Source organism: Halichoerus grypus, chromosome 10, assembly GCF_964656455.1.
Source record: "Halichoerus grypus chromosome 10, mHalGry1.hap1.1, whole genome shotgun sequence".
Classification (NCBI taxonomy): Eukaryota; Metazoa; Chordata; class Mammalia; order Carnivora; family Phocidae; genus Halichoerus; species Halichoerus grypus.
The window spans coordinates 107,742,196-107,950,223 of NC_135721.1; the positions used below are offsets into that span (position 1 = coordinate 107,742,196).

At 42.3% G+C, this 208,028-nt stretch overlaps 6 protein-coding genes and 2 long non-coding RNA genes across 14 annotated transcripts; 4 read left to right on the plus strand and 4 right to left on the minus strand.

Moving 5' to 3' along the window:
- Positions 1-4,072: 4,072 nt before the first annotated feature.
- On the plus strand, positions 4,073-44,174 carry FERMT1 (FERM domain containing kindlin 1). Of its 2 annotated transcripts, none has more exons than XM_036095823.2 (16): positions 4,073-4,288; positions 7,954-8,122; positions 10,170-10,403; positions 13,596-13,742; positions 14,851-15,064; positions 16,010-16,112; positions 21,081-21,188; positions 21,612-21,743; positions 23,594-23,643; positions 29,515-29,639; positions 30,409-30,515; positions 31,938-32,159; positions 32,741-32,865; positions 34,172-34,313; positions 36,207-36,409; positions 43,815-44,174. In XM_036095823.2, the coding sequence occupies exons 2-15, from the start codon at positions 7,969-7,971 to the stop codon at positions 36,378-36,380; spliced, it is 2,037 nt and encodes a 678-aa protein (XP_035951716.2). In that variant the 5' UTR covers positions 4,073-4,288; positions 7,954-7,968; the 3' UTR covers positions 36,381-36,409; positions 43,815-44,174. The 2 variants fall into 2 exon arrangements, with proteins under 2 accessions (XP_035951716.2, XP_077913080.1); XM_078056954.1 differs by lacking the exon at positions 43,815-44,174 and adding an exon at positions 43,725-43,813.
- On the minus strand, positions 7,758-27,229 carry LOC118538025 (uncharacterized). Its single transcript, XR_013441956.1, has 3 exons — positions 26,068-27,229; positions 21,065-21,213; positions 7,758-8,079 (listed from the first exon to the last, which is right to left on the minus strand). It is a non-coding gene; the product is annotated as an uncharacterized LOC118538025 (long non-coding RNA).
- Positions 44,175-56,148: 11,974 nt separating the features above from the next.
- Positions 56,149-65,368, plus strand: LRRN4 (leucine rich repeat neuronal 4). Its single transcript, XM_036095822.2, has 4 exons — positions 56,149-56,800; positions 57,980-58,184; positions 61,637-61,774; positions 63,252-65,368. The coding sequence occupies exons 1-4, from the start codon at positions 56,149-56,151 to the stop codon at positions 64,492-64,494; spliced, it is 2,238 nt and encodes a 745-aa protein (XP_035951715.2). The 3' UTR covers positions 64,495-65,368.
- Positions 65,369-68,374: 3,006 nt separating this feature from the next.
- Positions 68,375-92,490, minus strand: CRLS1 (cardiolipin synthase 1). The gene is made up of 7 exons (XM_036095830.2): positions 91,995-92,490; positions 89,206-89,343; positions 84,256-84,385; positions 73,708-73,793; positions 72,758-72,826; positions 71,102-71,193; positions 68,375-69,358 (listed from the first exon to the last, which is right to left on the minus strand). Exons 1-7 carry the CDS (start codon positions 92,298-92,300, stop codon positions 69,271-69,273), a joined length of 909 nt encoding a protein of 302 aa, XP_035951723.1. The 5' UTR covers positions 92,301-92,490; the 3' UTR covers positions 68,375-69,270.
- On the plus strand, positions 91,130-117,151 carry LOC118538032 (uncharacterized). Of its 2 annotated transcripts, XR_013441957.1 has the most exons (6): positions 91,130-91,419; positions 91,857-91,986; positions 96,480-96,604; positions 100,213-100,303; positions 114,552-114,701; positions 116,408-117,151. It is a non-coding gene; the product is annotated as an uncharacterized LOC118538032 (long non-coding RNA). The 2 variants fall into 2 exon arrangements; XR_013441958.1 differs by lacking the exon at positions 91,857-91,986.
- On the minus strand, positions 106,466-148,813 carry MCM8 (minichromosome maintenance 8 homologous recombination repair factor). Of its 3 annotated transcripts, XM_078056955.1 has the most exons (20): positions 148,530-148,813; positions 147,316-147,391; positions 146,204-146,356; positions 145,794-145,877; positions 143,518-143,600; positions 142,968-143,117; positions 141,183-141,286; positions 140,004-140,202; positions 135,820-135,905; positions 126,712-126,863; positions 126,273-126,468; positions 123,576-123,606; positions 122,897-123,037; positions 119,204-119,345; positions 116,372-116,567; positions 114,057-114,276; positions 113,559-113,768; positions 112,663-112,739; positions 108,922-109,111; positions 106,466-106,771 (listed from the first exon to the last, which is right to left on the minus strand). In XM_078056955.1, exons 3-20 carry the CDS (start codon positions 146,349-146,351, stop codon positions 106,679-106,681), a joined length of 2,502 nt encoding a protein of 833 aa, XP_077913081.1. In that variant the 5' UTR covers positions 146,352-146,356; positions 147,316-147,391; positions 148,530-148,813; the 3' UTR covers positions 106,466-106,678. The 3 variants fall into 3 exon arrangements, with proteins under 3 accessions (XP_077913081.1, XP_035951717.2, XP_077913082.1); XM_036095824.2 differs by lacking the exon at positions 147,316-147,391; XM_078056956.1 differs by lacking the exons at positions 145,794-145,877; positions 146,204-146,356; positions 147,316-147,391; positions 148,530-148,813 and adding an exon at positions 144,739-144,807.
- A 191-nt stretch (positions 148,814-149,004) lies between these two features.
- Positions 149,005-161,561, plus strand: TRMT6 (tRNA methyltransferase 6 non-catalytic subunit). Of its 2 annotated transcripts, XM_036095827.2 has the most exons (11): positions 149,005-149,285; positions 153,379-153,506; positions 154,709-154,818; positions 155,366-155,457; positions 155,587-155,670; positions 155,934-156,058; positions 156,791-157,149; positions 157,534-157,619; positions 158,452-158,554; positions 158,658-158,744; positions 160,089-161,561. In XM_036095827.2, exons 1-11 carry the CDS (start codon positions 149,158-149,160, stop codon positions 160,278-160,280), a joined length of 1,494 nt encoding a protein of 497 aa, XP_035951720.1. In that variant the 5' UTR covers positions 149,005-149,157; the 3' UTR covers positions 160,281-161,561. The 2 variants fall into 2 exon arrangements, with proteins under 2 accessions (XP_035951720.1, XP_077913083.1); XM_078056957.1 differs by lacking the exons at positions 157,534-157,619; positions 158,452-158,554.
- A 9,816-nt stretch (positions 161,562-171,377) lies between these two features.
- On the minus strand, positions 171,378-185,638 carry CHGB (chromogranin B). 2 transcript variants are annotated; one of them, XM_036095826.2, is made up of 5 exons: positions 185,371-185,638; positions 179,877-179,920; positions 179,268-179,361; positions 172,621-174,365; positions 171,378-171,776 (listed from the first exon to the last, which is right to left on the minus strand). In XM_036095826.2, the coding sequence occupies exons 1-5, from the start codon at positions 185,417-185,419 to the stop codon at positions 171,693-171,695; spliced, it is 2,016 nt and encodes a 671-aa protein (XP_035951719.1). In that variant the 5' UTR covers positions 185,420-185,638; the 3' UTR covers positions 171,378-171,692. The 2 variants fall into 2 exon arrangements, with proteins under 2 accessions (XP_035951719.1, XP_035951718.1); XM_036095825.2 differs by having other exon boundaries at positions 179,877-179,923; positions 185,371-185,609.
- Positions 185,639-208,028: the final 22,390 nt, after the last annotated feature.

Below are 208,028 nucleotides of genomic sequence, written 5' to 3' on the forward strand. Positions count from 1 at the left end.
GAACAAACTGAGGGGTGATGGAGGGAGGTGGGTGGGGGATGGGCTAGATGGGGGATGGGTATTAAGGAGGGCACTTGTTGTGATGAGCACTGGGTGTTATACGTAAGTGATGAATCACTGAATTCTATTCCTGAAACCAATATTGCACTGAATGTTAACTAACTAGAATATCAAATAATCAATATCATAATAGTAAGAAATACCAGGTTACTTACAAAGTCCAGGTCGTAGGCCTGTGTCCCAGCTGCAGGGGAGGCTGGGAATTGGAGTTCTGATTTCTAGATGGGGATACTAACGAAAGGATTTCTACAAACATAAAGAGGACTTTCCAAGGATGGTAGGTAGTCATGATACCCACTATAATCACAAGATATTTTAAAATGAGAAAAACAAAAACACAGAACAATATGTATAGGATACAATCACTTGTATAAAAAGCAAAAATAGTCTACATGCATAGACTATCTCTGGAAGGTTCTAGAGGAAATAGGTAACCATTTTCTCTGGGGAAGGGAACTTTATTATCAAAGAGGAGGAAGACTTGATTATCAATGTATACTCTTTTGTACGCTTTGATTGAGATGGATGTAAAGGAAGGAAGGAGAAAGAAAGAAGGGGGAGGAAGAGAGGGAATGAAGGAGGGAGTGACCACCTTCCTTGCTGCTCTCATCCTTGATGGTGAGCTGAGTGTGGCCTCCCGCAAGGCCTGCTGACTTTTCTTTCTCCATCTAGTGCCTATAGATACATCAGGACACACCCTCTCCACCCTCGCGAGGAGAAAATTATAGAACTTGCCTGGGCATAGAAAGCGCTCATTATCCATCCAGCTGGAAAGGAGGGTGTAGCTTTAATAGGCACATTCAGCTTCTTTGCGCTGAACGGAACACGTTCGCCGCAAACATGAACACAGCTCCTGAGTCCCAAGGACTGGGTGAAAATTAAAAAATACATTTTAGGTATCCGTTGTCATTTCTTAGTTGCTAGACATTCAGCATGTTGATAATACTTAATGAAGAAGATTACACTGAACAACAACTTGTCTGGTCAAATAAAACCATCAATTCAGAAAAAAAAAAAACCCACCCCTTTCTCCTCCCAGCAGCTTTTTCTCATTTTCTCTCAATTAATTATATAGAATTTTTTTTTAGCTCTGAGGGCTCACCTAGTGGAGGTGGAAAGGTGCTAGAGGAAGGAAGTTGCTAGTATTTAACAAGACAACTAGGACCTTCAAAGGTCCTCTACTTGTTTACTTACTTCCCCTTTCCATTCAGTGAATAAGAACGTGGTCATAGCTCTCACCCAGTCCAATCCACTCATATCCCATACGATACTGCAGGCGTGACTAACTTACAACGGGAGGACACTAATCTTCACGTCAGTGTTTCAGCATATGGGTGTCTGATAACAGTTATTGTTTCAATATTTATTTGTACCATGAACACATAACATTTTGAGGTCAGGAGATATAGCTCCTCTTTATCGCTCACCTTCTGCCAACTGAAGCTAACTATAACTATTTGTTAACTTAAAAACATCTTAAAACAGGGTGCCTCAGTCGGTTAAGCGTCTGCCTTAGGCTCAGGTCATGATCCTAGAGTCCTGGGACTGAGCCCCGCGTCAGCTCCCTCTGCCCCTACCCCTGCTTGTGCTCTCTCTCACTTGCTCGCTCACTCTCTCTCTCTCAAATAAATAAAATCTTAAAAAAAAATCTTAAAAGTTTTCTAGAGACTTCAGGTTATTATAGGCAACTATCACACTCTTACCCAATGCTTCAAAATCCATCTCAAAAATCATCTCCTTTCCGAAATCTTTTCTCACACTCTCCCAACTCTGCAAAGTTGGCTGAAATAGATAGCCCTCTTCTGTATTCCCTGGCATCATAACTATGATCTGAAGATAAAGTCTCTGTGCCTAGATAATCTTGAGTATTTTCAGCACATATCACAGTGTCTAGCCCACAGTAATACAATGGCTGAATGAATTAACAAACTAATTCATTACTTAACATGTGTAAATTAATTAAATAGCTGATTCAAAGTTGATTTTGCTTGTTTATACATATAAACATATGAAATTTTAAAGTCCAGAATGCACTTTTTAATTCATTTCTAACCCAGGACCTTAAGGGATGTGTTAGACCTGTGTCACAAGAATGGTAATAACCAGGGGTTCCTGGGTGGCTCAGCTTGTTAAGCATCAGACTCTTGCTTTTCACTTGGGTCATGGTCTGGGGTTTGTGGGATCCCTGCTGAGCATGGAGTCTTGCTTGGGATTCTCTCTCCCTCTGCTCCTCCTGCTGCCCACTCTTGCACTCTCTCACACACACACACAAAAGAATCTCTCTCTCTCTCACACACACACACACACACACACACAAAAGAATGGTAATAACCAGGTAGTAAGTAAAAAAAAAAAAAAAAAGCTTAGAACACACAATATAGATGAAACTCAAAAACATAATGTTTAACAAAAGAAACCAGACAGTAAATATTTTGTTTTAATTATAAAATCCCACATTTGCTGACAATTATTCAACTGATTTTTTACTTTTTAAATTCTTTTAAAGATTTTATTTGAGAGAGAGATCGAGAGAGAGAGAGAGAGCACGCACAAGCAGGGGGGAGGGGTAGAGGGAGAAGCAGACTCCCCGCTGGGCAGAGAGCCCTATGGGGGACTACGTCGCAGACCCTGGGATCATGACCTGCCCAGAAGGCAGATGCTTAACCCACTGAGCCACGCAGGCACCCCTCAACTGATCTTTTTAAAGATTTTATTTTTTTTTAAGTAATCTCTACACCCAGTGGGGGCTTGAACTTACAGCCCTGAAATCAAAGTCAACTGACCTTTTTAAAATTAAAGGTAAAGGGGCGCCTGGGTGGCTCAGTCGTTAAGCGTCTGCCTTCGGCTCACGTCATGATCCCAGGGTCCTGGGATCGAGCCCCGCAGCGGGCTCCCTGCTCGGTGGGAAGCCTGCTTCTCCCTCTCCCACTCCCCCTGCTTGTGTTCCCTCTCTTGCTGTGTCTCTGTCAAATAAATAAATAAAATCTTTAAAAAAAATTAAATGTAAAATACTTTCAAAACCATTATAACGGCTGAATATGGTAATGTGCAAGCAAAAACAAGGATTCCACTTCTAAATTTGATAGCATTTTAAGTTATCATGAGCCTTATGTACTCGGTGTAAATCGCTAAAGCTTATATTATACTGCATGAAACCCTGGAATGGTGGTGGACATTCCATCTCTACCCATTTCACAGATGAGGAAACTATCATTGCCTTGACTGTCTCATTAAACCACTGCATCCTTAGAGCTCAGCCCCATGTCTGGCACGTAATAAACATTCAACAGATGTGTGTAATATGAACCAAGGAGGCTTGGACAGGTTGTGTACATTGCCCAAAGTCACCCACCCAGCCTACTTTGGGAGTAAATCCGACAGGAAGGTGACCGGCGAGACCAGGTGGTGAATCGGAGGTGAGCCACCCAATTCCGGCCTGGGGCGTGGCCTTGAGTTGCCCCGGGGTCTTGCATTGTGCGTATTTTGGGCGCCTCGCCCTTGTCGGCGGTTTACATCACCCTCTTACTCAGAGATGACCCGCTCTCGTTTCTTCCACCTGGCGATCGCAGGCCCCCCAGGCTCTTTAAAGGGGAGAAGGGAGTCTCCGGACCTGGACGGACCCCGGGGTGTGAGTGATGGATATACCTGGAGGGCAGGGCACGTAGCCGTACTTCAGCCACCTGGGCTAGTCCCCGAAGGGCCTCGGGGAACCGGGGAAACTGGAGGCGGCCTGCGAGGGGCCGGTTGAGAGTTCGCTCGGGGGGTGCAGGCGGCGTGCGTCCGCCCGGGTTCTCCCCGCCCTCCCGCCGCGCCGCAGCCCTTCGGCCACCCTCAGCCCTCCCAACTCTGCGGAGCGCTTCCCCTCTCCCGGAGCGAGACCCAGCAGGCCCGGGGCTGGGCGTGCCCTCACCTGCCCCGCCGCGCGCCGGCCTCGGCCGGGCCTCCGGGGGCCGCGCAGGGCGGAGACCGAGCACCCCGCGTCCTGCTAGGGGCGGGCGCCGCGCCTCGCCGGGAGGTCCGGGGCGGCTTCCCCGCAGCGGCCGCGCGCAGCCCAGCCGGCCCAGCCGAGCCGAGCGGCCGCCGCGAGCGCGGGCCCCGGCACCCCGCTTCGTCCGCTTCGCCCGCTTCGAGCGCCCGCCCGGCCTGGGGCGCCTCCGGCGGGACTCAGGGGCGCAGGCGTCCACGTGCGCGTCCGTGAGGCTGCACGCCACCCGCGCCGGGAAAGCAGGTGGGTGCCGGGGGCTAAGGCTAGGGGCGGGGTGGGGGGGGAGGCTGTGACGGGCACCGCCCAGGCTGGAGACCCCTGCCCCTTCCTTTCTTCAGCGCTTGCACGTAAATAGCTGCTGAATTAAAAATAACGTCCCCGGCGTGTGGCCACTTTCTCCGGCCTTGCCTATCGGGCCTTGCAAAATAAACTCTCCTTGTAGCCGCGGGGGCTGCCCTATGGGTCAGGGGCACCCACCTCACTCCCCCTGGCCCCAGGACCCTGCAGGACTGGCAACCGACAGGCGGAGTGGCCTTTGGACAGGCACACTCTCTGATCTTCCAGGGGAAGCATCAGGGGCTATTTCCCTCATCTTTCTGTCTGGCTGGCTGCCTGTCTGTCCTTTGTTGCATTTTCTGTAGTCAAGGAGGACAGGAGGAGGTGGACAGCTGGTCTTCCCCCAGGGAAGGCAGGTCAGCCTGCGCGCTTTGCCTTCTGTTCTCGTCTCCTTCGATGTGCTTTCCCGGTTGGTGTTTGCTGCTCCCCTTAACAAGTAGCAGCTTGCTGCGAATGAGAAGTTCACTCAAAAATGGAAGGTGCAGAAAGATAGGAGAGGAATGCGGGGAAACCGGATTGTCCAATTTTAGCCTGAATTTCGCTGTAAGGGAGTCACCATATGTTGCCTACATGCGAAGTGGGTTTTCTTTGTTTTTTTGTTTTTTGAGAAGTGTTTTGATTGCCCAAGTTAGGAAAAGACCAATGTGTGATACTCATGAAACAAGCAGTAAGGAGTCACTTTAAAGTACAAACTTTTTTTTAGTGTTCAGTTAGCCACTGTAGAGTTCATCATTAGTTTTTGATGTAGTGTTCAATGATTCTTTAGTTACCTGTAACACCCAGTGCACATCACAAGACGTGCCCTCCTTAATACCCATCACCCTGTTACCCCTCCCTCCAACCTCCTCCCTTCTGAGACCCTCAGTTCGTTTCCGGGGTCTCTCATGGTTCGTCTCCCTCTCTGATTTCTCCCCCTTCAGATTTTCCTCCCTTCCTCTGTAGTCCTCCATGCTATTGCTTATGTTCCACATATGAGTAAAGTACAAACTTTTAAAATAACTATACCTCGAACCATAGCAGTTTAGAAATTGTGAGGGTCTTAAAGTCAAATAGTTCAATGCCATGTTACGGTGTTATCTTTATTGCTTCCTCACTGGGAAAGATGTTAGTTGAAATGCTTAGTGAAGCCTCCTGAGAGTTTAGCTAATGTGGTTTTAAGAGTTTTATTTCATGTTGGTGTTGCAACTTTATGAAGGACGTGTCCCGGTGTAGTGGTTAAGAGTTTGGGGTTAGAAAGACCTGGATTTCTGTCTGGGCTCCACCATCTAACTTGCTGTGTGGCTTCCAACGAGTTGCATAACCTCTCTGAGCCTGAGTTTCCTCATTTCTAATGGGACTGCTGAGCAGTGAAGGAGATAACACAAAATAGTGGTTCACACAGATTATATATCCGGGTAAGTACATAACAAATGATATTTGAGCCTGATGATGACAGTGAAGCAAGTGGTTAGGCCGAATATAGTCATTACATGGCCTTCACTGCCCAAGCAGGAGGTCTCCACGTGTGGCTCTGTGCATGGGGAGGTACAAGCATTATATCCCTTCTGGTCATACAAACACAAGGAGCTACTTCTGAACTCCTGAATTTGATTTAAACAAATAAAATCTGCCCTGAGCCCGTTCAGATTTACAGTGTATCTTTGTGTATTTTGAGATTCTCTTATGCTTTCAAATGTGAATAGTTTCAAATGCACACAACACTGGTATGCCACTGGTGGGGTAATTATTATTATTATTTTTTAAGATTTTATTTATTTATTTGACAGAGAGAGACACGGCGAGAGCGGGAACACAAACAGGGGGAGTGGGAGAGAGAGAAGCAGGCTTCCTGCTGAGCAGGGAGCCTGATGCGGGGCTGGATCCCAGGACACTGGGACCATGACCTGAGCCGAAGGCAGACGCTTAACGCTTAATGCTTAACGACTGAGCCACCCAGGTGCCCCTGGGGTAATTATTATTAAAAATAATGTCCCTCAGGTGTCACCACAGTCCCTGGCTTCATATTAATTTGGGTAGATTGAAGGGTGGAATGGAGTCCTGAAGCTAATTTTTCACGTGGCTGGCTGTTTGGACTCAAAAGTGTGAGCCACAGACCTGTTAACCTGAAGCTTGTTATAAATGCAGGGTCTCCACCTGCACCCCACACCTGCTGAACAGAATCTGAGGTGAATAAGATCCCCAGGGGATTCATGCACTTGCCCTTGGAAAAGCCCCTCAGGAGTTTGAGTGCACTGATGTTTCTCAAAAATAGGCTTTATGAAAACATGGACATCTTATAAGCTGTCTTTACATAGTGAAGTGAAAAAGATGTATTAATGTTTAAATGACTGATTTTTCTTTTCAGTATTAAAATAGAAATGGTAAGATCATTTGTTTTCTTTTTAGAAGTAAGACAGAGCCCTTATTTTAATTCTGCCAATTTCAGGTTCCAGTGTTCCTATTACCCCTGAAACATTCCAGTTTTGATACTGCATAGCTTATTTTATTCTTGTTCCTCCAATAAGAGGAAAACTCTGATTTTGAAGTTCTCACCCCATCTGTATTTTGAAGAGTGGGCTTGGTATGTCTGTCACTCCTGTTTTAAATCTTTTGCCAGAGGTATGTCCAAAAACTTAATTGATGCACTTAACTTATCAACTTTGATATGACATAAAATGGTAGCTCAAATAAGTCAAATACATGACAATAATTATTAATGACCTATATCTTCATATGCATTTAAGGTACAACTACATAGTGTATGACTGAAATAGAAACTATTTTGCTGTACTTCCATTTTTTGAATTGTCATACCAGAAGATGTCATCAATATGTATGGGAGAATATAATAATATAGAAAAATAGAGGAAGATTTTTACGGCATCCTTTTCTAAAATAAACTTTAGCTAAAGGCATAATTTGCATATAACAAAGGCATCAAACTGTACATTTAAAATCCGTGCATTTTTGTGGTGAGCACAGCATAACATATAGAGTTGTTGAATCATTATATTGTTCACCTGAAACTAATATACTCAAAAAAGAATCTGTGCAGAAGTGCCTGGGTGGCTCATATGGTTGAACATCTGACTCTTGATCTCAGCTCAAGTCTTGACCTCAGGGTCGTGAGTTCAAGCCCCATGTTTGGCTCCATGCTGGGCATGGAACCTACTTAAAAAAAAAAAATCTATGCATTTTGTTATATGCAAATTACACTTCAATGAAGTTGATTTTTTTTTTTAAAGATGTCAAGGATTCCCATGATTTGTTGCCTATTGCCACAATAGTTCAGAGAAAGTCAAGAGAAGTCAACAGAGACAGAAAGTGAAGATTGATGCATTGGGCAGGCACGGAAAATAAATAGGCAAGTGCCTATGGAAAGATAAAGTTACATACATTTGGAAGGCTTGAGACCATTTTTATAGGACTTTTTGTCTTTAAAGATAAGATGTTGAATTTAATATGGAACACTGGGAACCCTGCAGAGTTCCTGAAGAGGCTAAAATGAGAAAAAGTTTTGCCCTGCAGGGTCTCCTGGCAAGCTCCAGCTACCTTCTCATATTCTGATCTGTGTCTGCCTTTTTATGCGGCAGACACCTGCGTTTGCCATGATGCTCTCATCCAGCGACTTTGCATCTGCTTCTTGGGAGCTCGTCGTCAGAGTTGACCATCCAAACGAGGAGGAGCAGAAAGATGTCACACTGAGAGTGTCCGGAGACCTGCATGTTGGGGGGTTGATGCTCAAGTTAGTAGAACAGATCAGTAAGTTACTGTTTCTTTATGGTTTCCCTATATTTGAAACCCTCTCTATTGCACTAACAGTAAATGGCTGATCTAGGTTGTCTGATCATCTAAGTTTTTCTGCTTTTTTATCTTGTAATGGCTCAGAGAACAAGCCCCCTCCCACAGGAAGAAGAGAAATAGAGAATCTTACAAAAGCCATAAACTGAACCCCCCAACCACTCTTGTAAAAACTGGAGTCTCTGGTGGCAAACTAAAGCTCCTCAGTAGGTATGAAACCATGTTTCCACAGGCTCATCCCACTGGTGGCATCTGAAGTGACTTTATGTGACATGGCATTAGATTACTGTGTCAATTCTCTTTGTTAATATGTTTGATTGCTCAGTGATGAAGTCCGCTCAGTGCTAATGTATCTTCTAACACATATCCACCATTTGCTACTCTTCCTGTTCAAACAAAGAAAGAGAAGTCTTAAGGGTCAGTCTTCACATCAGGAATCAACATGATCGACCTAAAACTTAATAGTGTTCTGTTTTCTCTTATTTCTTTTTACCTTCTACCCAAAGTTGTCCAGATGTTGGCTTTTCACTTACACTAATGAGATAGAGATTTTTTTTAAGTAAGTCTTCATTAAAGTATAATATGTACACAGAGAAGTGCACTTATCATTAAGTGTACTGCTCAATGAGTTTTCACAGTCATATAACTTCCACTCAGATCAAGAAATAGAATATTACGGACTTCCCCCACCCAAGTAGCACATCTGACCCCCTCTCCCAGTCACTGCTCCATGAAGGGAAACCACTATTCTGACTTCTAACACCATAGGAATAATTTTACTTGTTTTTAAACTGCATATAGGTGTACTCATGTGAGGACATACTCTTATGCATCTGCTGTAAGATTTACCCATATTGTTTTGTTTTGTTTTGTTTTTTAAGATTTTTTTTATTTGAGAGAGAGAGAGTGAGAGAGAGAGCATGAGGGGAGAGAGGGTCAGAAGGAGAAGCAGACTCCCCGCTGAGCAGGGAGCCCGATGTGGGACTCGATCCCAGGACCCTGGGATCATGACCTGAGCCGAAGGCAGTCGCCTAACCAACTGAGCCACCCAGGCGCCCAAGATTTACCCATATTGTTGCATACAGTTTTAGTTCATTTACTCTCATTGCTGTGTGATATTCCATCGTATGATTATGCCACAGTTTATCCATTTACCTAGTGATGGGCATTTGGGTTGTTCCCATTTGCAGGCCCTTACAGATAGGGCTGCTATAATACATGTCTTTGGTGAGTAGATTTCTGTTGGGGTACAGCTCAGAGAGGAAATGCTGCATAATAGGACTTTCTAAAATAGTTACAGCATTTATATTTCTACTAACAGCATTGAAAGAAAGGTTTTCTAACATAAAGTGAGAGAACAAGAGAGAAACATTTTTTAAAAAAACAGACAAAAGATTGAATATTGGTTCCAGCATTGACAAAGGAAAAAGATTCAACTTTGCTCTCAGCATTGAAGGAGGGGAAAGAGTTCACGTTGACACTGACATTGAGAGAAAATATTCAGCTGATCTCAGGTAGACATTTGGAAACTGGGTATCTGGTGGTGCTGATAAGAGAGCTGGTCATTATGCAGGGGGGGAATGTCGACTTTATAGTCCTTCTGTGCAGACTTTGGGAGTTATTGATATTCCTTTGTGATGCAATGGTGTAAGGATTCATTTCTTATAGGGAAATAATCTTGATTAAAGTCAAATGCTCCTGGCTTTCCCAGAAAGGACCATGCCCCTAAGGGATTTTAGGGAAAAGAACTCCAGCTATTTTATCAAGAACAAAATGTGTATGTTTCTGTTCCTTTCACCGTGTTAAAATATAATCATGATAAGGTTCAGTCTCTGTTTTCTACCTGCCCCACCTTAGAGACTTTGACGAGAGTCCCAGGCTTGTGGAGCCTTGGGTTGTAAAAGGAGATGGGGAGCTGAAGACCATGGGTATATTTCAGCTCTCGCACGCAATGGAATGGACTCGAGTTCTCTCTCATTTCACTTCATCGTATTTTCCATTTTTGCAGACATATCCCAAGACTGGTCAGACTTTGCCCTCTGGTGGGAACAGAAACATTGCTGGCTTCTGAAAACACACTGGACTCTGGACAAATGCGGGGTCCAGGCAGATGCAAAGCTTCTCTTCACCCCACAGCACAAAATGCTTCGCCTCCGCCTGCCAAATGTGAAGACAGTGAGGTTGCGAGTCAGCTTCTCAGCTGTGGTTTTTAAAGCTGTCAGTGATATCTGCAAAATCCTGAGTGAGTACCCTGGAGGGGCCCCACGCCCTTTGGACTGTTGGGCAAGGAGGACAGGAAAATTATGTGTGCTTTCCGCCTACACTTCCCTTATTAGGAACCATACTTTTCAAGCTTTTTCTGGGGACTTTAGCCATGTAAGTAGAGTTAAACCAAATGAAACATTATTGGAATAAATCAGGTTCATTTCCACAAAGCTTAACACTATTTCAAAAGAGATCTGTAAACAGAAGAAACAAACCCATTAAGATTTCCCCCCAAAAAAAATTCATTCCCCTAAGCCATACTAATATCATCATTATATTTAAGGCAAACAAGGAAGTTCCATTCCATCATCATCACCATAGAGCTGAAATATCTTTATTGCTTTTGAGATAATGGTGTTTTTTAGTGTCTTAATTGCTTTATTAACACTTCACTACAGTAAATATTCTAGCCACGAAAATTATTTGTGGAATTTATTTTAAGCAGGAAGGTACACTTAATTATGGATTGAAAACTAATTCTTACGGTTTTAACAGTCATTAGGAACAACACTGCCCAAACCATGTATTTGGGGAACTTCTATAATGGAAGTGAACCCTGTGTCATGAAGATTTTCTTGTTTTATACTTTTTGAAAGTGTGTAGGTACATTCTTTGGTTCCAAGGCTAAGATTTAGCATTTACAATATCTGAGTGAGTAATCTCTCTTCCCCATTAAACTATAAACCGTTCATTCATTCCTTCAACAAATATATACTGATTAGGCAGGCATTGTGGCGAGTGCTAGGGATTGGTTAGCAATAAAAATAGTCCAAACCCCCTTCCCTTCTTGAGCTGACATTCTAGGATACAGAGACAGAAAAGAAAGAATGAATGTAAAAGTAATTTAAAAATAAGATATTAAAAGGAGATATGTGGTAGAGAGAAAAAGAAAAACTCTAACAGTATATGCAGGATTGGGAGTTCCAATGTTGGTCAGTGGGGACTACTATGGTATTAAATAGGGTGAAGACAGAAACCATTACTTGAGCATGCCCAGGTTCCTAACACCTAGCACAACACCTGGCACATGTTCGCTGCTCATCAACTGTTAAGTGAACAAGTGAATGGAACCTTCCATTACAGAGCTCACCAGCAGTGCCCCTGGTGCATGACGGGCAAATGGCAAGTAGCAGGGCATGTTGTTTCCAGCAATATTCCAATGACGATTGGAAAACAAAGGAAATGATGAAATAAAACCCAGTCCACAGTAGACTGGAAACACACATTGTGGCCGGGACCAAAAACTTGAGGCTGCAAAATATATAGAAGCAGTCAGACGTTCTTCTCTTTTCCAGATTATATCTTCATAGTAGTTCTAAAGGGCTCAATCTGGCATTTCTTTTTTTTTTTTTTTTTTTAAAGATTTTATTTATTTATTCATGAGAGACAGAGAGAGAGAGAGAGAGGCAGAGGGAGAAGCAGGCTCCCAAGGAGCAGAGAGCCCGATGTGGGACTCGATCCCAGGACCCTGGGATCATGACCTGAGCCGAAGGCAGACGCTTAACCATCTGAGCCACCCAGGCGCCCCAATCTGGCATTTCTAATCATTGTCTTTTATATCTGTTCAACTGAAGCTAAATCAAATTTAGCAATATGATGGGTTTTCTCACAAAGAAAAGACACAAATCTTGGGCTTGGAGATGCAGGTTTGGTTTGGTTGTTTTGTTTCTAATGCTCCTGCTGGAAATTCTGATTCATCTCCTGGTCTCATGTATAAATTATGCATTTGGAATGGGCACAGGTGTGTGCTGCCACCTGACAATCAAGCATCCTTGGTTACAGGGGAAGAGGATGGAGCTGAACTGCTAGCCTCAGCCTCGGCACTAAGCAGTGTTTGAACTGAAAAATGGCCGGACCTCTGGCATCAGTGCATTTGCCTCCAGGAAAACTGCTTTCAGACTCTAAACATCCACATTCCTTAGCTTTTACTTGGAATCACATAGCAGCTCAGTGTGGTTAATGGTTATCAGGAGTTCTGATTAGCAGTGGTGGTTATAAATATATTTGACTAATAGAGAAAACTGGGAATCATCTTGGTTTCATTGCTCCAGAAGCAGACTCTGAGATAAGAATTCAAGGACAAACAGTTATTTGGGGGGGGTGGGGTGATTCCAGAAAACACTGGTTGGGGGGTGAGGAAGTAAGACTGGAAAGAGAAGGCCACCCATAAGAGAGTGTCACCAATCCAGTCGCATTTGGGGCATTTGGGGGCTTCTGGGAGATGATGTCAACATGCCTCAGAACTAGCCCACCCAAGGGGTGAGGGAGCAGGAGTGTTAATATGCCACTCTCGTCAGTCATTGAGGGCTGCTTTTGGGGAGTGTTAATTCTCTGAACTTGTGTGGCCTTTTGCATCAGCATTTGGGCAGTGCAGACTGTGGCATCCAGAGCAAGCCCTCAGGCAGAGAGATGCTTGTCCTAGCTGCCACGGGAAGTCGCCTCAGAGTGCACGGAAGTGGTGAGGGCCACGAAGAGATGCGCGGGGCACCAATGCTGTCTGCCGTAGGGATGAAATTAGCGACTGGGCACAGTGTAAGAGAAAGGCTTTCAGGATCTATGTTCTATAAAGAAAAAGGTGGGATTCTTGGTTGTTATTTTAGAAAAAAAACCTGAAAAAAGAGGAAAAAGAGGGAGGGAAAAATGGGTAGTAAATAGATAACGCAAGAACAGCTAAATGTTGGTAGTGGTTGAAGCTGGCTGATAAAAATATGAGGGCGCCATTATACTATTCCCTTTGCTTTGGATATCTTTGAAATATTTTCATAATAAATTAAAAAACAACTAGTAATTTTATTAGACTAAATCTCCCTCCACTCTTTGGCACACACCCCCCCACACACACACACACACACATGCACCCATTTTAGGAGTCTCTGGTCCCCTTCTGTTTCTTCCAAAGGGATATAATTTAGTTCCATCTACTTCTCAGGAATTTCCTGAGAAATGATTTCAGATGCCCAGCATGACTCTGGGTCTTAGAAGGAATTTTCTATTTACTTTTTTTTTTTTTTTTAAGTTTTATTTCTTTTTAGTAATCTCTGTGGCCAACGCGGGGCTCAACTCACAACCCTGAGGTCAAGAGTCGCTTGCCCCTCCAACTGAGACAGCCAGATGCCCCCTCTTTTTACTTTTTGATAGTTTTTCATTCTTCTTTATATTTGTTTGTTAGATATCAGACGATCAGAAGAACTTTCCTTGTTAAAGCCTTCTGGTGACTATTTTAAAAAGAAGAAAAAAAAAGACAAAAGTAACAAGGAGCCCATCATTGAAGATATTTTAAACCTGGAGGGTTCTCCGACGACTTCAGGTCCACCAGGTATGATTCCTGACAGCTGTTTTACTGTTGTGTTTCATTCTTGAATCCAAGGATTTCTTAAATCCCAAGAACTCTCCTTCCCTCTGCTCCTCTTTCCTTCGTCTTCTCTTCCCTCACCTCCCTTGCCCCAAACAAAGAAGGACTAAAATTGCAGGATTCCTGTGAGGAAGAAAGGATATGCGATTACTTTTAGAACTCACAGAATTTTTTTTAATAAGGTTTGTTTTATAGCTCATTATTTTTTTTAAGTGGGCTCCATGCCCAGCACGGGGCTTGAACTCACGACCCTGAGATCAAGAGTCACGTGCTCTACCAACTATATAGCTCATTGTTTTAACTGTGTATATTATGTTGCTGATGAACGCAAAGCTTTAGGGGAATTGGCTGTGAATTTGGGAGGAAGAGAGATTAGTTGGATCACTCAAACCATACTTTTCTCTTCCTGAGTCTGCCTTCATGTGACTCTTTCCTGAATTCAATTTAAATTTTGCATCGGGCATGTAACAAGTGGGCAGGTAAAAATTCTGGAAAGACACTATCCTTGTCTTTTTACATAAAAGCAAATCAATCTCTAGCTTGCTTGCGACAAAGGTCTTCTTGCATAGTATATTCCAGTGCAAAGAATAAAAAGCATTTTTTGCATTTTCCTTACACAGACCATGTGATTTATAAACCATCAACTAGCTGGATTCTTAAAATTGGCAAGTACTATTATTTGTTTAAAGGATTTGCCCAAAAATATAGTCTGTATATGCACTCTTGGGAGATCTTCTGTTCTCTGATGGTGCCAAAACCCACTGCTGAAATAGAATTTTGAATTACTGACAAGGAGATAGTCCCCAGCATTTGCCTGGGTTGGTTTTAGAAGCTTTTACGGCCTGTGAGTTCTCTACCTTTCCAGGCGCTAAAAACTCCTCTACCATCAGTCATAACTTACTTAAATGTTACAGACATTTAAATTCAAAATCCATTTTAGTATAAGCAATGTTAGTACCTATTTTTCCAAAGATGCCTCCCTTGATCTTAATATTCTTAAGGTCTTAATGATCTTAATATTCATTAAGATATGAATCTCATATCATAGTGCATGCTTCCCTTTGCCTTGCAGTCAGCCCTGGCTTGTACAGTAAAACCATGACTCCCACATATGACCCCATCAGTGGAACGCCGGCGTCCTCCACCATGACTTGGTTCAGCGACAGCCCTTTGACAGAACAAAACTGCAGCATCCTCGCATTCAGCCAACCCCCCCAGTCACCAGAAGCGCTGGCTGATATGTACCAGCCTCGGTCTCTGGTTGACAAAGCCAAGCTTAACGCAGGGTAAGGACATGGCTCCGGTTTGCTTCTCTCTCACCATGTTCCTGTATTATGAGGCTCACTCACCCCCACAGGACTGTCCAGAGATTGTATCTCAGTCATCTTTATTTCCCCCCAAAGCCTGGAATAATAGACATTCAGGCCATCTTCACTCCGTGGGACTGGAGGGCATTCATCCCCGCCTCATTCTGTTGCTCACTTTTATTCTCCACCCCTCACCACCACCCAGTATTTATTTTTCAGCTCTAGAACTGCACAATCCAATACAGGAGTCATTAGCCACGGGTGGATATTTACATTTAAATTTGAATTTAATTAAAATTAAAGTGTGGCACTAGCCACATTTAAATCTTCAGTAGCCACATGGGACTAGTGGGTACCCTATTGGACAGGGCAATATAGACTATTTCCACTGTTACAGAAAGTTCTAGCCAATACGATAGACCCAGCATTGAGTCAGACCAGCTTGTGTAGAAGAGAGGCAGTGCGGGAAGTCAGCAAGTACAGATTTTCATTCTGGCTCCACGACAGGGCACGTGACCTTGAACACGGCACTTAATGTCGCTAAGACTCCATTTTCTCACCCATAAAACTGAGAAAATATGAACCGCCTTGGCCCTTCACTGGGTTATTTTAAGTATCGGTGTAAACAAAATATACATACAAAAAGCACTTGGAAAGTTATAAAAGCTATAAAATAAAATGCAGATATAAGGTATTATCAAGTCCTCTCCCTTACAGGTTTTTGGTTATATTACTTACTCAGACTTTGTTCAAGGAAATACACACACACACACATACACATGTATGTGTACATCTACATCTATATGTATATAAGTGTAAATACATGTATATAAGTGTAAATATGTATATAAACATATTAGGTAATATTCTAATATATGTGTGTAAAATTGATTGACTTTTAAAACTCATCCTGTTGTTTTCTAGTTGGCTGGACTCCTCACGTTCCCTTATGGAGCAAGGCATCCAGGACGATGAGCAGCTACTGTTACGATTTAAATACTACACGTTCTTTGACTTGAATCCCAAAGTAAGATACTTTTTATCTTCTTTTTTTTTTTAAGATTTTATTTATTTGAGAGAGAGAGAGAAAGAATGAGCAGGGTCAGGGGTAGTGGCAGGCAGAGGGAGAGAGAGAGAAGCAGGCTCCCCACCGAGCAGGGAGCCAGATACGGGACTCGATCCCAGGACCCCAGGATCATGCCCTGAGCCGAAGGCAGACACTTAACCGACTGAGCCACCAGGTGCCTCTTCTCTCTCTCCTTTTTTCAATGTGAAGGTCTGGAAGTGGAAAATTGAGTCATATAGTTCTCAGAATTAGGGTTAATTTGTATAATCTTCTGTTTAGCTCTGCAGGGTTAGACCAATGAATATATACTGTCTTTGGATTTTCGTCTTTAAGTTTCTAATGAGCATGGTCAGCTGCCCCTGAGTTAGCAGGAGTCTCTTGGGGTCTTCCTGCCCAGCATGGTGTGCACTGCCCCTCTCCATCCACACGAATCAAGGAACAAGAGGAGAGTGGCTCACAGAGCTGAAATCTCCTTCTAGGAAGGAAGGATCATCAGAGCCAAGGTTAAGAGCAGGCTCTCATGAATAAGCCAGGACTCCCCACTGCAGGGCTGAATAAGTGTTTGGTAATGAGAGAGAGGGACCATCTGTAAAAATAAAGACCCCAGCTGGCAGCAACTCCCATTAAGTGCCCATCTGCCACCTGAAGTTTACTAGGACAACTGAGTAGTGAAATAAATCTTCTGAATTTCTGCCCCTTTCTTGGCCCTGCCTGGCCTGTTTGTGGAGTTGTGAGTCAGCACTTAACCTGCCAAATGTCAAAAATATAAACTGAGTCACGGGCCCTCCAAGTGCCCCCTTTCTCACCCACAACAGTGATTCTGCCTCTCGTGGCACTCTCTTCTCCTTGATCCCGATGTTAAGTCTGGTCTTCAAAGGTGCATCTCTGGTCCCACTGGCATCTTCTTCAAAATGAGCCTTGTTCCTGGTCAGTCTTTGCTTTAGATCCTGGTTTAATGCCCCTGGACCTAGCTTGTTTCTGGAGTGCCTAACTTCCACCGAATCGTGGCAAACGAGCAAATTTTGGCTCTTTGATAAAACCTTCAGGAGAAACTACTCTACAGCTTCTCCCAAAAGGGAGGGGTTTTTTTGTTTTGATTTTTTTTTTTTCAAGGGTGCTATGAATGATCATATTTGCTTAATTGGTAAGGAGTTCTCTCCCCATGGCTCATGAACGAAACCTATTTGAATCTAACAGCCAAATAGAAGCTGTCAACCCAAAGGTGACCGGAAGACTCAGGCTTTGGGGATATGACTTTGGGGCACAGGAAAAATGATCCCCAACCACTTTAGAGTTCCCTTCTCCCCCCTTCAAAAGTATGGATGCTATAAATATAACCAGGTTTAGTTCCAAGTTTCTACTAGGTAGACAGAGGGATACAGAAACTTAAGATGCGCTTTATGTTTTCATAGAATCTACAATCAAATCAAGAGCAAAGATAGCACCCATGAAACCTTGTAAAACAGACAAGGCACCTCCAGATGGGAACCAGACTGTGTAGTAGAATCAAGCAGTGTCTCCTCTCCAGCTTTCAGCAGAGAGATGCAGGCAGGCGGTGACACCAGGGTTACAAGGACTGATGAAAATCTCAAATTTACAAAAATACTAGAATAGACAAAATTTCAAAAAATAATATACTTTAAAAATGCAAAATCCAGAATCCAAAAAAAGATAGGTGCGTTTTCATAAATTAAAATTTTATGCATGCCAAAAAACCATATACAAAGTAAAAAGGTCTTTGCAACACATACTACAAACAAAAGGCTAATTTCCCTAATAAAGAGCTTCCAGAAATCAATAAAAAAAAAAAAAGACCAACAACCCAGTAGCCTAATGAGCAAAGGATACGAACACATAGTTCATAGAAAAGGAACTAGAATGGCTTTTAGCCTTGTATTGGCAAAGATCAAAAAGTTTCATACACTATCTTAGCAAGAGTGTGGGGAAAATGGCTCTCTCGTACCCTGCTTATAGATCAAAGTACAAATTAATCTGATCCTTATGGAAGGCAATTTGGCAATATCTATCAGAATTACAATTCTACATAGCTTTGACGCAGCAAATCCACTCCACTGTATTTACACCACAGTTATACTCAAATATGTGCATTAATATGTCTGTACACAAGAACAGTTATTGCTACATTATTTGAGGAAGAAAATTGGAAACTACCTAAACATCTATCAGTAGGGAAGTGGTTAAGTACATTATGATACACCTATATAGTGCTGTTGCTAAGAAGAATGAATCAGCTTTCTTTTGATGTAGAACATATTCAAGGTATATTATCGAATGAAAAAGAACAAGGTACAAAACAGTCCGGAACAAGGAAGAGAAGGAGACTAACTTTTTATTGTACCTTCTTTTGTCCCTTTAGAATTCATTCAGAATGAATTCCTTCATTATCTCTTATTTTGCCCTATTTGAATGTGTGAATAAAAATAACTTATAACTCTAATAATCAAAGTATTTTTTTAAATGTTCAGTAGAGAAAAGGAACAACAATTTTAATAAGAGTCCTGGAGATACTGAAACCTGCCTCCCAGCTAATTGGGAATCCTCAGTGATTAGATCTCAAGAATAACCCTTATTGAGAGAGTGAAACTCTGGGAAGCAGGTCTTGTTATTTGTTTATATTGGTGGTTGTGGGAAGGAGAGAGGGGTTAACCTAATTGCCTGGATGAAGAGAAACAGGGATTCAGGCCATGGAGGTGGCAGAAACCGTGTGCTTCCCACTCTGGGATTTCTTTTTTTTTTTTTTTTTTTTTTTTCTAATTTTTTTTTTTTAAGATTTTATTTATTTATTTGACAGAGACACAGCAAAAGAGGGAACACAAGCAGGGGGAGTAGGAGAGGGAGAAGCAGGCTCCCCGCTGAGCAGGGAGCCCGATGCGGGGCTCCATCCCAGGACGCTGGGATCATGACCTCAGCCAAAGGCAGACGCCTAACGCCAGTCTGGGATTTCTATTTTCAGTAAACTGGAAGACACAGGAAATCGAGAGCCAAGGAAGGGCGAGAGTAGCCAATCCCCACCAAGGGGAAAAATTTGTCTCTAAGTCAAGGAAACCACTGACAGAGTTCTCAGAGAGAAAAAGACCTATTGGGGTGCCTGTTAATACATGACCCATGAAAACCTGGGACCTGTGATGTTCTTCTAGAGCCTCAGGGGGAACCTGAACAAGACTCCAGAGAAGAAAATCCGGAGTTCTGCTGGCTGCCACAGAGAAATCCAGTGTTCCTCAGTGGGAGCCAGGGCTTATCCTGTCCTTTATAACATCTTGTACTAGATCCTGTTCTCCTAATGTCAATTTGCAAATATAGGCCAACTTTTGTTTAACCAACGTTCTTTCAAGGAATTGTTTTATTTGGCTTTGGGGGGTGCTAGGGGAATTAGGTTTGTTCAGGTGTGGAAGCTTTGTAAATCCTTACTGACTGCATTTGAGAGAAAAGCCTGATCGGGTGATTTAACTTACTCTCACTAAAACTCCTACAGCATTAGAATTGTAGACACTGTGACTGACTGGTGGACAGACAGAGACAGATAGGACAGTCCAATTCAAATTTTAGTGGCTGCACATACTATTTACATTTTGTCTTTAAACTGTTCATGAAGCAGGAGTCTTTTAGGGGGGGCGGGCAGGGGTTGCTTGGTTTTTGGTGTGCGTGGTGTGTGTTTTTTAGTTGTATCTTGATTGCCGTATCATTTACATGCCATAAAATTCTATTATAATGATTGTAGTACATTCATATGGTTGTGCAACCATCACCACAATCCAGTAGTAAAACACTTGCATCACCCAAAAAAGTTTCCTCATACCCCATCTGTGGTCAGTTCTGGCTCCCAGCCCCAGCCCACCACTGGTCTGCCTTCTGTGTCCAGGTTTGCCTTTTCTAGAAGTTTCCTATAGATGGACTCATACAGTATGTCATCTTGTGCGTCTGGATCTTTCACTCAGCATGTTTCTGAGGTCCCTCTGTGTTTTTACGTGTATCAGTAGCATGTTCCTTCTTACTGCTGAGTGGCGTCCCCTTGTGCACGTGGCCCACGTTTTGTTTATCCATTCACCAGCCGAGGCACCCTGGAACGTTTCCAGTTCGGAATTGTTATGAACAACGCTGTTGTGAATATTCTCACGTGTGTTCTGTTTTGGTTTGTTTGGGGAGGGTCCTGGGGCTAGCTCCTGTGGTGTACCCTGCAAAGTTCACAAAGCAAAGACAGACTCTCTTAAGGTTCTTAGTCCTCCAGCTTCCCGAGGTCCACTCACATGGGTTCGCATTTGTCTTGCTTTGGCGCTGCTGAGAAAGAGCATGCCTCTATGATAGGCCCCATTTCCCACTGACCTGATAGCAATGCTCTTTGCTGGTTTGGGCTTGCTACAGATTTTTACATCCCCTATCACCTTTTTTCTCGTGTGTATAAGGTTAATGCAAAAGGAAAAATAAACTAATGCTTATCAACCTGTGATAAATCTGTTTAGGCACTCTTTCTATTCCTCCTCCATATTTTCCTCACCTTTTTTCCTTAAGGGTACGGTAAATCGTATACTCGGGGGAAAAAATAGGAGTTATGGTTTAATCGGTACAGAGTTGCAGTTTTGCCAGATGAAGAGAGTCCTGTAGACAGGTGGTGACAATGGTTTTTCCTACCAGTAGAAATGTGATAAAAGAGAGGGAGAAATAATGGAATCTGAGATGGGTCAGTTTGGCCCCTTGAAGAAGCTCTAGAAAATAATCTTGACAAAACAAGTTCTACGTTCAGAAGTAAAATGAGCTGGGGCAGTGGAAAGATAGGTATTTCTTTCACTTACCTGAGCGAAAGTTTACTGCATTAACAAGGAATGGCCTCCGTGTTTCCAGAGTTTTCGTACTGAGGAATATAAATATGTGGCCCCCCCCAACACATACACACCTACCTGTTTCTTTCTTTAGTACGATGCTGTCCGAATCAACCAGCTCTATGAACAAGCCAGGTGGGCCATTCTCTTGGAAGAAATTGATTGCACGGAAGAAGAAATGTTGATCTTTGCAGCACTGCAGGTATGGGGACTCTAGTACCTTCTCTCTGGAAGAAAACAAAGCAGATTTGTTTTCTTCAAGTTTCATTTTCTTCATACTGTTTCTTTTCTTTGAAGAAAGAACTCAAAGTGAGGGGAGTCCATTTCAATTTAAAATTTTCCTCATAACCCCCACACGCGCCCGTCTTCTATAAGGCATTAGTCTTGCAATTCTTATCTCATCCCCACTACAAGCTGAACCAGTGATGAAGAAGAATCGAGTTTGACCATGACTAACCATACCTCTCAAAATAATTCAGATTAAAATGTCATTTTCCCTTCAGAGGAGGGAGACCTCTTTCCAGGAGACATTCGGAACTACAGGGGGCATTGTCTTCAAAAAGAGAAAGGGCTGATGGATACATGTGTGTTTATAACATTTCTAAAACCTCTGTTTGCATCATAGTATCACATTAGCAAACTGTCGCTGTCAGCTGAAACACAGGATTTTACAAATGAGTCTGAGGTGGACGAAGTAGAAGCTGCACTCTCTAATTTGGAAGTGACCCTAGAAGGTGGAAAAGCAGACAACGCTTTGGTATGCACTTTTCTGGTAACTCAGAACAGTGGCTGTGTTCTCATGGACTGACACGTGTAAATGAGCTCTTCTTTATGAGAAATAAGAGAACCTTGTGTCTGATTTTGAAAAAAGAAAACATACTTGTCACAAGCTTAAAGCTAGCAAGACCTGACTGGCTTTTCTCGGGTCAGTTCTGGAAGGGACAATGAGATACGTTCAATGCTGTTAATGGGAGTACGTTTATATGTATTTCTTTTTTTTTTTTTTTTTTTTTTTAAAGATTTTATTTATTTATTTGAAGAGAGAGACACAGCGAGAGAGGGAACACAAGCAGGGGGAGTGGGAGAGGGAGAAGCAGGCTTCCCGCCGAGCAGGGAGCCCGATGCGGGACTCGATCCCAGGACCCTGGGATCACGACCTGAGCGGAAGGCAGACGCTTAACGACTGAGCCACCCAGGCGCCCCTATATGTATTTCTTAGGGAGAAGCTGTGGGGTATGAGGCAAAGGCCCCCACCACCAGTGGCTTTTCTTCACTCGCGGGGAATATGGAGGCGGTCCCTCCCCTCAGGTCTAGAGAGAACCACCCAGTGTGTTGTATGGCTAGCTGTGAGCATGGACAAGATGCTTCACAGATACAAAGCCTATTACCTATTTACCTAGTCATTCACTGCACCTGGGCAAGGTTGACACAGTGAGGGCCTTTATTCTGGGACACTTTAAAAAGCCCCTGAACCCTTCTGACTTCAGGAAATAGACAAAAATCTTCCAGTGAGACATAAAGTCATACAGCTATTTTGTCATCTCCTTATCCATGAAGTGTGGCCAAATGGCGGCTTTATAACCGGCATGCCTCTCCTGTTTGATTCACCCGTTGAGTGCTACCCTTTTGTTTAACTAACTACTTCAGTCATGGGAGTAATTATTAGTTTAGTGCACATTGAATCAGAGAGGTGGACCTATTGTAATTGGATATAAATAGTAAGAGATAAAAATGAGTCACTATATTTTTATGGATTTAAGGCATGTTTCCTTATGATTAATTTCCTTAAAATGGGAAGTTGGTATCATGCAAAAGAAAATACTTCATACAAACTAAATGCCAAGATTCTGTAGAGATTCAAAGCCCTGTCTCACATTTATAGGAGACACCACGCTCATTGAATTTGAGTGTTCTCACTTGTTGACTTCCTCCACTGAATAGATAGACTGTGATCCTTCTCAGAATAAATGAAAAATTCCCCCCTCCCTTCCTCCCTCAAAATTTTCATGTGATGCTGAACAATAGGCTTTTCATTTAGAAAGTAGACACCAGCCTACACCGCACAATGAACTTTGAACCGGGTTCCTTTTGAGAAGTTAATCAGTGAACTAGACGTAGCTAGATTTACTCCCTCTGAGGTAAAATTTGTAAAATATTTTGTTTGTACATAAAAGTAGCAGTTTCTAGCTCAAATTTTTAACTTGAATGGTAGTGCTTGGTCAATTTTTTAAATCTCTTTTTTCATTTGTGTGACACATGACACATACAGAAAAGTGGGGAAAAAGTGTACAGCTTAACAAATTTGTATTAACACCCAAGTCACCACCCAAACCAAGAACTAGAACTTTGCCAGCCACCCAGAAGCCCCTGCATGTACGCCATCCCACCCCACCCCACCCCCCCGCCGTCCACTCCTCACCCACTAAGGTCACTACTAGAAATGTGGCTCGTGTGACTAAGGGACTGAGTTTCTCATTAATTTAATTTTAATTAATTCACATTTTAATAACCCCATGTGGGGAGTGGCTACAGTATTGGGCAGTGCAGGTATAGAGTATCAGTACCACCTAATTAACTACTTACGAAATGTTATCTGTTTCTCCTTAGGAGGACATTACTGATATCCCTAAACTTGCAGATAATCTCAAATTATTTAGGTAAGTCACCCTCAAAGGGGAAATGGATTACCCCTAACAAGGCCTCACAGGTAAAGAGTCCAGGAATTTAAATTGAACCCGTACTAGGCAGGTTCCTGGTTCAAAGGTAAGAGCACGAGCTTTGGCATCACACAGACGATGGGCTGAATCCTAGCTCGACAACACGTACTAGCTGGGGTACCTCGGGCATTGTCATGTGCCTGAGCCTCAGTTTCCTGATCTATAAAATGGGGACATACCTCCTCTTGGGTTTATTGGGGGGATTGAATAAGATAAGGTATATGAAGCATTGAGCATGGTACCTGGCTCGTAGTACGTACTCAACAAATAGTGGTGTAGACACGGCCGGTGTCAGCAGTTAGTGAACAAATACGCCAGACTGGTCATCTGCGAGGCTCGGGACTTGACACCATTCAAAGGTTCTTTCATGGTTGAAAAATCAGTTGTCTCTAGAACTTTGGTCCTGGGCTTATCCAGAGTAGTCACCTCAGTTTATCTACCTTTGCCTGTTAAGTGTTTCTGATAAACTCCCCAGTTACCTGACCTCAGATCAATCTGAAACTGTTAAAAAGGCAGAGGAGTTTTTTATTTCGTGGAAAGAAAGAAAACATTTGTGATGGTGCCAGGGTGTGTTAAGATGAAAAGAATAAGGCCCCTTTGAAGTTCTATCAGTTACTCGTGTCACTTTATGGTTCATTGACTTTTCTTAACACACCGACACTTCAGTGGGTCAGTTGGCTTGAAAAGAAACGCGAGCTGTTTTGGGAACACGTGATGCAAAGAAAGACTTAGAGTGAACAGCGAATCAGGTATAAGTGAGAAGCATCCAAAAGTAACCATTTTTGTCACTAGGTTTCTACAGGTTGCTTTTTTTTTTAATGTGGTCTCAAACAATAGGATCATTAATTTAACTTTTATGGCATAAATGGTTGCAACCACATATATTGTTATAGTCAGAGCTACAGAAAAAAAGTAATAATTTGAATCCACGAATACATCTTTATGATTTTTTAATAATCATTCTGTGAAGAAAGTAAGTTGCCATATTCTCTGTCTAGAGCAAATCTGGCTCTTCACAAACCAAATAATGACCCTTCCCTTCCTATCGATGTTTTCAGTGAAGGAGATGACATTCCAGAGTTAAGCCCTCCATCCACTTCACTTTAATGTGATTGCTTTGCTCAAACACACAAAATTGTCTTCTGTTTCACAGTGGTCGCTATATCTACCAAAGGTCTGAAGATATTGACTTTAATAGACAATATAGTTCATGGAGGAAGCAAAGAAGAAAGGAGACAAGAAGGGGGGGAAGGAGAATGGAGAGTGGAGCTCCACTCCTACTTCTTAGCGTGCGTAACCCTTAAAGGCCCTTCATTTCCTTGGGCTTCCTTTCCTTATCAGTAGAAGAACATTGAGCTAGTCCTGTGAACCATTTTTAATCTTTTTTTTTTTTTTTTTTTTTTACAGTGAAGCTCTTTTTTTTCTAAACAAAATCTGTTGAACCCGCTATATAAACAGTAGACTTCAGTTTCCAACAACTGATCTAAATGCATCTGATCTAATGCAAACTTCAGTCTTGCTATAAATATGCGTGAGTGCTGGATAAAGTAAAAATAAAAGAATTGTACAAGGTTGAGGTGAGACCGGGGAAGTCCAGCTTGCAGGAAATGCAGAGGGAATCTAATTCTACAAATGAAGCCTCAGATGCAGAGAGGGATTTGGGCCATGACATAGATTCTCATGGTTTGGGGCTGAGATTTTAATCCCTGTGAGAGGAGATGACACGGTAGGCCTATTATAAGGTACTGACAAGGACTGAAGCCCGTGCCTAAAGGCAGAAACTTGCAAGGGTGGCCTTCTCTGTTTAACAGGGAGTAGAAAAGCTGTCCATCCGCGACAGAAAGCAGTGAGGAAGTTCATCCTTGCATGGGGTCCTACATGGGGAAATGAAAAGTCTCTCTGGAGGAAATTGGAGCCAAGTCCTTTGCCACACATGGATGTAGATCTAAATTTAAATGTCTTATATGATAAGTGAATTCTGAAAAAAATAAAATAGAAACTGGCCCAGGACCACAAAACCTGTGAAGCCCTAGCAAGTGTAATTACAAAACTATCTGGAGGGAAATATCCACAATCTAGCATGCATGGGCCTTCTAGAGGAAACAATAAACCCCTAAAAATTGAGCTCCTGATAAAAAGTACTAACCATGTGAGCTCATGAACCATCGTAAAGGAAAGACAGCCAACCCAACAAACAAGAAGATTAGCAGTTTCAATAATTTTAGGTAATAGAACAATCTGAGAAAAACATAAAATGAGTATGTTTCGAATCCTTATGGAAATTAAAAGATAAATATCATCATGAAAGAGAAGAGGCAATATTGAAAAGGAACCAAATAGAAACTCTGGAAATGAAAAATTTACTCATAGAGAGGCTCCTGGGTGGCTCAGTCAGTTAAGCATCTGCCTTCAGCTCAGGTTATGATCCCAGGGTCCTGCTTCTCCCTCTCCCTCTGCCACTCTCCCTGCTTGTGCTCTCTTGCTCTCTGTCAAATAAATAAATAGATAAAATCTAAAAAAAAAAAAAAAGGAAGAAAGAAAGAAAGAAAAATTTAGTCATAGATATTTAAAATTGAATAGGTGCACTGAATGTCAAATTTAAAAACACAGGTGAGGGGCACCTGAGTGGCTCAGTAGATTAAGCGTCCAACTCCTGATTTCGGCTCAGGTCATGATCTCAGGGTTGTGAGATTGAGCCCCACATCAGACTCCACACTGAACGTGAAGCCTGTTAAGATTCTGTCTCTCCCTCTCCCTCTGCCCCCCCCCCCGCAACTCTCACATGTGTGCATTCTCTCTCTAAAAAAAATAATAATAATTTAAATAAAAATAAAAACAGTTGAATAGAGAACACAGAAAGGTAGAAATGGAAAATGTTATAGGTAGAGTGAGAGTTTTCAACATACATCTACTAGGAGTTCTAGAAGAAAATATGGGAGAGAGGCAAGTATTCAAAAAAGAATGCTTAAGAATGTTTCATAATTTTTAGGGCGCCTGGGTAGCTCGGTTAAGCAACTGCCTTCGGCTCAGGTCATGATCCTGGAGTCCCTGGATCGAGTCCCACATCAGGCTCCCTGCTCGGCAGGGAGTCTGCTTCTCCCTCTGACCCTAACCCCTCTCATGTGCTCTCTCTCATTCTCTCTCTCTCAAATAAATAAATAAAATCTTTAAAAAAAAAAAAAATGTTTCACAATTTTTGAAGACAAAAATCCTTAAATTCAGGAATCATAAAATCCCAAGCAAAGTAAATCACTATAAATGCATATCTTACTTAGGCCAACCATTGATAAGAGAAAGTCTTTAAATCAGAGAGAAAAGACAGATTTCCTAGCAAGGAAAAACAGTTAAGTGGGCAGCAGACTTCTCCTTGGCCAGGAAATCTCTTGAAAGTGCTAAGAGAAAATAATAGTCTAGAACTTTCTGCCCAACCAGCCTTTCAAGATTCTACTTTATGCAAACCCCTGAATATAAACCAGACAAGGTATAATCCTACTACTAAGTTACATACTTAATAAAAACAATTAGTTATGTCCAAACTGTAAGGTGTAGCCACTGTTGCAGAGACTACTTTGGAATAAATAAAATGGCTCCACTAGAGGATTACAGAGAGAGAAGCCACACATCAAATCCATTCATTGCATCAATCACTGTAGTCAAGTAGGTAAGTTACTGGAACAAAGAAGTTCCAGGCCGACTTACACAATGTGCCATGGGAGATTATCAGGGAGAGTCACGTTATAAATAAAAGACACCTAAAATACAGTGGAATCTTTATAATACTTCATAAAGAGGGAGTGACCATGAAAACCTTTGGTCCCCCCACCCTGGTTATCACATGGAAAAATATCTCTAAGGGGAGTGACACACTCTTGTTTTTTCAAAAGAATGTGTTCCAAATTTATGACCTCTCTGTGATGACAAGTGGCCATCAGTGGTCAGCCTGCAAATGCTTTCAAAATAATAAACACACTTCACCCCTCCTTTAAGAAAAAGGTGATTGTGAAATGAGTGAGAACGCAATTCATGTTTGAAAGAGATTAGTGCGGTGGAGAGGGCATTTCGGAAGCACTTATTTGGAAATGTTTCCACTGTCACAGTGTTGCCAATAATGATACTGCCCATTAAAACAATATTCTCTTGCCTAAATTTTGATCACCTCTCTCAGTTAAGCTGAGAGTCTGTTCAAAACGGGAACTGTTAAAAAGAAAACCACAGGCCCAAAACAGCATCGCTTAGACCAAGTCCCCAAACTAGGGCTTAATACCTAACCTAACTGCAATTTCAGCTTCCCCCAGAAATGAGTCTTAATCGGTCAGAAGGGAATTTTCTGATCAGCACCAATGAGGTCCTCTGTCACATGGGCCCTCCATCTCCCAAAAGATGAGGTAATCGCCTAATAAGACCTCCTGCCCTTCCCCACATGGAAGGGTGACCTTTCCTGGACCAGTCCTTTCTTTTGCTAATAACTTCCTTGCCCCACCTTCCTTCCTATGACAACTTTCCACTCTGTACCCCTCCTCAGAGCTCCCCTCTACTTGCCAGGTGGGATGCTGCCCAATTTATGAATCACTTCATAAAGCCAATTAGATCTTCAAAGTTAAAAAAATAATAATGCTGTCTGCACACCTTTAAAACTCGGAAACAGGGGCGCCTGAGTGGCTCAGTTGGTTAAGCGTCTGCCTTCGGTTCAGGTCATGATCCCAGGGGCCTGGGATCGAGCCCCGCGTCGGGCTCCCTGCTCAGTGGGGAGCCTGCTTCTCACTCTCCCTCTGCCTGCTGCTCCCCTTGCTTGTGCTCTCTCTCTGTCAAATAAATAAATAAATAAAATCTTAAAAAAAACGTTGCCCCAAATTATGTACGAGTGGGGTTAACACATGGCTTCCTCTCTCTCGTCCTTGAATGCAGAAATCCACTGCTGTAGCGTGAGAGACCCTGATTCACCCCCACGGCCAGCACTGTTCCACGGAACCACGGACAGCTCATATTGTCTTTTCTCTGCCCAGCTGTACCCCCTTTCCTTACTCCCCAGCTCGCTCTCACGTTTTCTATTTTGAATGGCCCAACTGAGACTTACCATTGGCACTACCAACCTTGTCCAGCCCAGAGTATAAAGTGTTCTGGCCCCCACAGATCTCACTTTTGGGGATCTTCCCCCCAAAATGTTTTTTTTTTTCTAGTAACAGTAGAGTCTATGTAGATTAGCTGTAAATTTTTGTGAGTTCCATGACTCACTGGGAATTCTGTGGTGGTTTCTCTTAAGGATCAGAGGAAACTACAGAAAAGGTTTCTTACTTTTAGATCTAGTGTTTATGCCTGATACCTTGAAAGCTGTGCTGTCCATGTGGACAGCTTTTTCAGATCCAAGAAGTATACTGAAATGACAGATGTCCCAGATTCATGGATGTTTCTCAAATTATAATAATTTATTGAGCACTTCAGTTATGCCAGGTGCTGTGATAAGCACTCTCAGAGATTACCTCGTCCCCTGTGAGTTGGAGGCTGGACTGTCCCCATCACACAGACGCAGGACACGTGGCCCAGGCAGGGAAGTGTCTTCCCCAGGGTCCCATGTTAGAGGCAGTAGCAAAGCCAAAGTGGTCTTAATCCTGAGATTCTGCATTAACTTCTATATCTATTAAAAACCCCATTTTCAGTTTTTAGAAACGAGTTAGCAATGTAAAAATTACTTTCAACAATGAAGAGTATGTTGTTTGAACAGGTTTCTAGAGCATCTCGAGCCACTTGAAATTTGCGATGTGTCCCTACGTTTCTGGATGGCTGTTAAAATGCTTACTGTACTTTAACTTGCAGGCCCAAGAAGCTAATATTAAAGGCTTTCAAACAGTATTGGTTCATCTTTAAAGACACATCTATAGCCTACTTTAAAAATAAGGAACTTGAGCAAGGAGAACCAGTAGAAAAACTAAATCTTAGAGGTAAGAGAGTCCTACATCTGGGTATGGCTTGTCATGACCCAGCCATGAAAGCCAACCTCCTACCCAATGAAGTAGGGCTTACTTCCAGAGGAACCTCTCTATTTCACTGGTTTCCACATGGCAGCCTGCCTGCAGCGCCCTTCCCCATGGAGCAGGAGCCTGGAATATGGTGTGATAAATGTGATTATTTGCATTCTGCTGTCCCTTCTTCCCCGGTGTGTCCAGTTCTACAAAGTGGTGGTAATTGGTGTCATCCATGTAGTACATGAGGCATTGTAGGATCCTGAAAAGCTTTCTAAATTCCAGAATGGTTGTTTAATTCAATGTCACTTTAGTTTCTGTTCTAATTTCTGAAAGTGGCTGTGAGTGTGCTGGTAACTCCATTAACTGAAATATTTAATTAACCAGTGCACTCAATTCCCTTATCATTGCGACAGTAAGAGAATTCTCTCTACTTTGGTTTATTTAAAAGTTAATATTCATAGCTCCATGTTACTATGAGTTAGCATAGCCAAATCGACCTGGAAAATGAATTCAGTTGATGAGATACTTAAGAAAATCATAACAAGATATTTTCTCTTATCCATGTGAATTGTTCATGAGTCTTATTTAGTTACCCTTTAATTAATGTTGTCTGCCTGCTCCTCAATTTTTCAGAGGAAAACCAAATCTGAAGGGCTTATGTTCAAAGTGTTTCTTTTAGATGCACACCTAATTTATATAACAGATTTCTCAGAACTCAGTTTTGTCCCTGCCTTTTATCATTCAGGCTGTGAAGTTGTGCCAGACGTCAACGTAGCAGGGAGAAAATTTGGAATCAAGTTACTAATCCCTGTTGCCGATGGTATGAATGAAGTGTATCTGAGATGTGACCATGTAAGTTAAAAAAAAAAAAAAATGCTAAGTCCCTTTACCTTTCTTAAGCCTAAGGACAAACCAGCTGAGATGTCTTCTCCAATGAGAACACTCATCGGTCAGTTATTGCTTTGTAACAAACAACCACAAAATCAAACGACATATACCAATAAACATTTGCCTCTGAAACATCGACGAGTAGGCCGGGGCTCAGGTGATCCAGCCTCACGTCACCTGGACGGATCTGCTGCTAGCTGTAGGTCTGGCTAGGCTTGGCTCCTGGCTCACAGTTAAGCCCCTTGTATTTATTCTGGGTGCCAGGCTGCCTGGGGAGGCTCTGCTCACAGCGATGGCAGAAGTGCAAGAGAGGAATTACAAACAGGCAGACCTCCTAAAGCTTGGGCCGGCAAGTAGTACACTGTATTTCCACCCACATTCCATTGGCTAAAGCAAGTCCATGGTGGGGCTCAAAGACAAGAGGTGGGAAATTATACTCTGGCTCCAATGAGACAGACTGTAAAATCCCATGGCAAAAACTATAGATACCAGGAGGATGAAGACTGAGGTCAGTAATTCAGTGCACCACACCAACTATTGCTCTGAAGAATTCCTCTCTTCGGCTGCATCCCCTCAGCTTCTAGCACCATGCCTCTTGGCTCCCTGAGGTAAAAAATGAACACAAGGGGCGGGGGCACCTGGGTGGCTCAGTCGTTAAGCATCTGCCTTCAGCTCAGGTCATGGTCCCAGGGTCCTGGGATCGAGCCCCACATCGGGCTCCCTGCTCAGCGGGAAGCCTGCTTCTCCCTCTCCCACTCCCCCTGCTTGTGTTCCCTCTCTCGCTGTGTCTCTCTCTGTCAAATAAATAGATAAAATCTAAAAAAAAAAAAAATGAACACAAACATTCAAGAGCAATAGAGGTCACCATTGACTGGTTCAGAGCCCATCAGTGGACCTGATTCCTCCCTTGGGATTAGAATCTTTACTAAGGATAGGCCAGGGTAGACATAATATGGGAAATCAGTTCATGATCTTTTTCCTCCCTTCCTTCTGTTATAGAGATCAGACATGATATGAACATGGAAATAGGTATCAAGGAAGGCAGTCAGGTAGCTTGGGTTTTCACCTGTCTGTCCTCCATGGTGCTCCTGTGTCCTTGGTTCATCTTTCAATGCAAAGTTCTCTGCATGGAATGGATCACAACCGACGTTCCTATTCTCTAGCCCCTTAGCATAGAGAAACTCAACCCAGGACTCAAGAGCTCTTGTTGGGTGTTAAATTAGGTGATTGACAGCCACTCAGAATATGTGGCACTTCACATCTTTCTTTGCTTGGTAGGTGACAGTTTCGTGTATTGTAGAGATGAAAAGCCCACGTCCTGTTCTGTTCCCAGCAGGGTGGCTTTGCACTTGAATTTGTGTCTCAGCCCTCTGATGTTTGCTGCAGGAGAATCAGTATGCCCAATGGATGGCTGCCTGCATCCTGGCATCGAAGGGCAAAACCATGGCAGACAGCTCCTATCAGCCAGAGGTCCTCAACATCCTTTCATTTCTGAGGATGAAAAACCGGAACTCAGCATCTCAGGTGGCTTCCAGTCTTGAAACCATGGACATGAACCCTGAATGTTTTGTGTCACCTCGGTGTGCAAAAAAACACAAGTCAAAGCAGGTACTGCTAATCTTGTTGGAGCAATTATTTGCAGTAAATTCTATTTTCTGGGGTAAAATGAGGAATTAAAATGATCGAGGCCATCATCATGAAAAATCGGCTGATGGGGATTTTTGACTATGGACTCAGTATTAGACGATGTTAAGAAATTATTGTTCCTTTTGTTAGAGCTGACTGCCGCTAACTGAACATGGCAGTAGTCCCAGATTTCATTAAAATTATTAAATCCCCACAAATTAAAAATGTAAATTATGCTTCCATTAGAGGGGGTTAAAAGTTACACAGATAAACTGATATAAGAGGAACCATTGTCCACAGACACCATACATATCCCAGAAAGAGGGACCCAGAACTCTCCATTTCCATGAACCTTAGAGTTGTTCCTTCTTCTCCTCAGTGATTTATGTGTTTTATAGAAGGACAGAGAGGAACAGAGGATGAATGAATGGGAATGAATTGTCTTTGTAGAGTTGCAGTTGGGCCTTGCATTTATTTTTCTCACTGGGGATCTGAGCTAAAGGGATGATTACAGAACAGTAAGTGTATGCCAAGATGGTTCAACATTTTCCACTTCTGCTTAGCTGGCAGCCCGGATTCTAGAAGCCCACCAGAATGTGGCCCAGATGCCGCTGGTCGAAGCCAAGCTGCGGTTCATCCAGGCCTGGCAATCTCTACCTGAATTTGGCCTCACCTACTATCTTGTCAGGTGATCATAATGTTCACTTGCCTCTCTCACTTCCTGTTTGTTTCTAAGTGCCTTTCTTGGAGCCCAGTTTATTCTCAGTCTAGAATGTAGAACTCTTTAATTTTAGAATACTGTCCTCTCGGGTGCCTGGCTGGCTCAGTCGGTTAAGCGTCTGCCTTCGGCTCAGGTCATGATCCCAGGGTCCTGGGATCGAGCCCCACATAGGGGCTCCCTGCTCAGCGAAGAGTCTGCTTCTCCCTCTCCCTCTGCCCCTCCCTGCAGCTTGCACTCGCTCGCTCTCTCTCTTTCTCACTCTCTATCTCAAATAAGTAAATAAAATCTTTAAAAAAATAATAAAGAACACTGTCCTCTCACAAATGGCCCAAACACATTGGCTGCTCGTAACGATCTTCCACACCTTCTCTTCACAGTACTTACCTGGGCTCCCTGCTTCTCCCCTTGTTCCCCTAAGTTTTCAAGTTGGCTGCTAGAGTGATCCTTTTAAGACCTGAGTCAAACCATAGCAGGCATCTGCCCAGAACCATCTGAAGGCCTCCTGGCTCACGCAGGGTATAAGCCAAATCCTTACAATGGCCCTATAAAACCTTAGCTCTGGGACTTCACAACTTCTGCCCCTCCTTTATGGTGCCCAGCCACCCTGGCCTCCTGACAGGTCCTTGAGCATGCCCCAAAAAAAGGAAAAAAGAAAAAGAAAGCTGCAGCCTTTCACTGGCTGTGCCCTCTGCCTACAGCTCTTTGCCCAGATACCCATGGGACTCGTTCCTCACAGACATCTTTAATCAAATGTCCTTTCTCGCTGCAGTCTTCCCTGACTTGCTTTTCAAAACTGTAACCACCTCATTGCCAGTATTCCCTGTCCCCCTTCTACGCTTTATTTTCCTCCATGATCTTACCTGCCATATATATTTCACTTATTCATGACCCTCTTCCCCCCTAGAATACAAGCTCCATGAAGTTAGACATTTCCTATCCAATTAGGTCACTAATGTATTCCCTGTGCCTAGAAGGGTGCCTTGCATACACAGCTGATTTTAAATTCATTGACTTGACCCTCTCTTACTTTGCTTTCCTCTGATGTCACTTTCACGTAAAGATGTCTACAGGACAGCCTCAATTCTCTCCATTCTTCATATTCCCTTCCTATCACAGTAAAAAATCCCTTCTGTAGAAAAGTTAATCCCTCGCTGTCCATTCTTTGGATATCATTTAGAAATGTTCCTATTATCTTCAAGAGGTTGTAGTATGAATGACCATCGTATTATAGGAAGCAGTTGCCTCTTTTAATTCATATTAATTTTTTTTTTAGATTTAAAGGAAGCAAGAAAGATGATATTCTGGGAGTTTCATATAATAGGTTGATTAGAATCGATGCAGCCACTGGGATTCCAATTACAACATGGAGATTCACAAATATGAAACAGTGGAACGTCAACTGGGAAATCCGACAGGTACACTAAAAGTTTTCTGTATATTCAGTGTTGAGGCTATAAATGTGTGTTCCATCAGAGTTGTAGATTACTCTGTTCATATATGTAGAATTCAGAAACCACAAGCGTGTGCCTGTTGTCTGCTAAACTAACCATAGGCAGTTCTGGGCAGTTCACTAACAAGTACAGGCCAAATGGTTTTGAATTAACACCACAAGTTGGCTTAGCCTCCATCTGGACTTTCCATACAGACTCTAAAACTGCTGAGCAGTTTGATTAGTTTCCTTCAACTCAGCATAGGATTATGTAAGATGCTGATAGCTGCTTAGCAGAAATTGTCTGAGATGGGGCTGTCATCCAAAATGATTCCAAAAAGGCTTCATCTGACTGGCTGCCAAGAGGTCTAACCTGTCGAGGACTCAGAGGCTCAACTGCCCACCTGGAGAGCATTCCAGCCCCCAAAGGGAAAAACTGCTAGAGAAGCAAGAGACGTGAGCAGGGATGACTAAGTAAAGCTTTGCCTCCTGAGTTAAGGAGCCCCCAAACCCTCTGTCTCCCATCAACTGCAGTTGCACCCCAGGGGCTAAGGTCAAGCCAGGGCTATAGCATGGGAAATTCTAGATCTAGTCAGAGGCACCTTAGCATCCAACTGATTTAAAACATTCTGATGGGGCGCCTGGGTGGCTGAGTTGGTTAAGCGACTGCCTTTGGCTCAGCTCATGATTCTGGAGTCACAGGATCGAGTCCCACATCAGGCTCCCTACTCAGCAGGGAGTCTGCTTCCCCTCTGACCCTCCCCCCCTCATGCTCTCTCTGTCTCGTTCTCTCTCTCAAATAAATAAATAAAATCTTTAAAAAAAAAAAAACATTCTGATGTTGCTGATCTAGAATTCTCATTTCTCCTTCGTTTTCTCATTTTTCCAGTAGAAAGCCTAGAGGAATGGGAGGAGACTCACACCTTTTTTTAAAGAACTGTGGATTCCTCTCAGCAGGGCTGTTAACCATGTGGGCACCCATTTATAGAATAAAAGTTTGAGATTAGGTGACCTCTCAGGCAGTGGCTCTAAAACCTTGTTGCATATTAGCATCACCCGGGAGCTTTAACACCCTGCCGCCCGGACCACACCACAGACCCATCAAATCCCAGTCTCTGGGAGTGGGAGCCTGGCAGCAGCTTTTAAAGGTCCACCAGTGATTCCAATGGGCAACCAAGGTTGAGAACCAGTGAAATCTGTTTCTTCCAGTGTTTAGAGTTTATGACTTTGAGCTGGGAAGGGGTGCAGGGCTGTTGGGTGTAGGAAAATTCAGGTGAGCCTTTTAGTCTCCATTAAAGAGTCTGCAAAGCACCCTGCCCCTTGACAGAGGGAGTGCTTAGGAAGTTCTTAATATCTAAACATGAGCGACCAAAAATAAGCATGTGTGTTGGGAGCTGGAATGTTTTGCCAGGTGTGCGGCATAGTTGAGACCACTAGAGGGCGCACAGAGAGCAAAGACTTGTTGGCTGTAAGGGTTTAATGGAAGTGGTGATTGGGGTTTTTTTTGGTTGGGTGAGGTTTTTGTGGATTTTGGGGGGAGGAGGGGAGGGAAATCATCTATAAGCCACCTAAGCAGTCCTCAGCTCTGGGGTCATCACAAGGCAGTTTTTGTCTTTTTTTTTAAGATTTTATTTATTTGACAGAGAGAGAGAGAGACAGTGAGAGAGGGAACATAAGCAGAGGGAGTGGGAGAGGGAGAAGCGGGCTTCCCGCCGAGCAGGGAGCCCAATGCGGGGCTCAATCCCAGGACCGTGGGATCATGACCTGAGCCGAAGACAGACACTTAACGACTGAGCCACCCACGTGTCCCTTTCACAAGGCAGATTTTTCCCTCATTTTCCTTGAAGTGTTTAAGCTTACCTGTGCCTTCCTCTTCCAGGTGGCAATCGAATTTGACCAGAATGTCTCCATCGCGTTCACCTGCCTGAGTGCGGACTGCAAGATCGTGCATGAATACATCGGTGGCTACATTTTCTTGTCCACTCGGTCTAAGGACCAGAATGAGACCCTTGACGAGGACCTGTTCCACAAGCTGACTGGTGGTCAGGAATGAAGCAAAGCTGACCTGCCTACACACAGAGGGTGAGCCAAGGATGGTCCTTCCTGGACAGATGGGATCCTTGGCTCGCACGGTGTGCACATTGCAGACTGACAGCACATACTCACCACTGGTCACTCAGATGAGGATCCTCATCCCATTTCAGACACACTGCCTACCATATCCTTTTCCTTTCTTTACCTTGTCCTACCAGTGATGGAAGGGGCCTCAGTTGCCTTTTCTGTAAAATGGGTGGGTGGGAAACAGGCTAGTAGACAAAGATTGCGCTGTGGCCCAGCATGGAGCTACAGTTCTGTGACTTGCAGACCCTGCAGGTCTATGGCTAGAAGTCACCAGAATGCTTCTCTGCTTTGTTGCTAAGTCAGCAAAAGACAGAAAGGTCGAAAGCACGGTAGCCAGGGACGGATCTTATTCCTTAACTCAGGTATAAAAAGTAATTTGTCTTTCCTAACAGAACCACTTTTAGCTCCTATCTTGTGAAAATGGCAGAGGGAGTCCCCACACACACATAGACTTTCTCCCTATAGGTCAAGGCCTGGGGGTGGGGAGGGGAGAGGTGGAGTTACCTGGTGCTCTTTGGTGACAAGGGGTCAGAGCAGTGAACTTCAAGGTCATCAGTTCACAGTGACTTCCGCGGAGGTGACTACTGCCCCGTCTGGCCTTGGACATTGGTCCCCTCAGGTTACTTCTACCACCTGCAAGGCCTGTTGCGTTCCTGAGGGTCCCTCAGCCGCCTTTAAGTCTTTCCGGATGACGGGATGATGCAGAGGTACAGGGAAATCCATTCCTCAACGACGCTGCAGGTCTCAACTGCTGTTCCTCTGAGCTGGGGCTCAGGAAGATGGGTCCAGTTCTGTTTATAAAAACCACCTCCCCACGTCGGGGCTTACTACGGGGTCTCCCTCCCAGCTGGTCAGGGAGAGAAAGACAAGCCCATTCTCAAAGACCACCAAGTTCAAGGGCTGATGGCTCCCCGCCTCCCCTGGCTTCTGTGTACATTTTGTAAATCAGGAGCCAATAACAGACTTCTGTTTTCTCTGCTTTTTGCTCTGTCATGTCTGCCTCAAGACATGGGCATGAGCCAGGTAATCACTGCCTCAGTTGTCATTTTCTGCTTTGCTTTGTCAGCTTTGAGAGGAGTGGGTTTTGAGAAGGAAAGAAGTGCTATCCGGGATAGAGGGAAATATCAGATGGTATTTAATTATGTTTTTATGAATGTTCTGCTGCCACAGAAGGGACTTGGGCTGCAAGGGTAAAGCAGAGGCTCCATTTCCATTTTGAAATTCTTTTAGGATGCAAAACTCTGGGGGCCTGGCCAGAGCTCAGATGCCCCAAAACATCACCTGTTGCTTTCTTTTGAGACCAGAGATCTTCCACAGCTCTAAGAGACACATTAGGACAGCCTTGTCTAGGGAACCCCAAGCCCTGAGCTGGAAGCTGTTACTGGAAATTCCTCTTTAAGCCTCTCCTTAGAGTTGAAGGCTCATGAAACTCCCCAGGCACCAGGTGAACTTCCGAGGCCTCGCTTAAAGCTTGGGCGTGGCTTAGGCACTTGGCAGATCTGGTCCACGTCATAAAGACCTTAGTTTGAAATGTTTTGTATAGAAACTGGTGCTGAGCATACTGTTCAGCTTGGTTTTGGTCATTTCTGTATAGTCTTGGGCTCTATTATTTTAGAACCTAAGTCAGGTCTTTAAGAGTATGTCAGGCCCTACATGAAAATAATGCTCCTGGATGTCACATTTTACCTGTCTGCTGCCCAGTACAGCTCTGTATCCTTTACCAAAGCTAGACCTTCAGTGTGACCCTCATCCTTAGCTTTTCATGGTTGTCTGATATTTCCATGAAAACATTCAAAGGAGTTGACTGGTTTTAACCAAACTTTCTGAGGAACATTTCTTCCCTGACCTCACTGCCACATCCCAAAGGAATAAACAAGTGTGACAGGAAAACCTTAAATGCTGCTATTCCAAAGAGCAACTTAAGGACTTTTTTTTACATTGGGTACAAAAGGTCATCAGACTCCCTGTGATGAAATTTTAAATTAATGTGTGCCTTTCAGCCTCATATGCTTTCTTATCTACACTAGATGGGGAAATCTGCATTTATTATTATTTTATAGGACTTTTTTAAATAAAAGCTTTATATGGATTTGAGTATGGTCTGGTTGTGTCCTCTCCACTCTGCTGTCTCTGAAAAGGTGAATATTTTCTCCCCCCTGAAAAAGGAATGCAACTTTCAGGTTTTTTTGGTTTTTTTTTTTTAATTTTTTTATTTATTTGACAGAAAGAGACAGTGAGAGAGGGAACACAAGCAGGGGGAGCGGGAGAGGGAAAAGCAGGCTCCCCGCCGAGTAGGGAGCCTGATGTGGGGCTCGATCCCAGGACCCTGGGATCATGACCTGAGCCGAAGGCAGACACTTAACGACTGAGCCACCCAGGCGCCCTGCAACTTTCAGGTTTAAGGCATACTTTCCCTCACAGTTCCAAGATCCGAGCCCATTCTTCCCAGTGAGATTGACTTAGAAACCTCACTTAACCGTTGGTTTCAACTCCTTTCCCATTGAAAGTCCCTAGATTTCCTGACATCATGAGCTCTTTTCTCCCAGGTCTACGTTTTGGAAAAAGCACCAGAAATCAAAGAAATATCCAGAGGCGGGAGAGCATCAGAGGGCCTCTGATTTGAGGGACGAATGTCCGGGACAGTTCTTTGATTTAGTGGTAGAGGGTCCGTAACAGATAGTGACATGCAGTTTATAGATTTCCCTTCACAATTCTCACATCAACCCATTGGCGGACAGGAATGGCTTGCCTTCTTATTTCACAAAGGAGAAAGGCTCAGAAGGTGAAGCACTTGCCTAAGGTCACACCACCAGTAAGCAGCAGAACCAGAATTCAAAGCCAGGTTCGTCTTACTAACACCATCCAAAGACACACATTGTTGGCGTTTTGGGTTGTGTTGTATCTTTCCAGCCTTTAGACCATCTCATATACTGGTTTTTGTTTTTGTATTTTAATATGACATCTATTAAGTCATTCCATATTCATGGAAATTGACTAATTCATGAGAGATTCACTGAGAAAAAAAAAAAAAGTAGCTATTTAAGTGCTGGCTGAATGCAAAGTATGGGGCTATGATCCTGCCCAAAGGCAGCTTAAAACTTCTGATGTGGAATATGATGCCTCCTCTCTAAAAAAAAAAAAAAATTTTTTTTTTTCCTATCTTCACCCATTTCCTCCACCCTCCATCTCCCACGTCTGGTAACCATCAATCTATTCTATTTCTAGGAGTTTGTTTCTTTTAGATTTCACATATAAGTAAGATTATACAGTATTTGTCTTTTTCTGCCTGACTTATTTCACTTAGCATAATGCCCTCAAGGTCCATCCATGTTGTTGCAAATGGCAGGATTTCCCCCTTTTCTATGGCTGAATAATATTCCACTGTGTACATATACATATATATTTTATCTTTATCCATTTACCCATCAATAGGTTGTTTCCATATCTTGGCTATTGTAAATAATGTTGCAGTGAACATGGGGATGCAGATATCTCTTCAAAACAGTGATTGCATTAGCCTGGTCAAAAAGGAAACCAGAAGGGGACCTGGGTGACTCAGTCAGTTAAGCATCTAACTCCTGGTTTCAGCTCAGGTCATGATCTTAGGGTTGTGGGATTGAAACCCCCATCAGGTTCCACACTCAGCATAGAGTCTGCTTGGGATTCTCTCTCTCCATCTGCCTGCCCCCCCCCCCATGCGACCTCTAAAATAAATAAATCTTTACCAAAAAAAAGGAAGTGGTGCCTGGATGGCTCAGTCAGTTAAGCATCTGCCTTCCACTCAGGTCATTAACGCCGGGGTCCTGGAATCGAGCCCAGGGTCGGGCTCCCTGCTCGGTGGGGAGTCTGCTTCTCCCTCACCCTCTGCCCCCCCACTCATGCTTGCTCACTCTCAAAATCTTTTAAAAAAAGGGGGGGGGAGTGAAACAACAACAGCAGAGGAAAATCCAAGCCCCCATCTGAGAGTGTATGTCTCCTCATCTGTAGAACAAGGGTTTGGATTGTGTGGTTTCTTACAGCCCTTTGTACCCCAACATCCTTTGGTTGTGGTCCCTTTTCCCCCACAATCAGGTTGAGGTACATCCCCTACTCCTATGCACCATGCACATGCTTTTCTTCCGAAACTCTGGCATCACTCTGCCACCACTGGCCTGTTATCTGAGTCGGGACACATAGTTCTAGAACTCGAATTTCAGAGCAGGTTGACTGGCTGCCATGACAGTCAAGCCCCAGGGGCAAAACAGATACCAGGAGGCTAAATGGTTGTGCCAACCAATGTGAGAGCAAGTCAAATCTTGCTTCTGAACCCCTCCCAAAGAATATTCTCAACAATGATAGGGCTATTATTACATGGCTTAAAGAATTAGAACGCCAACACGTATTAAGGGCTATCACTTGTGCTTCCCATGAGTCCTTTCAATTCAACTTCTAGATGCAATAGGTGTTGTCAACCTCATTGCACAATGCGGAAATGTGAAGTGGTTGCTGGTAAATGTTTAATACTCTGTAAGGGTCAGCAGGGGGAGACCTGATGCGCCGATTTTCCACCATAGCTGGCGTGGTGTCAGAGAACACAATTGGGAAGACATCCGAACCCCCAGCCCTCTGACAGGGACAAGCCAACTCCAGCACACACCAGGTCTGTTGTGGACAGAGAAGCCAAGCAGCTTGGCAAGGTCACCCAGCTAGAGTGTGGGAAGTCAGGATTTGAACCCAGACCTCCTGACTTGAGCTGTGCCCTTTAGTACTGCTTTTGATAATTCCGTGTGAATGGCAAGGCCCTCTTGAGCCAAGAGCCCTAGATGGTCTTTATTTCTGATAATCCCCTTGAGGTGATTTCGCCCCCCCCCCCCCCGCAACCTATTGGTGTAAGGCCTACAAAACTCCATAGACATTTTGTCCTTCATTTACATTATACCAGATTTCAAATGTCAAAATAGTGAAAATTTCTACTAAAAAATCTTCAGACCCCAAGTGCTGGCCCACTTGTCCAATATGACATTTGATTGCAAATCTGGGTCAGAGGTGGCATTCAGGAGTGGGGGAAAGAGTTCTGCCTTCTTCCCAGCAGAGAAAACACCAACCCATGACCAGAGACAACCCCTCCACCCCCATCCCCACAAATGGTTGGCCCTGGTCCCGCCATTGCATGTATGTGATTAATGCCAATTCCACCAGAGAGAGGCGACTTTCCCTCAGGGACTGAGCTCTGCTTTTAGAGGCTGACTGAAATGTTTTTATTCTGACCTTTTCCTCCCTTTATAAATGGTTCTCTCAATCGGGCAGACATCAGAAGAGCAAATGGGCAGCCAAACACTTGGCAAGAAGCTGTTAAATAATCCATTCCTTATAACCTAAGCAAAGTTCATTCTAGGACAAGTGGCTACAAATGCTAACGTGCTTGCGGTTAGGTAGTGTACCCGGGCACGTTCAGTCGGCTATGAGACCACGGGGATGTGGGAGGCATGCCCTGCCTAGTATTCACATATCTTAACATATATGAATACATAGCTAATATATCTGAGAACCTGATGTTGCTTATGGGCCTACAGTTGTCAAGCCATGCTAGGTTTCAGCCAACTGTATTTCAACCAATTCAGTTAAAAACACATATACAGGGGCGCCTGGGTGGCTCAGTCAGTTAAGCGTCTGCCTTCAGCTCAGGTCATGATCCTGGGGTCCTGGGATTGAGCCCCGTGTCGGGCTCCCTGCTCAGTGGGGAGCTTGCTTCTCCCTCTCCTCCCTGCTTGTGCTCTCTCTCGCTATCTCTGTCACTGTCTCTGCCTCTCTCTCTCTCAAATAAATAAAATCTTTAAAATAAATAGTAAAAATAAAAGCACATGTATACACAAACACACACATATATACTATATTTTTATATTATATAAGCCAGGTAGCTTATATAATATATAGTTGATATAATTATTACATTTATTGTATATTTATGTACTAGTTACATATTATATTATATAAATTATATATAATATTTTATATTTATATTTTTATATATTTATATGATTATATATAACTATAATTATATATAACATATATTAAATATATATTAACATAATAATATATAATTATAAATATATATATTTCTATCAGTTAAAATTGCTTAGCTACAAGAGACAGAAAATTGAAAATAATAGTGACTCAAACAAAAGAGGTTTTCCTCTCTCCCACTGGAAATTCCAAAGGCAAACCTAGGCCAATAAAGCGTTATGTACCATGTCAAGGACCCATGTCCTTTCATCTTTCCCATCCCCTATGCACAACTTCTATTCACAAAGTCATCTCATGATCCAACATGGCTGCTTTAGCTCCAGGTTTTATGTTCCATGGCTTCAATGAACTATAAAGGAGGTTGAAATATTTGGTCTTTATTCAAAGTCACCATAGGCTCAACTAAAAATCAGAGTTCCTTTACTGATAAAGAGGGTGAGAATAGATATTAAGGAACAAGTAGCTCCCTCTGCCATAAGCACCTGCCGTGTGCTAGGTACTATGCTAGCCGCTAAGGATAATATAATCTAGCAAGAAACAGACATCTGAGCAAATAACTCTGTAATGTTATATAACAGGCATTATTCTTGATATGTTAAAAAGATACATGAGAGGGGCACCTGGGTGGCTCAGTCGGTTAAGCATCTGCCTTTGGCTCAGGTCATGATCCCAGGGTCCCGGGATCAAGCCCCACGTCAGGCTCTCTGCTCAGCAGGAAGCCTGCTTCTCTCTCTCCCACTCTCCCTGCTTGTGCTCTCTCTCTCTCTCTCAAATGAATAAATAAAATCTTAAAAAAAAAAAAAAGATATATGAGAACAAAATGAAGGGAGTAGTTTTGTTAGAGTCAAGAGCAAAGGAAGAAGGATTTCCCAGAGAAAGGGATATTTAGACTTGGTTTAGAAGGATGAGTAAGAGTTTTCCGAGTAGGGAGGAGGACAGGAATAAGGTCAAGCTTGGAAGAGAGGTCATTAGTAGCGAGAGAGCCAGTGAAAGTTCTTATCTATGGGGTGCCATGATCAGACTTGCATTTTAGGAGTGTAAGTCTGGCAGCTGATGGAGAATGGATGGAGGAGGGTCACGCCAGAAGTTGATGGGTCAGTTCAGAGGCTGCCTCTGATAGCCAAATTAAAAGACCCTGAAGACCAGAGCTAAGCCAGTGGAAAGAGGTAGGGAGAACTGAGAGCCGCTTCTGAAGTAAAATCAGCACACCACAACTGTGGCCGACACTATTAGTTACCTACCAACACAATTTTCCCTTCTTCCTTGTTAACAGAACCTTTTGGCTGAACCAATGTGTCCCGCCCCAGTGATGGATCTTAATGGTCTACACCAGTTGTGACAATCCTATTCCCCAACTTCTCAGTTTCCTGTGCAGGTAGGAGTGGCCATGGTCCAGTTCTAACCAAATGAGGCCTAAGGGAAAGTATGCTGCGGAGATTTCTGGAGAAGTTTCTTCTATCCTGAGAGAAGGGAGATGCGGCTGGCTTCACCTTCACCCTTTCCCGTTCTGCCTGCCTTCAGTGTCTGGATATGATGCCTGAAGTGACAGCAATTATCTTGCGACCAGAAGGCAACAAGCTGGAGGATAGAGGAAATGCACTGAAGATGGGAGAGCCTAAAAACAGAAGAAGTCTCTGTCATCATGGAGTGGCTGAAGGGATACCAACAGCTGCCTAATTCTGGACTCTGTATATAAGAAAAATAAACAGAGGTGTTTAAGCCACTAGTAAGTGGGTTTTCTGTAACTTGCTGCTGAATACATTCCTGATTGGGCTGAATAGTAAAGAAGTGAATTTGTAGAGTATTGGAGAAGAGGGTCAAGCTTGACCTACAGTGGATGGAAATCCAACTGGTAAATAAATATAAGGATACCGGAGAGAGGGGATGTCAGTGGGCACAGCTAATAAGTTTGGTTTGGGGGCCCCTAGGATCTCAAGCTCTCCTAACACGGTATGATTTTATAAAGTTATGTGTGTGGACCTTTGCAATGGTGCTGCTCTAAACATCCTCAGAGCTCCCCTTTGGAAAGTCTCAGCAAAGCCTGGTTCACCTTATTTGGGATATCCTTACTGCTGACAAATTTTCTTTACTTTCATAGAGGTTCAATTTTTGGAAATATCCAACACTAAATAGGGTGAGTTATGAGATTGTGACTAATAAAATATTTTGGTGAACAATTGAACAAACAAAAGTAACCCTGGTGATTGCTTTGTGTGTGTGTGAAAAACTCATTCTGAAAGCAATTCCAGAACAATAATTACAAAAATATTTTCAACACTTGAAAGCATCACTTGCAAAATGACATCATCTACCACATAACTCTGCTCAAGACCAACCCTTGCCAGATAATTTTTTTAAATCACTCTCGGAAGTTGATGCTTCAAATATCCTCTTCAAGTAAAATAAACAGGTATTTTCCATGTTCTCAATTGCCCATAAAAAAGGAAATGAACTCAGAGTTCTAATCTTGGGTTCTTTCTCAGACTTACCTTATGAAATTAATGCCAGTTCCTCCAGAAACAAAATGGAAATATAGTATCATGTGGCTCCTACCTAAAAGAATTGGTCAGCAACTTCCTAGAATTTAGAGTATCTCAAATAGGTTCCAAAGACACTCAGCATAATTAATAATCACCAAAAAAGTAATTTTGTTATTAATATATTATTAAGGATTAATAATCATGTACTTACAATCTATACTATTTTCGGTGATGACAAAAAGCCATCACTGTTAAAATCTGCCTTTTGAAACAATACTTCACATTCCAAGTCTCTGAAATTACTATTTTGTACCTTTTCTTCTCAACCCGCCTCAATACCTTCCCTCAGCTGATGATTTGTAACATAATGACCTGTACATTATTGAGCACAGTGATGTCATCAGAGGGGAAGAGCCTCATCTTTTCACTCTTCATCTGTCCTCACAATGTCTTTCTTCTCTCCTGCCCCAGTTGGAAAAGCACCCAATGCCCAGCCTTCTGAGTATTGTCCCCTCATGACCTCCAAAGGACTCGATTCCTGCAGTTTTTCTTCTCTCTTCGGCATCCTTCACCTCTCCCCATCTCCTGCTACGTCCCCATCCAGACTGCAAACATGTTTTCTATCTGTGGGGCTTTTAAAGCATAGCTACGAATTCTCTGAGTGTCCTCCCATCAAGAGATGAGATCTATGTCCCTTCCCCTTAAATCTGAGTAGGCTTGTGGCTGGATTGGCCAATAGAGTACAGCAAAAGTAATGCTATGTGTCTTCTAACTGTAGGTCACAAAAGGCCATGTAGCTTCTGTTTTGTTCACAGGATACTCCCTCTTGGAGGCCTGAGGCCACCGTGCTAGGGAGGACACATGTAGGCACTCCAATTGACAGTCTCAGCAGAGTCCAGCCCTCTAGTCAGCCCCACCCAGGTGCCAGACCCATGAGTAAAGCCATCTTGAAGCCTCAAAACCAGCCCATTCAGCAGCTGAATACTACCAGTGACTCCAGTCAATGCAGGGGCAACAAAAGAAACATCCAGCCACACTATGACCAAATTCCTGACCCTCAAAAATCATGGAATAGAATATAATAACTGTTGCTTTAAGCCACTAAGTTTTGAGGGAACTTATTGGATAGCTGTAGATAACTACAACAGTATTTCCCACCTTATAAAAGGTTCGAACTCTACTTTGCCCCATTTTTCTGCTCCCACTCACAGCAAAAGTTCTCCAAATAGTTAGAAGGCCAGTACATATTTTCTCATGCCCTTAATTCACTCCTCTCTGGCTTCTGTCCCTCCCGCCACTAAACCGTACTCTTGTCGAAGTCATAAATGTCCTCCATTATTCAGTCTGTCAAAACCTGGTTGGCTGTGCCCTCCTTAATGAAACATTGTTCTCTCTCAACTTTCATGATTCCAAATTTTCCTGATTTTTCTCCCACCTCCCTGGCTGCTCCTTCTCAGCCTGGTAGGTTGATTCGTCTTCCTCTGCTCCACCTTCAAATGTTGGCTTGGTCCCCTTCTCTTCTCTCTCTACACACCTGCCTTAGGTAGCCTCAACCAGTCTGCGGGCTTTAAGCACCATCTATACGGTGCTGCCTCCCAAATGTAACACTCCAGCTCTGACCTCTCCCCAGAATTCCACAGTTGGATGTCCTGTTATCTCCCGCAGCATCTCCATAGGTCTACCAGACATCTCAAACTTAATATGACCAAGACAGAGCCTGTGATTTTCCTACCGCAAATCTGTTGCTCTCTTAGACTTCTCTTTCCCCGTAAATGGCATCTCAGTCCATCCAGTCCTCAACTCCAAGAGCCTAGAGATCATCCTTGATACCTATTTCTCATCCCTCATGTATTTGTTTCTTATGGCTGCTATAACAAATCACCACAAATCTGGTGGCTTAAAACGACATACAATATTACTCAGCCATAAAAAGGACTGAAATTTTTATAAATGCGACAACACGTTGGATCTTGGCATAAACATTATGCCTAGTGAAATAAGCCCGATATAGGACAAATATTGTACAATTCCACTGATAGAAAGTTTCTAGAATAGACAAACATAGAGACAGAAAGTAGAAAAGAGGTTACCAGGAGTTGGGGGTGGGGGGGAAGGGAAGTTATTATTTAATGGGTAGAGTTTTTGTTGGGATGATGAAAATGTTTCAGGCATAGATAACAGTAATAGTTACCCAACATTATGAATGTATTTAATGCCACTGAATAGTACACCTAAGGAGTGGTTAAAGTAATACGTGTGGTTATGTATATTTTACCACAATAAAAACACCAATGACATACGCATTTATTCTCTCAGAGTTCTGGAGGTGAGAATTCTGAAATCTGTTTCCCTGAGCCAACTACAAAGTGCCAGACGGGCCACACTAACTCGGGAGGGGTTGGGGACAATCCATTTCCTTGCCATTCCAGCTTCCACACTGTTCCTTGCATTCCTAGGCCCCTTCCTCTATCTTCAAAGCCAGTAGCATAGCACCTTCCTTCAGTGTCCACGTGGCCGTCTTCTCTGTGGTAAACTCTCCCTCTGCCTCCATCTTATAAAGACACCTGTGATTCCATTCGGGGCCCATCCAGATAATCCAGGATAATCTCCCCATCTCAGGATCCTTACCTTAATCTCATATGCAAATTCCTTTTGCCATATGAGTAATATCTACCAGTTCCAGGAATTGAGACACATGTATCTCTGGGGGCCATGATTCAGCCTACCACACCTCACTTCCAATCCATTAACAAGTCTTGTGGATTCCACTTTCATGACATATTTTAAATGTGAACACTTATCTTCACTTTCACTCTCATCACTCCTGAGCCAGCATCATCTCCTCCCCCGTGGATGCTTTCAACACCCCCCTCATGGAGCAGTCCAGCTTTACTCCTGCCTACCATAGACAAAGCAACTAGAGTGACCTTTAACACAACCTACTTGTGTAATCACATCCCTGCCCACCTCTCCCGTCTCCCACTATCCTCCAGCCACAAAGATCTGCTTTCTGTGATTCATACACAGCAGGTTCTTTCCTGCTTCCAAATCTTTGCTCATGCTATTCCCTGGAACATTATTCCCAGGACCCTTTGCATGTCAGCTCCATCTCATCCCCAGGCCTCAGTGCAAATGAAGCCATCCTTCCCCATGACCACCCCCACTCGCCTCCCCAATTCCTTTATATCACATCAGCCTGTTGATTTCCTTTATAATTCTTAACTGCAATCTGTAATTATCTTATTCACTTACTTACTTCTTGTCTATTCCCCAGTGGAGGCACAGAAGCATCAGGGGAGCTCCGGTCTTCCCAGGGGCCCAGGCTGGTATAGCAGCCACCTTCCCTAACACTGCCAGTGCCAGAGGGGAGGAGCGAGCCCTGGAGGGTCTCACACCAGCAATTAAATACATTGTCTACAAGTGACGCACATAGCTTCCTGTTACCACTCATTGGCCAGAAAAAAATATGGAAACATTCAACCACAAGGGGCCAGGAAGTACAATCTTACTGAGTGACCAGAGGGAGAAAAGCTGACACATGTGGCAAATAGCTCTAATGACCACCACAGGGCCTTTTATGACATGACCCCAAATAATGTTTCCAATGGCTTCTCCCTACACTCCTCCACCATGGCCCCTGCTAGCCTCCCGCCATATTGAACTGCCCGTTCCCTCCACCCACCATGTCTTGTCATACCTCCAGTTCACACCTACTGGGTCATGTACTTGGGATGCTCTTCAAAAATAAACACTATTCTGACCATGGATTAGTTTTGCCTGTTCTTGAACTTCACATAAATGGAACCATACAGTATGTATTCTTGTGCCCGCCTTCTGTTGTTCAACGCAGTGTCTTGTGAGATTCATCTGGGTTGTTGTTGTTATTGTTTTGTGACTGTGTGGAAACCCGCTGTATGACTATAGCATACTATACCATAATTTATGTACTCATTTTCCTATTTATAGCCCTTTGGGTTATTTTCAGTTTGGGGCTTTTATGAATAAAGTTGTTACAAACATTCTTTTGGTGGGTATATACGCTCATTTCTCTTGAGTATAAAGAGTGCATCTGCTGAGTCATTACGCAGATGTATGCTTAGCATTCATCAAAACTGCCAGTTTTCCAAAAAAGTTGTACCATTTGACAGTCCCGCCAGCAGCATATAAGAGTTCTAGTTGTTCCACATCCTCCCCAAAATTTGGTACTGTCAGGCTTTTTAATTTTGGCCATTCTGGTGGGTGCACAGGTGTATTTCATTGTGGTTTGGATTTGCATTTCCATGGTAAGTAGCACGTGCTCATATGCTTACTGGATAGCATGCATTTTTCCTCTCAACAAAGTCTTATTGTGTGTGTAAGTTGCTGTGGCAATGGGGAATAAACAACATCCAAGCTCTATAATATTCTAAATCTTGTTTGTGGAACTCAAACGCTTTTGCTTTGGGAAGGATTTTCTTTAACGTACTGAAAATCTGAATAAATACACAGGCAAACCATCACTGCTCTGTGGAAAATCCCAAAAAAGGCAATGTAACTGATCAGAAACCAAAGAAGGGGAAGACACAGTTAATAAACACTCATTCACTCTGCAAATATTTCTTAAAAACACGCGTTTTATACTGCTGGGCACTGAGAGCAGCAGCGAACAAGCTAGACACACGCCCTGGCCTAACAGAGTCCGCATTCCAGCCTCTTGTGACAAGACAGCATCTCCCACTGTTGGTGACTCTTCTCTGTCTTCCACCCCCTCTAGACTGAGAACTGCACGAAGAGCACGGTCCAGGTCTTATTCATCACTGAGTCCCCGCTTCATATACTGAGCACCTGGGGCATGCGCAGTTGATGGAGGATGTGTGTGCTGAATCCTAAGCCTGAACCAATCTGTTGACTTTCTAGATGAAAAATACGAGATAGAAGCTTAAGAATACAGATACTGTAACCAATTTAAAAAGTAGCAACATTAAAATGCCGACCCAATATCTTGTCCCAGTTTCAGGACCTTTCCACTCATGTGCTGCCTCAGGCTGTAATAAATTCCAGAATGTGCTTTATAAAAAAAAGCCCACATACTGTCTTATCCGACTTCCTACATGCCAAATAAAGTGGCCGATTAAAGTCTGAGCGCTCATTTTCGGGTGGGATTTTACCCACTATGGATTTTCACAGAATCTCAAGTGGTATTTTTTAAAAATTCTAAGCATTCTACAAATCGTTATGCTGAAAACTTAACTGCTATTGAGGAATGCCTCAGTAGGAAAGTACCATGAGTCTCAACCCAGGACTATTTTGTTCCCTGAAGATCATCTCCTCATAGGCAGGTCGGCCATGTCAGCAGAGTCCACTCAGACGTCTTGGTCCCCACCACCTGAAGGCCTCTTTTCTGCATACCATTCCCTGAGAGCTGGCTGCCCGGAGACTTGACAACCTGGTACCGACTCCTCCCTCAAACCCGCTCCCATTCCTCCAGCTTATCTCTGCTGTCAGAGAAGAACGCAGCCTCAGGCTTGTACATTCCGGCTCCAGCACTTAGGGGAAGAACCTAACCGTCTGGCGTCTGGAAAGCGAGGCAAGGGCAGCTGGCTGAAGAGTCACCTGCCGCCCAGGCCAGACTCCCTCAGCCCATCCCAGGCTGCCGCAACTGTGAACAGAACTGGACAGGACCCCTGGGGAAGCACCAATTCTGGATCTCAGGGGCAACCTATATTAGGGGTTTTATTTCTGGAGTTCTGGGGGTAAGAGGGGGAGAGCCTGAATCAGAACCCCCAGAAACTCTGCCCAGCGACCTGATGCTCAGCAGGTGTGTTCACTTAGCCATACCGATGGGGAAAGACCCACAGTGCTAATACCGGGGCAGGTGACACCTGGTCCACTATGCAAATGAGCCCAGAGCCCAGAATAGAATAACGAGAATTAGGCCACCCTTGCTTCTCACTGGGTTACTGGGATTCACCTCCGTGACCTCAGACAAGCCAATTTCCCTCTCTAGGGCCCAGGTTTCTCCCTCGAAAGTGGACAGGGAAGGGTGGAACCAGACAAGTTGTAAAGGCACTTCTAAGGCCAAGAATCCACAAGTCTGATTTTGATCTAAGTCCAGAAAACAAGTGTGGCCAAGTGTATAATTAATTGCTGGCTCATTTTTTTTTTTCCTGCAGGCTTTGGTTTTACTGACACTCTGACCTTGTGATCTACTTCCATGAGATCATCCCCCCGCCCCCCAAATCCATGAGAGTGTTGGGAATCTGGGTTGGAAATTTCTTTGTGACTCACTTCTCTCCTTCCACTTCTACCCCCACCCCAACCCCCAGACCCCTTGTCCACCCTCACCTGGGCTCTTTCGATGCTGGGATGCTGGAGTGCTGGGGGAGCCTGGGAATTCAATGTTTACTGTTCTGAGTCCTGCCCCATCCCCTCCTGGGCACTGCAGAGGGTACTGTGACTTGCCAAGTACTCTTCCCACTCATTTGTGGAACGTTTCTCCCGAGTGCCAGGTTCAGCCCTGGGCACCAGGGCTACTGAGAACAACAATGTGGCCCAGGCCTCAGGAAGTCTAATTCATATATTAAGAAGACTTGCCAATCCACCTGATGGTGGTTAGCCTGGGTCACCTGGGAGAGAACACCAAGGGAGGGCCTGCCTGGGAAAAATCTTGAAGGGTGCTATTGTGGACGCCATAGATGCCCACTCGTATCAGAGTTGCTCAATCCATGCTCAGGATAAGCCAGGAGTGTCAGGGAGTTAAAGCCACAGGAAGAACCCTCGAGCCAACAAGCAGCAGAAGCTGGTGGGTAAATAGCCCCAATTCCTCACCACTTCATCCTGAGGTATGCTTCACACAGTCTCTCAGGGGGCCCAGTGGGATTGACTGAGCTGCTCACTAACACAGCCGCAGGGCCTTGCCTTCCCTTCCCTGTCTCACTTCCTACTCCCTCTCCATGCTCCTCGGGGTCACCTCCCAAATAAACTCCCTGTACCCAAGTCCTTATCTCAGGGTCAACTAGTTTCTTTTTTTTTTTTTTTTTTAAGATTTTACTTATTTATTTGAGAAAGAGAGAGAGCACAGAGGGAGAGGAAGAGGGAGAAGCAGACTCCCCGCTGAGCAGGGAGCCCCTACATGGGGCTTGATCCCAGGACTCTGAGATGATGACATGAGCTGAAGGCAGACACTTAACAGACTGAGCCACCTAAGAGCCCCTCAAGGTCAACTCTTAAGGTATGGAAGAGTAAGTTTAAATGGAGAGTCAGGTGGTCAAGGCGGAGAGCATCTTGGCAGAGGGAGCCACCTGGGTAAAGTGATGGAGGACAGGACATGGTGTGGCATTTGGCATGGCACGGCAAACTTGTTGGTCCCAGGACTTTGTTGCATCCTTGTCCAGAGGGGACAAACACTTCAGTCATTTTTTCCTGACCTCCCAGAGGTGCTGGAAGAGAAGGGGTTGAAGAAGATGGCCAGCGGCTTCCTGAGAGGAACCCAGTGGCCCTGCCCAGGTGTCTGCCTCCGTCCTGGGCCCTCAGGGGTGCAAGAAGTTGGCTCTGTTTCTTCTGAAAATGAGCTGCTCAACTATGAAAAGAAATTTCCCAACTGTCCGGGCTTCTTGCATGATTTGGGTCTATCTAAATATTTGGAAAATGTTCTCTTGTGCTTATAGGGAGTATTACATGGTCAAAGGCTGAGGCCTATGGAAGGCAATAGAAAGCAGTGGTTAAGCCAGACAGACTAGCTAGTTGTGTGCTCCAGAACCAAGGCAGCCCCTGCGAACCTCAGTTTCCTTATCTGTACCATGGGAATAATAGTACCTGATGGGGATTCAATAAGATAATGCATATGGCGTTAGGCTCTGACTATAGTAGATGCCCGATTTTAAAAAAAGTGGTAGTGCTGACAAGCTGAGTGTACCCACTGGGGGCAAAGCCAATCAGCCACCTGGGCAAGACCAGCGAGCAAACTCTGCTATGAAGGGTCTACCACCAGCCTCCCCAGCTCAAAAGCCCAATTGGGCAGCCCACCCAGGGTGTGCCTGCTTGGGTTGGCTATGACAAGAGCAAACCAGATGGCCAAGCTCAGCCATCAGGTCATCCTGTCCAGGCCAGGCCTTTGCCACCATTGGTGAGCTAGCCAACAAGCAGTGGGGACAAGACGTTGGCTCAAAAGGCCTGTGGCTCTGGGCAAGTGCAGGGAAATGACCTCAGTGGGGTTCCTCAGCCCCCCTTGCCCCACTGGTGTGCAGAGGAGCACCCAACAGTACTCCCTGGGATCCTCTTTTATAGGCTTCCATGGGGGGCCAACTTCCTTCCTCTTCAGGGTCTCTGTTTCAGTAGATTTGACCCCTCTTATCTGAGAGCCCTTCCTGAACTCCCCAAATCCCTGCTGGCCTGTAGGGTAGACCTGGCCGGGTTAACTCCGAGAGAAGGCTGACAGGGAGGGGCTCTGGGCCTGGGCCCTGGGCTTTCTGGTCGGTGACTGCATTGCCCCAGACAGGGTTGTATAGAACAGGCCTCTCCCCACCCCGGCCTAGGGCAGATGAAGGAACGCTTCTGAGCAGCAAGAACCAGGCTGGCACTTACGCTGATATTTTGATGCTTTGGGTAGAGAAGGCCTCAAAGGAGATCCCAGGGGACTTGCAATTATCCAATTAACACAACATGCCAGTTTCCTAGGTGGCCTGGAGTTCCTCAGGGCTGCTCAGATAAGGACTGACAGGAGGAAAGATCCACAAAGTTCTGGTCCTTGTCTGTGTACACAATGCTGGGAATGATTAACCCCTGGCCTGGGGGCGGTGGCGGGAAGGGGCTGGGGGTAGGGGATGCAGATCAAAGGCTCTCAGACAAAATGACCAGTCTTGGAACTCTGGGAGAGGGGGGCTGTCTGCTCTAAACAGAGCATATTTAACATCACCACAGCTTCAGGGAGTCCTGGGGCTCTTGGTAGCCAGCATCAATCGCCCCAGCCATGGGGCAGAATGTTCTTTCTGCATTTCCGCCATCTTTAATTATCTTCACAAGATAAACAGAGAGACACATACCCACGCTGTCACCAAACTGGGTCCCAGAGAAACCAATCTAACCGTTCCTGGGAACGCCTGTATCTGGTTTTGTTGCAGGATTTCTCTGCCCATGGTTCTTGGTCCCACCGCTTCGAAGAATGAAGAGGTAGACCAGATGCAGAGTGGTGCGCAGCAAAGCAGAGCTTATTGAGCGATAGTCTAAAGCTCCCAGAGAGGGAGGGGGCCCGAGTGGGTTGCCCTCGGAGTTTCTAAGTTGAGGGGTTTTCATGAGCAACTATCCTAAGCAATCAGGGTGCGCTGAGTCATGCCAGTCAGGGCTTTGGTAACGTACCTGTCTACCTACGAGGTTCATGTCTCTGTGCTGGTCTTTTTTTGCTGACATCTGGGGGCTTAGGTCTTAACTGCCTCTTGCCCGTGACAGGGACAAATGCCTTGTGGTTAATTGTCTTATTTTAGGACAGAAGCCATTTCTGCAAAGGCAGCAAAACGGATGTTAGTGCTGTTTTCTTTTAGCTGTCCTGACTCCATATTTTCTTGTTGGGGACCCTAGCCCTGACTCCCTATCTGTCCAACTAACTCCTAACAGTTTGAGCCTGCCCCTGCTCCCAGACTCTTCTGAGGACCCACTCTCCCACCACTTTTTCCTCTAAAGCTCTGCAAGTCTTCCTCTGGACTGGGGTGTCTTCCTCCCTTGGGAAAGGGGGCTTCCTCCTCATACCAGCTCATCATGCAGCCTTCAACCATCCCAGGAAGTGGGAACCACTGGCAGGAGGATTAGATTCCTCTGCCTCATTGTACCCATTAGCCCCCAGTACTCTCCTTGGCCAGGGAGAGCTGACTCCCTCCCTTTGTCAGGCCCTGGAAAGGCAGTGTAGGGAGAGGAAAAGATGGGGGAGGGCAGGAAGGAGGTGCCAGGCCTAGAAAGGGGCAGACCCAGGCCCAGCGCAGGGGAGGAGGGAAACAGGCAGTGAGAGTGTTGGCTAAGGACCACAAAGTCTTGGTGGGGAAGGAGGGGCTGCAGGGACTGGAGTATCTTAGGCCTCTCAGTGGGTGGGGCTGGGAGCAGGGATACCTGGGAAACAGGCTCCCTCTGGAATTCATCGTTGAGCCGCTGTCTCAGTCACGGACCTCTGGAATCTATAAGATAGAGGACTGCACACGGGCCTCCAGGGGTGCCACACTCCAAAAGGACAGCTTAGGGTGAGTATGACATACTGCCAGACGCATGGATTCCTGGCCTCGGTTTCCAGGATCCTCGTCATTGCCTTGACCGCCAACTAGCAAGAGAGAAGCCCTTCCCCTGGGTGGTTGCTCAGAAACCTGGTGGTCAGCAGAGACAGCGGGGTAGAGGAATACACACCTGCAGAGATGGGGCCACTAGAAGCAGTTTGTGATCTACCCCTACCCGATCTCCCAGCTGCCCTAAGCAATTCTGGGGACTCTAGAAACTCCACACCTAGGAGCCTTCAGCCACCCCTCCAGGGCAAGGCTGACCTCAGGGCCCTGGCTTTCGCTGGAACCAGCGTGAAGACCAGGAAATGCTCGGATCCAGGTTCCCAAGCCTCACAGCTTTCTGGGGGCTCTTTTCTTCCCAAAAGGCAACCCTGAGGGCCCTCTCAAGAGAAAGTTCTGCCCTCAGAACTCATTTTAAAACATGACCTGCAAACCAGGTCAAATGCAAATCGGACTCACCTGTGGCTGGGCAGTTGTAAGGGGGGAAAATGGAGGCAACTCAGTTTTGTTGGACTTGACAAAATCTCCCGGAAGTCCCATGTTTCTATTCCAGCAGAGCTTCTCCTGACTGGGGTCATTCACTGGCTCATTATTAATAGACGTTTCTGGAGCCGCATCTGTGCACCTGGGGAAAGTTTACAGCAATAAAGGGCACGGTCTCTTCCCTCCGGAAGCTCGTGCAATGGGGACAAGGGAGGAGGTGACTTGGAAGTTCAGGCCGGAGGGGACAGGTGAGGGAAGCCTTCTGCAAGAAGTCACCTGTGGATACTAATCCGCAAGTGAATTCGAGGGAAGGGCATCGCTGGGAGCAGGAAGGGCAGGAGGGGCCACAGGAACGTCCCCCCCACCCCCCGACCCCGACCTTCGGGAAACATCCAGGGCCTGTGCTTCTCCTCAGAGTAGAGGAGCACATTTGCCCCTTCGTGCGGGGTTTCTGCGGATTTAAGGGGCCGTCGTGCTGTTGTCTCCGCAGCCACGCACCATGTGGTGGGCCCTGCTGCCGCTACCGCTGCTGCTGCCCACGGCGCTGCGCCCCAGCTGGGCAGGGCCACCCCAGGAGACGGGCCCTCTTTTCCGGCTCACTCGGCGGGACCCCCGGGAGAGCGGGACCAGCAACGCCACGGTGTCGCCGTGCGAGGGGCTGCCCGCCGCGGGAGCCTCGACCTTGACCCTCGCGAACCGCAGCCTGGAGCGCCTGCCCCGCTGCCTGCAGCCCGCGCTGCGCAGCCTAGACGGCAGCCACAACCTGCTGCGCGCCCTGAGCGCCGCCGAGCTCGGGCCCCTGGCGCGGCTGCAGGTGCTGACGCTGCGCCACAACCGCATCGCCGCGCTGCGCTGGGGCCCCGGCGGGCCGGCGACGCTGCACACGCTGGACCTCAGCTACAACCGGCTGGCCGCGCTGCCGCCCTGCGCCCCGCCCGCGCTGCCCGGCCTCCGCTCGCTGGCGCTCGCCGGGAACCCGCTGCGGGCGCTGCAGCCCCGGGCCTTCGCCTGCCTCCCCGCGCTGCGCCTCCTCAACCTCTCCGGCACCGCGCTGGGCCGCGAGCCCGGGGCGGGCATAGCCGACGCGGCCTTCGCGGGAGCGGGCGGCGCGCTCGAGGTCCTGGACCTCAGCGGCACGTTCCTGGAGCGCGGTGAGTCCGGGCGGCGCCGGGAGTTCGGGGTGGGGGTGGCCGGGCTGGGCAGGCGCCCGCGGGGCGGGGCCGCGAACTTCCTCCGGAGGGGGGGGGCGACCAGGGCGCCTGGCTCAAGGTGCTGCTCAAAAATAGCCCCTCCTCCATTTCCAGAGCCCAGCGGGCCCGGGTCAACTCCTGGGGGGCCCAAGAGGTGGGGACTGTTATTATGGATCCCCGCTTTACTTAGGAGGGAACGAGGGCGCGGACAGGTGAATGACTGGCCCACGGTCTCCCAGCTCAGTAAGTGGTGGCTCCAAATCTGAGCCCAGGCCTTCGGGGGCGCAGGGCCCAAGTTTCGCCCCTTGTTCGCCTGCTACCCAGCAGAGCTGGCAAATGCTTGTAGAATGGCGACGTGGGGGCATCGCTTCGGGGCCGATGAATGAATGAATTTAGCACCAAACACGCCGTTAACCTGAAGCAGCAGATGCCTCCTGAGGATGAATTCATTGATTTTTCTACTTGGTTTGGCTCAGCTTGTTTCTGTGAACGTTGAATCTTCAAACAAGACACATGTACTTGGCATGTTTTGACTGATTTCCAAGGTTGGTTTTGTTTAAAAAAAAAAAACACAAAACACTATATATGCCTATAATCTACCTGTTCCACCGCAGACAGAAAAAAAGAGCGCGAATGGAAAACAGGGAAAGTGGCACATTCTCCATTTGTTAGGAGAGCCACGGAATTCGGTTTCCGGGCCTCATCTAGCCTTGCTCTTCCTCTCCTCCTTCCTTACCTCTCTCAAAGATGTCCCCACTTCTGGTAGCCATCAGAGTGAAGTCTGGGGTATTTCCCTGTGGAGTTTAACAAGAAGGTGGGCAACAGCAGCCTTGGAGACAGTGTCCTGGGTTCAAGTCCTCGCTCCATCCCTCCCCAGCTCTGTGGCCCTGGGCCTGTCCTTCTCCTCTCTGACTTTGGCTGCCCTGGGTCTGGAAGGAAGGAAGGAAAGACTGGTTGTCTCTGAAGGCTCTTCCAGCTGAGATGGCCTATGCTTCTGAGATTCCCACAGCTGCTAACTGCCCATGTTCAGCAATGGCCTTTTTGACTCACCTTGTCCCTCTCATTCTTTCCTTAATGCTGTGCTGGCCCCGCCGGTTTGTGCCTTCCTGGGTAGTGGGCAGTTTCCCCTCTGTATTTCAGTGCAGTCAGGGTGGATCAGAGACCTCCCGAAGCTCACGTCTCTCTACCTGAGGAAGATGCCCAGGCTGAGAATTCTGGAGGGGGACATTTTCAAGATGACCCCCAACCTGCAGCAGCTGGATTGTCAAGACTCCTCAGCACTTACCTCTGTCCATACACACATCTTCCAAGACACTCCTCGCCTACAGGTCCTTCTATTCCAGAAGTAAGTGTTTCTAAGACGCACGTGAATCACATAACTAATTTCTGCCCATTACACTAAGTTGAACACGTGTAACCGTTTTATAGCACTAACCAGACCTTTATTCCTCTCCCTCCGCTCCTTCTCATCCTCGCTGGACTTCTGTTCTTCCTCATCCTTTGGGTGATATCTTGGTCAGGTACCGGATAGTCCATCGGCCTAATAACCATGCAACTCAGTCTTGTCCAGAGTAATAGTAAAACTCCAAACTCTCATGCATGTAAAGTTTCCTTTAAGCCCAGGCTGAGAAACTTGCAGTGGGAAGAGGGTATGAGGCATCAGGTTCTTCTCTATTTCTGGATCCACCTGCTTCCCCCCCCAACCCCAGGGATTTATGCAGTTCAGCCCTTCCAAGGTTTGAATGGGTCTAGGGAGGAAAGGTGAGAGGGTAGAAGGGTTCTACTTGCAGTTGGAACCCAGGGTCAGTCCTTCCAGGCCTGGTTGTCCAAAGTGTCACTGTATTCACCCTCCTCATTGAGAGAAGCTCCTGTCCTGACTTCCGCAGGAAGGGCAGCATCCCTGTGAAGATGACCCCAGGCCACCTCCTTTCCTGGGGCCCTCATCTGGGCCCCAGGAAGCACCTTTGCCCCATCATCACTTTTAAAGTAGCCACCTCTCTCTTTCCTCTGCTAGCTCCAGCCACAACCAGAGTGTTCACTTTGGGGTTTGTCATGGGAGAAAAGGAAACAGAACACGCAGAGCACTTAGCTCAGCACCTGGCACATGTTGTGTGCTGTACCATTCGTGAAGATGATATGGTGGCTGTGAAGAAGGTGACATCGTGTTGGTAATGATGGTGAACTGGTGACAGTGATGGTAATCGTGATGATGATTGTGGTGGTGGTGATGTTGGTGAGAGGGATTTCCTCTCTGGCTCAGACTCCTCTTCTGAGCTTCAGACTTGTATGTAAGGTAGCAGATGTGGAGTCCCCCTGCCCCCGGCTCAAATCCTGACTCCATCCCCAGTCACACACCCCGTCTCTGCGGAGCCCAGGTTAAGAACGCTTGCGATCCAGTCACTACATTCAGCCAAGAGGTCTGTCTAAATCATAATCCGATTGAGTCTCTTGCCAAATGGAAACCTTGCAGCGCTTCCTGAAGGAGAAGGTTAAATTCCTTCTGGCTCATCCTAGTTCCCCCTCCCTCCCCCAACCGTACCACCTCTGCTCCAGCTGGTGGGGGAAGGGGGGAAGGAAGCAGCCACTTGCTTTCTTGGTGCTTTCCAGCGTCTCCATCTGCTCTGCTGGACCCTCTCTCCCCTTCGCAGCCTGGCCTACTCGCAGCTCTCCTTAGCTCACCCACAGCCTCCCCTGGGGGCTGTGCTAAATACCGAGTCACGTTTGGCTGCCCTGGCGTGGCCGGCACGCACCAGTGAGAGGATGGCCACCTTCCTTGCTGCTCGGCCAACCAGTGTGCCCCAAAGCCCTCTGCGGCCCCCTCTGACATGCGGGGGGGGGGGCAATAGTTCAGCAAAGAAGTGAAAAGAGGGGGCACCTGGGTGGCTCAGTCGGTTAAGCGTCTGCCTTCAGCTCAGGTCATGATCCCAGGGTCCTGGGATAGAGCCCCACTCCCTGCTCAGTGGGGAGCCTGCTTCTCCCCCTCCCTCTGCCCGCCACTCTGCCTACTAGTGCTCTCTGTCAAATAAATAAATAAAAATCTTAAAAAATAAATTAAAAAAAAGAAGTGAAAAGAGGTTATTTAGGAGAGCAAGTGAACCTTCTTTCACCCTAGGGCTCTGTAAGTTCAGATGCAGAGACACGCAGCACACACCAGGATGTGAGCCAGGCCCTCCCGTACCTCCCCTGTGGGTGGTGATTCGACTTGATTTTATCACACGCAAGTTACATCGGTGACAGAAAGGGCCACCGGATAAAGAAAGGACTCATTTTCCTTATCTGTAAAATGAGCAAAGTATTATTCTGTCACTGAATTGTCGTAATGATGTCGGTGAGCTAATGAATGTAAAGCCCTGGGTAATGTTAACTGCTCAAAAAGATGATAATCCTTTTTCCTTCCCCCCCTTCAGGCAAAAAGAAAAATACTTCCTTGGCATGCTGAAGTGCTAAGTAAATTCTCCTTCTAAGACTTCTACTCTAGCTCTGTGAAATCTGCTGAAAACAAGCATGCATATATGTATATACTCATATTGTGCATTAAGCTTCCAGATAAATAGCACACACATATATCTGGTGTTCCAGAGGGGACAACTGTCCGGTCCCCACCACCCCAGAGTGTTAGAGCGGGTCTGGGGAGTGGGTCCGTCCTCACCTAGGACGTGAGCATCTCCCACAGAGCAGCTGGGGAAGGCAGATGGTTCCCAGGCGGGTGGAGGAAAGCCAGCCTTTGGTCAGAAGAAACCTGAAGGTAAAGTGCAGCAACTGTTGCCCAAGATGAAGTATTACTGAGGCCAGGGGACTCAAGGAGTTGAGAAAGTTGAGGCCAAATGCTCTGTAAGACTCTAGGGAAGAAAGAGCCAAGTATTGGGAGGGGACCTGCCATTGCTGGGTGTGCTAGACCCTTTGCAAAATGGTCCTGCGTCATTCCTCCCATCCTTGTAGACACGCCCCTTTGCAATGTGACTTTGCAGCTCCTCCCACCAAGAATTGGAGTCTATTCTCCACCTCTTGAAGCTGGACTTGGCCTTGGGACATTAGCAAAAGGGACGTAAGTAGAAACTTGAAAGCAGTTGAGGATTGGAGCTTTCCCTTCCAGGCTGGTGGGGAGCCCCCCCTCCAACCCCACCACCATGTGCACTAGCCTGGGCTAGCCTCCTGAATGATGAGGAGTATATGGAGGGAGGCCCCAGCAAACCTAGTTGAGTCTCCATATATGTGAGGCCATCCTAGATCTTCCAGCCCCACTGAGCTGGTCCAGACCACAAGAACCACAGACCCATGAGAAAAAACAAATATTTGTTGTTTTAAGCTACTAAGTTTTGGGGAAATTTCTACCCAGCAAGAGCTTAACTGATACACTCCAGCGAGGCATCTTCCAAAGGACTGGTGTTGAGTGCCATCAACAACAGTTCAACTGCGATAGTACATACTCAAGACTGTTCTCATTAATAAAGAGCTTCTGCCATTTCTTGTGACTGGTCTATAATCACAATATCTTACTTTTGTGTGGACACTTACACTTTTAAACAGTTTCATTATCACAGACTCTTTTTGATATAACAAATGGGCAGGGGAGTACTGTCTCCATTTGATATGTGGGGTGATAGTGACTGAGTTGGGTTGGTATCTCCACTTTACAGATGACGAAAAAAAATGAAGTCTGAGGTCATTAAAGAGTTTTGTCCAAAGTAGTATCATCTAACCCCTAACAGAATGGTTTTGCAAGTGACACCACCATGGCTCTCTGGGAATAGTTTTGACTTGGTTTTTAAAGCCTGACTTGATTTTTTTGTGTTTCAGCTGCAACTTGAGTTCCTTCCCTCCTTGGAGCCTGCATTCCTCCCAGGTCCTGTCCGTCAGCCTCTTTGGCAACCCCCTCATTTGCAGCTGTGAATTGTCCTGGCTCCTCAGGGATACAAAGAGGACTGTCCTAAGCAGGTAACACATTTACAAAGCAGATGACTAAGAGGTGAGCAGAAATTCTCACAGCTTATGGCTTGCTCTTCTTGGGCAGGTTGGCAGTGTTGGGCATGGTGGCCACTCCCCATGTAGTCACACTCAGGGTCCCCCAGTGATCAAGACTCTTCATTCCAGCCAGCCAGAGTGACAGAGAGCATGGAGGAACAGACATGACGGTTTTAATAGGCCAAGCCAGGAGGTGGGGCTCCTCACTTCCCCGGCATCTCATTGGCCAAATGTCAGTTGCAGGCCACACCTACTATAAGGAGGCTGGGAAATGTAGTCTAGTTTTGTGCCCAGTAGGAAAAAAAAATGGGCTAAGTGAACAGCTAGATTAACTCCACCAAGACAGTCTTATCTTTGTTCCATTTTACGGACAAGTGGGTGGGGGCCCAAAGAGAGGAGGTGCTTGCTTAGGTTCATGCAGCTGTTGGGTGGAGGAGGCAGGATCTATCTTCCTCCAAAATGGTGGGGGTGGCTCTTAACCACTGGGCCCCACTAGTGAGTCCCCAAGATGCAGCCTGGTCCCCTGCATCATTCAGTCCAAGGCCGATGGACTTACAGAGCTCTTATGGGACAGGGGAAAAAGAAGTCCTTCAAAGACTTCCCATTGGCTGTTGGCTAGAAGAGCTGTTTTTGCAGTGGGGAGCCATGCCCAGGCTGGCCACCAGGAGAGAATGGGGGCTGGCTGGGGACACCTCTGGTCATGAGTACCCTCAACCCAGCTCCACTAGCCCCTCTGGCTCACTTTAGGAGACACCTCCCCCCATCCTGTGCGATTTTTTTTCATGTCCCACCCAAACCCAGCTATGAGGTGGGAATCAGTCTGCCCCCATCCCCTTCATGTTACCTCCAAAGATAAGGCCCCAGGCCCTTTGCAGTGAAGGGTCTCACTACAGTATTAGTGAAGAGGTTGAGAGTGCAGCCTCTTCACAGCACTTACTACTTTTGATTTTGGCTGTGTTACTGAACCTCTCTGTGCCTCTACTTCCTCATCTGTAAGATGGGGATAATAGTGGCTACCTCATAAGGTTATACAGATTAAATTAGTTGGTACAGTAAAGTGCTAACAGTAGTCACTAGCATATGGCAAGGACTCAGAACATGTTAGCTCGTGTGAGAATTATTACTAGTAGTCAGCCAGGAAGCAGGTAGGTGACAACAAAATGGCAGACTAGGAGAACCGGAACCAGCATTCACAGTGCCTGCCCTGGGTTTAGGTTCTGCCACTTGCTATCTCGGGCAGTTAGTTCCTCTTGCTGAGCTTCTGTTTCTTTCTCTGCCCAATGGGAATGATGAGGGAGGCCCTTCCACAGGTTGCCCTGAGGGTCAGGGAAGTGAAGGACCGAGAGTGTGCCGCCCGTGGTACCTGGCAGACATGTTAACGGGGTTTGATGAGAGGGATCGTCTGCACCGAGGACTCAAACACCTTCTAACTGGTTGGCCTTCCCTTTAGGGCAGCGGACACTGAGTGTGTACCAGCTTCAGGGTCCCAAGACACCTTCTCGGCCCCTCTCTCGCTGACCCAGCTGCCCACTGTGTGCCGTCTGGACCAAAGCACCACCCTCCTCGATTCCAGCTCGCCCTACTCTGTTCCCTTCGCCCACGCACCGTCTACACGGGGTCTCACCACCCCACCGAGCACGGCCCCCTCCACTCGACCGGTGGAAGCTGGGCAGAGCGTCACCAAGCCCCCCTCCCTCCCCGCGGATTCCGCCACGCAAACTGCATGGTCACACAGCGCCGTCAAGGTGGGGACCGCCCCCTCCACGGCCACCTCCACAGCAGATCCCAGCCACTCCGGCGCTCTGCGCAGGGCTGCAAGCACAGCTGGGACAGAGCCCCAAGAAGAACACGCTGCCATGCTGGGCCATGCGCCTCACGTCTCAGCTGCCTCCACCGCCTCGGCCAGCAAACACCCTGGGCTCTTCCCTACCCCCTGGAGCCCAGCGCGGACGCCCCAGCCCGACTGCACGACACAGGCCATCCCGCAGGCGCCCCACCCGAGTCCTTCCGAGGGCGCGATTCCCATCTTGCTGTTGGACGACTCCAGCGAGGAGGAGGAGGAGGGGCAGAAGGAGGAGGTGGGCGCGCTTCCCCAGGATGTCCCCTGTGATTACCACCCCTGCAAGCACCTCCAGACCCCGTGCGCGGAGCTGCAGAGGCGCTCGCGGTGCCGGTGCCCCGGCCTCAGCGGGGAAGACACCCTCCCGGACCCCCCCAGGCTGCAGGCGGTGACCGAGACCACCGACACGTCGGCCCTGGTCCGCTGGTGCGCCCCCAACTCGGTGGTGCGCGGCTACCAGATGCGCTACTCTCCCGAGGGCCGGCCGGGGAACCAGTCGGTGACGGTGGTGGCGGACATCTACGCCACCGCCCGGCAGCACCCCCTGTACGGGCTCTCGCCGGGCACCACGTACCGCGTGTGCGTCCTGGCCGCCAACCGGGCGGGCCTGAGCCAGCCGCCGGCCTCGGGCTGGACGCGGGCGTGCGCCGCCTTCACCACCAAGCCCAGCTTCGTGCTCATCTTCGCGGGGCTGTGCGCCGCCTGCGGCCTGCTGCTCGTCACCACCGTGCTGCTCGCCGCGTGTCTGTGCAGGCGGGGCCGGTCGCCACGTCCGCAGCGCCATGACACGCACCTGGTGGCCTACAAAAACCCAGCCTTCGACTACCCGCTCAAGCTCCAGACGCTCAGTTAGCTCAGCGCCCTCTCCTCCACTCGAACTCGAGCTGAGGAACCGGCCGCCTGTGTGCCGAAAAGAAGATACAGAGGGTCAAAGGTGACCCCGTCAGCTCAGAATGCCTCTAATTTCCTGTGAAGCCATGCAGTTTCTCAGTCCGAGGAACCACTGCCTTCCCCGCCTTCTACTTCTCTGTTCCCAGAAACGTTAGGGTTCACACCAGACCACCCCCGTTGCCGCGGGTCATCCTTGTGTGTTATTTGGGTTTTTCAACAGTCAATGCCCCTTGGCGTCCAAGCGAATAGATTGGGTGTGAAAATAGGGAGAGAGAAAACAGTTCACACAATTCAGTCTCTTTTGCCATATTGGAAGTGACATCCTCAAGTCATTTCAGGGAAGTTCCCTCGTGGTCAAGCTCTGGCTAAGGCACCTGGATTCAAGGAAGCAACTCCAGTGGATTCTTAATCTGAGAACTCGGGGTAAAGGAGAACTACTGGTTATGTTTCCTGAGGCCGTCCTGGTTTATTGCGTTTATTGGCAAAAAAAAATGTGCTTCAAGCTTTGTAGTTATCTTCTGGGAACATCTGTGAAACACAAGGATAAGCTGTCCTTTTTAAAGTCATTTTTTACTGCACTTCTCCATAGTCTAAGTGGTCAAAGAAACTATGAACTCCTTTTCTTAAGAAAGCTTAATATGGTCACTTTCAAGACTTGGTCTTTTAAGAGAGAAGAGATGAACAAAAGAGAACCTCAGGGCTCTAGCTAGAGGCCAAAGCATTTTGCTCTCCATTGCATCAAACAATGCCTTCATGATTTGTATCTGAGTGTGGGCAACGCCTTCCGACAGCGCTTTTCACTTGTATACCAACTTTAAAAAAATGATTTTATAAAATTACTCTGTGGGTCATATTTCTAGATTTTAATTTTCTACGTTAGTATTTATTTCACTTCTCTGTGACTACTGTAACAGTTACCACAAACTGGGTGGCTTAAAACAACAGAAATTTATTCTTACAGTTCAGGCCAGAAAACCACAACCAAGGTATCAGCAGGAGTGGTCTCTTCTGGAGACTCTGAGAATTGTTCCATGCCTGGCCTGGTGGCTGGCAGTCCTGGGTGCTCCTTGGCTTGTGGATAAATCCAATCAATGCCTCCATTGTCTTATGGCATTCTGTGTGTCCAAATTTCCCTCTTTAAAAAAAATGTTTCTCCCCCCATCTTTACAGAGATATAACTGACATATAACTTTGTGTAAGTTTACAATATACAACCTAATGATCTGATACACATATATATTAGGAAATGAAGGTTACCTTCACCTCACATGGTGTGTGGTAAGGACTTCTAAGACCTACTTTCTAAGCAACTTTCAAGTATACATTAACTATAATCATCGTGCTGTCTTCTGGGGATCATTAGATCTCTAGAACTTACTCATAACTGGAAGTTTGTACCCTTTGACCACATTCACCCATTGTCCCCCACCCCTATGAACCACCAATCTACTGCTGTTTCTAGGAGTTGGGTGTTTTTTGTTTTTAGATTCTACATATAAGTGGAATCATATAGAATTTGTCCTCTGCCTATCTCACTTGGTATAGTGCCCTCAAGTTCCATCCATATTGTTGCAAATGGCAGGATTTCCATTTTATCGTTGAATATTACTGTCTCTATATATTTATACCACATTTTATCCACTCATCCATTGACACTTGGGTTGTTTCCATGTCTTGGCTGTTGTAAAGAATGCTGCAGTGAACATGGGGTTCAGATCTCTTCTTCAAGATGATTTCATTTCCTTCCAGTATATACCCAGAAGTCAAACTTCCCTCTTAAGGACACTAAGCATTAGATTAAGGCCTACACAAATCCAGTAGGACTTCATCCTAATATGATTACATCTGCAACGATCCCATTTCTAAGTAGGTCACAATCACAGGTACCAGGGCTTAGAACTTGAATATTATCTTTTCGGGAGACACAATTCAACCCCAAACAGCATTTATTTCTGTAAAAAAAAAAAATCAAGGAGCGCCTGGGTGGCTCAGTCAGTTAAGTGTCTGCCTTCAGCTCAGGTCTTATCTCAGGGTCCTGGCATCCAGCCCCAGGTCAGGTTCCCTGCTCAGAGGGGAGACTGCTTCTCCCTCTCCCTCTGGCCCTCCCCGCCCCCAGGTTCATGCTCTCTTTAATAAATAAAATCTTAAAAAAAAAAAAATCAAGTTTGGGCGCCTGGGTGGCTCAGTCGGTTAAGCGTCTGCCTTCGGCTCAGGTCATGATCCCAGGGTCCTGGGATGGAGCCCTGGGTTAAGGCCCCCTGCTCAGTGGGGAGTCTGTTTCTGTCCCTCCCCCCACTTGTGTTCCCTCTTAAATAAATAAGATCTTTTTTTTTTTTTTAAGATTTTATTTATTTGACAGAGAGAGACACAGCGAGAGGGAACACAAGTAGGGCGAGTGGGAGAGGGAGAAGCAGGCTTCCCACCAAGCAGGGAGCCCGATGCGGGGCTCGATCCCAGGACCCTGGGATCACGACCTGAGCCGAAGGCAGATGCTTAACGACTGAGCCACCCAGGCGCCCCAATAAATAAGATCTTTAAGAAAAACAAACAAAACCCATTAAGCTTGATTCCCACGTATCGTTTCCAAAACCATGCTGCAGAAACTCAATATATCCAAGTTTGACCTCAATAGGTATTTGAAGTTTAGAAAAGGCTTCCCAAAATTCTAAGGCGGATCCCAAGCAAGTTTCATCAGATATGTAACCAAGAGAATTGGACTAAGCAATCTTTTAAGATATCTACCAGCTCCTGATTAAAAACTGGAAAGCAAAAGCCAAAAATGTGACTAGCATGGACTACAGACACCTAATCATCTCAATGCCTTTATTAGCTTACTATCAGGATTGAATCAGTTATATGGAAGCACCAAAATGAATTTGTCGTGCTTGGCTCTGTATGAATATACAAACCTGCCTAATACAATTCCAGTGTTTTGTAAACTAGCAGAATTCATGGTGTATAACAGTCCAATATCTAAAACCCTCAAGAAACTTGCACCATTTTTCTTAGGGTTGAGGTTTATTAACCAGAGCCAGATTAAGACCGTCATACTGAAGAGACTATGGGCCCAAGACATAAGTAACTCCAAAGAGCATCAACACTGAGCCAGGAAATACACGTAACGAAGTGCAAAACCCTCATTTCTCCCATAATTTATCTCGAGTTCTCTCACTTTAAAACATTTTTGTGCTCCCACTTTGCTAGTGCCAAGATGTGTTTGTTCAGTGTGCCTCTTGGGTGGGAATTCCAGCTCTAGCCGCCCCGCCTCCCAAGCTAGGAGACTACACAGGGGGTTCCGGAAGGGGAGAACGGCCAGCCACAGGCCACCCTCCTCATCCCTCCCACCACCGTCCATCGGATTCAGGGACACGGTCCCCTGCTGCAGGCTTCAGTGCGCTTCAAGCCAACGGCAACTTGGCTGCTAACCTGGGAACAAGGAAGCCAGGACCGAAGGCAAGAGAGGGGCACACTGATCCCCGGATGCCACCGCCAACAGGCATGAATTTTGCTTTTAACTTCCCATCTTAACACAGCTCGACAAGCTGTTTGGATAAGCTCACTGCACAATTCCACAGGACACTTGGGACAGTGGGCAGCAACAGGCCTCCGCTGGTAAGAGGAAGCAACCAGCAACAGCCATCGTCTTCCTCTTCCCTCTCTCTCTGCGCCTCCCACTCTTCCAAACATGACGGTGTAGTGAGAATAAGGACTTTAAGTCAGATGGTCCCAAACAAATTATTTTTACAATGTAAGTGCAAGTGATGTATCTGAATGGACTTCAGGAATCAGAAAACTTCAACAGTGAGGATCATAGCACGTTAAACAGAACACCACCACTGAAGGCACTTTTCCAGCTCTTTTATTCCTTTAATATCTTAACAAAAGATACCCCAAAATTTAAAAAACCTTTGAAAAATATACAGTTTCATATTATTTACATAACATGTGAGTACAGGTTCCAACATCATACAAACATTGCTACGTTAGAAACAGCGGAAGGCATGTTATAACTCACTGCCTCCTGGATGGTGTAGGCTAATGGACATGCTTTCATATTTCAACCACCTCTGTCACTTGCTATCCTGATACACAGACTACTAGGCACCTGAGAGGTTGGAAGACTACTGAACTTGAATACCTTCTGTTGTGATCTCATTTGTTATTTTCAAAACTTACTGCATTTTAAATATCTTTACAAGTTTACTTCATCCACAACTAAGCTACCTTTACTGTCATTAATCCTAAATGATCAAATATTAACCACACAAACTATTATGTGTACACAGTTCTAAAAATCAAACATAAGACTGTGTAGCCAAGTTGTGTCGGATAGATACTTAAACCCAGTAAATCCCCTAGTGCTTTGTAAGCCATCTAAATTCTGTTAAACAGAAGTGGCAACTTCAGTTTCCATGCTCTAGACTAGGTTTCTTAAAAATGCATTAAAAAGTGACTGACGATAATTGGAATAATTGGTACCTTATAAATTAATCAAGAAACCTAAGATAAAAAATTCTAAATTATAGTTTTATTTGTATTTAAAAATACATTGGAAATTCTGCATATGCCCATGATCAAGCTTATTTTCAAAGCACATTACTTAAATTTTGATGACATGGTTTGTTCTGACAAGTCCTTTTTCAAGCTGAACCCCAAACTACGGAAGCTCCTGTAGCTTTCCCCTCGCCCTGCCACCGACGACGTATACCGCTTCCTCACTAATGACGATGGATGGCTTTCATCTGCCTTTTATCACCTGAACAGTTTTTCGACCGTAATGATAGTAACTGTAAGCTGATGCAGCTGTGGTGAAAGCTGTGAAACACCTTTTTTGGAAGAAAGAAAGAAAGTTTTAGTTATCAAGTCTAAGACACAGTAACCAGGAAAATCACAAAGAATACATTTAATAGAGTTATTTAAAAAGCAAAAAGGCCATGCGTGGAATTCTTTTTTAGCTCTAGGAATCTAAAGCTGCTGCTTTTAAGATAATCTCAAACAGAATCTAGTTAATGAGCCCAAAAAAAATAATACTGGCCATTGTCACCTCTACCCAGCCGTTATTCTAGGTGTCTTACGCCACCGTTTTCTTTTCACAGCAACCTTCTCTTACAGAGAGGCAGATGAAGCCCCGGGGAACTTTGCTCAGGGCCACAGAACCGCGTCTGAGCCTCGTCCAGAGCCCCTGTGCTCTTTCCACTGCTCCCTGCTGCCGAGGGTATCGGGCTTTTATTTCCTGCAGAATTCGAATATCTGAGTCATTTTAAATAAAATCCAGCTTTTGTTTGGTTTTTTTTTAAATGATTTTTCCTTAAGTTAACTGCCAGATTCACCAGATTCTCTTCGAAGTTCCATGAGTGATGCGTATGGCTTGCTGAGTGCTCATGGCCTAGCAGGTTACTTTTTAGTGCACCCGTGCATGTCTGCTTCCACCAGCTGAGCAGGAGATCATGGAAACTCTATTTTTGTTTGATCCCAAAGCTGTCTGTGCCAGTTTGATCATCTAAATTCACACCTGAACCAATGCAACATACATGCCGGAAGAGCTGCTATATTTGAGAACTAAGTGGGATACTTTGGAAATACTTTATAACAAGGTGAGTTGCTAAAAACTACTGTCAAAGTAGGCAATATGACTGTTGAAAGGCTGGAGAAAAATGGTAAAAATCTAGAAAGTTTCTATACTTAGATTGCTTTGTAAATGTCTTAAGTTCCTATATCACTTTAAAGAAACAGAAACAGAAAATAAAAACATCAGAGAGGTTGTATTATGGATGTAGTTTAGTCAAGAAAAACTCCCACAGACCGATACTCAAAAAAAAAGGCATCGGTCCTCTATCAAAAGATGTAGGATGAATCAGACAAAATGTACACATATATTTTAGAAAATAAAAGGTTTAGCGTGTGTACCATCTTTAACGCTTCTTTAGCTTAACTGACTCTGGCTCAGACTGAATCAGCAAGGCTTTAATTAGAGTTACAGTGTACTAAAATACAGGGCTTCAAGTTCAGTGTGGCACACCTGGACTCGGACACATTGCATTCGACATATTTTCACGGTGATACATTTCAAAGCTATAAGTAAGGATAATAAAATAAAAATCAAACTCTTTTCTCCAAGTTCCCCTCCCACTATGCCCCTGCGCCACTAGGCTGGATGCACCTTCCCCTACCCGCTCTCCTATACCTGACCCTGCTCAGAGTCCGTCCTTCACCCCCAGTAACCTCCCCCAGTCTCTCCCTGTGTAAACCCACTAGGCCTCTTGCTCAAATGCCACTTCCTTCCTGAGGCTTTCCTTCTTCTCCCTTCCTGCAATCAAGTATCCTTCCCTCCTCCAAAACCCCAATACTTTATCTATCTCTCTCATCCCTTTTAACTTGCATGAAAACTCCTGTAATTTCTATATCCCATGCATGATAGTAAACTTCAGAATAGTATCAGTCATAAAATATAGCCCCCAACTTTACTCGGTTGGTGCTCCATAAACATGGTAAGAACCAAGTAATTCTAAGACTGTCACAATAAGCCATTTTGTTGACATTCTCAGAGAGTAATTCTACATTTAGCTTACCACAGTATCTGAAGATAAATGCTGTCAGCATAATTGAAAACCGGAGCTGCCAAAGAAGCTGCCACCAAGATTAACTGGACTGCTGTGTTTACCTAAAACAAAACAAAAGTCATGAATAAACAGTGCCAAGGAGATCCTGCTTCAAGCTCAAGAGACAAAGGCACAGCCCATCATGCTGTAACATGATGTACCCTCGGCGGGCGTGGTGTCGTAATATCCTTGCCAAAGAAGCTGGCATTCACACCCAAGGGGCAACTTCACTAACTGGCTCATCTGTCTGCACAGGTGCCCTTTACAGTGAGGATAAGGGCATCTGTCAGAAAATACTACTACCTTGAATTTCCACAGCAATTCAATAATGTTGCAATGTTCTTGGCCTTTTTTCAGTTGTCTGTTAAAATAGCCCTGTGGATATGGAAATAATAAAGCTACCACTTCACCGGTGAAAATGTAATGAGCTAAGTGACTTGCCTGCAGCCATAGCAGGTTACAGGATGGAACCCAGAACCCAGACTCCCCAGCACTTCATCCAGTGCTCTCCTTCATTTGCCCAAATGTCAAACCCTAGGAGGTCAGAAAATTGAAATGCGTTCATCTCCATGAGAAGAGGCTCTGGAGGAAATAAGTATGTTCCCCTACCCTACAAGACAGCATGGAGGAGAGGAGGATGAAAACAGAACCAAGAGTGCGCTGGAGACTGCCCACTCATCCTGAGAAGCGTGCTGGGGAAGAGGGTGTGAAGGATGAAGCCGTGGGAAATGTGCAAGAAGCATCTCTGTTCTACCGTCCATTCTGCAACCAACAGACAAGGATTCCACTTCATCTTAAAAAATTAAATAATAAAATTGTCTGGAGAACTTCTTGCACCTGAGCCCCTCTAAGCAGTGCTGCACTCTAACTGCTATACCCGATACAAATGTAAGTCACTTGAATCTAAAAAAACAAAAAACAAAACCCCATAAATGTAGGTAAAAGTCCACCCCAGGGAGTTTTAGTGTAACAGTAACAACCCCTCTGTCCCAAAGATGATCTGTGTCCCTAACCTGTTAAACTTCTGTCACAAGGGACAGGACAAAAGGATGATTAGAACGAACTTATCAAGGCTACGAGGAAAACAGAAACGCCTTGGGAGTCATTAATGGTGTGTTCTCTGTATGCAAAGGCTGGCACGGTAACCGTGCTGCAAGGGGCTTGGGAAAACAGGACGAATAACTAGCGTAGCAGCTGTTTATTAGTAAGTACAACTTTTTCCTATCCTTTCCATGTAATAATCAATGGTGAAAACGAAGGGCCCGATTTTACGGTGTTTTCACCACAGAAAGGAGGGTAATGAAACTACAAAGGAACCTCCATAATTTCTCTGTAGCTCAACCAAGACGCGATTACATTTCCACCCCCTTCCCCTTCCCAAACGGTGACCCTAATACCTCATTCGGGGACTTAAATGCTCAGACCACCAATGCAAAACACAATGCGTATACTAAAGACCCAAAAAGCTCGAAGGACAAAAGAACTGGGTTAATGACCTCACTCTCTCTCTCCTACAGTCAGTGCACTGAAATAGGTCTCATTTTCAGTGGCTGTAGACTGAGGTTTATATTCATTATAATAAACATTTACCAGGGAATAACCTGAAAGGATGTGCGTGTCTCTTACCTTGCTGATGAAGGTTGGTTTGAACCTAGCAGTGGCATAGCAAGGATTGAAATACTTAGAAAGGGTTCGCTGGCAGAGGACAAAAAGATAAAGTTTATTCAATTTATCATTCAAGTTTAAAACAATCATTTTGTTATTATATGTAGGTAACAGTTACTGAATATTTACATCGTATGCCTGGCTCCATGCTAGACAAGCCCTTTATCTGCATCTTCTTTTATTACCCTAAATGAGCAGTGTCTATATTCCTTATAAATCATACACAGGTTACTGAAAACAGATTTTTTAATTTATAGATCTCAATCCCTAGAAAACTCTAACACAGTAACTATCCTAAAGTCTGCCTGACGACATCTGTTCTCTAAATAAACTCAATAAATCTCCCTTATTGCTATTTTTTTCCATAGGCTAAAAAATGAAATGAGTAAGATCCTGCTATGCTCACTGGATCCAGAACCAAAGGATAAGATTATTATGCTATGCCTATGTGCTCAAGTATCTGTACAGCAATGAATAAATATGCAGACAAACCACTGTGTTCATACAACTGTGATTTTAAAAACCAGTTCCAGACAATCCATGGTAGGGGCTAAATCAGGCAGCAAAGGGGCTTGGTTACACAAACACTCCTAACAGTTTGCTGCTAGGGACAGGGCGGAGCTGGTCTGGGTTTTATGTGCTATCAACTAAAAAGGTTTGACTCATATACATGCCTTTTTAAAACTGATCATTCATGTTTTCACTGAACAACTACCATTGTGGGTGATTCAAATAGCAAGAGGACACACTTATGTGTGGTTTTAAAAAATTCTTGAAAAAAGGATCAAAAAATAATGGCCATAAATTACTCCCATAAAGTGGAACTCAGGATACAACGCAGTGGGTTTTTGGAGTTTTTTTTGCCTTAAGTTGTAAGTAATAATAAAAGGATTTTTTTTAAACAGACTCACCGGTGTTGGAAGAGTTCGGTATCTGACGTAAAAAACAGCAGCTATCAGCATTACGTCTCTCGAAATTATCATGTAAGTAAGTGGAACTGAAAATCAAAAATAAAATAATTTTGATTGGGATTTTGAAATTTACTGATATTACACATACAATAAAGCCTCATTCAGCCTTATGAACTGGTATTTCACAGAAATAAAAATGCTGTAAATAAATACTTATGGATTTGGTTTAGGGTCCTTATAGTGAACCACTGATTTTTATATTCTTCTTCCACCTACCCTCAAACCAAATGAAGGACTATGTCTGCCTCTCAGAATGTCAGTCCTCTTGCCTTTTCTCCCTCTTGCATGTTTTTAAGCTGTAGGTTATTAGTATCAGTGTCGGCTGTACTCAGCCCCCACTATCTCCTTTGTGACCTCTCAGCCTTGTGAATTTGGAAAAATGATCACCATGCTTACTATACTTACATATGGAATGAATGAGATGGTAGAGCCTGGAAAAGATACTGGAAGACTCAAACTACTATGCCGACTCAGGAGCTCTGATGGCTTCTACATTCTAGACTATTTTATAAGCAGTAAAATTTGCTGTATGTAACACTTGTGGAAAAGCCAAATATTTTCATTCTTGTCTGGTCAGTTCCTACCCAGGTTATCGCTATTTCTTCTCCTGCCCCATTCATTCAATGAATTCTAACTTAAAAAGAATTCAATCTGTCGATACTTTTCTCATTATTCTTAAGATTCTACAGCATGGGGGCGCCTGGATGGCTCAGTCAGTTAGGAGTCCAGCTCTTGATTTAGATTCAGGTCATGATCTCAAGGTCATGAGATCGAGCCCCATGTTAGGCTCCATGCTGAGCATGGAGACTGCTTAAGATTCTCTCTTGCCCATCAAAAACTAATGATGTAATGTATGGTGATTACCATAACATAAAAAAAAAAAAAAAGATTCTCTCTCTCCCTCTCCCTCTGCTCCTCCTCACCCCCTCTAAAAGATTCTACAGCATGGCCCCAAAGCCAGAGCCAGCAAAATATTTTAGATTGATACCCAAAAGAAGCCCTGCCCCCTTGTTGAGTAACAATGGGAGGGCAGAGGTCCTGTTTCCTTTCACGTCCTTCTACACTATCGGAAGTCTTAACTATGAACATATATTGCTTTTATTAGAAAAAAATTTTTTTTTAAAAAAGAAAAAAATCCTGACACTCAATTGTTTCAAACTAAAATAACAGAGTCATGTGTATCCCTTCCATAATACTTCCAAACAGCTCTTCTATGAATTACTTTTGAGATCATATTTATGATCCTCTCCAGTTCTGACATTCTATTCGTTCTGCAACTTGAGCAAAATCTCAATTACAGATTACAATTTAAATCTCTGTTGGTTACGACTATGATGTTAAGTGTAGATCATTGGCCTAGTCCTTGATGATAAGACTGTTTGAAAGAGAAAATGCTTATCTACCACTCAAGTCATGGCATTTGGAGCACACAGAAGACACACTGTATGAGCCAAATAACAAAACAAGCAAGCCATGATTTTTAGGAGCATTTTTTTGTCTGTAAAACAGACTTTTCTACAGCAATCATTAGGTGGCAAAATCTAACCATCAGATTTTAAGACACAGCAAACTCATGCAAATTACATAGAGTAAACCTCCTAAACACAACTTTAGAAGAGAGTAAACACCTGTTGGTATATTTCATCATCACAGGGAAAAAGAGACTAGGACTTAATCCTAAATAAGAAGTTTCTGCAAAAGAGATGAGGCAATTCAATACGCTGCAAAGACGGGTTCTTGTTCTAACTAGTAACAACCCACACTACCATTTATTGAGTATCTGGCCCTGTTTTAAGCATTTCATACATATTATCATTTAATCTATATATCGACTCCACAAAACAGGGACCATCATTATCCCCATTTTACAAATGAGGAAAACAAGCTTTAGGCAAATTATATCACCTGGCCAAGGTCACCAGTTAGTGAGTAGTACAACCAGTACTAGTACTGTAACCACTAGTAAACAGTACAGGAAGCAGTACAGCCAGAGCCCTAGGAATGGAACCTAGGTCTATGGAATTCACAGCCTATGCTCAGGTCAGTGTACGAGGCTCCAACCCAGCCGTGTGAGTCGCAATTAGCATCTCCGGACTCAGCTTACCTTCTCTAACAGCCTGGCGGAGAAAGGAAAGTTAACAAAAATCAAGTGTTCTCCAAACTGACTGCCCACCACAGAATCACCTTGGGAGAGCTTCACAGACACACAGATGAAAGCTCCTTGGGGAGGGGCGCCTGGGTGGTTCAGATGGTTAAGCGTCTGCCTTCGGCTCAGGTCATGATCCCAGGGTCCTGGGATCGAGCCCCACATCGGGCTCCCTGCTCTGCGGGAAGCCTGCTTCTCCCTCTCCCTCTGCCTCTCTCCCTGCCCCGTATCTCTGTGTCTCAAATGAATAAATAAAATCTTAAAAAAGGGGCGCCTGGGTGGCTCAGTTGGTTAAGTGACTGCCTTCGGCTCAGGTCATGATCCTGGAGTCCCAGGATCAAGTCCCGCATCGGGCTCCCTGCTCAGCAGGGAGTCTGCTTCTCCCTCTGACCCTCCCCCCTCTCATGCTCTCTATCTCATTCTCTCTCAAATAAATACATAAAATCTTTAAAAAAATATATAAAAAAAAATAAAATCTTAAAAAAAAAAGAAAGAAAAGAAAGCTCCTTGGGGGATTTGCATGCACAGCCAGGCTGGGACCCTGCCTCACCAGGTGATGTCTAAGGCCTCTCCCTGGCTTTTGCATCTTCTAACTGCTCCTCCTTTCTCTCCAGCCTTCCCTTCCCTTTTCTTTTTTTATTTTATTTTATTTATTTATTTGACAGAGAGAGACACAGCGAAAGAGGGAACACAAGCAGGGGGAGAGGGAGAGGGAGAAGCAGACTCCCCGCTGAGCAGGGAGCCCGTTGCGGGGCTTGATCCCAGGACCCTGGGATCATGACCTGAGCCGAAGGCAGACGCTTAACGACTGAGCCACCCAGGCGCCCCTACCCTTCCCTTTTCTTCCAGGGCTAAAACAGCTTTCATTTTGCCTATCAGAGTATAATAGTGTGTTAGTCAGGATAAGAGTGTATAAAACGGGTCAGGGATTGCTCCAAGGTTTTCCTCCCTACTTGCTAACCCTTCTGAAATAGGTAATGTCTGCAATAAAGAGGTACATTAGAGGCTAATTTTATTAGCATTCAAGAGAAATTAATAAAACAAAGTCACTTTTACATATCACAAGTGCTCATTATCAATACCATAGGTTATTGCACTGAAAAATAACAGAATTATTCCAGAAATTGATTCAAACCAGCAATAAGAATTTGCTATACAGCAAACCAGAAATAATACAAGATACAGAAAAGAATCGTAATTTAGTAAATGTGGCAGAACAAATGCACATAAGTAGAAATTAACTTAGACTCACATCCCGGACTGCTACAAATGTAACAAATCAAGTTGTTTTCATCCTAATCTCTCCTCCCATAGAAAAAGCAAGAAGAAAAGCAGAATTATTTATTATCCTAGCTGAGGAAGAAAGCACATTTCTTACTCTTGAGGAAACAGCTATTCAGATGAAGGTGGATGGAACTTTTACAAAAATGCAGGCAGTATGAAAGTAAGAAGATGCGAAATAACATATATACAGCTCTCCCCCTAAAACACGCCTAAAATGACAGTGAAGGAATAAAAAGACAAAGTCACAAAGAGAATGAGGAGAGAAGACAAATTTCTCAGTTCTACGTTTGTTAGTAAGAATTATTTTAATTCGAACTGATTAAAGGCATCATAAAAAGCCCAACAAATCCCAAGCAAGATAAATAAAAAAGTAACTCATACCAAGATATATTACTATGCAACTATGGAAAACCCCAAAGACAAACGAGAAAATCTTAAAAGCAGCCAGAATAAAAACAGTTAACTTCAAAAAAAGAATGGATTAGCAGTTTCTTTTATACCAACAACAGAAATGAAAATTGTGTAATATGTTATATGTGCTGAAATGACTACCAACCCAGACTTCTACACTCAATAAAAATATCCTTCAAGAACAAAGGCAAAATCAGAGAAAGACAAATACTGCCCAGTATCACTTACATGTGGAATTAAAAATAAATAAAAATAAATAAAAATAAAATAAAATAAAATAAAAGTTGAAATAGAAATAGCAAGGAAAAAAGTGGCTGCCAGAGGCTGGAGGACAGGAGAAATAGGGAGAGGTTGATAAAAGGGTGCAAACTTCCACTTTTAAGATGAATAAAGTCTAAGGATCTAATGTATAATATGGTGACTGTAGTTGATTATACTGTATTGTATTAATTGAAATCTGCTTGGAGAGTGGAACTTAATATCCTCACACACACAAAAGAATAAAATGTTCTCATACATACAAAAGAATAAAGGCAAAATAAAAATATTTTCAGAGAAACAAAGGCAAGAATGTACCACCAGTTGACCAATATTAAAAGAATTTCTAAAGATACACTTCAGATGAAAGGAAAATGATCCCAAGATGGAAGGTCTGAGATACATCAAACAATGTAAGCCAGAAAAAAGTAAATATGAAGATACATCTAAATGAACACTGTAAAAACAGTATCATGTGGGTTTAAGAAGTATATAAAATTAAAGTATGGCAACAATAACCAAAGTTGAGAAAGCAGTAAATGGAGCTCAAGCAGGGCTGAGTGCAGATTCATTAACACTGAACTTTGATAAGGATGAATGATATAATTCTGAAAATAACTAAATGGAAATAGAGTATAACAGAGCCAAACTGGCACAGAGGGAAAACAAGTATAATGATAAAAAATCTTTACAGATGTTGAAAAGCACATATGAGCCAAATGAAACACATAAAATGGAAGACTGCTACACAAATAATAGTAATCACAGTAAATGTTAATGGATTAAATGTTCCAGTTGAAAGATAAAATATTTTTAGACTGGATAAAAATAAAGAAAACCCATCTGTCTTTCTGCTATTTATAAGAAATATCTAAAATATAAAGATACAGAGAAATTGAAAGTGATTTATCTATCAGGCAAACATTGACCTGATCATTATTGAAGATATGGAGGGGTCACACTTCATAATAAAACATTCAATTTACCAAGAAGACAAAAAAATCTAATGTATATGCACTTAACAGCAGGACTTCAAAGACACAAAGCAAAAATCAGACTACAAAGAAAAATAATGTAAAACTAAACACAAAGGAAACTAACCTACTCTCTTAGTAACTGACAAACAAGCAGACCAAACAGAAAAAAGAAGTCAGTAAACATTTAAATGTCAGGATTTAAAATTTGACCAAATCGTTATATATAGAACATCACACCCAACTACCACAGAATACATACTCATTTGAAGCACATATAAATGTTTATGAAATTTGACTGTAGGGGCGCCTGGTTGGCTCGGTCAGTTGAGTGTCTTGCCTTCAGCTCAGGTCAGGATCCCAGGGTCCTGGGATCAAGCCCCGCATCGGGCTCCCTGCTCAGCAGGGAGCCTGCTTCTCCCTCTCCCTCTGCCTGCCTGTCTGCCTACTTGTGATCTCTCTCTCTCTGTCAAATAAATAAATAAAATCTTTAAAAAAATTTTTTTACTGTATACTGGCCTGTGGGGCTAAAATCAGAGCATGTTCTCTGGATATAAGATAATTATGCTTGAAATTAATAATAAAAAGATAGCCAGAGAAACTCACAAATAATAAATACACATTTCTATTAACCCCCTAAGTCAAAGAAAATAATGGAAATAGAATATTCTGAAATCAATAATGGCAAAAATACTTTTATCGACATATGAGATGCGGTGAAAGGGATACCCAAGACAAAATGTACAGCCCTAAATGCCAACTTTAGAAAAGAAAAGCTGAAAGAAATGAGTTAAATATTCATCTACAGCTGTGCTGTTCAATACAACAGCCACTAGCCACGTGGGAAAATAAAGCACCTGAAATGTGGCTGGTCTGAATGAGAAGTGCTGTAAAATGAAAACTAGACACTGGCTTTTGAGAGCACAGTATGAAGAAAAACTCACTAATTTTTTATGGATTACACATTGAAATGATAATATTTTTTATCTAGTAGGTTAAATGTTATTAAAATTATTTTCACCTGTTCTCTTTGATTTTCAATATAGCTACTAGAAAATTTTAAAATTACATATATGGCTCCCGTTATATTTCTACTAAACAGAACCGATCTAAAGAATTTGGAAGAAGAACAGCAAGGGAAACCTGGAGAAAGAAGTAAAAGAGCAAGATTTAATGAAGTAGTAAGCATATCAGACAAAGCCCAAAGTCGGTTCTTTGAAAAGATTCATAAAACTGACCCACCTCTGTTAAGACAATTCAAGGGAAAAAAAACAAAGAAGGGACAAATAACTAATAAATCAGGATGAAAAGGGGGCACTGCTGCATATCCTAAGGACATCAAAAAGTTAACGTAGATACCATAAATAGTTAATGGTAAATCTTTATAAATGTAGTTGTAATGGACAAGTTCTTAGAAAAACACCATAACTTACCAAACAGACAAAAGATGAACCAGAAAATCTGAATCATCCTATAACAAAAAAAAATGAATCACCTATTTGAAAACTCCTTCCTAAACTCCAGTCCTCAATGCTTCAATAAGTTCAACCAAACATTTAAAGAAGAAATATTGCAATTTCACACAAACATCTCCCAAGAATGGGGGAAAAAAACCTAGACTTTCTAACTCTTATTATGAGATCAGTATAAATTTGATAGTAAAACCTAATATATCAGTATCTTGTGAATACTGATACAAAATCTTCAACAAAATATTAGAAACTAAATTTAGCAATATTTTCATAATCTATCATGACCAAATTGGATTTATACCAGGAATTTCAGGTTGGTTTAACATTAGAAAAACAATAATGTAATCCATAACACATTAACAGTTTAAAAGGGAAAAAAAATGACTCTCATAATACAAGAAGAAAAAGAATTTGATAAAATTCAATATCTAACTGTAATAAAAACTCTTAGCAAACTCCCAATAGAAGTGAACTTCCATAACCTGAAAAAAGGATACATTTTATTTAATAGTGAAATGTTGATAACTTTCCTTTTGAAACTGGAAACAAAACACAGACACCATTCCTATTCAACACTGTACTGTGCAGTATGGAAAAGAAAAGGCAAAAGAATTGGAAAAGAAGAAATATACTATCATTAATTATAGACAATACATAATTGACGATGTAGAAAATCCAAGAGAATTTACATTATTAGAATAAGAGTTTTAAAAAATATTTTATTTGATAGAGAGCAGGAGTGCGGGGAGAGGGGCAGAAGGAGAAGGAGAAGCAGACGCCCCGCTGAGCAGGGGGCCAGACGTGGGGCTCGATCCCAGGACCCCAGGATCATGACCTGTACTGAAGGCAGACGCTTAACTGACTGAGCTACCCAGGCGCCCCTAGAATAAGAGTTTAACAAGTTTTGCTCGACACAAAAATCAACATCAGAAATACAATTGATTTTTATTCATCAACAATAGGCACTTATTACAAAATGAAATAGTAAAAAGCTACCATTTAGAAAAGCATCAAAATTACCAAGCAACTTGGAATAAATCTAATAACAAAACTGTTTATTACCTCTCTGAAGAAAACTAACATTCTGACATTTTAAAAAGACTAAATGGAGTAAATATATCATGCTTGTGGACTGGAAGATCAATATTGTAAAGATATCAATTCTTTCAAATAGATCTATAAACTAAATGCAATCCCAATTAAAATTCCAACAGGCTTTTCTGGGGAACTTGAAAAGCTGATTCTAACATTTACACACAAGGGGCACTTGGCTGGCTCAGCTGGTGGAACGTGGGGCTCCTGATCTCAGGGTCCTGAGTTTGAGCTCCATATTGGGTATAGAGATTGCTTAATAAATAAACTTAAAATATATTAAAAAAATAAAATTTACACACAAAATGGAAAGGGGTAAGAACATCAAAGGTGGAAGGACTTGCTCTACCAGGTATCAAGACTTTTAGCAAAGCAGTAACAATTCAGGATGGTACTAGTGCAGTAACAGACAAATCAGTAGGGAACAACTAAGACAACCCAGAAATGGACCCATGTATATATGGACATTGCAGTGAGCCTGGAAAGTACAGATTTTTCAATAAAAAATGGGATGGGGGCACCTGGGTGGCTTAGTCAGTTAAAGTGTCCGATTCTTGGTTTTGACTCTCCAAGTTGTGGGATCGAGCCCCAAGTCGGGCTCCCGTACATAAGAATCTCCTTGTCCCTCTCTCTTTGCACCTCCCCCTGCTTGCTCTCTCTCTCTCTCAAATAAATAAATATCTTTTTTTATTTTTTTATTTTATTTATTTTATTTTTTTTTAACATTTTATTTATTTATTTGACAGAGAGAGACACAGTGAGAGAGGGAACACAAGCAGGGGGAGTGGGAGAGGGAGAAGCAGGCTTCCCGCGGAGCAGGGAGCCCGATGCGGGGCTCGATCCCAGGACGCTGGGATCATGACCTGAGCCAAAGGCAGACGCTTAACGACTGAGCCACCCAGGTGCCCCAAAAATATCTTTTTTTAAAAAAAGTGCTGGGATAATGTGGTACCCACAGAAATAGCTAGAAAATTATTTTTTAGGAGAAAAATGTTTTTCTAAACATCAACTAGAAAAAAATGTAAACAAACAAAAAAATCCTAAAAACTTTCCAATACAAAACATAACCACATATAAAGGAAAAGGTACCAGAATGGCATGAGACCTCTCAACAGCAAGATGGAATCTGGAAGTCTACAGAACAGGGTCTTCAAAATTCTGAGTGAAAATGATCTGCAATTGAAAATTATGCCCAATTCAAATCTCAATCAAGTATGGAGGGTAGAATAAAGACAAAATATTTTCAACGTCTTTAGAATAAAGCCATTGTGGACCTCTAAAACTCTAGCTGCCACACTGCATCCTTAGACAGGAAACAACAGGAGGTTGCACTCCACCAAAAGGAAACTCTCAACAAGGAAGCCACGGGAACTTGGAAAAATAGACCCAACACAGAAGTGAGACAACAGAAATTCCCGGAATAGCAAAAAAGAATTCTCAGCTTGCAAAGCAACCTACACTGATTATTTAGGTAAATCTCACAGCAACATTATCTATTATGCTAAAACCTGGATACAATTTCTTTGTTCAAAAGGGAAATATCTGATCAACCTTTGTAAAATAATACAACAAAATACAAAATAACTCTAAAAAATTGGAGGCCTGAAAGTATGTGCACACATGCGCACACATACAAGATCATTTGGATCGGGGCGCCTGGGTGGCTCAGTTGGTTGAGCGACTGCCTTCAGCTCAGGTCATGATCCTGGAGTCCCGGGATCAAGTCCCGCATCGGGCTCCCTGCTCGGCGGGGAGTCTGCTTCTCCCTCTGACCCTCTTCCCTACTCATGCTCTCTATCATTCTCTCAATAAATAAAAATCTTAAAAAAAAAACAAACCAGATCATTTGGATCTTGAATAATGTCAATAGAATGCTCCTTAGGTTCCTTTCGCCGCCCCCGCAAATTATATTAGAATGAGAGTACCCCTGCCCCTTCAACACCCCCAACCATATATATACCAAAATTCTGACTTTCAAAGAAGCACATAAATATAAACATTAATCCAGTTTATTTTTTAATTTGGTATGGGAATTTAAAAGCCTAAAAGTAAGAGAGAAAAAGATCCTCTAGATTGAGGAGACTATACTAGACTGAAATGCCATTACACTTCTTCCTATCAAATGGCAATAATAACATGCCATTGAAAGACCATGTGGCAGCGTTTGCTTCATTCTCAGATTCTAACACTTGGAAATTAAGTTTAATCTAAACCAAGGGAGAAAAACTGAGAAATACAGCTTAAGTAGAAAATGAACAACCAGAAAAGCGCATGCAAAATAAAAAGCAAAAGATCATAAAATTTTGTTAGAAAGAGTATTCAGATAATGTACAAACTATATACATATATATATGTGTGTGTATATATATATGTAATTTGAAATTGCATAACAATGTCTAAGTAAAACTAGTAATACGAAATTTTATAAACATTTTCAGGATTTCAGAGCTCTCATTTTTTATGATTAAACTGCACTTAATAAGTAATAGACTTAAGAAAACTTTAAATTGCTTTCAAAAAGCCAGGCACTAAGTAAGAATATAAAATACTGTTTCAAAAAATTCTAAACTAATATGAATTGGCAATGTGAAATAATATTTGCTTAAATTTAACTTTAAACAATCTAAGAAAACAACAGATTCTACTAGTAAAAGAAGGACATAAATTCTAAAGTAAAATAACAGCTTGACAAGCAAAACAATTCAATGGTTTAGAATCAGGGAAACAGTTTAAAGTTGAAAAATACACTTTTGGAACAAAAATTATTTGTCTCTCAGTCAAGAGAAATCCTAAACTGACTAATGTCATTCTTCCCTATGCTATTTAAAAGTACGCATGATGGCGTTCTTACCTGGAATAAGATCTGCATAGGTCAAGCTAACATATAAGATACTGATAAGTATTTTATCAGCAAGTGGATCAAGAGCACTTCCCAAAGCTGATTTTTGATTGGCCCAGTTTCGAGCAATAAATCCATCCAACTGAAAATAGAAGTTTTTTTTAAATAAATGTCATAATAGGTACAGAGTAGATATCTTGAAGGTTAATAGATACCAGAATAACAACTATATTTTCATAAAATGTTAATAAAACCTCTTCTGTTTCTTACCCCCAAACCTTCTCATTCTTTCACCGGTATATGTTTAGCTTTCAAATTACCAACTGGTCTAAAAACAATCTCACTTTTCTACAGTACTTTTCTTTCTCAAGGCCTTCCGGTATTTCTTTTATTTTCATAAGGCCCCTTTGTGGGTTGAATCCAAACACAAATTTAGAGATTTAAAGGACCCCCAAAAAACCCAGAGAAAGCATGGCTGACAGAACATGGACTGGGAGCCCCTCCTTTGAGCCTTGGGTTATTTCACTACAGCCAAAATAGCTGCTTTTGCTTACAAGAACTACCTTTTAACTGCAAGACTTTGATTTTCACTCCTACCTACTTTTCTATGATTTGATCCAACACTCTTAAGTTTTCACTGTTATTATCTTTCTTTTTTGTTTAGTGCAACTGTTAATTCCATGTCTGACTGTACGTGAATAAAAAAGTCAATCCTCAGGGGTGCCTGGGTGACTCAGCCGGTTAAGTGTCCAGCTCTTGGTTTTGGCTCAGGTCATGATTTCATGGGTCGTGAGATCGAGCCCTGTATTAGGCTCCGCATTCAACTCCACAGTCAGCGGGGAATCTGCTTGAGATTCTCCCCCTCTGTCCCTCTCCTCACCTGCATGTGTGTGCTTTCTCTCTCTCCTCTAAAATAAATAAATCTTACCAAAAAAAATCAATCCTCTGTACCTGGCCTACTTAAAAATCTTGATATGCAAATTACTTATTCACTATTCCTAGAAACCAATTATATTTTAAAGCAGAGGTCATACATAGTTACCAATGGGCCAAATGGGTCCTGCAAACAGCTTTTTGCTTAACCTGCCCAGAGCTTTTAAAACTGTAAATTAGCTGCCAACATTTAAATATTCAAAGTCTTACCACAAAAATCCAGATCTCTAGTTTCACTTGAGAAATGGAAAGATCTGATCACCCTGGAGCCACAAGATGAATGAAATCAAGTATCTACCACCTATTCCCATTAAATAAGGGAGGTTATTTTCTGGCTTTCCAAGTTTCTACCTGGCTTTCCTCACTTTAATTTCAAGCTTCAACAAATTTTTTAATTTTCTAGTCCTATTTCCAAGGAGAAAGAACCAAGGAGAAATTAATTTAGACATAATTTAACATGTACATTTTAAAGGATAAATAAATTCTATCTCAAGTATTCCAGTAAGTTAGTAACAGGCCTATCATTAAGAACTTGCTCTTTGGCAGCAGAACATAATGGTTAAGAACTTGCTCTTTGGCAGAACATAACTGGTCCAAGTCCTGGGTCAGCCCTTTACTATGTGACCTTGGGGAAATTATCTGGCCTAAGCTTCTCTTTCCTCATCTGTATAAGCTACCTCAAAGGGCTGATTGTCTTCAGCACATAATGGAATTAATACTTGTTTAGTATTCAGTAAATCCGCAAAAAAGGCAGTTACTAGCTATTACTACACAACTGAAAGAACCTATTTTCTTATAAAATATACTACATGTAACAATGTCTAACAGAAAGTACCTAGAACTGGGCATTGGGGCCTTGGAAGATTCAGGTTTCAGTTCAGTTTTTGATCTCAAGGAACTTAACCTTCCACTTTTTCACTAGCATTTCCATCTGGTCCTCCCTGTTCCTCTACCTACATTAGATTCCAAGGTCATCAACTTCACTGCTCCTTTGCAAACATCTGTAACTCCCTTACTTCACTCTCCCTCCACCCTTCTTACACACAGCTATCCATGTACTTACTCCAGGCCTGCACCTAACCAGCTGACCATTGCCCAAGAATACGTAAGTGGGCTAACTGATCTCACTTCAAATTCGGGATCATAAATCTCCCATGGGCATTCAATACTGCCTCCCAATCCCACACCTGCCTGTTTACTTTCTTTTCACACTGTCTGTTCTCACTTCAAGCCTACTCCTCCTTCTCCCATAGCCTCTCACTCTAACTCATGATCATATCCATACTTTCCTTGAAAAACAGAAGCAGATTGTTAGCACTCCCTTATATTCCCACCCACAAATCCACCACCTACTTACTGCATCCAGACACATTCTCTGCTTTCTCTGATTCATGATCATAGGCCCTCTCACCTTCTGTGATTTGCCTCTCTTCTCCCCCATCTCTCCTGCATCATCAATCTCCTTTCTATCTGGTCATTTAATTAACCAGTTAATTAACAACAAAAATTCCCCCAGTATATAGAGCTTTAAAAACTACCCTTCTTCGACCCACTTCCCAATACCCCTACAAAGCAAAACTTTCTCAAAGCCACATCTATTGTCATTACACCTCACATTTGTTGCCAATCCACTCTGATTGTCCCCACTCCTCTAGAGATGGTGCTCATAAAGATCACCAATGAATTCTCCATTTTTAGCATACTTGACCTGAACACAATTGAAGCCCTGTCTTCACTTAACTTCTGGGACACCTGATGGCCTAATTTTCTTCCTTTCTCACCAAATGTTCTTTCTCAGTGTCCTTTACTGGCTCCTTTTCTATTGCTCCACGTACTGCTCATTTCTCTGACCCCTTCTCTTCTTTAACCCAGCCTAAATGACATCACCCAGACTTGACCATCCATATGCTGATAACTCTCAAATTTATCTCTAACCCTGACTTTTTCTAACTCCCAACTACTACTACCCAATTGATACCTCTATGTTGACAGGCACAACTCTTGGTACTTTTCTACTCTGTCCTACCCTGAGTGTTGCTCATGCCAAAAACAAAATTGTTACCTTTATGCACTAGTTGTTGAAAAGAAAACAAAAAAGTAACAGCCTATCACGCATATTTCTCTCACTGCACATATGCAATCCACTGACATATCAACTCTATCTTCAAAACATACCCCACACTCATTCACTTCTCTCCAAATTCCCACCCCAGTCCAAGCTACTACCACTGCCACTCCCCTAGGTAACTGTAAGCCTCCTAACCAGCCTCTCTGCTTCCATTCTTGCCTTCCTACAACCTATTTCCCATATACAACATAAATCAGGCCTTGTCATTCCCCTGCTTAAACTCTCCATGACTCCTGCCATCTGCCCAGTGGCCAATCTAGAGGCATCAAAACCTCCATAAAGTAAATGTGAAATATGGTACCAGATAGCTCAAGTTTTCACATACACTGTCATATATATTTAGAAAAATGTAAATGAGGCCTCTTTGAGTTCAGTGAGTATTGCAATCTCATGTGGCAGCTAAAAAAAGGTACAAGCAAAAGAAAAACAAATCCAGTAACTAAAAACGATCTTGTCTCTTACATTTAAAAAAAAAAAATCCATTATCAATATAATGGCCTTTGACAGACCTGGAGTGTGTCTGAGTGGGAGACCTTCAGGCTTCAGAGATAAAAGCAGGGACAAAAAAAAAGAGAGACTGCGAGAATGGGGAGAAATAGTGACAAACAGGAGCTAAACCTGGGGGAAAAAAAAAAAGTGGGAACCACTTTGAGAGACTATTTTTGATGCATATTTGGAAATGCTATATAATAATGCCAATGTCCTCCTTTGTTTACCCTGCACATTCTTCACTTAATTCTATATTGCTCACCAATGCTAATGGGCAGGAGGAATTTTGTTTCTGTGAACCTCAAAGGGAATAGCTGACATTACAGATACTACACAACTGTTATTTATAGAAAATTAGTTTATCTTCATTCTCACTAAATAAGTATCAAGCAATACTTTCCAAACATAAATCAGTCTGAAGAGGCATCAAATCATTCTTGCCTTGTCTGGGTGCTCACATGGATCTCAGACCAGCCTTATATAAGGATATAATGTCTTTATTTCTACATGCTAACTGCCCTGATCTTAAATTTTTGCTCTATCTTTCTACCACTTTCCTCAACTTGGTTTTTGTAGGACATGTAATTTTAAAAATCATTTCAAATCCCTTATGCAACAAGGTGGGTGATAAAGACAAGTAATGTCATACATGCTGATGGCTGGTCAGTCCACAAAAGCCTATTTTACACATATGTTGCCTTCTGTTATAAAATTATTTTCCAAGTTCTAATTTGATATAACCCGAATAAATCCTTCCCTCCCCCAAAACTGACACAGTGATGTAAAGGGGCTCTTTTTTCATTTGTCCATCTACTGGCAGAGTGGAAGAAGGAAGGATGCCTAATGCCTGGCCCAGGGCAGGATCTTCTGCTGGGTAATCAGAGGGTTGCAAAGCAGGGATCAGAAACCAAATCTGTGTGGGTGCCTACATCCTCCCACCAGCATAAACCTGAGTTGAGCTCTGACCTCTCCAAGCTCCCTGGTCACAATAACTGACCCACTGTTTCCCCCTCCACAGTAAAACCAACTGTTGTAAAGATCAGAGTATTTCTATCACAATAAATAGAAAAAGAGTCTCACAACTTCTCTCCTTTATTTCTATCCCTAAAGCATATACTTGGCTCCTTCGGAATTTCTAAGGGTTTTTCTTTTACAGAAAAGTTAAAAACCAAGAGTAAAAAGCTCCCGCTCCTATGCCTCCCAACAACTTTCACTTCCTTCCTTAAATCCCTTAAAAAATAAAAAGTCCCACACAGATGCTAAAGACAAGTCCTTATACAAAGTACTAGGTCAAATTCATCTTGAGGATTTCCTTCCAGGGAAAAGCAGACTAAGTCTGTGCTATTTCAGTGTACCAGAGACACTGGGATTTGAAAGGGGAGCAAAACAGAGGGAGTGCATTTACAACTTACCAAATCAGTTAGCCCAGCTAAAGCAAAAACTCCCAGTGCAATATTAAAATCCTCTTCAATAATCAAATAGCCCAAAACTGGGGCCAAGCCAATTCTTGTCATTGACAACATATTTGGGATTGTCCATGGGTTTTCATACTGAAACACAAAGACATCAAAATTTAAATTAAATGCTATGAATTCATACTTTAACTATATTAGAAAAATACACCAAAAATTACACCAACTTTAGAGTCAGAAGCTACATAAACTTTAAATTTAGTACTCTGAATTTTAAAATCCATTCTGTTGTTTACAGACCATAGCTCTAAAACTGTCCAGAATACAGAAGATGAAGATATGTCATATGCCCATAGAGTAAAGTATCTGCTATTTATAGAGTGTGTGTATATATACACACATACTTCCTAAAGAGAGAAAAGAACAATCATGTATTATTTACCATATAGGTCAAGGCTTTAATATAGGACTTTATGATTAGAATTCAAACCTTAAAACACTCTGCTTTTAAAAGTGTAACCTCAAGAAGATCTTATACTTCAAATAAACAGTCTAGATGAAGTGTCAGAAAAAAAAAAAAAAGCCAAATTATCAACCCCAGGCATTTTGGCTTAAAATGTTTAAGCCCTCTGCACATACCCATCAAAAGAAGGCTAAATGCTATACAGTGTATGGACACACGATGAAAAGGAAAGAAAATTTAATTCCATGATCTCATCACTAAATGGATAATTGCTGGAAGAAAATGGAGCTGGAAACAGGGATTGAGATCCTTAGGAAATAAAGAGAAATTTTGTAAATCTGTTCAAAATACCCATGAAAAAAAATGTTAAGATTCCCACCTAGAATCTGAGGGCTTTAGGATTCCTTGAAACTTCATTTGGAGCCAAGCTGTTTGAAGTTGGCACTAACAAAAGGGCTCTTTTTCAGCTACTATGAAGAACATTACTTCCTTGCCAAACAAAATCTGTTTCATGAGAATATTTCAACTTTAAAAGCCTCGCCCTAGTGGAGCTAAGATACCCTGCCCAACAGGATACAGAAATAATACCAAGAAAACGTCTCCCTAAAGCCTGGACTTTTTCTCCACTGGTGAAGGTTGCCAACTCTACCCCACGGGACTATCTACTCACAAACTAACCCTACTCTTAATCAGTAACCAATTAATCTGAACCTTAACTTTGATTTTTTTAAAAAAGTGAGTTTCCATTTCTAAAGAAATCTTTTAAAATTCCATGAACCATTCCGTAAGAAAAAGCAGTTCTCTAAAGATACTAAATTTGTGTTTATAAACAAACTGGTAAGAAATGTTCACCTTAGTTGGAGGGATAATGAGGTTGTTACGGCAGAACACTGCCATTGAAAGCTACAGAAAAACTTCAAATTCTCCAGGAAACAATCACGAAACAAGAAGCAGTACAAACCTCTACTCAAGGACCCTTAATTGAAAGTAGACCACATTATGTAATTAAATGGGAAAATTCTGGGAACATACTCCAAATTTAAGTTCAAAGGTCAGAGTGTTTCATAATCCAGAGGAAAAAAGATAAGGCTGTTTACCATAATGTGGTACAGAATAAGTCAAACACTTATCCAATGTTACAGCAACTCAGAGGGGGAAGAAAAAAAACAACACAGTTCATGATTGAGAAAAAGGAATCACAAAGCAAAAGGTCAAAACAGAGTCCCAAAATTAATGTCAGAAATATCCATAGGGCAAAATTAAAGACAAAGTTGCAAACAGCCTGATCATTTCATTTGGTGAATTAATCAACAGAACTGTAACTGGAACAGTGAGAGTTCTTTTTAGCTCCACATAAAACATTTTAAAGTACCTCACTAATTTCTAATCATTAAATTTGCAAAAGTTTCTAAATTAAAATTAAGAGAGCTAATCTGAGATTACCCAACCAGATAACCTGTGGCATACTCGACCAACTACTGCCGTTCTGGGAAGGACTTCAGCCACCATATGGCAACCTCAAAGCATCCAGCATTCAAACCCCGACATACTTTAGCTATTAGTGGAGCTGAGACCCCGGCCAGGAAGTGGCCACCTCAACCCATGCTGTACAACTGATGAAAGCAGTACAAGGGCCCGCTGAAGACATAACAATTGAAGATGTAATAATTGCATGAGTCTTGCTAACATGACATCAAAAGCTCTCCCACATTCATGCTCTGCTGTCTTCTGCTTGGGCAGTATTTCAGAAGGTAAGTGGACAAATATCTCGTTCCATTACCTCAAAAAGAGAGTTGTAATCTTTTTCTACAATTAGAGATTAAAGAATCCTTTAATTACGCCTTATTTATCTTTCATCTTATAATATATAAGGTTACCAAAAGTCAGATGATAGTGAACCAAACCTACACAAGCCAATAGGCTTGTATACTTTTCTAAAGATTTCTACTAACTTGCCCTAAACATTGGGGAATGGCTTCAGAGAATTAAAAATAGACTTAATAAGACAAGTGAAGGCTATTTTTACCAATGCAATATCCTGAGGCCGACCCCGCTAAAGGTGCGGACAGAAGGGGGGGGGGGGTAGGAAAGGAGAGATTCTAACTTGACCGCCGAGACTGAAGATGGACTCGGTTAGCACCCCTGAAATTCATCCCAACTGAATGACCTGCCCGTTACTCCTCTTCAGGGAACCGTTTACAAGTTCTGGAACAGAAACGTCTGACTTGGGCCAGTGAGAGCACGTTATTCACGTCCAAGTCCGATCCCCGTGAGGGCCCGCGACCCCGACCCAGGGTTGCCCCTCCGCCTCCTCCTCGGTACGTACCAGGCTGGCGGCGCTCGCCTGGCCCCATCGGCCGCTCCCGGGCTCCGCCGCGGCGTCCCCTCCAGCTGCGGGCTCGGGGGCCGCCTTCCCCGCGCCGGAGCAGTGGCCCCGTGGGCCGGCCCCAGGCAGCCGCAGGCCGAGCGCGGCCGGGCGCAGCCACCAGCGCTCCACCAGGCAGCCTAGGCAGCCGGGCACCGAGCGCAGCAGAGCCCCGCGGGCGCGCCCCTTGCCTGGCCGCACCCCTGGCGCCCATGCCGCGCCGCGAAGGACCCCCCACGAGCCGCGCGCCACGCGCGAAGCCAGCATGGCCCTGCCGCCGCGCCGCGAGGAGACAGGCGGCGAGAGCTCAGCAGCCTGGGGCACCGGCGAGCCACCTCTCCATAGAGCCCCCGCAACGTCCGAAAAGCTCGGCCGCCTCCATTGCGGTTTTCAAACCCCAGCACGCTTCGCTTATACAGGTGGCCGGGAGCCGCCAAGGACGGACGCCTTCGCGACGCTTTTGCGACACCGGCGGCGCTGGGCTTCCCAGCGCCCCCGGCGGTAGCAGGAGGAGCGTGCCGTTAGGCGCCTTGGGCTTTCGGGGAGCCGCAGGCTGCGGTTGCCGGCTTCTCTGCGCCCACGGTCGGGAGCTGAGGTCCGCGGGGAGGGGAGGACAGGAACTAGCAGGGCTGGGTGATGGCGCGACCGATGTGACCGGAGAGCGCAGGAGCCGTCTCGGGCCTCGGCCTGAAACCCTCCGAGGCCCGTGGCCTGCAGAAGGGCCCCTCCGAGGTGTGTGCAGCGCTCCGGGGGTACTCGTGGCAGGTTTAAATATGAGTGAAGTGTCTGGTACAGAAGTCATTAATACAAGCTCCCTGCCCTTTTCCCTCTTCTGAGCGTTTCATAAGTCAAAAATACGGGTATTAGAAAATGACAATAGTAGCAATTACTAATTGTTTACCAGGAAAGTGTTTACTACAGCTTGGTTCTAGTGCATTTAATCCTCCCAGCAACTCCGAAATAGGTTCCATTATTACCTTTACTTTTACAGATAAGGGAATTTAGGCTTAAAGAGGTTAAGAAACTTGCTTATTAGAGGAATGGCCAAAATAATTAAGAATGAGTTCGTCATTGATTAATATTATGCATTATTAATATTGCAATTATTATATTAATTACTGATACTATGCATTAATATTGCAGTGTTGCAGAACTGTTTTCTTGAGTTCTGTGTCAAATTGGATTTTAATGGTTCTTGCTGCCTCGGCACTATCCCCCCACCCTTGTCTGTGATGACAGACCCACCTTAAAGTTGATCTTGAACTCTTGTTTCAGGTAGTTAGGAAAGGAAAAGACCAACTGAATTTGAAAATCATTGTAGATCTGAGTATTTATCAAAAGAAATCTTTAATTTCTTATGCACTTATTGAAATACTGATATTGAGAGAAAAGCTAAACTTTCTGCACTAGGAATGTAAAAAGAATAATTTTTTAAAAAATAATCATATTGGAATCAAATACCTACAGTTCTCATAGACAGACATTAGATAATCCTCTCAAGTGAGAATGGGCAGTATTTCAGCCTCTCCTGTGCTTTTCACTCACTGAATTGCCTTTATTCACGCTTTCCACTTCTTCCTAATTTAAGACAGTTTCTCACTGTTTTTTGGGATTTTTCTTCTCTCTGCTCCACAAGTGTTCCTGCTGCATCTGCCTGTAATAGTTGGCGCTATGTGGTCTTTTCTCTTATTGTGGTAATCATTTCCCAGTATATACTTGTTTCAAATCATCATGTTAAATGTACACAATGATGTATGTCAATTATAGATCAAATAAAGCTGGAAAAAATTTTAATAAAATATAGTAAACTAGTTTATATATATATATATATATTTTTTTTTTTTTTTTTAAAGAAAGCCAACTTTACTATGGACTACTGATAGTACTGCTAAGTATAAAGTAGGACAGTAAGGTGTCTGGCATTTTGGCCTAAAGGACAATGACAGCTTAATACATAGGACTAAAAACTAGGGGTGCTTGGCTGGCTTAGTCAGTGGAGCATGCAACTCTTGATTTTGGGATTGTGAGTTTGAGCCCCATAGTGGGTGTAGAGATTACTTAAAAATCTTTTAAAAAAAACGAAAAAATGAGTAACAGTGCTTCTAGCAATGCATTTCCCTAACATTTTAAGACAGAAGAAGATCCAAGTATTAGTCTCTGATTTCATTTTCTAGAACATGACAGGTGTCAATAAATGAACACGTTAATCTGGGATGAAGGATGGAGAAAAATGCAGAAACCCCAGAAAACAATTCCAGATATAAGATAGTAGGTGCATACAGTAAATAAAAGTGTAACATATTTCCTAACATAGTTTGGAGGAAGGCAGAGGAAACCTAAAAATTCTACAGTTAGTATTTGTTTTATAATAAGTTCATTTTCCCTTTTATAAATACTATGATTGTTAATTTCTGTCCAGTAAGATTAATTAAGTAGGTGGGCAGCTCACATGTCTGAGGGGATTGGGAATCTCTGTCACTGAACTTTTTCCTCAAGTTGGGAAAAAAAATAATAGAAAAGTAAGTCTGTAACAAAAATCCAAATAAAAATCCATATGTAGGGCACCTGGGTGGCTCAGTCGGTTAAGTGTCTGCCTTCCACTCAGGTCATGATCTCAGGGTCCTGGGATCAAGACCTGCATAGTCGGCAGGCTCCCTGCTCAGCAGAGTGTCTGCTTCTCCCTCTGCCTTTCCCCCTGCTCCCTGCTCGTACTCTCTCTCTCTCAAATAAATAAAATCCTTTTTAAAAATCCATACGTAAACCCTAAGTTTCATGCTTGAAATTAATTTCAAATTTTTATCTCTCTACCCTTTTTATTAGAATTATTTTTTTAAAAACCAAAATATACTAGTCAAGTATCTTATCCCAACTTCCCTAGTCAATCAGGTTAAGTGCTAACATTAAGATAAGAAAAGAATATGAAAAGAAAAAGGATTGTAGGGCGCCTGAGTGGCTCAGTCGTTAAGCGTCTGCCTTCAGCTCAGGTCATGATCCCAGAGTCCTGGGATCGGGTCCCACATCGGGCTCCCTGCTCGGCAAGAAGCCTGCTTCTCCCTCTCCCATTCCCCCTGCTTGTGTTCCTGCTCTCGCTATCTGTCTCTCTGTCAAATAAATAAATAAAATCTTTAAAAAAAAAAAAATGATTGTAAATAATTAACTTTGGATAATTAGCCAGTTGACGGTGTACTTTAGTTCTTTGAAAACATAAATGCTATTAACAGCCACTAATATCTATTGTGCAATCACAGCTATACTGTATTTGGCTCCTTATCCTTTAATTGATCCTTTGCTGAGGAAGTTGTAAAAATAAAAATCCTGCCATTAGAGAGTAGTAGTATCTTGCCACTTTGATGTTTTCCTTGGTAAGCTGCAAAGCACTGAAGGTCTGACTGTGCTAAATACATCTTAGGCTTTTGAAAATTCTGTAACCCAATCATTCTTTCTCACTTGTCACTTCTATTTGAAGCGTAAGTTTTTTGGAAAAAAAAAACTCTATCCCAAATCTGTTAATATTTTCTATTGATAAATTGACAAACTAGAAATATATTTGCCCTCCCCTTATATCAGATATACAATGAGGCATATGTTTGTTATTTATAATAAGTTTTTTAGTCTGGGACATACTAAACTTGAGCCACTTTCTGTTCCTTGGGGACCAGAAGAAAATAATGATAATGCAAAGAAGTAGCTTTGCAAATGGATCTTATATAAATAATAATGGTTGGAAGTTAAAGCAAACCAGAAAATTGAAATTGTTTCTCTAGGAATCAAGTTAAATCTTGTAGGAGTGAACCCTAATTATTGACACTAAAGCCAGTATCTAGTAACTAGTAACTCAAATAAGGCGCAGGTTTAAATCATTGTAATAAACACACCAACAGCCTTAAATAGGAAGGAATAAAATGATTGGATTTAGATTCAAAACACAAGAGAGGGAATTAGTTGTAGGGCCAAGCTCCTCAGGACTCACAGAGATTAGCTCCACCTAAACTCTATAACTCTTAACTCTAACAAAATAACTCTTTAATTTACTGAGATTAAATTACTAAGGGATCTAAACTATTTCTTTTTTTTGTCAACTTCTAGTGCTAACTTTTCATAATTCCTTCCCACAAAAGTACTGCTGGTACTAGAACTATCAAGTCTCTACCTAAGAGTTTTAGGCAGTCCATTCTTGTAGGAACCTTTAAAGGAAATAAAAATGCTCACAGAGGCAGGCATTACCTACAAACGAGGAAGTCAAAAGGTTGGTTTCAATATATTTACCCTCTTCCCTTTGTAATATTTTAAAAGTAACAAAGGGATTTTTTTAACATTATTTAGTGTATGACTTGCTTTATTTTCCATTCTATTCCTCCTTCCTGTCAAAAATTTAAGAATCTTGTTTTCCTTTTTGTGGCTTATGGTGCCCTGTTTTAATGTTATTATCTATCCTTTCTGTTTCAGGACAAGTGCCTGAATTTTGGAAGGTGAGAAATCACCTTCATTCCCCACCAGAAAAAAATTAAACCAATGCTGTGGACTCCCGCAGTGATTTACTTCTGAGAGAAACCTTCAAATATGAGCACAAGGTAATTTTTTTTTCCTCCACGGAACAGTTGTTGCTGTTCATATTTTTATAAACCATGTCTCCCTACAGCTCAGCATTAATTTTTTTCCAGTTGAATCAGGTTATTTAATAACCTTAATTCTGGTGCACATGCTGATACATAGGGTAAGACGGCACAGGGCTGGGCAGCTCAGTACTGATCGCATTAAAAACAGTTGTGTTTCTGGCAAAATTGGAGTTAGAATAGGTCCCTTCTGACATTATGAGCAAAGTATAGGGCTGGATCCCTTCTGAAATATTTTTCACTGTTTTCTCATTAAAACTGAGATTTTACCCAGTAAAACTAGGTGTTACCAAAGTAAGGTCAACTTGTGTAGACGTCAGCCAGAGTTTGGGATGGATTTTCTGGTACTAAAGCCACCCTCTGTCTTCTGTTCTTATCAATTCCAAGCCCATTTCCCAGGAGGCAAATTAGCCTAAAAGCATTCTTTTTTTTCCACAAACACTTAGAAAATTGTTGTGTACCAGTCATGTCCTAGATTCTAGGCAATCTGCACATGTCTCTATTCTCAGAGAACTTTTTTTTTTTAAAGATTTTATTTATTTGACAGAGAGAGACACAGCGGTAGAGGGAACACAAGCAGGGGAGTGGGAGAGGGAGAAGCAGGCTCCCCACTGAACAGAGAGCCCGATGTGGGGCTCGATCCCAGGACCCTGAGATCATGACCTGAGCCGAAGGCAGACGTTTAACGACTGAGCCACCCAGGCGCCCCTATTTTCAGAGAACTTACATGATTGCTCACTATCTGGACTCCAGCCCCTAAAAGATAAAAAAAATGTCTTCCAAGGAATGTTTTCCAGACCTGTAGAATCTGGTAAAAGCTATAAAACATATGCGACACAAATTTTGTGTAAAATTTAAAGGAATCCTGTCACCAAGAGACCCACTCACCCACCTCAAAGAAAGAACCACTAGGCAGTGCTCACTCAACCCTGTGTTCAGAGTTCAGGTGGTCTTATGAGCCCTTTGCCATGTTCCCGAGAGTCAGGTCTTGCACTTGTTCTCTACAGCCCCTAATCTCATATATTAGGTGGAGAAAACACAGGGATATCACCTCAACTTTTCTTTAGGGGTATTAACTTAGCAACCCAGAAATTCTGGTGCCTCCCTTTTTATTCTTGGCCTTGGTGAAGGTATGTGACCTTTCTCTGAGAACGGCCAGAGAGGCATCTGGTCCCTTACCAAAAACCTCTAGTCTAGCTGCTGTTTAGGTAACCTCTGATGGTACAGAACTACAGCCAAAGCGGGGGGGGGGGGGGGGAGGGGGGCGGGGAGAAGGGGCATCTTATGGTCTCATAGGGGAGGTGCCAATAACAAAATGTTAAAAACTTCCACAACTGAAATTTTAGCTGAGAGGTTTTTTTTCACTGAGCAATTCTCCAAAATTCAGAGAGCAGGAGACCACAGAATGACATGACTTAGCTTTTTTTTTTTTTTCCCAAGCTGGTTTTCAGCGTCATGACTACATATCAGCTCCTACTGTTGGAACACCGTGTGTAAGATGTTGTATTAGTTTCCTGTTGCTCTTGCAACACATTGCCGCAAACTGAGTGCCTTCACACAAATTTATGACCTTACAGCTCTGTGGGTCAGAGTCTGACGCGGGTCTCCCTGGGCTTTAAACGTCAACGCACTGGCAGAGCTGTTGTTTTCTTGCTTTTCCAGATTCTGGAGCCCACCCACATTCCTTGTCTGATGCCTCCCTCCTCCATCGGAAAAGCCAATGGTGTTGCGTCTGTTGTGCCTTTTTCCTGCAGTCACATCTTCCTCTCACTGACGCTGTCCTTCTGCCTCCCTCTGTCACTTTTAAAGTTCCTCCTGATTATATCAGGCCTGCCTCCCAATTCTAGGGTCAGCTGACTAGCACCTTCATTTTCCTTTGCCATGTAACCTAACATAGTCACAGGTTCTGGGCACTAGAACCTGGGAATGAAGGAAGCTGTACATACACATGGTAACTAATTCCACCGTGGAGAAAAGCTTTATGAGGGAAATCAGTAGGTACACTCTACCTTTCCATCCCCAGACCCACTCCCCAGAGCAAACCTAATACAGCTTGTCTGTTTTTAGTTCTTCTGATGGCTACCTCCATAACTTTAAATAAAGCCGTATGCAGTTTTTGTGAATTAATATTGCCTCATGACCGTAAGTATTGTATATGATCTGGGTGGAATGCTTTGGATAAGGATGTATCCCTGAGGGCTTAGTTGCAGGAAACACAAACCACTGTAGCCACAGTAAAAAGAAGGATTGCAAAACGGAATTGGGTGCTTGTAATATTGTTGGAAGGGCTGGAGGAGTGGGTGCTCCATCCTGGGTCTCCAGAACTGACTCCCAGGAAAAGGTTGCAGGTCTGGCTTGCTGCAGGAGCTGCTACCCCCACAACAGTGAGAAAGGTGGAGAATGGGGTTTGCTGCCATCACACCACAGCTGCTTCTCAGTGACTGCTAGAAGCTGGCTGCAGAGAAATTAAATGTCTCAACTACACATGCCACCGGAAAACAAGCAGGAGGAAGATGGCTCTCTCTTCACTTCTACCTTCCAAATCTCACAAAGGACATCTAGTCGGTGCAATCCAACTCACACTCAGAACACTGGCTGCAAAAGGATTTTGGGAAATGTCTCTTTGCTTCCTAGTCTCTGCATGATAGGAAGGCACACTAAGAGGTAGGAATGAAGGTTGGGTATCAAATCACCCTATTCACCACCTTCACCTCTTTGGCTAGGCAATATGCATATACAAAATTCTACCCATTTGTAATCTTCTGTATAACAATAGCAACTACAACATGTTAATGCAAGAACCATATTTCCCTCCTTTATAAAATGAGAGTTATTTATACAGGCCCATCACTGACTATGTGGTGCATACTCTTCTTCTATTTCAGCTACATTCTCACCTTGATAACCTCTATCCTAAGGACTAAATTATCAAGTTAATTATCACCAATCCACTTAAAACACTAGAGGAAAGTAAGAAGGAGGGAAGGCAAATTGGTTAATGTACAGTGCAGACCCCTCCCCTGCTGGTCACGCGGGTCATGAGGTTGTCGTTAATGTTTAGAACTATCTTCCTCCATTCCCATTCCTTACTCCCTTTTTGCTCAGTCAGCATCTCAGCTGCTCTGGATTCTTTACCTGGTAGCGACTCAAAGCTTTGTTCCCGAGGAGTCTGAGCCTTTGGAGATCCTGCTTGTAGCCTTTCATCACCCCTTACTGGTGGATGTGAATATAGTAGGAGCTGCCCCAGAAGATTCTGAGATTCAAAAATGTCCTCCATGCCCAATTTATAGGAGTGACTCAGTTTCCCCCTCATTCTCAGGTACAAACCCATGAATCCTCTTTTTGTTTTCTACATCATAGGCATAAGAACCCAGTATGTTTAGGTGCCAGTCTCAACTTCCAGTTCAATGGAGCCATTGCTGTGTCCTCTGACAGACGTTATTGCCCCTTTAGATAGTAAGACCTCTAGCGGGTAAAGCCCAATTTTATGGGGATGCAAAACAAAAACTTTATGGTCATTAGAAGTAACAGTGAAACCGTTCTAAAATTTGTACCTTGTTTCCTAGGCCCGTGTATTCTGGCTGTGGGAGAAACAGAACCAAGAAGTGGTCACTAGCTTGGAGAAGTTCACGTAGAACGGCACCCCAGACTTGCAAGGTATCGTCACCTAGCTGGCACCATCACTGAATCTTCACTGTCCTTTCCAATGTCCCCTAAGGCCAGATGCTTTGGGGTAATGGAGTACATAGTAAAGACAGTAGCATATGAACTTCAACCCATTGCCTTACTTCTTCAGGCATTAAAGGACTTTGTCAGGAGGAATATTATGTGGGATAGCATGATGGTGAATTCACATACAGCATTGCTAAAAGAAGCCAGGCAGGAGGGGCAGACATCTGAAATAAGCTCCCTTCCCACCCTCAGTGAAAACAAACTGCTGCTCCCTGGAGGCCCAGTGATCAGCCACCAAGTGGCAAGCGTTCCCTTGAAGCATGGTACTGTATTATTTCAGGGTAGGTCGCTCTGCTGGCAAATGAGATACTCAGCAATGGTGATAGTCTATGTCACCCTTGGTGAGGGGAGGTTTAGCCTTGGTGAGCGCAAGCCTGGCTGCCAACCTTGGCCTCATGGACACTGTGTTCATGAATTCATTCATATAACGTCTGACTTTTAAACAGTATTTATTATTTTCTTCTTTGAACACAATATAGAGAAAGAGACTAGCTGGCATTCATGGAATAGGTGACATCCATTTAATTGTGAAGCTCCTTTAGTGAGAGTATCTTTGGACACAGATATTCTCATACTCAGAGGACATTCTGAGACACTCATTGACATGCCTCTTCCCCAGAATGACTTTCCTTCAGCAAATATTTTACTACATGCCTCTCACGTGCCAGGTACTGCTATAGGAACAGGGGACTTAACAGTGAGGATGAGAGTAAAAAATTCCTGTCCCTATGGAGGTTACATTCTAGCCGGACCTAAGGAAACAGGCATAAAAAAGATGAATAAACTACATAGTATATTAGATTGTATTGACTGCTAAGAGAAACAAAAAAAGGAAGGAAGTTAGGGTTGGGGGGAGCGCAGTTTTAAAGTGTCTAGGAAAGATGACACTAAGGTGACAGTTGAGTAATGACCCAAAGGAGTTGGGAGGATGAGCCATGTGACTCTCTGGTGGAAAAGCATATCGGATGGCAGAAACAGCATGTGCAAAGGCCCTCAGATAGGAAATATGCCTGGAATGTTCTAGAACCAGCAGAGACCAGCATGGCTGAAGCAGACTGAGTGAGGAACATTGAGAGCACGGGAATTGAGAGTGTGAACATGGGGCAAGACGTGAAAGGCATTGTTCTGTTCAGTAGCTGCTCCCCATAGCTCCACCGCCCCCCATCCACCCTGCTCTAATCTACAGTGGTATTCTGAGTTTCCTGGGTTTAGTGTTAGCTTGCAGATAATATATGACATTTATTTTAGGTGTATCTTGCATACTACAGTTTGTGAACCCTTCTGAAAATCTTTTTGTTTTAATAGGTGAGTTGAGTCCATTTGCATTTATTAATGTGACATATTTAGGTTGTCATGAATGTTAGGCTCTTATTTTAAAAACTTTTCATGATGTAATGTTTTCTGGCTCTGTTGTTTCTGTTCTAAAACTTGTACTGGGATTTGTTTTAATCAGGTATGGTAAGCTGACAGACACGAGACAACTGCTTTTGGAAAGCATTAATTACATTTACTAAGAGAAGGGGACATACCATGCCACAAAGGGCCACATGGGGAAGCACCCAGGTTGGTCAGGAGGCAAGAGTGAGGGGAACCCTAGGCCTTTATTGCTATAGTTGTGGGAAGTTTTTAGGTGGGGATGTCCCCTATTGGAGAGGAAGTGAAACACAAATGCTGGGGATTGTGGTTGGAGGCTTTGTTAGTTGCAAAAGCTAGGATCACAGAGGAGATGTAAACAATTTTGGCTGCTAGTTCGGCCTCGTGATTAATGGAGACCAAATGGACAACACAATATGGAAGAAAACCAGAAGAGATTCCTCTGATAATTTATTATCTTTTTCCCTATAACTTTATATAAGTTATAACGTCTGACTTTTAAACAGTATTTATTATTTTCTTCTTTGAACACAATATAGTATATTTATACTATATGAATATATATACTATCCTACTATATAGTACATATATACTAATATATATATACTATGTACTATGTGAATATAGCAAATGAATATTTATACTATATGAATATAGTATATATATTAGTATGTATATAATATATAGCATATATATAGTATACTATATTCGTAGTATAAATATAAATACAGTGTATGAACATACTATTTATGTAGTACATATCCTTGTTCTCTCTCATCTGCCACTTTATTTTGTTTGATGTTATATGAGTTTTTTGTGAAATATGATTTTAATTCTATTAATAGATTTATCAGCTTTATGTACCTTTTATGCCTCCACCCCAGCTTTTAAAGATGAAGAGATCATATTTACACTATTTACCTTCTCCCTCCTTCCTTTTTTTCAGTCAGGACTTAATATTTACATTCTATTCTATGGCAATTATCCTCACACTTACCTTAGTTTTTATCTTACAGTTAAACATTCAATGTACATTGCCAGTTTTTCCTCCTGTTCATCTAGTTTGCTGTAAGTGGTCTTTTAGTAGATTCTACAAGAATGGCTCACTTTCTGAGTTCTTGTATGTTAGGAAGTGTTTGTTGCCTTTATACACAAATGGTATTTGTCTGGCAGTCTAGTACCATTTGAACACTCTCATAACAAATGAGAAGGTTTGGCTTTATTGGTCTTGCCTCACTAAAGCAAAATCCAAAAACTTCCCTAGCTTTCTATGGAAGGGCATATAACCTAGCTTTCTTCAATCAGATGTTTCTGAGATTTCTGTTTCAGATGCAGCAACTTAAGGAGACCCCATGAAGAACTCTTTGTTGCTCTTTTGGTGTGGGTGGTGACATTGTTTCCGCCTTTCCCCAGGGGCAGTCATTTCCCAGTGTTCTTGGTACAGAAGTGACATCAGTGGGCCATGGAGGCCCAGCACTTTCCTCTAGTGCCTTGTGCGGCAGTACGGTGATAATGGCTTCCTCTTCAGATCAATTCTTTTTTTTTTTTTAAGATTTTATTTATTTATTTGACAGAGAGACACAGTGAGAGAGGGAACACAAGCAGGGGGAGTGGGAGAGGGAGAAGCAGGGTTCCCGCGGAGCAGGGAGCCCGATGCGGGGCTCGATCCCAGGACCCTGGGATCATGACCTGAGCAGAAGGCAGATGATTAACCAACTGAGCCACCCAGGCACCCCGTTCTCTTTAGGTCAATTCTAAGGCATGATTTTAGAAAGTGCTCCTCGAAGCTTAGCCTTTTGGTTCGCCAGTCTTCCAACAATTCTGTGAGCTAACCAAAATTCTTTAAAAAAAAAAAACAAAAAACCTCTCATTTTCCTACTTAATCAAGTCAGTCAGTTTCTATTGTTTGGAACCAAGATGCTGCAAACCATAACCAAATGGGCCATATCTGACCCATTACCTACTATTAAATGGTTTTTAAAAATTAAGAATATTTAGTATTCTTAACATGAAATTTTTATGAAATTCAGATTTCAGTATTCATGAATAAAATTGTACTGGAACACGACCACACCCATTTATTTATTATCTATAGCTGCTTTAGAGCTAAAATGACAGAGTTGAGTATTTGTGACAGAGACCATATAGCCCAGAAAGCCTAAAATTTTCACTCTCTGGCCCTTCACAGAAAAAGTGTGACTCTTGGTTTGCAATTAAGAAACTTGACTGGGGGGCGCCTGGCTGGCTCAGTCGTTAAGCGTCTGCCTTCGGCTCAGGTCATGATCCCAGGGTCATGGGATCGAGCCCCATATCGGGCTCCCTGCTCTGCAGGAAGCCTGCTTCTCCTTCTTCCACTCCCCCTGCTTGTGTTCCCTCTCTCGCTGTGTCTCTCTCTGTCAAATAAATAAATAAAATCTTAAAAAAAAAAAAAAGAAAGAAACTTGACTGAAACATCTGGATATAAAGTTCTTTCTTAAAAATCTTGTAGGCATGGGTGCCTGGGTGGCTCAGATGGTTAAGCCTCTGCCTTCGGCTCAGGTCGTGATCCCAGGGTCCTGGGATCGAGTCCCACATCTGGCTCCCTGCTCAGCGGAGAGCCTGTTCCTCCCTCTCCCTCTGCACCTCCCCCTGCTCATGCTCTCTCTCTGTATCTCTCTGTCTCAAATGAATAAAGAAAAAAAAAAAACACTTAAAAAAAAAAAATCTTGTAGGCATTGCTCCACTGTTTTACTGATGAATATTGCTTTGGAGAAATTTGAGAACAGCCAGATTTTTTTTTCTCCTTCAAGGTGGCTTATCTGTGTGACTTCTCATTCAGCCTCTCTTCATCTAATTCCTGTACTCCAGCAAGATCCTGAGAAGCTGCTGCTGCCAACCTGTATGCCATAGCCACACTATTGCAAACGGGGTTTTACTTTTGCCCCAAAAGATGTGTAAAGTATATTTTAATTAAGAAATACGTTTGTTGGTTTCTTCTACAATATTCACCACCAGGCATCATGTCAGCCTCTTCCCTCTTGTAAGGCTGCCTGAGTCATCCTGATAGCTTTTGGCAGCTTTTCCTAGTGTGTTGGGGTTTGGGAATTCAGTTGTCTTCTAGTTCACAGAAAATGGACTATATATTTTTATTTTTCAGTTTCCTTATTGGTTTTGGGCAATTTCACAGGAGAGAAAGGGGAGAATGCCTCCATCTGTTGCTAGGAAACTTTTTTATTCTCTTGAAATTTTTCATATTCTTAAATCAAGTTGCTTACCTACTTTGGTTAAGTTCTGTGTCATCATTTATAAGGGCTATAATCACCCACTGTATGTGTATCGACTTCATAGGGGTATGTGTCCGAATCTGTTTTACCTGTTGGGGCAGCAGCAGCAGAATAAAGCGAAGTCTTTGTCCTTACAAAATGATACAAGAGATGTGGCTTGGTCCAGAATAGCGGAACTGGAAGTAATTAAAAGTGCTGAGTGAATTTGTTGATGGACTAATATGAGGATAAGAGGGGAAAAAAAAGAGGTAAAGATAACACCAATATTTTTGGCATGAGAAACCACCAGGATAGTTATTAAACATTATAAAATTTCAAAATACCTGGGAAAAGGGAAGATCCAAGTACCTTCTCAAGAAGAAAAAAAAGATCATGTGCCAAGAATAAAAATCATAAGGGCCTTGAATTTCTAAACAGAAACACCGAAAACTAAAAACAATCGAGCAACATCTATTTTTAGTTTTACAAACTAAAATTCTATGCCCAAACTATCAATCCAGGGGTAAGGGTAGAATTTGCCTTATGAACTCTTTCTCAGGAAGCTACTAGAAGATGGGTTCTACCAAAGGGAGGCAGGGAAACAAGAAAGAGGAAGACATAAAAGTCAGGAAATGGGACCGAAAATGAGAAGTCCCAAAATGACAGCTGTGTCGTTCAGACTGGAAAACGCTAGAGAAATCCAGGAGAGAGGTCTCCAAGAAATTAAAATAGACTATTTGACTTGTTTGCATGTTCTGAGAGGAGACATAGACTTGCAGTGGAGCCTTTGGGCCATATTAGTGGTACATACAGAGAAAGCTAAGTAGTTGAAAAACTAATTATTAACTCTAAGGAAAACAAAAAGTCCAGTACAAGAAAGGAGATGAGTAATATTCAATAGTCATAATAATGCTATAGATTTAACATAAGATCATGAAGCTATAGATTTAACATAAGATCATGACATATAACTAAATTTAACATAAAATCATGACATATAACTAAATTGGAACAAAAGGGGAAAGTGTGTGTGAGTGTGTGTGTGTGTGTGTGTGTGTGTGTGTGTGTGTGTGTAGGCATGCAGAAAGGTTTAGGAGAAGAGCATTCTCACCTCTCACCTTCTGTGTAGTAAGTTAATGAGGCTGCTTGGTTTTAATATAAGCCTTGCACAGCTATTGACTTAAACCAGGTACATATTTAACTTCGGTAATGGAACATAATATTTTAAATTTTTTTTCAGTAGCTAAGATGTTAAGTTAAATATGTCAATATAAAATATATCCAATTTTTTTTTTGGAATTGAAAGTTGGTTTCAATTTATTTCTGAAAGATACTCAGTATTTGTATGTCAGAACTATTTAAACATTAAGATGTAACTTTGCAAATACCCAGATAGACATTTATAAAAAAACTATGAAGTTTTTATAAGAATAAAAGAGGTCAAAAATAAAACTATGAAAAAAAATATATATATCATTTAAAAATCTAAACAATTTATTTTTAATCTTTCAGAAAAGCTGTAAATATAAAGCATGTGATTTCATCACTTCTTAAATTACCACTCTTTTCCTATTACATTACTTTTAGGACGTCATTTCCTAGAGAACAGTATTCTTTTTTTTAAAAAAACGTATTCTTTATTACCAAGATGGTTTTAACCGGAGGTGCTGGTTTGGTAGTCCTTTTACATAGTTTGAAGCTGGTAAACCTTTGGTCCTTTTTTTAAGAGGTAACCTTGGTCATTTAATGATCCAATAAAATTTTCAAAATCAGCAACCTGGAATAAAATATCACAAAACAGCCCATTAAGTAATATGCAAAAATATTATTTATAAAATGAATCTCTCAAACAGAAATATACAATTCTCAAGTTTCTTGGGCAAATTTATTTGTATTTCCTCATAGAGAAAACTGCTAACATATGAGCTTTCAATTCTATTATGAGATTCTATTCGATTAGCTGAGCTAATAAAAAATGAAAACTCCAGTATCTACAATATTTTTTTTTAAAGATTTATTTATTAGAGAGAGAGTGAGCGAGAGAGAGCACAAGCTGGGGGAGAGGCAGAGGGAGAGGGGGAAGCAGGCTCCCCACTGAGCAGGGAGCCTGATATGGGGCTCAATCCCAGGACCCTGGGATCATGACCTGAGCCAAAGGCAGATGCTTAACTGACTGAACCACCCAGGCGCCCCCAGAGTATTTTATATTTGTTTTAGATTAGCTTCAAACAAAAATTAGACTAGCTTCAAATCTGAAATGAAGTGGGCAGTTTTCCATATAAACTATGTGCTTAAAGTTGTATTACATCCAATTTCACTAAAACTTTTAAGTAGGTGGAGCAGGTGGAATCATGTCTATTTAACAAATGAGGAAACTGAGATTCAAAGATGTTAAGATGACTTGCCCACAAGGGACTGTCAGAGAAACATGGAAAGTGAGTCTTGCTAGGTTTCTCTCAACCGTCAAGATACTAAAAAGAGGTAGGTATGTGTTTTAGATAAAAACTTGTTTTTTTTTTAAAGCTCTGAGCAGCTCATTTCATAGCTTAGAGAAAATAAGTTTATATTTTGGAATACTCCAAAAAAGCCTATTCCATTTTTTTATCCAAACCTTTTATTAGTTTTTCGATCTCCATTTTATTTATCTTTTTAATTTTAATTCCAGTAATAGTTAATAGTGTTATGTTCATTTCAGGTGTACAATAGTGTGATTCAACAATTCCACATATTATTCAGTGTTCCTCATGATAAGTGTACTTTTTTTTAAAGATTTATTTTTATCTTTTTCTAAAGATTTACTTATTTGAGAGAGAATGCACATGTGATCGAGCATATACGGGGGTGGGTGGGACAGAGGGAAAGAGGGAGAGAGAATCTCAAGCAGACACACTCCCTGCTGAGTGCAGAGCCCAACTCAGGGCTCAATCTCAACACCCTGAGATCATGGCCTGAGCCAAAATCAAGAGTCAGATGCTTAACCGACTGAGCCACCCAGGCGCACCTAAAGATTTTATTTAAGTAATCTCTACACCCTGGTGTGGGGCTTGAACTTGCAATGCTGAGATCAAGACTTGCATGCCCCACTGACAGAGTCAGCCAGGTATCCTTGATAAAGTATACTTTTAATCCCCTTCATCTATTTCACCCATCCCCTCCCCTTCCTCCCCTCTGGTAACCATCTGTTCTCTATAGTTAGGAGTCTGTTTTTGGTTTGTCTTTCTCTCTCTCTGTTTTGTTTTTTTTTTTTTAAGATTTTTATTATTTGAGAGAGAGATAGCACAGAGGGAGAGTGAGAGGGAGAAGCAGACTCCCCGCTGAGCAGAGAGCCTGATGCGGGGCTCAATCCCAGGACCCTGAGATCATGACCCGAGACGAAGGCAGATGCCCAACCGAGCCACCCAGGCGCCCCTTGTTCATTTGTTTCTAAAATTCCATATATGATGAAATCATATGGTATTTGTCTTTCTCTGACTTATTTCACTTAGCATTATACTCTCTAGCTCTATCCATGTTGTCGCAAATGGCAAGATTTCATTCTTTTTTATGACTGAGTAATATTCCTGTGTGTGTGTGTGTGTGTGTGTGCGTGTCTGTGTGTGTATGTGTATGTGTGTGTACTGCATCTTCTTTATCCATTCATCTATTGATGGACACTTAGGTTGCTTCCATAATTTGGCTATTGTAAATAATGCTGCGATAAACACGGGTGCATATATTACTTTGGAATTAGTGTTTTTGTATTCTTTGGGTAAGTGCACAGTAGTGTGATTGCTGGATCATTGGGTAATTCTATTTTTAATTTTTTGAGGAACTTTTGTACTATTTTCCACAGTCATCCAAATCTTTTGATATTTAAGAGTTCTATACTTAATAAAGACCTCATGAGATTGTCATTAAAAGATTTATTAAGTATTTGGTTTATCATACCTGAATGTTTAGCTCTTTGGCAATCTGCCGAAGTTGTTGAAATTGAAATAAATTATTGTAAGTTCTTTCAGCAATGTTGTTGAGAGCAGAAATAAATCTTTTTGCTGTTGACCTGTTGCTCATTCCAGAACCGTGCTGGGATCGCTCAAAATCTAGGTTTCCAAATTCATCAGAATAAGTTCCTACCATGCTTAATGAGAGAAGAAAAAAACAAAGTTACCCAATGTGGCATGGCTATAAAATTTCTGTCCCAGGTTATAAGAAGAAAAATGTGTAACCAACCATGAGGCTCATGTAGCAAAGATTTAAACATGTACTGATTGAATGGCCACCATGAAATTCACTATGGTATGAACTATGTGGAGATAAAAACATTTGTGGACACAGTTACCACTTTTAAGAAACTTACACATATGAGAAGAGAAAAGCATAAGAATACAAAGTTGATAAACTATGATATAAATACCTGGAACATTCTTTTTGATTCATGAAAAAAAGAAATCCTAAACATACTAAATTTAGGCTTTAGAGGAAAAAGATATGTTCCCAGCTCCTAGTAAAGCATCTGACAAATGAAAGATGTTTAAAAATACTGTGGAAATGAACTAGAAGGGTTCTGCTGATTTGCAGTAATGATGGTTAGATATGAAAGGATCCACCTATTATTTCCAGTTCTCTGCTGCTTCCTCTTATTTTCACAGTATCATCAAAGAAAGACATATGTACTTTATAGTAGATTTTAGCCAGAAGTCTGAAAACACCAGAGATACAATTAGCCATCATCTGTAATCCAGCTCTATGGCTGATTCCCTGCCTGTACAATGGAACAGATATAATCTCACAGCAAGGCTTACAGGCAAAATGTTATTTAAATCAGGAATTGGTTAATCAAATATAAATTGGTCACCTGCTAGGCAGCAGATTTGTAGTGGTGAATAAAACAGATGTAATTCCTGCCCTTAAGGAGCTTATAGCAATGAGTTTACAGGGTTACTAAAACATAGCTTCATTTTGTTCCCTGAATACTAAGAGCCTACATGAAAGAGAAAGCTCTACAAATAGGAATGAGTCATCCAAATAAGACTGTAATAAATAAACGTAATATTAATTAATGTAAATAAATATAATGAACGAGAGCTTATGTCTCATAAGATACTTTTCAAAAATGCTTTAAGCTACTATGTTAATTATTAACTTATGTTCACCTTAATTATATTTAATCACCATATGCTATCCCATTTAGTCCAACAATCCTCTGATTTAGGGACTATTATTCCCATTTTACAGATGAAGAAGCAAAGTCTAGTAAGGTAAGTGACTTGCCAAAAGTTACACAGCCAATGAGTGGCAAATCTGGAATCTGAGGTGAGCTATACGGCTTCAGATGTGAAGATTTATAAATATCTGAGCCAAAAAGAGAAAAAACTCAATTATCTTTTATCTTTGAAGGTGGTTCTATTCTCCTGTACTTCCAGTATATTTTTAATTTTAAAGAAAAATTATGTGAACTTTTTCCCATAACATTTAGTTTATTCAAAAACTCAAAAGAGAGGGAAACTGAAATGGAAGAGTTAGTGAATGGAAAATGATTACTACGGTCAACTTTACTATCAAGGCAGTACATTTACTGAGGGCATACTGTGTGCTAGGTATGATCCTGGATCCTGGAAGTACACTGGTAAATACGACAGATAAGGTCCCTGCTCTTACAGAGTATAGACTAAGGTCAGAAAGCATGGTAAGTATAACAAAAACAGATAATTCACAATCTAGTCTCAATGTGTTTAACTGGGTCTTGAAATATACTATGGAAATAACAGCAGGTAATTCCAATCACTAGGAATCAGCCTATTCTCGTTATCTGAAAATTTTTACGAAAGCCAGTAAAGAACATTCAATTCACGGAAACAAACCGGTGATCTCACATAGGTACTGTTTATAGTTAACAACGAGATATGTTTTTTCAGGAGCCCAGAAGTAAACTGACAGCTGAAAGCTAATTCAGAGTTACCAGCAAGGCACTTTTGAGAAGCAGTAGAAACAAATACAAATTTCTACAAGAAATGCTAAAGAGCTCCTCTTGGATGGAGAAGTATATGTAAACACTGTCTGACGTGAAGATTCAGACATGCAGAACCAATTATAAATGAGCAATACACCATTTTTATTGAAAAGGTTTAAAGAGTAATTTTTCTTAAGTGTAATGCTCAGATATGAGGACAAATCAGACCAGTGGACTTATTGTGGAGAAATACCAGATAGCTGCTTGAGGCAATGTCTGGGGTCTGAGGCCTATGGAAACTAAGTAAGGGTAAAGCCTCAAAAGCAATGTTACAGGTAAGACAGGGTGACAGGGTAATTTGATCCTTGATTTGCTCGATAGCCAAAAGTCCATGAAGTAGAAGCACACAACACTGTTCAGTAGAGCCAGGCACCAGAAGGCCCAAAGGGTGAGAGATCATTAAATGGAAAAGGAAATGTTAGCTCCACCCCCACAGGTGAAGAGTTTTAGAGCAAGATGCTCAGAAAGACTGTAAACAAAGAGGCAACTTTTTGTCATTAAATGAGAAGTCCCTACTGTTGGCCCTTGTTTTTAATTGGGAAAAAAAGTTACAACCCAGATTTTCTGGAATTTTGGTTAGATTCACTGACTTAATTTTCTAGTGAAAAAAGGATCTCTGTTAGGGCAAGCTCTAGGTTTCTTACTGGTCTGGTCTACCAGAAGTCAGGCAGACAACTGGTATTTGTGGCCATTCCTCTATGTCACGTGCTAGTACACTGAACCCCTGGCAGCATGTTGTAGGAGACAGTCTAGTAATTCCTAGACTATCTGGTTGCTTACAAATGGCAACTGGAGAGTCCCCAATATAATGAAGTCAATTGGAGAGGGAATGAAGCCAGCTTGGTAAAAATTTCATCTACAAGACCCCTCAAACCCAGTACTGAATCATGTAAAAGAGAAAAGAACAGTCCAAGCACTGTGTAATATTAAACCAATACAACAGACAAAAGATAATATGTGAGGAATTGGTCGAAAGGGTTACTAGTCAGTAAGTACTAATGATTTTACCCATTATGAAGTTGTTGCTTTTGAGCGTTCTCAAAATATGTTTTGTTTTTTTAAGATTTTATTTATTTGACAGAGAGAGAGGGAACACAAGCAGGGGGAGTGGGAGAGGGAGAAGCAGGCTTCCCGTGGAGCAGGGAGCCTGATGCAGGGCTCGATCTCAGGACCCTGAGATCATGACCTGAGCCGAAGGCAGACACTTAACGACTGAACCACCCAGGTGCCCCAAAATATGTATTTTTGAATAGATTTTAGAACTATGTGAATGTATTACCCATTCAAAAAAACATTTTTAATATTATTTACACAAATATTTTATTTTTTATTTTTTTAAAGATTTTATTTATTTATTTGACAGAGAGAGAGACAGTGAGAGAGGGAACACAAACAGGGGGAGTGGGAGAGGGAGAAGCAGGCTTCCCGCTGAGCACGGAGCCCGACGTGGGGCTCGATCCCAGGACCCTGGGATCATGACCTGAGCCGAAGGCAGACACCTAACAAATGAGCCACCCAGGCACCCCTACACAAATATTTTAAACCAAGAAAGTATAGTTTGTTCAGAGAATCAAATGGGCAAGGTAAAAATAATTTTGCTTGGCCTAATTAAATATATAATTTGAGAGGAAAAGATGACTGGTATTTCATTTAAAACAGCATTTAAAATTTAATCTTACCTATATTTCATAACTTCAACTATATCGTCCGCATCTTCTTTGGTTGCTTCCTCTCGTAATTCCAACCTTGCTCGGGCCTTTGAAAGAAAACAAGCATTTTTAGATAACAAAAGTAAGTATATTTACATAGTTTGAGCAGGATATAGTATGTTGAAGCTTATTTCATTTATTCATTTTACACAAAAAACTGATTTTGGGGGGGGAGACTAATATGAGAAGTCAGAATGAAATTATCTGAAAACTTGAGTATGAAAACACTCATTTAAAATATGGATGAAAACCTATTTGTATCTACTAACATATCTCTTTCTGAGTGTTCATTTCAGAAAATTTGATTATGAAATACACTTGGTTTTTCTTTGCCTTTTACTTTCAGGAAATCATGCCTAACCAATTTGTTAAAACAACATAGAAGGATAATCTGATTTTAAATGCAGAAAGCCCAAACTCCAGCTAATTTTAACTGCCAGAGTTCTCTTAGCATTCCAAACCCGTGAATAAATGTTACTGCTGTTAGAAAAATAGGTACTATTGTTATGGACCTGTCATGTATCAAATCAAATACTGACACATTCTATGTTTCCATATATTCAACTTAGAATCTTAGAATCCTTAATTAACCTAACCACTTGCCACACTCCAGGAGTCTTAAATGTCAATAAAAGGGGGGAAAAAAGTTGCATGGTATGTAACTGGTCCTGTGCCTAGAAAGAAGTGGCTATTCTTTGATTGGTTATGATACAGATATGACCAAACATTTTTAAAAATTTTATACATCCATTTATAATGTCTCTTAGTTGGAAGAAAAATCAAGTTAATTATGCAGGAAATTGAGAGAAATAGTATCACCTCTTGCCCCCATTTTTAAGTCAAAAAAGCATGAACTTAAAATAAACCTCTGTTAGACGAATCAGAGATTCCAGCTGTCTAGTGGTGATGGGTGAGCTATTTAACCGCTGGCTCTGTTTCCGAAGCTCAAGGTAAAAATCTTGAAGAACCTGAGCAGCTTCTGTGGATAGCCTCGGATAGACATACTGCCGAGCATAACCAATGTACTTTCTCAATAGCTGGTGGGGAATTAGATCTAGTGTTTCTCCAGGAACTACCTAAAGCATGATAAAAAGGCCCAAGATTATAAGGATAGCAAATAAAATCTTTCTGTTAAAATAACTTGAGATACATAAAAAATTCTAAAAGACTTTCCAAATAAGCCAAACACTGTAGTTCTAGCTCTGAGTATAGTTGGCTTAGATTGTTTCAAATGAAGTTTACTAGTGTTGTAATATAAAAGGTTTTGGCATGAAAGTGATGTACTACTGCTCTACAATAAGCAACATACTGAACTCTGACATTCAAACAGAACGGAAATGAATGATTAAGAAAAAGAAGCCTACCTTTAATCTTTCTGATAATGGTTTATCAGACACCACTTCAAGTACAGAAGTATTTGAATCCTGACTATTTATGCGAGCTACGGTGGCACTGCTAACGGTTCTCTGCTTTCCCGCTCTTATTGCAATCACATGTTCAGAGAGTAAGTGATCATGATCCTCATTTGGGGTGTCTAACAGGATAAAGACCAAATCAAATCGGGACAGCAGGGCGCTCCCCATTCTAAGAGGCATAAAAGAAAGAAGAAACAATGATTGGAATCAAAACAAATAGAAAACCATTTACTCACTTGTTTACTATTCAAGTTCCATGTAGAACTTTAAAAAAATAAAGTTTAAGTTAAAGAAACAAGCAATAACTTTTGGATTTGATACATGCACCAATTCTGGAGAGACACCCTTCAACACGTAAACAAGCCATATATGTACCTACCTTTGGTAGGTTGAGGATAAGGCCCCTTCTCACACAATGTTTTTGTTTTTTTTTTTTTTTGTCAGAAAGAGAGAGGAGAGAGAGCACAAACAGGGGAAGCTGCCGGCAGAGGGAGAAGCAGGCTCCCCGCTGAGCAAGGAGCCCAATGTGGGACTCAATCCCAGGACCCCAGGATCATGACCTGAGCCGAAGGCAGACGCTTAACCTACCTGATGGTGAGCTTCGCAATGAATGAATTTTAAAACACATGCTATGTGATTCACCAGAGGTTATCTAGTTGGGTGGTTTTAATTTTTTTGTTTTTTCTCACCAAAACAGAGTCTCTCAATGCATCTATGATCACTTAGAAAAAAAAGCCCACTTTTTCTTAAAAGTCATTATAATCGGGGTGCCTGGGTGGTTCAGTCAAGCATCCACCTTGATTTCAGCTCAGGTCATGATTTCAGGTTGTAAGATCAAGCCCCGTGTCAGGCTCCATGCTGGGCATGGAACTTGCTTAATATTCTCTCTCCCTTTTCCCTGCCCCCTCTCTCTCTCAAAAAAAAAAAAGAAAGTCATTATAATCATTATAATAAAAATGCTGTGTTCTACTTAGTCATCTTCCCTGATCCTACCAGATAGTCCTCTGAGACAAGAAAATTAAAATCCAGAGTGATTAAAGAATTTGGCCAAGGCCCCAAAGCAGGTTTGGGTACCTCTAAAAACCAGAATCCAAGTCCTTGTTCAATAGGATCTTTCTGATTTTCCCAATAAAGCACTTTTTCATTTTACTAAGAAAAACTAATAGATTGACTTTTTTGGTGGTGGTGGCATAGCATCTCCAAGTACAATTGTATATTTTGCTATGTATCATTTTTATAGTAAAGGTACACATTATCATCAAACATTAGGAAATTTGGTTTTTTTTCTCTAGAATTTAAGTTTCCAATTTTTCACATGAGGCATTCTTTTGTCTTTTTCTCACTTCTGCATCATTTCAATCTATTTCCCCCTTATATACCTTTTGTCCAACCTATACAGAACAAATTAGAAGAAAAAAAGCATACACAGATACAAATACAAACTGTGTTTTTGGAAGTGGGATCATACCCCATTTATAAGAATATAATGTGCTCTTTTAACAGCAAAGCACAGAGCTATCAGCACATACAGAGCTACTTCCATTTTTATAATTGCTACTTTCCACTGTACAGCTTGCCATAGTTTAACCACTTCCATATCAAAGGGCATTTTAAGTTGTTTCCAATTTTTGGTTGTGATAAATAATGCCATCATACCCAACCTGTAAATATATCTCCGTGCACTTGTGTGACTATTTCTGTGGGTATGATTCCTAAAAGTAGAACTGGCTAAAACGAATGTACATTTAAAATACTGGTAAACAGGGGCACCTAGGTGGCTCATTCAGTTAAGCATCCGACTCTTGATTTTGGCTCAGGTCATGATCTCAGGGTTGTGAAATCGAGCTGAGTCAGAGGGAAGAGGAGAGCCTGCTTGAGGCTCTCACCACACGCCCAGTGTGGAGCCTGCTTGAGATCTCTCTCTCTCCTCCTCCCTCTGCACCCCCCCCCACCACTTGCTCGTGCTTGCTCTCTCAAAAAAAATTGTGAAAAATATGCCAGTTGTCCTTCAGTATGCTAACTTGAATATGTGAGAACCCATTTCCCAACCCTTTGCCAATAATGATTATTAATATTTAAAATATTTGCCAATCTAATTGCTATCAATGATACTTCATTGTTTTAATTTGTAGTGCTCAAACATGTTTTTGTACATTTACTGGAACTTATCATTTCTGTGAACCATTATGTCCTCAGTTATCTTTTTTCTTATTGATTTATAAGGATTCAATATATTAAAGGTATAAATATCTAAAGAGACTTACTTTAAATTCTCAGAAACTGTTTTGGCTTTATTGTAGTGTCCTCCAACTGGATTTGCAGCAGCAATGATGGATGTTCTAGCAGGGAGGCTACAAACCATGCCAGCCTTAGCAAGACTAATACTTTGCTGTTCCATAGCTTCTAACAAGGCTTGATGTTGATTCCCCATCTTATCAAATTCATCTATTCCACAAATACCTACAATCATAGTAAAATAATACAGAAAAAGCTTTCTTTGGTCAAGTTCCAAACTTACAGGATGGAAACTGTTTCACCATAAAGAATTATTTGTAATTCGGGGTGCCTGGGTGGCTCAGTCGACTGTTAAGCGTCTGCCCTCGGCTCAGGTCATGATCCCAGGGTCTTGGGATCGAGTCCCGCATCGGGCTTCCTGCTCAGGGGAAGCCTGCTTCTCCGTCTCCCACGCCCCCTGCTTGTATTCCTGTTCTCGCTCTCTCTCTCTGTCAAATAAATAAATAAAATCTTTTTTTTTTTTTAATTTTTTATTTATTCATGAGAGAGAGAGAGAGAGAGAGGCAGAGGGAGAAGCAGGCTCGCCAGCTAAGCAGGGAGCCCGATGCGGGACTCGATCCCAGGACCCTGGGATCATGACCTGAGCCGAAGGCAGACGCTTAACCATCTGAGCCACCCAGGTGCCCCCAATAAAATCTTAAAAAAAAAAAAAAAATTATTTGTAATTGTTTTCAGCAGTTAAAATTATAAAATGTCATATGGTTGAGAATGTGTGCTTGTTTTACAGCAAATAAAACACTTAACTTTTATGTAGTATTTTCTCATTCAGCGTTTTCTATAGGCAAGGCACTGTGTTGTGAGGGCTATAAAAATGAAGATATGAGAGTGACCCTCAAAAAGCTCAAAGACTTACATTCAAACAGGTGAGATTAAGATATATACATATTCAAAAGATAGTGTATTTCAGCAACTACAAGAGATAGGCATAATTACCTAAGATCAGTTTTCTGGGTAAGGAGAGGACATTTGAGCAAAAACTTCAAGATGGAAAGGGAACAAGCCTTGCAGACCTGTCTGGGGTAAGGGAAGCACGAGTACAAAAGCCTACTGCAGGAATGTGACATGCCTGGAGTGCTGGCAGCATCCCAGGTATAGCAAGAAGGCCACTGTAGCCGGAGAATAAGAGGGGAATAGTAGATAATGAGGCAAAAGAGGTGATGAAAAGGCCAGAATGTGAATAGCCCTGGACCACTGTCAAGCCTTGAGCTTTCACTCTGAGTGAGATAGGGAGCCACTGGAGGGTTCTGAGGAGAATAACTTGATCTGAGTTTTAACGGGATTGCTCTGCCTTGTTAAGAACAACAGGAAGGGCAAGGGTGGTCACATGCATTCCAACTATGAGATCACACTACTAATCCATGTTAAGAGATGACAGCAGCACTGGAAAAGAGGCTGGATGCTGGATATATATGGAAGGTAGAGCCCACAATATTTGTTGATAGAATGGATATGGGGTATGAGCAAAAGTCAAGGATGACTGCACATTTTCTGATTTGAGCAAACAGAAGAATGGAATTATCACTGACTGAGATGGGAAAGACTAATAGGTTTGAAGGGAAACATCAGGATTTCAGCTTAGGACATACTAAGTTTGAAGAAGTTATGGAAATGCTGCAATAATAGGCAATAAGAAATATGTGCCTAGAGTTTAAAGAAGAGATATAAATTTGGAAATTTTCAGCAAATAGGTAGGCAAAGCCATGAGACTAGGTAAGATCATCAAGAAGGTAAGCATAGACTAAGGAAAAAAAGGTACATTAACGAAGCATCTGGAGGTGCCAACCAGTTAAGGTTGGGGAGATAAAGAACAAGACTGAGAAGGAAGAGTCAATAATAAAATAAGAAGAAAACCAGAAGAGTGTAATGTCCTAGAAACCAAGCAGGTAAAGTATCAAGGAAGGGGGGGGGGCAGGTGGGGATACTGAGAGGATCTGGATTCAGAAATATGGAGGTCACTGGGAAACAAAGGAATGAATGACCTTGACTGGAATCTGGGCACTGCTTGACACATGCATAGGAACATGTTTTTCAATAGGGTTAAAGCATCACCATGAGAAACTTAGGTAGCAAAGCTTAATTAGAGATCCCTTCTTGCTGAGCCCTCCAACTGGATTTCTTATAAACTATCAGTCAAATCCTGAAAAACATCCAATGAGATGGGTTAAAATACAGCAAAACTTCTAATTATAAAGTAATAGCTCTCAATTCTTATTTTAAGTCCTCAGAGTAAAAGGATAACATTCACCTTATTTTCAGTTCCAAGGCATCTAGATCTATTCTGGGCTAAGTAATAGTAATGCATCCAGCAAGTATTTACTGTGCACCTATGTACTGGGCAATGTAAATATGGCAGTTAACAGGATGACCAAATCCTCCCACTTAATGTGAAGTTTTAAAACAGGCTTTAAACAAATGATCACAAATGTGATGGTTGTTATGAAATGGGAAGTGCAAGGAGCAATCTATACCTATTTGACTTGATTGATTTTTATATATAATCGTGTCTGCTGCAAGAGTCTGAAAATGAATGACAGTACCAGTTTCAGTTCTACAGTATAAACTGTATTTCCAGTTATTTTTTCTGGCACTCATTCTCAACTCACTGGTTGATACAGTGCTGTCCAAATGCCTCTTGAACAGAATGTAAAGAAATTAACTGGAAAGGAAAAGGCTTAAAAAAATCCCCAAAGCTCCAGTAGACCTAGAATAATGCCTTTAAAACCCTTGGCTCAATTTAAAAATAGAAGCTGTAATATTAGGGAAATTAAATGTTGTAAACAGTGGAGAGTTTGGTCTCTTACCTTGATCGCCAAGTACAAGAGCACCGGCTTCCAAAGCAAAATCTCCAGAGGAACTATCTTTTGAAAGAGTTACAGTCAAACCAGAGGCAGTTGTGGTATTACCACAAACATACACACCACGTGGAGCAACGTTGCATACTGCCTAAGGAAACAAAAGGTTTAAAAGAATCAGCCAGGGGTGTTTGGGTGGTGCAGTTGAGTGTCGGACTCTTGGTTTCAGCTCAGATGGTGATCTCAGGGTCGTGAGATCAGACCCTGCGTCGGGCTGCGCGCTGGGCATGGAGTCTGGGTGGGCTTCTCTCTCCGTCTCCTTTTGGCCCTCACCCACCGTGTGCTCTCTCTCAAATAAATAAATCTTTTAAAAATTAAAAAAAAAAATCAGATAAAAGGGAAAAAATAGCTAATAGTGACTGCTCACAAATATCAGCTATATGCCAAGTATTCTTCTAATAGCTTTACTGTACAATCTTTACTACCACAGTTAATAGAAAGGTATTATTACACCCCCACTTTGTGACATAGAAAACCAAGGCCTGCAGAGAATAACTCACATTGCTGTGAAGGTGTGAAGTGAGGATTCAGTTAAACCCAGGCAGCCTGCCTCTGATGTCTATGGTCATGTGAACACTACACAGTTTCATTTTATGCTTCATTTTCAAGTTCAAACAGAAAAAACATGAAGGCCAATTTTAATTTCAAAGGCTTCAATACTTCTTTATACAGCAGGTAATAAAACGGCTCAATAATGCTCACCTTGTGAATAAACAAGCTACAGCAGGTCAGAAAAGTGGTTAAATAGCACAAGAATTAAAAGCATGGCAGACCTGTTTAAATCTTGCTTTACCGTGTACTGGCTCCGCTGCTCTCAGATCTCTCTGAGCCTCAGCTTCCTTATGTTTTATCACTTATATCCCTGAGGAGTAAGAGAGATCATGCCTGTAAGGCACTTAATCTGGTACCTGGCACACATACCCAATGCAAGGCCACTGTGTATGCTGTGCACCGCACAACCACAGGAGACAGTCCTCACGCTGCTATGTCGATAATGCACGCTGGACATGTGCAGTGCCCAAGTGACCCTATGGTGTTGGCGTCTATAAACAGTAGCCATCATTATTTTTGTTATGGTAATTCCTTATTCATCTAGGAGGAGGCGGATGGCTTACTAAAATGGTCAGAGGAAAATAGGATTAAAAATGTAAAGTAGGGGTGCCTGGGTGGCTCAGGTCATGATCCCAGGGTCTTGGGATCGAGCCCCGAGTCGGGCTCCCTGCTTGGCAGGAAGTCTGTTTCTCCCTCTCCCACTCCCCCTGCTTGTGTTTCCTCTCTCGCTGTCTCTCTGTCAAAAAATAAATAAAATCTTTAAAAAGAAAATGTAGGGTCACCTGGGTGGCTCAGTTGGTTAGGCGACTGCCTTCAGCTCAGGTCATGATCCTGGAGTCCTGGGATCGAGTCCCACATCAGGCTCCCTGCTCAGCGGGGAGTCTGCTTCTCCCTCTGACCCTCCTCCCTCTCATGCTCTCTGTCTCTCATTCTCTCAAACAAATAAAATCTTTAAAAAAAAATGTAAAGTAAACAATTCATAACCATTAGTGTTAACCTAATTTTTAAAAACTTTGGTTTAGCAGGGCTGGAAGACTTACATAAAATATACTCCACTGTTTACAACATTTAATTTCTAATATTACAGTTTCTATTTTTAAATTAGGTTAAATGGCATTATTCCAAGTCTAAAAAACATGAAAAATTGCCAGTGTCATTTCTTGGTATTAAATTTTTTTCAGTACCATTAAATGTATTTTGAAACCATTATCTGCCAAGACCTATTTCTTAAATTAAAAAGGAGTAAGAGAGGGGTATCTGGGTGGCTCAGTCGGCTGGGCGTCTGACTCTTGATTTTGGCTCGGGTCATGATCTCGGGGGTCATGGGATCAAGCCCCATGTCAGGCACTGCACTTGGAGGGGAGTCTGCTTGGGATTCTCTTTCTCCCTCTCCCTCTGCCCCTCCCCCCCTGTGCTAGCAGGTACACGGGTGCACTCTCCTCTCTTAAGTCTTTTTTTTTAAACTTTTCTTTTTTAAATCTCATTTATTTATTTGAGACAGTGAGCAAGAGAGAGCATGAGCAGAGGTAGGGGCAGAGGTAGAAGGAGAAGCAGACTCCCCGCTGAGCAGGGACCCGATGTGGGGCTTGATCCCCGGACCCTGAGATCATGACCTGAGCCGAAGGCAGACACTTAACTGACTGAGCCACCCAGGCACTCCTAAATAAATAAATCTTTAAAAAAAAAAAAAAAAAAAGAGTAAGAGAAAAATGGAAGTTTATGTACCATAAGCAAAATGTATAAATTATAAGATTTGTATAGATAATCAGACACTGTGGAGGTTAAACCAGGCTTCTACCTATAAATACATTAATTCAAAAGTCACACACATATACACCGATATATAAGGCAGAAAAGAAAGTGGTAACAATTCAGGTCCCCACATGTACCGTCTACATGCGCAGTCCAGCTAAGTATCCTGCTTTCATTTTTATAATCAATTGTTTCTGCTACAACTGGGTGCTCTATGGCTCAGTTGTCAGGCTTGTAGTAAGGGCTCAGAACAGAATTTTTTTTTTTTTTAAAGTGGACCCCATTGGTTCAAAGGAACACGGAAACATAGATGAAATGTCAGATTAGGAATTAAAATGATGACTGATTTAACAGTCAAGCACAGGGGATAAATAATGACTCTGACATGAAGGACAGTGGGTTTATAATGCAACGATGAGGTCAAAGCGGTTCTCAATCCTGGCTGCACAGCACAATCCCCTGTGGAAGGTTGTACACACACACACACTAGAACCCTAATCCAGAGGCTCTTAATTCAGTTGGACTAGGGCAGGCCCCAGGATTTTCAGAGTTCCAAAGATGATGCTGATATGCAGCCAGAGTTCCAACCCCTGAACAAAGACTCAGTAGCCACAGGACTACAACTTACCAAGAGAACCCTGGTCTGGTCACATTTTTCCACACTGGGGGTGGTGGGAAGGAATGGGACACATGGGCATTCTCAGAAAGGACATTATGACTGGCTTACCAGGTGTCACTCCCAGGCAACCACAAGTATTCCAACAAGCAGAACCTTCTAGAGCCATCATAAGCCCTGGTGGGGAGAACCACTAGGCTCTGACTGGCAGAGGCAGAATCTTCTTGGGCACCAACAAGAAGTTAGCCACAGAAGTTGCCTTGCTTTAGAGAGAAGCAGTGGAGATGCACACAGACTGATCTCTTACCTTCATCAGACTATTCCTAAAGCTCAATACACTGTTTATATAGTTGTGTGAAGAGAGAATGCATGACTCTGCTTCCCTGCTCTTTACTTTCTCAAAATATTCTGGTCATAGGTGAAGTCACAACAAAAAAGACTAGCAAAGCTGATACAAAAAAAAAAGGGCTAGAGAAATGGCTGACATTTCACAATAGTTGACATCTCAACAGACCACCATGTCTGCACAGCCTGTGTAATCTATTTGAAAGGATGGCCAGACAGAAGTGATGTATTACTCACACAAACCCCAATTCACTTCTACCACCAGACCAACTATATCCTCTGGCACACAAATACTACATGCTTTGAGAAAATTCACTTGTGAATCAGTCATACATTTCATCAGGAATACATCAAATACTAGACGATTGATTTCCTACCTGTAGCATCTGACTCTTTCCCAAGCCTGGATCTCCAACAACAAGGACATGTGGATCTCCTCGAATCGGAATTCTGTTTTTGTCATCTGCATATTTTTGGCTTCCTCCAAAGAGTGCTAATGCCAAGCCTGCTTTAACAAGCTCAAGTGTGAAAGAAGAGGGAGGGGGAGAAAAACCTCAAAACTAAGAAAGACACAAAGATGACTAGCAAAAAAGGGATGCTTCTCCTTCTATATTTACATTTACTTGAGAATTTTTTTAAAAGCATGATTGAACTTTACTTTTTTCCCCCTAAGGAAATTAACTTAAAATATAAACTTCTATAACGTAAATGATTAAAAAGCAAAAACTAGGAAGCACAGAAAATCAAAGAAGTATCTTTAAAGTCAGTGAGTAAAGACCTATACCTTGCAAGGCATGAATCTACTCCACAAAACTGGGGAATACTTGCTAGTTTCCACTTTAACACTTAGTGCCCAAAGTCACTTTAAAGGTACCTCATTCCCATTAGCTCAAATTAGTAAGCATCTTGTTCATACAAGGAGCTGTAGTTTGCCTTTCACATCATTCATTTATGGAGAACAATGACATATTAAAATACAAATAAATGGCTAAGAAAAATTAGCTATTTTTTGCCAACTTTATATATTTTTGGGTAAAGATGAAGTAAAGTACTTACTTCATGACCAAAAATGACAGGGCAAAGTGAGCTGAAAAACAGAATACAACTTATAAATTCTTATTTATGCTTCATCAATCTATTAGAAGATCTACTTTACAACTTGCTTAACTTGCTTTAGCATCAAGAAAAAGGCAAACATAAAATTTACATCCCTCAAACAACTCAAAACATTTTATTCAAACAGTAAGTTTCTCAAAATTCTTGGTCAATTCATAAAGGGAAGAATGCTTTAAAAATTGTGTCTGTGTAAGGGAGACAAAACTTGTAAAGCATTTTATTTATTTTTTTGAAAGAGAGAGTGAGTGAGCTGGGGCTGGGAGGGGCAGAGAAGAGGGAGAGAGAATCTCAAGCAGTCTCCACACCCAACGTGGGCTCGATCTCAGGACCCTGAGATTATGATCTGAGCCAAAATCAAGAGTTGGACGCTTAACTGACTGAGCTACCCAGGTGCCCCTTTGCAAAGCATTTTAAGTAACTAAATATACTGCTGATATATCACCAGCTGGTGATCTCATAATCATGGTCTTCTACTTTAGGCACCATACACTGACTACCACCCCTTCTCACTCCCCCATTCCCTTACCAGTATTTCTGGGGATCACCTCCCAAATAAATGCTTACCCAAATCGTTGCTTCTGAAGAAACCTAAACTAAAACATAACCTTCCACTGTCTTCTCCATTCGCCTTTCATGGTCCTCCACTTGTTATTCTAGCAAAGGTGAACAAACTTTTTCTTAAAAGGCCAGAACATAAATCTTTTCAGTTTTACTGTCTGGGTCACAACTACTCAACTTGTGTGAAAGCAATTATGTAATGAATGGATGGCACTGTGTCCAAATAAAATTTTGTTTACAAAACCAGGCAGCCTAATTTGCCAACCCCTGCAAGATTAACAAATGGACAACCATGAAAAATTCTAGTTTTAATGTTGAAATCACAAATACAGAACTAAAGGGTAAAAGCAACCTGTGAGAAGAAAACCTTTCTAGTATGGCAGAAGGACCACTGCAAAGGTTCGTTCTTATTCAAAATGGGTAAGAGGAACCAATCAAAGAGGTGTTTTGATCTTCAACCAGGTGGCTCCTCCCCACCTGCTCACAGCCCACTCACCACACTGTCCCTGATCCACAGATTACACCCTCACTCTAGCTCAGAGTACACCTTCTCCCAGGGTAGGTCTGGATGGCTATCTATTCAGAAGTCTCTGAGGGTTTAAGGACAAAGACCCCCTGAGGAACTCTATACTTTTCTCAGCTGACTATAACATATTAAAGGCAGAATGAGTCAAATTCTCTTAGTGCCCTAAGCCTAACTAAGGAAAACACAACATGGTTAACTGTTCTTTTTTTTCTAAGATTTTATTTCTTTGTCAGAGACAGAGTACAAGCAGGGGGAGCAGCAGGCAGAGGGAGAAGCAGGCTCCCCGCTGAGCAGGAAGCCCGATGCAGGACCTGATCCCAGGACCCCCGGATCATGACCTGAGCCAAAGGCAGACGCTTAACCGACTGAGCCACCCAGGCGTCCCCAGGGTTAAGTGTTCTAATACAACACATTTCAAAACCTCAGTCTTTACTACTGTTAGGTACATCTATTTTTCAGTCTCTCTTGTTTTCCTCTATTTCTTCAAAATTACCCAAAAAATTGTTTAAAAGTTTTTAAAATAACAGCATGCTAATTATGTTAAATACATTATAAAATTTCATGTAATCCTTGGAACATTCTTCTGAGGCAGGAATTATTTCTATTTTAAGATGAGAAAAATGAAGGAGGTAGTAAGTAACATGCTTCCAACCACACTGGAAGTGCTTGAAGTGGGATTCTAACTTAGATTTATTGAAAATTAAAAACAAAAATTTTAAAAAAACAGCTCTTAACCACTAAAGCAAAAACTGCCTCTACTTTGCTTCTTCTCTACTGCATGACAATAATGTGGAAATAAAAGAGTATTACGAAATACTGACTTCCATGTGAATCTCTTGCTCTCTTTTTAAATATTTTATTTATTTATTTGACAGAGAGAAAGAGAGAGAGCACAAGCAGGGGGAGTGGCAGGCAGAGGGAGAAGCAGGCTCCCCACTGAGCAAGGAGCCGGACGTGGGACTCATCCCCGGACTCTGGGATCATGACCTGAGCTGAAGGCAGACGCTTAACCGACTGAGCCACCCAGGCATCCCTCTCTTTCTTGCTCTTTAAAAGTAAACAACCCCCTACATACAACCAATTGAAATGACTGGAATTCACAGTCCCGTCACTACTTCTGCTGAGTAACCAACTTCAATTGTGAGACAGTAAATTTTCTTTATGGATTAAACTAGAGATCAACAAACTTTTCCATAGAGGTACAGACAGTAAATATCTGTGAGCCATTCCCTGTTGCAACCACTCAGTTCTACCACTGCAGCTGGAAAGGAACAAGCACTATATAAATGAATGATTATGGCTGTGTTCCAGTAAGTTTATTTACAGGAAGTGAAATTTGAATTTTATGTAATTCTGTGTGTCATTTAATAGTCTTTTTTTTCAGCCATTAAAAAATACAAAAACCATTCTTAGCTTATGGGCCATATAAAAATGGGCAGTTAGTTGGATTTGACCTGTGAACTGTAATTTGCAACCATATTGACTAGTTTTTGTTACTTGTAGCCAAGAGCACTGCATATACATAGTAAAACTTCAGATAATCTCATACATACTTGACAATGAGTTTAAACAGGTTTTCTTCAGCTTGAATCTCTTGGATGGCATAAAGGTCTTTAAGTGAGAACTCCATCAATGCTCCATGCTTACACCCATCCTCAGAAGTCTTTGTTTTCTGTCCTTTGCTATTACTAACAGAATTTGCTTCAATGTACAAAAGGAACATGCATTTGTCATTCTTATTGCGAGAACCTGTAAATTTCAAAATATGAAATACAATAATTGGTATTTTCATTTTCTCTACAAGGATTTGAATGGAATGAAAAAGAAAGGCACAATAAGCTACAAATAAACCTTTATTTTAAAGGAAAAGTTTCACCCATGTAAGAAACAAGGAATTCCCTTATTAGTGGAGTTTCAAAAGAACCTTGAAAAAAGATGAATGCTGACAAATTATTGAGAAACAATCAAAATGAGAAAAGAGTTATATAATACCTTCTTCAGCATTTGAGACTTTGACAACTCCAGTAATAGTCACTGTGTCTCCTGGGACACAGCTATCCACAAGATCGTGAACAAGTTCACACTCTATCGTTCGTGGAATCCGACCTGCTTCTCGCTGATCGTCAGACATTAGCTCCTGGATTCTAAAAAGTTAAACAATTTTCAATCAGTATATATACTGACTTTAATTTCTTCAACATGTCAACTATTCAGGATCCACAAGGTACTGAGCTAGACAAAGGACAGATTAGTGTTAAAAAAAAAAAAAAAGTTCAATGGTGTATTTAATATTACTTCAGCAGTTTGCCATTAAGAATGGCAGGATGAGGGGTGCCTGGGTGGCTCAGTCGTTAAGCGTCTGCCTTCGGCTCGGGTCATGATCCCAGGGTCCTGGGATTGAGCCCCACATCGGGCTCCCTGCTCAGCAGGAAGCCTGCTTCTCCCCCTCCCACTCCGCCTGCATTTGTTCCTTCTCTCACTGTGTCTCTCTCTGTCAAATAAATAAATAAAATCTTTAAAAAAAAAAAAAAGAAAAGAATGGCAGGATGAGCATATACACTTGCCTGCCCCTCTCCAAAATGTCCACCAAAATGGTAGTCACCAAGTATAGTAAAGAGAAGTTTTAGGGTGTGCAGAGGTGTTATTGATAAACAAGAGCTCTTGGAATTTTAGAAAACAGCAAGTGGGAAAGTACAGATGAATAAAACAAAATAAAGTCCAAAATACACACAGGGAAAAGTTGCAAGGAACTAAGGGAAGTGAGAAAGTATTGATGAATAAAACAAAATAAAGTCCAAAATACACACAGGAAAAAGTTACAAGGATCTAAGAGAAGTGGGAGCCTTCTAGGTTGGAGTTGGCAGGAATGAAAAGTAGGGAATTCCTTGTTTCTTTTTTTTTTTTTTTTTAAAGATTTTATTTATTTATTTGACAGAGAGAGAGAGAGCACAAGTAGGCAGAGAGGCAGGCAGAGGGAGAGGGAGAAGCAGACTCTCCACTGAGCAGGGAGCCCGACGTGGGGCTCGATCCCAGGACCCTGGGATCATGACCTGAGCCGAAGGCAGCCGCTTAACCGACTGAGCCACCCAGGCGCCCCGGGAATTCCTTCTTTCTTACATAGGTGAAACTTTTCCTCCTTTCAGTAGATGGCTAAAAGGAAACAGGATAATCAACTGAAAGACAAGTCACAAAATAGCTGTTTAGAATTCTTTAGTAGGTGGGTGGATAGGCGGGTAGGCGAAAAATGAGAGCATTCCAGCAAACCAGGCTTTACTGTTTAACAAAAACCAGAGCACTGTTCTAGAGAAATGGATCCATCCACTGTGAGGGGAGCTACAGCATCTAATGAGGGTATCGGAGCTCCAAAATAAAGCCTCATTCTGGCATCCGAGGAGCCCAACTCCAATTCAAAACATATTCATATAGCAAAATTTGATAGTCAAAACCCCTACCTTCTTACCAGGGGGCAGGCCTTATGAGGAAAAAATTCCTACTTACAATATAGCAAAGGAAACCTATCCTACCTAGACCAAATAATTTCTCATTGCTCATCAGATATTTCAGGATGAAATAGCAATAATTCAGGAAAGAGAAGAGCATTAGAAACAAACAAAAAGCTAAGAGTTTTTGAGAAAATCTTACCATCATAAAACAAGAATAAGCGGCTATAAAAAGGGAACTATGGGAAAACAAATGTGAGATAAGGAAAATTAAAAATACGTATATAAAAATCGAAATCTTGCCATTTGCAACGATGTGGATGAACTAGAGGGTATTATGCTAAGAGAAATAAGCCAATCAGAGAAAGACATGTATCAAATGATCTCACTGATATGAGGAATTCTTAATCTCAGGAAACAAACTGAGGGTTGCCGGAGTGGTGGGGTGGGTGGGATGGGGTGGCTGGGTGATGGACATTGGGGAGGGTATGTGCTATGGTGAGCGATGTGAATTGTGTAAGACTGATGAATCACAGACCTGTACCTCTGAAACAAATAATACATTATACGTTAAAAAAAAAAGAAGATAGTAGGAAGGGAAAAATGAAGGGGGGGAAATCGGAGGGGGAGATGAACCATGACAGACTATGGACTCTGAGAAACAAACTGAGGATTCTAGAGGGGAGGGGGTGGGGAGATGGGTTAGCCTGGTGATGGGTATAAAAGAGGGCACGTATTGAATGGAGCACTGGGTGTTATACGCAAACAATGAATCATGGAACACTACATCAAAAAATAATGATGTAATGTATGGTGATTAACATAACATAATAAAATAAAATTTTTAAAAAATCAAATATTTATAGGAAGAAAACAAAAAAAAAGCCAAAGAAATCTAGAAAATGGCACAGAGAAAGCAAAGGGTGAAAAAAGGTTAAAAGACAGATGAACAGTCCAATGGATGTATCTGATAGGAAGCTGAAGACAGAAAACAAGATATTCTAGAGTCCAAGACAACCCCAGAAAAGGACTGATCACTGTCAAGCAGGATGAAGACACATTTAGATGTACTCCTACTACTTAAGAACACCATAGACAAAAAGATTTCAAAAAGTGGGAAAAGCGCTAAACAACAAAGTTACAGTCCAAATATGAAGCCATTAAAATAGGGGACAATGCAAGGGAGTAGAAGAAAAGACAATTCATTTTGATTTTGACACATGGGTCATTTCTTTGAAAACAACAGAAAACAAAACAACACAGTGACATAAATTACATTTCCTTTTCTTGGCATTTGACCATCTTCCTTGTTTCTTTGTTAAACAAAGATGATCATAAAAATATAAATGCCCTTGTTTTTGTTAGATATGACCTATAGATTAAACAAGGAAGACAATTATGACTGGAAGAGAGAAGTAAACCTTGACAATGTAAAATTAACATCATAGCTGAAAGAAGTCTAGCCGTAGAAGGGGGAGAAGTAAAAGGAAGTGCATCGTTTCTAATGTCCTTGGTTCACAGAGAGTGGGTGAGTAAAGAGAGGGAAGACATGAAAGGATGTTATCTAAAGTTATATATAAGATAAGAAGTTGTGGGAACTGTGGCCTACTACACTGATTTTTAAAAACATTTACACACATTACCTTAAAACTTTTTTTTTTTTTTTGCCACACTGATATTCCAGTTTAATTATATAGCAATTATACAGCATGAGGTCAGATGCTTAGGGCCTCTCATCCGTCTTCTTTTTACCAACTGAATTAATATCTCCCCCTGCAAGTGCCGCTTGGCTCCCCAGTGCCTGGGGGTGGCCACCTGGAGCCCATCTGATGAAGCCAGTGGCACATGTATTTTCTCATTCCACAGAGGCATCCAGATGGCTTCCACAGTGACTTTATAAAATCTTCTGGGTCAATAGGATTTTTGTTGGCATAGGATGGGAACCAAGGCTTTAAACCAACCATGGCTTTGAAAATCCCACAGTTATCGGGCTGGCATTTGTGATCTGTTCCTGGCTTTTTTTTGTAATTTTAATTCCAGGATGATAACATACACTGTTATATTAGTTTCAGGTGTACAATATAGTGATGCAACAATTCTATACATGACTCAGTGCTCATCAGGATGAGCCCCTATTTCACCCATCCCCCCATTCACCTCCCCTCTGGTAACCATCTGTTTGTTCCCTATAGTTAAGATAGTTAAGAATCTGTTTTTTGGTCTGTCTCTTTTTCTCTTTGATCATTTGTTTTGTTTCTTAAATCCACATACGTGTGAAATCGTATGGTATTTGTCTTTCTCTGGCTTATTTCACTTAGCATTATACACTCTAGATAATTTTTTTTTTAAAGATTTTATTTATTTATTTGAGAGAGAGAGAGTGAGAAAGAGCATGAGAGGGGAGAGGGTCAGAGGGAGAAGTAGGCTCCCTGATGAGCCGGGAGCCCGACGTGGGACTGGATCCCAGTACTCCAGGATCATGACCCGAGCTGAAGGCAGTCGCTTAACCAACTGAGCCACCCAGGTGCCCCTATACTCTCTAGATCCTCTATGTTGTTGCAAATGGCAAAATCTCATTCATTTTTATGGCTGAGTAACATTCTGTTATATTTACATATAAATATATACAGACACCACATCTTCTTTATCCATTCATCTATCAATGGACCCAGGCTGCCATCAATTATTTTTTAATTTTTTTTTAAACATTTTTTTAAAGATTATTTATTTGAGAGAGAGAATGAGATAGAGAGAGCATGAGAGGGGGGAGGGTCAGAGGGAGAAGCAGACCCCCCGCCGAGCAGGGAGCCCGATGCGGGACTCGATCCTGGGACTCCAGGATCATGACCTGAGCCGAAGGCAGTCGCCTAACCAACTGAGCCACCCAGGAGCCCCTGCCACCAATTATTTTAAATTCTCAAACTTATTTCACAATGGGAGTTGAATTGTGGCTCCCAAAAGATATATCTGGAAAGTTTCTGTTGAACAATGTTAGCTGATAGCCTTATGGGGTTTCCTTTGTATGTAAATGTTTTCTTTTCTCTCACTGCTTTTAAAATGCCCTCTTTATCACAATTTTTTTTTTTTTTAACCATTCTAATTACTGTGTATCTTGGTGGACCTCCTTGGGTTGATTTTGTCAGGTACCTTCTGTGCTTCCTATGTCTGTTTCCTTCCCCAGATTTGGTAAGTTTTTGGTTACTATTTCAAGTAAATTTTCTGCCCCCTTTCTCTCTCTTCTTCTGGGATCTCTATAAATGTTATTATGCTTGATGGTGTTACTGAGTTCCCAAAGTCTATTTTCATTTTTTATTATTTTTTCTCTCTCCTGTTCAGCTTTTCATAATCTACCCTCCAGGTCTCTGACCTGTTCTTCTAGTCTACTATTTATTCCCTCTAGTGTATTTTTAATTTCAGTTATTGAGTTCTTCATCTCTGCTTGGCTCTTTTTTATGTTTTCTCTTTGTTGAGAGTCTCACTGAGGTCGTCCACCCTTTCCTCAAGTCCAACAAGTATCTTTATGACCATTACTTTAAACCCTATCAGGCATACTATTTATCTCCGTTTCATTTAGGTCTCTTGCTGTGATTTTGTCCTGTTTTTTCACTTGGGACATATTCCTCTGTCTCCTCATTTTGACTAACTCTCTGTGTCTGTTTCTGTGTTAGGAAAGTCAGCTATGTCTCCTGCTCTTGAAAGTAGTGGCCTTATGAAGAAGAGGTCCTATAATGCCCTGCAGTGCAACGTCTCCTGTTCTTAAGAACTTGGTGCTTCAGGGTTGTCTCCTATGTGTGTTGCGTGTGCCCTACTACTATGGCTGAGACATGTTTGTCTTCAGTCCAGTAGTCTACAATGGTTCTCTTTGCCTGTTGTGGTCAGGGTTTGGTCCCTGTGTTGTTAGTGGGCCAGTCTGGGCCACCCTGGGCTTGAGATGGGTTGGGCCAGGTGTTTGCCAGAGCTGCAGGAGCACCAAACTGCAGGGCACTCTCCCTGTATTATCCCTTGAGAAGCTTCTATTTGTGGGCAGGGCCTACAGTCAGACCAGATGTCCGTCCCCAGCTTACTGCTGGGGCCAGAGCTGGATTGGTATAAGTGGTTATCTTCCCCTCTCCCCAGAGTAGGAGTCACTTTGGAGTGCTGCTGGCCCATCAGGGCTGCTTGCTCACTTCCACGCTGTGATGTCACTTTGGATGGACTCCTGCAGGAGAACACAGGGATGATGTGCACAGTGCCAGGAGGTCCACACCAGCCGCTGCACAAGGGGAGCTGCAGCCACTGGGAAAACTCCTGCCCTACTTGGAGAGGCTGAGTCCATAGAAAAGTACATGGGTGGAGTGTGCCATCAGCAAGCTAGGTGGAAGGGGGAGAGTGTTGCACTGTCCTGGTTCCCACAGGTGTCCCTGGATCTAGGCTGGGGGCCAGGGAAGGGGAGATAGCACCCACCAGCTCTTTTGTTCTTGAAGAAGTCTCCCAGTACATGCTCTGAAGTTAATAAACAAATCTCCCTCCTGTATACCCCAAGCATTTTTCAAACTGCTGCTTCTATGCTGTATCTCAGCAGGGCTGTTTGTTGTGTTGTCTCTTTAAGGGCAGGGACTCTGTTTCCTCTCACCATCCAGCTCTCCCAGAGCTGAGCCACTGATTTTTAAAGTTTCAGGTGTTAAGCCCAGCTGATTGTAAGAACTCACAAAATGAGGCCCCTCTGGTTTTCAAAGCCAAAGGTTATGGGTATTCACCTTCCCCACACAGTTTCCCTGTGCCTGGGGTGCCTGCTGTGGAGGTCTGCTTCTCTCCCCTCCCCACAACTGCTGCGGAGTCCCTCCCTCCCACAGTCCCGTGGATCCGCTGGCTCCCGACCACATCTCCATCCTTCCTATCCTCCTGGATGTGGCCTCTTCTCTATATTTAGCTGTGGAGAGTCTGTTCTGCCAGTCTTCAGGTTGCTTTTGGGGTTATTTATGCTGATGTGGGTGTTACCTAGTTGTATCCATGGGACCAAGTGAGCTTAGGATCCTCCTACTCTGCTATCTTCTGGAAGTCTTTAAAATTTCTTTAAATAACAAATGTAAGTAAAATCACTGAATGTTAAAATAATAATTTTGGAATACATTCCTATACATCTGTATTAGCCTCTCAATTCCTTTGAGGTCACGGACAGGTATCCACCTCACCTGCACTACTTCAAACCCTGCTCCTCCTCCACCACCACCAACCCTCCACCTTCACCCTCAATGCACATTCAAAACACTGACAGACTGCAATGAGAAGTCTCAGAATGACACAACATGCTAAGGATGCCTTGCTTTAAAAAATTAGATATCTAGTGTTGTAATGAAAAAAAATTAGATACTTAGACTTTTCTTATTAAAACAGATAAACAGAAAGAAGAAAATAACAATTACTCCGATCTCATTTCCGAGAGTATATTCTCAACATGTTTTTTTAATGTCATTTCAAAATATTCTCCTGCAACATCATATTTGATGGCTACACAATAATCCGTTGTACCATCCTACTTACACTATTTTCTTCAGCTGTTTAGGCTGTTCCCCATGGAAAAAAAACCACACACAACGTGAAAACATACTTTCAGCAAGCTATTTCTTTACATATTGTGACTGTTTTCATCACATAAACTCTTAGAACTAGGACTGCTTCAACTGCAAGGCCTTTGATATATATTGTAAGGTTTTCACTTTGATGCATTCAAGTATTTCAATGCACTAGCTGAGAAACAATAATTCTTTGTGGTCATTCCAAGCTAAGCCTCAGAAAAAAAATGAAACTGATTTACTTTAAATGGCAGGAAGAACTTTCACCTAGGGCAGATAGTCATTTTATATATCTACACATTGGTAGAATAAGACAATAATGTAAGCTAATATTGTACTAACAAAGTTTTACTATAACTTATTCAAAATGAGCTTTAGCAATATCTTACTTTTAAAGAGTCAAGAAAAGGATTTAAATGGCCTCCTTTTTTTTTTAAGATTTTTTTTTTTTTTTAAGATTTATTTATTATTTTAGAGGGTGGGGAGGGGACGAGGGAGAGAGAGAATCTCAAGCAGACTCCCTGCTGAATATGGAGCCTGACTTGAGGCTCATTCTCATGACCCTGAGATCATGACCTGAGCCAAAACCAAGAGTCAGACGCTTAATCAACTGCACCACCCAGGTGCCCCTAAATGGCCTCCCTTTCTGTTTGATCTCCTAATATCAAGAGATCATCATTCAAATCCAATTAAAATATTAAAGCCTGTTTTCTTGTCTGCTATTTTTATCAGAAAACAAAGAGATTTTGTACAAATAAATGAATTACCCTGGACCTTCTGTTGCACCTATCCTATTGTGAACTGTACAGCTCCTGAGGCCCTCACCACCCCCTTCAGTGGTGAAAGTCCTACGGACCTTCTTTGCACACTCTTGTGCACTAAAAGGGCACAAGATCATGCTCAAGAATCTTAACACAACCCTAAAAAAGAATGAAATCTTGCCATTTGCAACAACATGGAGTTATACGGTATAATGCTAAATGACATAAGCCAATCAGAGAAAGACAAATACCGTATGATTTTTCACTCATATGTGGAATTTAAGAAACAAAACAAATGACCAAGGGAAAAAAAAAAAGAGAGAGAAACAAACCATGAAACACACTCTTACCTATACAGAACAAACTGCTGATTACCAGGTGGGACGTGGGTGGGATATGGGTGAAACAGGTGAAGGGGATTAAGAGTACACTTATTGTGAGGAGCACTGAGCAATCACTATATTGTACACCTGAAACTAACATAACACTTCATGTGATCTTTGCTGGAATTAAAATTAAAAAAAAAAAGTGTAAAAAAAAGTCTCAAACATTTCTTCTTTTATAAAATGGAGAGTTTGAGAAGATCTCAGCATAGTGTACAATTATTATATATGTTAGTCTTAGTCTTTACAGAACAAAAGGAGGTCAAGCTAGGACAGGGCTTGGTAGCAATCCATCTCACTTTTTCTCTAGGTTCTTAGTTTTTTAAAGACCATCTCCTGTTTTAGCCAGATTTCTTGGGTAGCACTCTGACTTTAAAACTACCCATTATTTTATAGTCAGGGATGAGTTATGGGACTACAGCCAGATAAAATGGAATAAATTGTTGGGTTAAACACACACACACACACACACACACACACACACACACACACACAGAACCATATGACCCGCAAAAAACAGCTTTTAAAAAAAGAAACCTATAGTAAAATGCCTCATAGATAGTGAGAACATGAAATGAAACATGCCCATTTCTAAGGGATTCTTTATTTTAAAACTTCTAAACAACATTTCTATCACCGCTTATGGAAAGAAAATCATACAGCTTTCTTGGTCTACATCCAGTTCAATGAATCACATAAGTGAGAAATAAAATGAACTATTCCTCAGTAGCAAAAGAACATGACACTTGTACTTAAAATCCTTTCTGGAATCTGATACAGAACAAATTTCAAATAAAGACAATTATCATTTCAACATATAAACTCTTAATCAAATAAACCCTTTATTCTATAATTTATCACTGTCTACAAAAAAGACTCACAGTATAATGAAGGAATATTATAGATTTGCTTGGCAGTATGAGAGATCTAAAACCTGTGTTTTATTTATAGTCTGATTGCTTACTTGATTGACTGCCAGTCCATCGTAACCGTGAGAGGAGAGCTACGGAGAGCAGTAAATGACCTCCCTCGACATGTGGGCACAGGACACTGCAACAAGATTAATTCATATCCAGATTTAGATAAACTACAATCACATCTCAGGAAAATGCAAGTTAAAATGCTTGGTCCCAGAATGGTGTTGTAGTAAAATGCACTATGAGCTTAATGAATTTCTATCTCCATCTGCATCAATTCTGTATTATAAGCTTTTGAAGCACTTTTTCAGCTGGTCCCTCTTGATTACTGCTCTTATTCTTTCAGCTGTGGGTGTGCAAGGCTCCTCACAAGCCTCTCACACTGAGCACATATTCCTTCCTTTGTGCACAGTCTCCTGATCCTTGCATGCCCTCTTGCATCCAATCCCATATATCCAGCCCCAAATCTCCCCTTTTCCAAAGTCTTCCTGGGTCTCCTTTAATCCTCAGCTCTCCTATCTCACTTCCTTTTGCACTGTTTGTGTAATATTTATTGTACCACAGAGACAATCCTCAACAAGCAAGTGAGTTGTGTTCAAGTATTTAAAAGTCCCTTGTTTCCTATTTGGACCTCAAGATGCATTTATAAATTCAGAGATTGTGGCCGACTATATTTTCCAAATATGGTTGCAACAGTATCTCCCCATGACCCTTTCTAGAACCTTCCCACTTAGTCATCAAGAGATGGAGTCTAATTTCCCTCTCCTGGGATCTGGACAGGGTTATGACTCACTTTATAACCAACAGAAGTGATGACACCTGATTTCTGAGGCTAGCTCAAAAGAGGCAAAGCCATTTTCTCCTGAGAGCTGGACCTGTTTCTTGAAGCTCTCAGCAGCCATGTGAGCAGACTGAGTATCCTGAGCTGCCATACTGTGTACAAGAAGCCAAAACCAGCCCAGAGAGACAGGAGGAGAGATGCCCAGCCAGCCCCTAACCACTCCAGCCTCCTGCTGTTCAGCTCTATCCACCACTTGACTACAACTCCATAAGAGACCTACATGCAGAACTACCTGGCCAAAGATGTCCATCGACAGATGAATGGATAAAGAAGATGTGGTATATATATACAATGGAATATTATGCAGCCATCAAAAGGAATGAGATCTTGCCATTTGCAACAACGTGGATGGAACTGGAGGGCGTTATGCTGAGCGAAATAAGTCAATCAGAGAAAGACATGTATCATATGACCTCACTGATATGAGGAATTCTTAATCTCAGGAAACAAACTGAGGGTTGCTGGAGTGGGGGGTGGGGTGGGAGGGATGGGGTGGCTGGGTGATAGACATTGGGGAGGGTATGTGCTATGGTGAGCGCTGTGAATTATGCAAGACTGTTGAATCTCAGATCTGTACCTCTGAAACAAATAATGCAATATATGTTAAGAAAGAAAAAAAGAAGAAGAAGAATGTAGCGGCAGGGGAAGAATGAAGGGGGGGAATCGGAAGGGGAGATGAACCATGAGAGACGATGGACTCTGAAAAACAAACTGAGGGTTCTAGAGGGGAGGGAGGTGGGAGGATGGGTTAGCCTGGTGATGGGTATTAAAGAGGGCACGTTCTGCATGGAGCACAGGGTGTTATGCACAAACAATGAATCATGGAACACTACATCAAAAAATAATGATGTAATGTATGGTGATTAACATAACAATAAAAAAATTAAAAAAAAAAAAAGAACTACCTGGCCAAGCAGTTCTTCCAAACTTCGGACTAACAGAAACCATGAGAAATAATTAAATGACTGTTGTTATTTTGAGCCACTTAGTTTTAAGGTGATTTGTTATACAGTAATGACTAAAACACGGATCTCCTGAACAACTTTTTGGTCAATTCATGGAAGTTCAGACACAAGCAGAACCTCTTCACACTAGTGTTCATCTTACCAGTCAGCATTACTACCCACTATATTGGAGGGCATGGAAATACCTTGACCAAATACAGTTTAAAGAAAATATCCAGTAAGTCAGGATCGAAATTCTGGCCTCTGAACTAAAGGCAGAGCCTGAACCCTAACCCAGACAAACAGTAGATGACACTCATTTACCAACACCACTGATTATTCAGAACCAATAGCCGAACTCACACACCCTATTCTTCTTGTAAGAGAAGGGAACCTTACAAATTTCAATTTGTGTAAAAATGTAATAAGTGTAAAATTTATTAAAGTCCAAGGATGATAAAGGCCAACTCTGGAAAAGAACAGATATGGTAAGTCTCCCTGCCTTATCAAAAATTTTAATGAGATCAATGTAAATAGAATTGTACAGAGCTGGTACAGGTCCAGTGAAATGAAATGGACTCACATGTCTACAGGACAGTGTACCATAGAGGAAACAATACACGTCAGTAGGAATACAGGGCTTAATTAATAAATGGTGACAACTGGCTTTTCACTTAAAAGAACAAAATTAAATCCTTAGCTTTAGGCCATTCCCAAGATTAAATTCCTGATGACAAAAATCTAAATATAAAAATGAAACTTAAGAGTATTAAAAGAAAATGTAAGAGATATGTTTATAATGCTCAAGTGAAGAAGGCTTTTTTTTTTTTAAAGGTTTTATTTATTTATTTGTGAGAGAGAGAGAGAGCACAAGCAGGGGGAAGTGGCAGGCAGAGGGAGAAGCAGGCTTCCTGCTGAGCAAGGAGCCCGAAAAGGGACTCGATCCCAGGACTCCGGGATCATGACCTGAGCCGAAGGCAGATGCTTAACCGTCTGAGCCACCCAGGTGCCCCAGTGAAGAAGGCTTTTTAAGCAGGGCATAAAACGTAAGTCACAAGGGAAAAAAACTGATGAATTTAACCATGTCAAAATGTAAAACCAGAGAACAAAAAATATACCACAAAGTTAAAAGATAAAGCAAATACTGGGAGAAGATATCTGTAATATATATAATCAATGATTAGTATCTAGAATTCATAAAGAACTCCTATCAATAGCATAAACAGAAAAATAAGATTTAAACAGAAAATTCAATAAAGGAAATTGAATGGCCAATAAAGATGTGAAAAGATGTTCAACTACAACAGAAATTGGTATAAATACCATTTATACCAATCAGACTGGCAAAATTTAAAAAGTCTTACGATACCAAATGTAAATGAGACTACAGGGCAACGGTCATTGTTTAACACTACCAACAGAGGTGTGAGCTGGGACCAACACTCTGGCAAGTCGTTTTACAACATCTAATACTTAACAATAAGTATATCCCACAACTGAGAAATTCCTCTGCTAAGGAGACACATGCAAGAATGTTCTCTACAGCATCATATAACTGTAAAAAACTGGACACAACATAAATGTCCACCAGGAGAATGGATAGTGACTATGCATTCAATGGAGTACTCTATAATGGTAAAGGTGAAAGAATTAGATATGTATTAAGATAGGTAAAGTGCAAAATAACCAAGTGAAAAAAAAAAATTTGCAGAATGTTACATTCAGTATACCATTTATGTAAAAACATACAACAAAACAAACCCTACACATATAGTCAGGTTTGAGAATGCAGAATGGAAGAATACATGCCAATTTCAGAAGAGTGGCTGCCTCTGAGGAAGGAAAAAAGTGAGTGGAACCAGGGAGGGCAACAAAGAGACTTCAACTTTAATTCTAATACTTAATATCTTATGTCTAAAAAATTAAGCTAAAATCACAAAGTATTAATATTTGCCAACCATAATGGTGGGTATACAAATATTCTCTCCACTTTTCTATGGCTTTAAGATCTATAGTCTAAAAAAAGTTAATAAAGAAAAAAGGAACACATCACTTTCAAACAGCAGAATAAAGGAAACATAACTTGGTATGTATACCCATTAAGTCAAAATATAAAAATATGAATAAAAAGAATACACATTAACTTCAGGATAATGATTATCTCTGAGAATGGTACAAGCAAGGGGGTACAAAAGAAACACTAATCACATCAGTAATATTTTATATCTTTAAAAATATATCTGGAACTGGCAAAATGTAAATTCTGGGTGGTGATTAGAGAAATGTTTTATTTCTTTATTTTTTATACCCTGAAGTATTTCATAATTTAAAAACTGAAAATTAAAAATAAAAATAAGCTCTGTGTTCAGAAACACTGGGAAATGTTTTCTGTAAACTGATTTGCCTTCTTTGCCAAGATAAATAATTTAGTTAAAGAACACATTACCTTTGTGGGAAGATTATATTTTCCATCTGGAAGAGAAAAACCTTGAACTTCTCCACATGCAGCACAAAGAAAAGCCATCTTGGTGCAAAGAGGCTTTATATTACTGACACGAACCACTGTCCCTCTCAGAGCGATGTATTTTCCGTAGTAATTTGCCCGGACATTCTTGAGCTGTGTCAACGGCTCATAGTTATAGACCCTAAAAACAAAAACAAGAATGTATTTATCTATGAATTTACAAGTGAACCAACAGTGGACATTATTTGTATTTTCACAACTTCCTTTTAGGAGCAACTGGAGTTCTCCAACCACATCATCCCTATATATCAGAAAATTCACAAGAATTAAATCATTCCTAAAAATTAAAACATGCTAAACCTTCCCTTTTCTTATTTCATTAGGCTACTCTCTAAAAGAGAAAAGGAAAAAAATAATGCCAACAGAAAAATTTTGGCAACAAAAAAAGTGACTTTTCAGTTTCTAACTTCTTTTTCAAGAACTATTACACAATGTCTTCCATAAATTCTGGAAAAGAAAAAGAAAACCCTGATGATTACCTTATTCATCTCTTCTAATGAAAATTTAAAATCTTAACGATGAATTAAAGAAAAACAAAATTCCATTTGTTCTATATCTAATAGAAACCTAGTAATTTCAACAAAGTATAATCATACCACTTAGTATATTACATAAAGTATCAATTTAAATAGCAGGGACTTGGTAAGTATACACCCAAAATCAATGTTTACAAAAATGTGAAGGTTGGGAAATCACCTTATTTAGGCAAGAGAAGTTTATTTTTGTCATGATCTCTGAAGATTTCTCAGTGGGTTCACTTGGGTGTTATAACCAATGAGAATGGCAAAGAACGCATACCCTTTTTTACTGATTTCTTTGGCTTTATAAAATAAGGTTCTCATTTTTTTTTTAAGATTTTATTTATTTGACAGAGACACAGCGAGAGAGGGAACACAAGCAGGAGGAGTGGGAGAGGGAGAAGCAGGCTTCCCGCCGAGCAGGGAGCCCGATGCGGGGCTCGTTTCCAGGACCCCGGGATCATGACCTGAGCCGAAGGCAAACGCTTAATGACTGAGCCACCCAGGCACCCCAATGTTCTCATTCTTAAACAGTCTTAAATGCCAGATTCTAAATAATACTTTAATACCAGCAAATCCTCACCTTGCATGAATGTGTGGTACATTTACCATTGTTTCCCCATCCCTAGACAATCCTTCTTGGGCTTGTAATTCAGCTGCATGCCTTTCAAGGTCCCTAGTTAATACCTAAACAGGACAGGTATTTACTTAAAAGGTGGAAAACAAAACATCCTCTTGAAGCAGAACTCTTTCATAGAAAATATGAAGTTTATGAATATAAATAGTTCAAAGCAGAATAGTAACAGAACTCTAACAGCCCTTTAAAATTCTGATATTTAATTGTGACTACTTATTTTATAGTGGATTGTTTTACCTGGGATTTTGTGATCCCTGGACTGGAAAACTCCAGCATCCCTATCTACTACTTTCTGTCCAAAATAAGCTTAATAGTAAAAGTCCTTACAGTAATCCTCAAAGCTATTACCTCCTAGACAGGCTCTGGTGAAAACATATTTTCTACTTCTCCATATTCAGTGATTTATTAAGATAGAGAAAATAAAAATGACTTTTGAAATACCCAATACCCGCTCCCTTGGCATTTGACATTAAATAAATATTTAATAACCTCTTGTACACAAAGCAGTATGCTGACAACCTAAGAGTGAAAATAATATCCACATATATAGCTATAATTGTTATAAAGACCATAAAGATTTAGAGACAAAATACTATGCAAGTTTTGAAAAAGGGTCATGAGAAAGGTTTCATGGAGAGATAACAGTGTCAGGCCCCCCCAAATTTGGATATGCAATGCAAGGGGCATTCCATGGTTAAGGAATAGCATGTGCAAGAGACCAGACTATTGAAAGAATCCTGGGGAGAGCTCAGCTTAGCTGAATGGTAGTGCGTGAAAGTGGGGGAGGAAGGTGAACCAGATCATGGAAGGCCTTCAACGCCACAGAAAGGATTTAGATTTCACTTTGCTGCAGTTTCCAAAGACAGATCATGTTTTACCATGTATAGCAACAGTAGCGACAATTTTGGAAACATAATGAAGATTTAAGACTGATGCAGTAAGGGTGAAAAGAGGTGGATTTAAGAGATATTTTAGAAATAGAAATGAAAGAATGTGGTGACTTGGATATGAAGAACTAATGAGAGGAGTCTGAAGACAACACCAAGGTTTCCAGTCTCCGGTACCAGCAGCGTACATATCTTTGTAATGAACGATTCCTTGCGCCTGGCTACCATTACCTCCTCTGCTCTATGTACCATCTCTACAAAGGCTTCCTCTGAGCTTTCCCCATTCCTCCCCAATCGCTGAGGGTCTTATCTTTATCTCTGAATGCAGTCAGTACTTTATCGTGCCTGTTCTGAGATGTTATTACTCTTTACCTTGAAGCACTTATTCCTTTGCCAGCCTAAATACTTTCACACACGTTTTGTCAACTGACCCTGAGAAAAAGTCAGGCAGGCACAGCACATATTATTATTTTCAGCTTATATATGGGGACACTCAGGGAGAGTAAATGACTTGCCTCATGTCAAAGAACCTAAATCTGAGGTTGCTTTCCAAGTTCGTAACTGATAACATGATCCTTGTCTTATCTTCCCTATGAGATTGTTTCCAAGGAGCTCTTTAATTTCTGTGTTATCTTCAATAGACTAATTCAAATAAATTAAAATAAATGTCATATTTAGATAAGCTGTTGTATACAGAATGAATGGTATTTTTTAGGACAGGATTGCAACCTTTCAGTTCTAGCCAATGTCTGTTGGTTAAAAACTAAGTATCTTTTTGAGAAGGTACTGTTATTGTAAAATCTTCCTTTAAAATTTTGACAGTCTGCACAAGAGAAGTCTTTACCTGATGTATTGCCAGACCCATGCAAGCCAAGGTTTTCTCAGGTGTATCCCTCAACTCATTTGCTATATTTGGTACCAAGTCAGCCATTTCATCGTCTTCTGTCAGTTCTTTAAAATCCACCAAAATACTTCCCTTTCTTTCTATTTCATCCTATAAAATATCAAGGCATGAAAACATGATGGCTTTTTTGGAGTCAACTATCATAACTAAACATTCAATTACACACTTTGAAAAAATATATATTTATATGGTGATAACAATGAGTAAGTACAGTAAGTTTTGTACCACTTAAAGTATTTAAAATATATTAATTTATTTATGCCTCTTAACAACCCTCAGTGGTATTAATACTATTATGCCCAACTTATACATGAGAAAACCAAGGTTCAAAGAACATAAGTAATACACTAAAGTCCATACTGCAGCTAAGTGGTAAAGATGGGATCTGGATCAAGGCTGTCTGGCTGCACCATCTACTGATCACTAGCACCTCAAATATACTGTTCTAGAAGACAACAGGATTAGTAGCTTTGTTGTACAGGAATCTTACCTTATCATATAAATCAATACGCCTTGTGAAAAAATTTTCAAATGCTTGAATCTTCTGAATGAAAGGAGAGCTATTGCTGTAAACTAATCCAACAAAATGGCATTAGCACTAATAATCACGTGTAGAGACATATTTTTCATGAGACGGGAGAAACACTGTATACATGGTAGATGACTTTTTCCAATTACTTGCATTCTGATCACATTTACATAAGTATATAGGTAAGTACTGAGTGAATAGTTAAGATTCTAAAACAAGTTTAGGTCTGCATAATCTTAAATGCAAATAGGAAGTGACTTTTTTTTTTTAAGATTTTATTTATTCATTCGAGACACAGAGATAGAGAGAGAGAGAGACAGAGACAGAGAGAGCATGAGCAGGGGGTGAGGTAGAGGGAGAAGCAGGCTCCCCGCTGAGCCAGGAGCCGGATGTGGGGCTCGATCCCAGGACCCTGGGATCATGACCCGAGCCAAAGGCATATGCCTAACCATCTGAGCCACCCAGGCGCCCCAGGAAGTGACTCTCTCTAAAAGCACCAATATCTGGGAATCTTAGTACTGAGCCTTTGACACTTAATAGGACCTAGTAGTTCAAATAGCTTACATAATAAAGTTTAAAATGAAAATTATAATAAAGCCAAAACTAGACACATGAACTAAATAAATTATTCAGAAACAGAGCTAAAGACAATCAGTCTTTGCAAAGTAAATTCTACTAGTCCATATTGCCACATCCTGAAATGAGAGGAGACAGACCACTACTTCACTCTGGTCCTAAAACCTTTATCCTGGAAGTTCTATAACATTTTCAAATTGGTCTCCCACAGAGAAATAATACCGTGAAGTAGTTTGGAAATATAGAGGATATAAACCTAAGGTATCTCCTGAACTCCATCTTTAGGACCAGTCTAAAGATCACTTCTAGTGTTCTGGGCTAACAGCTAGCTAATGCATCCTAAAGCAGCAAAAGACACATCAGTTATGAAACACATCTGTGTATATAATAGAAAAAAACAGACTCTCAATACAGAAAACATTTGTAAAGCACTTTATTCATTCACCAAATGAATACTGAGTGCCTGGTATGGGGCAAGGTCTTTGCCCTCTTAAAGAAGTACACAATCTAGTGGGAAAATAACCCATAGATATATACGCACATATAACCCATAACTAATAAAAGACATAACATAGAAACTGTTAAGAATGCAGAAAAGAGGGGCACCTGAGTGGCTCAGTCGTTAAGCGTCTGCCTTCAGCTCAGGTCATGATCCCAGGTCCTGGGATCGAGCCCTGCATCCGGCTCCTGGCTCAGCGGGGAGCCTGCTTCTCCCTCTCCCACTCCCCGTTTGTGTTCCCTCTCTCGCTGTGTCTCTCTCTGTCAAATAAATAAATAAAATCTTAAAAAAAAAAAAAAAAAAGAATGCAGAAAAGACTAGTCTCCAAACCTATAAAGACAAGTATATGATGCTAGCTGATGTTCTTGATTATAAAAGGGGAGATTCCTTAAGTGTGTTTCTACACAAACCTGTGTTGGTGGTCTCTCGGTTCCAAGCCCACCCCTCCATTTTCTGCTCTGTGATGCTATGATCGAGATCTACACAGTGCATTTCCCAGACTCCCTCTAGGTTCTGCCAATTGCAGGCACTTTAAAGACTGGAAGGTGGCAAGAAAGAAAGATTTTTTGTTTCTAATTCTTTTCAGCATCTCTTCAGCTGGAGAAAGTAGCTATAGTTCCAGCCTCCAGCTCTGAGCATCAACTGTGTAATCGTCCCACCAGAGTTATCACCAACAAGCAGCTTCATTCACTGCAGTGGTCTGAGCACAGGTGTGAAGGGCACCCTTCAGAGGTCCAAGCACAGCTTTGTAGGGTACCCCTCAGTGGCTGAAGCAACAGCCCTTCCTTTGAATTCCTAGGTCCTGGCCACTTCAGAACTTCTTACCTTTTGTACCCTCAGCCATAAGGATGGTTGCTGCTTCCAGAAGTTATTATTATCTGGGGGCTTACCTCAATGTTTCCCTTTTGCTCTTTAGACTTCCATCTGTGTATTTTAATTCCCTGTATTAAATCCCCTTTTTGAAATACCTAGTGAGGTTTCTCCTTTCCTGATATAAAACCTAAAATATTCTTGAAACAAACATGATTTAATTGTTTGGGTGAACTAAAATTGAAGAAGGTGGCATCTATCAGTAAGCCAAATGATAGTAATATGAGATGTAACATCCAAAGACAAGTTAAGAAAATAGAATTTATGGTACTTTCTGTACTTTCAACTCTACCTTCAGAGAAATAAAGCTTCCAGCCTTTATATGGTATTAACTGATCCAATGTTGATTGTAGTAGCAAAGTCTGTGATGTTTGTTCTGAAAACAAAACAAAACAAAACAAAACAACCAGAATACTAGGTCGGCAGAAATAGTATATGTGCTATCAAAGCAAGCACTAGGTCAGGAGAAATAGAATTTTTTTTCCAACTTGCTTCTCCTTCCAGGATTGAGAAGCTGACATGATATTAGTAGTTACAGGTTAAGTTAGAGGTTTCAGTAAAAATTTTGGATCTTAATGTTTGAATACTACTTTAAGGAGTAACATCAAATAAGACTGAAATTTAAGTTAAACTGCTTTGTAGGACAGGCATAGTTTCCTTTGTGGAGGAAAAAAATATTGAACAATCCTTGTCCTCCCCTACCAGAAGTATGTTTTCTCATGGTTTTATTCAGGTCAGGTCTGCGTTCTCTCTCTCTCCATTTTCCTGTGAAGCTCCCACCACCTCTTCCTCTTTTCCAGCTTTGAAATCTTCCTCGTCCAAATCCTCTGCCTCTATAGTCTCCATTCATATTTTCTGAAAGACCAAGATCTTCATCAAGATAACAGTGAAAATAGTGATAAGAATGTATTAACATAATCTTTAAAAAAACAAATTATAACTCAATAAAGCTGTTAAAAAGAAAAAAATAATAAAAGTTACATTATGTGGGAAAAAAAAGAATGTATTAACATAGTTAATAAGAGAAAATTAATGTATTCTAGTTTGAGATTAGCAAACAGGCCTGCAACAGTGTACACTATGGTAATAGGAGATGTAGCCTCAAACACTCCGCAGTTACCCTTCTAATTCCCATCTCTCTCTCTTTTTTAAGTTTTTATTTAAATTCCAGTTAGTTAATACGCAGTGTAATATGTTTCAGATGTACCACACAGTGATCCAATATTTCCATACAACCCTGGTGCTCACCACAACAAGTGCATCCTTAATCCCCATCATCACCTCTTTCACCCACCCACCCCTACCCACCTCCTTCTAGTAACCATCAGTTTGTTCTCCATAGTTAGTATGAGTCTGTTTCTGGGTTTGTCTCTTTCTTTATCCCCCTTTTGCTCATTTGTTTCTTAAATTCCACATATGAGTGAAATCATATGATATTTGTCTTTCTCTGACTGACCTATTTTCCTTAGCATTAAACTCTCTAGCTCTATCCATGTCATTGCAAATGGTCCCATCTCTTTTTAAGGTATACCCATGGTGTTTCACCAAGTATACTGAATGTTCATGGGATAAAAATAAAATACTGCACCTGTTTGCAAGGAGCTCCTACTATAGCAATGAAAATAGGACAAGTAATTAACTCTGAGATGACCTGTTTGTAGTGTTTTAGACTTATAAATGCACATATAAAAGAGCAGCACTGGCTGAACATAATCCTGACCTGTGACACTAGGAATACATCATCATAGCCCCTTATAGACAGTCAATCCTGCATGTCATATCCACTTTTATCAGAGATACAAGGATATTCTTACATAGGCAGCTAATGTAGACCTTTCTGGGGAAGCAAAGGAGTGGGACATGGTACATATACGTTTCAATCTTTCTTCTCTGTAGGGTTAAATGAGAAAGAAGTTAAGTTTCCGGAATTAACAACTTCTTAAAAAGACAATAAAAGAAAGATCATTTCCAGGTCAATACTGATTAGATAAATTTAGTTTTTAGATAAATTCATTGGAATGCAATGGTTTTTTTTGAAAATATTTGTTATTTGTTAATATATTTGTTAATATATTATAACCTTTTTTTGGCTAGTTCTCTCTTCACATTTTTTGTTTTGTACATAGCAAGATACTCATTTTTTTTTTTTTTTAACTCAAAGATAGTTCTGGCTAAGTACCAAAGATTCAAAACATAAGTGACCTTTAAAATGGGTTTTAAAAAAACTCATATGGGTGGAGCACAGGGCATTTTTAGGGCAGTTAAATGATTCTGTAGGATATTATAGTGGTGGATATATGACATTATGCATTTGTCAAAGCCCATGGAATTGTACTACAGAAAAAGTGAACCCTAAATAAACTCCGGACTTTAGCTAGTAATAACGCATCAATATTGGTCCATTAATTGCAACAAATGTAGCACACTACTGCAGGGTGTTAACAAGGGGAACCGGTCTGAGGGGAGGGAAGAGAAAATATAAGGGAATCTCTGCACTTTCTGTGCCATTTTTCTAAAACCTAAAACTGTTCTAAAAAATAAAGTCTATTTTTAAAAATAGTTCATATCCTAAGGATAGAAAGAAATAAAGAATCGATCCGTACACTGTAGTGCAATTCTTCACAAAACACCATATCCAAATTTGTCTGAAGGGATTTAATTAATAAATAAGTTAATACCCAAACAAGTTCACGATGTTAGGACAAGACAAAACTGATAATCGTCCAGACCACATCGCAAGTCAGGAAAATGAAGCCCTGAGAAACTGATCAAGATTCAAGTTGTTTGGTGGCAATACTGAGCTCCAAACTCCGTCTTCAGACTCCCAAGATGAAGCCCTCCTTCGAGAACGCTACATGCCATATACTTCCCAAATGAGATAACAGAGGGAGAATAACTAGTAAAAATTCCAACACAAACGCAAGAAATAGGACTGCAGAACTGAGTAAAGGAGCCACCGGGGAGGGGAGGGTCTGCTGTGCTTCGTTAAATACCCTACTTCATTTAGGTCTCCTCAAGCTGTTCTTACTTGCAAAAAATAGAGGTCCCAAAGCTCTCTCGGTTCTCAGCTGGGCAGGTTCCTAGTGGCAGCAGGTACGCCCCGCCGGGCTCTCCCCTCCTCCCGGAGAGGGGTGGGGGGAGACAGGTGGGGCCAAGAAGAAACAGGTCTGAGCTCCTCAGGTGACTCCTGCCCAAGTCCCTTCAGTTGCAGTCCTCCTGACGTCCTCGCGCGGGGGCCGAGTCTCACCTGTTGGAGCAGCCCGGGTGCCTCAGTTCCCCCCCCCCGCCCCCGACACCTCGCAGCCTCGCAGGAAAACCTTTACCCACTCAAGCTGAACTCGTCAACTTCCAAATTCCTTTTTGGCGCGTCTGTGACGCAACTTCCGTCCAAGGAACCGCGAGACAAGAGGGGCGGAACAGAGTGCAGCCAATCAAAGAATTCGGCCAGACGGAAGCCGTGAGGTTGCCGGAAGCTGTCCCGAGGTTCCGACCGGAAAGCGGAAGCGGCTCGCAGCACGTGGGGGCGGTGCCGGTCGGAGGGTTTTGCGTCCACTCGGCTTGTGGTAGTGAAGCTGGCCGCGGCGACAGCGGAGCACGAGGGGCGGGGCGCGGGGGGCAGGAGAGACGCTGCAGAGCGGGGAGACCGGCTGAGCTTCATGGAGGGCTCAGGAGAGCTGCCGGGCCCACAGCCACCGCATCCTGGGGACCACCGCATCCGCGACGGCGACTTCGTGGTGCTGAAACGGGAAGATGTGTTCAAAGCAGTGCAAGTCCAGCGGAGAAAGTAAGTCAGGTTGTTGGTCTTAGGTGTCTCCGTCCCCATTTTCTCGTTACCCCTTCCCCCCAGAGCCCCTCCCACCAGGGTCCCATTCTTGATTCTGTGGATCCCCAATCTCCTCTTTCGTTATTTCCTTTTGGTCTTCCTACAGAGGCCTTTTCCCCCAACGTCCCATTCTCGGCCCTCGGGGTCTCACCTATCACTCCTGTCTTCCTGCAGAGTGCTCCTTCCATGGTTTCAAACCTGACCTTCTGCCTTCAACATCCCTCTCGATCTTTCCACAGGGTCCCATTTCCATTCTTGCCCCTCGGATGCTCAGATACCCTCCCCCCACTCCGCACGCTTACCTTTTCTTCTGTCCTGCGGTTCTTCTAGGTCCGTGATATGTTCTCTCCCGTTATCTCACAGAACCCATCAATCATCCTTTGATATCCTTGCTCTCAGGGTCCTCCCCTCCCCTGCCTTTTCCCCATAGACCATCTTTTCTCCCTATTCCCTCAGCAGGATCAATCCCACAAAAAATGAAACCTCTCCGACCTTTTCTGTCCCTCGGGCTCTTCTCTCTATCCAAACTGGAATAACTGTTTACGCGTAATAACGTTGGAGAGCAACTTCTCATAGCACGTAGGATCACTCTAGGGTTCCCTCACTTTACAGGAAGGGATGCCAGGTCTAGGAAAGTTAAATTCCCCAAAAACAGTTTGCTCAAGGTCTCAAAACTTGAAATTAGGCTTGATTTGTGAACCTGCTGATTAGTTACAACTCTATTTTAATAGTAGAGAAGTGGGAATTTTTGGTAGCTTCTTGGCAGGGGTGGTGAGGTTGTTAAACCCCAAAAGCTCATTAATGCTGAAAATGTATTGAGATGTTTCAGTTAATTATCTGAAAAGTACAACCAAGCTTTCTTTTGAGTTAGGTTATTATAGTACTTTTGACAATGAAATAAGTTGAGTTCAGTGTCAGGAGAACAGCTTTCTGCAGACCATAGGCTAGGAAGTGGTAGATTTGGAGTTTTAAGTGCACACATGAGATGAATTATTTTACTCCTGTGTGAATCAAACTGTTGACTGGTATTTAAAGTGAAACAGGTGTGGGGCACCAGGGTGGCCCAGTCCCTTAAGTGTCTGCCTTCGGCTCAGGTCATGATCTTGGGGTCCTGGGATTGAGCCTCGCGTCATGCTCCCTGCTTAGTGGGAAGTCTGCTTGTCCCTCTCTCTCTGCTGCCCCTGCTCTCTCTTTCTCTCTCTCTCTCTCAAATAAATAAATAAAATCTTAAAAAAAATAAAGTGAAACAGGTGTCATTAGAAAATAGGTTAACAGTCCCCAAAGCACCTTGCTGGTGACAACCAAGTTTTATTGCACAAGAATCAATTTAGTAAAGGCAAGGAAATACAGGGTTGGGGGGGGGTGGGTGTTCCCTTTAGTCCAGAAATATATCTGCATCATTTTCTCTTCTAATCAGAAATTCTGGTTAGAAATATGGGTCAGCCTTCAAGTATATAATTTTTGGAAAGAGCCAATACTAGTTATTTAAACTTTTTAATTGAAGTATAGCAGTGCAGCAAGGTCCTTGTAAGTTTGATGAATGATACCAAAGTTTACACAGCTTTATAATGACCATACAGGTGAAATTTTGGTTTTTCTTTCTTTTCTTTCTCATACTTTTAAGTTGCTTAATTTTAAAGGTTTTTGTTTTGTTTTGTTTTGTTTATTTATTTGACAGAGAGATAGAGAGTACAAGTAGGCAGAGTGAGAAGCAGGCTCTCTGCTGAGCAGGGAGCCCGGTGCGGGACTCTATCCCAGGACCCTGGTATCATGACCTGACCTGAAGGCAGACGCTTAACCGACTGAGCCACCCAGGCACCCCTAAGTTGCTTAATTTTAAAATGTGGTGGTTTGAGTGTGATTGTTAATGTGTTCTTTTAGACAAGAGCTTTTTCATTACCAACAAGGCAGATAGTAACATCTTCATTTCTAAAAAGTACTCTGTAAGCACGCTAGACATATTTACTTGGAAACACTTTTCACTACTTTTCTTGGTAGAAGCCAGTGCATTAATTTCCATTTTGTTTAGTAAATGACCCTCTGAACTCATCTACATTCCAGGGCAGACTCTCACTTCACTCTTCTTTGGGTCTGTACACATCTGGTTGGGCAGAAGCAATATGACTCATTGAGAAGGAGACTCTGCAAATCCCACTCCTTCTCAGTGAAGACATGGCACCACATTCTTCTGACTGGGCCCCACTTTCCTGACTGGGGCTGTGACCTCTTGTCACGCATCAGTTTGAGCGACCCACCCTTCTTTGCATATCAGACCAGCTGCCAGATGGTAAACCCAACCTGGCTCAGACTCAGTGTTTCATTAGCACCAGGGTGCTCAAGGGATGAGAGTATGGGGTGCACATCTGGGCTAAACTGAGTTTCAACTGGATTGACTGAATTTATGTCAGCAAATATTTTGAGAGTCTCTTATGTTCTGTTATGTTATAGAAACTGGGCACCTAGCAAAGAATAAGAATTGACCCTATCTGGATCACTTAGGATCTCACGGGAGTTCACTCAGATGATTCAGCGAGGAGATTTAATGAAGATGTGACACATACACATACAGTGGTGTGGCAAGGTTTAGAGAGCCAACAGAGAATGGTGATGCACCCAGGGTCTAGCAGTAGTGGGAAACTTTTGGCGAGGGAGTCTGGGTGATGTGGTCTATGCATTTGTCGTAGACTCCTGGGGCACAGAGAAAGGAAAAGAAGGTATGGGTGGGGCACAAACAAAATTAACCAGTACGTGTCTTCCAGGATTCGGAGTTCTGTGGACATGGGCCATGTCATAAAACTAGGCGGGGCTTCCTGAGATCCATTGGTCTTTTCTGGAGCAGACTGTGTGATATAATGGAAGGAACCAGGCTTTGGGGTCAGGCTGACCTCGATTTTAATCCCAGCTTCCACTTTTTAACTGTGAATCTTGGACAAGATACTTTTTCCCTAAGCCTCAGATTGCTTTTCTGGAAGGAGCTGTGTCCTAGGATTACTGTGAGAATTAAATAAAATATTAAACACTGGCACATACTGCCTAGCCACTGGTCAATACTCAGGGGATATTAGTTTTCTTTTTTTGGAAAAAAAAATTTTTTTTGTTTTGTTTTTGTGGGATTTTCATTTTAAATGATAAGATAAAAATCCAGGTGATGGGGAAAGCTCATCCTCAGTAGAGCACTGTCAGTGTTAAGCACCATTTCCAAATGTATAGATTGTCAATAATGTTTATCTGTAAATATAATTTGCCTTTACTAGATAATTTTGTTTGTTTGTTTATTAAGTAGGTTCCACACCCAGTGTGAGGCTTGAACTCACGACCCCGAGATCAAGAGTCTCATTCTCTACTGACTGAGCCAGCTAGGCAACTCTGTTTTTACTAGATAATTTTGAAAGAAAATAGCCAGTTAGACCAGGTAATTTGTTAAATCCCTGTCATCTCAATGATAGTTCAATTTTGAGAGTTTCTAGTTAGAGTTGCAAGGGGTGGGGGCACCTGGGTGGCTCAGTTGGTTAAGCGACTGCCTTCGGCTCAGGTCATGATCCTGGAGTCCCAGGATCAAGTCCCGCATCGGGCTCCCTGCTCAGCAGGGAGTCTGCTTCTCCCTCTGACCCTCCCCCCTCTCATGCTCTCTCTCTCTATCTCATTCTCTCTCAAATAAATAAATAAAATCTTTAAAAAAAAAAAGAGTTGCAAGGGGTATGACAATGTGTGTCCAGTGGGCTGGCAGTCTTGGTGACTCTTTATGCTATACAGGAAATCCACAAAGCTGTGAGTCTGGACATCCTGTCAGTGCAAATTGGAGTCAGACCAGTGCCTCAGAAGAGGAAGGTCTTCTGTCCTTTTTCTCCTTCCAAATTCAGTGTTTTTGTAGGTTCTTACTTATTTTATGTCTCTGCCCCAACCCAGTTCTCTCTGGTTCCTTTGTCAGTTTATGTTCAGAGGTAATGCTACTGATCATTCTTTATGGAGACCAGTTTTGAAATAAACTTGATTGAGCCTATCTTTTCTATACTGAATGCAAATGAGATTCAGCTAATTGCATTTTCTTCCCTAGAAAAGTAACTTTTGAAAAACAGTGGTTCTATCTGGATAACGTCATTGGCCATAGTTATGGGACCACATTTGAAGTGACCAATGGAGGAAGTCTTCAGCCTAAGAAGAAGAAGGAAGAGCCTACTTCAGGTGCACTACTTTGGGTATATGAAATAGGTGCTCTTGAGCTGGCTAGTCTGAAACCTGTCGGCCCCAATTCTAAAATGCTAACCCAGGCTATCCCCAAGGAAATTTAAACTTATAATCTAAGAACTGTAGCTTGGTAGAATGAAGCAAGGTCTGCCTTTGGCTTTGGAATTCTGGCTCCAGCCCATGAATAACTGGCTTTCTGACTTTTGGGCCAAGTTTTTAATCCTAGAAGAATCCTTGCTACTTCAGTGTAAGAGCAGGTAGAGTCCTTTCAGTGCCCCGAAGTTAGATAACAACTGCAGGCAGTTAGCATGTCAGGTAGAGTTAAGAGTCTGGCTTCGAATTTAACTGACTAGGTTTAAGTTCCAGTTTTGTCACTTGCCTTGTAACCTTAGGCAGGTCACTTGGTTTCTCTAGGTCTTGTGTCTGCATCTGTAAAATGGAGCCATAAATACATGTAATGCCTAGGCTGTAGCCAGTGTTCAGTCACATAACACATAGGAAGTTCTTAACAGTGCCTTGCCTGTAGCGAAGGCCCCATAATTTTAGTTGTTATTGTTAATTAAAATTAAATATTTCAACAGTTGTTTAAATAAATGTACGTAAAATACTTTCTTAATAAAATAAAAATAATTCATTTTTAAAATCAAGTAACTAAAATACTATTGAAGTTTTGGTTCAAACCAGTTAATTAAATACTTTTAAACTAACCTCCATAGTTTTATTGAGCACCAAATATGTGCCAGGCATGATTAGGCACTGTCTAAATCATCTCATAAAGTGTACCGAGCAGTGGGGAGCACCAAGAATAAGTAGACAGGCAGACAACACACTTGCAGATGGTGATGTGTGCTGTGAAGATGGTCAAGCAGGGAGATGTACTGGAGACTGATTGGGTGAGACGTGGCTGAGACAATGAGCTCAGCCCAGAGGGATGGGAAGGACCTAGAGCTCTGTCATGAAGGCACTCCCAAGTGGAGGGAGCAGCGGGTGCCAAAGCCCTGTAGTGAGCTTGGGCTTGGTGTGTCTAAGGAACAGAAGGGTAGTGTGGCTGAAGCAGTGGGGTCAAGAAATGAGGTCAGAAAAGGTTGTCAGGGGCCAGAGCATATACAGGATGGGCTGGATGTGGACATGAACTTAGAAGAAGAAAGATTTTACATAACTTCAGATCATAAATGTCATTAAGCAATTTCCTTCCTTAGAGACCAAAGAAGCAGGCACTGATAATCGAAATATAATTGATGATGGGAAATCTCAGAAACTTACTCAAGATGACATAAAAGCTTTAAAGGACAAAGGCATTAAAGGAGAGGTAATATTCAAAGGATGTTGTGTTTTGCTTTTGTTTGGTATTGAGGAAATTGCTTGGATTTTAAAGCAGGATTTACTTAAGGTGAAATGTAAAAATACTGTTTTCCTCTTAGAAATAGCTTGACATGTACATGCCATTCAGTAGATCAAAGATTTCATTTCTTATATGCAGGAATGTAAGTGAGTGAATTACTGATATTATTAGCAAAAGAGAATTTAATAGCTTAGTGCATATCAGAGCTTAACTTGGTTCATTTTCAGTAATGTTTTCAGCCAGTGTCTTCAGGAAGGACAGTTTCCTTTACATCCTTTCTCCCTTTATTATGTAGCTCTGGGTTTTTTTACCCTGTTTTAAGTGCAGTTAAAGGTACTTGTGTTTTAATACAAGTTCTAGATAGAGTAAAAAATGCAGTTTATTCATTTGGACTTCTGTGGAAAAGGGACTGGAAAATCAGACCTTTGGATACATTCTAGGGTAAGAAACCTTTGAAGTTATCATTTCAGTGGAAATAAAGTTTCAGGAAATCTGCTTGCTCCTTTTCTTATAGGAAATAGTTCAGCAGCTAATTGAAAATAGTACAACATTCCGGGACAAGACAGAATTTGCTCAAGATAAATATATAAAAAAGAAGAAAAAGAAGTAAGTGGATTTTGTTCAAAAAGGATGAAAGCATTAAATTTTTAAGGATTTATAAAATGTATATTATTAAAAATAAAATATTTTTCAGCCAGTTTTTAAAAACAGATGTCCTCTTTTTTCTTCCCCCAGGTATGAAGCCATCATTACTGTTGTGAAGCCATCCACCCGCATTCTTTCAATTATGTATTATGCAAGAGAACCTGGAAAAATTAAGTACGCTTTGTTTCCTTTCAAAAGTATAATTGGGGGAAAATATATCTTTAAGAAAAGTCATGATTTTAAGTAAAATGAAAAACTTGCTCACCTGCATAAAGTGTCCTCCTACCTCATGAATTGTAAGTTCTTTTTACTGTTGCCTCCAAAGCAGTCTATAATCTTATCAACATAATTTTTACGAAATAAACAAAACTTAAAAAAATGATTAAAATAGCTGGCCCTGCTTAGCTAAAATAAACGAATCATTCTTTTTTCCTTAGCCACATGAGATATGATACACTAGCCCAGATGTTGACGTTGGGAAATGTCCGTGCTGGCAATAAAATGATCGTAATGGAAACCTGTGCAGGCTTGGTGCTGGGTGCAATGATGGAACGGATGGGAGGTAAGATTTAGCATTTTTAGGTTCATTAAAGCACTACCCTGACGTGAGTAGAAGAGCCTGAAAACTCAAGTGCACAGAAAGGCTGAATTACTGCAAGATTCACAAAATGGCTTGGGTAGGCCCACACCACCCCAGTCCCTAGGACCTTCCTGCAGAGTCCACATCTCCCAGCCAGTGCTGTGTCGGTGCCCCTGGATGGCAATTGCCCTTGCCCCAACTTCAGTATCAGTGGGGATGTTTAAGAAGCCTTTGGCTGGCTTGGACCTCCAGGACAGTGATTTCAGTAAATTCTTGAATAGCTCGTTCTCATTTTATTGGCCTGAGTTGAGGGGATTGGATGAGAAGACTACGAGGGGTATATTTTGTCCTGGAGGAACACAACACAGCCTGGTTTGCCTACCTCTCTAATCCTGTGGCAGATAAGAGCTTCTGACTGCCCTGATTGAGGATTGGATTGGGGGAAAGCTGAGAGCCAATTACCAATCATGTGATACCCAAATTTGCACGATCACAGGGTTTTACCATAGTGTCACGTGGAGGTTCATGTGTTTTGGAATTATATTTCCTTCATTGGGAATATTGATTGGCTGAACAGACCACCCAGGGAGCTGCATCATCCTGCAGCCCCTGAAGAGTGGAGACCTTCAGTCTTCGTACTGTGGAGGACCCTGGGGGTTTGCTGAGTCTAGAATCACCTCCATCGAGCAGCTGTTAATTTTTTAATCTCTTCAGGTTTTGGTTCCATTATTCAGCTGTACCCTGGAGGTGGACCTGTTCGGGCAGCAACAGCATGTTTTGGATTTCCCAAATCTTTCCTCAGTGGTCTTTATGATTTCCCACTCAACAAAGTGGACAGTCTCCTAAATGGAACATTTTCTGCGGAGATGTTATCTTCAGAGCCTAAAGACAGTGTTTCAGTTGAAGAAAGTAATGGCACCCTGGAGGAAAAACAGACTTCGGAACAGGAGAATGAAGACAGCGTGGCAGAAGCCCAAGAGAGCCATCATCCACCAGAACAGGAAACAATGGAAATCGTCTCTCAAGATCCAGAATATAAGGAGCCTAAAGAGAGAGGAAGCAAAAAGGATTATGTAAGTGTTAAGAGTCCCCCTAACCTTCATAATATTCCCCTCAGAGTTTGAGTTAACTTCATCGAAGCACTGAGATTTGGTTTGGCTTTGGAACATCAATGCCCAAGATAATAAATACCAAAATAGATGGAGAAAATGTGTGTGTGGGTGTACACACTGTGTGATGTATTCTTTGGGATGGAGCTTCAGGATCCAGAAGCATTGTATAGGTAGCTGACTGATTGTTCTATAACAAACGGGTTTGTGTGTTTTCAACTTCCTCATGAATGACCTTCTGTTGCTCTAGTCCAAGTTGATAAATACTGTGGAAATGTTGTGACCAGCATTTCCATGAACCTGACTGAACGACCTCAGTACATTAGTTTCTTCTTTTTCTTCTTGAAGATTCAGGAAAAGCAGAGGAGACAAGAAGAGCAAAGGAAAAGACATTTAGAGGCTGCTGCTCTGCTGAGTGAAAGAAACTCAGATGGGTGCGTTGATGAAGGAATGCAGATATCTGGGTGCTCATGGGCTGTGCTTCAAACAGATTAGAATTTTCTATCTGTGTGTCTGCTTTGACTATAGTGGGAGCAGAGACGGTGATTCTATCTTGGGTTTTTAAAGAAAGAAGGCTGCATCTGGTGGAGGTGGGAAATTGATTGTGCTGGTTTCAGAGTTTTAGAATAAATTTGAAATGTCTCCAGTGACAGTGTATCAGATGAGTCTGTGTGGTCCTGCTACGTGCATGTGGTGGGGCATTCAAATTGATGTGATGCTGGCTGACGGTAAAGGCTAAGGAAAACCTGACCGGAGACGTAGATTCTGGTAACTGGAAAGCCAGAATTACAATGTTGGATTTATTTCCAATTTTTTTTTTTTTAATCAAGAATGTCATTAAATGCTACTTAGAGTTGCCAAGCACCAAGAGAGCTTTTAATTCATTTTGTGTTTCTTAGAAAGTAATATCTCATGATTTTATGGTTTTTTTGGGAATTTGTAGAATGTTGTATTTAAAGCTCTTCCTCGTGTGAGTCGTGGCAAATGAATAGATGATCATTTTTTTTAAGATTTTATTTATTTATTAAAGAGACAGAGTACAAGCAGGGGGAGTGGCAGAGGGAGAGGGGAAGCAGACTCCCTGCAGAGCAGGGAGCCCAAAGCGGGAATTAGTCCCAGGATCACAGGATCATGACCTGAGCCAAAGGCAGACACTGAAGCAGCTGAGCCAACCAGGCGCCCCAGTAGATGATCATTTTAAGTGCATTTTAAAATTTATGCTCTGCTTTGCTGAGTAGAGAATTTGTCTTAACGTTTTCCTTGCAGTTTAATTGTAGCTAGTCGTTTCCATCCCACTCCACTCCTGCTGTCTTTGCTGGACTTCGTGGCCCCTTCAAGGCCGTTTGTGGTCTACTGTCAGTATAAAGAGGTAATGCTGGAATGGAAGGGCCGGGAGTTCTTGCATCTGCGTGTTAATACTCAAATCGCAGCCCTCAAAGGCATTCTTAACAAAATTGTGTTTATACCTTTAGCCTCTGTTGGAATGCTACACAAAACTGCGGGAAAGAGGAGGGGTCATCAACCTCAGGCTGTCTGAAACCTGGCTCAGGAATTACCAGGTACGTGTTCTTCCAGCCATTTCCAGGGAGCTGCTCTCCTGAGTCACTGGCTCTCTGCAGTAGTGCCAGAAGTTGTTAAATAGACGCCCCTATTTCCGTCTACAGGGATGAAAGAATCTGCCTGTAACTCAAAAGTGCCCTGGCTTTTCCTGGACCCTTTTCCTCCTTTCACGTCAGGGTCTATTACTCTCTAATTCCAGTCCAGAGACACTTAAAATGCAAACAGTTGTGGTTCATGTTTCTCCAAGGCCTCGAGATCATTGTGGAGGGAATAACTGCTAATAGCAAAATCCCTAGGCTGACAAGAAAGTGACTCTCCCCTCTCTGCTGGGATGTCTTTGCAGCAGGTTTTCAGGATTTACTGGTGGGCCCCATGTCAGTTCAGGTCCTGTGAATTAGAAGTGAAAGGGATTTATGGGGGAAGATGCCTCTGAAAGATGAGGGAGAAAGGGAACAGGATCAGATGGGAAAGCCCTCAGATGGTGGTGGAGGTGTGATTTCTGTAAAAGAAGGGAGAGAAAGGAAGATGGGGAGGAAGAGCCTGCAGCAGGGCCTTCAGAATGTCTCAGCCAGGATGATGGGAAACCCCAGAGCAAAGACTGCCTGTTAAAGGAGCCCTGTGTTGGGCAGAAACGTTGCGGTCCTGGGTACCCATGCTCAGTAATCGACTTGGAGCAGCCCATGGCCTCCGTGGGTGTGAATGCTGCAGAGGATCCCAAAGGAGCCTCAGCTACAGGCTTTCTGCTGCCTGAACTCCTCACAGCCAGTTCCCTCTTGAAGGGAGATCTGAGGCAGCACCTCCATGGCCGCCACAGGCCCTCCCCTGCTGCTTGGACCTCGTACTACTTTAATCCAGGATACTCAAAGCCCTGAACGGACCCTGCCCTTCATGGCAGTCATCTTCTTGAGCTATGGTAACAGCAGAGAAGAGATTTTGTCAGAGTTAACAAGGTATCAGGGAAGGGAAGCTCTGGATATATGTCCAGTAGCTACTTCTCCGTGGACCCAAGCTCCACTGTTGGCCATGAAGCTTCCTGGAGCCAATAGGAAGGAAGCTATGCATAGGCCCAGAGTACTACACAGACATTGGCTTGTTTGCCACCAGGAACTTGCCTTGCCAGGTTTGAGAGCAGCAGCTTCAGTTTTATTTTTCACAAGAAAATCATTTAAACCATTCTACACTTTTATCTGCACTATCACATGAAGGAAGGAGCTCTTTAGGAATTGGTCTGATTAAATCTTCAAGAGAATCTCTGTCATTTAAATTCTCATTTCTGGCATGTGTATTGTTATCATGTGCTTTATCTGCTTAGGAAAACATGAATGTCTTTCTGTCTTGATTAGGTTTTGCCAGATCGAAGTCATCCCAAACTACTGATGAGCGGAGGTGGGGGGTACCTTCTCTCAGGCTTCACTGTTGCCATGGATAACCTTAAAGCAGACCCCAGTCTCAAATCCAACGCAGGCACTTTAGAATCACACACGACTGAAGAACCAGCAGCTAAAAAACGGAAATGCCCGGAGTCTGACTCTTAACCTTTCAAAAATTGCTCTGATTTTTGTCCTCAGGCGTTACACAGTTTAGTAATTAAACTTTAAATGCCATTACTAATTGTTTTCTCATCTAAAAGTAAGTCTATACACTTGTTCCTGGGAAGGATGAGTCAGCCTTTTGTCCACCTCTGGCACGGATAAATTTGGTCTGTCAGAACATCGAGCCAAAATACCCAAGCCTGGGTGTATGCAGTGGACTGGTATATATGGCCAATTCTGTTTATTTCACAAAAATCCTTTAAGTACTTTTAGTACTCTGTGAAAATATCTTGACAATTTAGACATCCTGGAAATATATTTATATAAGACTTTGTTTATATGTTAAGCTAAGTGGAATAACGCAACTTACCTAAAACTTGGGTACTGAAAGAAAGAATTTGTGGAAGAAATTTCTTGTGTTCATTCCACTCTCTTCAACCTAAGCAATATGGATGTGTGAGGGTATGAGATTTACAGTACCAAAAATATCCTCCTTGTTCCCTCTAGTCTAATAAACTTTGTTAAAACACTAGATTTTTTTATTTTAATAGTTGACAACTTAGGAAAGTTCTGAGTATTTATTGTACTGCTTTTTTGGTCAATACACAAAGGTGTAGTAGGGTACTTTTTTGCGTTAATTTGCCCATCTCCTCATTCTTTGTTGCAGGTGTGAAGTGACTAGAATTTTTGTGTTCTATTAAATTAAAGGAAACAGCAAAGGTTTTTTTTCCCCTACCCAGAGACTTATGGAGATAAACACACATACAGGTTTATGGTTGTTGGTATATACACACATATATATATTTATATATACGTATGGAAACAAAGAGAATGCACTATTTATATGATCTATGACAAAGTTTAGTGCAGGGCTTAGACCAGTTCTCATTGCATTAGTGTCACTCCTTGTCAAATGTATTTTAAAGTGCCTTTTTTGGTGATTATTAATGCTGTTTGTTGAGCTCTGGCATGATTAGGTGGTTAGCCTTTCTAAGCTCTGAAAACATATAATCAAATTTGGTCATCTACTGCAGCCAAGGAAAGTATTTAGAGTAAGCCATGGCTCTTGTCTTGCTCAGTAAACATGCTCATAGTGTGTATTGTTCACATCGTTATAGCGTAGATGCTGATCATCCAGCAGGGAGCATCTCAGAAAAAAAGAAATTACGTTTTCCTAATAGCATGTACTATCCTGATAATGATCAGTGTGATTACCAACAAGTACTGTTTTGATTCCTTTTTCTTAAAACAGTTGCTTTTAAAGAATAAAAGTGTTTCCTATTATTTGTCTGATTTACATTAATGATGGGGTCAGTGACGCCACATTCACTGGCTTTCAGCTGATGGCGACACGTGATCTGTATAAGGCAATGGGCCCAAATTGACACCTCACTGGACATGTCCTTGCAAACAGTTGTCACCCACATACAACCAGTCACGTTTTGTCAAGGAGAACTGCACAGACTGGATTCAGTAGTGGCTCGTCTCCACTGGTTGCTGTTTGAATCCTCTCCTCCTTGGGATTCATCCAGTTTTCAAGGCCCACCTCATTTCATTCATTCTGGAAGTCTGCACTACCAAAGCATTGTGTGCCCATGTAGCCGACCCTGGACTTGACTTGTGAACTCATCTCATGTACCAGCAGCAGAAGTTAACCTTAACCTGTGTTATTTTTCCTCTTGCGTATAATTTACTTCATCTTTAATTCAATAACTTGAGAACTTAGTGTGTGCCGAATTCCCTGGAGGGCTTATTAAACCCAGATTGTTTAACACCTCAGAGTTTCTGATTCAGTAGGTCTGGGGTGGGACAGAAGATTTGCATTTCTAGGAAGTTTCCAGGTGATGCTGCTGGCCCAGGGACCACTGCTTGAGAAACACTCCTGTGTGTGCACCCACATCAAGAGCGCAGCAAAATACATGATGCTTTTGTCTTGTTTGTAAAGTGGACAATTCTATGACTTCTGGACATCTAGCCACCAGGAGAGTTATGTGAAGTAACACTTTAATGAGTAGTAATCAAAAAGACAAAAGTCATTTTGTGATGTCCACCGTATTTCTTCACTGGATTAGGGTACTTGGAAATATACAGTGGTGCCAATTAGATGATTTTTTAGCTTAGACGCACACTAAAATTGTGTGAAGCATATCCCCCCTCCAGCTTTATTGAATTATAATTGACCTGTAACATTGTGTAAATTGGGGCACCTGGGTGGCTCAGTTGGTTGAGCATCTGACTCTTGGTTTTGGCTCAGGTCCTGAGATCGAGCCCTACGTCAGGCTCTGCGCTCAGCTGGGAGTCTGCTTGAGGTTCTCTCCTTCTCCCTCTGCCCCTGTCCCCACCCCCGCTCATGTGTGCTCTCTCTCTCTCTCCCTCTCTAAAATAAATCTTAAAAAAATATATATTGTGTAAGTTTAAGGCATATAACTTATTTGATACACTTAAATATTGCAAAGTGATTACCACCATAGCCTTAGCTAACACCTCCATCCCATCACATAATTACCATTTGTTTGTGGTGAGAATGTTTAAGATCTGTACTAGCAACTTTCAGTATATAATGCAGTATTGTTAACTATAGTCACTATGCTGTATATTAGATCTCCAGAACTTACTCATCTTATAACTGGAAGTTTATACCCTTTGATCAAATCTCCTCAGTAGCCCCCCCCCCCCCCCAGCCTCTGGCAACCACTATTTTACTCTGTTTTTACGAGTTTGGTTTTTTAGATTCCACATTCAAGTAACATACATATTTGTCTTTCTCTGTCTGGCTTAGTTCACATAGCACAATGCCCTCAAGGTATCCAGTTGTCACAAATGGCAGGATTTCCTTCTCATGGCTGAATAATGTTCCATTGTGTGTAGATACCACATCTTTATCCATTCATTCATTGACAGACACTTAGGTTGTTTCCCTCTCTTGCCGATTGTGAATAATGCTGCAGTGAACGTGGGTGTACAGGTACCTCTTCGAGATACTGATTTTGTTTCCTTCAGATATATATCCGTATACAAAAGGTCTATATGCTTACACTCCCTTCTTGTGTTTTATGATTTTGATTGCACAATTTATTTTTTCATACTGTGTATCCATTAACAAATTATTGTATTTACAGTTATTTTTAATCCTTTTGTCTTTTAACCTTTGTACTGGAATTATAAGTGATTAACCCACCACCATTACAATATTCTGAATTTATATATCAGTGAGTTTTATACTGTTTTCAATTAGCTGATTAGTAGCTTCCATTTTAGCTTAATGAACTCCCTTTAACATTTCAAGTCAAGCTAGTCTAGTGGTGATGAACTTCAGCTTTTTGTCTGGAAAACTCTCCATTTCTGAAGGACAACTTAAGAGTATTCTTTTTTTTAATTTTTTATTCTTCTTATTATTTATTAACATATAATATTTGTTTCCGGGGTACAGGTCTGTAATTCATCAGTCTTACACAATTTACAGCGCTCACCCTAGCACATACCCTCCCCAATGTCCATCACCCAGCCACCCCATCCCTCCCACCCCCCCCACTCCAGCAACCCTCAGATTGTTTCCTGAGATTAAGAGTCTCTTATGGTTTGTCTCCCTCTCTGGTTTCGTCTTGTTTCATTTTCCCCTCCCTTCCCCTATGATCGTCTGTCTTGTTTCTCAAATTCCACGTATCAGTGAGTTCATATGATAATTGTCTTTCTCTGATTGACTTACTTCGTTTAGCATAATACCCAACATAGAGTATTCTTGAGTAGAGTATTCTTGATTGGCAGTTTTTTGGCTTTTTTCAGCACTTTGAATATATCATCCCATTTCCTTCTGACAAGGAGAATTTCTGCTAAAAAATTCACTAGTAGTCTTATAGGGGTTCCTTTGTAGGTAACAAGTTGCTTTTCTCTGGCTCCTTTTAAGAGTCTCCTTATCTTTAATTTTTAACAATTATAATGTGTCTCGGTGTAGCTTCATCTTATTTGGTACTCTTTGGGTTTCTTGGATCTGGATGTCTGTTTCTTTCTCCAGGTTAAGGAAGTTTTTAGCCATTATTTCTTTAAATAACTTTTCTGCCACTTTCTCTTTCCTTCTGGGACCCAGATAATGCATATGTTTGTCCACTTAATGGTCTCATAAGTCCCTTCATCTTCACTCTTTTTCGTTTTTTAAATTTTTTGCACCTCTGATTGGATGAATTCCACTGCCCAGTCTTTGAGTTCATTGATCCTTTCTTCTCTTTGATCTATCTGCTGTTAAACCCCTATATTGAATATTTTAGTTCACTTATTGTATTATTTAGCTCTATGATTTCTTTGTGGTACTTACTTATATTTTCTGTCTTTTGAAATTCTCACTTTGTTCATGACCTGACCATGGTGAGCATTTTTATGACCATCATTTTGAATTCTCTGTAAGATAAATCACTTATCTCTCTTTAAGATCTGTTTCTGGACATTTGTTCTTTTGTTTGGAACACATTCCTCTGTTTCTTTATTTTTTCTTTACTCTCTATGTTGGTGCTTACATATTAGATATGACAGCAACCTCTTCCAATCTTGACAAATTGGTCTTGTGTAGGAGATAAGCCTCACCAGTCAGCTCAGTTTGAGCTCCTGTTTGTCAAACCTTTGTGATTGTTGGGGCGCTTGGGTGGCTCAGTTGGTTAAGCATCCAACTCTTGATTTCAGCTCAGGTCATTATCTCAGGGTTGTAAGATAGAGCCTTGCATCGGGCTCTGCACTGGGCATGGAGCCTACTTAAGATTCTCTCTCTCCCTCTGCCCCTCCCCCCCAAGAAAAAACCTTTGTGATCATCTAAACCACCATCTTTGTTCTTAGTGATCCCAGTAATTGAGGGTGTGCCAAGACCTGCAAATACCCCAAAGGGGAGAATTATTGTCAGCACCTAGAAGCAGGCTGATTAGCAGCCAGGTGGTGTATCTAATATCTTTATTTGAAATATATTGTTGCCTCTAGGCTAGTGTTAATTTTTGTAAAATAGATTACAGGTTTTTCTTGAACTTAAGTAGCACAGGTCAGATGGCAAGAAATGTGAGTCCCTGAATAGCTACTGAAAGAGTAACTGATAAGCTATTAACTACTCCCATCAACATTTACTAGACACCCTCTGCTTTTTGATCCTTTATGGAGAAGAATCAAATCTTTGAAGTATAGGAAATTAATATGTACTCTCCTCCCCCCTCCCATTCTCCCCTCCTCCCTTTTTTTTTTTTTTTTTTTCCTCTTATATAGTTCCATTAATAACCTGGAGTTGAATAGTTGTGGCGGAGACCATGTGGCCCTCAAAGCCTAAAATATGGGGGGGGGGGGTGGGGGGGGGAGGATGGGTTAGCCCGGTGATGGGTATTAAGGAGGGCACGTATTGCATGGAGCACTGGGTGTTGTATGCAAACAATGAATCATGGAACACTACATCAGAAACTAATGATGTAATGTATGGTGACTAACATAACATAATAATAATTAAAAAAAGCCTAAAATATGTGCTAGGTGGCCGACTAAGAGATGTGCTGACGGTGGATGTAAGGGAAGTGAGAGGGAGTGTGTGATGAAGAGAGCAGGGGAGCAGCACTTTGGAGCAACCACATCAGGGAGCCGGTTTGGAGCAAGCCGCGACAAAAGACATAAAGTGAAATCCAGAGCTTCACGGTCCTCTAGGCCTCCGGGCAGAATTTGACATGGGCGACCCCTTTCCTTGCGACAGCTTTCTCACCTGGCTTCTAGGACACAACTCGTTTGGTTTCCCCCCTCCCTTTCTGGCTATTCTTCCTCCATCTCTGTTTCTGGTTCCTCTTCATCTCTGAGATGAATGTTTAGAACCATGTTGACATGCCCCAGGGCTTAGCAGTTGCACCGTTGCCCTTTTTTGTCTACACACTGCTAGGTGTAGGGTGGTGGAAGGATTTGGGGTCTGAGCGAAGAAAAAGATATGACCATGAGGTGGCAGTAGCACCCACATGCTTTACTGAGTGGTGGCCCTGCTCCGACAGGTTAACAAGGGAGGGGGTGTTTTTCACTGCAGGAATCTGTCTAGAAGCCACACCATGGGGTTACTTCTCAGAAGAAGAGGAGGGCAAGAGAACCCCCAGGGAATGGGGAATTAAAGAGGGCCTTCTCGTGTTTAGGTGGAGTCTCTGGGTCTGATAGCTCTGAAGGACAGGAGTCTTAGAACTTAAAAGGCTTGGCATCTGATAACCACTAGGCCCTTTCGATCAATGGTCAGCAGATGCCGGGTATATGCTGAAGGTATGAAAAGCAGATGGACCCTAAATGTCTAAAAGTTTGCTTATTTGGGCTCTATTTAAAAGAAGTAGATGTGAATGTAAGACCTAAAACCATAAAACTCCTAAACACACACACACACACACACACACACACACACACACACACACACACACACACACGGTAAGCTCCTTAACATCAAGCTTGGTCACGATTTTTTGGATTTGACACCAAAAGCAAATGAAATAAAAGCAAAAATCAACAAGTGGAACTACATCAAACTACAAAGCTTCTGCACAGGGGCGCCTGCGTGGCTCAGTCAGTTAAGCGTCTGCCTTCAGCTCAGGTCATGATCCTGGGGTACTGGGATCAAGCCCTGCATCAGGCTCCCTGCTCAGTGGGGAGTCTGCTTCTCCCTCTCTCTGCCTTTCCCCCCTCTCATGCTCTCTATCTCTCTCAAATAAATAAAATCTTTAAAAAAAAAATTTAGTTCTAGATATTTTATTCTTTTTGATGAAATTGTAAATGGGATTTTTTTCTGAATTTTTCTTTCTGATAGTTCATTGTTAGTGTATAGAAACACAACAGATTTTTGTATACTGTATCCTGTAGCTTGATTTTGTATCCTGTAACTTTACCGAATTCATTTATTATAACGGGTTTTTTCTGGTGGAGTTTTTAAGGTTTTCTGTATGTAAAATCATGTCATCTGCAAATCTTGACAGTTTTACTTCTTTCTTTCCAATTTGGATGCCAATCCAATTTGGATTCCAATTTTTTTCTTACCTAATTGCTGTGCCTAGGACTTCCAATGCTATGTTGAATAAAAGTGGCAAGAGTGGGCATCCTTATTTTATTCCTGATCTTAGAGGAAAAGCTTTTAGTTTTTCACCATTAAGTGGGATGTTAGCTATGGGCTTGTCATATATGGTTTTTATTACGTTGAGGTAATACCTATACCTATATATCTATACCTACTTTGTTGACAGCTTTTATCATAAATAAATGTTAAATTTTGTCAAATGCTTTTTCTACATCTATTGAGATAATCAGATGATTTTTGTCTTTTATTTGGTTAATGTGTGTCATGTTAATTGATTTACAGATGTTGAACCATCCTTATATCTCTGGAATAAATCCCATTTGATCATGGTGTATGATCCTTTTAATGTATTGTTGAATTCAGTTTGCTGAGGATTTTTGTATCTATGTTCATCAGGGATATTGGCCTGTAATTTTCTTGTGTCCTTGTCTGGTTTTGGTATTAGAGTAATGCTGGCCTCATAAAAATGAATTTGGAAGGATTTCCTACTCTTCAATTTTTTGGAACATTTTCAGATGAATTGGTATTAATTCCTCTTTGAATGTTTGGTAGAATTCACCAGTGAAGCCGTGTGGTCCTGGACTTTTGTTTGTTGGTAGGTTTTTGATGATTAATTCAACCTACTTACTAGTAATTGGTCTGTTCAGATTTTCTAATTCTTCATGATTCAGTCTTGGAAGGTTGTATGTTTTTAGGAATGTATCCATATCTTCTAGGTTGTCCAATTTGTTGGCATATAATTATTCATAGTAGTATCTTATGATCCTTTGTGGTGTCTGTTGTAACAGCTCCTCTTGCATTTCTGATTTTATTTATTTGAGCCCTCTCTTTTTTTCTTGGTAGGTCTAGCTATAAGTATGTCAATTTTGTTTATCTTTTTAAAGAAGTAGCTCTTTGTTTCGCTAAACTTTTCTATTACCTTTTTAGTCTTTATTTCATTTATTTCCACCCGATCTTTGTTATTTCCTTCCTTCTACTAACTTTGGGCTCCATTTATTGGTTTTCCGGTTTTAAATGCCATCTCTATGATGATGACTCCCACGTGATGTCTTTACAACAGATCCTCCCCCTGCCCCTTGAGCTCCAGGCCCGTATACCTGACTCAACACCTCCACTTGGGTGTCTGGTCACATCTTAGACTTAACATAACCCAACCTGAATTCCCCGTATCCTCCTTCCCAAGCCAGTCCCTCCTACAGTTCTCCCTACCTCTGCTGTTCCCCGTTGCTCAGGCCTAAAGCTTTCATCCTTGACACCTCTCTTTCACTTATGCCACACCAAATCCTTCAGCCCTACCTGTCCTCTGTCTCCAAAATAGATCCATAGTTTGATGACTTCTCTTTACCCCCAGTGCCACACCCTGGTCCAAGCCATCACAGTGACCCACCAGGATTATTGCAGTGGTCTCCTTACTGGTTTTTGTGTTTGTGCCCGGGAGCTGGAGTGTTGTTATCACGGAAAGCAAATATTGTCAGTCCTCTACTGAGATCTCTCAAATTGCAAAAGCACAAGGCCTTACCAAGGGCCTACAGAGCCCTGTGTGATCTAGCCCATGCCACTTCACTTCCTATGTCCTCCACGTGGGCCTCCCTGCTCATCTTCGAACATACCAACCACATTACTGTCTCGGGGCCTTTGCACTTATTGCTCTCTGCCTGAAGTGTCCTCCCCCAAGGGGTCCACATGGCTTACACCCTCACTTTCTTTAGGTGTTTTACTTTCTCAGTGAGGCCTGCTATGTACCCAAGTGGCTGGTTTCTGGGCTACAGAGTAGTAATTATTGTAGTTAGTCAATTATTTTAGCACCCGAAATCTCCCAATTATACTACATTTTACAGTGATATGTTGTGTATTTTCATTTTGTAATGCTAGGACCCTTTCTCTCCTCCTGTTCCATCACTATGCCTTAACTCCTCCTTGATAAAATATTAGAAACCATGACAGTTAAAATATTCAAATAGGAGAAGAACTCTAAAATACAGATGGTTACGTCTGTGGAAGGATTTGGGAGGAGAGGGTTACAGGCCGTTGTTTCTGATAGTATTAGATACCTAGGGCCGCCCTAACGAAGAATCAAAAACTGAGTGACTTAAAACAACATAAATGTGTTGTCTCACAGAAGTTCCAAATCAAGGTGTCTGCAGGGCCATTCTCCCCCTGAAAGTTCTAGGGGAGAATCTTTCTTTGCTCTTCCAGCGTCTGGTGACCCCAGATGTTTCTTGGCTGGTGGCAGCCCAGCTTCAGTCTCTGCCACCATCTTTATGTCTTCACGTGACATTCTCCTCTGTGTCTATCCACATTTTCCTTCTCTTATAAGAACACTGGTCATATTGGATATGGGCCTACTCTAATGACTTCATCATAACTTGATTGCATCTGCAGAGACTATCTTCAAATAAGGTCACACTCACAGGTGCCAGGGGTTAAATCTTCAACATAACATTTTGGAGGACACAGTTCAACCCACTATATGCTTTTCAGGACTACTTGATGTCTTGCCATCAACATATATTACTTTGATCAAAAGAGGAGAAAACAGTGGCCTGGGTAGTCCTTGAGTTCATCTTAAAGAAAAGGTGGCATGGCATCCCCAGAGATCCTAATTGCCCTCTGCTGGCACCATGGATCAGGTGGGATTTCTTGAATGTCTCCTGTATCCTTGATAGGTCATCTGTGCCTACACATTGCCCCGCCCTGAGGTGTTTGCAAACTAAACGGAAAGGACGTGCCAGTGCACAGGACATCAACAGGAAGCCAGGACCATGCAAGGCTATGCTCCACCTGCCAGCAGCCGGCAGCTTCTCATGAGCAGTGCCGTGTGTGTGTGTGTGTGTGTGTGTGTGTGTGTGTGTGTGTGTGTGTCACCTGCCAGGCTAGCATTTGGTGCATTGCCGTGTTTTGCCTTCCCTTATCCAGTGAGTAAATCCTTATTTGTCTTGGACCCTTGAATCCTCTTTATTAGGAAGTGATTTTGTTCTCTGCTGAGCTGCAATAGAGAAAAAGGAGAGATGTGTCTACTGCAATGTGTTAAGCATTTCTTAGTAACTTGTATCAAGATGCGGTAACACAAAGGGTTATAATGGCAGTACCTTAAATATATTTGCCATAATATAAGCTTAGCTTTGGATGGTTTCTCAGGTTGCGGTCCCCCAGAAGCCGACCCTGAAATAAGTTGAGGACAAGCAGTTTATTTGGGAGGTGATTCCAGGAAACATCAGTTGAGGTTACCAGTAGGAGGTGGGACAGGGAGATAAAGACAGCCTAGAAAGGGTATATTACCAAGCGGCTCACTGCTGTGGCACCTGGGGCTCAATCCCTTCGGAGGCACCATTGGTGAGGAATGAGATGACAGGTCAAAGAAAGGAGAAGAGGACATTTTCCACCTGTCTTGCCATAGGAAGCTAGCTGCGGGGTTAATAATGGTAGCAGCCAGCATTTCCTACACCATGCCATATGCCAGGCCCTATTCTGTTTTGCATACTCCAATCATCCTCGTAACAACCTAGTAAGGCAGGTATTCTTATTTTACTGATGAACCTGAGGTCCAGAGAGGGAAAACAACCTGTCCGAAGTCATACAGCTACTTAGTAATAGAGTCAGAGCCCTGTCTTCTTACACAGTAGAAATCAGACAGGCCCCGAGGGCTCAGGATCTGTCTGGACTAGCCCACATGTTCCGATTCCTAGTCCAGAGTTCTTCCCATTATCCAGGCTCTCTCCTCCTTAGCCCTGAACAATGACCCATGGCTGGCTACTCCCAGAGCTTTCCAGATAATAGGATTTAAAAAGTAAATGTCTTATGGTCGTTTTTGAAATCTTTTCTTCAAGCCTATTTAATAATCTTTCTTTACCCTGAGGGAACAGATGTCTTTTCCTGTACTCTCTCACTTTATATCGTGGACGTTCTCTTACTTCCAAGTTTTGCTTTTTTTCCCCTCTTCTGCATCCAAAGACCAACAAATCCTAGTGCTATCTTTTAAATTTTACTTTAAAGAATAGATTTGAAAATCACACTCCTCCCTGTTAGCCCAAAGGAAGCTAAGAACAAGAAACTTTGGCCTCAGGTGAATCTTTTATTACTTCAAACTAAGACAAATGTATTTTTTTTTTCAAGGATGACAGCACAGTCATTGTCACAAGCATGTTAATATGTCTATTTTGCGAGAAAGGATATGCTACAAGTCATGCTATTCGTATTTTCAATAGCATTCTGGCAAAAATTAAAGCATTTCCAGTTGTGTCAAACATTGAATGAACAGTAACTTCTATTTTCTGCTTTGGGTAAATAAATGGTGTCTTTCAGTGAAGCGGTGGAAAATAGATAATGTGAGGGCTGCTCCTTAAAACTGCCCTTTGCTCCAACGGCCATCAGCCCCTTTGGTTACCACTGAACTTCTCAGCTATTTTCTGTAGTTCCAGATCCATCGCAGCTAGGTTCTCAAGTTCCTTTTCCTAGAAAATACAGAAAAGTGGAGGCATGAGGTTCCAGATCGATTAATTTTATTGTGGTTTGAGGGAGTATGAACAGGAGGGAATTTTTGATATGTTAGAGCCATATGAGACACCCTCATCAGCGGTTCTCAAAGTGGTCCCCTGACCAGAAGCATCAGCATCACCAAGGAACTTAGCCGAAATGCAGATTCTTGGGCCCCACCCGGGACCTACTCAATCAGAAACTCTGAAGGCTAGGAATCTCTTGAGATTCTGATGCACATTCCAGTTTGAGAAACACCAACCAGCATAATTCAATATTAGGGAAAAAATCATCGTTTAGGCAGGTACGGTTCTGATAATGTGAACTATCTGAGATGTAAACTAATTTTTATAGTCCAGTAGCTGATAAGGATAGACTAAAGCAACTAACTTCTAAATCATCTGTTCCTTCTTACCCTGGGAAATAGTGATGAAAAGTTAAATGACCAAGAAGACACCAAAAGAGGGGTTGTCAACCTTGGCTGAACACTGAAACCACATGGAAGCTTGGAAAAATCCTGATGCCCAAGTAGCACCCAGCACCAAATAGACAGAATCCCTGAGGGTGGATCCCAAACGTCAGTAATTACTCAAGCCCTCCAGGTGATTCCAACATACAGCCGAGGTTGAGAAGCACTGCAGTAGGGTAAGTGGGCAAGGATATGGACAACGGAACTTAAACCCAGAGGTTGTCGCCACGCTCTTACTGGGGGTACATCCTCATGGTAATTAATTCCCACCAATTTCTCCACATTACTTTCAGATAGTCTTGAAGATATTAACATTAACCATCATAATTTTAAACAAAAGCCCCACACTCTACCTCTTCCTCTGTCAGAACTCCCTGGCCAGCTCTGTCCTTTTCATTCTCTGCTGCATGGCGTGGGCTCATCTGCTCCTCAGAGTCATAGAAGTCTGGAAATTCGGCTGACTTCTTCCTGTAGTGAAGGAGCTGGTCTAGTTCAGCCACTCGGTCATACTGCCTTTTCAGATCCAGTTTGGGGGAGAGATTTCTCTTCTCATATCCCCAGTTCACATCCTCTTCGAGGGGCTTTTTCTCCCACAAGTCATAGTTATATTCTGGGAAGAAATTCTTCTCATTCAAGGTCAGCCCATTTTCCTCTTCACCCTCAAGAAAATTGTCATCCATGTTGTCTTTTCTCTCAAAATGGCTGCTCTTCCACTGGGAAGGGTCATAGTATGGGTTGAGCAGCTCCCCTAATCTCTTCCTCTTGTCAGTGGTGTAATGGGGAGCATACTGTTTGCCTTGAAGCCTAGCTTCCTCCCTGCTCTCCGTAGCATCTTCCAGGTCCTCCTGCTGCTGCCACTTCCCTTGGGCTTCTTCCTCACCCCTTTCCTTGCCATAGTTGAGGTAATTTCTGTCCTGCTCTTTCCACTCACCTTGTGAGTGCCTCCTTGCCTTATCCATCTGGCTTTCTTGGACACGGTGGTGTCCTTCACCCAAGAACTGTTTTTCTTCTTTGTTGTCTAGAATGGCATATGCACCTGGTTTCCCTCCCCTGGCTCTGTGGTGGTATCCCCCCTCATGGCCCCTCTCTTCCTCACTTTCTTCATTATATCCCTGTGCTGTGTTGTCAAGCTCTGAGCTGGGGCGATTTCTCTTGTCCTCCTCCCAGCTCTCCTCACTGGGAGGTCTTGGAGCCCTGTACTCCTCACTTCCTCTGCCCCCATATCGTCCCTGCTCCAGGTCCTTGGGAGCCTGGACAGCCTGGTAACTCCTCATTTCTTCCCCATATTCGGGTTCTTCCTCTGAAGCCCTATAGTGGGCTGGATGGTGGTCCCTCTTTTCCCCCAATCCGACCATGCCCATGTTTGACTCCTCAGATTCCTCACGGAGGTGTCCCCTTTCCTCAGAGGGAGGTTTCCCTTCTTGAGAGGACCTGTCAGGCCTGGTCCTCCCATGGTGGTGTCTTGGCTTCCAGCGTCGTTTGTCCACCTCAGGGTCAGCATCTTCCTCACTTTCCTCAGATTCTTCCTGACTCCCAACTTGGCTTTTAGACTCTTGAGGGTGTTTCTCCTGACTTCTTATATCCTCTCCACTCTCCTGGCTGCTCCTCTCCCGGCTGTGTGTCTTCTCCTCAGGGGGCCCAGCAGAGTGTAGACCATATCTGGCCTTAAACTCCTCTTTTTTCGTAGCTGTAGCCTGGTTTCTTTTGTTGAGAAAGGCATTTTGTGTCTCTTCTAGCTCTTCCAGGTTTTTCTCTTCACTGCCGTCTCTCCCATGCTCCCTTTTCTGGTATTTCTCCCCCTCCTCTTCCTTCCTGTCCTCTTCCTCGGTTTTCTCAAAATGGCGTGTCTTTGCTTCTTTGGAGACTTGGCTGTCAGAGGAGTAGAGGTCTCCTTGGGGTTCACTTGCTCCTTCTCGGCTGTGCCCCCCTCCCTCTGTGTCTGCCACTGTCGGACCTTGGGTGTCCTCCTCTCCTGGGACTTCCTCCCTACCAGAAGGCCTGTGGGCTTCTGAGGCATCAGCTTGGTCTCTTAACAATCTTACTTCAAACTGTGTGTTTTCATTTTCACTTTTCTCTTCATCTTTGACCTCTTTTCTACCTATAATGAAAATAAAGAAGTGTAAGTGTAACTTCCAGAATTGCTTGTGGTTCAACAAGCACCAGCCTCAGTGATACTACAAAACCAAAGGACCTGAAAAATTACTTGGATAATTTTTTAAGTTAATAAAAAGTATACTCAGATTCCTTTTAAAAGAAAATGGTATGAAAGCTCCTTGGCTGTGTTTAACTCTAATAATAAACTCTATTTTTACTTTTTTCATAACACCCAGCCAGCATTTCTCATGGGTACTATTTTCTTTTAAAGATTTTATTTATTTGAGAGAGAGAGAATGAGAGAGCGCACAAGCGGGGGGGGGGGGGGCAAAGGGAGAGGGAGAAGCAGACTCCCTGCTGAGCATGGAGCCCGAAGTGGGGCTTGATATCAGGACCCTGGGATCATGACCTGAGCCAAAGGCAGATGCTTTTTTTTTTTTTTAAAGATTCTATTTATTTATTTGTCAGAGAGAGAGACAGAGCACAAGCAGGGAGAGATGCAGGCAGAGGGAGAAGCAGGCTCCCCGCTGAGCAAGGAGCCCCATGTGGGACTCGATCCCAGGACCCTGGGATCATGAACTGAGCTGAAGGCAGATGCTTAACCGACTGAGCCACCCAGATGCCCCTCTCATTGGTACTATTAATGATCAAATTAAAATCCAAATAGAGATTTGTGAAATGCTAGAATTTAGAACCAGAAGAAACCTTAGAATTCATCTAATTCAATCTCCCCTTTTTGCAAAGACATTGAGACTCAGAGAGGTACAATTAGGGACCCTTCTTTCCATATTTGCTCTAAGTAAGGGTTAAAAAATTAGCATTATGTAAATAGCTCTAGCTAGAATCCAGCTAAATAAAGTTAAATAGCCAAAATGGGAAGTATCAGGATTCAAAGGAGGATTTAAAATTTTAAATAATTAGTTTATCAGCCTTTTTAATCCAATCAACTGTGTAGACTCAACGTAGCAATAAGTGACAATATAACTTCGTGACTGGTGATAAGAAGGGTGTATATTTCTTCCCTGAGAAAACTGCCCCGCAGTAGAAAGAACCATTTCTTCCATCACTCAGGTCCCATCTGCCCAACATATTCTCAGATGTTGAAGATGAAGACCAGTATACTGAGTTACCTTTGTGTTTCATTAGTCAACAGTAAATGGTATAACTGATATTTTAATTGAATGTGTCCTCTCCTATCTTTTCCAAAAGTCAATAGCTCCTTGACTAAATCCTCCTTAATTCAAGGGCATTTCATGAAAGGTGATATGCAGCTAGCATTGTCTGATTGTTAGCTCCAAGTCCTTGGATTTCAACTTACATCACTGAGTTCAGATAGAATTCCTGAAGCCAAGGCCTCTCGTAGCTCTGGGTCCAGATCTGCACTCTCTGTTGTGGGAGCTGCCAGTCCTTTGTGGCTACTGAGTACTTGAAATGTGGCTGGTCCAAACTGAGATGAGCTATAAGTCTAAGATACCCACCAGATTTTGAAGACTTTGTGTGAAAAAAATGCAAAATATCTCAATTTTTCATATTGATTATATGTTGAAATATTTTGGATGTAATGGATAATATATATTATAAATATTTTGGGTGTGGGGGCACGTGGCTGGCTCAGTCAGAAAAGCATGCGACTGTTGATCTTGGGGTTGTGAGTTCAAGCCCCACATTGGGTGTAGAGATTACTAAAAAAAAAAGATAAACTTTATAAATAAATACATAAATAAATCTATTGGATGTGTAAATAGTATATATTGAATAAAATACACTGGATAAAAATAAAATATATTATTAAAATTAATTTCTCCTGTCTCTTTTTACTTTTTTAATGCAGCCACTAAGAAATTTGAAGTTATATTTGTGGTTCACAATATATTTCTACTAAATGGCACTGATGAGTCATTTTGAACTGAACATTTGCAAAATGGAAAAAATTGGTCATTGTAAAAATGTCCAAAAAATAGTGGATGGTCTGTACCTCTCTCCTTAAAGCATAGCCTGGCATGATAACATCCTCATGTTTTGTGAATCAACTGAAATGTCTCTGACCTTTCATACCCAGACACCTGAGAGCTGGTCCCTCCCCAGTGATTTTGTCTTTTAAGAGCCAGTGCAGCATTGAAGCAGGTGGGGTCGTCCAGGTCGGCACAGGTGAGCAAGGAGGCTTTGGGCAGATACTGACATCATTCTGAGAGTCAGTTGACATAGCCCTAATCAGACAAGATCTCAGCTTTCCAGGGTGGGGGCTGTGTCACCCCTTTCCTACTGCCTACTGGTCAGGAACAGTATTTTTATTTTTTCCCAGTTAAATCTGTGCTCCCTGTAGCAGCTTGTGCCTTAGTCTTAGAACTTCCTCCTAAATTTAGCTTTAAGTCCCCGCAGGTGAGATCAGAGGAGGACTGTAATTAGCAGCACATAGTCATTGTCAATCTGATAAACCAAGGTGTGAAGCTTATCCTTACTTTCCAGTAAAAAAGGGGGAAATGTACCTTCTATCCTTAAGTCTCTGTTGCAAGGATGACCAGATTAACCTGGACAAACAGATTCTTTTACCTATTAAGAAATTGGACTATGTATTCCCTAAGGTCTCTTCAAGCTGTAAAACAATGATTCTCCTCTATTCCCCTAAGTGCTCATTCACTCAACAAGTGTGTGCTTGCTCCACAGACACTCTGGACAGAATGGGGAGTGGAGATGAGGTGGGCTAGGGGCAGGAAGGAGATTTCATCCATCCAGCTGGCTGAAAAGCTCCACCAGTCTTCTGATCAGTTTAAGACACATCAGCAGGAGAGAAAACTAGAATTGGGCAGAAGCCACAAAGTGGTAACCCAGAGGTGAGTTCTGGTTGGCCTAAATAGCATTTTTAGTCATTTCAAATTCAAAGGCAATACTTAAATACCAGGAGATATTGCTTACAAATCCAAATTTTAACTTCTTTTGAAAAATCCAAATCTGATAACAAAGTCTGTATTTCTCCACCAGTAGGGTTGAAAGTGAGAAATATCTGCCCCCCGCCCCCCTGCAAAGGGACATGTATCCTCCAGTTTGTGAGTCACTTCTTATCCTGCCTTATACCCTATGCTGTCTGTCTGGTCTTGGCTGCTGAGTCTGCAACCAGGAGGATCTCTTAAACCCTCCCAATCTCAGCATTGTATAGTTCTCTGGGTAGAGTGTCACCAGGGTCCTTTCTGAGAGACATGAGTCATTTGATTTTAACCAGTTTCCCTGGGTCTCTCTCAACAGACATCTAAAGACCCCAAGACACAGTCTGTGTTAAGCAGAGGCTAGAATCACTATGGCCACAACCTAAAGGCTGAGTCTGATCTTGGCAGGCAAGCAGAGCCCTACATTCAACAGCTCTTCCTAAGCAATCACAGTTCTTTGATGACCTACTATGGCAGACCCCACACTTCTGCATCCATCTGGTAAACGGGGGAAGGGGAAGGAGGTAGTGAGACAGGTTTGCCCAGAGGAGCTGCCTTTAGCCTCTGCCTGAAGACTCATTCTGTCTGTATTTATTCCCTGTAATGGCTGGAAAAGAAGTTTGGGGAGAAATTCGGAAAGATATGTATGCTGGGATTGGTAGGGAAGCTTCCTCCCACTATTCATGGGGTCTATAGAGGCTCAGGTCCCCACATCTGTGATTACCCTGAAGCCCCCAATGGTGGATTGAGTCCTGCCAGGTTACTCTTTTGGTCAATTGCCAATACTTGTTTTTACCATTTTATGCATGAGGGCTCATGTGCGGCAATAGCAAGAGAGTATTATCTTGCAATGGGAGATTTTGGAGGTGACAGGAAAAACAAATCCACTATTCCCAGCCTAACTAAAAATTTAAAAGCAGAGAAGGTGTTGAAGAGAACAGTGTTTTGGATTTGACTGAATCAGGTTGACTTCATGCATAGGATAGACGGCATAGTTTTTGAAAAACTGATCTTTCATTGTCAACTCCCAGTGGACACTGCTTGCATTTCTGTTCAAATTTTATCTTCAACAGAAGTTGATTGTATAGAGAACGCATCCCACTCTAGATTCAGAAGGTCACTGCTCTGACTCACCGGCTGCTCCTCTTGTAGCCTCCCCCTTCCAGTTCTCCACCATTTGGTAGTACCTCCCATTCTAATCAGCTCTAAATTAAAATGGCCTGAACAGGGGCGCCTGGGTGGCTCCGTCATTAAGCATCTGCCTTCGGCTCAGGTCATGATCCCAGGATCCTGGGAATTGAGCCCCCGCATTGGTCTCCCTGCTCGGCGGGAAGCCTGCTTCTCCCTCTCCCACTCCCCCTGCTTGTGTTCCTGCTCTTGCTGTGTCTCTCTCTGTCAAGTAAATAAATAAAATCTTTAATAAATAAATAAATACAATGGCCTGAACAATCTGTCATGTAAAGAGGCCAGAAGTTTCCAAGTCATCCTTCAAGCTTCTAACTTCTCACTGTCAGAAGAGCAGAAGGCAAAGAATAATTTTAAGATCTCCTTCTATCCTTTCATCTTCCAGCATTCCCAGAACACTTAACTCCTGTGACCTAATCACAAATGAGCACTCCCCACACTTCCCTCCATCCAAGTGAAAGCCTGTTCTAAAAATCCAAACTCTGGAACTAAGGAATTTAAGAACTGATAGCTATCTCAAAGGCTGTCATTGAGTTCAACTTCCTCATTTTACTTTGAGAAAATAAGCCCAGAAAGGCAAGAGGTCCTTCCCCGTGGCCACACAGCTATGAAGTGGCAGAGTGGGACTAGAAGCCATTATCTTCTATCTCCCCAGATCCTAGTCTAATCCGCACTCTTCCCAATTCATTATGCCCTCCCCTGCGCCCTTTCATTTGGAGGTAAAGTGGAAGGTGTAGTGGAGGGAGTGGGAGAAAGGACCACTTGATGGACAAAGATCTCCTGCAGTGTAGGACACTTACTCTTTTTCAGGACTTGGCGACACTCTGGGGTGATGGGTGGAGCGCTGGACTTCGACAAGGCATTTGAGAGGACCTCGATGATGCAGCGAGTCACCTGGGGGTGGGGGGAAACCCAAGAGCATGTTGGCAAAAGCTGGTGTCACTGGGATGAGAGACTAACTCAACCCAGAGCAGCTGTAGCAAGAGGCTTGGCTCTGTGGCCTGTACTGGTATGGGATCCTTGGGGCAGAAATGTAGATTTACAGGACCATAGTGAAATCTCAGAAGCTTCTCCACAGAACAGTGCAAAACAGCATTGGGTCAAGATTACATAAGAGACGAGAAATAAACACCCATTTCTTGCAGGTTGGAAGGAAAATGGTGATGACAGCTATCCTCCGGGACACTAAAGACATCCAGGAAGGAAATGAGAGCCCAGGGCAGGAGGGACATTCTCTGCCCCCGTCCCCTTAGGGATGAAAACCTAGCTTTGTAAGACTATGTTGTAGGTTTCCTGTTGCTGTCATTTGTTTTTGTTTTTTTTTGTTTGGTTTGGTTTGATATGATAAGGAGTGGGAGAATCTAGAGTCTAGATAAAAGTCTAGGTTCTGGACTTCCAATTCAACTTACCATTTCTTCATTGTGGTTCCCGTTATCCACTGGCACAGAACTGACTGCTTTGAAGGAGAAAAATAAATGGGAAGACTTTAGTTGATTTTTGGAAGCTGTGTGACCCCCAACTCACAAAATCATCTCCACCCTCTGCACATTATATGGAGAGAGGGGCAGAGTCACAGCTGAGCAGAATGGAGATAGTTGAAGAAGATCGGTCCAGGAGCCATAATTGCCCCAGTGCGCGCTCTCTCTCTCTCTCTCTCTCTCTCACACACACACACACACACACACAGCTGTTTTCCCTAGCAATGTCTTAAACATGATTTGGAAATGAATACTGTCTAATATGCAGTATAATTCAAATCCACACCACAGACAAAGAGAGCTTCTGAGATACTGACAATGTTCGGTTTCTTTCTTTTTTTTTTTTTTTTAAGATTCATTTATTTGAGAGTGAGAGAGGGAACAAGTGGGGGAGGGGCAGAAGGAGAGGGAGAGAATCTCAAGCAGACTCCCCGCTGAGCATGGAGCCCGAAGCATGGCTCGATCCTACGACCCTGAGATCATGACCTGAGCCAAAACCAAGAGTTGGACCCTCAACCAACTGATCCACCGAGGTGCCCTGGCAACGTTCTGTTTCTTGATCAGGGTACTGATTACACAGATGTGCTCAATGAGTGAAAAATTCATTAAGCTGTATACTATGATCTGTGCAGTTTTCTAAATGTAAATAAAAAGTTTAAAACCTAGTTTAAATGAAACCAGGGTACCCTCCTCAACTCTTCTGCCTACCCAAAATGGGTAAAGATTTGTGATTCCCTCTACCTATTCCTGCCCCCAAGAAAATATCCCTCCCAAAACTCACTTTATTTTTGAAGACGTGATTGTGATTATCTTATATCACTAATTACTTCATTTTTTTTTAAGATTTTTTATTTATTTATTTGAGATAGAGCGAGAGAGCGAGCAGGAGCAGGGGGAGGGAGAGGGGCAGGCAGAGGGAGAGGGAGAAGCAGACTCCCCACCGAGCAGGGAGCCCGATGTGGGGCTCGATCCCAGGACCCTGGGATCACGACCTGAGCCAAAGGCAGACGCTTAACCGGCTGAGCCACTCAGGTGCCCCTAATTACTTCATTTTTACCCCCAGTCCTTTGTCTGAACAAGGTTGCTTACGCATCTCTATCAGTGTTGCATTTCCCTTTCCCCACGTTGTCTGCAGCCATGTGTAAAGAGCAGGGGAGTGATCTCATTCTACTAGTACAGCATCAAGTCTGTAATATCATGTACAAATAGGTGTTTAACAGCTGGCTAATGAGGATATTTTAAAAGAATAAATTTTAGGGGCGCCTGGGTGGCTCAGTCGGTTAGGCGTCTGCCTTCGGCTCAGGTCATGATCTCAGGGTCCTGGGATCAAGCCCCGCATTGGGCTCCCTGCTCGGCAGGGAGTCTGCCGCTCCCTCTCCCTCTGCTACTCTCTCTCTCTCTGTCAAGTAAATAAATAAAATCTTTAAAAAAAAGAAGAATAAATTTTAATTTATTCAAATTAAATTTCATGAGACTCTGCTTGTTTTAAACCAGCGATTCAAATGCCTTTGTCTTCTTAGGAGATGTTTCAGGTGCTTTTAATTTTCCAAAGCCATTTTTTTTCTTTCAAAGCTGCTTTGATTCTTTCATCTTTCACTTTGACTTTGTTCTGTCTAAGCCCTTTCCATTGGAGAAGCTAAAGCATTTACATGTAGGCCCACCTCCACAGTTCTCCTGGCATTCCCTGGAGTAGACAATTGCTATTATAGCTGAAGAAGCTCAGTGCAGAAAATTCTTCTAGATCCCTGAGCAAGAGAAGAACTAGCTGGAGCAAGAGCAATACTGTCAGACATCAGAGATGAAAGCTACTCAAATGCAATTTATTTTTAACCAGCAACCTGACCTCTCCTCACAAAATATTTGCTCTCCAAGCATTCTTAACTGCCTGCCTCTAATCAGTTACAGATCATAGAGCTCAATCTCGAAATAAAACACCTATTTCATGTACTCACCTTACTGAATTTTCCTTTTTAAAGCATGGCCGGGGATCTACTTCAATTGTTTCAAGAAGCCCAAAGCTATCCAGCATGTTAAAATCATGTGTAAACTGTTTGAGAAGTGGTTAACAAGGTAAGAAGACCCCACGATCTTCCTGAAATTTCGTTCAAACAAGATCCAGATGGCCTGCCTTTGGCATCCAGGATCCAGTATGCTGGGCCATTATTTTATCCCCCAAATGGCTATTATTTGGGAACATTCCCACTCTGGCACTTATTCTTTGCACCTGAATCTGTAAAATTCTGTGGAAAGAAATAACTGAGAGAATTACTCCTCTAATAAGCTAGAAGGTGCCTTTTAAAAATCTAGCTTTACTAGGGCGCCTGGGTGGCTCAGTTGGTTAAGCGACTGCCTTCGGCTCAGGTCATGATCCTGGAGTCCCGGGATCGAGTCCCGCATCCGGCTCCCTGCTCGGCGGGGAGTCTGCTTCTCTCTGACCTTCCCCCGTCTCATGCTCTCTCTATCTCATCCTCTCTCTCAAATAAATAAATAAAATCTTTAAAAAAAATAAAAATAAATAAAATCTAGCTTTACTAAACCTTCTTTGTAATGCAGTTTCCTGCTAATAACACCCCCCCCAAATGTAAAGTAGGTACTTTTATTAACTACTGACATCGCCTAACTATTAGCAGTCATCAGATTTGGGTGGAGATAAGTATTTTTCTTTTTTTTTTATTTTTAAAGGTTTTTTTATTTATTTGTCAGAAAGAGAGCGCACAAGCACAAGCAGGGGAAGCGACAGGCAGAGGAGCAAGCGAGGAGCCCGATGTGGGACTCCATCCCAGGACTCTGGGGTCATGACCTGAGCAGAAGGCAGGTGTTTAACCGACTGAGCCACCCAGGTGTTCCGAGATATATTTTCTTTATCACTCTAAACAATTTATAGCTCATGTTTGTTATTGCAGGACAGTCCTGTTTCTCTGACTGAGGCTCTTCAGGCCTGTTTTTGATGGAAAGGAGCTGAGGTCTCCTTATAAAAGTGCATTATGCATCTTGGTGAGACACCTAAGTTCCACTGTATTTCTTCCAATAGAATCTGTGACAGCAAAGTAATAACCAAAGACATGTTGATTCCCCTAAAGTAGCTTAACTTATTTTTGTATAAATTAAGATTCAGGAGGCACCAAAGAAAACCCAAAGATTATGATAAAAGTGAAGTAGTCAGATGGTAGAAAATCTTCAAATTATATTGTATGATAAACCTGAGAATAACTTCCAGAGTATTATATATCACAAGACTATCAAACCAAGGTTTGATTCCAGAATAAAAATGCAGCTATAGTTTAAAAAGTTAAGCAACCTCATCTGAATGCAGAAACTATTTTACCCAGTATAATATGGATATCGCAGAGCTATTTCACTCACATTAATTTTTTAGAGTGCCCAATAGCTACTGTAGAAAGGTATGGATCTCCCTTCAGAAGCTCTTAAGGGTAGGAAATGAACCAGATGGTTTCCTGAGGTTTTCTTCAGCTCTGTGATTTTGCTAAATAGCAAACTTTGCTTGAAGGTTACCATGTTTCATTTCCAGGCATTTGTGGAAGGTGGGAATGGGAAATGACTGCTAACGGGCATAGGGGTTCCTTTCTGGGGTAATGGAAAACTTCTGACATTTGATAATGATTACAGAATCTGTGAATATACTAAATTATGCACTTTAAAAGTGTACATTTTATGGTGTGTGAATTATAGCTTGATAATTTTTTTAAAGAATATAATGTCTCAAAAAATAATGTCTCTAATTTAGCCAATATTAAAATATGAACCCTTCTTAAAATATTCTCTTGCATAAAGGAGCTATAAATATTTTACCACTATAGTAAAATAAGTCTCACAAATGACACTGTTTTGTAGTCTAAAGCACAATGTATAGCATAGCTATAGCATTTTAAGCAGTTTCTTTTTGAAAATATTTTTGACTGGAAAAGACTCTAAATATTCATTTAGTTTTCTTTAAATTAAGAACATTTATAGGCAATTTATAAGAGTGACAAGAACATTAGGAAATTCTGGGAGTGCCTGGGTGGCTCAGTCGTTAAGTGTCTGCCTTCGGCTCAGGTCATGATCCCACGGTCCTGGGATCAGGCCTGGCGTCGGGCTCCCTGCTCAGCGGGAGGCCTGCTTCTCCCTCTCCCACTCCCCCTGCTTGTATTCCCTCTCCCGCTGTGTCTCTCTCTGTCAAATAAATAAATAACATCTTTAAAAAAAAATGTTAGAAAATTCTGAATGTGTGTAGCTTGCAATAAAATAAATTACCATTGGTTTTCTTTTTGTGTCTTTATATTTGGGATCCAGCAATTGCTGTCATTGGAAACTTCATATTCATGGTTGGCAATACCTCAATTCCAGTTAGGAATCTCAATCTCAGATAAGAACAATATCCTATGAGGTTATTAAAACAGTAACAGAAAACCTCCAGTTTAATCTGGTGGTAGCATATTTACTTCCCTGGTAAATGGTCTAGTGATTTTACTTCAACACACACACACACACACACACACACACACTTTTCCAAATCTCCAGAGATCATTTCTTCAAGATTCATAGTAGTTTGAAAGATTAACCCTACAGTCTTCCACACATAAAGAGACACTGTCAAATATCTACTACTTAAAATTACATCCTCCCGAATTGACTAAAATGATGTTTTGGTTTTTTTGTTTGTTTTGTTTTGTTTTTACTTCTTCAAGGATATCTTTGTGGTTGTTTTATAATTGTTATTTTCCTGGAGTACAAAAGTCAAAATATCTACTGCAGTTTCCATTCATACTTAAAAATGGATGAATTTGGGTATGAAATTACCTCTCCCCAGAAATGGAACTATAAAATACAAAAAAAATTACGTTAAACTTGTACATACATATACATAAAGACACACATATAGAGGAACATGTTAAGAAAAAGATATGATATCTTATATACATACGAGACTTATTTTCATCTCATCATGTTTAAATAATAATGATAATAAAGGAAATTATGCAGGTGCCAACTAATATCATAATACATGTACTCTTGTGTCTCCATAGTTCTCTGGCTTTAAAAAACCAAACAAATACTTAATTCCAGTTACATATTAAGATTTTAGCAGCATCTCTCTAGACAGGTAGAGAGAGCATGACATTTTAGAAGTGAGCACAAAATGTGGGGTTTCCTTGGAGGCGCAGACACGTTTTTCTCTATCTACAGGAAAACTCAGATATGAAAAGACTGAGACTCTTCTGGTTGGGCTAGGAAGCCCTCTGGCTTTTTCCAAGTCAGACGATGAAGCAGGGAGTTTCAGAAATTAAGAATCTCAAGCAAGAAGGAGAAACCTTCCACTCAACCCCTTCCTCTTCCCCCAGTATCTACAAGCTGGTTCCCCAGCGGCCGGAAGACCGAGGCTAGCGCTGTCCGCGGTGCTGAACAGCCGGCCGAGCCCACTCACCGGCCACCACCGCCGCTCCCAGGAGGCCGAGAAACACCGCCGGCTGCATGGCTCCGCTCGGCCGAATCTGCACGGAGAAGAGGATGGCGGCTGGACCGGTGAGTGAGATGCGGGCAGAAGGCGAGATAAAGATGCTCCGGGAAAGCAGCTGTGTGTCCAGGTCCCCGCGGTGTGGTACGGTTGGCGCAGGCCCCGCTCTTTTAAAGGGCAAACCGGGCCGCAGGGCCAGGAGGGGTGGGAACCCAGGAGGCGGTGCCCCCTCGCTCAGCCTTGACGTCACGAGCCCCCCCCACCCCTCCGGGCCGCGGCGCAGGTAGGAGGAAATTTAAGCGAGTCCAGCCTCCTGGGTGCTTGGGGTCTGGAGCGGGGGTGGGCAGTAAGGCGCACGTAGGAATGAAGGGGTGAGGGGAGGTAGTGCAAATCTAATGCAAGGGGAGAGACGGAGGCCCCTCTTAGATTGCCCAGGCTTGTTCCTCATCTCACTCCACCCCACCTCCAAACCTGAAAACGTGTGTTTGAGGCTGTGTATGGTGTGCGGTTTTGTTGAAAGTGTATCTAGGACTAAGGCTGGTTTGTGTCTTCACTACCTAGCCGAGAATAAGACTCCTGCTAACTAAAGAGGACTAAACGGTGGGGGGACATGCAAAAAGGAATGCTGGCTTTCAAAATAAAAGGTGCAGCTGGAGAATATGGAGCCTGCTGTTCCTTCAAATTTTTAGTCTTAAATCCGTCTACCTACCTACCTACGTACTATTCGTGATTTTCTCTCTTTCTTTCTCTGAACACAACATATACATGTGGTAAACAATTTTTAGGTCAGATGGTACAAAAGGGTTTACTATAAATGTCTCCCTTCTACTTCTATTTCCTCAAGTTCTCTAATTACCCTCTGCAGAGTCTATACTACTAAACCACTTTCTGTTGTTTAGGCTTAATTTATTTTGAAACATACATAGCTGCATCTTCTTTTGAATGGCTGCTCTATTATTACATTGACTGTATTAACTAGAATTTATTTAACCAGTCCACTTTGTGATAGGCATTTATTTAGGTTGTTACCCTTTGGCCTTTAATTACTCCTTTATAACAGAGCCCTAGTGCCAGGTAATGGAATAACCTGCTTGTAGAATCTAGTACATCCCATAAGCACTGTGCATCCTGTCTTGCTTTAAAATTGAAATAGGAAGGTATTTTGTTATGTGTGAGAGGAAGATGAAAACATCTTCCAGGATATTTTTAACGTGAGTTCTCTCAGTCTAATGAGGAATCAGGAAAAAAAAAAAGCATCCAAGTCCCTACACCAAAGAGAAACCATCCAGAATCTTCTCTGATAACATAGGCTTTGGGGAATAGAGTGAAACTTTATTTGGGGTCTTTTTTAGGAAAGGCAGATGTCTTCATGCACAGCTAAATGGAAGTTTCAGTGTCTTTTTCCTGAAAATCAATGAGGCTCAAATCCTTTAAGCATGCATTACATCTTTTTAAAGAGGCTGGGAATTATTTCACCAAGACTGGTGAAATATTTAGAAGAATATTTAGAAGAATAGTCTTGAAAAGGATATCAGTGGGACAATTGGTAAAATTTGAACAAGATCTGTAGATTACATAATAAATATTGTATCAATGTTAATTTCCCGATCTTGAGAATTGTACTGTGATTATGTAAGAAAATATCTTTGTTTTTAGGAAATGCATGTTGAAGTAGCTAGAGATAAAAGGTGTCATAGGTACAACTTACCCCCAAATGTTTTAGAAAAAAATAGAGATAGAGTTAGAGAGAGGAAAAGAGGGAATATTAAAGCAAACAGGGCAACATTTGGGAAACTGGGGTGAAAGGTATATGGGAATTTTTAATACTATTTTGGATTTTTCTGAAATCTGATATTATTTTAAAACAAACAGAAAAGAATGTTCTTGGCACAAGAGAGTCTGTATAAAACCTCTGGAAAGAAGTGGGTACAGACAAAGAAGATGTTAAGGGAAGGCCGGCCCTTCCTTGGGTGCTGATCTGGGGGAAATTCCTTAGCTATTTTTGAAATTATATAAGGGTTCCAACTGCTGTTTAAAATACACTGATTGCCAATAGTACTTAGAAATTGGCACCTTCCAAGAGCATCTACATTCCAGTGTTTCAGCAATTTCCCTTTTGTCTTGCTCTCTTGTAAAGCACAGGGTTAAAAATGTTAATGTCATCTTGTGGCTTCTCAGACAGGACTTGGGCTGAGTTTATTACTCATCAAGAAAAGTCTTTTCATTATTGTGAATTGACCCACAGCCAGTTCCTATATTCAGACTGACCTTTCTTCGTTCTCATTATTTTACAAACTTTTTATTATTTTGCCTCTCATATTTAGATCTCCATGTACCAGGGGAAAAAAAATAAAAGCTTTTGGAAGGAGCATTTCCAAGGAATTATTTCAAAGCAGGATGACAGAGGAAAACCAATATTTTCCTTAGGAACCGGAGCTTAGAATAAACCTGGCATGAGTTAAGGGTACAGTCACACTTTTTACCACATTGCCACTTCGTTGTCCTGAGAATTTTTTATGGAAGTGACCATCCTTTCTCGCCTACTGTGTAGTGTCACTGAAAAAAAAAAACAACCCTAGAGTTCATATGTGCATAGGTATGTTTCTAGACTCTTCCAGAATACTGATCTATTCTGTCTCATTGGTCTATTTGTTTATCCTTGGAGCAGTACCACACTTTCTCTACACCACAGCTTTTTAATAAGTCTTGATATCTGGTGAAAAAGGTCTTCCCATCCTGTTTTTCTTCTGGAGGGCATTGGTTATTCTTGGCCTTTGCATTTTCATATAAATTTTAGAATCAATTGCCAATTGCCATGTGACAAATCTGTTAGGATTTTGAGAAGAGTTGCATTAAATCTATGGATCAATTTGGGAGCAGCTGACATCTTCACAATATTGGGCAGACTTAGCTTTTTGATTACTGATAATGTTTTGGATGTAATCTTATCTCAAGTAGTATAAAATACTATTACCCTAGGTCAAAGAAGAGAAGCCATGGGGAAGAGCATTTGTCAGGAATGCTCTCAAAGAAAAACTAAGGAGGAAAACAGATCTCCTTTAGGAAGCAGGGTCCAGAAAAAAGCATGGTTTTGTACATGGCTCCTGAAATAGATTATCCATGAGGGTCCAGCCAGGAAAATGAAACCACTATAAGGAATTTAATAAAGGAAATAATACACAGGGATTAGAAAACCTGAAAGAGCAAATAGGGGAACAAGAGGAAGCGCAGAGATTAGTAAATGCAGGCAGCTGCTACACCCCTAGGGAATGGAAGGATAAAGAAATGTTGTGTCCTCACTGGAGCCCAGAAGCTTGAGCCACTTGGTAAGAGTGGGAAATTCCACAGGCTAGGAAGGTGGAATTTGGGGCCATGGAGGAGGGGTTGTCTGGTAAGAGCTGGAAACACAGAAGAGAAGCAGCCACGGCTGCCAATGCAGCGTCCTCTTCCCAAGGAGATAAAGGGGGAGAACTCTCTTGGCTTCTCTTTTCTTTCAGTGCCTGTGCCTCTTATTGGCTGAACATACCTGGGTATACTGACAGGGAAGACTGAGCAATATGGTTTGCAAGGAACAGTTCCTCCAATGATACAGAACAGAGCAAAGAACCAGAAAGCAAACAGACATACAAATGGCATATAGGTCAAACTAACCCACCTAGCAATACAGGTACTGAATTGAGATTTTCTCTCAAAACTCATTAATTAATTTCATTTGCATATATAAATGCTTACTACGTGTCAAGCACTGTGGTACATGCATATTTGCCTACAACAAATTACATGGTCAATCCCAACATCAATGGCGAAAGGAAATATACTCCATCTACTCTAGCAGAGTTCATCAGCCAGCCAGGAAGGGAAGGTGGGAGCGGCGTGGGGTAGACTCCAGGTCTGCAGAGGAGGGTGAGAAAACAGGGCATGTCAGGAAAATGGCAATACCATGGAAACTGCTGCCCTGCAAAATCTACAGAATGCTGAGATTTCCCCCCAGATTCCCAGATCCCTCTGAGGTGTGTGTTCCACAGAGGCTCTGAGAGTTTCCCAGTGGGACTAAGCTTTAGTGATCCACAATGGAACGTTCCTGATAGCAAGCTCTTTGGGGCTGCCTTTCCTTCCCTGTTTTACTTCTCCACTCCTTGTCTCTGTTTCTTACAATTATCTCCAAAATAAATTATTTCCAGTCAGATTTTTGGTCTCAGGGTCGGCTTCTGGAGGAAACTGAATGATGACACATATATTCACAAACCTATTACAGGCTGTTAAGTAGAAATTTTCATACATCCAACTTTTGGCTGAAGCCTCAGAACTAGAGAACATGGGTTTTAAGTGCCCACACGTTCCAAAGAGAGGAGTCAGGCACATCTCTCCAAGATTCACTAACCCAGGCACAGCGAACTGGCACAGGGGCTGTCAGAACTAGAAATGTAAAGGGGACTGGTTGGAAAAAGAATCTATTTGATAGGGAGCCCTGCACTGTTTCATGATGGTGCTTCCTACCTCAGCCAAGTGAGAGACCCCTTGAGAACAGTTCACAAAAAGTGGGGTTGTTTGCAGGATGGGAGACTGACATCTCATTTCCTGGCTGGATGCTTGCTGAGCTGCAAACACCCAAAGACTTCCTATAATGCTGCTAGAGGAGAGTGGGAAGGAGACCATAGGGCAATTTTATTTGAGAGTTCAAGAGTTAAATGAAGACTGAGGCAATGGGAAGTCGGCTGAAGCAGCTTGCAAACTGGGGAGAAGGACAGTGGCTGGAGCATCTGTGTATCTAGAGATCTGCCCTGGGCCAAGTGGACTGCATGGAATGTTACTGGTCTTGAGTCACCAAAAAAGGGCCCCTGCTTGGAGGGGAAGAATGAAGGGTGGGGGGGAAATCAGAGGAGGAGATGAACCATGAGAGACGATGGACTCTGAAAAACAAACTGAGGGTTCTAGAGGGGAGGGGGTGGGGGGATGGGTTAGCCTGGTGATGGGTATTAAAGAGGGCATGTTCTTCATGGAGCACTGGGTGTTATACACAAATAATGGATCATGGAACACTACATCAAAAACTAATGATGTAATGTATGGTGATTAACATAACATAATAATAAAAAAAAAGAAAAAGAATGCAAAGATTTACAAAAAAAAAAAAAAAGGCCCCTGCTTGATGGAGCAAAGGAACCCAGGGATGTACTGATGATGGTAGCTGAGGGGTGTTGTGAAAGGTCAGACAGGGAGCACCATGTCTGTCAGGGATTGGTGGAGTGAGGAGGTTACCATGGAGGACTCTAAAGAATCGAGAAAGGTCTCTTGTGAAAGGACCAGCCAGCATCCGGAGGTACCCTGGAGAACTACAGAGGACACTGGTGACCTCTGACCCCTTCTCAGTCTTCTTTGATCTTCCGCCTTGTTCCAAACCAGAAGGAGCTGGGTGGAGGGGGCGGGGAGAGGGGGTGGTTATGATAGGAAAGAAAGAAAAAGGAGAACAAAAGAACGAGCCACCTTTTCCTCTTTTCCATGATTGGTTCTGAGTCAGGCAGCAGCTGGGCGCCGGAGGAGCTTTGAAGTGGGTGAAAAATAGAAGTCTGGACTGTTGTAACAGTCCAGAGTTAATGAAAAGCTGTCGTTCCTGCCTGAGAGTGTGTTCAAGGATCAGGAAAGGAGATTTGACAGAGCATGCTTGAAGGCAGCTGTGAAAGAAGGTTGAAGCTGTTTCCTGAGTGTATCTTCCAAGTTCAGCGTGTTCAAAATGATATACATGTAATATAAGATTGAAAAATGCTTCCACGTTGTTTACAGATATGAGTGCTGTAGTATAAGAGGGAATGTTCCAACTGGACCAGAAACCATGAGGAATCCCCAAAAGATAAAAGCAGATGGGTTCAGAGTGAAGGAGAAAATTCACAGCTCCTAAGAGAGAACTAAGGCAAAAGATCAGATGAGTTTTGGAGTTCCTCCAAGACCAGAAGCAGGAGGGAATCTGTGGGTCACCGCTGAGGGGTGTGAATGGGGTACCTGGTAGAAGCACTTGGGTTGTATGGCCCTCCCTTCCTCCAGCACTTGTGCCAAGCAGCCGGTAGCAGAGATGGTAGGACCTGCATCCTGTTCTGTTGGGTTCTTCCCTTCTCTTGTAGCAACTTCCCTACACCCCTGATGTCCTTGATGCCCACAGCCTCTTTGTCCTCTTCCCATTAAAAAGCCTTCTCTCTATGGCACTCTTCATAGGAATTTTTGAAATTTGGTCTCATTCCAAAATATGTATTTCAATTTGTGGTATTTCCAGCACCAAGCCAGAAATGGTGCTCAGAACCTTGAAGTCACACCAGCTTCAGGCCAGCATGGCTGCTACTGGACCAGTCCTGTGCAGGGTGTTCTCAGGTCTCCCTTTTGGGCTGTCTGCTGAATTCCTCTGACCCTTCTCTCTGCACTCATCCTTAGGAGTCAGGAAATGTAAGTTGGTTCTGCCTCTGTGATTCTGAGAGAACTGGCAGACTTAATAAAGCCCTCTTTGCTCTAGGAGGAGGCATTCTTCTGCTGATGCTGAATTTTTAATTATTTATGGTGACTATTAGAGCACATCAACTCCTAGGCAGGCCTCTTCTCTACAAAAATGTATTCTGTGGATGTAAACTCTGGGAAAACTCCATGTAGGCTAATTTCGGTTTTACACCTATGAATATTCTATTTCCCAATCATTCATAATGGTCCTTGAGGAGCCATTACTATTAAGTAAATATATACAGTCCCAAACCTCCCAAGATGTAATTGCCCATATTTTTGTTCTGGGTAACAAAGATATATATGTATGGTGGGCCGCTTCTCATAAGTTTTATTGAAGGATTGCTCTCCCTCTCCTCACTCTCCCCTAGCTGCCTTTTCTCTCTTTTGTACTCACTCACAAGGCTGAGAAAAGATCACCAAATAATATTATATTGCCATATAAACATGGTACTCCCTGAAACTATAAAGTAACCAATGGATGAGCCACTCTCAACTCAATCTTTTTGTCTTTCAGAAGGCATATGATCCTATCAGGTATGAAAATAAACATTGGAACACTTACCGGATTTGGTCCTTTCCCCCTAAAAGTGTAATGGAGGCAGACTTCATAGCTAACTTAGGAAGAGAGAAAGAACCTTTGCTGGAATATGACCCAAGGGACAAAGTGGTACCCTAGGTCCTGCAGACTAAAGGCAGAAGCTCAGGGTTCATTGGGCCTCAATCTACTGGAACATAGGCCAGTTTCTTGTCCAGGGGAAGCAAAAGGGCATCCAGAAGACCTCACTGAATCTATATGGCCTAAGGAAATGTTGAAGATAGGTCAGAGCAGCACAGGAGTTGTCTCAAAGGAGATGGTTTAGTCACCGAAAAGTGAACCTGAATTCCTCAATTCCTGAATTCACCCAAGGACTCCATGAAATGGTTAGACAACATTCTTCAAAATCTAGAGCAATGGTTTGTTTGCATAGTAATTCAGTGTTTTATTATGCTACTCGGGACACTGTTTTGAAAGTGGGGATGTGGAGGGAAAAAAAAAAAACAACCCAGGAAGAGTATATAAGAGGCAGAGTATCATACACACAAGTCCTACTCTGCTCTCTAGGTAAGCCCACACGGTGGTATTCTTGGATGCTGCTACTTCTTGATTTGGGGGAAAAGGGCACATAGGAGGTAATGCAAGCCTCAGAGCAGGCACCAAAATGCCAAGTCAGTCAACGGCCCCCAGTCCTCTCCTTCCCATACCCTTTTCCATTTCTCCTTGTCTCTCCAGATGAAAGAGAATCCAAAAGAACTTTGGGAGGTAAGGCACCATGCTCTGTCTTCTTGTCATTCTGCTCTAGAGTAAGCATCCAGATAGCTTCCATCACCTGCCTGTCTTTCCAGTATGATTAACATCCCACCATACCAGATCTAAAAGTGAAGAGTGTAATTTGTACAAAATATGCTATTACAAAGTGCTAATGAATGCTGGAAGACTCCAAACTGGTATTACTCCTGGAACCATTTCAGAATAACTTGTCCCTAAAGATATCTGAGGGGAGGGAGTCCGTGAGTGGAATTTCAGCACAGTGCAGTTTCCCCAGAAACCCACTTCAGTTACGAACCTTCTCAGGGTCCCTCAGTTCATACATTACCTGTGAGCCATGGCCCACTCAGTAGACCAACTGTGCTCTTGCTGCACATGAAAACAGTAACTCCCATGATAACATTCTTGGGATTGGGGGCTGCTGCTGAAGTGGACATTTATGTGAACATTGCAGAGTGGGTGGTGCTTTGGAAGACCTTCCAGAACTTCCCAAGGGGGTGCAAGTCTTTTTTTTTTTTATATCTCTGTACCCTGACAGCATCTGGCCCAACCTTACCAGGGGTGAGGAGGTGTTGATCTTGAAATGCCTTTTGACTGCCTCTGTTGTTTTCTGTCCACAACTCACATACTTTACCTTGTGCTCAACCTTGAGCGTAACTCACATGTTTTACTCTGTGTCTGTGGACTCAGCCTTACCTGAGTCCTTGGACCTCCCTTAGCCTCTGCTAAGAGAGATACACAGAGTTCAACATCAGGCCATATTTCTTATTGGTCGGGCCCAATCTGGAATCTGACTTCTTGTGACTGGTCTTGTTTCTGATTCATCGCTGATCTTCCTGAGCCACCTCCACTACAGCCCACGGTTATATGATGCATGGTAAGAGTTTTGGACCTCATCCCAGTAAAGGATGTCTCCATACTTTCAGGTGCTCAGCCACAAACCTTAGAGTCACCCTTAACTCCTCTATTCTCTCACATCCAATAGTTGGTCTTTTGGCAAATCCTGAAGACTCAAACTTTAAAATATGTCCAGAATCTAACTGCTGATTTCCAACTCTAACTCATGCCACCACTGCTGCAAGTCACCATCTTCCCTCAGCTAGATAAACGAATGGCCTCCTCACTGGTCTCCCTGCTTCTCTCCTTGTCTCTTATTAGTCCATCCTCCATACTGCAGCCAGACGGAGCACACTAAAATGTCTATTCAACTCATGCCATTGCTTGGTTCAAAATGCTCCAATGTTTCCCATCTCATGCACAAAACCAGAATCCTTACACTGACCACCAGCCCTTTATGATTTGGCCAGCCCTCTCTTACTTCTCCTGCCATGCTCCCCTGTGCACTGTGCTCCAGCCATGCTAGTTTCTGTACTGTTCCTAAAACATGCTAAGCATTCTTCTGCCTCAGGTCCTTTGCATTTACTGTGTCCACATACAGAGCCAGAGATCCACATGTTCCCTCCCTCCTTGAGAGCTTTGCTTCAATGTCACCTTTTCAGTGAGGGCTTCCCAAACCTTCTCCCTCCCCTGTTGCAGGCATTCCCTATCCTTCCTTCTGCCTTATTGTTCTCCAAGGCATCACCACTAGTAAAACAACATACGTATTTTTCCTTATTTGTATGCCGCCTACGTCTTCTACTAGAGTGCAAGCTCCATGAGGGCAGGGTTTCTTTGCCCGTTTCATTCTATACTCTGTTCCTAGTGCCTACAACAGTCCTGGCACATAGTGACTGCTCAGTGCATATTGTTGAATGAATGAATGATGCACAACCAGATGTGGGAACCATTGTTAGGGAAGACGTTCAACCAACAGAAAGGTAGGTGGTCTGCTTTTGGGGATATTAAAACTACAACATTGTTTAATTTTAGGAAGAATATACTGAGTGCCTGCTGTAAGCATGACACTGTGAAAGACAAAACAAGATAGAGGTCCTGACCTCTTCCCTCAATTTGACAACTGAGCACCTGCTGAGTCTGACATTGTGTGAGTTGTTGGGACTCAAGGACTGTTAGTACATATCATAACTGCATTCCACGAGCCTATCAGGAGTTCAGAGGTGCAAATAAATAATTATAATCCAGGGTTCTGAGTGCTTCCTTAGTAGATGCAGTAAAGAATTCCAAAGGTTGTCAGGAAGGCCCCAAGCCTTCCACTGGAGCTGATTTTGAGCTGGCTTTTAAGTAAACATATGCCAGAGAAGCTTGTTATTTCCTAGGATGATGAATAACGTTAAAGACAAAACAGCAGTTAAAGGCAGTGTGCCACTCATGCTGGAGCTGGCTTGTGCTAGTTCATGAGAGTTGACTGTTTCATTTGCAGGAATTTCAAGAAGAGTTGGCTGACATCACATTGGCAGCTTGAACTCAGCCATTGTGGGAATATTACAGCACAGAAACCATATGTATATATGGTCTATATGTATATATATGGTCTCTCTCTCCTTCTCTCTATATAGCAGGTCTTCTCCTGCCCAAAAGAGCTGGTTGCTAAACACTCACGAACACACCACCAGGTAAAGAACAGACATGATCCCATGGTTCACATGAATGGATGGTCATAGTAGATGTCACAGTCAAAAACAATACACTTAGGTGATAGTAAATGAGCTAGGCCTTCCCAGTGGGTGAGATTTGGATTTGCCAAAGTGAATGTACTGGGTGAAATAATGTCCCCCCGCCAATTCATTTCCACGTGGAACCTCAGAATGTAACCTTATTTTGGAAATAGGGTTTTTGCAGGTGTCATTAGTAGAGTTGAGGTGAGATCATACTGGATTAAGGTGAGCCCTAAATCCCGTGACTGGTTTATCAGAGGAAGGAGAGGGAGATTTGGATACAGAGACAGAGGAGATCCGGGAAGAAGGCATGGGACAAGAGACACAGAAATTGAAGTGGTGCAGACACAAGCCAAGGAATGACAAGGACTGCTGTCAACCACTGGAAAGTAGCAAGGGGCAAGGAAAGATTCTTCCCTGTAGGATTCCAAGGCAGTATGGCCCAACTGACCTCTTGATTTTGAACTTCTAGGTCCAGAACTGCGAGACTATGAATGTCTGTGGTTTTAAGCCACCTAATTTGTTACCATATTAGGAACCAGGTTACCATGTTGGGAAATTAATGCAGAACTACATGAACAAAGAGAATGAGGGGGGATGTGTACGAGATGACTGAAGGAGTGGAAAAATAAGAACTGTTGTCATTCATTTATTGAGGGCCTTTCTATACCTCCTCCATTCCTGTGGTGTGCTGACTGTGCGGTCAGCATAATTTCTGTCCTTCTCCCTCCCCTGTTGCAGCCTTCCCTATCCTTCCTCCTGCCTTTGGTTCATTGACCTCATTTTGAAAATAAGAACATCAAAGTTCAGAGAAGTTAAGTGACTTGCTCAAGAACACACAGCTTATTAATGACTTAAAAAACAAGTGTGTCTGGCTTTTAACGCTCACCTTCTTTCCCCTGTGACACTCTACCACTTTGATGTTCTCTTCCAAGTGGGCAAGAACCATCCCAACATCTCAGGACCCTGGGGTGGCTCAGTTGGTTAAGCATCTGCCTTTGTCTCGGGTCATGATCCCAGATCCCATGATCCTGGGATTGAGTCGCACATCTGGCTCCTTGCTGATGCTCCAATGTTTCCCATCTCATGCACAAAACCAGAATCCTTACACTGACCACCAGCCCTTTATGATTTGGCCAGCCCTCTCTTACTTCTCCTGCCATGCTCCCCTGTGCACTGTGCTCCAGCCATGCTAGTTTCTGTACTGTTCCTAAAACATGCTAAGCATTCTTCTGCCTCAGGTCCTTTGCATTTACTGTGTCCACATACAGAGCCAGAGATCCACATGTTCCCTCCCTCCTTGAGAGCTTTGCTTCAATGTCACCTTTTCAGTGAGGGCTTCCCAAACCTTCTCCCTCCCCTGTTGCAGGCATTCCCTATCCTTCCTTCTGCCTTATTGTTCTCCAAGGCACTTATCACCACTAGTAAAACAACATACGTATTTTTCCTTATTTGTATGCCGCCTACGTCTTATTTGTATGCCGCCTACGCCTTCTCCCTCTGCCTGCCGCTCCCCCTGCTTGTGCTCTCTCTCTCTCTCTCTCTGACAAATAAATAAAATCTTTAAAAAAAAATAACCATCTCTCGGGCTCCCTGCTCCGCGGGAAACCTGCTTCTCCCTCTCCCACTCCCCCTGCTTATGTTCCCTCTCTTGCTGTGTCTCTCTGTCAAATAAATAAATAAAATCTTTAAAAACATAAAAATAAAAAAATTTAAAAAAAAGAACCATCTCAACATCTCAAATGATAGAGACAGTGATGTTAAAATCAATATTTAACATCAAGGAAGCAGGGCTAGGAGACATTAGGATCCAAGCAGAGTTCAACACCTTTTGCCCTGCCAAGATCACCTCAATCTGGTAGAAAGATTCAGATGTCATTAAAAAATAGAATTTTAAATACCCACAGACATGCTAAGAAAAATGCTATAAGAGAACTGAGACCATTTATGTGGGAGGAAACCACCATCACAATCAAAAGAGATCCAAGCAGCTGACATTTATGTTGGTTAGAATCTCTTTTTTTCCCCCAAATCATGCCTTTTATTTGGCATCCTGGTCTGAAGTTGAAAGAATAAAGATCTAGCTACTAGAATAGCAGGCAATAGTCACACAACATTCCACACATTTGTACACTTTAGACAAGCTTTCATTTAAAAATAAAAATAATTTAAAAAAAATAATGAAATAAATAAAAAATAAATCCACCAGAGTTATAAGGGAAGATCACATTGAACAACTGTGGTTATACTGCCAATGAGTCCCCCTCCCCCTACCTCTAGTAGATTCATGTAAAAATGTTCTGAGTTATATAATATGAGGATTGTGTTTGAATTTGCATATTGATAAGGATAGTCAACCAATTATCTAATAAAAGAGAACATTCCTAACATAAGTGCAATAATGGGGTGGTGGGGAATATAATGAGTTCTATACGTTACCTTGTGTACAAAAGCACAGCCTTCATATGAGATATAATTTTCTCATATGATTACTCAATTTATTAAAAGTCTAACATTAAAAATACTGTCATTTTGCCTACTTGGTTTTTATTTTTTAGAGAGAGAGAGACAGACAGAGCACATGTGGGAGGGTGGGGGGAGCAGAGGGAGAGAGAGAATCTTAAGCAGGCTCCACACTCAGCGCAGAGTCCAATGCAAGGCTCAGTCTCACAACCCTGAGATCACGACCTGAGCCAAAATCAAGAGTCGGACACTTAACTGACTGAGGCACCCAGCTGCCCCTTGCTTACTTGGTTTTTAAAAAAATTATTATTGGGGGGCGCCTGCGTGGCTCAGTTGGTTAAGCGACTGCCTTCGGCTCAGGTCATGATCCTGGAGTCCCGGGATCGAGTCCCACATCGGGCTCCCTGCTCAGCGGGGGGTCTGCTTCTCCCTCCAATCCTCCCCCTCTCATGCTCTCTGTCTCCCATTCTCTCTCTCAGATAAATAAATAAAATCTTAAAAATATATATATTATTATATCTTCTAAACTGTGGTTGGTTAGAATCTTTTAATCTTCGATTTTAACTGTTGGGGTCTGAAGTTGGCCTAGCAACTGGAATCGGTTTCTGTTGGGCCCATACCTAGTAAAAGGTTATGCCTGTATTTCATGCACTGTATTCTAGCCTTTGGGAAAATACTTTCCTCAATCTTCTTTTGAGGTGTGACTGCAAATGCAGGGTGCACCTACCCTAAGCAGTCTAGGCCCCATGCAGCATTCAGTGCAGAGATCCCAACCTGGCAGATCCTGGCCCTCAGTGGGTGGTTTGGTTTGTATTGGTTGGTTGTTTTAAATACTTGAATTTTAATAGTTTTAATTGAGGCTCGCACTCTCCTGTTTGGTCACACTCAGTCTCCACCACTTTTGTAGTCTTAACATTTAGCCAAGTTCCCACAGTTTATCATCTATGTGGCCCCTGGAAGCATTTGCTTCTATGATCCTTGGAAGGAATGCCTTGGACTCTTTTTCCCACACTTGCAGACATGCTTCCATTTTCTTGATTATGCTTCTAATCCCCACAGGAGTCATATTAGTTCTTCACATCTCAGGAAGAAATCCTTCAATCAGATTGCTTCCCTCCTGAAGCCTCAAGTCAACCCAGAGAGAACTGGAGTTTTGCTGGCAGGGAGTGTGTATCTGTGAAGCTTGAAAGGGCAGGTTTAGTGGGACCGAGTAGAAAGGGGCTTTGGGCCGTCAGAGAGCACAAGAGGTGGTACCCGCTGAGGAGCTGCTGAGGAGTGTTTCCATGAGGGAATTCCTTCCCAGCGTTTCTTAGACAATTTATATATTTTCCAGATATCAAATTCTGAGACAAATTGAGAAATTGGGAAAATAGGAGAAGGTATTACAATTCTCCTGTGAGAATTAAAGCTTAACCATGAGCAGAGAGATACCACTGGTCTGAAGGGATCCATTGAGGGGATCCACTAAAAGACCAGGAAGAGCTTTGTGCTCAGCGTGAAATCTGCTTGAGATTCTCTCTCCCTCTCTGTCTGCCCCTTCCCCACTTGTGCATGTGCACATGCGCGCGCTCTCTCTCTCTTTCTCTCTCTAAAATAAATAAATAAAGGGGCGCCTGGGTGGCTCAGTCGTTAGGCATCTGCTTTCAGCTCAGGTCATGATCCCGGGGTCCTGGGATCGAGCCCCGCATCGGGCTCCTGCTTGGTGGGAAGCCTGCTTCTCCCTCTCCCACTCCCCCTGCTTGCGTTCCCTCTCTCGCTGTGTCTCTCTCTGTCAAATAAATAAATAAAATCTTTAAATAAATAAATAAAATAAATAAATAAATAAAAAAACCTTTAAAAAAAGAAATCCATAATAAAGAATTTCTGATTTTTTACTTCCAAGTCCCAAAGATTAATATGTTCTTGAGAATTTAGAAACACTACAATGAATGAGGATTTAAAAGGGTAATGAGGGCAAAATTTTGAAATTTTGCCTAGGGCCCATCTTGTTCCTGGAGTGAAACTAATGGTCTCCAGGAAGCACAGGTTTCTACAGGGAAGCAAAGCTATTTGGTAAAAGTCACAGTCTACGGAAGCCACAGGGATTTGCTCTTGTTTGTCTTATCTCCATGTTCTCAATTTCACCTGGAAACATCATTTCTCTTTTGTCTTGGCTTACAAGTCAGCTTATGTGCCTAAGGAGGCTTAAATGAATGTGGTAGCTGAGGTGCTGTTTGGTCCAGAATCCAAGGTCTTTTAACTACTCTGTGGCCCAAAGCACTCAGCCAAATAGTAGGATCTGCGGCTTCCATTGTACAAACTACATGTGTTCCAGCCCAGACCATTTCGTGTGGAACCAGATGTGATCAAATCATATCATGTTCTCAGCAATGATTGCTCGTTTGAGAATAAATTATTCTCTATCACCCTATTAGAGATAACGGCATCTATACCAGATGCCCTCTGGTCCTGGGGGACTGGCAAGCAAAGAGAGGGCATGAATGAAATCCAGCAGGCCCATGCTTCACTTCTCATTTCAATCCAACTCAAAATGGAAGCCTCTTTGGTTTCCACTACTAGGAACCAAAGTTGTCCTTGGAAACCAGGACAAAGCCAGCAAAGAGCTCATGCCTCTTACACTTTAAGGAGTGTGATCGACAATGGTCAACCTCTGTTCCACTCACATTTTTTTAAAATTTTTTATTGTTATGTTAATCACCATACATTACATCATTAGTTTTAGATGTAGTGTTCCGTGATTCATTGTTTGTGCATAACACCAGTGCTCCATGCAGAACGTGTCCTCTTTAATACCCATCACCAGGCTAACCCATCCTCCCACCCCCCTCCCCTCTAGAACCCTCAGTTTATTTTTCAGAGTCCATCATCTCTCATGGTTCGTCTACCCCTCCGATTCCGCCCCTTCATTCTTCCCCTCCTGCTATCTTCTTCTTTTTTTTTTTTCTTAACATATATTGCATTATTTGTTTCAGAGGTACAGATCTGAGATTCAACAGTCTTGCACAATTCACAGCGCTTACCAGAGCACATACCCTCCCCAGTGTCTATCACCCAGTCACCCCATCCCTCCCACCCCACCCCCCACTCCAGCAACCCTCAGTTTGTTTCCTGAGATTAAGAATTCCTCATATCAGTGAGGTCATATGATACATGTCTTTCTCTGTTTGACTTATTTCGCTCAGCATAATATCCTCCAGTTCCATCCATGTCGTTGCAAGTGGCAAGATCTCATTCCTTTAGATGGCTGCATAATATTTCATTGTATATATATACCACATCTTCTTTATCCATTCATCTGTCGATGGACATCTTGGCTCTTTCCACAGTTTGGCTATTTCCACTCACATTTTTGTATGTGGCCAGAGGAGGGGAGAATTAAAATTCTCATTCTGATATAACAAGTAGGCTCTGAGCTGCTAATTAGGTATACAGGTAGATGCAGAAATAAAAGATGTACATCATATAGACATGGATGTTGTCTGTGGTGAAATAGGTGATGTTGATGTAGATATTGTAAATGCTGTGATGAGGCTGTCCATGACACAGAAGTAAATGCAGATGTAGCTGATATCTATATAAATATAGATGTACATAGAGTAGCTGCCAATAGAGATGTAGATGGGATTGGCATAGCTGTAAACAAGGATGTAGTTGATGTGGATGATAGATTAGAGTTTCTCAATGTCAGCACTATTGACATTTTGGGCTGAATAATTCTTTATTGCAGGGACTGTCCTGTGCATTGTAGGATGGTTAGCAGCATCTCTGGCCTCTAGTCACTAGATTCCAGGGACACGCCTTTCCTGCCTGGAGTTGTGACAATCAGAAATGTTTCTGCATGTTGCCAGATGACTCCTGGGTACAAAGTTGTCCTGGTTGAGAACCACCGACTTAGACAATGTAGATGTAAACGTCAGGTAGACATTGATGTGGATGTGAGCATAGATGGAGACGATGCAGATGATGAACAAGAAAGTGTAGCTGTAGGTAATATAGATACAAACATAGATGTCGGTAAAGAATATGTAAAGACAGACGGAGGAGATGATGTAAGAGGAGATGTAAATGCTATCGCTTTGAACATAGGTGTAGATGACATACATGACATGGCTAATGCTGATGGTATAAATGTAAGTTGTATGATCTGGGGAAAAAAATGCTGGTGTTGATGATGCTGATGATATAGATTAGGTATAACCAGCGTTCAGGTATATGAGATAGATATCTAGATAGATCTAAATAAAAAGAATTTTCCCAATGTGAATTTAAGTTTTTTGAAGATGAGGATCATATCTATATATATTGATAGCTCCCAGAGCAATTTGGAGGTACCTATGAACAATCTATTGATTGTTTAATTAGTTCTACCCATTAAGAGCCAATAAAGTTATCTCTTATATTCAAGTATGTTTTCAATTAAGAAAACAGATTGTCTTCAGGAGAGTTTGTGGTTATTTAAAACTCCAAGTTATAAATAAAAGTATGTGGGTAGACATTTAAACACCCAAAACATAGCCTGCATATATTTTCCCAACATTTTGTTATGAAAATTTTCAAACATACAGAAGACTTGATAAAAATTTACAAATAAGACCTATATACCCACCACTTTACCATTCACATTTACTCTACCATTAACATTTACTTCACAATATATAAAACATTTACTGTACATTTACTATACTATATACTTGTTTAACTCATGTCTATCCATCTGTCCATCCGTCACTCCATCTTATTTGTTGATGCATTTCAAAGCAAGTCCTACATGTGTTTTTCACTGATTCCCTAGAAGACTAAATTCCCCAAATACTACTTTTGACTTCCTATAATTACATATTGTCACCTTGCCTAGGACGGTCATAGGTCACCTGGGATGTTTTGCAGAATAAACCTTCGTAGAACTTAGGAGATCAAGACATTTGTTAAAAATTTGAAGCTGAAATTCAAGCAAGGATAGACCCAGAGTTTATTAAGGAGAGACACTGAGAACAGGCAGGCTGTGGTATTTCTCCCACTTCTTTGGGAGAGTTTTCAGACCCTGGGCAAGCAGCATCCTGTCAGGAATGGTTTTTTAAGTGTGGTATTGCCTGAAGGCAGAGAAACTGTCCTGTGATCTATTAAGGTCCTTTTTGATAGAGCCATCTGATTCTGAGGTCTCTCATTCTCCACTAAAGACTGATACTCAGATTGAAAAAAGAAAAAAAATCAATGATGAAAACCAGAAAGACATTAGACTTCAAGATATAGATAACTTCATTAGTACAAGATCCCATGACAAGTGTCAGGTGGTCTCTCAACTCATTCAGTAAAGCTTTTTTTTTTTTTTTAAGATATATGTATTTATTTATTTGAGAGGAGAGAGAGAGTGAGCATGAGCGGGGGTAGGAGCAGAGGGAGAGAGAGAGAGAATCTCTCAAGCAGACTCCACGCTGAGCCTGCAGCTTGATGTGGAGCTTGACGCGGGGCTCGATCCCACGACCCTGAGATCATGACCTGAGTGGAAACCAAGAGGCGGACGCTTAACTGACTGAGCCACCCAGGCGCCCCTTCAGTAAACCTTGGTAGTATGTTCATACACCAGACAGCAACTGAGGAAATGTTTCTGCTTTCACGGAGGTCCTAGCCTTTCTCCCAGACATTGCCAAGTTGTCAACTCACAGCTGGCTGACCCACAGTTTACGCAAATGCTATTCATAGTCCTGAGGAACCTGACTTCTTCCCCTAGAAATGAGCAATACTATATTTTTCGGAATCACAGTTCTCTACATACCCAAAACTCGTTATGCTTAGCAAATTTGTAAATCTCTCCAAAACATCAAAGCTGACAAGAACCCGCTGAAAGTACATTGGCTGTGGATGGCAGCATTTCCAAATATCCAATCAGATGTTTACTGAATGGAAGGAAGTGTCAGTCTGTCAAGTTTATTGAATTGTTACAGGGCTGTGGTCAGTCTGAGCTGCCGACATGTTACCAGGCTGGGCTAAAGAGGACCAGATGTGGGGTGATCCTACCACAGGGGTGGAGAGCTACTGAATAGCAAACAGTGAAATTAGCAATCTGCACCAGTCTGTACTGGGATTTGGTTCGGGGGTGGCACCTCCTACTTGATTCTGGGAAGGTTTCCTCTGGGCTTTGATGGGTGGGGAACAGAAAGTTTGTCCACAAGTCTGGAGGATGAGAGAACACAGAGTAGCAGATGCCGTAGATGCCCAGCCTGCATATATTCTATCTCCTTGGGCCTTGACATTGCACGTATAACCGACGTGACTTCCAATCACCAGCATGTGCCTCTTTACCTGAGGGCTCTGTGCGGTGCCTGGCGTCCCCTCTGCCCATACACACAGCAGGCCAGACGTGCTGGGGTATGAGTGCCTCCCCGGGTGCGGCCTTTGACAAAAGACTGATGGGAGCTGGTGCTCACATGCCCTCGCTCTCTCACTCCTCGTGCAGGGTAACTCTGAGGCTTACGTTCTGCCCTGGCGCCCTGAGTTCTGAAGGGGGATTGAGCTCCTGTTGCCCACGGGAGCAACTTGCTGGGTGATGTACCTCTTATTGGCCTCCTTTTCTCCCATCTCAGCTCCCCGCTCTCCCACTCAAATAAACTACTTGCACTTGAATTTGTGCCCCAGAGTCAGTTTCTGAGGGGACCTAAACTAAGCCACACAGGCAGTGAACAAATGCTCTAAAGGTCCCTCTGGCTCATTATTTTCCGTCTTGTAATCCGTGAAGGCAATCAGAATGCAGAGAAGACAAGGCTTGCCAAACTCTCTTACCTCAGCCCAGAAAACTCAAGGGCATCTTTTCCTAGTAACAGAAATTCTGTGCCTTTGGGAACAGCAGTCACGGGGTCAGCCCTGGCTTCACATTACTTAACCACGCACACCACCTCCTCCCATTAGGGAATTTGAGAGCCATCAGAAATACAATGAGGGAACAGAGGCAGAATCCTGGCCGTGGCAACAAATCTCCTATGGCCCCGTTCATCTCTGCCCAGCCTGATCTGTAGCAGCATGGAATACTTTCAAGTGCAAGTCCAGTCACTAATGGAACCCTTGGAGAAGAGGTTTTAATGGGCCTGGAAGACCCTGTGCTTACACTGAGCATCTGAGTGAAAGTCAAGGGGACAGATCGATCTTTGGTTTTCCCCCAGAGATTAGGCCAGGAGACAATCACTGAAACACCAAGACACAGAAGAAACTGTTAGCTCTTCAATGAGGTTAAAGCCTTTGCAAACTCGGTGCTTAAGGGGTGCTGCTTAGGGGCGCCTGGGTGGCTCAGTCGATTAAGCGGCCGACTCTTGATTTCAGCTCAGGTCATGATCTCAGGGTCCGGGGACTGAGCCCTGCATCAGGCTCTGTGCTCAGCGGGGGCGGGGCAGCTTGGGGATTCTCTCTCTCCCTCTCCCTCTGCCTTCCCCCTGCTCGTGCTCTGCCCACCCCCCTAAAATAAATACATAAATCTTAAAAAAAAAAAAGAGTACTATTCTGTTGATGTAATCCATTTTGGGGGTTGGGAAATACCTCCATATTTTGTTGAAATAAAGTAACTACTGTTGTCTACGTCTATACACTAACAGAAGTTCAAGTGGAGAGATGGGCAGGTCATTTGCTGTTATGGGGAATGCTTAGCATCCTAATTCCCTTTTCTCTATGATGTAGGAAATGGTGAGAAGCAGGATTCACCCCCCTACTATAGAAGGGAGCCAAACCAGATGGCCCTTTCCCTGACCCCCGGCTGCTAGAGGACAGCCACATGATCTAGCCTCAGCAAATCAGATGTTCCCACGCAGGACTTAATTTAGATGCAGGGACAGCTTAGAATTTAATGCAGCAGTGGCACCTAGGCTCCTGGCCCTAGCTGCAGTGGTATTCAACAGCCAGAGAGCAGAAGGGCCAGAGTTAGGAACATTCCAACCAGACTATCCCTGTAGCATGACCTCAGCTGCGTTCCTCCTGCCTAGCCTCCTTCGGATCTGCCTGTTTTCAAAAACCTGATTATCCAGACTTCTGGTCAATTCCATTTGGCACCCATTCACCTTCTCCTAAAGTCAGCTAGAATCCACTTCTGTTGTGTGCAGTGCAGAACTCTGACTGGCACAGAAAGTGACATCCCCTAGTATACAGAGTCACCCTGGAGGTTGGACACCTGGGTTCTTGTCGGGGAGGGGGTCATCTAGATAACTAGACAAAGGGATCTTTACCTCCCTCCCTGCAGAGGGCTTGACTGCATAATTGCTAAGTTTCCCTTACTGTTATGTAAGTATGTAAATTACTGTTCAAAGTCTATGATTCTACATGAAGTATTGGTCGGTGAAGAGCCAAAGCTACTTGAGTTTCTGCATCCTTAGTGATAGGGAGAGTGTGTCTGGAAAAAGATGTCATTGTGTGAAGCCCACAGATAGATTTGGTCCAAATCAAATAATCAAAGAGTGTCTCAAGCCACTATATGTGTGCATAGGTTCCCCAAAGGGGTGAATGTACCTGGTAAACACTGCTTTGGGCATGTCAAGGCCAAGAATATGCATGGCTCATTTAATAGTGTCCATAAGTGTCTGCTATATGAGTGGTCCCACTGGAGACAAAGAAAATCAGAGATCAGACAGTGAGAGTGACTGGCACTTTTATGTATGCAGTAATCTAAATAATTGTGTAGCCACGAAAACAAGTCTGGGGAGTGGGAAATGTGGTCATAACATGCACAGATCATGGATTTTTAAGGGGAGAGTAGAGGTCACTCACTTTGAAGCGCTTCCCATGTTCATACTATAACAGATGCTGGAAAAACCCACAGGAAACATGATGAGTCAGGAAAACTTTTGTGGTTTAATGATAAACAAATTTATTTGGAGAGTAATTCCAGTTTTTACAGGAGAGCAGCTAGCTCAGATTGAAAGAGGTTTAAGAGATACAAATGCAATGGTAGATCCTTGTTTAAATCCTGATTCAAATCAAACAACTCTAAGAAGGCATTTTTGAGACAATTGGGAAAAACTGAACATGGACTGGGTATCAGATAACATTAAGGAGTTATGGATGATTATCTTCAGGTATTCACGGTCAGGTGGTGCTTTGTTTTGTTTTGTTCTGTCGAGTCCTTATCCATTAGCAACAGATGCTCCGTTCACAGGTGAAATATAAGAATGTCTTGGATTTGTTTTAAAATACTCTAGCATTGGGACGCCCGGGTGGCTCAGTCAGTTAAGCGTCTGCCTTTGGCTCAGGTCATGATCCTAGGGTCCTGAGATCGAGCCCCACATCAGGTTCCCTGCTCAGCAGGGAGCCTGCTTCTCCCTCTGCCTCTGCCTCTCCCCCTGCTTGTGCGTGCACGCTCGCTCGCTCTCTCTGACAAATAAATAAATAAAATCTTTAAAAAAATAATAAAATAAAATACTCTAGCATCATACTCCTCAAAGTATGGCCTGTGGATCAATGCCTATTTACAAATTGTGTGCTGTTGGTCTGTGGTAAGTGCAGATATTAACAGTTAGGGTTTAGAAACTGTTATGACACTTTGCATTGTCGTGGCACCCAAGCAGGGATTAGTGTGTCATTGGCCAGGGAAGAGCCCGGTCCCAGTGTTGTTGAGCTTGCACGGTGAGCAGCATGTGCCGTGAGCATGAGCTGTGTGCTGGAGTGGGCCAGGACGGAATGGACATTATACAAAAAGGCCCTTCACCGCTGACAGCTGAAGAAGCAATGCTTTAGCACACATGCAGAAAGGCTGGGGGCAGGGGGGATTAATGAAAAAGAGTGCAGGAGGCTGGTGGCTGTTGAAGCTAGGTGATGGGCACACAGCACAGTGCTCTCTACATTTGTGA

Excerpts from the sequence above, each read along its gene's own strand:
- FERMT1 (XM_036095823.2), top strand. The coding sequence starts at position 7,969 with ATGATGCTCTCATCCAGCGACTTTGCATCTGCTTCTTGGGAGCTCGTC. Across the intron at positions 8,123-10,169 it reads CAAGTTAGTAGAACAGATCA|ACATATCCCAAGACTGGTCA; the intron begins GTAAGTTACTGT and ends CCATTTTTGCAG. Across the intron at positions 32,160-32,740 it reads AAAAACACAAGTCAAAGCAG|CTGGCAGCCCGGATTCTAGA; the intron begins GTACTGCTAATC and ends ACTTCTGCTTAG.
- LRRN4 (XM_036095822.2), top strand. The coding sequence starts at position 56,149 with ATGTGGTGGGCCCTGCTGCCGCTACCGCTGCTGCTGCCCACGGCGCTG. Across the intron at positions 56,801-57,979 it reads CGGCACGTTCCTGGAGCGCG|TGCAGTCAGGGTGGATCAGA; the intron begins GTGAGTCCGGGC and ends TCTGTATTTCAG. Across the intron at positions 61,775-63,251 it reads AAGAGGACTGTCCTAAGCAG|GGCAGCGGACACTGAGTGTG; the intron begins GTAACACATTTA and ends CCTTCCCTTTAG.
- CRLS1 (XM_036095830.2), bottom strand. The coding sequence starts at position 92,300 with ATGCTGGCTTCGCGCGTGGCGCGCGGCTCGTGGGGGGTCCTTCGCGGC. Across the intron at positions 72,827-73,707 it reads ACCGAACTCTTCCAACACCG|CGAACCCTTTCTAAGTATTT; the intron begins GTGAGTCTGTTT and ends GTCCTCTGCCAG. Across the intron at positions 69,359-71,101 it reads ATTTATCTTCAGATACTGTG|GTGTTTCACAGCTTTCACCA; the intron begins GTAAGCTAAATG and ends CTTCCAAAAAAG.
- MCM8 (XM_036095824.2), bottom strand. The coding sequence starts at position 146,351 with ATGAATGGAGACTATAGAGGCAGAGGATTTGGACGAGGAAGATTTCAA. Across the intron at positions 140,203-141,182 it reads GTACCACACATTCATGCAAG|GGTCTATAACTATGAGCCGT; the intron begins GTGAGGATTTGC and ends TTTTGTTTTTAG. Across the intron at positions 112,740-113,558 it reads CTCTGATTCGTCTAACAGAG|GCCCGAGCAAGGTTGGAATT; the intron begins GTTTATTTTAAG and ends TTTCTTTCAAAG.
- TRMT6 (XM_036095827.2), top strand. The coding sequence starts at position 149,158 with ATGGAGGGCTCAGGAGAGCTGCCGGGCCCACAGCCACCGCATCCTGGG. Across the intron at positions 149,286-153,378 it reads GTGCAAGTCCAGCGGAGAAA|AAAAGTAACTTTTGAAAAAC; the intron begins GTAAGTCAGGTT and ends TTTCTTCCCTAG. Across the intron at positions 158,745-160,088 it reads CCTGGCTCAGGAATTACCAG|GTTTTGCCAGATCGAAGTCA; the intron begins GTACGTGTTCTT and ends TGTCTTGATTAG.
- CHGB (XM_036095825.2), bottom strand. The coding sequence starts at position 185,419 with ATGCAGCCGGCGGTGTTTCTCGGCCTCCTGGGAGCGGCGGTGGTGGCC. Across the intron at positions 174,366-179,267 it reads TCGCCAAGTCCTGAAAAAGA|GTAGAAAAGAGGTCAAAGAT; the intron begins GTAAGTGTCCTA and ends TTTTCATTATAG. Across the intron at positions 171,777-172,620 it reads GAGTTCTGACAGAGGAAGAG|GAAAAGGAACTTGAGAACCT; the intron begins GTAGAGTGTGGG and ends TGTATTTTCTAG.